This window comes from Perognathus longimembris, chromosome 9 (assembly GCF_023159225.1).
Source record: "Perognathus longimembris pacificus isolate PPM17 chromosome 9, ASM2315922v1, whole genome shotgun sequence".
NCBI classification, from domain to species: Eukaryota; Metazoa; Chordata; class Mammalia; order Rodentia; family Heteromyidae; genus Perognathus; species Perognathus longimembris.
The window spans coordinates 22,893,450-23,181,807 of NC_063169.1; the positions used below are offsets into that span (position 1 = coordinate 22,893,450).

Consider the following 288,358-nt stretch of genomic DNA (forward strand, 5'->3'; position numbering starts at 1 on the left):
GGGCTGGGAATGTGGTTTAGTGGTAGAGTGCTTGACTAGTATGCATGAAGCCCTGGGTTTGATTCCTCAGCACGAGATAAGCACAAAAGTCCAGAAGTGGTGCTCTGGTTCAAGTATTACAGTGCTAGTCTTAAGCAAAAGTAGCTCAAGGACAATGCCCAGACTCTGAGTTCAAGCCCCAGGACTGGCCAAAAAAAAAAAAAAAAAAGAGATAAATTGTTCTTAACTTGTGTCCATGGTTACATGAGAAATAGATAATGTGTCTCCAAATTTTAATTTGTGCTAATATAATTCGTATCTGAAAGCCGGAAGGAAGGAGGGTCAGATGGAGGGAGAAAGATGGAGGATGGGAAAGGTGTGGAGAGGGAGAGAGAAAACTGTTTTACATGGAAACCACTGCACATGTGTTTGACTATCACTTTCTTTTTATTATTACAGTATTGGAAAATATATATGGAGAGTAATGGTAGCAATTTCAAATTACCTGTATTACTCAGGATATACATACTCTAGTGCTCTGAAATTAGCAGTCATTAAACAAATTATCAGAATCTGTCCTTTAACAAAACGTTCATGAAACCAGTTGTCTTTGAATAAACCAATACTACTAATAAATATCTGCTTCCTGTTGCAGACTGTTCACTATTCTAGGTGATATGAAGAACTATTTGAACCTGAGCAATATCCCTCCCTCCCTCCCACCCTCCCTCCCTATCTCTGTCTCCCTCTGTCTCTCTGTCTCTGTCTCTGTCTCTCTCTCTCTCTCAACATCATATCTACCAAGAATACATTTGCTCTAAACACCATACAACCTGCTGGGGGACATGACATTTAAATAGAACTTGTTTCTCTAGATTATCCACTCAGTGTACATGACAGATCCTGGGTTGCTGTAATAATTCTTTTTCCTATAAGCAAAAATGTCATTCTCATTATTTTAAGGAATTTATTTTTACAGCATTTTTAAGAACATCCACCAGTTCAAATGAGTTAAGACAAGAAAATTAAAAATGACTCAGAAACTGTGAGATCTGCAAAATGCAGAGAGAAATCACTTATGGGTAGCTCTTTGGGAGTAAAAAAACAGTTTATTATAGGTGTGTGAATTGAAATTTTCTGCTCTACTGAAGATAAGTATATATTCATGATACATGTATGCACTTATATATACACACATATATGGCATGATATATGCATATATGGATATCATGTGTTCATCAAGGTACATGATTTAATGAAGACACACATCTGTATAAAAAGCTGAAAAGATCTTGTTCGATCATGTTCTGACAAGCAGTGCTTCTGAGACATTAGCGTCATACACTTCCTTTTAATATGTTTTCCTAGAAGAGCTTCAGCCTGTCACAAAAAACAAACACAAAGGAAGTTCATTGGTGACGTTTGACCACCTTATATGTCAAGAAGGGCTTAGTTAGAACATAGGAATTGGGCTTGGTATAATTTAAAATAGGAATATGTTTTCAATTTTATAGATACTTAACTTTTACAGAGTTATACTTTACCTTCTTGTTTTGTTTTCTATGTTTTGGGCTACCTAATGGAAACAGTGATCAAGGAGCTTAAGACAAATTAATTGTGAGGATAAATTAAGCAATGAGGAATAAAGCTGGATTTGTATTGGAAAACCATTCTGCCTCTGATTCTGCCCTTGAATATGTTCTTAAAATAATTTCGGATCAAATTAAATCTAATTTCTAAATATACAAATAAATACATATGGGCTTATATGCAAATGTACATAAATGTATTAACTGAAGTATGCTATTTGCAAAGGCAAATTCTTAGAAACTCTAGATCAAAGCACAACAAAATAAATACTAGGAAATTGATACTAGGAAGGTTTGGGGAAGAGGTAAAGGGGAGAGAGATAGACAAATGAAAAGAGGAAAGGAGTAGAAGATAGTTATAATAATCAATATTTATCCAATGAAATAGGAAAATATGTGGGAGGGATTAGGCTTAAAAGGGTGGGAGAGGGGCTGGGGATATAGCCTAGTGGCAAGAGTGCCTGCCTCGGATACACGAGGCCCTAGGTTCGATTCCCCAGCACCACATATACAGAAAACGGCCAGAAGCGGCGCTGTGGCTCAAGTGGCAGAGTGCTAGCCTTGAGCGGGAAGAAGCCAGGGACAGTGCTCAGGCCCTGAGTCCAAGGCCCAGGACTGGCCAAAAAAAAAAAAAAAAAAAAAGGGTGGGAGAGAATGATGAAAGGGTGATATTGATCAAGACAAGTTGCTGAATGGGAACACTTTCAATGACTAAAGATAGAAAAATATATAATTTAAAAAGTAAAATCAAAACTTTCAGGTGAATATATATACATATATATAGATAGATAGAGAGAGAGATGTTAATTACTTAAATGATTTTTTCATAGTCCCATTCAGAGGTATTTTGGTAACTTGTGAAAACAACCTTAACATATGCTATTCAGAAACACTGGTTTATGCCAAAAAGCAAATCTCAAAAGCTGATATCTTCAAGCCCATTATCAAGTATTAAGGGGACATGCTTAAGTCTGTCTCTGTGATGGGCCAATAGCAATCTTAGTGGCCTAGGATAAAATGGCTGACTGTAAACAGAAGCCTTGATGGAATTATGCACTTCTAGTTCAGTCCTGGTTTGTCTTGCTGCTGTTGACTGACTCTCTTCTAATCTAGAAGTGCCCTGACCTGTTCTCCTTCAGGTCTTACTCACTGGAGAATTATTAAAGTTTATTTCATATCAGATTCTAAAGTTTTCTACCTGTGCTCTGAAGAACAGCTTGAACAATTTTTTAGCAGGTTAATATTTGTTTCAAGACATAAGTTTCAAGAACATTATAATGACTGAATTCATGACTCTAGTACTCCTTAACACAATCTCCAATTCTTCAACTCCTTATATGAATCAGTGTTTTCCAGCCAGTTTAAGATATGAGGTAATTCCTTCCCAACAATACATCTTTAGCAATGTCACAAAACTCATCATAAAATCAAATTTGTTGTCTTCTTCTTCTAGATTACAGAACCGATATCTAAGGAGTAGGCAATGGTAGAAAGAAGAAAAACTAAGAAAAAATGGTTTTTAGGAAGAAGAGGAGAAGACAGGAGTAGAGAGGAGGAGAAAAGAAAGAAGAGAAGGAAGGAGAAGAGAGTGATGAGTAAGAGAGAGTAGAAGAGCAGAGAGGAGAGCAGAAAGAAAGAAAGATACAGACACCCAAAGACACTACATGATTCTGACCTCATGTTTTCTGTGCATTAATATTTCTTTACTTTCAAAGAGCCTCTGTACTTAGGAAATAATGAAATTCAGTTCAGAACCCTAAAATATATAATCTTAAGCATGTGTAATGTATAATCTTAAGCATGTGACGTAAATTTCTTCTGTCTTAATAACATAGAATTAATCATGCAACTTGGCTTTACTAAGGCCATTGATAGCATCCAATATAAAAAACCTATGACTACTCTGTATGTTTCAAATTCTTATTGTGCCTGACCACTTATTGGCCTACGATTGAGATGAGCACTTTCCTTGAGGAACTTTGTATTGTTTTATTATTGAATATGATTACCAGTTGAAAGATTCTCTTTTCCTTGCATCATCTTCTTCTTGATTACCTGTAAAATATTGAAATCCCCACACGTCTTTTTTTATTCTTTCTCTATATGACCCCATCCAGTTCTGTTACTATGTTACAAATTTCTATTTTGGTAAGTGACTTGTTCTGTGATCTCCAAATTTATATGACTATTTGCCTAATAATAATATGCCAACTGGTATATATTACACACATTTCAAAACCAACATTATCCCCTATAATTCTATTTGTTTTCCCATTTTTGGAACTTCAAATAGTGTTTACCTGATTTCTCAGATCAAATAATTTGTCTTTGGTTCTTCTGTTTTGTCCTCTCCATAACAATTATCACCATCATTACAGGTAGTTTTGACTATACTCCATAATACCAATTGAAATGCAAGTGCTTTTCCATTGCTACTGTTATACAGGTCCATACCACCATCATCTGTCACTGGTTTCTTTTTTTTCTACATCATTTTTTCTATACTATTGAAACTGACAACTTAAAATGTTACTTCTAACTACTACCCTAGTTACAACCCATCAAAATCTTCCCTATCTTTCCATGCATCTTGTCTACCTCATTATACAGAATTTGACCCAAGTATCATTTCCAAAAGAAGGACTTATCAAATATTTTGATTTAAAGCATTCCTTTCTTCTAATGAACTGTGCCATGTAGCCAACATATATTGACCTCCAAACAATAGTATTTTAACTTGAATTATTGCTTTTTATTTTTTACATAGTTTGCCTCATATAGAATGTAAAGCTTCATGAAGACAAGCATTATTTTCTCCTGCTATGTCTCCTGTGTCTACATTTGATTCTTAATATAGGAAGAGAATGAGATAGGAAAAAAATCAAAACAAAAGAGAACATAAAGCAAGAAAGACAGTGTGAAGACGAAAGGAGAAGACAATAAGGATACATTTGTACTCATGGGCTTCCTATCAGAATATTCCAATCAGCCAATCCCCAATGTATTCATAAATTTCAACACAGACACAAAATACAACTTAATGAGTTGTAGAATGCACCAGAAGGGGGAGGCAGATGCAAGAGTATTAATCTGCAGAAACTTAAAAGTTCTTTCAAAATTTACAGGGAAAACATCTTTAAAACAAATGGTAGTAGAACAATTGATGTTGTAAGTAGGGGGAGCTCGTTCCTAAACCTCATATCTACATGTGAAAAAAATTAATGAATCAAAGCCTTAAGTGAGAAATTTGGAAATGTCAAACTGTTATTAACAGACACAGGAAAAAGTTATGGTGTCTAAGGCAAACAGAATTTGTAGATTTTTACAGTGAAAGTAAAAATGATGATACACTGAGCCTTGCCAAAACCTCTTCTCCTGTCAAACATCCTTTGCAAAGGATGGGAAAGTAGAGAGCAAGAGGTCAGGTCATATTTATGAGCCGTACATACAGACATGTTCCTACCTTTAGAATAACAATTCTTAAACTCAGCAATGGAAAATATCTACTTGGCAAATGAGCAAATATATGTGAAAAAACATTTCACCAAATCATGTACACAGATGGCAAATAACCACACAGAAATAGATTCACCATCATGAGCCAGTGGGGGAATATAAATTAAAACCACAATGAGAAATTACTTACTACCCAAAATGAGCAGCTAAAATTTAACAATGATGACAATTATTCACAATGATACAGAGAAACTGGATGACTCATGTATTGCTGAACAAGGTGGTGGAAGATGACACAGCTACATTGTGCCTGCCATATCACCTAGAAATCGCAACATTTAGGAATTTATCCCAGAGGTTTGGTGATATATAACCACACCAAAACCTTCCTTTGAACATTAATAGCCATTTTATTTGTAACAGTCTAAAATTGGAAGGGAAGGAATGGAACACTGATGTAAGATGCTTGTCTAGCATGCGTAGAACATAGGTTTCAATGTCCAGAATCAGAAAACAAAACAACATAATGACTATGTACAAATGATCATATAAGATGATGCTAAACGAAATGAAACCCAAGATATGGAAACAAGTGGTTTTTCATTGTTGTTATTTTTAATGTGTTGTATGAAATTATTTATCTTTTCTTCCTTATGGTGTAGCCCCTGGTGTCACTATATTTGATTTTTGTGCCTTTGGGTATTGTATATATGTTTATCTGAATTAGGGAAGGAAAGGGGAACATCAAAATGGTGACACAAAGTATAAAAGGTGAACCAATGGAACAGAGATACTTATAAGCCAATGTTGTAAACTAACTATACAATGGGGGGTGGGAGTGAGTATGGAAGTAGGTGGGAGAACAATGAGGGAGGAGGTAACAAGTTTGACAAAAAATGTACTCATGGGCTGGGAATATGACCTACTGGTAGAGTGCTTGCCTTGTATACATGAAACCACGGGTGCGATTCCTCAGCACCAAATGTACAGAAAAGACCAGAAGTGGGGCTGTTGCTCAAGCAGTACAGTGCTAGCCTTGAGCAAAAAAAGAAATCAGGGACAGTGCTCAGACCCTGAGTCCAAGCCCCAGGACTGGCAAACCAGTAATAATAATAAATAAATAAAATGTACTCACTACCTTAGGTATGTCACTGTACCCCTCTGTACATCATCTTGACAAAAAATAGAATTAGAAGAAAACAGCATAGAAACCACTCAAATGTCCTTCAATGAATGAATGAGTAAATAAACTCTGGTACAATAATACCACACAAATTTTACTTCTCAAAATGAAGAATGAAATGCTGACATACTCAACAACTTGGGATGGACCTAACATATTCTGTGCTGAACAAAAGCATCCAGTCTCAAAGACCACAAGGAGGATGACTACATTTGAGTAGCTTTCTTGAACTAACAAAATCATAGGTATAAACATGTTCTGGCCAGGATGGATGGCTCATGCCTATAATCTTACCACTCAGGAGGATGAGATCTAAGGATCTTAGTTTGACACCAGCCCTGCAGGAAAAGTCCTTGAGACATTTGTTGTAGCCTTGTAGCATAAAAGCTCAGGGAAATGCCCAGGCCCCAGGACCAGCATTTTAAAAAAAGAAAGAAAAACAGAAAATCAACAACAATAAAAAAAATGTCAGTGGTTTCTAGGGCATGGTATATTAGAAAGAAGATGTGGGTATTCAAATAAAGGGATGACCAGTAAAATCTTTGAGGTTGATTTACTATTCAGTAGCTTCATTATGATGACAGTTACATCGAGCTGCTCAAGAGACATAATTGCATGGAACTAACCAAACACACTCACAGGAAAAAAAATGTGTAAAATCAGTGATACTTGCATACTTTGAATGTATCGCAACAATGTCAATTTCAGTATGCAGTATTTTGTCAGATGTTAATTATTATTTAAAAAAATTAGATATCTGGTATATACCTCTACTGTTTTGTTTTTGCAAAAACTGTGATTCCAAAATGAAAAGTTGTAAATAAAGCCCTCTTAAGATCTGTGAATCTTCAAAAACAGAAAAAAGGAAAGAAAAAAGAAGCAACCTTAGCTTCTTCTCAGGTAACCCAAGTCAGAATCCACTCAAGAGATCCAGCAGTATGGGGAAAAAAGAAAAAAAACAAAAAACTTTGCAGGACATACCAATGAACACCAAAGGTTGAAAACCATCCTCCACAGCAACCACTGTCATGAAACCCAGGCCATGAGATTCAGCAGTACCTTTAAACAAGAGAGTTACACAGGACAAAAGAAAAAGGGCATAATTTCACGTGGTATGTGGAAAATAACAACAATGATAAACCACTTGTATGGAACCAAGCCAGATGCCTCTCAGTAGATGAGTGGATCAAAAAAATGTGGTACGTGGGCTGGGGATATGGCCTAGTGGCAAGAGTTCCTGCCTCGTATACATGAGGCCCTGGGTTCGATTCCCCAGCACCACATATACAGAAAATGGCCAGAAGTGGCACTGTGGCTCAAGTGGCAGAGTGCTAGCCTTGAGCAAGAAGAAGCCAGGGACAGTGCTCAGGCCCTAAGTCCAAGCCCCAGGACTGGCCAAAAAAAAAAAAAAAAGTGGTAGATATACCCAATGGAATTCATTGCCTCTATCAGAAAGAATGGCATTGCCCTATTCATAAGGAAATGGAAAGACCTGGAAAAATCATATTAAGTGAAGTGAGCCCGACCCAAAGAAACATAGACTCTATGATTTCCCTCATTGGTAATAATTAGTGCAAATCTAGGATAATTCTAGCAGAAGATCACAATAGCTCAATAGCTATATCCATATGAACACATAACATGGTGCTAAGCAAAATGTATTTATATTTTAATGTGGCTACTAGAACATTTCCATTTATATAGGTAGCTCACAGTATAAGTTTAGTAAACAATGCTGCTTGTCTATGATTATTCCCGGCTCTGAGTTCACAATTAGAAAGAATCAGCAAGCTTTAAAAAGAGAAGAAAACAAAACAAAACACTAGTAATAAGTCAGGAGCCAGGGGCTTATGTATGGATTTGTTGCTACTCAGGAAGCAAAGATCTAGAGGATTTGTGGTTTGAGGTTTAGTATAAGCAGTGATGTCTCAAGCTCTAAAATGAACAGCAAAAAGCAGAGCATGGCTCAAGTGGTATAGCATCAGCTGAGTAATTGTGGGGCCCTAAGTGCAAGCCCCAGGGCTGACAAAATTAAATGTAAAATAATAAAAAATAAAGAAAAATATAATACTAGTACTTACATTAACAGACCAAGTAGTTGACAAAGAAGTCTGGAATTGAAAGTTTTCAAATCTTTCTAGGTGATCTTGATGAGTGTTCTAAGGTGGAGTTCTTTTTTTTTTTCTTTCAAATTTTTATTATCAAACTAATGTATAGAGAGGTTACAGTTTCATACGTTAGGTATTGGATACATTTCTTGTACTGTTTGTTACCTTGTCCCTCATGCCCCCCTCCCTCCCCCCCTTTCCCTCCCCCCCCCCAGGTGTTCAGTTCACTTACACCAAACAGTTTTGCAAGTATTGCTTTTGCAGTTGTTTCTCTTTATTTACCCTGTGTCTCTCAAATTTGGTATTCCCTTTGAATTTCCTACTTCCAATACCAGTAAACACGGTTTCCAATATACTCAGATAAGATTACAGAGATAGTGTAGGTACAACCACAGGAAGGTGATACAAGAACATCATCAATAATAGAAACTACACATACACATGGGACGTTGAAAGTAGTTAGAACAGTGATATAACAATTGTTTCCATAACATGGAGTTCATTTCACTTAGCATCATCTTATGTGTTCATAAGGGCATAGCTATTGGGCCTTGTGATGCTCTGCTATGACTTGCCTAAACCTGTACTAATTATTCCCAATAAGGGAGGCCATAGAGTCCATGTTTCTTTGGGTCTGGCTCACTTCACGGTGGAGTTCTTAAGTTGGGGAGAGGGAGAGAATTTTCATGATCTGAGAGTTGGAGCTGGGAAATTCTCTCAGAACAATACACATTCATACCTGATCTAAACATATTTTCAAGATTTTCTAAAAACATTCTCTAGAAGTTTTTTAGAAATTCGGCTGTGACAGACTGTTTTCTTCATGGTCTTAGATATAGGCATTTATCACCACACTATATTGCTAAGTCAGCTAGATGAGTCTGAGAGAGGCTGCCCGTGTTAATCCTACTAGTGAATTTTTGAAAATTAAATTAATGTGCTAAGCATTTCTAATGAGAACTTATCCTGCTTATTCTGCCTGTTTCCTTAATAATTGTCTTCTGTGTTTTAATATTTATGGCTCTCTTTAAACATGAATATACATCATCTCATACAAATACATCCTTCTTTTGAATTTTATACATTAGATACTTTAATAATATAAAAAGATTTGAATTCTTATTATTAATGCCACTTCCAAAAATATTATTACCTCTAGATAATCTAGACTAGAGGAAATGTCTGGTAGAACTGTCCTCTTGAAGAAATCTTGCAAACTTATAAAGCTTCTATACTTATAAATCACATGACCAGTCTAAATTATAAAGCTCATTCCATTATTCAAAACCCAAGTACCTAGTATAAACACTCATCATAAAATTAGGAAAACAGAATTCAAAAGTCCTGTGTGTTTTTTAATCTTACATTCAAGTCTGAAGAGACAATAAACTTCAAAAATGAAGATGTAACATATTAATTAACTATAACTTTATAAAAAAGAAGAATAAATGAAACAGGAGAAATTTTAAAAGAAATTTTTACATGATTAGGCGGTTGAGTAGAGAAGAAATCACGGTACTATTTATAAGCCTTAAAGATACAATGCTAAAGGCCATGATTCAAATGTTGAAATCTTGAAAGATGACAGTCTCTAAGGTCAGGAACTGGAGATGTGACTCAAGTGGTAGAGGTCAACCCTGGAGCAAAAATGTTCAGAGACAGTGCTCAGGCCCTGACTTCAAGCCCTGGGATTTGCACTCACATACAAATGCATGCAGACACACACACATGCATGCACGTGAACACCCCCTCCCAATTTCTAAGGGCCAAAATGCTGAAATCACAATCTAGAACTTTTAAATCCTCAATGTTAAAATCTTGAAAGATAAAAATTTCTAAAGGCTGAAGTCCTTAAATCACAATCTAGAATGACCAAATCCCAAATGTCAAAAACCCTGAAAGATAAAATACCCTCAACTGTAATTCTCATTGAAACCAATCAGCCAACAGCAATAACAAAAGACCACATGAGAAGAGTAGAAAGCACTCTCTAAGGAAGGGATTACTGTGTTTTCAAGTGAATACAGAACATGACATCATTTTAGTCAGAATAAATACCTAGAATCTTGGTAAGGCATTATTTCTGTGTGTGTCTGTGAGAATGTTTCCAGTAGAGATTAGTGTGTGACTATGGGTGGATTAGCTGGGGCAGATTTGTCAGACGGAAAATGAATGAGACCATAAACTCTCAGGTGAACTATGCCCTATAACAAAAGGGGCATTTTTTTTTCATCAGGATCTAAGACTTCAATATAGAGTTAGGCTAGTTCTTGTGGACTATGCCTTTGCCATTGCCCATAACATATTTGAGGCTGAACTTATTTACATATTAAATTTTCTTCTAACTTTCTAACTGCGCATTAAGCTCTTCACTCCAATATCACATCATTCTTAGTTCTAGAAGTATGAGTAGAGTAAATGATTTTTAAAGAGCTTTAATTCATCTCACACATTTTTGCAAAGTTGGAGTCACCAAAAATTAACATGAAATGATCCAAAATTTTATGAGCACCTTACCATCCAAATTAAATTATCTCCATTATTGCTATTTTATTGGTAAATTCATTGCTTTTAAAAATATCTGCATTCTAAAACAAAAACAAATTCTCAAAATCTCTGCTGTTTAGGTGACTGTATAAACAGTGGCAAGATAATGGAGATTTCTGTTGTTTTGGTCACAAATCTTAGGTTGTATGTCATAGTATTTCAGTACATCATAGCTATATATTGCACTTTTAAGGACTACATTATGAATCAATTTTATTCTTTCATTAGAATTGTATTTATTAGACCATTGCCAATATATGGGAATGATGAGGTTTGCAAAAACACATTTTATTATTGCATCTTAAAAATGAACAAGGACAATTATTAAGTATGTTGTCATGATAGGTTTTTAAGATACATCATTTTTGATAAATATTTTCCCATAAATTATAAAATTAAATTTTGTATAATTACTGATTTTGAAGATTTTAATCTCTGGGGACATTAGACTTAATAAATTTTATAAACTAGTTTGGGAATGTGTTATAGCATTGGGAATACATACAATTTTTTGTTCCACAGCAGTTCTTTACTCAAAATGGATACAACATTTATCTGAAATGTCTTAAGAAACTCCAAGAGCCTCTACTAGATATCATGCCTGTTTTTCTTTTATTATGTTACAGTCAAAACAGAGAGTTGTGGGAGGATAGAAAAATTAAAATCCATCACAACCCATGCTGTGATCTGAGAAAAGTTCTCCAATGATCTTTTCCTTCTTCCTTAGAATGTTGGATAATTTCTTCTTACTGGATGTACTTGTAAGTTCAATAAATGTGATTATGATTACAATCTATCATTGAATGAGAAAATTAACTGCTAGTCTTTTCTTTTCTTTCTTTCTTTTTTTTTGGTCAATCGTGGTGGGGCTTGAACTCAGGGCCTGAGGCCTTTCACTGGGCTCTTTTGCTTGATGCTAGTGACGACCACTTTGAGACAAATTGCCACTTCTGGTTTACTGGTGGTTAATTGGAGATAAGAGCCTCAGGGACTTTCCAGCACTAGCTGGCTTTGAACAGATCTCAGCCTCTTGTAGCTAGGATAACAGACATGAGCCACTGACACCTGACTTTGTCCAGTCTTTTTAAGTTTTACAAACCTAATCACTAAATCGTGTGTGTTAAAATACTCCTATAAGAGTGATTAGCAGATATTACAATATTTAATTAAACTAAGATCAATAGCAGTCATTTCAGCAACTTAAAAATCAACCAAAAAATAAGCAAGATTAGTTCTGTAGCTATGTTTATAACAAGCTACCTGTAAAACCAAATGATGACAGAAGCTTCAAATGGAATGAACTCTTCCATAGAATTTTCCATGTGATCTGAGGGCAGAGAATAGGAAATATGGCAACTTCAACAGAGCCAGATTGAAAAACATCCATTGCATATTAAATTATCCTGTAGTTTTTAGTTATACTGATTACAAATGGATCATCACTGTTGATATGGTCAAAATCAGTACTGAGACAAACTTCCCCAATCATATAATAATCTATTTTGTTTCTAAATGGAAATACGAATCACAAAAGCATCTTGATATCTTGATGGCAATTATGTTTCTTATTAAGTTATGCCTAATATAGCATTTGCCCTAGTGCCTTTTTAAAATGCTCAACTACTTATACATAATAAAAATAAACAAGCCAGTTATCAATAGTTCATGCCTCTAATCCTACCTAATCAAGAGAGTGAGATCTCAGAATCATGGTTCGAAGGCAGCTTGGGCAGAAAAGTCCTTGTGACTCTTATCTCCAATAAAATACTCAGGAAAAGCTGGAAGTGGTGCTGCCACTCCACTATTAGAGTAGTGGTAGGAAAAGCTAGAAGTGCTAGAGCAACAGCACCCAGGCCCTGAGGTCAAGCCTCGGGACCAGCAAGAAAATTAAAAAATGAATAATAAAAAATAGAGAAAGAATATTATACTTAACAAATATTTGAAAATCTTTTTTCAAATGAGGTCTTGATCAATATTCTCTTTGCAGAATATTGTACCATTCAGATTATGAAGCTGTAATAAATTTAACGCACATCAGTAAGAAAAAAGAAATAATTGGCTTTTATTGGTTGGCTTTTCCAAATGCAGGGGAAATCTGGCACCTCCTTTCTGAGGTGCTGTGCTTTCTTAATTGTGTAAGACTTCCGGGGACCATACCATCCCAAATTGGTAAGAATATATACAAACAATTGTAGTGCATATTATATCACTGGTATTATTCTCAGTATATCATATGGCATAAGTTTTTAAAATTGCCTCTACAACATTACAACAGTGATACATTGTTCTGTAGAGCCCTTGCAGCTGGAATTTACTCTCACTGGTACAGCTCCTATAGTTTATATTCATATAATAAACGACAATGTAGGAACTTATTTTCTGGGTCTGGTGTGTCTCTGAATGTCTAGCATATGACATTATCCATCAAGTTTTAAGCTAGGCATTTGTTTTTCCCCTCAGAACAAGCACTTTCTTTGAGGTATGTGGGTTCATTTCCATCTCAGTCAGATCATCTTAATTTTTGAGTGCTTCTAATATTTTTTTAAATTGATATTGGATGAGACATGAGATGTCTTCTCTTGGGATAGATCTCAACCTTTTATACATAATTGCCTATTTTATCCACAGAGGATAACTGCTTGCCAAGTCAAGTGCTATGGTGAGTGCCATTTTTAACAGTGTATAGAATTGCTCTGTAGAAATGAGAACAGCCATACAATTTCACAACTAGGGGGCGCTCACCATGCATATCTTTCCTCATAAAGGAAATTCTGAGCAGTGAAACATGGAAGAGCCCATATTGTTTAGAACTCTTCTTAGACTTCTATGAGATTAGTAAGACAACATTGAATTTCATTTTTAATAACTGTGGCAGGTAATTAGGCTGAGAGGTAATCCCTAAAATATTCTTCAGTGAGAATAGTCCTGGGATATTCAAAGGATTCCTAAAAACTGCTTCTTCTAATACATCCAGTCCCTGAGTACACTCTACTTCAGTCTGGCTCTCTTTCCACTATATATATTAAGTATGTAGTGAGGAGAAAGAAGATATTTGAAGTTTATTTGGGGGTCTCAGAATTCCTCAGACGTTTTTAGTAAGATTTTTATGAAACATGTTTTAAAATCTAAGGTAATTTTCAGCTTTGTTTACTTCTTTCTGTAGAATGAAGTCCAGTCACATTTTTTTCTTTCTTTCTTAAGAAAGTTTTTAGGTTGCGGACAAAAATACCAAGGTAAGAAACTTAACAGTATTGATCTAGTAAATAATATAAAGGTTCATATATGACACACACACACACACACACACACACACACACACACACACAATTAGGTCATCCTTATGCAATATGGACTTGGTTGGCTAAGACACCCAGAGGTCCTTGTGCCCCCTGGTGGTCATTAAGGTATTACAGCTCTCCTGACACCTAAAATTTTTAGAATACTAAATTCAAGAATAAAAAAAAAATAGAGGTAGGGTGCATAATTTTAAAGCTGGGTCTCCCTATCTATACTGGTGATAAGGCAAAATAAAAAGAAGAAATGAATACATTTGCCGGGTAAAGTCATGTTTTCTTATTCTCAGTAAAGTTTCTTACTCAGTTAAGTGACTCACATTCATTCTGCCATATTGTTATTTTAATATTACTAGAAAATAAGGCTAATATATTATTTAACACTTTTGAGTATTTTAATAAAACAATTTTAGTGACAACAGCTACATTCAAGTAAATTGTTACAATTTTGATATAAATTATATTTTTGTTAAACTGCCTTTAATTAACTCAATGATTGTAATTGTATAGTTAAAATTGCAATTTCTTTAAAAGCTTTGGTAAAGATTATGAAGTTTCATAAAGCGATAAAATGAAATCTTGTCTTTTGTTTTGATTTCTAATCTCTGATTTCCAATACTGTCAGCCAAGACTAAATAAAATTATTACCTTGTATGTTTTTCTTTTATATAATTTTTACATGAGATTACAAATGCATATGTTATGTCCAATATGTAAATTCTGCTAATGAAAATGTGTAGTTTTTCTCTGTAATGGGATAGATTGTTTAATTTTGACTTAAAACACAATAGCAAACCCAATTTTCTGTAATATCTATTAACTGAGACATAATGCTTCTTTTTCTGTGTATAATCAGTTTCTTCTATACAGCACCTTTTTCTAATTCAGTTTAAATGACCCCCTTTTCTGTGATGAACTTGCATTTTCACATTTACCAGCTGTGAATATGCTTAGAGCACAAGTGCCAAAATAGTGGGTTCCGAAACAGCCCTTTGCTTTGACTGTTGTTGTTGTTAACTACTTTGTTTGACAGCCTTGGATTTTATACATGCAGAAATCTCTAGTTGTTCCTTTACTGGCTAAAAGCCTGATTCCTAGACCCACACAAAACACAAACCCAGAACATTTTCCTATATTTGAAAATTCATAGAATTTATTCCCTGAAGTTATTAAAATTTGCTCCTGAGCACTATTTCTCTCTTAAAATCAAAGAATATTTCCCAGAGGTGTATAACATGGCAAATATTAGTATTGTAGAAAGTTAAAACAACAGCTGTTACCCTCATTTGGGATCTGTGTCTTGAAAGTGTGCTTTTATTTTCATGTATGTATAGCTGTGTGATTGGCAGTAATTACAAAGGTACAGTAAAACTAAGTGTATAAAAACTAGATATGTCTTCTTTGTACTGAAGACAGGCATAGTTCATTTATTCACTATACCTTCTTGATATAGATGTTTCAAAAAAGGGACATAAGTCAAAACCATTTTGGCTTCAGTATCCTTTGCTATTAATTTTAGTTGGAAACTGTAAGTATGCTACTTAACCCACAACTAGGTACAGTACATATAAGGAAAATATAAATAGTTCCCAGAATTTTTGTTTTGGGAAAATGTTTGCTGCATACCTTATTGAGTATTTCTCAGAAAAATTCATTATTTTTACATGTACACTGACTTTATTTTCCCCAAATTTGTTCTAGAAATAACATGCAGGTGACATCAAATATCAAGCTAAAAATCAAGTTTGTTTTTTTTAATGACATGAGGAAATTTGCTATTAGATGATACTTTAAAAATAGCTGGCTATTATTTTATTTCATTGGTTTTATATACAAATAGACTACTGTTAGTAGCTTATATACAAATAGACTACTGTTAGTCCTTTAGAGTCTAATATGACTTTATATATTAAATACAGGTGCTATAAAATCCTGTGTAAACAACAGCCATTATTTCACTTGACTGTTGTGACTTATCATTCGTCTAGAAATGGTATCTTCCTTTTGCACAAGGAAAGGAAAGAAGGTTGTTAAAGCTAACATTCAGGCTCCTTGTGCAGTTCTGAATGGAGAACTGTCAACAGCCTGGCACATGTGCTGATAATCGGCAGCGTCTGGTCTCTAGACAGAAGAATGGAGTTCCTCCTGTCTCTGCAGCTCACAATGAGAGGGACACTATGGGAGGACTCCTTCAGCCACCTACACTCAGCAGACAGAAAGATGCCATTTCTTTGGCTTCCTGGCTTGAATGGGAAAGTATCTGTATTCACAGCACTGAGAATTAGTCATTCAGCAGATGAAAGGCATAGCTTAAACTTTAAAGGCTACCTGATGTCACTCTAAGCAGTGAGAATGAGACCCTAGGCAAAGTGTTGGAACGTTCGAGAATCTATTTAAGTATTAGAAAGTACTTTGATTTTTGTGACTTTGTGGTTTTATGAGTTGCAGCACTTCTCTTTGTTTTGCTTTTTTAATTCTGATGCTTCATTTTACAACTTTTACCTTTAAGACATTTGTTTGGGTAAATGCTGCTTTATCTTCTCATTTGCTATGCCTATACTATTTTATCTCCTTCCAACATTATACTATTAAGCAATTTCCTTTTTCTATGCATCTTTTACAGGGCACTTAGGATGCTTTTAGAAACAATTCTAAAATATTTAATAGACATAATGGCTAAGGAACATGTAACATTTAAGAATTAGGCTACACAACCAAAGCTGATAGATGAGAAGGAAATTCCCTTCTCTCTTCTGTTTAATCATATCAAGTAAGTAAATAGGATAGGCCCATAAAATAAAGGAAAACAAAGTAACTTGGGGGCTGTCATCCCTGAAAAGCCTTTACTATCTACACACACAAAAAAAATAACACTGTTTACTTTATAGTCACATACAGTTCAGTTTGAAATCTTAGGTGAAATCACACATTGGGTCTATCAGAACTGCAGGCAGTCTATTAAGGAATATTGTTTTTAAAAGAAGAAATACAGAACAAAAAATGCTCCCCTTAAGCATGTGTTCAAGTTACTCTGCTTGGTCTTTGAAATAGATGGTTTGGCAATTAAGTTTTTCAAGTTCTTCCTCTCTTCTATCACCCACCTCTTGAGCGGAGAATCCACAGCTGCCTAATGTAAAACAGATTTCTGTATGCAGCTATCTTTGCTGTTCTCCGTGAGTGAATTCAACTGGAAATGTTAATTTTTTTTAAATTCTTACTTTCTCTTTGAAAGATAATTACAGACTAATGACGGAATAATTGATGAAAATAGTAAATATTTGCCAGAGGACGTTCTTACTCTGTGAACTTAGTATGTCTTTAAAAGTAAATGCTAGACAGAGGAATGGGAAACGGTCTAAGCAGATGAGTCAAAGAAAAATCCCAGAAAAAGTCAAACACGTTGAAGGGGAAAAAAGCTGGAGACTGTGATCTTGTTTGTCTGAAGATCCCATTTACTAAGGAAACTGTTGCAAGAGACTGGGCAGGGGGTAGGAGGGGCGGGTGTATAAAACAAAAGACTTCCTTTCTCCAACTCCCCTTTTCCTTGTTTCTAATGTCAGAGGTTGTTGGAAACTCCTGAAAACATTCTTTTTTTTTTAATGCATTCAGTTAAATTCATTCTTTCAAAGATTGTGGTTGATGGTTGTTGGTGTCTAGAAACTGTTCTTGAAGGAACAGAAAATGAGAAGTAGAAACTTTGAAAAAAAAATGCAAATGAAAACAAAAGCTACCAGACTCCACAGAGTTTGTAACAAGAGGAAAGAAAAAAGAAAAAAAAAAAAAAAGTAAAAGACACTTTACTTAAAGGCACAGCTCATTTCACGGTCCAGGCTCCGAGATTGGTATTTGAGCAAAGGGCTTGCTTCTCCTCAGATTCCAAAAGCACAGCTCTAAACAGGAGTGCAAGTTGGGAGCATTGTTGTCGGGTTTAGTCAGCTTTCGGAAAACGGGCTGTTGTGGCAAGCAGGGCGCTCACAGTCGCACTCTGCCCATCGGCCATCCTCCTCCTCCTTCTCCAAGCATCCGGAGCGAGAGCCGAGAGCTCAGAACCAGAAGGGAATCCTGCACCCGCAACCTGACTCCGCTCTGCTCTGATTGGTTGGTCATTCGAACCCCGCCCCCGAGGTAGAGGCGTCGGTATCGCCGGATCCCGCCCCTCGGCCCTGGGAATCGCGGCTTGGCAGGCCGGCTGTGCCTGCCACTCAGCGAGAGTGGCGGAGGCTCTGGGTCCCAAGCCCCGCCCCCTCCCCCCTAATTGATATTATTGGAGTGTGGAGCAAGCGGCCGGTCTGCAGTCGGAGACTTGCAGGCAGCAAACACGGTGCGAACGATCAGGAGGGGGGAAATAAAATAAAATAATAAAGGCTAAACGAGGAGCAGCCGGCCTGGGACCGAGAAGGGGAATCGATGCAAGGAGCGCAATAATAATATAATAATAACCCACTTCGGAGAAAACAGCATTTCCAAAGCTACGACTCTACAGCAACCTAAAATAAAACCTGCTCATGCACCATGGTTTTTCAAACTCGGTACCCTTCATGGATTATTTTATGCTACATCTGGCTGCTCCGCTTTGCACACACGGGGGAGGCGCAGGCTGCGAAAGAAGGTAAGGCTATGGGAAAGCAAAGTTTGTTCTGACTTATTTATTTAGCTGTCTACCTGCACAAGCCGGCTCGTCCGCGGCGCTGCCGGCCGCGCCTCCGGCGCCAGTCGACCCTCCCCCGCCGGCTCCCCGCCCCCTCGCCGCTCGGGCGGCTAGCTCCGGGCGGACCGGCGGGCGGCGAGCCAGGGTTTCTCCAAGCCTTCTGCAGCCTGGCGCCCAGGTCCGTCCATCGAGGGGAGCGGGGTTTCAAGCACGAGCAGACCGGTGGGCAAGAGCGGCCCGGGAGGGCGGGGAGGAAGGGGGTGAAGGGGACGGCGGGTGAGCTCATTGCCTTAGACGGACCCCAAGCGGGTCACAGCTTCCCGCTCTAGCTCTCTCTTTCCTTCTCCCTCTGGCTCCCCTTCGAGAAGGAAGGAGTTGCGACCAGAGTTGGGATGGAAACTAGGGAGTGCAGCCTCGATCGTCCCTTCCTACCCTCGGGTGAGCTGGCGGTGTCCAAAGCCTTCCCGAAAGGAGCCGAGACTTGCGTGAGCACGGAATACTCGGGTTACTAATGAAGTGCTCAATGCGTCGGGGAGGCGGCGGGGGCCTGCGGCTGGCGCTCGGCCGGCGGCGCGGAACAATAACGCCTCGGAGGCGAAGCGGGGCGTGCAGCTCGCGCGTCCCGCGCGCCCCGCGCCCCGCGCCCCGCGGGCGGAGATGTCTCCAATCAGCGCGCTCTACCGGGCGCTGAAACCAGCAGCCTCTTAGCGGGATCCGACCCGCCGGGGACACTTGGTGGGCAGCAGTTATGCAATTGGTAATGAGATGCCGCCTGGGTGATTAGAAGTCTCCAATCATTTGCCCCTCAGTCCGGCAGTCGACGAATCTGAGTGGCCAAACCGTGCGGAAGAGCTGGACACTGAGGGTTAGTCCTGGTAGAAGGGAGCGGGTTTCATTTGCCGGCGGGGTATGCCTGGGTATGGTTTATTTTTCCTTCGTCTCCTTTGAACCTTTGACAAAAAGGTAAAAATACCTTTCGGTGCCTGTAGTTGGAGCTGGGCAAAAATAAATCCTGTCAATGGAAGTATCTCGCTTCTGAAGCGGTGTCACAATGCCCGCACCGCACCCCATCACCCAGGCTGTACACAGTATGTAAGGTTGATTACCCGACATTTTAAACGCAGAATGCCAACAATTGCTTGTTCCCGGGGTGTAGAGGAGGAGGGATCTGTTCGATTTAGGTCACGGTGGCAATGAAGACTCGGTTTACTTCGCGATCCTCCCTCCCTCTGTTCCCAAAAACTTAGTGCTTGCGGGGTGATTTTCTTTATTTCCTTTATACACTCCCTTTATTCAGCATCCCCCAGCCCGGTGCTTATTCCACCCTCTCAAAAGCTTGACCTTCTGACCCCAGTTACCACAACTGCAAGCTCTGCTGAGGATGAACTCATTCAGATAAAACTGTGCGTTTGAGCTGATTTGCTTACGTGTTTGCTGATAAGCCATGGTTTGAACTGCTAGAAACGCACCCCCATATACATTAAAAATAATTAAATAAATAAAACAAACCCCCCACGTTTCCACTCTCCGGACGTGACTGATCAGAATTATCCCCACCACTTTGCCCTGATTGCTTCGGCAGAGCGGGATCTAAGGAAAAGTTTTCAGAGCCACGGCAAAGCCCGGAGCTCGAGCACTCTTTGCAGACTAGAACAGGAGTTCGAGCTATAAATAACTGCATCACTAGGGGGAGAGAGGTTCCTGCAGCCAGAATGTCTCCCTTGCTCTCTTTTGCTCTTCTGAGTGCTTACGTGGAGAGGATTTTGATTCTAGGAGCCTGAATTCTTTAAATGCACAAGTGAGCTGTTTAAAAGGCAGGTGGAGGGACTGGCTCTGTGGCGGGCGGGAGGCGAATGCGCCTGGGTTCTGGTGGCGGCGCTTTCTGCGCGGCGCTCATCAAGCAGAGAACGAGAGCTGGCGTTTGGGGACTCAGCCCCTGGGGCGATGATGGTGGCCCGGGGCGTCCACAGGACCAGGGCTAAGTGCCAAGAAGCGCCCCCAAGCAGATACTGAGTTTGTACTGTGGTGAAGGGTGGCTGGAGGAAGATTAGGGACCGGTGCTTTTAGGAGCCGCTCACTCCCGCCACGTCCTCTCCCGGAGGTCGGTTCCCGCTACTGGAAGCACAGTCTAAGTCAGTCTGCTGCTCTGAGGCTAATTGCAGAAGCTGCTTTTCCTTTCCATCAATGCAGCCTCCGCCGATCCCTCAAGAGAAGACGCTTCCCGAAAGCCCTTGTCTTACTCCCGACTTCTTCCAGAGCAAGGGCGCCACCGGCTCCCAAGAGTGCCCAGGTCTGGCGGAAGCGTAATGGATGCTCGGCGCGGCGGGCGCACCCGTCTGCCCTGCACCGCCCCGCCCCGCCCCGCCAGCAGCCCCGCCCCGACCCCGGGATTCCGGCCGACTGTGGCCGGTGCGGACCAGATTGCCTAGGTCAGGGTGCACCCACCGCCCCTCGCCGGGCTCCACGCCACCCCCTGCCCGGGCTCCGGAGCTGCGCCTCCGTGTAAGGGCGCGAAAGAAAGATAGCACCGCACTCAGACTGAGCCGGACGGTGGGGAACAGACGGAGGGCAGAGACACGCTGATCACTTTAGAGCTGTCTGATTAAATACTCTCTGGCTGGTTTGGCCTGTCTTGGTTTGTTAGTTTCCTCCCCTAACTTGCCAGTAGTAAGTATGGCTTGACCTGCTTTGATTTGACTCAGAGAGCTGAGCAGCAGCTAAAGGGACAATCGCAATGTTTACTGTATTCCAAGAAAGTCACCTAGATTTAACATCCACACTTGTATTGTCCAGCACAAAACAACAACAACAAAAATGAACAAAAAAATCAGGGGAGAGGGAATCTCAGAAGGAAAGTAACTGTAACCCACAGAGTTGCTATATGATTCATTCCCCATGTTGATAGTAAAAATAAAATATTTTTTAAAGTTTATCTTCATTTAAATTGAATAGTTCAATGATTTTTTTTGGATATTATAAGTTAAAATGTGCACTTCAAATCATGTGTTTATGATTGGAAGTAAATCCAAAACTGATGATGAATTAAGGCTTTATCTTTTCCTGACACAGTCTCTGACAATCTTAAGTAGAAAACACAACACACACACACACACACACACACACACACACACACACACACACACACACACACACAGAAACAGATTCCTCTCTATTTCACTTACCAGAAATACCGATTCTCGTCTAGTGAACACAATCAACTGTTCCTTTGTTTTCTTAGCAAAACGCCTTTTCCGTGCATACAGAATTTCCCCCTAGTGATTAAAAATCCTTCACTATTAAAAAGTTCATAAAAGCATGTATAAATCAACTTAAAATAACCTTTTTGCTAAGGCTGATATTAAGCATGTTTGCCTATGTAATGTATATTCGTTATTATTTCTGAGAAATAAGGCAGTTGTCAAAATGCCTAGAGTCAGGTACATGTGTTAAAAGCACAAAAAACTTCCCTGAGTCTGAAACCAGTTTGATGCACAGACTAAGTTCTTTAGGAGAATAGTTGTCTTGAAAAGCAGTAAAACATATTGAGTTAAAGTATTATGTGTTAATAATGCATGACATCCTAATACATTGTCTTATTGGTATTTGAAGGAATATTAATTAAACTTACATGAAGATTAAATTAATTGTATATTTATACTCTGATAGTATAAAGGTAAAATGCAATTATTTTTAAAAGTTAAATTAGTTTGAACCATTTTGAGAATTAGGTAATTCATTGAAGTGTGTGTGTGTGTGTGTGTGTGTGATCACAACCCCCAAATTTTGGCAATGCAAAACCCCAAAAAATTTAAGCAGGAAAAAATTCTCAAAAAGAGGAACTAGAAGGATGTATCTGTTATTTAGATATCATCTTGTAGATATATTTTATATGCTATTTGTTTTCCTCATGATAACAGTGTTCAAACTTATTTTTAGCATTTCTTTATTCACTCTGGCATAAGAGAAAACGTATGGAAATTTTCATTTTTAAAAAATAAACTCTCTGTAAAGATGGTGAGAAACACTGTTGGTAGAATAGTTCAAATTAGTGTCTGACTGAAAAGTAATGTGGAATTTTGTTTCATTATATTAATACAGTTACACTTAACAATTTTGGAGACCTTAATGATTTATAAACTTCAACAGATAATCCCCAAATAATTAATATAGCACACTAAAAATTTTACTTCCATTTTCATGTTGCTGTTGTATGGTAAATTGATTTTTGTACTTTAAATATAACTAAACATAACATTGGTATTTTAATATATTGCCCTCTTAAAATATAATATACTTAGGTAACATCATTATTCTTTGTACTAGTCTTTTATATAAATATCTATGTATATGTGTTAAGTCATGAAATGGTAATTATATAAGCATTTGGTTCTGCTTAGCATGTTTACAGATGTATTTCATTTTTTCTTATAACATTTGGAATACAACTTTGTTTTTCAGTACTACTACTGGATTCTAAAGCACAACAGACAGAATTGGAATGGATTTCCTCTCCACCCAATGGGGTATGTAGTTCTTCCCATAAAATACAACCATTTATTTTTACAGTAAGAAACAGTTCCTCTTCTTCCCCCTACCCCACCCCAAGGAATTAGACACATACATAGATTTAAACTTAATTTCAAATATGCTGTTCACTATTTTATTGTTTTCAGAGACATTGAGTTCTCTGAGTATAGAAGGCATACTTAGAACTTTGAGAAATGAAAAAAAAAAAGTACAAACCACAGTATTTGGAGTGCTCATTGTGAAAGGAGTCACCTCTGTATTCCTGTGTTCCAGCTTTAAATGCTAACTAATTACAAGGAACATTCCTTTCACAAACTCACTAAAACCTCTTTAGTTGCTTTATGCTTCTGTGGCGTAATCACCAGGTATGTTGTGTGAAATTCTTTAAAAACAGTATGTAATCTGTTTTCCTCTTTTAAAATAGTTTTGCCATCATTCAAAAGACAGTGTACAAGGAAACTAAAATGTAAGGTGCTGGGCAATGTAGCATAAGATTGGTTGTCAAGCATTATTTAGATTCTCTAAATTTATGTCACATATTATCTGCTGTTATTAATCAAAAGTGATGGCAGATTATGTTAATCTTCTAGTAAAAATCTGCTATAAAAATGTGAAAGTTGTCCAATCAAAATATAAGAAGCCCCTAAAATATTAACTATAACTTCTCATATACTCAAGAAGATAGTTATATTACTTAAACTTTGTTCAGTTTCCATATTTTCTCTTTGATTGTGAAATAAGACACATTCTCTGACTCTTACTAAGGATTTAGGTTTGTTACTTAATTTTACCTTTGATACATGAGCAAATAGACATGAATTATGAAGATATATGAAGTATAACAGAATTTGCAAAGAGAGTGAAGTTCTACTATAAGGAAATTCATGTACATGATATATATCTTAAACCAATATATCATGATTTAAAAGTCAGTATACAGATATGACATGGGAACAGATTAAATCATAAAGTATTGAGGTTTTTCATTCAGTTCCTTTTTTGAGAAATTGCATTAGTATGTCATGTTGGTCACAAGAAATTATGAAAAAGTGAAAAATAATTTACAGATTAAGAGTGTGCTGAGTCTGAGGTATATATATATATATACATATATATATATATATCTTATGAAAGTGTTTTCCATAAGTAGAATAATAGACATTATAGAAAGACATTCATGATAAAAAATGAAACACCTTCTTTGCCAATGACAGATGCGGCCCATTTTCTACCATCCATCAATTAAAACAAATAGAGACAGAGGATGGTTTTATTTCAGAGGAGAAGTAAACTGATATATGATTGTAGTATTTCATCCATGTAATCCACAAAATGATAAATTATGGCTGTCAGTGTTACCTTGGCCTCAAATGGGCATTTTATCAGTCCACAGAATCATGAGCTAGCGGAAAACTCCACATATCCATAGGAATCAAGACATCCTGTTAGAAAATGAGAGTCACTATTTCCTTATGTTATACATGTGCTTAACTAAGAAAACATTGTTACAAAGACATACATATTAAGAAAATGTTTCTATAAGCATGCAATAAAGATGTATCTATGTTAAGACATTTATTCCTCAGTGGTGGCATTTGTGCAATTTTTTTCAAGTGTGAAATAGTAGAACAAGAATACACACACACATACACTCTCAATTTTTTTTTTACTTATATTACAGTTTTCTGAAAAAATTATCTTAGGAATAAAATATGTAAATAAATGTTAAATGTTATTAAGCTTCATAGGTAGTAATTGCTTTTGCCCACTTAGAAATAATTATCCTTTAAATTAGATAAAGGAATTTCTGAGATAGATTCCTTCACAACAGTAACACTTGATTTTTCATACTGATCAATTGTCAAAAAGACATACTTGTCTCTGTAGATTTGTGGGGTTTTTTGTAAATATTATTTTTAATTTTGCTTCTTTCAATGATTTCTAATTAAGAGACCAAATATCTATCCAGATAAATGAGTTTGTGCTTCTTGGGCTGATTGAATTTCAAACCGACTATAAGAAGGTCAATGAAACAAAGAGAAAATATGCATATTATTAACTAGTCACAATCAAAATTGATGCTAAGTAAATCAGAACATAAAAACTTGTTATTTGAGGAACTTTGATGATATTAGGCTACCATCATAATTAAGTAGCATCAAATTCTAGGTAACTCATGTAAGAAATTTCTGGATTATTGTGTACTGCCGATTTGTCAGGTCTGTGAATCTTCTAAGAACCTGTTTTAACAGTAGATATTAATATTTTACAGAGCATTTATGTTAAGCCTTACTTTAATCATGTTATAAAAATAAAATTCATTTCCAAATAATAGATATTTTCCCATCCACATATTTTTGAATTGATAGTTCAAATATTACATGATATATGACCTTGGACTTGAAAAATATTATATTTCTTCATTTCTTATTGAAGAAATGAATATAAGTTGACAACAATTTTACCATTACAATATCATAAATGTAAGGTGGAAGATTTTTAATGTCAGGAAAACACAAGTTGCTGGGTTTTTAAAAAAAGTTTTAAATCTATCATGTAAAGTGAATGTGTTCACTGTGAGTGGTAGATGGTATTACACATGGTTTAGTAATCATCAAATTATTGCAAAATTCACTTTTACCTTTTAACGAGAATATATAACAGGTATTTGTTTGTCCTATATATTGTATCAGAATATGAATGCTTTTAAATGTCAGTATTCACCTTGCTATTTACCAAGTACATGTGATTGTCTAATTTCTATTGTTACTTCATTATAGCTCAATTTGAAAAATGTTATATGATGCCCACCTTATAGATATGAACATGCTAGTGAAAGCTTTCACAGTTCATTACTCCTGGCATTACATTTTTTGCATGTTTTTAGGTAATCTCAGTATAACATTGAATTAAAATGTCAACTGAGTTATCACAAATTCTGCCTTGCATATGTATGTATCTGCCATTTAAAAATTAAAACCACAGTGGTATTTAGTCTATAGAAATGTTAATCTCACAAGAGATTATAGCATATGCAAACACACAAAGGAATGTTAATATACTTGCAAACAGATAGTAAGCAGAATGAAATATTTATTGCATTTTCAAAGAATGCAAGTAATATAAGTGATGTTCGGACAAAAATGAAATGAACTAGAAAACAATCCTCCTTTCTTTCGTTTAGTGTGTTTGTTGGGAAAGAAATCAACACAAACTTTCTAACATTTCACATTTGTGATATGGTAAAGATTCCTTATACACTTGGTAAAGCATGGTATTTTTCATCATCATCATCATCATCATCATCATCATTATTTGCTGAATGACTGATGAAATTTTAAAATTTTTCCAGTGGGAAGAAATTAGTGGTTTGGATGAAAACTATACACCGATAAGAACATACCAGGTGTGCCAGGTCATGGAGCCCAACCAAAACAACTGGCTGCGGACTAACTGGATTTCCAAGGGCAATGCACAAAGGATTTTTGTAGAATTGAAATTCACCCTGAGGGATTGTAACAGTCTTCCTGGAGTACTGGGAACTTGCAAGGAAACCTTTAATTTGTACTATTATGAAACAGACTACGACACCGGCAGGAATATAAGAGAAAACCTCTATGTAAAAATAGACACCATTGCTGCAGATGAAAGTTTTACTCAAGGTGACCTTGGTGAACGAAAGATGAAGCTTAACACTGAGGTGAGAGAGATTGGACCTTTGTCCAAAAAAGGATTCTATCTTGCCTTTCAGGATGTAGGGGCATGCATAGCTTTGGTTTCTGTCAAAGTGTACTACAAGAAGTGCTGGTCCATTATTGAGAACTTAGCTATCTTTCCAGATACAGTGACTGGTTCAGAATTTTCCTCTTTAGTTGAGGTTCGAGGGACGTGTGTGAGCAGTGCTGAGGAAGAGGCAGAAAATGCGCCCAGGATGCACTGCAGTGCAGAAGGAGAGTGGTTAGTGCCCATTGGAAAATGTATCTGCAAAGCAGGCTACCAGCAGAAAGGGGACACTTGCGAACGTAAGTAATCATGCTTTTAAGACTACTTTGCCTTGTTCTCTATTTCAATATGAGATATTTTAAAGAGCCACTATTGAAGCAAGTTTATTTGCCCTATACTTGCTGCTCAGTTTATTGGATCTAAATGATTGCTTTCGGTGGTGTTTTCACTATGGTATGCGAAGAAATATTAATGATAATTTTACCTGTTAAGAAAAACCTATTTCATTGCTGATATGGGAAGGGACAGTTTCACACTGCCTATATGATTTGGGAGAGGAAATCAGGCAGATAGACTTTAGCCCCCAGAGACTGAAGTAACATTAATTTGTTGAGATATCATTTCTAATAGTTTGACCACAAATTGTCTAGTTGTCTGACTAACAATGAGGTATGGCTAAGATGAGCTCTACTGACAGGCAGGGCATAAACAGATACATCACAAACTTTTAGAATTATCATAAATATATATACACACATATACATACATATATATTGTGACATTTCCATCAAGTTTCATTTAATAAATCTGAGTTCCATCTCCAATGATGTACTTCTTTGTGGGCCAAGTAATAATGTAGTTGATCTTTTGATAAGTCATGTTATAGTGGATCTCATTTTTGTGAAAAGAGGTCAAAGTGAACTTTTAATGATCACAGTACAATCAATAATCATTTGGTTGGATTTGGCTTTAAACAACAGCATACGATTTAGGAATTTTTTATCTTTGACTTGTAAAATTAAGTTTTCTGTTACATAATATTTATATGCTCAGATAATTGGCCATATTTTCCAATTTAAAACACCATTATGGGCTGGGGATATGGTTTAAGGCAAGAGTGCTTGTCTCCTGTACATGAAGCCCTGGGTTCAGTTCCCCAGCACCACATATACAGAAAACGGCCAGAAGTGGCGCTGTGGCTCAAGTGGCAGCGTGCTAGCCTTGAGCAAAAAGAAGCCAGGGACAGTGTTCAGGCCATGAGTCCAAGGCCCAGGACTGGGGAAACAAAAAAAAACCAAAAAACAAAAACACCATATGTGTACCTTCAATTTTGATATTTTCCATTTGTAGGTTCTGAAAAATACTATATAATAGTTACATTATTTCTCTTTTAACTTAACTTTTGTATGTTATGTTCAGATATATTTTATTCAAATATGACAACAGTTTGATTTTAATTTGTAATTTCTTGTAAAGTTAGAGAGAAATAGACCTAATAATTATTGTTATAAGTAAATTTGCCGACTAGCTTAGTTTATATAACAAGGTAGATAATTATCATGTCTGTTTTACAGAGTAGAAATAGAGTCAATGGAAAAAATTGCTTTCTGGCTGTTACTTTAATAATGTTTTTAACCTAGATTCATATTTTAGAGATTCTAACTCCAATATCTGGGCTTTTAGCAATGATGTGTCTTTAATTTCTATCACCAAGTGAGAATGCTAGGCAATAATATTTTTCATTAGTGAGCTCAAATGTTTCAAACGTAGCAGTGTGCATTACTCATTTCTTACATATGAATAACATTGTTTCCTCATAAAATTTTCTTTCTAGTTGAACAATTTAAGAAGTAATAATTATTAATATTTAGATTTATGATATCTGATTTAATCACATGTCCAGTGGCTTTTTAATGTTTTGCTCTAAATTCAGTCCTGATATTGTAATTTACCCACTGAATTGTAAAAAGAAATTTTAAAATTAGTGTTAACATATACAATCAGTAATTATTAAAATATATGCTAGATCCTGACATTTTGTTTGACATATAGAGTTAAATATAATAAAATATTCACATTTATTTCAAATGTGTATTTTTTACTCCTTTGATGAAATTATAGGAAACTTCAAAATTACATTTGAGGTTTACATTATATTTCTATTGGATATACTTTGTAAAATTTTTTAATTGTGTCACTGAGTAAGTATATTTTTTCTCTTGTTCAAAGCATTAAATACTTCATTGTATTTTCGCTCAACATATGAAGTACTTGTGGCTCAGTACTGGATCAAGATTTACATCATAGCTAAACTGTAAAGTGAACTCTGATCCAAATAAATGGAGATGTTGGAAGTTAAAGACCCAGAAGCTCTTTTGGCAGACTCTTGTGTCACTTGAGGGGTGGAAACTGCCTCTCAATCTCTTTTTTCTCCATCCCTTACTGGTTGCCTTCCTAATAGAGTAGAATCTCTTGCAATTTCCTTATATATAGAAGTAAAAATAAAATGAGGAAAATTTAAACCTAGAAAATTTATAACCGCCAGTAGGTAGAATGCTGTTCTATTTTATTGGTATAGAAATATTTCTAGAGAACTTATCCACTACATGAAAGGAACATGTTCTTTCTTACTGACTGAAAGTTAGCAATAGTTACTTCAATGTGATGGTGGGTCAATGTTGTTCTTTAAAAACATAGGAACACTAAGACACTTTGGCTTATAAAACAGCTGGTTTTAATTCTATACAGATTTCTGTTGCTGTGAAAGTAAAATGCACGTTTATACAACTAAAAATAGAAATAAGAAATAAATCAGAAATATACACAAAAATGTACCATTAAATTTGTAAAAGGAATAGGAAATAACATTGTATGTCCTAATCTTTTAAGGTTTAAAGATATTAATGGAAACCACAATGGTTATATTCCATTTTATGTAATTTTACTTGGATGGATCCTGAGTTTATTTGTTAAATAAAAGCAATCAGAAAATATTTGAGTTTATATATTTAAGTAGTTTTTTAAAGGCTTTTCATATACTTACCATGAAGCAGTCTCCAATTTTTTGCAAATGAGCAAAATCGTCTTGATAAATATGATATCATTAAAGTTAATTGTTTGGGTTTTAAAAATTAAAGCCATATTTGAGTTCCAAAATTATTGTCTCCTGCACACTATATTAATGTACCTAGAAGTAAAGTGAATCATTCTAGTGTCATTTCCATTCCTTTTGCTTTGTATATGTGGAAGTAGGTATTACCAACCAGGAAAGTTCATTAAGGGAATGCAACTGAAAGAGGAAAGACGCTTTTGAAAAATTCCTTACACATTGGTGTAAGTCAAGTAAATTACTTATGACATAACTTTCTCAATTTTTATCCTTGGTGAGGCTGGCAACGAATGAAATAAGTTACACTTGACTCTGGGACTATGCCCCTTTGTGAACCACTTCTTTCCTTGGCATAGGTCCAGTATGCTGGTGCAGGAGTACTTCCCTCTGGATTCAGTCCAGGCCTGCCTTTATAATATTCCTCCTGCCTCCTTTCAATGATCCTCTAAAGAGTTGGAAAACAAATCTAGTCCCATATTGAGAGAAACGCATGTGTTCAGAAAAGATGCTGCTCAGTCTTTAGCCATATGAAGGTGGTTAGCCACTTAGAGGCAAGTTTGTCCTGAAACCTGTCTGGAGTGACAAGCAATTGCAATGTTTGTTACAGTATTATATGCAATGTAAATAACTTTGAAAACTGATCACCATATTAGTTACTATAAGAGGGTTTTTGTTTTTTTGTTTCTTTGTTTCTGTCATGACTGCAAGGAAATAATTCAAATTTGGAAGTCAAATATTAAACCCACTAGTATGTGGACAAGTTTTTAGTAAATAATTAAATATTGTGCTTTTATGAAAATAGCTCTTTATAGCAAATTTAAAACATACAATTCCAGTTAGTAGGCTTTTACTGTCAAACAGCCTTTTAAAAATGTATGTATTGTTTCAATTTCTCTATAAACTCTAGCCAATATATTTTCTTAGTAAAGAAGGCAGTGATTGTAAGGATTGAGAACAGATTGTATTATGTTTTACCTAAATAAATAAGTAAATAAGATGGGAAGGCTGATAAAATTGCATACTGAACAATGTTTTGAATTCTTATAAATTTTCCATAATGTTAATCCATTCAGAAAGCATAGTAGTATTTTTTCAAAATGTAGAGCTGGGTTTTACACCTAAGGTTTGTGTAGGAGATCTACAGTATATGCTGATTAGGAAATGTTCACTATTCTCATTCATCCTTACTATATTACTAAGAGAGAAAAAATAATTTTTCTCTCTATCGATAATTTTATGTAACAATCTTAGAGGTGAATACACAATCTTGATTCTGTTTGTCTTTTCCCTCCCTCAATACCATACTGCTTCACTTAGGTTTGTTGTGGAGTTTAACCCCATAGACTTCGCTACTCTAGAACTAACATCTTATTTTAAGTAGGGTGACATAATTGTTTCCTTGTTAACACTGCCTCTTTTTGCTTTCAAAAATGGTCTTTCTGTTTTATAGATTCACCTATATAATCTCTCTATTTATAAAATGTTAAGGATATGATGAAGCTTTCAAAAGAAATATGACTTTCTTGCTGTATTTATTTATATTGCTTAATTTAAATTGTGTGAAAACAAAATTTTAGGATGTTTCTTTTTGATGATTTCAAGTGGAATTCAATAATAGATTTGGGATGTTTTAATTTTAAGCAATTTCTCAATGGCTACTTATTATATTTCATTAAGAAATCTATCATCATTGTAATATATAAGTTGTGCACATATAACACACACTGTTACAGTAATTTAAACGTGCATTCAACTTAACAGAATTAATTATATTTAAAATGTTAATTAGAATTTTTGAAAATAATTTTTACAGACAAGTAACATGTAATTTGTTCCATCATATTTCACACTACACATGAATCTTGTATACACACTATATATATACATATGTATGTATGTATGTATGTATGTATGTAATATGTATTCACCTCAAGAGAAGCAGCTCAGATCTTTAAGTCAGAGGTTGTAAATTCTCCTCCAAAACTTACCAGATGCTAAAACTAGGGCATTTTTCTCTAACTTTAATTTCCTTAAGTATAAATTGGTGCTAATAAAAATAGTACTTCCCTCATAAAGTTCTTGTCAGAATTGAATGAAATAAATGCATGTTAAAACCCTTGGAATAGTATCTGGGACATAGCAAATAACCAATGAATGCTTGCTGTTATCTTATTATTAATAATGCAATAAGGAGTTTGCTAAGTAAAGAAATCTCATGACAATGAATGAATGAACATATACCTCATAGGCCATAAATAGTTTAAAATAACCTCTATATCAATAATCCACTTCAGGTATCTTACCTATGAAAGCTTTTCAATAAAAAAAGCATTTTATATACAGAATGTACATTTTATGGCCCAAATACTTGGGGAAAATGTTTTTGCATAGCATTTTTTCTTTCATTTGTGCATATACCTTGAAATGCTGAAAATAACCAAATGTCCAATGCTAAGGTGCCTTACTTTGGTTGCATTTAGTTATTAACATATCAGTGAGGCTCTATAGGAATTTTGAATTGCCTTATCAGTAATTTTGAATGTCAAAGAAAGCAGTACTTGCCTATATTGCTATTTAAAATTATGTAAAATATACATTGGGTAATGAATAGATGGAAACATAACTACAACAATGAATTTATTCTCAGTACTGGGAATGGAGTGATCTTCTGTTCTCTCTGTGTTTCTAAAGTATCTAGGAAATTAACGTTTATTTTTGCACATCATAACCACTAGTTATTAGTAACCTGATAGTTCATTAAACGAAACCCGAGTTATATATTGAAAATAGGGGATTTTCAATGACATCAACTTCTGATCAGAGTAAGGCAGAGCTCTGGTAAAAGCATAGTAAGTAGAAACTATATTTTAAGTCATATTAAAGAAAAGAAATTCAAAGAGCTTGGTAAAAAAAACTGCTCATAGATTTTGTTATCTTAGTTATTAATGCGTAAGTGCTGTTTTAAGTATTCTACATGTAGTAATTTAATCACTTATAAGGTCTAACCAAGTCATTTAATCCAATAGCTAGGCATTACTACTTAATTTCAAAGAAATGAAATCTTTAACGAAGGTTTAATAATTGATTTCAATAATATATAATCAGCTGTTTCCCTAACGTATCTAAACATTCTTTTATGTGAACGAACTATTGTGTAGTTAGGATGTGTTAAGTACCACTACACAGAGAGTTGTAGAATCAAACATATTCTAAGTTTAGAATTCACAATACCTATGGTTAGTACAGAAGAGTATTCTATCTGTTGCAAACACATACAAATGAGCATTTAGAATATATTGAAATGTGTTTAAATCTAAACATTTAAAAATTACTTCAACACATTTGTCTTCATTTTTTCAAATATACTCAACATTAAGTAATTATTTTTTTTGTTCACTTTCCTAGTCCAATACTTAAGTGCCGTGAAAATGTTCCTTGTAAAGTATAATAAACACAGTATCCCTTTAATTAAATAAAACAAAACAAAAATTGAGGTTCCTAATTATTTTAAATGGCATTTAAATCCTTTTACTTTGACCACTTTAGTCCCAGTTTTATAGTTCAGTCTTAACTTCTTTTCCTGGTACTGATTCCTTCTACCTGAGCTCTCCCCTCAATATTTCTCTGACACCCTTTATTTAACATTGGACCTAAAGACATGCAGAACTTTTTTACATAATTACCTATTATGCTGTGATTCTACACATTCTCTGAGACTCTCTCCTATGCAATGAACTCTTTTCCCGATGAATATCGATTTCCTAGTTTTTACAGTGCCATTATTTTTTTGTACTATTTCTTCCCTTATAATCATCCTTTTATGCCAGCCAGCTTAGTTTAGGTTAGAAAACTGCCTTTCCTTACAATTCTTAATGGAAGGCCACCTACCTCTTTGAACATCTATAATTTGACCCATATCAACATTGGTATCCTCAATGCTATCAGAGTTTACTCAGCATATTTTCCTCTTAAAATTTTCAAGCTTCTTAACAGTCAACTCTTCCATTGTTTGAACTGTCCATCATACTGACTCATGCTCTTTCTTGTGCCATCTTAGTCAATAAATTCAACAAATTTTGTAATTATTAATTTATAATGTACTAATTATTCAGAAAAATATTTTATTCTCAGATCATATCAGCTTTTTGCTTTTTATCGTGTGTGGCATATCTTGAGGATTTCATTTCAAATTCTATGAAAATGAGTACCTGACATCTTAATTAATTTTCCTGATAGCATAGTTCTGATGACCTGTTAATAGTTAGTAAACTAGGACAGGACACTACTTCCATATTTAAGCACTTATTTATATGAAAATAACATAACTGATTTTGATTAATAATTGTAATATTCCTATAACCTCTTATTTTCTTTCTTTTCAATTTCCCCATCTCTTTTTTCTACTGAAATTAGTAGTAATTCATCCATTTTTCCTTTTCAACATCTGAAGAAACAAATCAAAGTCTGATAACCTTTTCTATACTAAGGGTGTGTTGAAATGTGTTTATGTTTAACTTACATGATTTTTGTTCCAAAACCTTGTTGGTTCATTTCTAATTATATATTGTACATAATAGTTTCATTTGCAAACAATATATGCAAAGCATTCTCTAAGCTATTATCAATTCTATGCTTTACATTGAATAGTATGTACATTTTATTGGCATATGATAATCAGGAGTATCATGATTTGAGGCCAGCCAGGTTATAGATCGATTTTAGCACATAAATATCACATTGATAATCTCAGAGTACTTATTTGAAGACATTTCTGAATAAGCAATATGCATGAATCTGGAACAAGTATCAGCTTGTGGGGAAGGCTCTCAGCCTTCTTTCCCAGAAACTGTGGCTGTTTTCTGTTTCATGTGTACTGTATAGATAACTTGCTTAATAATTTTCTTTTTTTCATATAGAGAAATGTCATTGGGATACTTAAATTATAGTTATGTCACAATTTCTAATCAGAACATTATTACTGCCATTTACAATTACACTGGCTTGTCCTCATCTCCAGTCATCTTTATATGCACTCAGGCAAAGGAAAAATTCTTAGAAGTTCTTCCTTCTTCTAGTCATCTTTGTTTATTAGTAGTAGAACGAAAAGGAGAGAAAAGGAAATAAAGAAGGAAATTTATGTGTCTGATTTAATTTTCTGTGATTTATTCGATTAATATATGACTTCAGAACCTTTCTGTTTGATCTAGCTTTAAATGGAATATGGTCATTCTTATGTTTCTAGGAGAAGTACAAATTGGCAGGAATTGTTGGCAACGAGTATCGTAATAAAATTTTGTAATGAATTTGTTTTGATAAATCATATTTGGAGGCTTGAACTCTGATCCTGGGCGCTGCCCCTGAGCTCTTTAGCTCCAGGCTAGTGCTCTACCTCTACCACTTTGAACCACAGTGCCACTTTCAGTTTTCTTGTGGTTAACTGGAATTATGAGTCTCATGGACTTTCTTGCCCAGACTGGCTTGAAACCATGATCCTCAGAGCTCTGTTTCCTGAGCAGCTAGGATTGCAGGCATGACGCATCAGCACCCAACTTCTGGGGTTTTTCTTAAACAGAAAAAAAAAGACTGAAATAAGAAGGCTGAAAATTATTTTTCTGAAAGTCCAAGAGGTAGAGCTCTAGCCTTGAACAAAAGAGCTCAGGAACAGTGCCCAGGCCCAGAGTTCAAGCCCCATGTCCAACAAAAACAGAAAGCAAAATCCTCACAAAATAAAGTAGATGAACATATACAATTACATACATATTTATATCTATAAAGACATAAATATTCACATACATACATGCATATATGCACTCACTTATACATATTCCTACCCCTACCAAGAGGTTAAAAAAATGTCCTTAATGGACACAATGGAACAAGAAATAACTTATTTTTCTCCTCAATCCATTTTTAAATTTCGAAATTGCTATCTTTTTAATTTATAATTGACAAATTTACATGATTTTGTTTTCTGTGGAAATCAAAATTAACAGTTACAGAGAAGCTGGGATAAACTCTCGTAGGATATTCTTGAATTACTGCATATTTTAAAAATAATATAAAATAACTCAAAGCTCTCTTAGCAATACTTTACCAAAATACTTCACACACAAAAACGTAATGCTTCACCAGGCCTTGGTGGCTCAGCTTTGTAATCCAGCTACTCAGGAGACTGGGATCTGAGAATCACATACTGGTGGCAAACAAGGCAGTAAAGTCCATGAAACTCTTATCTCCAGTTAATCAACAAAAGTCCTAAAGTTGAGCTGTGGCTCTTTTCAGGACTTCACTCAGCCTCAAAAAAAAAAAAAAAAAGATGAAAATTAATGAAAAAGCTTTTCACTTAATTTTATATAGGTAGTTTTTCTCTGTAATATACAGTATTTCAAATCTTTTTAAATCCTGGAAAACAAGAGCAGTAAATTTCATACTCATTGGTGTTATAGTTTTCCGTCGTATATTAGATCTAAAGAAAGTAAATCCTAACAGTTATCCCTCTTTTAAGAGTATATGTAAATATGTTTTCAAATGAGACCTTTGGGCATCTTTCATTTTCTCAGATAAACAGTACTTCAGCAGAAGCAGATAAGTAAGCACTTACTGGCCAGGTTTCCCCCGCAAAAGCTGCAGAATTTAGCTCCCAAACCCATATAAGGGCAGAGACTCAATCAGGCTACTGCAAAATCTCTTTCACAGCAGAGTGAGGCTCAAGGTTCAGGCGGTGGTCTGCAGTAGGGAAAGGCTGTGTGGAGACAGTACTGTATTCTAGTTAGAAAAGGAAACTTGACAGAGAATTTCTCAGGTTTGTTATAGTCCTTGATTCTTACTGTGTCTAATATTTATTCTGTATAAACGTTATATACAAGAGAGAGGATCATAATTGTTTTATTGTGTTCTCCAACAAAGCAGCATTGCTAATCTAAATTCAGACAGCTTGCCTGTACATTACTTTCCAAGATTACATACCTGGTCATCACTGCATATAAATTCTTGCTCACATTAAGTATGACGTACTTTTTTAAAGGTGAAACAAGTGTGCTTTTACTTCTGATTTTTCTGTGTTTTTTTCTGCAACTTCTCTTACAGTGATTTTGATCTGGGCCATTCCTATTTATTTATATACACTATTTCCATGGTTGAAACATTTATAATATACATTCAAATCTACTAAGTGGATTGAAATAGTGAAAGTACATTTTTCTGCCACATTCTGTGTTTTTCTTCAATGAAATATAATATCTGGTTACAACTTAACCTTATCTTTCCTTACGTGAAAGAAATTTTACATATTATTATTCAGTACCGTTCATATTAATATTCAAAGAATTAAACTTTATTACTAGCTATCATTTGCATTGAAAATCTTTGATCTAATGATATCAATGTTGATGTCAATAATGTGTCTGTGTTTGACTCTAATTATATGTCTATGTGTTCCTGGGAATTAAATCTATAGTTTTGTGTATGCCCTTCAGTTTTGTTTGTTTGCTTGTGATAGTCTTGGCTAAGTGGCTGATTATTTTCAAACTCAAGATACTTCTGCTTCAGAACTCCTAAAAGCTCGAGTTGCAGGTGTGTGTCATCGTGCCTCACAAATGCCTCTAACTTGAACTGTAATTCATTGAATTTTACTTCCAGTAGACTTCAAATATAGCTTTGCCTCTTTAAGTCTTGGAAAATATCCATCAATCCCCAAAGCTAATACAATTAAATTAAACTTAAAAATATTATAATAAAGGCAAAGACAAATTTCAAAATAAAATTTATAAATTGTAATACTGTATGGAATTACTTTTGCCGATTGACTCTTGATCTGCTCTATAAAGCTAAGAAAGTAAACCAAACTCTGTTCTATGATGAAGCTTAAGGTTCCTTCTTTAGTGTGAGGACTGTGGTTGTCTAACTTCAGAATTACCATTCCTAATGAATGTAAAACACTTAATCAAGATGTATTTATTATTACTTACTGAGTAATATTTTTAATTCTTATTTTTAAATAGGTGTAACAGTTATGCCTTGGTATGCTTAAATTTGAAAATGAGAAGTAGAGATTAACAATTAATAACAGTGTAGTGATCATTTCACTAGCTTTTTATTGGTAAGAATACAGATTGGAGCTGAATATGGAATGTAAGCAAATAGCTCCTTCTACCTTTCTTTTTTTTTGGCCAGTCCTGGGCTTTGGACTCAGGGCCTGAGCACTGTCCCTGGCTTCTTCCCGCTCAAGGGTAGCACTCCGCCACTTGAGCCACAGCGCCGCTTCTGGACGTTTTTTTTTTTTTGTTTTTTTTTTTTCTGTATATGTGGTGCTGGGGAATCGAACCTAGGGCCTCGTGTATCCGAGGCAGGCACTCTTGCCACTAGGCTATATCCCCAGCCCTCCTTCTACCTTTCTTGATCTTCAGTTTTAAATGAATTTTTGTCATTGAATAATCTTGCAGAGATAACAAACTACATGGGATGTCTGTGATAGAGCATAAATATTCAGGGGGCCTCTAAATACAGCTTACTTAAATTTATGTAAGTGCAGTCTGGGTTCATAATGAAAAACACAGTGCTGTTGTATGTCAGAATCCATACTGAGCACAAATCTTTTATCGTACCTACATTATTCATTTCCTTCTTCCTTCTCAATCTCATCATCATTTATTGGTCATTGTCATTATCCCCTATCTGCTCCATCTTCTCCTTCTCATCTCAGCATTTTCTAAAATATAAGATAAAAACAAATCAACCACAAAATACTCAAGACGGGTTATTTACATGTATATAATGTACATTTTATTCATGTAAGGCTACAGGTCATGGTTATTTATTACTCATTAATGTCAATAGACTGTCACTCACCAGAGTAGAATCTGACGAAATGCTGACATTGATGGACATTTTCATGAGAATGTGCATTGGGAGAAGTCTCATACCAATTGAACACACATCACCTGCACCCATATTTGGAGATAAGAGTCTTCTCACTGTTTTTTTTTTTTTTAATGTAAAAGTACTGAATATTATCTGAAGTGATATGTGGCTTCAGGCTTAGCAAATGCAAGGCCTTGAGTTTATTTCCTAGTTAGTATGAGTAACTCATTTGATTCAGATGATGAATTTTAGGTTTTTAGCAATATGATTATCATATAAGAGAAATGGCTGGTTTGATTTCTTTTAAAGAATGCAGATTCTTGATGCTTGTACCTCAGACCTTAGAAGACACATTTGATTTTGTTAATTTTGTTTTGTGGAAAATGTATTATAAATAAAAATCAACAGTTGCTTTGCAACCATAAATACAAATATATAAAATATCTGAAATTATTACATTTATTGTGGAAATACTGCTGGCTTGAGAGAATAAAAATAAGAGTCATTAATATATTTTCCATATTGGTATTAAAATAAGAAAGGTTTACATTGATCCTTAAGTAACTGTCAGTTTTGCTTTCTTTTAAATTGACTTCTCCATTTGAATTAAACATAGTATGCTTCTTTTAACTGTAATTGTTACAGTTAATATGCCTATGAGAGAAACATTTAATTGGTAATTGTTTTAAATTATAAGTTTTGAATTTTCTCAGCATGAATGAAAAGTGCAGGATTATATAATATTTTTATCTAGGCTCAAAAATTATAATTTTAATATAAAAGGAAATTATCATATTATATTTTTTCTGCCATTGTACCACAGGTCAAACATTGTCAGAATTAGCACATATTTATATTTTGGTGAAATGTATTTTTATTTTCATATTATACTTTTATAATGAAGACTGAAATGTTATAGTCTCTAAGTCTGCAAAATATATTAAATCATATTTTCATGAAGTAAATCTTTTTGCCAGTTATATATTCTAACATTTTATAGCTTCTAAATTATAATCTATAAATTGTTCATTGTAGAAAATTTCCTACAATGTGTTAAATGAAAATATATTTCTAAGAAATTATATGCATTTTTTACTACTGGAATTTGAAGTTTTGCAATTTCTTGCAAATTATCCAAGCTTCGATAACAAAACTCTAACATATTAAAATAGCCCATAGCTAGGATCTCAAAGTAGAGTATATTTTATCACTCTTTATAGTGTCTTTCATAGCTACTGATAATTTTATGGTTTGTTTTTTTTTTTTAACTCTGGAAAAGTCATCTACTACAGGATCGTTACCCATATGGAAATCATGTTAAATATTTTTCAGGTACACACATTTTAAAATAGTAATACACTTTACTTTATATAAAATAGAATAATATTTTCCTGCAATTTGAATAAGTCATTAGTTATAACCAGGAGTGCTTGGGATTTTAACTTTCCAGTTGGAAATTTAATGAGAGGTTATGTAAGGGTTAATTTCTGCAGATAAGTGATATATATCACTTTCCTTAAAATGACACTGGGAAACTGAGCTACATTGCTCAGCATGTTTCAGGCTGACATGATGCTTGCCTGTCTGTATGCATCCCATTGTATAACAGAGACAGAATTATAGAAAAAAGACATCAGTGCCAAGGTTTAGCTAGCTAAAAAGGGCAAGATTTTGTGCTTAAAAGATAGAGAATGCAATCGATGAGAATGTCTGGTTCTGTTAGCACCAATAAAGCTGAAGGCCACTGGGAAGCTCAGAGAGGGTCTTTTGTTATAGAGATAGAAAGAAACCCAAACTATGACACTTATGGGGAGCAGGGTCAGCAAGGAAGATCATCCGTCTTTTTCAGTGGCAGCTTTCTGTCAGATTCTAACTCTGCCGGCTGGGGAGACTAAGCCTCTACTGTTGACACCAACCAATTCTCAGGCAAGTGTAAATGAAGCTAATTTTCACTGACCTTATGCAGAACATGTGAAGCCCAGTGTGTTGGTTAAGGAATAATGTTATCTGACACTTCAAAAAGTGAGTGATGGACAGAAAGAGAGAGAGACACAGAGACAGACAGACAGACAGTGTGTTAGTCAAATAGACAAAGATATATCTTTGAACAATCAATCTGTGTTTAGACACAAATTTAACTTTGTCCTATTTTTGTGTATTCTTTATATGCAGAAAACTTAAGCAAGCTGCAGAATAATCTCTGGCTTTCTTCAGTCTGTGTCTAAAATGCCTTGTCACAAAAAGAGAACGTTCAGTTTTTCCTTATGAAACCTGTATGTTCCATTTTTGAGTTACTAGTTTACATTCAAAATATAACAAAGCAAAATATGTTTCTTTACCATATTAAAAACAATATATTGGAATCAGTAGAGAATAAAACCAAAAGACTGCATTTTGTTAAAGCATTTTCTAGTTAGTAATGCCTGTTATCATTTTAATAGTCTCTCTTAGTCTCTAAATTGAAATTTTCAAGTTTTGCTTAGTGGAGATTATAATTCATTTGGGTATTGTGAATTCTTGTTCTGAAGGAATCACTATTAGTACTTAAAAAATCTCATGAAAATGTGAATTAAGATATAGCTGTGTCTGGAAATACATATTACATCAGTAATATAAAGTATTTTGGTCATCTCTTTAGTGAAACATTACTGCTGAAAAAACTGGCATAACAGTTGTTATAAATCTAAAGCAGTGATTTCAATGAATGTGTGGAATTTAAAGATTTAAGTAGAAGGCAAGTTAAAGCGTAGCATTACGTTTTCAGAGCTTGATGGAAGGTTGCTATCTTCCATAAGGAATTTCATGAGAGACACCAGGACAGATCTGGATCTAATTGACATCAGTCATGTTTGAACTGAAAATAAACAGTTGTTAAATTTTGGGAATCTGTGTAGTGATTTTTGTTCACCTCATCAGTCTTGTTTATTTGTACCTATTAAATGAGTGAACATGTTTTTTGTTCCACTGAACTTAAAAAGACAGCATCTGATTGGAAAGATATATGCCTCTGTTCTTTTTTGACAAGTAACTAAAATCAGATGAGACTGTGCAGAGTTGCCTGCTGGCAGTATTCCTGAACCTAATCATATAAAGACGCTAAACGTGTGCTTAGTCAATGCTTCCTTTCTTTCTTTCCTTTCCTTTATCTTTTTTTTTCCTACACTTGTCTCAATCTAAGCACCTTTCAAAGTCAAATGATGCTCAAAGACCAAAGAAAAACTATTTGGGCTAAATGTAACTGTACTGATTTCTGACAAATTGTTTGTGCTGAAAGCAACTTCACTGAAGTTGACATTCTCTCCTATCAGCTCCTCTTCTGCAGAGTTTAGCAATTATGTACAAGAATATCTGTATGCATATATAACACAATTTTAGTATTTTTATAGATAAGAAGATACATATGTAGATATGGAAATTGTTAGAATGTAGCTTATACACATAGTGTTTAAATGTAGTTTATATGTGTGCATAAATACACATATAATTTGTATATATCTTTATATATGTGTGTTTATGTAAATACACATTATACATATATACACTATGCATACAAATACACACACATACACATAATTTCCTTGTGTATGGTAAGGATGAGAGTCATAACTTTATGGCCTATATACAACATACACAAAGATATTAAACTCAGCCAGTAAAGCAACTATGTTTGATGCAGTAATTAAACAAAGAGCTTTTAGTAAGTATTTGCATTTGTGGTGGCCATGGCAGTGGTGGACTAAGTTCAGCTCATTTTCATCTTTCTAAATTTCAACAGCAAGTTTATAATCGACTCTTAAGGATTCATTCAACAAACACAAATAGATATGAGCACATCTATTGCCAAAATGATGGGGGCCTCCTGGATTTAAGCTTGGACAAGTGATCCAATCAGTCTTTTCTAACTCTTATCATAAGAAAATTACAGAAAAAATTGCACAACATTATTGTGCAAATTTTTATTTACTTCTGAATGGATTGTCATCAATCTTGAGAAATCTAATTGAAAGAGTTTCTATAAGAGAAAACAGGAAGATTGATGAAAAGTTGTTAATTTTCTTGATGAAGCCAGTCAATGGGTTTAACCAGGTGTTTGAATTGAAACTGAAAAGCTAGTTGTAGTTTATGATCTTCATAAGTCATATTGATTTGTAACACTGAGGATTAGAAACCATGGCATTTCTTAACTGTTATTAAGGATGTTTCAGTTATTTGTCCACAGAATTGACACCATTTTCTCCTAAGTCTCCCAAAGCACAGGAGAGGGTTGTTTTCTTAATGTGCAAATCAATATATTATACTGAGATGAAAGCTTCCAGCAACTTTCTAAAATTATTCCTTGTTGTATCATTTGAACTAATGATGTCATCTCTCAGGATGTCTCAGTTTATTCTTAGAATCATGGCATAGTTTCGATGGAAACTTCTGAGACAAGTATCATTCAGGTGCCGTACTAACAACCACGTGGATACAGATTATTGAGATGCTGTATCTACATACCACTCTGATTTAGAATTCAGAGTTTTAGGAATCAGTCTTACCCAGATCAATTTGGATTTCCAGATAATAGTCAGAAGAGTAGCTGAGCTCTGTGAATTGATCAAAGATATTAACTTTTTGACGAAGCCCATATAAATAATGGAACTTAAGTATGGATTGTAATTTTCTAGGATAAATGTTAAAATGAATGCCAGAGATCTTTGAATTCTATCAGACAGCGGAGATTATGCACCCTTATCCAGAGTTAACTACTACTTCATGCCATTTATTGTTAAATGAAATGACATACTTTGTTTTAACTAGTATTAATTTCACGATGCTACTTGGAGAGTTTGAGCAAGCTCTTTACGTACTGAACAAAAGTAGGTAAATACTAAATAATCATTCTCAGTTTTTATTAATATTTTAAGATAATTTAAATGAAAACATTTAAGTAAATTAATCTTATATTTCACCCTTTCTTTATGTTTTATTTCTGTCTTTATGTTCATTCTTTTTCCAGTGCTGAATTGTGTTCCGTTGTCTAATAGACTCACCATGTGTGTGTTTGTGTGTGTTTTGTTTTAAAGGAAAGGAGTTATTTGGAACATAAGGCAGGCACAAAGAAAACCAAATAATAATGAGATGACCCATTCTCTTTTATGAGTGGGGGGAGCTGGAGTTTTTCTATGCTTCGTTAGTATGTACTGATTTTTACTTCATTATCTTCCAAGAATAATATGTTGGAAACAGTATTCAATTTTGAGCATGTTCTGTTTTTCTTACTTAAGAAGTAAGTAGTGCAATCATTTGGAGGAAAGCATCAGGGAACTGAGGGCCAAAAGTTGCTGTTTTTTTCTCTTGCTTCAATGTGAAGAGAAAAATAAACAAGTTTCCTCTGATACTTCAGAAGCAGCCAGGCAATGCTCACAGGATGACTGCCGAGGTGACCATGCCTTTGAGGGCAGGGTTGATTTTACTTGTGATTCTTCCTCTGCGATAAGGGTCAAGGATTTCTCCAGAAGCTTAACCTGTGTTTGCTGTCAGGAAGAGTATGCAATTTCCCTTTTCTATACCTGTGGATCTCTGAAGTCATGTGCAGATTGGAGTTCGCTCTGCACTGCTTTGTCAGCAGAGCTGGGGCTTTCTCTGACAGTTGTAAAAGAATCTTGAGATGGAAGGAATTGAGCGTGAAAATTGCCTGCTGTACAGCACTGGACTTTGCGATGTATTCTTTTCTTTTAAACTTAGAATGAAACATGCACATGTGTTCAAATTTAGAGTATACAATATTGTATTTAAGGAAACCAAGGATTAAGAAATATTCCCAAATATCAACATTACAATGAGTCAAAACCCAACCCAGATCATTAAATTTTCAGTGTGAAGTTTTCTGTCTCTGAAAGAGTTGAACATTGGTTGCATTTTTAAGTAGCTTAAAGATAAATCAAGACATAATCCATTTTATATCTTCCTTCCCTTTTTTAATTTATTTAAATTTATAACCATAAATAGTTAATCCATATGTATATAGTATATAATACATATATGTATGTATATGATATATGTGTATTGTGGGCTCTCTCTCGACTTCCCCTCGCTTGGTGGGGGGGGAAGGGGCTTGTCCGCCCCTTCCTGGGTGGTCCATTATCGCTCATGCGGGAGCAATGGCCATGGGTAGCCTCGGTGGCATGTGGTCGCAGGGTGCCCCAAAACCGCCAAGAACGACATGGACACGTGGGCCCCTGGAGAAAACTTCTAGGGCTTCTGTTTATTCAAATGAGGAGCCTCCCAGATATACCCCAAAGGCGGGCACAAGAGAGGGGCCCCTGATTGGTCCCAAGGAGCTGTCCTTCAAATGATGTCAGGAGACTTCCTTTGCTGGTAGAGGTCCAGCCCCCTATGGATGGGCCCATGGGGTACCCCTCCGCCATAGCACACGTGCTAGCCCCAGGGACAGGGGCTTCTCTTCCTGTTAAAGACAGGAAGGGGAGGGACAGGCCGAGGTCAGCTGTGGCCCCTTAAAGGTGCAGCTGATCCCAACAGTGTATATGCTATATACACATATATATGGTATATTACATATATAATATACACATGAATATATATTCACAAATTTGTAGTATTTTTTTCCTCAGGTTAGTAGACTCTGAAATTAATCTTGTTCATTTGTGTGTGTGTGTGTGTGTGTGTGTGTGTGTGTGTGTGTGTGTGTGTATAAATATGGGGCTTGAATACAGGCTCTAGGCTGTGTACATTAACTTTCACTGAAGGCTGATACCCTACCACTTAGGTAGACTTCTAGTTCTGGCTTTTTGATGGCTCAGTGGAGATCAGAGTTTCAGAGACTTCCTTCCTGGACTGGTCTTTGAAAATAATTCTCAGATTTTAACCTCCTAAATAGCTGGAATTATAGGCATATACTACTGGCTCCTGGAAATCCTTTTTCTGTGTGTCTCCCCCACTCCACTCCTTTTGTGACAGAGGAAACAATTCCATGATTTTACCCTCTCAGACTATTTCCTGTTGGCCCTACTCTATCCTCTTCCATGAAGGCAGAATATTCCTGTGTGAAGAAGTAAAAAAGAAACCGTTTTGTTGTGAGGAAAATGACATGCTTTTGTCCCACCCACTGGGGAATATTTTGCTGTCTTCTTGTCCTCTATTACCAGTTCCCAATTTCTGCTCATTCCTTGTCTAGTGATACTATACTAGAAGATTTTCCATTGAAGATGATCCTGGAGTTTCCATTCTCACATCTGCCCTTGTAATGACCTCTATTGCTCTCAAAGTAGAGGTGCCTGTTTTGGAATCTTTATGAACCTCTGGAGAAATAGAACCTGCTAGAAAATTCTGGAGGGATTACTCCCTAATTAGAGTATATTCATATCAAGGAGACAAGTATGATTTGGCCAGCTTTAGACATTTGTCATTAGTTTAAATTGCTACCAAAGTGAAATGTATTTGTGGAGGAAAAAAATCATGAAAATTACAGAAATATGGTATGTAGGGGAGATTAGTGACTTCTCAGTGTGATATGGTGGGTAGAAGATCAAATATAACACAAAATCTGGCATCAACAAGATTCTGTACTAAAAAAATAACTATTGAGGAAAGTTGTTTAGAACATAATGCCAATGCAATTTATTTCAACAAATATTTCTTGAGTGCTTTTTGTTTATAGATAACTATAATAAATTTACTGGTAAGAGATAAACTCGCATGACTTTATAGGTTGCCAAAATGCTTAAAGTTAATAATGTTAACAGCATAGCAATGGATTTTAACTGCACTTGAGAAATTAAATTCTACCTTATAAATTTTTTGCTTAAAATATCAATCATATTGGGAAGCAGAGGGGGAAACACAGAAACTCTGGGACAAATTGTAAACCAATCAAACAATGAAACCAACTAGACACTATGTTGGAAATGAAGTATGCAACTTTGGGGGGAGTGAAGTCAGGATGGGGGAACATAGGAGAGAATGAACGAAGGATTCATTACTTGAATCATGTAACTGTACATAGGAGAGAATGAGGGAAGGATTCATTCCTTGAATCATGTAAATGTACATTATCTTTACCATAAAACTTTAAAAAAACACAATAATAGCTACTGTGCAGTGCTACTCTAAGGATAAGAACGAAACACATACGTGGCACAAGTAAGAAATCAAGAAATGGTTACAATTGTATTTTTTAAAAGAGAAAAATAAGCCTTATTGTAAAATAGAAAAAAAAAGACTAAAAACTAATGGAATGAACATTCTTCGTATTCAAAGCCTCCAATTCTTAAAATGTTGATACTGTTTTACTTATCCTGTGTGTGTGTGTGTGTGTGTGTGTGTGTGTGTGTGTGTGTTTTATAAACTTTTCTCACCATTTGGCTCTAAATTACAGACACAATAACAGGTAATTTCTAAGAAGTCTAGAATATTTTTCCAAATATAAAGACATTCTACTATAAACAATGCAATGCTGTATTTAAACCAAAAGTTTAACATTCTTAAAAATGCATTTTAATAGATAATCCATTTGAAAATTTGCATTTTGTTTTATAATGTTCTTTTTATTTTCTCCCATGATTCATTTCAGGAATCCATGCTTTTTGTTGGAATATTTCTTTTCTACCCTCATTCTAGAAGTATTCTCTCTCCCTCTTGCTCTCTCTGTCTCTCTCTCTCTGTCTCTCTCTCTCCCCCTCTCTCTGCCTCTGCATCTCTGCCTCTCTACCTCTTTGCCTCTCTCCCTTCCTTCTCTCTCCTGGCCCCATGTACTTACTCTTAGGATATACCACCTTTAATTTTTTTCTGGCTATTTGTCCTCATTTACCTCATTATCATTATATTTAAATTCAACTTTTTTACAAAGATAAACATATTTGATGAGGTTTATTGGCCACTGTATCAAACCATGGTACTTTGTCTCCACATATATGGTAATAATAAATTAGACAGTTAAGCTTCTAGATGGCTATGGTTATGGATGCATGGTCATTCCACTGTCTATAGATCATTTCCTGTGATATTTTCAGAAACTGTCTCCTTCTAGGCTTTTGGCAACTTTTCTCCCAATGTTTTATTTGATAACGACAACTGGGATCAACAATTATACTGATAATGACAAAATGTTTTATTTCTGTTTTTATATTCTTCTTACATCTATTAGTTTTACTTCCAAAGAGTTTTTTTTTTGTCTCCAGTCCTGATTTAATGTCCATCGCCTTGCATATTTACTAATATATTCTTACTAAAGTGTCCCTTAGGAAAACTGACATTGGCTGAGAATATGGCTTAAAGATCGAGTGCTTGCCAAGTATATACATGAAGCCCTGAGTTCTATTCCTTAGCACTACATACACAGAAAAAGCCAGAAGTGGCACTGTGACTCAAGTGGTAGAGTGCTAGCCTTGAGCAAAAAGAAGCCAGGGACAGTGCTCAGGCCCTGAGTTCAAGCCCTAGGACTGGCAAAAACAAACAAACAAAAATCCTCACATTTAGTTTATTTTCTACCCGGAGAAGAGGGAATAGATGTATTCATTATTTTTACTTTCATTTTAATTTATAACTTTAAAAATCAAAATTCTAGTTCATACATTCCAATCTTGGTTTTATTATCTTTTCCTGTTAATAGAGACTAAATACAGGCTTATTCTTTTTTATTCTTTGAAAGCATGTCTCTTTTTCATGAAACTTTTTGGGCTGTCTTTCGGATTGATAGCATTACCTTATTAAAGTAAGCAAATAATTACGAAGGCAAATTCTCCTAGAGTACCAGACCAGAATTGATCTAATTAGCTGCATGAGATTCTCATAATCTCTTAAGACCCTCATTTCCTATTTTCACAGTTGGAAATATTAACAGTGTCTCTTTTTGTATGTGAACCAAATGATCTCATATACATATGGCACTGGCTCTTGGGAAATGGACCACAGATATGCATAAAAATGAAATGATGATTGTAACATATTTAATGCACTATCGGATACCTGGAAAAGTATCATGGAAAGTGAACTACACTTGTTATTTTTCTAAGTATTACTTTCTGTGTTTCTGTTTTAGTAAATGTAGCTGGAGTAGATCCAGAAATCTTACTGGTTTCCCCTCCATAAAACCACTCCAATCTATTCTATCAATTTATCTTCAGCCCACTTCCACTATTCTAGTTTAAGTCATTGTTTGTTCTGTCATACAGAATATCAATAGCCTCTTAATTGACTTTCTGGCATTATTTTGTTTTCCACCAGTATTCTTAAAATGCAAATTGAAGGATCACTTTTCAAAAAATTGTATCATACCACACATAATTTCCAATATATTGCTTAACATGCAATTGCTTTTTTCCTTCCTTCCTTCCTTCCTTTCTTCTTTTCTTCCCTCCTTCCTTCCTCCCTCCCTCCCTCCCTCTCCCTCCCTCCTTCTCTCTCTCTTCTTTCCTTCCCTCCTTCCTTCCTCCCTCCCTCCTTCTCTCTCTCTCCCTTCCTTCCTTCCTTCCTTCCTTCCTTCCTTCCTTCCTTCCTTCCTTCCTTCCTTCCTTCCTTCCTTCCTTCCTTCCTTCCTTCCTTCCTTCCTTCCTTCCTTCCTTCCTTCCTTCCTTTCTGTGTGTGCCAGGAACTGGCTGCTGTCTCTTAGCTCACAGATTTACTGACCTGGCTAGCTGCAAACTGCAATCCTCAGAGCCTCAGCCTCCTGAGTAGCAAGGATTACAGTCATAGCCACCAGCACCCAGCTGATTTTTAAAAATTATTATTCTTTGTAACTTATGTCTGCTTATTTTGTGTTTGCCCACCATTTACTAACACTGGATAATTTGAACTAGCGTACATAGTTGATTTTACCATTTTATGGTATAACTGCAAACTATTGATTGTATAGCCAATCATTTGGACCTTCCAGAAGTACTTTTCTTTATTTTTATTTTTTAATCTCTAAATAGTTGTACAAAGGAGTTGTCATTCAACAAAGTAGTTTATGATACAATGCATCTAGGTTACTGTCACCCCTTCTGACACTCTCACTCATCACTCCCAACTTACCCCTTTTCCTCACTTTTCTTAGTTTTGGAGGATATACATTGAGTTCTTCCTGGCATTCCCCCCACCTCTTCTGCTCTCCCTTATCCCTACCTCATCCCTTTCCAGTTCTCATTGCCTTGTACTTCATTGAGCTTGATTTTGCCTTTCTAAGGAATTCCACTTGTTTCTTGAATTTACCACATTTCAATGAATATAGCTCTACATACTTGTATACCACCTAACGTTTTTAATAAGTTGTAATATTTAGTGTAGATCACTATCTCTTTATTCCTGATTTTTTCCTGATCTCATTATCATTCCTTCTTTGTTCTCTCTCCAACAACTTAGAGAGATTTTCAATACACATTGGCTATACTACTATATAACCATTAGATTATAGGCTGCTAGCAAATAATGACATATGTTCAAATTGTTTGTATTTAGCAACCTTCTTGGCTTAACTGCTAAAAGAATGATGGCTAAACATGTGAATAAATTTATTTAGGTGTCTCCTGTAAGACAGGAGACAGAAATTACATTTTATTGTCCAATGCATTTCTGAATGTAATTTTGATAATTCTGAGGACAATAGGGATTTCTACAAGGCAAGAAAACAGATTTTGGCTCTGGAAAATGAATTTACAAATTTAAATGTCTATGAAGATGAGAGTACAGGTAGTATGGAAAGTCATATGATAACATATTTTATGCTCACAGATCATGTCATTAAGTTACATTCATTTATAGAAGAAAATATTCACAGCATAAGGATAACTATGAAAGCAATTCATAAAGTTTTATAATACCCTTTTTAAAATGGTACACTATGTTAACATGGTTCATTTATAGCTAGGTAGAATTTTTTGTTTTCTGTATAGCTCATGTAAGGCTATACATATAAGGAATATATATATATATATGTATGTACATATATTTATTTATTTATTTGTGACAGTCCTGGGGCTTGGACTCAGGTTAGGGCCTGGGTATTGCCTATGAGCTTTTGTGCTGTAAATTGATGCCCTACCACATGAGCTATATCTCTACTTCTGGCTTTTTTTAGTGGTATGTTGGTAAAAACAATCTCATGGAATTTCTAGCCTGGGCTGATTTTGAACCCCAATCCTTAGATTTCAACCTCCCTAGTAGCTAGGATTACTGGCACAAACCACTGACAACCAGTTTTCGTATATATATGTATATGTATATGTATATATGTATACATTTCGTATATATATTTCATATATATACATATTTGTAAATAAGAAGAAATCATGGGAATAGATCATGATAAAAAGGAACTCATCTTTTTCTTACTTTGAAGTCTTGTTAGGGAGAAGTACAAGAAGCACTTTTGAAGTATTTGTTTTGTTTTGTTAACCATGCAGTATTTTTGATGTTATTAAATACTGTTCCTTATTTTTTGGATTGTGTTAGTATAATTTAAGAGCTCAACTTGGACCAGTTTAGATCATGAAGCCAGCCTGGGCAAGAAAATCCACGAGATTCTTACCTCTAATTAAGCATAAAAATGCTGGAAATGGAGCTGTGGTCAAATGGTAGAACACTAACTTTGACCAAAAGAGCTCAGAGGTAGAGGCCAGGCCTTGAATTCAAGACCCTAGGCTAAAAACCCTCACACACACACACACACACACACACACACACACACACACACACACAAATAGGATGAAGCATTTAATTTTATAATTCTATTTCTTTGATGACATAAAAATTGATTATTTAAACCTGCTTTTAGTATATAACACATGCAGATTTTGCCTGCTTTCACATGTTAATACACATGCATTGCCCTTAGAATTACAGCTGTTAGTAATAATTATATCTAGCTGTTAGTAATAATTATACCTTTGTTATCAATTGCACTATTTTTGTGGTTATGAATATAATTTACAAAATAAGCTGGAATTCTAATAGCTTTTATGTATTAATTCCTCAAAGGTAAATGTCTTTCTCTTCATAAAATCAACTGGTCTCTAATTGCCTTTAATTTCTAAAAGGAATCCAAGTAAATTGCATACATAAGCATCAAAGGAAGTGGATTTCTTGTTGCAGTCTTTCTCAGTGCATATGGAATGTTGTCTTATGCTATAGTTAACAAATGTATTTATATTTGTAGCACAGTTTTTGCTGATTTCAAATGTCTTGAGATCCTTAGCTTTATGGGAATTTTTTTTTTTGCTTTTATGCCATTAAGTAGGTTTGTTTTCAGCAATTAATGTTAATTTTCATACTAGACTATAGAATTATCTGAGTTGTACAAAAGAATCCTATTTAGAAGTTTATTTCTTTAAGGATATAAACAGTGTACCCACTAGCCCTGTATAGTAGTAGACATTTTAGATATTTCAGATTTCTCTACTTAGATACTTTGGGACCTGCTATTGTTTCAGGACCTCAATCTTATGCAGCATTGGGAAGCTGGTGGTTCGTAGAAGAAATTGGAGAAGTTACCTTCAGCTTGAATTTTCCCTTTAAAACAACTTTACACAGCATGAAACTTCCATTAAGAAAACTTCCACCTCCCACATATAACCTCTTCCCAAATTTAGCTTTCCAAATCTGTATAATGAATTCCCAAACTCATTATATGAAGAAAAAAATGAACCAATATAGGAAAGCAAAATGAAACGGTGTGGCACATGTATTCTGTACAGCTCAGGAAGACTTTTATTTTCATCCATGTATAGAAGTTTAAATTACAGAATGCAAAATAACACAAAATATAAATGATGTAAGTCTTCTTATACTTTTTGGTGCTGGCCCTGGGGTTTGATGTCAAGAGCCTGTGCACTAACCCTTGTACTCAAGGCTAGTACTCTATTGAGTCAAAGCTTCACTTAAGGCTTTCTTTTTTTCCGGTTGTTATTGGAGATAATAGTCTCACACACTTTCCTGCCAGGGCCAGCATCAAACCACCAGCCCTGCCATAAAAATTATATGCACAGTGAGTTTTAATAGACAGGTGACAGTCCACATAAGCAGTTCAGGCCCTGTGGACATTATGAACAAATCTGGGAATGTAGCAGATGTATAGGGTTTGAAAAGGACAAGAGAGCATATAAGAAACTAAGGACAAGGTAACAAACAGTACAAGAAATGTATCCAATGCCTAACATGTGAAACTGTAACCTCTCTGTACATCAGTTTGATAATAAAAATTTGAAAAAAAAAAAGAAACTAAGGAAATAGAAGTTGGATTGATTTCTGAGAGTTTTCTGTGTTGTAGGAAAGAACTTGTATTTCTAATTCTACCTGTCAAGAAATTATCAAGGGGGCTGGGGATATGGCCTAGTGGCAAGAGTGCTTGCCTCGTATACAAGCAATTACCAAATGACTTTAAGGATGACATTAAGGGATAACATTAAAGGGATTGGAACATCACATTGGGGACAGAAGGTAGTCAAATCCTTTGGAAAAACTCAAAGTGGACACTAACTATGACCCTGTTGCTGAAAATGAAGGGGAGGCATATAGTAGGGGAAATTTATTGGTAGTAGAAACAACAGGATAGTAAGGAGTACACATGGCACTGAAATTTGGGGCTTTGCCAGCCTGTTTTGGTCAAGGTCAACAATAATGATAGTATTTCCATTGTTTTTCTTTACTCTCCAGATATTCCTCTCAGATAACATTCATGTAATCATTTCTTTCCTAAGCTCTGTGCTTCACTACTTAAATGAGATATCTTAAGCAAAAATACCAGGAAGTAAGTATTTGAAAGGAGTAAGTTGAGGTCAAGCTGTGAAGAATGAAATTCTTCTATAAAATAAATCATGAGTCACACATACTGCTAAGCTTTTAGGATAAAACATTCTTGATTGGGTACAGCAGAGAAGAAAGGATTCATGTAAAGAAACTACACAGGATTTAAGGTTGGTCAGGTCAGAAAACCTAGAAATCTCATTTTGTCTTTGGTAAATAGGATACTGTATGGTGACCATGTAATTTAAGAAAATGACTTATATTTAAGTCATCATACGGGACATTTTCAGATATATTTTTTAAATAGTAATGGTAGAAAAATCTGAGAAGACAAATTAGATTAAATCCTGGTGGGAGAGGGATTTTTGTTTATTTGTTTTGGAGAACTGCAAAGGTCAGGGCAGTTGTGTTCTCATTCCATCATCTAGTGTTGAGAACAGAAATCAGAGTGAAGTAGATAAGAAGTCAGTGATTTAACTGGGAAGATGAATGGAATGAAAATAGTGGGCTAAAGGAAAAGAATAAATCTTTTCAGGGAAGTTTAATTATTTGCATTGTTCATACAATATGGATAATATCCCCTTTGGTGGGGTTTATATGTTAGACTAAAGCTTTGGGTAGTCCAGCAGAAAACAGTTTTTCTATCAAAAGTTTTAGAAATGACAGACTATGGATTGAGAGAAGATATTTCTTGGTAGCAGTTCCACCAATATTTGCAAACATATTTGGGAAAATCCTCATCTAATATCACTGAAAGAGATCACCATAGAAAGCAGGATCATAGTGGGAATGAATCAGTTGCATATCTGAAATCAAAGTGAAAACTTCTAATGGCAAAGAATAGCTTAAGTAGGGTTGTGCTTATGCATAGACTGGGATGCTAGCAATTTACCTTTTGAAAGCATCAACACAAACATTAGGATGCGATGATTGCAGACACACACACACACACATGCGCACACACACACACACACACACACACACACACACGAAAGAAAAGAAAGGCTATTTTGCCAGAAAATTCCATAATGTTAATGTGCTTTCCCCCAACTTACTGCTTACTGCCTTCAACAACCCTTATTAAGAAATAACATTTTTTAAGCTTTGAAATTTGTGACTAAATTTGTGACTTATTTTAATGACAATAATTTGCTGATGTTGATTAATTACCTAGTTATAATTACTAAACATAGCTGTTAATGATCATCCTATCCAAAGAAACAGTTTATTTGCCTCTTGTAGAATAACTCTAAAGTCTTAATTTTATTTGGAGAAATGGAAAGAATGTTGTGATATTAGGTATGGTATTGCATACTTGTAATTCCAATTACAAAAGCCAGGGAAGCCAGAGGATCATACATTCAAAGATAGTTTAGGCAAAGTTAGTGAGACATTCTATTGTAGACCATACATAAACAAAAAGGCAGGATATGGCCTGAATGGTAGAGCACTTATTGAACATTCCCGAGGGCCTGGTTTCAATCCCCCATACAATGCAGTCAAAAAAGGGGGCTTTCTGAAATCTTTAATAGTTCCAAATTTGACTTTATAAAGGCATATTGCATTTAGATCACATGCTATCATTTCTCATCATCTCACAATGAAATATGATGTTGTATGTTTCATAGCTAATCACTTAAAAACTTTGTAATCATCCTTAAGTAGTTGTACAAATGGGTTGCCATTTAACAAAGCAGTTTATGAATGCAATGAATCTTGATCAAAGTCCCCCCTTTAGCATTCTCATTCCTCCTCCTCCTCCCCACCCCTTCCCTAAAGCTTCTTTATAGGATACACATTGAATTCTTGACTGCATTCTCCCCCTCTTCTCTTCATTGTTCTACCCCTATATTGACCCTACCCCACTCCTTTCAAATATTCACTTCCTGGTATGTTTTGTTGTTGAATTTAGCCTTTCTAAGGAACTAAATAAGGAATTACACTATTTATATTTCCCCTTGAATCTACCCTATTTAATTTAATACATTTGTCTATACTTACATCTCACCCAAAGTATTTACATATAAATTTGTAAAATAAATTTAGTTCCCTCATGTAAGGAAAAACATGCACCCGTTGTCTCTGTGGGTCTGACTGACTACTTAACATACTATTCTTATTGAACACTACTCTCCCAAGTTAAAAGTTACTGCATACAGTAATGTCAATTTGGAATTATGTTGGTGAGTTCCTAACAGTGAATGTATCTGTTTATAACACAGAGATCCTTCTAGTAAATACTATCCTTAAAGGAGACATCATTGTCCTTTAAATCATTTCTGAAAAAGCTTAGGAGGCATTGCTCAGTGGCAACTGAGACAAATGGAAAGCAAACGGGAACAATGCAGTCACCTTCTGCAGTGCTTTTAATAGTTTCACTGAGACAAGAAGGACCACCTGCCATGTTGGATTTTGTAAGTAGAAGTGAGGCAGAGCTTCTTGCCAATACATTCATGAATAAGTGAAAAAAGAGGGAGGTATATAGTAACACAAACCTTCAAGTAGAATTGAAAGACAAGGCTATTCTTTACTGAGTGAAAGTTATCTGCTATATGGCAAAGCCTATTCAATGAGACATTTGTCCTCAAGTTCCTTTTAATCTGCTGTGAGGTTCTGTCTTTTGCTTCAATTGGAATAATGTGCCAATTTTGTGAGGATAAAGAGAAATTTATACTTTCTTCATTCTTTAGCTTCTCGAAGCAACATTTCCTTAAATTTCACAGTACCTGGCTGTTGTTACTGTTGTTGGCTGCTCTAATTTCAGACTATCACTTTCTTGGACAAAAGAGTAAGAAGTGATATTCTCATCAATTTGATGGAGAATATTCAAGAAATGTAATCTCAGTGAGAATGTTATTTACTAAGGATATCTCTTCCTACAGGCACCTTAAAATTTTTAGAGGCTATTTTAAGTATTTACTAGGTCCAAATCTATCAAAAAACAGATTAAAATATCTGGAATCCAGGCACAATTGCTGGAGTGTCAGCATAGAGCTTTTCTATTGCTAGTGGTTGTCTGCAACACATATGTCTAGTAATTTAAGTCTTAATATTTTCTTACCTCTAGAAAATAATTACTTTTTCCTGTGACAGTTTAGAACTGAATTGAAAAAATTATGAGTGATTTAAAGGGATTTCTATTTGCTTTGTCTTTACATCTTACTTCTTTAAATTGAGATTATAATAGATTAAGTGAAATTAATAGTTTGTTTTTTTGTTTGTTTTGTTTTGTTTTGCCAGTCCTGGGGCTTGGACTCAGGGCCTGAGCACTATCCCTGGCTTCTTTTTGCTTAAGGCTAGCACTCTACCACTTGAGCCCCAGCGCCACTTCTGGCTTTTTCTGTTTATGTGGTGCTGAGGAATCGAACCCAGGGCTTCATGCATGCACTTTACGGCTCTACCACTAAACCATATTTCTAGACCTAATAGTTATTTTTTTTAATGTTACTGGAAATCAAAAGTTGTTTCCTCCCTAACTTTGTCAAATGAGTCAGGTTGCAAGTGTCTCAGTTACTGTGGAGTAATGTTCAAATCAAACAAATAAAAGATTCTCAAAATTTTTACTATTTTTTAAGCAAAACATTACCATGAAATAGGTTGATTCTAATTCTAGTTCTGAAAAGATTGCTAAAGAAACTAAGTGGCACCATTTCTGGAATGTCCAACTTTTGCAACCATGGTGGTTTTTTGTTGTTGTTGTTGTTGTTGTTTTTTTTTAGTAAGAGATTTATCATGATAATTCCATGAGGAAACACACACACACACACACACACACAATCAATCAATCAATCAAAAACAAACCAGTTTTCTTTCCTACTATCTCTGTAGTATTTAAGAAGATGTTTACTTGGGTGCTTTCACTCATAGCTACTCTTTCACTCTTTAATGGTGCTGGTTTTGGTGATGACTTATGTATTTTTCCATATAAGCCTTTTATTTCCTTTATTCTCACTTTTTTCTGAAGATAATTTCATTCCCAACAACATTCTTGCATGTTTAGATTTAAGTACAAACAGCTAGCTGGCTGTGGTGATTAGTACCTGTAGCTCCAGCTGCTCAGCAGGTTGTCAGCTGAGGCTCACAATTCAAAACCAGCCCACGGACAAAAGTCTGGGAGACTCTATCTCCAATGAAACAGCAACATGACAGAAGTGAAGGTGTGGTTCAAGTGATAGAGCACCAGTTTTGAGTGAAAAAGCCAAGTAAGGACCAAATGCCCTGGATTCAATATCCAGTACAGGGACACAAAAAGGAAAGGAATACAAAAAAAAAGTAATATGTACATATCACATATATTACATATTATAACTATAATATATACAATTTTGGACACACCTGTATAAAATATATATATCCTAAATTTAAACTTACACATGCAAATGATAATTGTGTTCACAGATATAAATTATAATTCCCCAAAGATATTCATTTTATCTCAATGTTCATATTTCATGATTCTGGAAGTTTTTCATGAAATATAAATATTATATTCACACTACTATCTGACCCATATATACCATAATATTTGCCTGATCATGCTGAGCTTTTTTGTCTTTTGTTATTTATGTTCGTTGAAATATTTATTAACTTCAATTCTATGTAACATATACTTACATTTCTTAATCCATTTCTGTGTGGAATGACTAGTTAACATATGCATTTTTATAATTTCTAGATAATGAAAATTATCTCAGACAGTAATCAAGTACTAAATTATTTAGTATGCACCAAATAATATTAGTGATTTGCAGGAGGTCTTAAAGCAGTACCCAGAAATCAGTATTCAAGCTCCTGAAGGAACATGTTTTTAGAAACAGACCTGAACTTAGAAATAGGTGGCTGGGAATGAACCTGATGTTTCTTGCCTAGTAGCATTTTAAATTATGCAAATCACTTAATCCCTTTGAGTTTCTACTCCTCATGTTTGTAATGTGGGGAATTTGTTTGTTTTATCTGCTTGGATTATGTTGTGGGGACACTATTTTTTTATTTTAAATAAAACTGTATGTTTAGTTCCACTATTTTTCAACTGTATCTACTGATATGTAAGAGTATAGACCAAAGAAGATGAAGTTAAATGTTTGGCTCCTAGAGAGAACCTGAATGTCCAGTGCTCTGAAAACTCACAGATGTATCTGGTTTCAGGCTGCTGTCATCTTTTGACAAGTGTGTTACTGAAAAAGCTGTCTCCTAATTCACTTTTTTTGCTTATTATTAATCCACTGGAATAAGAATACTGTTTCCAAATTCAATTGCTATCATAATACTATCTTCTTAAAAAGTCGTGATGGCTTCTATTCCCCCTAAAATAGAATTTTGAAAAATGACTTCACCTGCCTTTTTTTCCAGCTTTGTCTTTCTCTCATTTTCACTGTGTTCTGTATTTCAGCCCCACTGACAGTATTCCAAAATTGCCCCGATTGTTGCCTTAAATCTGGCAAATGCTTTGTTTCCTCACTTTTCCTTCTCTTCCTGCTAGTCTCCCCCTTTTTACTCTGTTTAATATCTTTTACTTATTCTGTATGTTTCATCTATACCAAAGAAAAAATCACATGTTTCTATAGTTATCTCCTTGCAGAATGCATAATGCTTTATTAGAATTTATTGTTTATGGATTTCCTACACATTGAAAGATCCCTGAGAAGGAACTATGGCTTTTCTTCCACAAAACATCTAAGATCTTAGCATAACAAGTACATGAGAATTGTTACAACGTTTACTAAGCGAGTTTCAGTGAATGACCAACACAAATCAGGAAAGTATATAAGACAACAGTGAGGTGACTGGTGATGAAGATTAGGCAGAGATTATAATATGAGTATCAAAGTAATACTGAGTAGGAATTGATGTACTTGATTTGGAAGATAGATGAGAACAGAAACTATGTTTTTCTGCTGTGGAAGGTCTGACAACTCAAAGCTTCCTTTTGTTTTCTTCTTTTTTTCCCCTTTTTTGAAATTTGAAATAAGGGACATTAATAGAAAATAAGTGATGGTAGTAATAGTATGGCATATCAACTTAAATCTAGTGCTTTTCTAGATTTTCCACAGCTTTCACTTTTTCAACATTATTTCAAACAGTTTTAATTTTGAGGTAGGCCATCTGTGGGAACATTGCAGACAAACTATCTTTTTGAAGAACAAGTTTAACTTTTCTACACAATTGTGGGGCTTTTGTTGTTCACAATTTAGAAATATTTAGCCAAAGTCCCGATTTATTTGGCTGATGTAGGATCAGACTTCATTAATAAGAAGTAATCTATAAATCACACTTATACATAATGGAAATAAAACAGCATTTATTAACAGTAGTAGTCCCTGGATATTTTATATAAGCTAACTTTTGGCTGTTCAAGTTGTGTAGAAAATCCTACTAGATGTGAGTAATAGTCTTTCCACGATTTCTGGTCATCAAAATTACCTGCAGACATTACCAGATGTGTACAGGAGGGGAGGGGGTTGTATAATTAAATAAACATTAAATGTCTAGTTCCAAATATGTGAATACACATATATGACAGCCCATATAATTTCCCTGTAAATTATTTCTGTATCTTTTATTTCCTCCTGGAAGTTATTAACAACACAGTCAGGTATGAGGAATGGTAAAGACCCTGGAATGCTAATTTTAGGAAACAAAGATAGTTAAGGAATAGGAAAGATGATGAGAACTTAGAAGAACAAGAGCAATTGAATTGTTAGCATCTCCTTTTAAGATGTAAGGAGAAATTACATGAATAGGCTTGAATCTTGACTTAGGGCTCAGGTTTGAAATGTCAGGGAGCCTATATATCTCCTCAAATGTGAATCTTCAGCTACATAGTGTGCAGGTATGAGTATAGTTTGTTTTTTTCAAATTTGTTAGTATGGGAATATTTGAAACTTAGTTTTATTACATCAGAAAATCAGCCACTTGCATTCCTAGGTGAGAGAAGTATCTTTTGCCTCTTACTCTTGTATATTTTGAAGAACCATTGAGTTCTAAAAATTCATGGCCACATTTGTTACAAACTACAAGTATTGAATTCATATATAAACATAAAACCATTAGATTTTTGGCCCTGTTTACAGGTGGTGATTTTATGGCATGTTTTCTTGAATGTGCTGCCTTTTTCTCCTTTGCTTATCATAGATTTATTAGTAATGATGAGGCAATTTGTCCTACCTACTTGGATCTATCCTTTGCCATTTCCATTTGTCATAAATCTTTCATAATGAAATTTCTCTGGGTATGCTGTCCAAGAAAAATAATTGGGGAAGAAACCCTAAAGTATTGAAGCTTTGTGTTGCGTTTATGAAGGAATAAACTCGGAACTTTCACATTTTGTATTTGTCTATAGAAAGAAATTTAGATGCTGCAAACAGCAGTGGAAAGTTAAGTGAAATGCACCATTGCATAATCACCATTATGCAAACAAAAGGCAGAGACTAGCTGGAAATACAAGAGAAAACATCATATACCTTTTCTTTTTTCATTTTTCCTTTTTTCCCCCCTCATTTAATTATTTCTCTATAATAGCTACCTACAGGAAACTGAAGGGTTTTTTCTTATTTATTTTGTTTTGTTTTTGTTGTTGTTTGCTTTCTTTTCTTATGCCTTTATAATCTATTTGTATTTTTCAGGTTTTGTTCTATTTTATTTTGGTTCATGATGAGCTATACAAATTTAAACATGGTTTGCATATATTCTTTTGTTGTAGAAGAAAAGGTAGAGCTATACCTCTACTAGAAAAGTATAGTAAACAAAGTAAAATTTTCCAGACCAGGAAAAAAATAACAGAGAAAATGAGTTGAATTTCAATATTATAATAACTTAAAAATATAGTCTGCTTTGCCATGTTGTGCTAGTAATCATGATAATGATAACGGGCTTGAATAGTTTCTATTTGCCAGAATCACGTGTAATTTCCATGATTTTTTTTTTCGCATGGAAATGTTACTAGGAAAGAATTGCTTTGTATTTCTGGCCCCAAGGAGGGGAAAGCGAGTTGCTTTCCAAGGAGTGTTCTAGTGTTGAGCCTATTGTTGGACTCAGGATTTGCAATCACAGTGCTTGGCTCTCTGCCATGTTTCAGTCCACTGTCTACTGTTAAAGTTATACCAATTATCTCTGTTTCATATAGAGAAGCCCTTTTTTACTTAAGCAAACAAACTTACAAACTATATAAATGGACAACAGATTATCATGCTGTGCAGTATCAAAGAGATTTTTCATGTACACTATGCTTAGAAGGTAGGTTTTATAGGATTAAATAGAAATAACCAAGAATTGTGCATGCCACATTTATCTTTAATTGGGGAAATAGAGTAACTCTCATGTAAGATTGTACCAGAGGTACATGGTAAATAGATATGTGAATAGGTAGATGGATTCATTTCCACATTCTTATCGGTAAGATTAAACAGGGAAAAAGAGGAAAAAGGAGGACTTACTTGGCTAAACCAGAGGTAAAAGATAAGGAATTCATGTTATTTGGAATTGAGCATACATTGTGTAATGACTTATAGTAAATTCAGTGCTGTGGAACGTTCTTATTCAAACAGTAGCCTGTTAGGAAATGGAATGCTTGTGTGAAGCTTGTTATTCTTCAGAATGGATTATACTAGGAAAAGCAAAGGGTAAAATAAAATTGCACAAACCCTTGCCATCCTACGAAAGAAAAAATTCTTTCTAAATACTGGTGTTTCCCAACACCTAAAAATTCACTATTTATCACACTATCATCTTAGCTATCTAATTTTCTCATGTAACACTATGTGTTAAACCCATGTGCTAAATAGCTAGAAAAATAGTGAATTATCAAATTCCGGAGATCAGTAAAGGAAGTTAATGGAAAGATTAAAAATTTATTTCATACTATTTTCAGAAGTACTATTAGATAAATAGCGCCGGGAAATGTGATTTGTGTTCATTGATATCAAGGATGCGTTAGTACTGATTTATATATTATAAGTATTTATAAAAGAAAATCAAGCATTTAAATAGAAGACTAACCTAAATAAATTTAAATAGTGACTAACCTAGACAGATAGACTGTCAACTGTTTTAAGATTCACATATTCCCTAAAACACAAGTCTTCATAATTCAGAAGAGGATACTCTATTGCCTATATGATATAACTTATTTTGAAGGTTAGTGGAAAAAGTTACTCAAATAAAAATACTAACAAATATGCAAAACAGATATTAAGACAAAATTATATGAACTTATTCAAAGATTATATTTCCTTCATGTGGGAAACAGGATGTTTAACTAACTGTATATAGTCTGACTCTTTGTTAGATACAATATACATCTCATGAAATAAAACAGAAAACTATTTAAAAGTTTGGAAAGTTCAGTACAGATGAGCCTATTAAATGACAAAAAATAAGCAAAAGATATAACAAATGACAAGAGTAATGCCTCTTATTTTGAGAGTTATTTTTCATCTGAATTTTAATTTTGTGAAACTTTTCTAGAAGTAAACACTATCTATATGATAATAGAAGGATTTAAAGTCTGAGAAAATCAAAGAGCTTTAAGAATTCTATTGATACCATGTCTAGACATACTCCTTTAACACCTGTAGCTTCAAAAGATTCACCCTCTAGCCTCTTACCTAAAGAATGCCTACTTTTAACTACATAAGCAATAGTGAATAGAATAGTCATTTTGATATGAGGATGTCACTCTCACTTTTAAATTGCCCTTAGCAAGGATTGACTTTTGTCTTTTCATGCTACAGTTATATATGAGTAGTGATATAAAGCACAATGGAATAGTTTGTGTTGGCTGACTTAATTTCCTCTGTTCACAAAATGTCTCAAGCTCTTGTAAAATGCTTGATTATCTTAAATTGCTTAGGATTGAATTACTGACCTAGTCTCTCTCTCTCTCTCTCTCTCTCTCTCTCTCTCTCTCTCTCTCTCTCTCTCTCTGTGTGTGTGTGTGTGTGTGTGTGAGAGAGAGAGAGAGAGTGTGTATTGTTTATTTAGATGTATGTAGCAGTATTCTTATCAGTCTTTTGAATTACCCTAAAGGGTAATTCAACTTGAATGCTTTGAAAGGCTTAAATAATTTCTCTGTCTTGTTCTACCTGGGATCTGTCTATGGGAGTATGTGTGCCATTTAATTTTCTTCTGTATTTTGAGGCAAGCTCTCTCGCCACTAGGCCATATCCCCAGCCCCATTCTTCTGTATTTTGATAATCTTGTTGAGTACAGTTTTTGAACTGTGATTTCCCTTTATTTCCTTGAATACAAATTGACATCTCCAAATCTTTAGTCAGTTTCTGAGATGATCTGATGCTAATTAGGACGATTTAATTCACTACCAGCTCTCAATACATAATATTATTTTATAGCACAATTAGTGTAGAGATAAAATCAATCATTGTGCTTCAGTTTATTATTTTTATGAGAACATGAAACACATTTTTTTTCATTTTGAAATACATACATTACCTATTCCTATCCTTTTATATGTGGATACAATATTTAAGTTATAAATTTCTCAGTAATTTCAGACTGAAATGTATATTCATATGCATATTGAATTCAATTGTTTGTAGTATTTACAACTACCATTTTTTGGGTTCTGTCTTAACTTTAAGATAATTTATAGTTTGGACCTCTTTTCCTCATCCATATTTTAACTTGGAAAATGTGAAATTGTGTTGGTATTAATCTTTAACCTTATTTTTTTCACACTTACTTCACAGGTCAGTAATCAAATAAATAAATTTATCTTAGAGATATGTAGACTTGAATGAGAAAGTACAAAATATAGTACAGAATACTGTGTTCGTGTATGTGTGTTTGTGCTCATAATAAATAAAAATAAAAGATGAAATAGCCCATTGCATTCAAATCAGATTTTTTGTTTACCATATGATAATTGTTTTAAAATTTTAACGAGAGCCATTAAGAAATAAATTGAAGAAATTTTCATAACCTTATATTTCTGTTTTTCAATAGAAACATTAATTGTAAGAATTTATTTAGTACCGAACTGCCTACTTCTAAATTGTAGACATGAAAGGATTGTGTACTTAGAGTATAAGAATTCTAGTGAACATCAAAACTCTCACTTTTATGAGTTAGTATAAGGTATATATTTAAGGAAAAGTAGTCTTTTCAAGAATTGAGCATCAGAGAAAACTATTGTGGTTTAGTTCTTTGCTTGGAAAATAATCTTGCAGTGGTAAAGTCTGTTATAATTTACAATTCACAATTTAGTTTTCTTCTCTTGGACCTTTTTCCTTCCATATTCAAAGCAAATAAATGTTCTAGTTATAATTCATAGAATGATGTCCATGTCATACATAAATTTATTTATAGTATTACATTAGAAAGGGATTCTTATGGAATCATGTTAGAAATCAGCAGATGCATAATACATACATAGCTGTAGAATTGTATGCCTGCATAGAATCACAGGAAAATTCTTAAGAGTTGAAGACCACAAAAGTTCTCTTCATTGCCCATTATTAGTCATGTGCCATATCTTGGGACCCTTTATCTGATTTTTATGAAGAATGTACTAAACGTAACAAGTCAGGTATTCTTTTGTGAATCACATTAAGTATAAGTTAACCCACATGCTTGGCATTATGGTCTGGTGCATCCATCCATAGATACTTCTATTATAGTCCCACCCTTGAAGGGTTCGTGGAGGGTGAGAAGAAATACACATATGGCAATGGGAACTCCATAATTATGGTGTGTTGTTGCTTAGTAAAACTGTTAAGGGGTAAGGAAAAGTGGAGATCAAACTTTTATCGGTACATAGTAGATTAATTAGTTATGAAAAAATGAATCCATATAAAGTGTCTAGGTATTCCTCTATTAAAACAATCTGTTAAAAACACAATTAAAAGGGATTCTACTAGTACCTACATTATCCTTTTGTTGAAAGATGTTAGGAATTCAAATCTAGTAATAGAGTATGGATCTAGCTATGTGAGATTATTTTCTTGGTTGGGGATAGAAAAATTATCTGACTAGTTTATTATTATTAAAGACTCGCCAGTGTGGGAGATAATTCTTCTTATCTTGTTTCTCTCTAAACTTTCAGTTTATCTCATCATTCTCTCTCTCTGAATCTCTCTCCCTCTCTCCATATATACAGAGAGCTCTCTCTCTCTCTCTCTATATATATATATATACCTCCTTTACTCCCTCTTCCTTTTCTTCCCCCCTCATGCATGATTGTGTGTGTGTGTGTTATCTTTTACTCTTTGCATTTCTTCCTTTTTTTAGAAAAAAGAAGATTGCACAAACAGCACATTTCTTCTTCATCCCCCTCCCCTTCCTCCTTTTCCTCCCCTTCCCCCTCCCTCTCATCCTCCTTGTTCTTTTTTGTTGTTGTTGTCTTGTTTTATTTCTGAGAATTAAGGATTTGTCCCTATGCAACTCTTTAAAATGTTATGCTTCAGGGTAAACTGATTTCTTTATGATCTCCAGAAAATTTTCTACTGACATAACAGAAATGATTATTTCTTTCCCCACATGTTCAAACAGCCTTAAACTGCTGTGGGGTTATTTGCTTCACAAGACATTATTGACTCACATTTTATAACTGACTTAGTGAGGCAAATAGAATCTTTACTAAATAACTGGAAAGTTTGCTTTAACTTAAGGTTTTGTTTTAATAATTTTGAGATTAATACAGAAAACAGATCATGAAAAAATGCATATTGGACACCTCTTTTTTTATTTTTTATTTTTTGGCCAGTCCTAGGCCATGAACTCGGGGCCTGAGCACTGTCCCTGGCTTCTTTTTTGCTCAAGGCTAGCACTCTGCCGCTTGAGCCACAGCGCCACTTCTGGCCATTTTCTGTGTATGTGGTGCTGAGGAATCAAACCCAGGGCCTCATGTATAGGAGGCAAGCACTCTTGCCACTAGGCCATATTCCCAGCCCCTGGACTCCTCTTTATTTGAGAAAATTATGATGGATTTTTTGGCTTTGGACTCTATAAGCATTTCCCTCCTTAAATCTAAATTATCTAAGTGTATTGTGAGAAAAGAAAAAAAAGTCATTGATGAATCATTCACAGAGCAGTCGAATTTTAATTCTTTGTACTGAGCTGAACTTATTTTGGTTTATTAAGTACAGTAAACTGGCTGTGTATAAGTGTGCACTTTTTATTCAACTGAAACTTTTGCAAACTTGAATGTTTGGAATGTTCTGCCCTTGCCACATCCACCAGAAACCTAATGGAATACAAGCCAGGAACTGCCACTAGTAACTTTACAGTTAAATATAATTTGTTACTATTACATCCTTTCATACTTCCTGCATGCCTATCTACAATGAATAATTTTCTCACTTCACATTAGTAAAATGCTGCAGGTTTGACAGGAAAGGTGACTTTAGTATCTGCATTCACCTCAGAAGTAGAAAATAATTAGGCTGTTGTGAAAGACACAAATTAAGGGACAGTATTTATAATTTACAGAAACAATTTCCTGTGAATTTCAGAAACTCCATTAGCTTAAGCTCCTAATCAACTGATAATCTATATCATTTAAAGTTAGTGATTGAAATGATAGTGTAGAATTTAGATATTAGCATATATTTTAAGGGACACTTTTTGTTCCATTGCCAAGCATCATGACAGATCCACAGGACACAAGGAAACATTTTTTAAAAATAGGAAATGAATCACTTGGTGAGTAATTTGCATTTCTTCCTATTTGCACATCTGACAATGGGAAGATGGCTCATATGTTATCAAACTTAGAAAACTAGATGGGATTGAACATTTACAAGGAAATTGACACTGAAAAATAATAATAGTAGGTATTTATTGCTTGAATATACTGTACCAGGACCTTCATTTTTGTTCTTCATTTGAATGGTACTCTCTATTTCACAATAATATGACCATATTTATATTAATTTTCCCCTTGAATATGGAAAAATCAAGATCTTTAGCAAATTTGCAGCAAAGTCCCACAATTAGTAAATGCTGGAATGAGAAAACAAGCTCTTCATGTAAATGAAAGGACATGCAGCTCTTTCAGAATGTTTGAGGTGGTTTTATATGATGGAATTACCAACCTCTATCATTCAAAAATAACCAACCTCTATCATTCAACAAATATGAATATTATCTTTTTATAAAGCTTCTCTGATGAACTAACAACCTGAATCCTAATCTTTAAAAAGAGCATTTGAAACCAGGCACTTCAGGTTCATGCCTGTGATCCTAATTCCAGAGACTGAGATCAGATGATTGAATTTCGAAGCTAGACTGGGTAGAGAGGTCCTGAGACTCTTCTGTTGTTTTTGTTTTTGATTTGTTTTCTTTTTTTATTGTTAAGGTGAAGTACAGAGGGGTTACAGTTACATGCCTTATGTAGTGAGTACATTTCTTGTCCAGTTTGTTTCCCACTCCCTTATTTTTCTCCCATCTTCCCTCCTCCTCAGCAACCTCCCTCCCTCAATTATGCAGTTCGTTTACAACATATTATCTTGTAAGTATTGCTATTTCAATGGTTTGCCTTTTACCTTTGTCTCACCATTTTAATGTTCCACTTCCCTTTCCTAATTCAGACAGACATATATAAAATACCTAGGGTACCAGAAATCAAATAAAGTGTGACAACAGGGGCTAAACCATAGGGGAGATGGACAGAAGAAAACAGAAATAATTCACATAGTATGATGAAAATAACAACATCAATGATAAACTCCCAGAGACTCTTATCTTCAATTAATCATTTTAAAAATTCCAGAAGTGGCACTATGGCTTAAGTGGGAGAACGATAGCCTTGAACTAAAGAAGCTGAAAGACAGTGCCCAGGCCTTCAGTTTAAGCCCCAAGACTAAAACACAAACGCACATATATATATATATATATATATATATATATATATATATATATATATATAAAAGAAAAGAAGAAAGAGAGTTTGAATGATGAAAGATGGTCACATTGATCAAGATGCATTATATTCATGACAGATTTGTTGAATGGTAATGTTGTACAACTGTTTAAAGATAATAAAAGTAACCAGAGTGCAGGGGCTCTTGTCTTAATACTAGCTATTCAGGAGATGCTGAGATTTACAAATTGCAGTTTGAAGCCCAAGCTTGGCCAGGAAAATCCTGATACTTATCTCCAATAACTACCCTCTCCCATAAGCAAGAACAATGGTGCTGCTGCTCAAGTGATAGGGTACTATACTTGAGAAAAAATTCTCAGAGGCAGCAACCAGGCCCTGAGTTCAAGACAATACAAACAAAAATAATAACAACAAATAAAAATAATAGAAGTATGCTTTAAAAAGAAGAGGAATTCTCATTCCTAAATCCAGCTTTTTTGGTGTGTGTAGTCTACATTGTCTGACTCTTTCAACAGTTTTTATAATGAGAATCAAAAGTTAAACTGAATTTTCAAAGCATATAATGTTTAATGAATATTAAATAAGTATCTGAAAATAACCTTGACTGGGGGGGGCATAAATACTATAGTAATTTGTGTCTTAGATCTGAAATATTCCTAATGTGATCACTGTAAGCGAGCCTCCTTGCTGAAAACTCTTGTTCATAATAGTTTTGCTCTACACTTCAATTAGAAGCAAGACTACACTTTTTAAGTTCTTTTCTAGTGCAGTTATTAAATACTGTTGTTTCCTAGATCATTCATTATATATGTATAATATATATTATATATGCACATACACATATACACATATGTGTACATATACATATATCATACATATACATATATGTATGTATGTTTACACATGTTGTGCATATATGTATTATATGTGTGTATTATGTATGTTATACATGTATATGTACACCCTCATGGTTAACTTTGGGAGTACACCCTGCCTGCATGCATATATGCAGGATACGTTCCCAAACTTAACCTATGAGGGCAGTATTGAGTGAGTTACAGCTGGGTATGGAGATTCACTTGATCTTTCTTTTTAGAAGATTTTTTTTTCTTTAAAGAAAGTTACAGGGTTTTAGAAAACCCATTTCTGTATACTTACCTACAGGAGCCAAAATAAAGGTACATATCTTGGAGCATCTGTCTATGCAAGGTTCAGCAGTGGCATATGAGAGTTAGTCATACATCACCAGGCAGAAGAGCCCTGATAGGCAGCCACGGGCCCTGTAGGAGTCTGTTGAAGACTCAGGTCCACCCTGTGGATGCACCAGTGAAAGTCGGAATTTACTGGAGATTTTTACGTGTGTTTCTTTATGTACCCACATATATGAGCTAGGAGATGGCATAAGAGAAAAGATTAAAGATAGCATTTCAGTTGAATCAGTCATTGTGTAGCTTAACATTAAGAAAAAAATTATTACCATGGATTTATTACAATGATCTTCTCCAGAATGAAATGTTTAAGCAAATACATTGTTCATAATACTAAGCAGGTGGTAATATGAAATCAACAACCCATTATGATGGTACTAGGCCTTAATAATTTATTAAGTTTGTAGTGGACTTGTAACAGATCTGTTTATTTGCAATCCACATATTTTGGTAGTATTATCTTCTTTATCATAGTATCCTATGTATAAGATAGAATAAGAAGACAAAAGGAATCTGGAATATTCATAATTAACTTTTTCTTTTGTATTTCCTCATCATTTTGTGATGACTAAATAATTGCTATGGTATTCTCATAAAATAACATTTTATCTCTTCACCTCAGCAAAATTCTTTGAATATTTCAAACTAATGATTCAATTAAAATTAAATTTACAATATTCACAAACTGCCTTGTTTTATTTCATTTTGCATTATAAATCTTACTCTTTTTAAAGATTCTATGTGTATGCTTCATTTCTATTACATAGTGTCCACAATATGTACTAGTATATTTAATACAATGAAATAAGAAACATTCATACACATATTTATAAATCCCTCCAGTGAATGTCCTCTATAGTTAAAAAAAAAAACATGTCTCAATTATTTTCAGGTACTTGGGTATCTGTTTTTACAAACTTCACATTCTCCATAATTTCTTCCTAAACTCTGGCAAGTAAGCTGTAGAGTAATGTGCATGGAGCTGTAATGTATGCATTACATCATGTTGTCTTTATCCTCCCTGCCCACTGCTCTTTCTCAATGTGAAAAATCACACTATGTCAGGGACAGGAGGTCTGGATTTCAGGCAGACTCTGGTAATTATTCCCACTGAGGCATGGTCAATAGGATTAAAATACAGATTCTGGATCTGTCCATCCCAGATGAGGTCAGCACTCTGAGCAGTAGGAGTACTATTCCTGCAAGCTGTGCTTTCCCCTTGGCAGTATAAGACTAGAGACATTAACGTGACTCAAATATTTGAAAGCTCCTGTGGAAACAGACCAGCCTTGCCGGCATTAAGTACAGTGTCCATCTGCAATAAATAAAACAATAGCACTCATTACAATCCCCAAATATGTGTTGGTATAGGTTCTACAACAGTCTTAAAGGCCAGAAAGATTCAATTACAGAAAAATCCACTTGTAGTTCATAATTAATAAACTCTTTTCAGCTGTGTAACTGTGGCCGGAAACATCTGCAAAGCCTCATATTTTACACACCGACACACATAATTCCTTCAGAAAAAATTCAAGTGTGCTTAAAATCACAGGTCTGGCAATGGCGTAGCACATGAAGAAGCTGAGGGCAGTTAGTTGCTAACCAGTAAGGTCATGGGAGAGGTGGGGTGTGCATGATGGGATGATGGAAACCAGCCTTTGTCTGGCAAAGCACTATCAGTAAAAAATAATAAATGTTTAAGTTCTGGTCAGAAATTTAATCAAAACCAACTATTTTTGTATAATGTGTCAGAAATTCCTTTTCACTATAAGATTGGGATTGATGAGGCCCTGTTACTCTCTCTTTTTTTCTTTTCAACCAATCTTGGGACTCAAACTTAGTGTTTCAACTCTATACTCAAAGTTTTTTTTTTTTTTTTTTTTTTTCCTCAAGGCCAGCACTGTACTATTTGAGCCACAGCTCCACTTTTGTGTTTTTGGTGAATTATTGGAAATAAGAGTCACCCAGCCTTTTTGTGTAGGCTGATTTCCAACTGCGATCCTCAGATCTCAGTCTCCTGATTAGCTTGGTGGTCAGGTATGAGCCACCATGGCCCAGCTTATACTTTATTTTTGTTTGCTTTAATGACTGTATTATTTTGGAGGCTATCGTTTTGCTTAAATTTTAGGTTTATTAAGTGTCTGGATAATATCTCATTTTACCTCATGAATTTCTATTGGAGGTATTTTATTACCATACATTCTTTACAGATGTAATATTCTAAAGAAAAGACCTAGAACCTCCAGGATGTTAGTACTGAAAAAAACAGAAAACTTAAAAAAAAAAGAAATGTCCAGGCTTTAATGGTAATGTTATGATTGTGCCTGGACTGAACCAAGAAATCAGAACAGATGGATGGACAAAGAAAATGTGGCCTCTATTCTTAATCAACTACTGTGCTTGAATTTTTGTCCTTGACAAGAAATGGACTAGAGACAGAGGTAATCATATAATGACAGACTCAGAAAGACAAAAAAAAAAAGTCATGTTGTCTCTCATATGTGAAATCTAGATTAAAAAAAAAAAGATACCACTATGAAAAGGAGATAATTTGGAAGATGAAGGGGACTAGCAGGAGGAGAAAGGGAAGATAAGAGAAATAAATGAATATGATCCAATTATATTATATGCATGTATGAAAGCATCAGAATGAAACCCATTACATTGTGTAATAATTACACATGAATAAAAAAAGAAAGAAAGGCTTTAATGTCAACGCTCTCATACTTAAATACCTTTATGTTTAGATTTTTGGTGCACTATTCCCTTGTTCATCACCTTTACAATAAATAAAAAAAAACTGTGAGGTTTACAAAAAGAATTTTGGTGCACTATTATTTTAACCAATTAATATATAAATAGGAAACCCTATTGCCTTTTCTTTTCCTTGTTAAGGAATTCAATTTCAAACTTATTTAAGTAAGTTTTGCTATATGGGGCAGTATATTGTTATTTTAAATACTCAAATTAAAAACAATAGAATGTCATAAGTTTTTATGACAATAAATGTGGAAGATATTATGTTGTAATATGGTTTTAGGAGATCAATTACACTAGGTAATGCTACTGTTTAGTGTACAGAAATCGCATGTATTTTATAGGCTACTTTTTTTCTCTTTCATTTTCTTCATGATATTTTGGTCTAAAGAAAAGAACTCTTTTTGTATATGAAATCTTACATGATTACAATTCATGGCTCCAGGATAATGAACTTGTTATTTTATTCATTAAGGCCCTAAAGACTCAAAAGATCTGTCTAAAGAATCAATATCTAACTTTCCTAATAATGGAAAAACACTCTTATTAACAGGGTAGAGATTATTTTTGCAAAGACAATTATGTATTTTAAAACACATTCTTTTACCTGTCCTCAGTCTTCATCCATATAGCACAAAGTTACATTTGAAACAACATTTAGTTAAAATAAATCAGATAGCAGGATGTTAAAATGGTACATTTCTAATTTCTATTTTAAAGATTTTCCATAGCATACATACTATATCAATTAAAGTTTTCTTTGTCATCAAGCATCAAGTGATAATTGTGAAATAAAACATACAAAGAATTTTGTAAAGTGGTTTCACAGTTTCTAAGTCTTTTTCTCTTGAATATCCTTAAGTGTAAAATGAATTCACCTTTGAAGTATTTACCTTTAAAGATTTTTACATAGTATATTCTGGAAGACCAGCTACATTTATGCTGAGGAGAACGTACCTACATTTATTTCTATGTGGCTTTTTATGGAGTGGTTGGAGACCAGAGCATGTATATGCTGTAAATATGCCTTGCAGATATACCACTTCACCCTAGTTTATCTGACTGAGAATTTGGCTTTAACAATTTCATGTGTCCTATCACAATTTCAAATTTTAAGTGCATTGGTTACTTCCTGCCCAAGATTTGGCTGTGGTTTCTACACTCTCTGGGCTTTACTCTTAATGCCCTTGCTCTGAAGGTTTTCTACTTATTTTTAATAACTCTAAATTGATGTCTTCTGTATAGGTTAAGTGAAAACTGGCTTGTTGTAACTTATAATTTTCAATATAAACTCAATTATGACTGAATATCACTTCAGAATAAAAAGCATACTAATTTTCTGGTTGAATCTACTTAATGATAGCTGTACATAGATTCCGTCATTCTGCATATATGACCGTGCCACCATCCATAGTGAAATCAAGGTGGCCTACTTCATATCTCTTCTAAAGGAAGTGCTGGAATATCATTTCATAGTTTCTTAAGTACCTATAAATTAATAGCAATGTATAATAAGATGAAGCTCCCTCAAAATTACTGTTAGGGTCACTAACGCCCATGAGACTATTAAAAAAGCAGCAAATGAGACTCCAGCTTTAGGGAACAGCATACGGCTGTGTGTCACAGGCTCTGTGTCCTAAATCCACTTTTAAACTAGACAAGTGGGATTATTTGAAGAATCCAGGTTACTTTTGCTTCAAATCTGTTTTCCCATCTGCTAAAAGGAAAATAGAATTTAGTGTACTTTGGAAGTTGAGCAATAAAAATGACATTGGGTATTACAGATATATTGCAAGAATTATGTAAGTTGAACAACAAATAAACTGTAATTCCTGAAGAAAATGCAGCTAAAGACTTTCCTTACAGACTTTTGTTGAAAAGTGGCAAAGGAAGTTTGTTTGGAGGATTGTTGTTATGCCATAATTGTCTGCCTGTTAATTGTGGAATCCTGATGTAACACATGTCAAATCATTTGTCTCATATCCCTATTCTCTAAACTCTTCACCCAGTAAAAGTAGGTAAATACATAAAATATATGATATGCAACATATCAAATATATGATATATATTTTGATGTGTATGATATATATACTATCTATTATGCATGTGTACTTACATACATATATTAATATTTATGGCTCATCAGTACAGTCTCCCCTCTCTTGCTTCCTCTCCCCTCCTTCTGCATGTCTCTCTTCTTTTTCTTCTCCTCCCTTCTCCTTTCTATTCATAACCATTATTTATTTTGAACATTTCCAAGACTTAATGAATCAGATAGTTAAAAAAGCAATTTCTTCTATTTGCTTTTTTGAATACGCAATGGAGATTTAAGGAGTAGATTGTCATCCTCACAAATCTGAGCTAAACCCATTATCCTACCCAGTTACATTCTCTAGTATGGAAAGACCATACAAATAGCTGTTGTATTGTCTATTATTTTGTTATTAAATTCATTGGTTTGTGCCTTAAAACCTGTGAGGATGCATGGGGGTTTCTTGGGTTATAGGTATACTATAAGGCCTTGGAAAGGCAGCTCAGCACCCTCATTATACGGACAGTGATTACAGGGAAATAGTTTTACATTTGTCATAAATTCTGCATTTTTAAATTGAATATTTAATGTATGTGAAGTATCTATCTTGTTCAAGGAAGCATACTTATTTTTCTGAAACCTAACTGTTGATCTGCTAGAATGATTTATTGAGTACTTATTAGCATGTCAACAAAAGTAAAGGGTATTTCTGCTCTTTACTCCCTAAGTTACAAATAACAAATTAAGATCTAAAACCAATTTTTGTTAAATATTCATATTTCCTTGAAGATATGATCTAGCTGATTTTTATAAAATTTGAAGTTCACAAATGCTTAGATATATAGCTAATACATACAAAAGATATATTGAATTTATTCACTGCTTTCAAGATGGAATAGCAACAGTTAAAACAATGTTGAAATAATGAAAATATTGAACATTCTAATTTTAATTGAAGAGAAATATAAGCCTGTCAAGTATCCAGTAGTATCATATGGTGCATGTTGTCCTAAGCTCATGACAGAATCGAAGTAAATATGACCAACTAGGTTAAGAGATGTAAGACCATATTTTCTTCTGTCTTTGTACATATCTGAGAGCAGCTGCTGAATCCGTGTGACAGAAATCCTAACCTCGCAGCCCTGGAGAATCAGAGAGATAATCTATTGACAGTTAATGCCTTTCTCCTGTTTTGGGTGATAAAATCAGTTTCTCTTCTTAGGATTTCCTTATTTTAGTAACTAAAAAAAGTCATTATAAAATAGAATGAAATTGTGTTATAACTTATGTAGGTTGAAAATATATTTCTGAGTCCCTAAAAGTTGGGCATAAGTATTCCAGACATACACAGATAAAGGTTTTGCATATTACTATTGATAATCAGATAATTAAAATTTCATGGATATTTCAAAAACCAAGCCAAATTAACACCTGAATTGAATTCATACTACTTTATTGTAAGAAGATATAGTGGGATGGGCTAATGCAGAACTAGATGTGACAATTTTTGTTGACTTCAAAGCATAAATGTTTTTTTTTTCCTGCAGTAAAAAGTATCATAAAGAGTTTGTCTTAAATCAATTATGCTACTGTTCAGTTTTGGTTTCTTAGCTTTGGATTAATGTCAGCTTCAGTTCTATCATAGTTATATTACTGTTCTTATTTATTATTACTTTTATACATTTTGATGTGGGTAGGGGCTTGAATTGAGGACTCCTTGCTCTTGTTTTTCTTTTTGGCACAAGTCTGGAGCTTTACCACTTAAGTCACACCTCCAGCTTCTGACTTTTGCTCAATAGTTGGAGATAAAGGGATAATTTAAGTAGTATAATTCCTTAGAAAGGCACAAATTTCATCAAAATGAAACACCAGAATTAAGAAGATGAGGGTATGGGTGGATAGAGGAGGATTGGTTGAGGATGTTGAAAGGGGTGAAATTGATCCACATATATTGTATTCATAACTGTTAAATGTCAACCCTATCTTATAACTACTTAATGATATAATGTTTGTTTATGAAAAGAATTCTCATGGATTTTCTTACCTGGGCTATGTCTAAACTGTGATCATCAGATCACAGCCTCTTGAGTAGCGAGGATAAAAGGCAGGAATCACCACTGCCCATCTCATTACATTATTGTAAAAATGTATTTTAACATTGTGTTACTGCTGTTCACTAAAATAAATATTTAATAAGGAAAAGCTTTGCATTATGAATATTTTTAACAAAACAAACTTGGTATTTTTTTCTTTGGTAAATGCCTCAAGATTTCAGTTGTTTTATATAGTCTCATTTTCCTCTCTTTATTTTCTTTGCATACCCAGCCTGTGGTCGTGGCTTCTACAAATCTTCCTCACAAGATCTTCAGTGCTCTCGTTGTCCGACACACAGTTTTTCTGATCGAGAAGGCTCCTCAAGATGTGAATGTGAAGATGGATATTACAGGGCTCCATCTGACCCGCCATATGTCGCCTGCACTAGTAAGTTCAGAAGAAGAAATTAACAAAGACCTCAGATCCCTTTTACTCATTTGTTCTCATGTGGCATCCCTGACACAAGTACGGGATTTATGAATACTATCTTGATTATTCTGCAGTTACTCTTAAATATTTGAAAAATTTCCCATAGGCAGATAAGGTTGAGAATAATATTATGTATTTCTTATCTCATTTTCTGGGAAATTTTAATGTCTCTATAATTAACAGGCAATTAAATAGCATTTTTTCACATGCATTTTATAGATACTGTAAAATTAAAAGTTATTAAAATATTGCTTGGCACCAATTGTTCACAGATGTAATTGTAGCAACTCAAGAGGTTGAGATCTGAATTCAAGGCCTGGGTGCTGTTCCTTAGTTCTTTTTACTCAAGGATGGCACTCTACCACTTTGAATCAAGGCACTACTTCCAGATTTCTGGTGATTAATTGGAGATAAGAATCTCATGAACTTTCCTGCCCATCTGACTTCAAACTGCGATCCTCTGACCTCAGCCTCCTCAGTAGCTAGGAATACAAGTGTGAGCCACCAGCTCTGGCTCCCCATATTCTTATTTCAAATTAACTACAATAAAATCAGAAGTGGAGGTATATCTCAAGTGGTATACCACCAGCTTTGAGTGGAAAGAGATAAGGAAAGTACCCTGTCCCTGAGTTCAAGCCTTGGGTAATGGCAAGCACACTGGCGTGCACACACACACACACACGCATGCACACATGCACACATGCATGCACACATGCACACATGAATGCACACACACACACACAAGAAAATATTGGAGTTCCAAAAAAATGTGAAATGTAATCAGATCCAGATGTTTTCTGTTTGAAAACTAGCCTATAGAGCAAGTCTCACATTTCGTACATCAATTAATGAAGGTTTCATCATCCTCAATACAAAGTCAGTTCTACACATCACTAAAAACCATTCTTGAGTGTGTGAAGAATGAATAAATGCATCCACTGTTACATGGTTTAAAGGAAAACTATTTTTAAGCAACCACACAACTGTTTCTATAGATGTCTTAACTGTTCTTCTTTAATTGCTTGGAAAGGAAATAAATGAAGATGGTGGCAAAAGTACAAAGGCAGTTGTTATCCCGTTTGCGTTTTGACATATTAAATGGAAAATAAATAAAGCCTCTTGCCAAGTCAATTCAAGGAGGCTTTTATACAGCTTCGCTAGTAAAGGTAATGAAACGTTTCTGTGAAAGAAAGCATTTCAGCTAGGTTTCTCTTTGGTAATTGAGTCTTAGTATCCCATATAGCTAATCGTGTTTATTTTCTTTGTACAGGTTTTTTTTTTTCTCTCCTTTCATTTTTGCTAACTTGTTTGTCTGTTTTTGCCTTCCGAAGGACCTCCATCTGCACCACAGAACCTCATTTTCAACATCAATCAAACCACAGTCAGTTTGGAATGGAGTCCTCCTGCAGACAATGGGGGACGAAATGATGTCACCTACAGAATACTGTGCAAGCGTTGCAGCTGGGAGCAGGGCGAATGTGTCCCCTGTGGGAGTAACATTGGATACATGCCCCAGCAGACCGGGTTAGAGGATAACTATGTCACTGTCATGGACCTGCTAGCCCACGCAAATTACACTTTTGAAGTTGAAGCTGTAAATGGAGTTTCTGACTTAAGCAGATCCCAGAGGCTCTTTGCCGCTGTCAGTATCACCACTGGCCAAGCAGGTATGTTCTGTGCTTGTTTTTCCTAAACAATCAATGTGACTGTGGCCAAGTAGTATCTCTGGCTTGAAGAGCTAGCCCTACTGCATTGAACTTGATTGTCCCAGCTTATGCATTATTTCCACCTTTAGCTTTTTCCTCATTTCTCCTGAATTACTAACTATATTCACTAAGATCTCCAGAATCTGGCAAGAAAATTTAAAGGGCTTAATTTGTATACTCATTTAAAATGTCATTAGCCAAAGGACACTGTTGAAAGATCGAAAGGAGGAGAGTGATATATTAATTAACATGAAGCAAAAAATATTTTTACATGGTTACCTTTCTGATGTGGTATATGCTCATGATTATAAGTGATATGATAATTAGAGGTAATGAAAGAGGTAGCTTTGCTTTTCTGGATCATATATATATATATATAATGTGACTTTTATGATATGTAATGTTGGCTTTTAAATTTATGTGAGATTTTTAGGTTTATCTGTAGATTTGGGGAATTTTCTCAATATTCATGAGACTGGACTCCGCACTTGCTGAATTCATGAATATTTCAGAGAAAGCAAAAATGTTAATTGTAATCTTGTAGCTCTAATTCTTTAGGAATTTTTTGTTGTTGTTATTTTAATTTTGTTTTTCAATCTATACTCCATATTGACCTTTGAGATGTTACCCTCAGTCTTTATTGTAATAAGTTTTATCTAGGAAATATATATATTGGGAAGTATGTTTTAGGACCAGAAGAATTTCTAAAGCTTCAGAAAAATCTTATTACTTACTGGAGGAAATTTTAGAATTTGGAAGATTTGTCAGCCTTTCTAAAAGCTCTTACAGCTGAAAGGAGATGCTCTATAATTCATGTAGCCAAGTGGTATGTTATCATCATTAGTAAAACTGACCTTTCTTTTAGAGTATGGAATTTTGTGATCATCCTACTAGTCATAAGATCTGTCTTAGAACCAGTCAGTGTTATTCCACATTTTTGGAGCCTAAGCCTAAGCCATTCTCCCTTTTGTTGCCAATTTCCACAAAATGTTACCTATTTGAATTATATCTCTATGACGAAAACTGTACATATGGTCTCAAGCTTACCATTTTGAATGGATTAGCGGGTTCTTACTCTAAAGGTTTCATTCTGACGTTTATTTAAAAGGCTATTGCAAATCAGATCTCTCATGTATGAGCAGATGTCTGAGATAAAACATGGAAACTTAAGTTTCTAGTAATTGGACAAACGAAATGACTGAATTAACTGATACTTGGATTTACTCATTTGGTAAATAGTTTTTGCACTATTTACATTCTTTTTAAAAAGAGTCTTGATTATTGTTAAGTAGTTGTACAAATGAGTTACCATTCAAGAAATTAGTTTACAGATATATTGTGATCAATATCAGCCCGTTTATCATCCTCACCCAACCCTCCCATCTGCCTTTGTTACTAGATGTTCACCCATGCTTTGTATTAAAATGTATCATAGTAAATGGATAGGAAGTGAGTTTAATACATTTTAGGCTTATGATTGAGACATTAGAGCTATCTATTGGGAACATTAAAAGGAAGTTCTAAATCAAGTGAGCTAGACTAATCTTGCATTATTCTTCTGAAGAAGTGATATTTTAATTTATTTTCAAACAACATACAACTATTCTGTAATGATACTACAAATAAAATTTGCTAAGTTGGCCACTTTGGAGATCTTTTTCTGTTTTTTAAATATGGTTTGCTCAATTTTTCAGTTTAATACTGCATGAGCTTAATAGGTCATATATTTTCTGTATTTTAAAAATATTTTTACAATGTTTCCCAAATTTTTATTATTATTTTATAATTATTCTATTATTCTATAGTTGTTGTTTTTTATATTCACAGTGGTTTAGTAAAGCAACTTTGGTTGCTGACTCTTTCCTGCTTGGAGCAAACTAGATTTGTTTATTATCAAGGTGTGTTTGCTTACATTTGGGAGAGGCAGTACTCATTTAAATGTGAAAGAAAATAGACTGTGATTTTTACACAGCTACAAATACATACATTAAAATTTTGGATTGTATACTTTAAGTTAATGGATTTTAGGTATGTAAATTTACCTCCAGGAAAATATTCACAAAATAACTTTATTATAAAGTTTAAAAACCCTAATTATAATTTTACTTTTTAATTAAAATAGTAATCTATGATCGGATCTCTACTATATCTTGAATACTAAAACGTACCTGTTTACTCTCTTAGCTCTTTCTTTGCTTTTTTACCTTGCAAAAATAAATTATTACCAATAAGGCAATATATTATGATAATTTGAAGTGTTTTCCACAGAAGAAATTTGGAGCACATTAGTGATTATTCCTCTGTTTCATTAGACATTCATTTCTCTCCATCCCAATATTACTTATTATTCTAAAAAGCAAGGAGATGCTTAGATATTTTGTCAAAGTTCATGATGTTCTTAGTAAAATTGTAATAATCCCTGAAAATCTTGTTCTATAATGAGTAAACAAAACTATTTCAAACGCAGCTTATGTTGTAGTCAATTCCCATCCTGTGTCTGGTCTGGTTTCTACCCCCTTATCAATCTACTGAATGCTAGTATAAAAAGGTTTATTAAAACAAACTGCTTATGCTGGAAAAGAATAGCGAGTATGAATGAAAAATAATGAGCCAGTAATTGAAAGGCAGCTTGTGGACATTACATTTTCTTTCTGTGAGTCTGGAGTCCCTATGTGAAGCCAGTACTGGTGCTTGTGTGAGTGTATATGCACTGCAAATCTCTTGTTCCTTGATCAACTCCAGGGACAGAGTTTTGACATTGTTTTACCAGAGTTCGAGCTCTGGTGTACTATTATGGGGTTTGTGTATTTGGGAATCACAAAAGATCTTCATGAACTGGTGGTAGCTCACCCCTGTAATCCTACTTAGTAAAAGACTGGGATCAGGGGGCTCACTATTTAAGACCAACTGGGAAAAATTTCATGAGATTTGAATCTCAATCAGTTAAATACTGGGATGGTTCCCTATGCCTATTGTCCTAGATATGTGGGAAGCATAATTACATAACCAAAAAGGTCATAATCCACATTAGCCCTGACAAAATGTAAGATACTTTTTGAGTACCAATGAGAGTAAAGAAAGGGCTGGGTATGACTTAAGTAGTAGAGTACGTGCCCAGGCAAACCAAGGGCTCTCAGTTTCAACTCCAGAACTGAAATTAAAACATAGTTATACCTTTCAAATATTCACATTTAAAACATATGACATAAAATGCTGATGCTTTGTTATGAATTAAGTTTACCCACTGAGACTGAAGTCACTGACAGTAACTTTATGTACTCTGAAATTCCTTCTAAATATGTAAGGAGGAATAACAGAATTATAATTCTCACATTTTCTTACACTGTAAAGGCTTTTGTGAATTACAGTCTTCCTAATTACTTCATACATTTACTAAATTCTACATTTTTGTTTGTTTTGGGGGGCTCTTTTTGTTTGTTTGTTTTTGTGCTTTTTTATATCTTTATTGTTAAAGAGGGGTTACAGTTTTATAGGTAAGGCAGTGAGTCCATTTCTTAACCAACTTGTTACCTCCTCACTCATTTTCCCCCCACTTCCATTCTCCCCATTTTCCTTCACCCCCCATGAGTCATACGGTTGGTTTATACCATATTGTTTTGTAAGTATTGCTGTTGCATTGTTTTTTCTTTTTATCCTTTGTCTCAAATTTTCATATTCACTTTCACTTCCCTAGTTCCAATATATGTATATAAAATGGATTTCTTATAATCTTGCTTAGACTGGTCTCCTAGTCTTGGACAATCATCCTGTTGCTTTTGCCTTCTGAGCATCTAGGACTACAGGTGTGCCTCCTGCACCTGTATAAATGCTACTGCTTAAGTGTTAATTTACACTAAGTTAACAGGACTTAATGTGAAGAGTGATGCTGAGGATATGAAGGTGAAAAATAGACTTCTCATCATGAAATCACAAAATGGAAATGCAGCAAGTACACACATTGCATCATATATAAAGATTAACTGTAATGTAATGCAAACTGTTGAGTATTAGGAGAAAAATGTAAAACCCCAGAAGAAAAGACTGATCTATTCTGTCTGTACAAAGGGAAATTATTATAGAAAAGAGACAAGTCCTAGGCTAGTTGTGGTTTGGCCAAATGAAGGAGAAGTCATAATCCATGATTCAAAAGAATCATCTAGTCCTCCCAGGTAAATCATCTGTATCACCACTACATTCCTTCCCAGGCCAAGTCTGTAGCAGGAAACAAGGACTACAAGAGCATGAACTGGTGGAAATTTACTATCTCATTCTGTAATGCTTTGATTTACTCCAGGATTATTCCAGTCATTTAATAATTTTTAACCTTGTCAGTGGAGACAATAAAAAAGTGTAAAATATAGGGTCTCCTGAAGATGACTTAGGAATGCTCCTTCAGGACAGGAACTGTGTTATGTTTTCCTGTGTTATTCTGGTCTTCACACCATTTTTCCAGCATACAAACAAAAAGAATGTTGTGAGGTGAAGGCTAATGAGTAATACATACACAAAAATGTCAGATGATCAAACAAGAGTGGAAAGACTGAGACATAGCTGTGAAAGTCATCTTAATTTGAAATTAGATGACATACTATGTGATATTAGATGGGGTACTTCACCTCTTTGAACTTGAATTTTTTTCCTGAAATGGTCTCATACTACTTAAGTCTGAATATTAAAATGCCTAACTTTACCTTAATGACTATTGCATTAATCAGAACAATAAAAGTAAGCTCCTTCTCTAGTCCTATGTGTTACAATAATTTTAACAATGAAAATAATCCTTGTCTTTAATGGAGCACCTACTATGTTCCTGATTACTTTCTTACATGCATATTTACATGAAAATGGTGTGTGAAAGTTGAGACGTCCAACTGTTTAGATCCATGCTGTTGCCTCTACAAAAGAGAGACATAAGATCTTCTTTACATTATAACAAATGGACAAAGTAGTAACACAATCCCAAATATACTTATTTACTTGCAAATTGTTAACAGCAGAGAAATATGTGTACAGATAATATACTTATTCACAAAGTACATCATTGCTAGTGTCTGGAAAGCACCTGGAAGGAATTAGGATGAAAACGGAAACTCTATGGAAGAGTATGTGAAAAATGAACAAATTGACGTCTATAAGATAAAATCACCAAGCAAGATAGGTGTGCGGAAATTTTATTTGGGGATGTTTTTAGGATCACACCATCAGAAAAAAAGGAAAGGAAAGAAAGTGGGCCGAGGGGAGATTGAGCTATGATGAAATCTTGGATTTTTTAACCATCTTGATGGGCATCTCTCTACTTGTACTGAACCTTCAGGTGTTCAGGAACGGAGTATTTTTTTCAGACCAGAAAACCACAAAAGGGAGTAGGAAACTGATGTCTGTTTCCTGGCAGCTGTCTCAGAAATGAGGCAAATTTTTTCTTTTGTCCTTCATCAAGGGGAATGAGGCCATACTACAACATCCATTACACATAGTTAAATTATTCAAAATAAAAGAAAATAAAATATTGAGGGCAATGTTCAGGGTGAGTTAGCAAAAGGAAATGACAGATTGGATGAACAAAGATTTGTGAGAAAGACCAGTGCAGGAGCTTCACTTTTAGACTTTCTGACAGACAGTATGGGGAGAATTCAATTTTTGGAAATAAGCAAGTAACATAGTTGACTGTAGGGGGATTTTACCTCTTGTGTATCTTTTTCAGCATATTTTATATATTGCTAAAAAGTAATTCATTTTTGTTTTACTTTATTGTTAGCAATTTAGAAAAGTGTATTCACACGCACACACACACACACACACATTTTCAGAAGATATGAAGGGGCATCAGAGAATGTGCTATTATTATATGGACATGATATTCCTACAATGCGTTTGTGTGATTTTTATTAGAGATTATTGTCTTAAAATTTTTTGTTCTATATCTATTATATAGAAAATCTTAGATGGATTAGAAGTATAAGGTGAAATGGACCATAGTGAGAAGTGTTATTATTTCCTGAGGATCTGTAACACATATGATTTCTTGGATATAGTATTGGGAGCACAGTATTCACAAACTGGTTACAGTTTTATTTTTATTATTTTAGAATCTCTAATGATAGTCCTTCATAATTTAATCTGACTCATTTTCTCATGTTTTTCAATGTCTCCAATCTGATTTTTCAGCCAAAGTAAAGGTTTGTTTTAACATTCTCTTTAATTTAATTTGTGATGTTTATTCAGCATCCCAAATGAAATAGGAGCAGAGTCTTATATAGTATCACATTAGATACAAAATTGTGCTAAAAAGACAGTACCAAAAGTGATTTTCTTTCTATTTCAGAAATTACTTCCTTGACATGAATTGATATTACTCAGCTATGATTTTTTTCATCAAGTAAGCCAGGTTATCTTTTTACCCATAATTTAACATGGAACACAAAGTTATGTATCGTTTATGCAAAATAAGTTAATTCTTTTTAATTGAATGTGTATATATTTCAAAGAAAAATGTCAAGAAAAAATTTTAATTTCTCTTTGAGAGTGTTTAGTGGTTATATAAAGTGTTATTTAATGTAGCAACCTCCATGAGGGGAAATAAAATACATTGTTTGAGTACTAGGTTAAAAAAAAAACGAGGAAAAAGTTAATGTTGTCAAAGCATATATATGCAGAAGCACACAAATCCTATCTGCAGAAATCAATTGAAGTTAGCTCAAGGCTCACTGCTATAGTCAGAATCACAGCATTAAGGAGTTTGAGAGTGAGGGATGGGTCACTTGCAGCCAAGAGATGAAGACCAGCCTGTGTAGTACAATAAGGCTCTGGTGAGAGATTAATTAATTAATTAATAGGATGGGAAGGGAGGAGGAAGGAATAGAATGAATGAAAGGGAGAGGAAGGGAAGGAGAGAAAGGGGAAAAGGAGGGAAAATGGCACAGAGAAAAGAATGGCATGCCTTTAACAATTTATTTAAATTATAACTTTTTTTTCTTCACTTCTTAAGCCTGAGAGATAGTTTTGGCTAAAGGCACAGTATTCTAGTCATCTATATATTTTGTTCAAAAGCAGTGAAATTTACTTTGGTAATGTTTAGACTTTTTCTTACTATTAATTTTCAACTAAATGAATGTACTCACTTTTTCTTAGTGGGTATCTGGCAGATATATTTTTTTTTAAATTTTAAGTTTTTGTTATCAAGCTGAATTACAGAGAGGTTACAGTTTCTTACATTAGGCATTGGACACATTTCTTGTACTGTTTGTTACCTCATCCCTCATTCCCCCCCCCCATTCCCTTCCCTCCTCCCATGAGTTGTTCAGTTCATTTACACCAAGCAGTTTTGCAAGTATTGCTTTTGTAGTTGTTTGTCTTTTTTTACCCGTGTCTCTCGATTTTGGTATTCCCTTTCAATTTCCTAGTTCTAATACCAGTGCACACGGTTTCCAATATACTGAGATAAGATACAGAGATAGTGTAGGTATAACCACAGGAAGGTGATACAAGAAGATCATCAGTAATAGAAGCTACAATTACACATGGCACGTTGAAAGTAGTTACAACTGTGATATAACAATTGTTTCCATAACATGGAGTTCATTTCACTTAGCATCATCTTATGTGTTCATAAGGGTATAGCTATTGGGATCTTGTGATCCTCTGCTGTGACTTGCCTAAAATCACACTAAATCCACCAGCACAACAATGTTCATCGCAGAGCAATTTGTCATAGCTAGAATCTGGAACCAACCCAGATGCCCCTCAGTAGAGGAATGGATCAGGAAAATGTGGTACATATACACAATGGAATTTTATGCCTCTATCAGAAAGAATGACATTGCCCCATTTGTAAGAAAATGGAAGGGCATGGAAAAAATTATACTAAGTGAAGTGAGCCAGACCCAAAGTAACATGGACTCTATGGTCTACCTTATATGGCAGATATTTTTTAAAGATATTACAATTTTAATAAAAATTTAGCTGTGTGCCCTTGGCTCATACCTGTAATCCTAGCTACTAGCCAGTCTGAGATCTGAGGATTGCGGTTCGACGTCAGCCCAGCCAGAAAAGTCTCTGATACTCTTACCTCTAATAAACTACTCAGGAAAAGCTGGAAGTGGCACTATGGCTCATTCCTTTTTTCTTTTTTTTTTTTTTTTTGGCGAGTCCTGGGACTTGAACTCAGGGCCTGAGCACTGTCCCTGGCTTCTTTTTGCTCAAGGCTAGCACCCTGCCACTTGAGCCACAGCACCACTTCTGGCCATTTTCTATATATGTAGTGCTGAGGAAACAAACCCAGGGCTTCAGGTATATGAGGCAAGCACTCTTGCCACTAAGGCCATATTCCCAGCCTTGCACTATGGCTCAAGTAGTAGAGTCCTAGCCTTGTACACAATGAGGCTCAGGAACAGTGCCCGAGCCCTGAGTCCAAGTCCCTGGAATTGCAAAATTAACTTAAAAAAATAAAACTTAATTAAATTTTAATTCAAATAGATAGAATTTTGGTGATACCAACACAAATTACTAGAACTTAATGAGTGTTTACTGATCGTCACCCATTTGCTCCAGAATTTCCTATACCTCTTAACCTAGTAAGGAAAGTTCAGAAGAAAATTACATGCTTTTGTGATTTGGTCTTATAGCCAGCTTTGTATATGCTTATAGCATGGTTGTTCTGGGAGCTTTATATTTTGGGAGATTTAACATGGAATGGGAATTTAACAATGTTATGCATGTCTATGATTCATAATCCTGAAAATAAGGTAATAGTCTGTATATTACAGGGCATTAATAAGTGCCAGAAGGACCGATGGAAATATTTAGCCTTCAATATTCAAGGCAGATGTTTTCTCTACCTTATTCATTGTATTATTTAAAGAATTAGAAAAGATAATGCATTGATGGTAGCAAAAACCTCAGTTCAAAGATAGTCATGAGTTTTTGTATGAGTTTTCAAGCTTGAGCAAGTTTCTCATATCCTTGGCAATTTTAGCCCAGCAATTTCTACATGATTAAGAAGTAAGTGCTGTTTATAAGATTTTCATGGGGAAAATATAACTTTTATTTGGGAGACTTAAATTAGTAACTCACTTAATTTAAGCCTCCTATTTAGAACATTCCGAGATCATTACCCAAGAATAGTCCATAATGATGGAATTATGTAAAGTAGTTCATATAGTGTATGTTGTGCTTAACAGAAGAGTTCCTATTTTACAACTGAAAATTTACTGAATAGAGCTTGTAGTGAACTGAAATGTATCCACTGAAATAATATTTATAAGTAATAAAAACTCTGTACTTCTAAAGTAGTTTGTTTAAATGGTAATAGAAAACCTGTCTTAACTAAAATGTGACTAAACAGAATATTCCCTCTTTATTTTTAGGGAGAAAGTACAAAATACAAGCTCACAACAAGGGTTTATGTACACTATGCAAGGTGTTTTCAGGTACAACCTTGAGTCAATGTGTATTGAATATAGATTCTTTTCTTTGTGTTGCCAAAGAAATTACAAATAAAAAGTAACAGACATGTCATATAGTAAGATTGTTTAATTATTAACTCAAATTACTAAACCAGTAAAAAATTTTCCTCAGGAATTTACTCAAGTTGTCATTTTGATTACTCTTTTTCTAACCAAAATCAGTTGCTTGGTAATCCATTGTACCAACAGGTAATGATCCAAAAGTCTTTAATTACTTTGGAGGAGTTAAATCATCATTCCTGTTTTTTTGGTTACTAAAGCAATAAGAGACAGACACATTTTCAGAAAACTTTCATCTAAGAAGAAATCAATAAGCCACGTTTCAGAGAATAAAAAGGCAGTGGATGCCAATTTCATACATTATTCATCTGAAGACAAATATCCATAAATGTGAAATGGGAACCATGATGCTGATAAGAAAAAACATATACCCAGGGATTAGAAGTACACTCATTGTACCCTGTACCCAGTTCCCATGCTCTGCCACCCTTAAATCATACACACTGTTCCAAGTCCAATGAACTGAGGGATATAGCACAGCTAGGAGATCATTGTTAAATTGATAAGCATTTAGTTTGTTCTGTTTCAGGACCAGTGTACTGAAAACAGGGTATTGTTGATTATTTTATTCCTTGCTTTGTTGGTGATGAATTGAAGCAAATTTGATTCAGACAAGCAATCTGGTGGAATGATGCAGAGCTATCCAAAAAATCATCTATACTAATCCCCCAGTGCAGTAAATTAGAGTAACAAGGCAAAGACATTGATCCACAAGGATCATTAACAGTTTTAACCAACTGATCCAAGTAATAGGGTAAAGGAGAAAATGCTATCAAGATCTTATTTATCAGATCTGTCCATAATAGCTACAAAAGAAAAGCAAAAACAAAAAATACAGATTTCTTACTTCAGTTTCAAAATATTTTTATGACTTTAGCTCCCTTTATACTATAGGAAACAATAAGCAAAGTTCAATTGAAAACAACCTGGGAAACATTCTTGACATTTTTGTCACTTCATTTGCATAAAGGCTAGTCACAAAGGGACAGATATTACTGCTACTCAACAAAATTACTTGGACACAAGGCAGATGATGCATGTCCTATGACAAAGTACATGTGTGGAACATGTGTACAGACCTGTCTTACAATATCTACAGACTGAGATTTGTGATGAGCCTTTAACATAGCTTGGAAACACACAGTTCTTAATTGTCCATAGCATGTTGACATCAGATAATTAGTGTCCCAATTTTTAGTAACATTTGGTCATTAACTTCAGCATATAGAAAGATGCAGAACATTGATCATAGCATTCCAAATTACAACTATATATGATAATAAAAACAAATATACTGGCTGAGCTTTATCACTATTGGATTATTCAACCATTGCTAATAGTATTTCTGTGTGTGTGTGTGTGTGTGTGTGTGTGTGTGTGTGTGTGTGTGTGTACCTGCCTGCTCACCTGCCCTCAAAGCTTGAACTCAGGGCCAGGGCACTGTTCCAGAGCTGTTTTGTTCAAGACTAGCACTCTATCCCAGAGCCACATCTTTGTGCTTAATTGGTGATGAGTCTCATAGACTTTCCTGCCTGAGCTGGCTTTGAAGAGAAATCCTTAGATCTGTCTTCTGAGTAGGTGGGATCATAGGCATGAGATACTGGCATCTACTTCATTGCAAATATTCTTAAAGACAACAACCTTAACTCTTAGTGTGTCAGCTTGTGACTTAGTTTATCTGTTTTGTAGACATGGATATAGGCTGTGTTAACACTGTGTACACAGTGGGTGAACACCCACTGTCAGAGTCTGGCAGAACACACAATGCACAAGCTAAAACCCAAAATACAATGGTTACCCAATATATTTAGGAAATCTGTCATAATAATCAATAGAAGGAACATTTTCTCAGCCTGCTAATCAAAAATACAAATGTCACAGGAGGTTAACAGAATGAAGACAGAAGATAGTCCACTGAATTTCAAATTTGGAGCAAGGAAAAATAATTTTGTGTGAGGACTTGAAGCACAATATATCATAATCTTATTTCCTTGTTTGAAAACAGCCTCACACTACGGGACATGTGATAGCGAGGCTCAGTGTTGGCTGAAGTAAATTGGAATAGATTATTTTTTATGCTGATTTCATAGAACATTTATCAAACTGGTAAAGACTCAAAGGCAGAAAATGAGTCTGAATTTTGTTTGCGGGAGGAAAATATCACTGCTTTGTCCTTCTAATACATTATCATAACCTTTTTATCTCCTTGTTTTGACATTGCATCCTGTTTTCTTACACGCCTGACATCATCAAAGGTCCAAATTTAGCCTCCCATAATTTTTATTGTTGAGAACTTCATCATCTCAGAGAGGTCATAAGCAAAAGGAAAGGTGATAATTCTATAAACTTTGAATTTATAACCGTCTCTCCTATAATTGTTCATTTCCCTCTTAACATTAAGTGCTATAATATAATACCATGTTTAAATATGTGCAGGTTTCTAGTTTGTAATTATATGATTTTTCTTATGCCTGTTATTATCCTTACTTTTTTGACTCTTTTTCTTTTTCTGAAGTATTTTAAAACATGACGTATAGAGTGTTCTCACAAAGAAAAACAATGTAGAATTGAGCTGAGGAATGTAGTTAGTTCACTCCTAGAATATTGTTCAGGTCTATGTTTGATCCCTAGAAAGAAATACACACAGTGATAATCACCTAAAAGTTTGGAAATTTTATTGTTACTATTTTCACTAATAAACTTTTACTTCCTATTTTTGTCTCACCTTCTTTACCTTTAAAAACCACATTGACAAAGAGCAGAAATGAATTGTGCTTTTTAAAAACAAACAAACAAATACAGTAGCAATTAATATCATGTCCAAGTCCTTTCGGATGCACCTCCCATAGTAAATGTTGCTGGTGGTGTTTGCAAAAGTGCTGACCTTTTTTTTAAGCTGCTGTGGACGACTTTGATGTTTTATTATTTTGTTCAGTCCAGGGTTGAAATGGATGAATGGATTGCAACTATAGTCTCTGGCAGCTGTTCTTTCAGACCACTTTTTTGACAAGCTTCAGCTAATCTGACAAATCAAACACAGTTTACTTTGTAGTTTGGTTGGGATTAAGCAACTAACTGGAACAAAGGGAGGATGTCTCTGATAAAGCAGGCATGGGTTATTTGCTTCCCTTATTTCTAATTTTAATTCATAACATTTAGTAATGGAGAAGTATATGCAGAAAAATTCCCAAGAGAAGTACTTTTATGTATTGACTTACAGTTCTTTTTGTTTGTTTTTTAATCATCAGAAGTTTATTTTATTTATTTGTTCTTAAAGGCAATATTCGAAGTATCTATTGTGTATTTGCCTCCGAATGGTTTTCTGCTTGAGTTTTTAAATGGAAAGAACTAAGTCCAATTTACTTTTGAGAGTTACAGAAAAATTTCTTTATTACTGGAATTTCTCTCATTAGCATTTTTCTTTCTGAGGATCATTATGCACAATTATTTTTATTGCTTTGCCTGTTTGAATTCCAAAATATTTTATGGTAGTTTGAAATAGATGAATTATTGAGAGTATTTGGATTCAACTTTTTTCTATTTTAGATTTACTTAAAAAGGTAAATTTTTGGAAAAAAAAGTTCAATTATTTGAGTACTTATAGTTGATATTTATAATTCATTTTTATGCATTTATTTTGCTTTCAAAAGGCTGAAACTTTCTTTCAAATTTCTTGCTAAGTGATTATTTTCTCTGGCAATAGTTGTCTTTTGTGTAAAGTCCACAAACCATGTATTGATGAGTTAGTTGATCAACATGAAGTTTGTGCTTGCAAGTAAGAAAACTTCTGTATTCTTTATAGCAGTCTATAAAAGCAAAAATGTATTCATTAGTTAACAGGGACAAATTACTGCCATACAAAGCCATATTTTTTGGTAACCATCATTTAATTGAGCGTTTTGTTTTATCTATTTGCTGTTAGGTGCATCATAAACATATCCATGAGAATTCAACACAGAAAATAGATTTAGTGTCCCTCTGGGTAGCTGAAATTACTCTGCCATTGTTATAAAACATTTTTTATTGCTCTTAGATTATAAATAAATGTATTGACAGTAAGGAATTAAGGGCATATCCAGGAAGACTTTATTTAATAATGATGATGTAAAATACTTCTTGTGCCATTCGATTTATTTAATTTATAACCCTGTTTGATTACCACAGCATGCCTTTCATCTGTACGAATTGCACCCTGGGGACTAGTCAACTTATTAATTCATCACTTGCCTTCTTTTATGGTTCAGTCCCCATTATAGTACAAGCAAGTAGCGATACTTCCTTCTGAAAGCTGCCAGCCAACTGGTTCCAGTCTAGCTAACCTTTTGTTTGTAACCATGAGCCTAATGGTTTTCTATTGGCTTCTGCTTCCAATAGGTTGTGTTACAATCTATGTCTTTGTCTTAGAGTAATTCGATGGGGATTGGATCACTAGAGAGAATTCCACACCTGCAATTACAGTTTTAAAAAGAGGAAAAGACTTGCTTCAAGTTAACCTGTAGGCTTTTAAAAAATGCCTTTTGATTTATCTGTCACTTGATCCATCAGCAATGAATAATTTTCATGGAAGGTGCACTTTAATTACATTCCCATTTGACTTGCATTATCAACCCCTATCTAGGTAATTAATCTCACCAAGTATCCAATTTCGGCCTTTATTGCTGGCAGGCAGACCTCTTGAATTATGTGTGCTTGAATGGGTCTTGGGTCTTTTTCACCAAGCAGACCCTGAAAGAGATCTCAGGCCTTCTAAATCAGACACTGTGTCTTTAGAATCTTTCTCTTAGATACTGGGAATAAGTTATATTTAGCACCAAAAGTGTATCTTATAATCAATGCAATTTATAGATTATTGTAATCATAAAGATCATAATAAAATTAGGTCACCTTTCACTTCTTGAAGTAGATAATCTGCATGTTATTATATGCTGGAGTAAATGAATGATAAGTTATTAAATGTAGCTAATTTCAGTGTCAATCTGAGATCTAATTTTGCTGTAATTACAAACTTCACTATAGCCTTGTAATTCAGGAGTTAAAGTTTACAGCAATGAATGGGAACATTTTGATTGAAGATAGATCAATTTTACAAGCACTTAAATTTCACTTTATTCATCCATATATTCTGTCCCCAACAACTTTCTATATTCTGAATTTTACTTTTACTCTATCTTTGCATCTTGACAATTTTTATTTCTTAATTTCTTATACTAGTTAAACCAAAGATCCAGGATGTTGCCAACTTAGTTTGTACACACATATACAACAGCTTTGAAATATAAAATATGCCCTTTTTGTTAAATTTTGCTTCATAATCTGGTATAAAAATACATTGAGTTTATGGAAATTATGTGGGTACAATGTTTGTGGTGTTTTAATTTTCTGATGACATTTCAGAAATGATTGAGAATTCCATGAAAAATCACATTAGAGAGTAAAATAGATTGGCTGACAGTTTGAAAGTGATCTAAATATCTAATGTTATTTTAAGGGATTGATTGCTTGGATTTACAAAAGAGAAAGCATTCAGATTCTTGATAGTCTAAATAGGTTAAAATGCTTACACAGTAAAGTCTCCTGCAAAGTGTGGACTGATGATAATTAAGAAAAAGATTGAGTACTTGGTACTATCACTTCTATATAGGTTCTGCCTGTATCTGCCTCTGCCCCTGACTTTTTAATATCTTTATACTCATATCTTTACAAGGGTAGATTAGTAGTAGTCCATTCAGACATGTTTCAACATCAAACACAACTCCACACACCGAATTCTAAATTTATATTTCCTAAAATATGGTTTTAAAATGTGTTAATGTATGACTTAAATAGACTCTAATTTCTGTGGGGGGGAGGGTGTGTGTGTGTGTGTGTGTGTGTGTGTGTGTGTGTGTGTGTTCATGTATTTGCTGGGGCTTGGACTCACTGCCTGATCACTAAGCTTCTTTAAAGCTAATGCTATACCACTTGAACCACAGCTCTACTTCTGGTGTGCATCTGTGTGTGTGTGTGTGTGTGTGTGTGTGTGTGTGTGCGCTTAGAGATAAGGGTATCCAGGACTATGCTGGCTGTACTGGCTTTCAACCTTGCTCCTCAGATTTCAGACTGCAGAGTAGCGAATAATGTAAGCATGAACCATCAGTGCCCAGCTCAACTCAGTTATTTTTAATTCAACAGTAATTTAATATATTTTAATGTAATGTATAACTATTAATTCCTGAAACATTTAACTTTAGTTAATAAAATTCATCTGAGTTGTGTTAAATATCTCATGTCATTTTATTATCAAGTACTATTTTCTCTTATAATTTTAAAATGAATTTCCTCTGTGTCTGTCTCTCTCTCTGTCTCTGTCTCTGTCTCTGTCTGTCTCTCTCTCCTCTTTCCTCTCTGTCTGTCTCCATCTCTCTCATTTTTGATACTGGTCCTGGGGCTTGTATTTAGAGGCTGTCTCTGAGGGGTTTTTTTTTTTTTTGTTGTTGTTGTTGTTTGTTTTTTTGCTGAAAGCTAACACTCTATCAGTAGGGCCACAGCTCCACTTTTGGCTTTTGTTTTTTGTTGAGAAATTTGAGATAAAAGTCTCAGTAAATTATGTGTACCTTAAAGTAGAGAATGAATTAAGTGTACATATTACACATTTTAAAGTGTTTCCTTAAAAGTAAGTGATTAATATTCATTTTCCCCAACCCACATATATACCAAATAAAGATTTTATTGCTTCTTGATGTCAATAATCCGCTTTTGAACTTTTGAATCACAAGAGAATACATTTTTCATGCTTGTTTTTGTTCCCTAGAACACCGGTTTGAATTGGGATATGTCACTTACAATTAGCCTAATGTTTAGAAATAGATGAATTAAAGATGAAATAAGAAATATGTCATACAGTGAATCATCAGGGTCTGGTTTAGACTTTTGGAATGACTTGATGGGCAGATACATTGTTCACGAAGGATATATTTTTCCTCCAGGTATTCCTTATGCAGATAATTTCTAACCGATTGACATTCTCTAATCATGGACCTTCTCAGTTAGTGACTCAAAAAATATATTGAGCTACTTATGTCATATTCCTATAGTGAAAGGGAAAGTTTTTTATAATGATGCATTTAGAAAAAGATATACCTTGGGATTGGGAATGTGGCCTAGTTGTAAAATGCTTGTCTTGCATGCATGAAGCCCTGGATTCAATTCCTCAGCACCACATATTCAGAAAAATCTCAAGTGGTAGAGTACTAGCCTTGAGCATAAAGAAGCAAGGGACAGTGTTCAGGCCCTGAGTCCAAGCCCCAGGACATATATATGTCTGTGGGTAAATATATATATACATATATATATACATATATATGTATATATGTGTGTGTATGTAAGGTATCTCTACCATATATATATACATATATATGTACTTTATATACCATACACACACACACACACACACACACACACACACACACACACACACACACCTTAAATACGTATCAGACAAGTTGGTCCTGGAACTTAGAACCAAGATACAATTTTTCAGGGTAAAGTTACCTTTTGATCTTACATAAGCAATCCTGTCTATACTCTTTATTCATCTCAATTTGTATTTTCCACTCCCATGGTAGATTATGTGGATGTGTCTTGCAAAATTGAAACTAATTGACAATAAGTTGTTGATATAATAGAGTGAAACTGTGAATAGTTTTGCTATATATTTAATTGTGACAAAATACAATCTTAGAAAAACTTGTGAAAACTGCTTATTATTACATACAGTTAATATTGACTTAACTAACACAATATGCAGCTTTTTTTTTTTTTTTTTTTTTTTTTTTGGCCAGTCCTGGGCCTTGGACTCAGGGCCTGAGCACTGTCCCTGGCTTCTTCCCGCTCAAGGCTAGCACTCTGCCACTTGAGCCACAGCGCCACTTCTGGCTGTTTTCTGTATATGTGGTGCTGGGGAATCGAACCTAGGGCCTCGTGTATCCGAGGCAGGCACTCTTGCCACTAGGCTATATCCCCAGCCCGCAGCTTTCTTAATAACCCACACTATAGGTAAATAAAAATTATTGAATGTGTTTAAACAAATAATTTTGACATTTCTTGAAGTCATTTTCTAGGATAAACAACTAATGGGCAGATAATCCAAAAATTAATAGGATTTTTGTTGCACATAATTGCTTGCAAAAAAATGAAGTTCGAATTTTGAAGACACTATCCACCAATAAATTAAACATCTATTTCAGTTGCCAAGTTTTATAATGTATTTTCTAAAACAATGATGGTAGGTATTCATGTTATATTTTATTCCTATGTCAACTAAAAATTAAGTTATGTGATAAGTTATTGGTTCCTTATTGTACTATATGTGAATGTACATGAATATAAAGTTTATTATTTACTAAGATAAAATTCATTTCTCTAGAAAGATGTCACAAATAACATACTATGTATAATTTTTTCTAGTTTTCCATCAGAATTCAAAGCCTCTTCTACTATTTTTATGCTTAGTATATACATTGAATATTGAGATTAGATGATGTAAAGTTCAGAAATAATAATTTTATAGTGATAACATTGAAAGATTGTAATGATTGACAATGTGCAAATGTTTAGGTTTGTCAGAGATATTCTGTGCTATTACACAGTCACATGATTAAAAATGGCAAATTTTTGGTAGAATTTCCATTGAATATTGAGGCAACTGAAAACTGTTCATGAATTTTAAGCATTTTCAACATTTATATTTGAAAATGAAAAACCTTATATAAGTTTTAAAACCTTATAGACACATGATATAATGGAGCATTAATACGGATGAAAATCTAGAATTTACCTGGTTTAGATAGATGTGATATAGCACTTTGAGAAAACTATTTTGTATCAGTTTAATAATTACCTCAAAGTATTCTATCACTCAAAATATTTGTCCAATTGCTGAAATCACATGAACTCATCCTCTGATGGACAGAATTAAGGCTTTGACTATAAACACAGGCATAGTAACACATACAAGTACAACTTAATCTTAGAGCGTTATTGGTTTCTTTAAAAACATCAATAGTATGATAATCCCTTTGTACAACTACTTAAATGAAATAACTATACATTTTTTTAAAAGAATTTGACAGCCAATGTATGTAAAAATCATATTTAAAAGACGAAGGAGAATGGACATATTTTATATCAACCTTGTATCTTTGTATAAGTATCTTTGTATAAGTAATACATAATACACAGAGACCTTCCTATTCCAAAACAAATTGTTTTCTATTTCTTTTAAATTTCTAATTCTATGAGGTTTTGGTGAGGAGATTTTGCAATGGGAAAAATATTTCTTGGACTTCCTATCCTCCTTCCTATCCTGTTTTTGACTAGTCATTTTCCTGCCTTCCCCATATACCTCCCACCCCCTACCCCTGTCCCTCTCTCTTGTTCCTTTCTCCCTCCCACTCCTTTTTGTTTTCGCCTCCCTCTCTTTCTTTCTTTAAGTGTGATTTTTATGGTACACAGCTATTTACAGAAGAGAAGGCATGCTGTAGTATTAAATCTTTACTCCAAAGCCACAGGAGTCATATGAATGTTGAACAGGAGCTAAGCTGAGAAGAAAAGAGTTTCTCTGGCTCCTGGGAACTTTGTTTTCTCTGCCCCAAGCATCTTCACTTCTCTTTCTGAGCTAGTTACAACTTGGGTCCTCCATTTCTGAGATCAGTGGAAAGAGAAAAATAGGTTTGTCTCCAATACTCACTGTTTGATATAAACAATTAATTGATCATTTACTTCTGCTAGTTTCCTATGAGTTAAAGCTCTCAGTTATATATTGTCTATGTTTATTCAGATCTTAATAGGTTTTTTACTTTATTTTTAAGTAGTTTCTGGAGGCTCCTTGAAAACAGGATTTATTTCTCTTTAGTACTTAACAAAAACTCTTAAATAAAATATCTCACAATGTCCTGTTTTTTTATTATTTTTGTAAGACTATATTTTTTCAATGAAGAGAACTGGTCAAAGACTTACATGCAAAAGAATTGATCTCATATCTAATCTATATTCCAAAAAATAAAAACTATCTTTTGTTACAGTCTTGCTCAATCAGTGTGTAAATACACTGATGTACTAAAGGATATTGTGATTTTGACATTTTTTTAACATGGTATGAGGTCACTGGACCCTTGCTTTTGATCACTGGTAATTTTTGACATTATTGAGCAAACTTATCTTTGACCATCTTTTTCAAATGTTCTGGGTCAGTCCCCTGTGGGAGAAAATTGAGTTTCAGTTGTGGATTTGAGAACAAAGCATCATTATGTTCTCCCTTTGTTTAAGGGATTTTCTTTGGCAATTTTTACTGTAGTGAATTCCTTAGATGCAGTAAATACACCATCAGTTCTTTTAATTACTCAGTTGTAAGTCATTTTAAAACCTATTGTATAAATATTACAAGTCCCTGGTCCTATAGATGACAAACAAAAAACAGATCTGTAACTGTATGTGTTCTTTTTCTTTCTATTTCTTTTTCCTTCTTCTTTAAAATTTCTGTACCTTTTATATTTTTTCCTAAATTTCTATTGCTTTAAACATTCTTCACATATAAGTATATATGTATGCATATATAGACGTATGTATAAACCATACATATATGTGTACATGTGTATACATGCATGTATCTGATATATGTGTAATTATGCATGTGTATTATGTGTATATAACTACATATACATGTGTGTATATACATATATAATATATACTATATAATAATGTATATAATACACATATGTAATATTTATGATTTTGGCATTAGTAAACTGAGGCTTTATATATTGGAAAACTTTGATACTCAATGAATGAGATGAACTCTTTTTTCGAAGATATTTCTTTAAATAAGTTTTTTAATGTATAGAATGTTTTATTATTGTAAAGGTTTTGTACAGAGTCAGGTCATGAATAAATTTCTTTTGAACAGTGTCAGGCCTTCCCTTATTTTCTCTCAGGTTTTCCTTCTTGACCCCCCACAAGTCGTACAGTTCACTTTCAACAGTCTAGTAAGTATCACTGCTGAACTGGTTCACTCTTTGTCCCATCATTTATGTGTTTTCCCCATACCCTCTGCAAAACTTACAAACTTACAAATAAGATAAAGAAGCAAAAATAGCAACAAAGGAAAAAACCCTCTTGTTTCCATTTATGGAAGTTTACTCTGATAAATATTTTTATGATTACATGCAAATAGCTAGGTATTGAGCCTTTGTGACCCTCTTCTAAGAATATGCTCCTGTGTGATAGTAACTTAGGATCAAACATTATCCAACTGGTGTGGGTGCCAAGCATCTATACCTCTTTTCTATGTTGTAGCAAGAGGCATAAATTATGTTACTTGTTATACTTTATATATGTTCTTAGATCTATTCAACTATTTTGCAGATTAATATTTAACAAATAATGTTAGTCACTGGAAGTTATTTGAGTGGTAATAATCTCTAGCTCCTTGCTGAATATAAAATATAATTTCCATCTCTCTCCCTCCTTAAATTTCATTTAAGAATAAAGTAAATGATATAATGTTCCATCATGTGTATTTTGGTAACAAAATATTGTTAAAACAATTCGGGAACCATATAGTTGTCCAGTCTACATTTTAGATGTTTTATTTTATGCTTAACTATAGGATTAAAAATTAAACAAATGAAAACTATGTATAATTATTAATGTAATGTCACCAATTAATGGTTACCATACAAATCCAATAGGTTTTTCCTCTAAACTCTTTTTCTACTGTTCAGTGTCTCTTCTTGTAGTGTCCCCTACAAGATACAGGTGCCCTTTAAATCTATAATTATTTCAGTTCTTTTATGAAAAAGCAATTCCTTATGTCCTTAATGACACCCAGAACTCTAACAAATCCTCTGGAGTTATAATATAAATTCTAATGAAGCTGTAAATTTTTTAATAGAATTTATGTCCTAAGTTGAGTGAGGGCCTAAAGCTTCTATTACAACCATCGACAGATACTATGCCACACGTGTTGATGACTGTGCTTTACAATACATGAAAAGTCTTGTTTTATTTTATTATGAAAACCAGGAGTAGATAGGAGTTGTACAATTTCTTTTTGAATATCCCCCTACATTTGTGGAGAAAGAGAAAAGAAGTGTGGAAATGCATAAATTATTTCCAAAGAGTCAGTATTGCCTGTTAACAGTTACTGACTCCCTAAGAGTTACACTTACAATAGTTTTGTGAGAAATGTATTCAGAATACTGGAGAAATTAAGCAAATTGCCTTTGATGATAAGGCCTGTGAACCAGCATTTTGAGACCATATCTGAGGTTGGAGAGGCCCTGTGGCCTATCATTCTATTTCTGAAGTTGTTTATCATTCCCAGTTCTTAATTCACATAGTTGTGTTGTCTTAGTTCTGGAATAAAATCAATTCTACTAACCATGTGATTTAGGAACAACAAAAAGAAAATTTAAATGCAAACTGCTCATCTCGGTCTAGACTAGTTTGTTATTAGCTATGAAGTGATACACACAAAGATATTTGCAATTATAAATGAAATTGTACCTTACTTTTACCTTGATATGTGTGTTTTGATTCAGACTGTCTTCATTATTATGCATGTGAACAGGAATGATAACATCTTAATGTGATTCCTTGGATTTTTTTCAAACATATGCATTAAGATTTATTTTCTGGTAATTGGACTAGGTAAATTGGTAAATTCTAGATATTGTACCTGAAGCACATATAAACATTGTATATGTAAATATTCTCAGAAATATAATAATATAAATAGAAATTCAAAATTAATCCTCATAATTATGTTATCCAAGCAGAACTAGGCTCTGTGATCCTAGCTACTCAGGAGTCTGAGATCTTAGCATTACTCCAAGCCAGCACAGCAGAAACTTGTATGAAACTTTCTTAACCAATTAACCACCAATGAAGCCAGAAGTGGACCTGTTATTCAAGTGGTAGAGCACTAGCCTTGAGTAGTGAAGCTCAGGGACAGATCCTGATTCATGCCCAGGCTCAAATGAGTGGCTTTAAATCATTGTCCTTTCTCTTTATTGATTGTATCAATTTACTTCAATATTTGAAATTGGAAACTTCTGACTAATACATTTATGCAATTATATTGAGTATTTAAGGCATTTTCTGAGATATTTCTTGACCTTTTCCTCAGAGATAAGAGGTATTGTAATAGGATGTGCTAAAAATCAAGATAAATGTTTATAATTTACTTGAAGGTATAACTGTTCTCTTACTTACAAATTACATATAAAAATGTAAGCCCCTTAACAAAGAGACAAATTGAATTTGTGATCCCTTTAATACCAACATATGTCTGATTGATGATCACAAACACACATGCATGTATGTATGACCATTCTTGATTTGGAAGCACACACCCAGGCCTTTTCTTTTAGTCTTAAAAAAAATAAACTCTCAAAATTCTTCGCTGGACAGCCTGGACCACTTCTTCCAATGTATCCATATCTCTCTTGTATCTGATAAATTGCTGCATACCAATATGATTATCTTATTAGTTGAGATGGGGTATTACTAAATTCTTACCCAGTCTGATTTCAAACCTCAACCTTCTCCATCTTCCTCACAACTAGGTACATATCATGGTTAAATGTATATGATCTTGATACAGAACAGTCTTAAGAGCATTGCCAATGGAATAAAAAAAATGGTTGACATCTTTACTCTTGTTAGTTCACTTTCTTTCTTTTTTCTTGTGCTAAGGGCCAAATAAGACCTTGCACATAGTAGGGAGGTGCTCTACTAGTGAGCTTAGTCCTTCCCACCCCCAGCACTTTTTAATATCAAAGATGATTCTCAAGCCTACAAAGAAAAATGAAAAATAATTGATTGCTTTGTGCAAAATATTAATTGACTTAAACAAGAATCACCTTCATTCAGTAATTGTCCTTTTAGACCTTGTTTCTAAAAGAATGCAATTAGTATGTTAACATTGCATGATATGAATTATTCCAGTTTTTCTTAGTCATCTCCTTTTATTGCTTATAATATTGTTGTCCAAATATGGCTCTTTTTCTCCATGTGTGGATAGCATATATCCAACTATCCAAATGTGGATTTTTTTTCTTCAAAACATGGTTCTTTTTCAATTAACATAAAATGATAGATGTGTTTACACTTTGGATGAAAGGTCATAATTAGAGATTGAATTCATTGGTATCATTGCTCCACATCTTCTCCAAGCATGAATCTTCCAGAGATCACTTCAGCCGTCAAGCACAGTAGAGAGAAGAAAACCCTGGAAAAAAAACACATCAGGTTTTCACCTTCTAGTTCTACCACATTGCAGTGCAGGCCATGCTCAAACAGACATTATTTTAACTAGTTATCAGTAGCTTGTGCCTGTAATCTTATATAGTCATAAGACTACCTGAATAATGTGGTTCAAAACCATTTCAAGAAGAATTCTTGAGATTTCATCTCCAAACACCAGCAAAAGGCTAGACTGGAAATATGGCTCAGGTGGTAAAGCACCAGCCATAAGCAATCAAGATGAGCAAGCACTAGGCTCTTAGTTCAGACTTTAGTACTGGAAAAGAAAATAACCACAATAACAACAACAACAACAACAAAATGAAAACCCCATTATTTTATATACAATGCCATCAGAATGTTGGAAATGACAACAGGTTTATTGAAGAAAATCTACAGCATTACTAAGTTTATGTATATTCAATCACACTTTTAGATGAATTGAATATATTCTTTAAGAGGTATCTTCTTTTTTTAAAAAAAGTATAGAGAATAGCTATGCTATAAAATTATTTTTAAAATGTCAGCCTTAGTACACTCTTGCAGCATTCACAGCTTGACTATGTGCAGAGGGAAATCTTGGATTCACTTTTCAACCATATGCTGTTGTTCTGTTAGCAGGTCTAAAAGTGACACGTTTATTTCCATATTTTTGTTAATATTGTTTATAGTCTGGCTTAGATGTTAATTGACAAAAACCTTTTAAACTTTTATGTTTGAGATATAAACCGCTAACAATTGGCAAATAGAATGTTCACTATTCGGCTAGAAAAAACATATAAGCACATAGTATTTTGGGGTAGTATGTCTTTCAGAACTTATGGGACATTCTCTGCAATTACTAAGGTTCAATTTATTTTTATTGCCATTTTTCTGTCTTCATAACTTAGATCTGGAGAAGAAAACATCTTTATTTAATCAAATGGACATAAAGTATAACATTTCTAAGACAACAGAAGTTAGAAATTCACAATGTCCTGGCTCACAGCTGTAATCCTAGCCCCTCAAGACACTAAGATCTGAAGATCTTTGTTTAAAGCCATTCCAACCAGTAAAAGCATGCTAGACTTTTATCTCCAATTAGCCACCAAAAGATGTAGTTCTGTGACTCCAGTGGTAGAGCACCAGTCTTGAGTGAAAAGGCTGAGGGACAGGGTCCCGGCCCTGAGTTCAAGCCCCAGTACCTGTACACACACACACACACACACACACACACACACACACACGCACACGCACACGCACACGCACACACACAAACACACACACAGGAAATAAAATTAAAAAGTTCAGTTTGTTTATCTTTTTTGGTAAAGTAAAAAGCATTAGTTTGCCTATTGTGTTTCCTTAAGGATAACATGACATCTTTCACTATTTTTTTCCATCAGCAAATCTTTCTTGCTAGCTGTTTGTTTAGAGGGGTAAATGGACCATGTGGAATTTCCAAGGGAATTTTCTGGTGAGAATACAAATAACCCTGATTTAATAGTGTCTCTTTGACACGTTGCTATTTCTATAATATGGAGATCAATATCTTTACACACATTTTGGTAACCAAAGATAATGAAATTGTTTAAGACTGTCTTACCTCTTCCGGGTTTGGGCAAAATTTATTAAAATAGTGCACTTTTAGAAAGGTACCAATTCTATTACATCAGAACAGGCTCAGTTAGCTGACACTTGAAAATTCATTGGTGTAATGTTTCTCTTAAAACTGTTATGCATAATTGTATTATTCAAAATTACTTATTATCTCATGAGTTTCACCTATTTTTACATTTTCTAGACATAAGGAATAGACATAAAAGGAATACCTGTAAACCGAGAAATGCCTGGCAGAACCAAGATGTTATAGGTGCATTAAACTCTCTTAAGTGTATAATGTATAAAAATTAGATGGTATATTACTCAAATAAATCATGTAAAAAGTACAAATTAGAAAGAAATATGTGGGAAATATGGTAAATATATCATATGTACACATGGCTGTGTTATAATTAATCTAATTTGTCCACTTAATGTTCAAAAATGAATTAAGATGTTGCCATTTTTTCAGAGTTGTCAAGAAAGACTCACTAAGAAGATGATGTTTGAATAAAGGCTTGTGAGTTTTTTTATTTTTTTTAAGTTAATAATCTTAAGGGCCTTTCAGACAGAGAAGAATGTGAATGGAAGAATGACATGAATTTACTTTCATTCTGAAAGTATCTGTTGGCAGCTATGGGAAGAACAAATATTAGAGGCTCAAGTGTGAAAGCAGGAGTCTGGTTTGGGTGTTACAGTAAGCTAGAAGACAGATTAAAGCGACCTTCATCAGAGCTCTAAGCCATAGAAAGTCAAGAAAAAGTCCATTCTGGATACATTTTGAATACATAGCCACCACACAGAACATAATTCTGGATATGCCCTCGTCAGTCTAAGGACCATCAGAAGTGACCCCGTGTCTCAATCCATTAATCTTTAAACTACGGGATACTGTGCTTAGCTTTGTTCTACAACTGAAAGAATTCTGCTCAGTTAAAAATAGTACAGATTAACACTAAGAGTAGTGAGTATTTTAAAATAATAAGAAATATGATGAAGTTCATAATTATGTAATTTAAATATCAGTTGAAAGAAGGGTTTTGACTATCATAGAGAAAAGTAAGGAAATTGTAATAGTAATCTTCCAAAATATTTTTAGCTTTGTGTCTTAGAAAGATTTTCTATTCAGCTATAATTCATCTCTCTATTATTTCTCCAACTGGTTCATTTATTAATAAACATTCGGGTCAAGTAATGACTCAAATAATCTCCCAACCACTGGACATGAAGCAGGTTGCAAGAAAGATAAGATTCTTGAAACATAAAGTAGATATTCTGAAGGTATTAGTTTAAAATCTAGCACATTATGAGGACCTCTCAAGTCCTCTGAGAAATTTACATTATTAAGAAACTTAATTTGATGAGGAAGAATTATATCCCCTTATAGTTTCGGTGAAAAAAATTAAATATTATTTTATTTTATGCTCTATACTTGTTTTGACTTAGTAGTTTTCGTTAACTACTGGAAATTGCAAATGATGTAAGATCATAGTCTAGTCAGGCTTCCTTATAAATATGGTATTTGTAAGATATTTAACTTTCATGAGAAATTATCTCCTTGTATGCTATATTACTAATGCATTCATTTAAAAATCAGTTTCACTGAGCCCCGGAGCCTCATTCCTGAAATCCTAGCTACTCAGGAAGCTGAGATCTGAGGATTGCAATTCAAAGCAATTTGGGCAGAAATATTTATGGGACTCTTATTTTTAGTTAACCACCAGAAAGCCAGAAATTAAGCTGTGTCTCAAATGGTAGAGCACTATCCTTGAACAAAAAATAGCTTAGGATAATGTTTAGGCCATGAGGTCATGACCCAGGAATAGTACACACACACACACACACACACACACACACACACACACATAAACACACACACACTCACACACTCCAAAGATAAAAAGGAAATAAATTTAATTTAAACATTAATATAATAAATAATAAAATTTGGTTTACATGATTATATTTCACTGAAAGTCTTACATCAAAATATTGATAAATGTATTGCTTTTCCTCATTTTAAAAGAATTATTGAATGTTTATGGTAATTTGCCCACCACATTGAATTCAGTGTTGATGCAGACATTGAAAATAAGCTACAAAAGGTTGCAAATATCTTTTTCTTTCTCAATCCTTGCCCCTCCCCTTTCTATGGCCTTTCCCCTTCTTCCCATTCCTTCCCTCCCCTCCCCTCTATCTTTATCACTTTACTCTTTATTTCTCGAAACTATATGGGATACTCTGAATATTTAGGGGCGGTATTTATACATGAATGAAACTTGAAGCCTGTGAATATCTGTTATATGGCTAATATTTGGTGAGTGCACTAATAAGCCTTTTATAAATTTAGAATTATTATCCTTGAATCTTTGATAACTTTCATTGATGGCAAAGGCAGGATGTTGTGTTACTTTTTTTCCATAAGCGTAGGCATCAGAAATACATCTATCTTAATCGAGCAAATAAAACATAATTATTTTGTCATGTGTTTGATGATAACTTTTTTCTTGGCAAATGCTTGAATTTAGCAAGTTTTATTCGTTAATGTTTGCACCATCTAACATCTTTCTTTATTTTTTCCCCAGTGAGATATATTCACATGCTTCAGAATACATCTGAGTAAATAGTAGTTATACCAGTATCTTCAAAACAATTTTTTCAAGAAATAAAACTTGCTTAAATATATTTCTTTTTTGAATAATCAAAAGAGTTTATTTCTCAGAATGTTTTAAAAAATTTATTCATTTATTGGTACCATGAAATTACAAAGTGACATGATCAGAAATAGGTATGCAGTGCAAGAAGCTGCAGACTGCCTTTGGTAAATGTATCCTATTACCATTTTAATTAAAACTTACCATTACAGAAAGTTTTGGACAGCTGATACTAGCTGTAGTGGTTTGGGGTCCACTTACCCATTGCTAGTTTGCCTTTGCTTTCATACAGCTTACTGAGCCTAGCATTTATTTTAATAATAAGACTGAAACTCTCTGTTTCACTTCTTTCTTTTCACACTGTCTTATTTCAAGTCCTAGAAAAGGAATGTTCTACAAAGAATGTTTTCCTCTACAATTATTATGAGCCAATATTGATTGAATGATTGGTAGAAATTTTTCAGATAATGAGATGGCAAACAACTTCTCTCTCCTATAGTACAAACCTATTTTACTTATACTTCTGTGAACGAACAGAGAGAAACTTTGTCCTCTGCTTCCTGGTCAGTCTTGATTTCCAAGAAATCATGAAGTACTGAATGGTTTGATTCCTTACCTAGATTTAATTATCAGTCTATCTCAAACCTATGCAAAGATTAAAGATTGATGCTTCTTTGTATCTAACTCTAATCACTATTGATCCCATATTTTCCCGACCATATTGTTCAAGTATCACTTAATAGACTCTACCTCCATTTTACACAACGTATTCACACAGTTTTTGTTTGTTTGGGGGTTTGTTGATTGGTTGGTTGATTAGTTAGTGCTGACAAACAATCCAGGATATTGTGTAACCATGACAAGTACTCTGCCATGAGCTACTTCTATTGTATTGGAGCATGCATTTTAACCATCTGGACACCAATCAATGTGTTTTCTGGGTGGCCACAGTACTGATGAGATCTAGTTTTCCAGAATACTGTACAAAGAAGCTTTCCCTGAAGTCTGTGAATTCTGCAACCCAGATTTGCCTTTGTGGCTATCCTGCTATACACAATATTTATATCATCATTTTATTTTGTTTCTGGGTTTTCACAATCTGAAAATGGTTTGTGAGTGATGCTTTTACCAGATTGAATATATTTTGTCGGTGAGGGTTTATCTTTATTTTTTGTTGTAGACTTATATAAATTTGATTTTTACAATGAGATTGTATTTTAAATTACTTGAAATTTCTTTGGTTGATCGAAATACTTGTTGCCCAGTACAAAAGATTATGAAATATGCAATCATAATTATCTATATCAGAATAGGTAATAATTCCCATATGTAGCCAAAGAAGCTTACTCTAAAACAAGAAATATAGATTTTTAAATCATTCTGTTAACATTAATTTTGCATCTTTTTCTAAGCAAACATGTCAAAAGGTAATAGAAATACCGTTTTAGTTTTTAAAAATCCCAAGAATGTTTCTTACGCTCCAAAAGGTCAATATACCGTACGGTGGGTGGGTTAAGATAACTTTTGTCATTCTCAAGCAGGCCACTGGTAATACTTGGAAGTGAGTTTTGTATTCCTTATGCAATTCATGTGAAATATATAAGAGGAAAGGACTCCTGGAGTTAAGATTTTAATATATCAGTTGTAGATAACTCTCTTTGAAAACATAGCTTTTTATACAGATTTGGTGTGAAAATGTTTAGTTGAGCAGATGGAGATCCAGCTGGTAGAATGTATGTTTGTCAGAGAACCTGGCATTTAGCTACGTCCAAAAATGATACCAAACTGAAAGATGCTGAAAAGCAGCACGGTATGAAAGCCAGTGTGATCAGCTAGGGGTACCGTTCTTTCACTTCTGATTTCCTAACCTTGTTGGGAATTCATTTTCATCCAGATGGAATCTTCAACTTTAAAAATAAAATCTGACAAAATGTAAATAAAATTGTCAAACAGCTGCCTTTCCAAAATCTTGACTACAGTTGGCCAGGAAAAATACATGCTACTTTGTCTGTTGAAAGTTAGTGCCTAATAAATAGTATATATCTGTAAGTGCACAATCAAACATACGTCACTAGAGACTTACATTCCATATACTTAAAATCATTATTTGGATTTTTTAAACTAGATGATAAGAAGTAGTGGGTGATAATAAATAGTGAGGGAAATTAAGGGAAACATTGAGGAAGAATAACAGAAGTCTTAAAATATTTTATTCCCTGGGATGTCAGTATTTAAGCCCCCGGAGAATATATGAAAGACTAGGCTAATAAAGAAAAGTGTTATGTGTACTCCTAAATGTTAGAGCTGTGCATAAAGTCTATTGATACAATCTTATTTCTTTCCCCTGAAGAAAAAAATAGTTAGAAATAAACTATCTTGCCTAAATGCTTGAATATAAATATGTACTCAGAAAGTTCTGTATTACAAATATAAAAGTGTTTGTCTTGAGAGCAATTAAGCAGGTGAGATAATGAGAATTTTTCCTGTATGTTGTCTTTGGTTTTACCTTTGGATATTGTGTTAATAAAATATTAATTCAAGCCTTTCTACTCAGTGAACAATAGTCAATGTGACTCACTACTTCCTACATACATTAATTAGTGCATTTGTTCAGAAAACTGATAAAAATATACATGATTATGGCCAAAATGTCCTTTTCTGGGATTACAGCTGTGACCACCATGATTGGCTTGTTTCTTGAGATAGGTGTTTAATTAAGTTTTTGATGGAGCTGGCCTTGAATATTGATCCTCTCACTTTCTGACTCTCAAGAAGTTGAGAGTAAAGGCATGTCCTACTATGTCCTGACCATATTAAGTTTTTTTCAGAATATTTTTTCCTAAATTTGAAAATAATACTACAACCATATTTACTCCTTTTAAGTAGCCATCTTAGTATTTTCTTATTTTTGACATTATTTTTATAGTCTACATTATATATATTAAAGATACATGCATATTGAATGCAGAGTAAACTGCATGCATAGTCCTCTATATATTTGTATGAGGATATATAATAATATATATATGGGTTTCCGTATGGTATGAGCAAACCTATTTTGCATTTAATTTATATCCATAATGAGCCCTAGATTCAGTTCTTCATATTTATTATTTCATCATGGTCACAATAGTATAATTGATGTTAGTTTCCACATTTTATAGATAAATGAAGGTGTGGGCTGCATAAGTAATACAAATTTGCGCAGAGAAAATAATCAAGGCATATTCCTCATCATGACTCTTTCTTCCTGTACAAATTTCTAATATTTTTAAAGCCAAAGTTACATCTTAAAGGGCGTAGTCAAGATATTTACCCAAATAACTGACGAATGCACTTAACAAAATTCCAGGACTTAATGATGAACATGGAAGCCTGTGTGGGGTCGTGTGGACCCTCATGACCCGAGGAGAGGGTGACAGAGAAGGAAATGCACTTCAGTTTTCTCCTGGAGATCCCTGGTGGCACTAGATAGAGAAATACTAGAAAGGAAGTAAAGAATCTAGACTTATTTTTCCACTGAATTCTTCCTATTCTAATTATTTCCCAACAATTAAACAGGTAGCATCCTCTTTCTGTTTAACAAAACTGATCCACAGATTGGAAACAGGATATGGATGTGTGCTCAGCCATCAACAGGCACTGCCAGGTGCAGTTCTAGGTATGAAGAGCTGTTGAGACAGTTATGTAGGCAGACATTTCATGTATGATCGTACAATCAACACTTCGACTACTGTGATTGTGCATTCGTCACCAACAAATTATGTGTCAATGTTGTTATTTAGCTATTGGATGCACAAAATTAGATTTCCATACTTCATGTTAGTTGTAAGCTCTAATGCAGATCCGGGGATCCACACCCAGAATACGTTAATTGATAGGAAATTGGTTCAGACAGCAGTGAACATTTTATATGCATATATATACTACATATAATTATATGCAGTATACAATATATATAATTTCAAAATTCATTTAGAGGTTTATATAGCAATTTAATATATACTGATATAAAAACCACGTAAAATACAAATTCAGCCAGATGCCAGTGGCTCATGCCTGTAATTGTAGCTACTCAGGAAGCCAGCCTTGAGCACAAAAGCTCAGAGACAGCACTAGGCTGAACTTCAGCCTTAGGAGTAGCCCTAGGAGTAGCAAGCATGTACATGCATTCTTTTTTTTTTTAATTTTTATTATCAAACTGATGTACAGAGAGGTTACAGTTTTATATGTTAGGCATTGGATACATTTTTTGTACTGTTTGTTACCCCGTCCTATGCATTCTTAAAACTTTAAAAACACATGATAGCACTCATAATAAATGAAACTTAATGCCACTCACTTTTTTAGCAATTATGTTCCAAGAACAAAAATGAACACAAACTGCTGTTAATCACAGAGTATTTTTAAGTAAATTGTATTTTTGCATATCAAAATAATTTTAAATTTTTTCTGACTCAGTAAGATCCTAAAAATCCCATATTTCAGCATTTTAATGCTGCCTCAGGACTTAGATAATTGTGTTGGGCCATCTTGTCTCTAAAGCATTAAGTACTACCAAAGCTGTGTAAGCTTAAAATATATTCTTTCTAAATGATTTTTTCCAGCTCATGCTCCTGAAATTTCACATATTATAAAATACAGTATGTTTCTTTATTGTAAAATGTATCTATTTTCCTCAACTTTAATTGCTTGTATGTCCTGAGTTCTTTGAACTATGAAGGAAAATAGTATTGGACTTTTATAGAACCTGGCTTTGCTAACTACACTAATTTAACATATTTGCTAAGTCTGGAAGTGAATGGCTTTTTCCCCAAGTGAAATAAAATTGCACTACTAATCATTTTGTGCTAATGATTGTATTCTTTATAAGAGAGTGTGTTTGCTCTCTAATCACTTTACGTGTATTGTAATTTACTGGTAATAGCAAACAATTCTCTTTTGCTATAAAATAAAACAATATTGTTTATTTAATTTTTTGAAACAGGCTCATGCCTGTAATTCTAGCTACTCAGAAGGCTGAGATCTGAGAATAGTGATCTGAAACCAGCCCAGACAGGAAAGACTGTGAAAGTGAACTACAATAAGCAAACCTTCACCCTACCCCACCCACTCACCCCCAAAAAGAAGCCTGGAGTGAAAGAGCTGTGGCTTAATTGGTAGAGTGCTAACCATGAATAAAAAAAAGTTCAGGGACAGTGCCCAGGACCTCAGTTCAAGCCTTAAGACCAACATAGGTATTGTTTATAGGTATTATTTTCCATGTCAATTTGTTGTTGCTTACCAATTAAAATTATTGAACTTTTTCATTGTCACTCTGTACTTCTCTCAGAAAAGCTTGTAGTGTTTACCTTCAACATGCTTGTTATGTATAGAATCTGACCAATTAGCTTCTTTGTGTGGATAGCTACCAGAAGTATTACCAGACCTGTAAGATGGTAAAACTTTATAGTAGGTCCTCATGTTCTACCTTTGCCCATTACTGAGTTCTGTTCCAGAGATCCTCATGTTCTACCTTTGCCCATTAGTGAGTTCTGTCCCAGAGGATTTCACTTTAATGAGCATTCATCCACTGTGATTCCCCATTGCTCTCAGAGAAAGAGGAGGAATCTGCCAGCTCAAGTGATGGGCTCCCTACAACCTCCTCTATCCATCTAGTCCCAACTCCTACCATCAACTCCCTCTATTGGTTTCTACCAGTCCTTCAAGCACCTGAGATGCACTCATTTCTGGGACTTTGTTTTAGATAGTCCCAGTACCTAGTAATTGTCTTCACCTGGATCTCTCTTTTGCGTTCTCAGCACTTCTCATATTTTCCAATCCATTCTCGATTAATTGTACGCTGACAGTCTTTAAACAATTCATAACCACACCTCAATCCCCTGTTCCTTCTTCTTCTCTATCTTCTTCATTATATATGCAGTTTTTCTTTTGCTTTATTGCCTGTCTTTTGATCCACACTATTCTTTAGGGAAAGTAGATTTCTTTCCTTGATTTCATTCCCCTGGCACCCAACAAGTGTGTGAACACACAAAGCCCTCCATAAATATTTGTTAAATTAAATTGAAGTCTAGGGCATTAGATTATTAAGGAGAAACTTTTTCAATGCATATTATTTATAGCTAGATTTCAAATCTGAACATAAACAAAAGAAAGATTATGAGGCTAAAACTCCAGAAAAGATTAGTTATATCTATCAGGTTTATTTCACATATTTATCTCAGCCATGATAATAGTTCAATGATTATAGTATTTTAGAAAATTTGGTAATTGAAGAAACTTTAAAACAATAAAAAAGAAGACCAGAAAGAGATCAATCAAGTTGTGTTATGCTCATAAACTAACATACTAAATGCTAACCCCTTTGTACAACTACTTGAAGATAAAAATATGTAATTTTTAAAAAGAAGACCAAATACCTTTATGAAAACTACATGAAACCTTAATAATGAATCTCATTTTGACATTATTACCATTGGTGAATAGTATATACCACAAAGAGAAAACAAGAAAAATGGGATTGTACTTTTCCTGTGTTTCTTAAAATAATAACATTTATGACTATAACAGTAGAAAGCTAAGATTAAGAGCATCTCTTAAATGAAATACAGTTAGGCTTATTACAAATGTACTAACTTACTATATGAACTGTTTTATTGTTGCTGATGAAAAAGATCTACATCTGGGAAATGTATTTTTCTCCAAACTTTGACTTAGATACTATAGAACAGTGAACTTCTTGGCTTTCAAATTCCCAGCCCCACGTTGCTTCTTTCTGTGCATATCTTTCACTTTCTCACCGAGCAGATGGCAGCAAGTGGCAAGCTATGGAGACAAGCAGGCCAATTTATTCTGCCGTTCACTGAAAACTGTGTTAGAATTTGTAGGCAAAATAAAAACAAGAGAAGGAAGCTAGCACATTTAAGAGTCATATTACATACCAAGCACTTGTTAGTATTTTGATTTACATCACTTCATTCAAGAAATCCTTGCATTAGCAAGAGCGTTATGTTAACTCAAAGAAATAAGTATTATTACCAGTGCATTTTTTCCATCCATTAGGCTAATGCCATATTGAATTATTTGTACAAACTTCATGCAGTATAATATTTCAATCCACAGGAAAGGACAGATATCATTCCATATTCAAAAATGATTATGAAGAAGGTAGGGAGTGAAAAATGAGACCTATGATAATTGTTTGGTTCTTTAAAGTAGAATAAAATGTTCCTACTCATTTGTAACTGTATGAAATTAGCCACTGCAACTCTTTCTGTAGCTAGTCATTCTCCAAGGGATTCCCAGGGCAGCTGTGATGGCAGCAGGAGCCACTTTCACATATTGTAGGTGCTAGACATGGTCAAGGATGTTTTGCTTTTATAGCAGATGTATAGATGGGGTGTTTGAGTTATAAGACAGGACACAACTTAATTCTGGCAAAATTGGATCAGCCTAAGCAATTAACATTCAAACATGGGATTATATATATAGTTCTCTGATCAAGCTTAAATGCAGATGAAGACTAAATCTTCATACAGGAAACCCTCACGAAAGAAAGGTTCACAGTTGAATTTATCAGTAGACTAATGTTATGAGGAAAATGCCAGAGACTCAGTCGTAACTTAAAATTCATATGTTAAAAGTACTAAAGTCATAAAAATCCCTAGATTCTATAAAATATGTCCCTTAAATTAGTATCCTTCTTTTATGTACAGGTAGGTGTTATTAGTAGATTGTTTATTAGCATACATTATTTGTTCAAGGGAAGTTTCATGGTAATATTTCACACATGTACATTGTTTCTTGAACAGATTCACATTCTCTACTATTCTCCCATTTCTTCTTCCTCCTTCTATGAATATTTCAGCAGGTTTAATGGCTCTATTTTCATATATGCAAATAAATTACTTAGATCATATTCATCCGCATTACCCTTTCTATTAGTCTCCTCTCCATCTGCTTACATCTCTGATCTAGCAGAGCCCTATAACTTTCCTGCCATTTTGTGAAGTCTCTATTAACTGTACCAAGGAAGTTTCACATCATACTTCAGAAGTTCATATATTATCATTTAATCAGAAGGACTCATATTCTCACATTATGTTTTTTCCCTCTCTACTTCTATTGCTATTCAAAACATGTGTACCTAGGACATGTTTCCACTTAGTATGTACAAATAAATGTATATCCATTTTCCATTAGCTTATGAAAACATAATGAGACGGGAGTACAAATGGACATTAAAGTAATTTTGAAACTTAATACATTTCTATAAATAAAATGTCTGAGAGACCAGAAAACAAAACAGCATACAAACAAACAAACAAACAAAAAACCCCACAATGGACAGATTCAATCAGCTTCAGAACTCCTGAAGTAAATTCCAAAGACACAATTTTATAGAATTTTCACAAGACATATTAAATATACCCAGGTAAATGGACAGCTTATATTCAAGAGAACAGAGTTGTCAAAAGTGTCTGTCCACACATTTGTTGTCACTCATAAAGACAAAATATAGGAGAGACATTACATAGGAGAGAAAATACAAGAGAAATATAGAATATAGGAGAGAAATTCCAAAATATCCAGAATGTTGTTGCATGTTTATTAATTAAAGAATAGCCAGGGAGACATTACTTTGTAAGTAGCAGATAGATTTCCTAAACCTGAAGTATGAAATTACTGCATTAGATTTAGCGCTTTGGTTTAGAGCTCTTGGCACTGAGCACTGACTTCTAAATACTTTAAATAACTTTGCATTTGCGTGTTTTATTATATCACTTATGCATCCACAAGCCACACATGTAAGAAATGCATCTAGAGACTTAAAAATGCCATCAATATATAATGTATCAATTCAATATCAAGCAGACATCTTTGAAAATATATAATTCTTCTAAAATATAAAACATAATAAGAGTCTGTGCATTATATTTATTTACTTATTTTTTCATCTTGGCATATAAACTGAGCAACTGATAGTTTCTTTACAAATTATTAATTGTATATTAGATGAGCAATGTAGATTTGATGAGTAGACATTCAATATAGCAGATAGTGTTTTAAATGTGAAGATATTTGTTTGTTTTAAAATTATGTTTAAATTCAATCCAGAAATTTTACAAAACTCATTAAATTCTGATATTAGAACAGCTTTCAACATTTTCTCAAAATAACTGGGGCTCCACAGAGAAAATACCTAGATATTTTCAGTTTAATTTTAAAAGAGTAAATTCTGATACTATAATCTAATTAACATATTCACCTCAGCAAAATGAAAAATGTGTAGAGATTTATTTTCCATTATAAAGCTATTCTGAAACAGGAAAGAGAACAGTACATGATTATTCTTAAAGATAGTTAGCTTACTACATATTCATTCTTAAATACAAAAGGATTTTAGAAATCAAGTCCATCTACCTGAGCAATTTTTGGTTTTAGAGCAGGCTCATTTTAATGATCTGTCATTTTCACTCTCATTATCTTAACTATGTCAGAGCAGAACCTTCCTATGTCAGCATAACAAAATTATCTGCTCTCCTTTTAGTCAAGTGTTCTCATTGTACCCACTAATCACATGAAAAAAGGTTTAACCTAGTCATTTACTTGCCTTAGAACAACTTTAATTTTTACAACAGAAATAATTAAATTAACTTTATCAAAAAATAACAAATATATTTTAGGATACACAATCCAAATGTTCTAATCCTATAGAATCTTACAATAAAAGTCAAATAGTGGTTTGCTCAAGAGAAAACCAAACCTAAAGACTAAATAATCAGGTGTGTTTGTTTTGTTTTCATTTCAGGGGAAAAATACATCCTCAGAAACTTATAGTTACTGATCATGAAACTGGTCAAACAGAGCAGTATTGTATGGTACAGTTGGACATGAGTAAATAAAAAATGAATCATTTGACAAGTACACAGATGCCACATTGCTTATTTGCAATAGGAAAACAGATTGTCCAAATGTAAGTGGTTGACCATTCTTTTCACAAGAAAATTCAGTTGAAAGCATAGCAAAGGAGTATTCAAAAGGGATATGGGCATTATCTAGATTTCTTATCTTTGATATCAAATAGATATTGTGTGTTTATCGAGAAACAATAAATATTACAAGGGCACATAGAATAAAATATTTGCATTTGTAAAAAAAATCAGAGATACAAATAAATTTTAATAGGAATAAGTAAGCCATAAGAGACAAATTTATGTTGTAAGCAATTGGCAGATAAAATCAGCTCACTAAACCAAGTTCAATAATTTGCATGATTTATGATTTTAAATTAGGGATTTTAAAACTTTTTACTTGTCAAGGTTAAGTATCTCCTTATTGACAAAGCAGAAACAGTGTTAGGACAGACACACAAAATTTCTTTTACCCTGTGGTGACTGACATCACGGTTAAGAAACAGGTCTCCACTACAGAAGATGGTGTCTGTCAAGAGAATGGAAACTTGGAACAATAATGCTATAGCTTTGTACCTACAGGCAGAAAATATAAGATGGTCTTATTTGTCATTAGATAGATTCTAACTATTGCAGGGAAATTAATACATTTTTCTCTTGCTATTGAAATTTTCCTGATAGTTGGCCTAGCAGGTGTTGAACGGCTCTGAGACATATACAAAAATATTCCACTGTCCCAAGCAAGAAGGGAAGGGAATGGCTCAAGTCCAAGTCAGAACTTGGGTTATCATGTAGCAAATCACTCAATAGCGATTAAATCACAAAAGATTAAAAATGCTCAGCATTTCATTAGATACAAAGAATATGCCTTCTGTGTGTACAGTGTCATGTTTCTGTGCCTCTGATACTGGTAGCTCATTCTGGCCCCAAATATCTGTCCTGTTTTTTCCCCCAAGAATTCTGCAGCTGATGAAAATAAGTATCATGTTGCTCTTTATTCTCATGGTGGTGACACACAAATGCACAAGTTCATATTCACTGAGAAACACTTGATATTTGAGAACTAAATAGAAATGTTTACTACTTTCACTATTGTCAAGTATAAAAGGTACTTTGGTTACTAGCAAATCTTCCCTTTATCCAAGCTCAAAGCATGTGTGGCTAGTGCACTTCCCAAAAGGGAGAGGAGATAAATATGTTCACATTCACATCAGCAGATAAAGAATCCTGTCATATAATCACTCTGTATTGGAATACACAGTCCAAGAATAGGTCTCTTTTGTATAACACATATTTTATCATAGTTATACCCTTCATTGTCTGATTACCATTTGATCTTTATACCATGAAACTAAATTTTTATTAATTTGCTAAAGACAAGTAAAACTTTTGACTCAAAGTTATATTCTTTATAATGCAATTTTGGAATTTTTTTTATTTTTCATTGAACTGATTTAGCTTCTTAACTGTTTATAAGAAGAAATGTTGGGATTAAACAGTCTATTCATTTTCATAGTATTTAGTTCTAAAACAGTATCAAAAATCTTAATAATTGAAGCCTGAGAATGTCCATAAAAGGTGTATCAAATATATGTTGTTAGAAATAATAAGATGAACTTTCTTATCTATAATAAATTTAGGTTTATTATGTTTTATTTACTTAGGCTAAGTGTTGTAAATAGACACTCCCCAACTAGAACTTCTGATATTGTTTGTTATCATGGAAATTTTATTTATATATTACATGCTGTCTTTGCGGTTGATTTTAATAATGAAATGTAGATAATTTCCCATTTGTTCAGTAAAAAATAGTATGATTATTTAACTTTTTTCACTGTAGTGAAATAAAGTTCATGTAGGATTGAAAACTGAAAGACTGATTTAATTAATATTACTTCCATTTGAGACCCATGTTAAAATATGTTATTTATAATCCTGAATTAATATGTAATTATATTCTGTATAAATTAAGTGAAAATGCTCAATCCTAATTGCCTCTATTACTATTATATTTTTGTTAAAGAATTTATTTCTTTAATCTGTGTAATCAAAGCCTAGCATTTCTACAGTAGGCCGTAAAATAAACTCAAATTTCATCATAATAAATGAAAGACAGCTGATGGTCTCATGCATCTGAAAATTAGAATATTTATAGGGGATATATATTATGCTCATATTCCATAATAAATTGATTCTAATTGCATGTAAAATTTAGTGTAGACTTTTGGCAAAGGAAATAAACTTATTTATATAGAGCTTCTTGTTAAACACTGAAATTAGTTACACACACACACACACAAATAAAACAGAAGATTCACTTCAGTATATTCAATTCAGTTTTTATGTCAAATATTCCCTGGGTGTAGGTCCTTGTTGTCCTCTTAAGACTTCTACCTTATTAATTTTTAAGTCTCTATTACTGCACAGTGCACACATTTTGAGGCTTGGCTATTTCCACTGAAATTACTTAATTAAATCTGTATGGATATTTGAGAAATACATTCCTAGAGCATTTAGTATTCCATACAAACTTGCTTCAGAGCAAACTCCCAGAGTATTTTTTACATTTTTGCTTCCTCAGAAGCTAACACTATAGCTGCTTATCCCATTAAGTAAAATAAAATGTGAACTTCTTCATAGAATCTCTGCCTCCGAAGCCAAATAAAGACTGAGTCAACAAGAATTCACTGGAGTAGAGAAAAATTTTAAGCTGCTGCCAAAATTCTACGGTACAATCATTCAGGTTCAAATAAGTGTGATTCTCATTTAGTGATTTTCTCACACATTCCTTATTCAGGTGCACGCACTCACAAATATTTTATTGTGAAATAAAAATAGGATGAAGTCTGATATTCTTTGTGATGCTTATTATTCCTGTCAAATTATTTTAAAAACAAGAAGATTCTGGATTACAACTAAGTATCTATTAATGAAAATAATGGTGACTAATACTGTTATATTTGTGTGAACATTCCAATATCTATCTGTATCTATCTATCTATCTCTATCTGAAAATATTTTAAACTCTCTCTTTTTCAAGAAGCATAATTTTACAAACATGGCATTAGTGGAGATAATCTCTTTGATAGTCACAAACAGAAATTGTATTCCCACAGGTAATGGAATAAATTTGTTGCTTGGAAACTTGATTTATATTTTACAGCACCCTAAGTATATGCAATAAATCAAATTAACTTTAAATTTTCCTAAAATATTATAGGGCAAGCCTCTGATAGAATCTCTCATTGTTGGCCTTTAATTATAGATATTGCACTTTTTTAGGCTAGCAGGGAAATTTTTCTCTATGTTATAGGTATGTTAAGGTGAGAATTACCTGTGTGACTTTTAATATTCATACAAAAACAAAAAAACCACTAAGTTGTTTTTCATGGAGTGATAAACAAGAACTGGGGTGAGAACAAGTAAGGAAGCAGGGATTGCTTGACAATTTTAATAGTCTAACAGTGAATTTTAATAATGTGGGAAAGGAAAAGAAGGAAAGAATGTTCTAAAGAGATACATGTGAAGCCAGAGACTGCCTATAGAGTTCTTGTAACCGGGAAGAGACTATATTGAAAAGAGAATAGGGTATTTATTTGGGATTCATTATAAGTTAGGAATTTCAGCAGACCAGTGACACATTTCAACATAAAGTGTCGGCATTCATTAAAGCAGCCGTATATTTTATCTCCAACACACTATGGACTAGATATTGTTTCCCTTACTATTTTTATGGTATTGCTGAATTGACATGGGAAAATTGTATTAGAAAATATTAATCCCCAAATTGTTTTTGTCCTATTTCCATACATGCATATTCCTTTGATCAAATTCACCCTTTTACTTTTTTATCTTATTTCTGAACTTTATGCTTACTTTCCTACCTGAGGCTCATTTTAGTGACAGAAACGAGATATGATCAATCTTTTTGTATTCCTTGAAGCATCAGATAATAAACTAGGTGGAATCATGACATTGGTAAAGAATCATTGATTTGCTTTGGGAGGCTGAAGCAGAATAGATAAAATAAGCATTGCTGCCAGCATTTGCAGTTGTTGAAGTATTTCTTCAAAGTTCTGCCCATTTACCTTATAAACATAAGCAGTTCAGTAGAAACTGCCTGTTTTCTTTTTTTTAATTTATTTTTCTTATTTATTGTCAAAGTGATGTACAGAGAGGTTACAGTTTCATAAGTTAGGCATTGGATACATTTCTTGTACTGTTTGTTACTTCCTCCCTCATTCCCCCCACCCCCCTCTCCCTGTGCCTTTCTGTTTTCAATCCTCAACCAAGTATACATTTCAAACCCTGAGGTACATCTCTCTACTCTTCCAAAATATGTAACTTGAGTCCATATAAAAAATTTAGAATTTAGGCATAATGACTATTCCAGCTTAAATTGTCTGCTAGTTTTTTTAATGCTTCATAGTCTTCTAAAATGGCTACTAACCTTTAATCTGTGATTTAAGCAGAAGAAAAAAAAACAAAACAAAACAGTGTGTTCACTTAAGTGGAGGAAGGGCTGTCTTAAACAACAGATGTGAAGCCATCTTCCTCCAATTCACTTCTCAGACATTTGCGTCTTGCAGCATGTGAGAAGCATATTAAGTGTGATTCAGGTAATAGAAGAAAGGTTTCCACAGATAATACTTGACAACTCAATCAAAGAAAATCACAGGGAACAATTTATGAGGAAAGGTGGCCTAGAGAAGACAGGTGGAGGTTCTGTGGACCTTTCCAGAATAAAAAGTGTTTCTTTGCCTTGCTTTTTATATTATAAATATATTTCACGTTCTTATAGAATCATGAATTGATTATGTGCTGATAAATTATACCTAGAAGACTGAAAGAAAAACTGAACTCATTTTATTTGTGAAAATACAGTATAGTGTATTCTGATCCATATGATCTTGTCTGGGTTGTTTCTTTCATTATGTGATTAAAGGACTATATAGTGATCTACTCTTAGCAACTATTTCTATGCTAGATCTAAAACTGCAGTCATCAGCAAACATTTCCTGTCTCTATACAATTTTACTGTTTTTCCTTTCTTATTATTGCTATAGTATATATTTTACTTATTCATCTTCTCTCCTAATCTAACACTTCCTACCCTTTATTAGGATATCATTAATGTGAAATCCACTGAGAAAGGACTAAAATCACCCAAGTAAGGAAACTAAAGATAGATTAGCAAGCAAGGAGAAGGTATGATGCTTAAAGTAATGGTGAAAATTGCATCTTGAAAGACCAAATCTAGGGACTAGGTGATTGTTTCATAAAGGTACATTGAACAGAATAGTGTTCTGCATGACAACACACTAATGATCCAAGCAACTGAAAAGATGGTTTCTACTGAAACGTACTAGTACTAACTGTAATCAAAACGATTTGACTATAAGAATTTGGAGCTTCACTTGGCATGTGGCCAATCTGAGACAATTAATATATACTTATGCAGTTCATGATCTTGTGATCACTTACCTATTTTTCTGGTTCCCCTTGCTCTGGATGAATGTTGAGGTTTTGCCTGGCAGGCAATGTTAACCAGGCTACCTTGTGATCTGGCTTCTGGCTACACTTCGCAAGGATGAAAACCAGCAGGAGCTTGAAAGTAAGGATACAGATTAAAGTGAAGGTGGTTCTCCCTTTATCTGTTTTAGCCGTAGTATCAATCAGAGGTGCCTCCTCATTCATGACTCCAGCTCCCTTTCAGTGGCTTCACTTTTCTCTCACAAATCCCTTCATAGTAAACTCTGTTGAAGGCTGGAAGGGCATCCAGTATTTTATGAGGTTTTGTCAGCTCATCTATTCAATATAATAAGCAATTCTATGATTAAGATATCCTGAGTTCCAATATATATTTTTGATGCTGGATCCAGATATATACAGCTTGCAAGAAAACATTAGGCAAAACTATTTGTATCTTAGAAGGTTATTTTGCCAGTGTAGTGAGAAATTTTGAGTCAAAATGCTAGGGGGAATAAAAAGGAATGATGATAGCAAAGTGATTGTGGACAAGGCAATGAAGAGGTTTGGTCTCTGTCATTCATAGCACCAGAGTGGGTAGTTGAACACTGCAAAACCAGAGTAAATGGAAGCCAGGAATTATAGTTCAGTAAGTAATTTCTACCTGGACTTTAGCTTTCATAACTATTAGGACAGGAGTAGCATGAATGACATTGTCAGGAGCAAGAGCTAAAAATCTTTTAGAAATGAGAAAGGATGACCTGCCATCGGTGGATGACAGCACTTTAGGACAGAAGTCACATCATCTCATGGTATGAATATCACAGCTGTGATTCATTATGTGAAGACAGACGTAGAATGATTTCAAAACTATGAAAAGAGGAGCGAGAAGCAGAATTAGCCAACTTTCAGGCTCAGTGGTAAGAGGGGGTAAGAGAATAAATAGCCCTGCTACCGAAGGCTATCAGAATAGTCCTACTCTATAGAGACAAAATACTATTTCTGAACTTGCCAAACTTATTTAGTTCTTCATCATTTACTTTGTCTGCTAATATGACATTGTTTTACTCATGACAGATTTAGATGTTTATACTTTATAATTGGTGTCACCTAATTGCAATTAGGACTTCTAGCAATGCTCTGTGAGCTCAGAAATGAGTATGATTCACTGTGAAGTTGAGAACAATAGATATAACAATATTCCAACACAGGAGGTGGACTTTGAAGAAAGCTAAGAGTAGGGAAAGGCACTTAAATCAATTTAAAATTTATCAAGTGGACATTATAAAGTATTGAATAAATCTGACATTGTTTATATAGTTTTAGTCTTTGACTACTAAACATGTATTTCCTAATTTGTAAGGTCATTTTTAAGGTAGAAAATATACTTTCTATTCTTTAATATTTCTGACCAGATTTTTAACATCTGAGGATCATTTTATTCTCAAAGATAAATTCATTTCATGAAACAAAAGAAATGGAGATTGCTTAAAAGAAATTAAAATTTTTCTCATATGTCTTTGCACTAAAGTGTTTTCATAAATTGTTTAAGTTTATAAGATTAATACACTAGTAAAACATAATTTCAGGTGAGAGTTTCATATTTATTTGGCTTATACTTAAAGCCATTAAGGTATCATTAGAAAACTATGTCAGAATACTAGACATTTGCATTGAATTGTTCTGCTTTTTCTTTTTATTATTATACAGTTTACTTTGTTCAAAAATTCACATAATTGCAGGAAATTTTAAGAAAATGAAAATTGATCTGAATCCTAAATCCTTCTACGCATCTCTTGTATTTCTTTGTATGCACTTTATAATACACTACTATATGTGTATTTTAATTTTTTATCATTTTGACAAAGTTAAGATCATAGTGAATGCATTATATTGCCATCTAACAACATCATCCAACTCCTGCCACCAATGTCAGTCACTGAGCTGAGTGGCAAAGTGAGTATGTGATCTTTCTAGGCAACTTTTCTTTACTCTTTGGCCAGTCCTGGGCTGAGCACTGTCCCTGGCTGCTTTTTGCTCAAGGCTAGCACTCTACCTCGTGAGCCACAATTCCACTTCTGGCTTTTTCTGTTTCTGTGATGCTAAGGAATCAATCTCAGGGCTTCATGTATGTATACAAGGCCAAGCACTCTACTAGGCCATATTCCCAGCCCTCTAGGCAACTTTTGAATTCTTGTCTAGAGTCAGTTTCATCTAATAGGTTGCTACTAGCACTTCTCATATGAGAAAGAATCTTGTACATATGTCACTGCATCTACTTTTTGTGGGGCATGCCCGCCCCAGATGCCTTGCAGCTTTAAGAGGCGGCTCTAGCTAGCCCGCCTACTTTCCCAGCCCCTGGAGCTGTGTGGCTATTAGCCCCACCTGCCTACGTGTCCAGAACCAGAAAGGCAGCTCTAACCAGCCCCGCCTCCCATCCTCGGGCTCTGTTTGAGCTAAGATGGCCGCTGGTGGTGAACCCAGAAGCAGTCCTGTGGGCTGTGATGTAGATTTACACCACCCTTAGGGGAGGACCCTCGGTGCCCCACCCTTGATGGACATCCCAGGCAGCCAATCACTCCTCTTCCTGCCGCCATTCATCCTTTATAAATGTGGTTCCTCCTTATTAAAACCGGCAGACTGCGTTACATTTCCCCGGAATTGTCTCAGTGTCCTTCTTAAACTTAAGGGGGGCTGAGGGCAGGTGGTCTCACGATCCTACCTCATCTTGGCTTATCCTGCGGGGCATGCTCCCCGCCTCTCCCACTGGCCCGGAAAGCGCTGGGGGGCAAAGGACCCCAACACTTAATTCTTCTTTAGATTTTTTTTGGGGGGAGGGGGACTCGATTTGTTTAGATAAAATGAATTAAAGGTTTAAACTAGATTGCCAAGTTCCCCTCTGGTAAGAATGGGTGAAGTACAAGAGCCTTTACCAGTCCTGAGAATTGTCAGTGATTTTTCTACTTTTTACCAATGCGAGATACAAACATTATCTCATTTAATATAAATCAAAAATTAAGATTTAGTATTTTTGTATGCTCACTGGTCATGCATAATTGTGGATGAAGTGAATAACTGTGCCAAGTTGAAAAATTAGGATGCTCTACTACTTATCAGGAATTGAAAGATGGATTGTGCATGTTAGTGTGTTACTGGGTTTTATTCTTTGTATTGTTAAAAAAAAAAGGCTGTATGAAATGGATAGTACAGTTTGCTTATTGTACAAATATTTATGTATACAGTTGTCTTTTAATTTTACTCCTATGTTTAATGTTTCTTTGAAAAAGGTTAAGTTTAAATTTTTATGAGTCTATCTTTTGCTTATGATGGCTGTGATATGGATGGAAAAACATTATCCATAGCAAGACTTGGAAAATAATTATTCATGTATGCTTCATTTGTTAAATGGATAGAATAGGATTTAAAAATTTTAATTCATCAGTATATGCATAATATCCAGAAAATCCTGATTCCCTGCTCCTACTAATCTTTTCAAACCTTTGATGCTATTTACTATGAAATGCCTCCTTCCTACAGTCTTTTGAAATGCTAATGTTTTTTCCAAGGCTATATAGAGATGAAACCTATTTCTAAACTGTCTGATCTTTTTTATATCTTCATTATGTATTCTATTTATTAATATAACATTGTTCTCTTTATCACAGATTAAGAATTAAATTGTGTTATTGTGTCACCAAATTATAATTGTTTCTAAGTTTATTTATTCTCACTCATTTTTATCACCTATATTTCACTCTCTTTTTCAGTTTTCTTAACAATTCATCTTAGAGTTATTTAGTTGCCATTACATTGAAATCATGAGTTAATTCAAGTATACTTGATATCTGTCCACCACATCGTATAATTGCACTCAATTGGATCTTTACAGCACAATAAAGGTGTGCTTTCTTTACACAAACCTATTGATTTCTTAGTTTTATTTGCAACTGCTTTTAAGGAAGTTATGTTAAAGGAAAAGAAAATGTTTTGTGAATTGCAGGTTGTTCACTCTAAATAAGAAAGGCAACTTTTCAATTCATAAAACTTATAAATAGTGCTGTATCTTAAAGATCATTAAATGTGACATTGAAAATAAGCATCTTCTCATTCTTGGAAAATTTATTCAAATCAAATGTTTCTTCACACCATGTCTAGCATTTTGTACCATGCACATTAGTCCGTCCCTTCAGATTCTACAACAACAACAACAACAACAAAATCCTGAATGTGGAATATTCTATGTGATTCTAACCCATAAGTCACAAAGGTGTTGCCATCTGCTGTCCTAGTTAAGAGCAGTTTGACATACTGGAAAACCCATTGCCCATGGGAAAAATAAAACTGAATTCTATTTCACTCTCATACTGAGTCACTTAATCTCTTGGAGACTTGATGTCCTCAGCTATGTGATTCAAACTGTTAGGAAAGATATTTTAATTTATCAATTCAGTTCCCACCATATTTCTACCATATTCCCACTACTGCTGTGTTTTGATATGCAGCAATCCACAAGGCAAAATCTCTCTTCTCATATTATCCAGATTCTAATGTGCTAAGGGGGTTTCTTTGGCTCTTTTATAATCTGTGAAGGAATAGGGTGGATATCCCTAATTTGCAGTCAAATAATTGGTTGTAGCCACTCGAATCAAAGCACAGTTCATTCTCTAATGATTATTTCCTACATGAAGAAGCTGAAGCAATAATTTCTGCAAAATACTAATTATAGATTAACTTTGATATTTTTTCTATACTGCTTAGATATGTGTCATAGACCAACTCCTTTATCTTGCTGGACCTTAAAATGCCATAGATGAAAAGGCCATGTTGTATTTTTGGAGAAATGAATGAGATAATATTACTGAAAATACTGAGATAGGTTCAAAAACATAACTTAACAAATGATAACGTCTATTCTCTTGCTGCACACCCTCTTATGGCTAAAATCAGAATATTTATTTCATCTGTAAATTATTTTTGGTTTGTTTAAGCATGAAAAATCACAGTGCATTGAAAACAAGGAGGAATAAATCAGAGAAGCAATGTTTCTTTAACAGGATAAGAACTTGACAAACACCTTGAAATAGAAGCTCTTCAGTGACACATATCTAACGTTTGTTTAGTTGAGAACTAATTTTGTCCCTACCCAAATTCCATCTTTGAAAAATCAGAATTACATGCAAAATATTCTGAGAGAAACAAGGGCTAGCTTGAGTATTTTTGGCACAGACATATGCTGAAGTAGAGACTTCAGTGGCTTAAGAAGCAATTAGCTCAAGCCTTTCTACTGTGGCTTGGTCTGGGCTTAGTGATGGAGTATATATGGGGCCTCAATTATGGAGTTCCTGTTTTTAGTAAATAGCTGCCCTGTAGGTCACTAAGTGCTATTGCTGACAAGGTTGTATATGAGAAAGCTTTTATTTTAATAACCAGTGGCAACTTGCACTTATAAAGAACCTTCCATTTCTCGAAATCTTTCTTTAGTTCAGAACCACAGCACAGAATTGCGGTCACCTCTGGGAGAATATACCTAAACCAATTATTAACAGGGGACGAAATGGGACATCAAAGCATATGAGTTTCTGAGTAGAGACTGAAAACCAGAACTTATTCTTACAAAATGTGGTTTGTGTCTTTATGGCTATAGAGAACAAAGTGAGCTTTGTTTTAAAAATATGTTTTGCTTAAGATCAATACACAATAACCTGCAGGTAAGGAAGCTCATGTTATTCAGAAAGAAGAAATAAACTATCCTTGACTTCTATGGGTCTAGATTGTACTTGTCCACTTTTAGTGTCATGGTTTTAGTGACATTGGGAAAAGGAATAAAATTATTTTGACCTATGTTCAGGATTAAATTTGAAAATTATTTTCAGGCCACTTTTTTTCTTGTGAAACAAATAGAAGCTGAAAATTGAATTGTTCCTCATAGGAAAGCATATTACCTTTTCTTTTGTTATTTCCCCCCCCCCCCCAGTTTTAGAGTTTAAACTCAGGACTTTCTGTTTCATTGGCTTACTTGCCCATCACTGCTGTTCTACCACTTGAATCATGCCACCAGTCTGGCATTTTGCTTGTTAACTGGAGATTGAGTCTTAAAGGCTTTAATTTCACAACTGACTTCAAACTGTGATCTAGGTCTTAGCCTTCTAAATGTGTGGGACCATATAACTGAGACATTAAGGCTCAGCTAAGGAACCATAATTTAAATTTATTTCAAGGTTGCTGGGACTTGAACTCTGAGTCTTAGTCATGCCAGAGAGGCAGTCATTTGCGAGAAGTCTCTAGTACTGTCTTTTTTGTTTTTTAACAAATTTTGATTTGTAATTGAAGGTATGAACCTGTATTTATGGAATGGATGGATAGAGATAGATAGGTAGACAGACAGAGACAGACAGACAGACAGACAGATAGATAGATAAATAGATAGATAGATAAGTAGATAGATAAATAGATGATAGAAGAACAGATAGGCAGAGAGACAGGTAGATAGAGATAGAGATAGTGGCTACTATAGGATAGGACATTCACAAAGCCATAATCGTATCCTCCTCCTTTATTTTATGAATAGGACAGGTAAAATATTCTCATCTAGCAGTAAACCTAAATATAGTATTTTTTATCAAATACAAACCTCAGATTACACAGGCATCTTTTATGTCTGTTGTGTTGTCCTCTGACTTATACCCTCCTAATTACTACCCCAAGCGTGTCCTTTATTGCCCATTTTATTCTCTTATATTAGACATTTTATTATTTTAGATCCTACATTTATATGCCATCAAGCAATATTTTTCTTCATGTCTGGCTCATTTCACTTATAGTAGTAGCCTTTAAATTCATTATTATTGTGTCAAATGGCAAAATTATGTATTTCACATGCATAAAATATATGAAATATATTTAATAAATGTAGCCATGGTCACATATGTTGTGGTGCTGCAATTGGATTATTATGTAGCTGAAAGGTTCCTATCACTTGGTACTCTCTGCATTTTTTGTGTTTAATATGCTTTTTGTGCTATAGTTGCCTGCCATATTTTACATCATAACATGATAAGTAGGATTGCAACCTAGAGTAGTAAGTAGGTGATATAGCCTAGGTGTGTGGTATGCTGTGGTAATAGCTTTGTGTAGGCACTCTTATGATTTTTGTCTAGTGACAATTGCCTAACAAGGCATTTCTCAGTAGGTATACTGAATATGGAAGTGATACATTACTTTCTGTGTTTGAATCATATTTTTGTTTCTGTTTGTGGGTCTACATAATGAGATAAGTTCTATATTAATTGGAAAAGGAAAAATTGCTAAGAATATCTAAAACATGTTTGAAGAAAATGACATGGTATTTTATGATTTTAGGAAATAAACAAAAGCTATTATAAACAAAGACCTAAGTATGTGATCGAAAGTAAATTTTTATTTGTGGAAATACATGTTAGATGTAACACAAATATGATTACAGTTTACTATACATATATAATAAGTTAAAATTATTTTGATAGGCATTTGTGAAAGAAAAATAGAAGTTTCTTTTTTGAACTTCATTATTATTATTATCTTATTTGTACAAAAGGGTTTCAATTCATTACATTTTATGAGTATAATGTATCTTGGTCAGATTCACCTCTCCCATCATTTTTCCTCATCTTTCTCAACCCCACTTACCCTTCAAAATACCAAATTCCATTTTCACATATGTACATTAAATATTATGACTGCATTCACTTACACTTCCTATTTCCATTCATCTGCTCCTCTTCCCCTTGATATCACTTCCCTGTGACAACACATGCTTGTCTTCATTTTATTAAACTATCAGTTGTTCAAAGGAGTTAGACCATTGGAATCTTTGCTTGAATATATCATATGTTAATTAATATGTTTGTGTATCGGCTAGGAATATGGCTTAGCGGTAGAGTGCTTGCCTAGCATGGAAGGAGCCCTGGGTTCGATTCCTCAGTACCATATAAACAGAAAAGGCTGGAAGTGGTGCTCTGGCTCAAGTGGTAGAGTGCTAGCCTTGAACAAAAAGAAGCCAGGGACAGTGTCCAGACCCAGATTCCATGCCCCAGGACTGGCAAAAAAAAATTTTTTTGGTTTGTAAATGAACTTTGATTAATTAAGGAATATCCAGGTGACCTCTGGCTATAAAGTTTGAGGACATAATACAGAAGTTCAGTGAAAGATGTTGCTTAATGGAGATTTGGAGTGAGAAAGTTGAAAGAGATTCTATTGAAGAGTAGGTGCTAGTGGAGGATTGGCGACTAAACAAGATAAAGCATGTTGAATATTGTCAAAATGGATTACTTTTAAGAATGAGAATAAGACATTGAAATCTGTTGAAGTTGTTTTGAAGAAGGAAGAAGGCTTGAGGGAGAGTTATTGGAATACATTTTTAATATGCATGGAAATTTAACAATAAAATCCTTCCCCGGGGTATAAGTAATGTAAGATCAAAGAAAATAAAATAAGTTTGATGAAATTGACTATAAACAAAAATATGTCACATTGTAGAAACAAATGTCATCTATATTTGATAAAGTAGTAGTATCCAGTTTACATATTTGAAAAAGGAAGGATTACGAAGTCATACAATAAGAAAAAGCCTCAAAACTGTAAAATTGAACAAATAAGTATTGTAAATGATTGAATAAATTAAGATAATGTATAAAACTAACAGTAAATGACCATTTTGAAACATAATAAACAAGAAAAAATATATCTTTAATAGAAAAAATGTGGCCTGGAACACATAAAATTGGAAATACTTGCATATTCCTAGTAATATAAATATATAAAACTACACCGACATGTAATAATACCCATAAGAAGTTGCTTCTACAAGTGAAATTTGAGAGTACACACATTAGTGCAAAATGATTCAACATATGTTTTTCCACAATTTATTTACTTGAAACTAGAAACTGGGGGCTGGGTGGTAGGAGTAGGTTGCAGTGATAGTTAGTTAGTTAGGAGTTAGTTAGTTAGGAGTTAGATAGTTAGTTAGGAGTAGGTCAGTGATAGTTACCTGGCATATGTGTGAGACCTCAAGTTTGATTTCCAGGACTTTGAAAATAAGAGAAAAAAATGAAATAAAAATGACTTCACGTTTTTAAGAAGCAGTATGCAGGGCTGGGGATATGGCCTAGTGGCAAGAGTTCTTGCCTCATATACATGAAGCCCTCGGTTCGATTCCCAAGAACCACATATATAGAAAATGGCCAGAAGTGGCGCTGTGGCTCAAATGGCAGAGTGCTAGTCTTGAGCAAAAAGAAGCCAGGGACAGTGCTTAGGCCCTGAGTCCAAGGCCCCAGGACTGGCAAAAAGAAAAAGAAAAAGAAACCTGCAAACAGTACAATAAAAATAAAATAACCCTTGAAAAAAAAAAAAAGAAGCCGTGATGCAGGGTAATATTTTCTTTTATCAACTTATAAGGTCCTTAACCAAATTTCCCACTTTTGTTTTAATTTGTTTTTCTATTCTTGGTGTCTGTCTCCTCCCCGCAACCCCTGTTTCTCTCCTTCTCTGATTTTCTTTGTGTTTTTTTCTGTGTCTGCCTGTCTGTCTCTCCTTCTCCTTCTTTCTTTCTCTTCATTTTACTTCAAAATTGTTAAATCATAACCTGATCACTTAACAAGCCAATCTGGTTCTCAATATAGAGTCACATGCTTCATTTAAGTTTAATAAGATGTGTGATCAAAGCAAAAGTATTGCTTCCTATCACATTAATTATATATTTGTTGAAAATGTTTATTAAAAGATAATCATAAATATAACAAATAAACCAAAATTAATATTAAGAGTTGATTAGATAATTAACACGACCTGTTTTCTACTGTATATACTATATATATCTACTGTATATAAACATATATATTGGTTTATAAAAAGGAAAAGCATAACTGCAAATTTATAATGTTACATTTTAATATATTTTAAAATCTCTCTCTATATATATACTGGAAAACACCCTCCTTAATAATGATCAAATGATGATATCCATTAGAAAATAAATGTATTCTTGCAAATGTTCTTCCTAATTTTAGAGTGTAAGTATTTGTAGATAAATCAGTTTGACATATCAGAAGAGGTATTCATAAGATAATTTTTTACAGGCCTCAAGTTTAGCCATTCTTGAAACATTGTCTCTATTATCCTGCCCATTTAAGGGGCAAGAAGAATTTTTATTACATAAAATAATGTAATATATTTCGTCCTCAATCCATAGTTAGAGGCTAGGCTATATTGTCATCTCCACATTCAAAATCATTGTATATTAAGACTTTTTCCACAGCTAAGATCCTTGATGTTGACATCTTCTTGTGACTGAATAGATCGCAGCAAGGAATTCAATTACAGCAAGTCTGCTCTGTCATTGCACCTGTCTGCTTGCACGGGAAATGATTTGTAAATTGGGCTTTATCTTTCCCATCCCATAAATCTCCTGGCCGTAATTGACACTTGTCAGCATAAATGAATAGTGGGAGAAAGAAAACAGGAAGTAAATAAGTAACTCACCTGGGAAAGCAATGTCTTGTTGCCATTGGGATCATTTACAAACAGCGGTACCTATGGGCCAGAGTTTTTATCCACAAGCAGGTGGCACACAGTTTGCTATTCAGAAATACAATAGCAGAACTGGATCATAATGAAGGCAAGACAAAGTAATGATAATTAGTATATAGTGATTTTTTTAAGAGAGGAGAAAGATTTCTTCCAAAGCAATTGATGCCGCTCTTGACTATTTTGTGATACTTTCATCCTGCCATTGCACACGTGTAAGTATCAGGTTGGTTTCTGACCTGTCAAAATGCATTCATGAAGCAGGCATTTTGGCTGTCTGGGGAGTTGATATTGTCACTTGTTATACAATTTAACATCCGTTCAACGTTGTTTGATGCCAGTGTTGACAGATTGCTTTTTAACAGACATAAAAATGACGATATTTTCTTTCAAATGTCAAACAAAGAAACAGGGGATTCTATAAAGATGATCTTGGGAGCAAGCAGTATCCATAAAGTAATGACAGATAAAACCACATATCTCACTTGCTTAGGCGACTAACTTTACATCTCTTCATGAAGTTTATCTCAAATTTCCAAACACATATTTTAAGGCCAATTAAATATATTTCAGAATTTATAAAGTCTTGACATTAAAGCAAATAGTTACTAAAATTGTAATTGTTTGAAATAAAAATATAACCACATAAATTTAAATGATAACAGATTGAAAATTTTGCAAGTTAAATTATAATCAAAATTCATTATATATACATGTGTGCCTTTACACGTGGTATTTCCTGCATTACATATGATTTTAAAATAACTTTATTCTCAGGCATGCATAATTTTATTATTTTTTAACTATTCAATAATGTCTTAAAGAAGATTTTGTCATTTTTTGGAAAGATAGTGTATCATTTATTTGTAATATTATATAATCCAAACTTTTTTTCACCATTTTGATTTGTCAATATCTTTTGCCTTGAAAGGATAATATCTCCCTCTCCCTCTTTGCTTCCACAAATCAGCATGAATTCAGAAAGCTTCCGTCTCCTTTGAGATAAGAGAAAATCATTAGGAATGTGGCACCTGATAGGAGGGTATATTTATCTTGAATACCTCCCCATCACTGTCTCCTCTGTCTTTCACCTGTGATTCTGTTGTTTGTGTATCCACCTAGTGTTTACAGAAGTTGTTAGCTTTGGATCACTTTACTATAAAATGAAAGCTTGTCCAATGAAGTTAAGGTGCTTCTATGTATGTTATGGTTGGTGTAAAATAACCCGTCTGTTTGCAATTTCTTTAGTATGGTGGGCTTGTAACCACAGCAGGGAAACTCTTGGATATTGATGTTAAACAATAGGTACTAATAGCATAGTAGAGTGGTTCTTTGTAACCTTGTATCAGGGTCAGCTTAGTCATGGAGCTATAGAATTGAAGAAAGCAGAAACATGAAAAAAAGAAAAAAAAGACCCAAACCTACTTAATGCATGCACATTTACAAAAATGCATGCACGATTTTGCTACATTTCCCTTAATTTTCTTCATTTTTTAGTGATAAGTATGTTTGTGATTATTCTTTTAACTAGTCTCAATTTTCTGGTCTTAGATGTTTAAAATGGAAAATACAATCAAAACTATAAGCTAGTTCTGAAAATAAATGTGCAGTAATTTTTAATATATTCTTTTTAAATTTGATTTTATTGTCAGAGTCATGTGCAGAGGGGTTGCAGTTACATGGGTAAGGTCATGAGTACATTTCTTGTCAAACTTGTAACCTTCTCCTTCTTTTTTTTTTTTTTTGGTCAGTCCTGGGCCTTGGACTCAGGGCCTGAACACTGTCCCTGGCTTCTTTTTGCTCAAGGCTAGCACTCTGCCACTTGAGCCCCAGCGCCACTTCTGGCCATTTTTTGTATATGTGGTGCTGGGGAATCGAATGGAGGGCTTCTTGTATACGAGGCAAGCGCTCTTGCCACTAGGCCATATCCCCAGCCCTTCTCCTTCATTTTCTTCCATCTTCCCTCCTCCCCAATACCCCCTCCCTCACAGTTGTAGAGTGAATTCCTAACATATAGTTTTGTGAGTATCACTGTTGCATTGGTGTGTAGTAACTGTTATTCGCACATAAGAAAAATGTTTTAAGGCTTCTTGTGTTAGGTGCTTTGCTTATATGCAAATGTCAGAGAATCATTTTCTTCTTTCCACAAACATGTATAAACTTCCTGTGATGTCCACAAGTGTACCCAGGAAACAAACACAGCTCTACTCCAGAGTGACTCAAATTCTGGTACAGAGAGAAGGCATATTAACAGATAATTACCATAATCTCAGTACATACCATGTAAAAGACTCTGAACTTGCAATTCTCCTGAATTTCACAACAGATTATCAATAAGCTAGGGTATTTAAAGTTCCACAAAAAGAAACTGGACAGCTATAATATTCATTTAAAGACATGAACAAAGAAAAAAAAGAGAGACATTCCCCTGTTAAAACAAATTAGGCAAGTCTAGCATAGTGGTGCATATCTGTAATCTTAGCAAGAAAAGGATGTTGAGGACCCCTTGGGCTACATGTAACACTCTGTTTCAGAAAAATCAAAGTAAAATAGGAATCAAGACATTTTACAATTCTGGCATAAAGGTATATAAAGGAACATCAAATCAAAGCTAGAGGGGTAAACTGAGGTAATCCATGAGAGAACTTGTAATTTGTGCTAATAATGCGATGGCTAACTATTATTATATACTTACTGTGCTAAAGGTATCCCATCTTTTCTCATGTGATACTTTCAACAGGCTTTTACAGCTTTAGTATTTCTGTCTGCAGGAGAACTGAGACACAATGTAGTGAAATAAAACAGAAGTCACCCAGCATAGTAATTCCTTGGAAGTTTTACAATACCATAAAACATATCCATGGTGTATGTCTCAGAATAGCTTTCCTAGATAATATAAAAGTATTGTTGAATCATGTATTCAAGTCATTTAGGGCAGTAAATCAATTAGCAAAAAAATTCATTATAAGCAGGAAATATTACAGTTTATAATAATAAACACCCAGAGTTAAACATATAATACGTTTAGATAGTCAGTATTTTCTTAACTTTAGAATTTTATTTTATATGGTATTTGAAATTTTATAGAGCTCATCTCAGTTCATGTTTTCTATGAAGATAAAAAGAAATTGCATAGACCATAATAATGGAATATGACAAGGCTGTTCTTCCCCTTCATGCTTTCCTACATATAGTAATCCCTGTGAAATTAAAAAACTTAAAGTTTCAAATGTACTAGATATAGTATGTTTATCATAAAGTTAAAGTGTGCATTAGAATAGAATAATATACTTAATACACACATTGTATATAATAGGTGTTTATACATTACAGGTGATATGTTTTAATATAAATATGTTTTGTAAATTTTTTTCACATTTCTCTAATTTCTTTCCTTATAAATACATTTATCAAAGTTGCTATATCATTGCTATATCATCTCCATTCCTTGCTTTTTAAAATTTTCAGTGATGAAATTTGGAAAAGATGATGTAAATGAGAATGAGAAATCAGAGATTTGAGCTTTTCTTTGTAATTTCACAGCTTATGAGTGGTGTTGATGCATCTATAGCATGGCATATTCTTCTTTTTGAGAAATAGCCATATGTGCATAGGAACAATTACCCAATCACTTGTTATATTGTTGAAATTTAATCCTATGTATGACAAATTAAATTTAATCAAGATTGATTGTAAGATACCTTTCCACTTAATTTTGCTACATTCTGGAATTAGATCCCATCTAGATCACACACATTGGAATGTGTATATGAATGGTTTGTATACGTGCTGTCAAAGTGGTCAGAGATTCCACACATCTTACCCTAGCGACAATATAGTTTTCCATATCAATCAAAGGGAAGTAGCAAACTAATAGTTCTTAACTTTGTAAAAACGTTAAAGCAACACATAGAATTTGAACATATGTTGGAGACACCAAGAGATCTTTAGTGTGTCTTTACTGTTCACTTTTTAGTGTTAATACTCAAACCCTTCCAGCTTTTATTTTGAAAGATACGGTACATAATTTTATCTGGAATTAATAATGTGTGCTTTTTCCTTGAACATATGACCTGGTGGTCTAGCACGCACACGCACACACACACACACTCACACACACACACACACACTCACACACACACACAATCTCCATATCCTGTTTAATTTATTTGGCAGTTTTTGCCAAATTATGATGACTTGTTTTTATGTGCTGATACTAGGGCTTGAATTCAAGGCCTCTTGCTCTTCTTTAGCTTTTCTGCTCATGGCTGGTACTCTAGCACTTGAGCCAAATGTCCAGTTCATAACTTTTACTGGCTCATTGATAATGAAATTCTCTGGATTGTAATCTTCTGCTAGGACTATCCTAGACATGTAAACCAACTATACAACTCATGGCAGGGGGGGGGGAGAAAATGAGGAGGAGGGAATGAGGGAGGAGGTAACAAGGTGGATAAGAAATGTATTCACTCCCTTACATATGAAACTGTAACCCCTCTGTACTTTGCTTTGACAATTAAAAAAAGAAGAAAGAAATTCTCTAGACTGTGGTTGCAGGCTAGTTTTAAACCTCAGTTCTCAAACCTCAATGTCCTATCTAGCTAGGATTACAAGTATAAACTACCAGTACAGACACACATACACACATATGCACATATAAATATATGTATATGCACTTATGTATTTACAAATGTATTTTATATATGTATATATATATACATATATTTGTGGGCAGATATATCCCCACACAGTGACAATTCTCTTTCCCTTTGAATTAAAAGTTTGAATTAAAAGTAATAGTTTGGACTCTGTTAAATTCTACACAACTATCCATTCAAAATAAATGCCTACTAAGTACTAGCCATAGAAAATATGCCTTTCACTTTTCGTTTGTAGATAGCAGTTTCCAAACAAAATATGTTACATACATGCTTTTAAGAAATGTGCTCATAAGTATAATGAAATTTTATAGTAACAGCCATCATTGAGGATCTATTATTACTGCACAAATTAGAAATGGACTAATTTAAAAGATCACCTGAACAATTGTTGGTTGGTGGAGTTCAGATATTAAGTGAACATCTGCAGGGTCATCTTTGCAGTATCAGTTTCAAGGATTTCTTTCAGTGCTCTGATTATGTGCCATTATGTCTCTGTGTGTTTCTTTTAGTTTTACTTGATATCATTAAGTAAACATTAGATATGTATTACGTGCAATTAACTCATAGTAAATGCATCATATAAAAAATACTTGCACACTGGTCTCCTAAAGATCCTCACTACGAGGTTTATTTCTTCTTCTTTTTTTTTTTGTCGCCAGTCCTGGGCCTTGGACTCAGGGCCTGAGCACTGTCCCTGGCTTCTTTTTGCTCAAGGCTCTGCCACCTGAGCCACAGCGCCCCTGCTGGCCGTTTTCTATATATGTGGTGCTGGGGAATCGAACTGAGAGCTTCATGTGTAGGAGGCAAGCGCTCTTGCAACTAGGCCATATTCCCAGCCCCCTCACTACGAGGTTTAGAAGAATGAGATTGGCACTTGTTTATGCTGAGGAAGGAACTCAGTTGCTACACTACTTTGTCTTTCAGGAAACACATAATACTGATAAAAATTTAAGGCAAAAGAGATATACATCTAAATGATTAAATAGATTCACCTTAGACTAAAATTAAAAAGGAAATAAAAGAAATATCTTTCTCTTACAGAGGAAAAAATTCAGTGATGGAACGTTATTAGACTTTTCTTAACAGTTACTGTCATTTTAGAAGACTAATTCCAGTCCCTTCAAATCAAACCTGATAAATTCCCTAGAAAACTGAAAAAAAAATTCCAATACCACTTCTCATATATTCGTTATTGTTTGAAAAGAGAGTATTGGAAGATTATCATATTCATACATTTACTGAGCATAAAGATTAACTTTTATGATCTTATCATATCATGATCTTATCATAATTAAAAGGATTTCTTTACAATTGACAAATATCTTTAAAGATTTATTGTTATTTCACTCAGAGTTAAATCCCTGTTACCCAACCCCAAATTAAACAAAAAACAATGTGATTTACTAATTTGAGTTCATTAGTTTCAAAAGTTAGTTTTTGTAATATACAGAAAATATTGCCAGCTTTCAGCTCTCATTTGATCCTCTTTTTTTTTAATCATTTTCAATGTTATGATGTTTGTCTCTTAGACAACTGTCATATACAACACAATCACTAGTCTAAGTTGTAGTGAAGTATAATTTCAATGTACATGTACAATGCTGCAACTTTCTACAAAATGTATATTTACTCTAATCTGAAAATAATTAGCCTAAAGCCTTAAATATACTTCATATCCCTAAGGAAAATTTCTGGGAGCATATTGTACTCATTCAACAACCCAGGAATTGATGCACACCTGTAGGTGAGTGCTGGCTGTAGTTAGCAATGGGAACATACATTTCAATGAAAACAAATGTGACCCTTCCTTTATGGGTACCCTGTATGGATACCCTTTATGGGTATGCTGCCTTTTCAAATAACCCATGAAAATGTCTCTGTTTTGTAGTTCTAATATGTTGCTAATGGAGATATCTTAATTGCACAATAACACAAAGTATGTTAATTTTACTTGGGGAAGTTGAGAATATTTTATTAAGAGAAAAGTCAGAAGGACATCTTAACTTAATGTTTTGATGCTAAAAGCAACCAGTCCCACAGAGTGACAACAAAAAGGTAGGTGATATTCAAGAAGGCGTGGGGTTTTCAAAAGTGAGGCTAGAAAGAGATAAGAATTAGACAAGAAGATATCCTTCTTCTAAAAGACAGCCATAATATACAATGTAAGTATTTGAAAATGGAACAAGGTAAATTTTAGGAGTGGGTGGGTTTTGGAGAGATGGAGGAGAATGAATGACAAAGGGTTGACATGGATCAAGATGCATTATGCTTATATATGGATATGTTGAATTGAAACTGTTTTTTGCAACTACTTAAAGGTAATTTAAAAAATAAATTCATGGAAAGTGATCAAAATATTTCAAAGCAACTTTTAATCAGCAAATTTACATAGCATAAAGTTTACCCATTCCAAGCATCTTATTCAATGATGTTTAGTAAAATTCTTGTTATACTAACATCACTACAATCTAGTCTCTTCCCCTAATAAGATCCCTTTATGTCCATTTGTGGCGTCTCTACCCAGCCCTAGAACCAAGTAGCCACTAATCTCTTTTGTATTTTTGTTAAAATCGCCTTCTATAGACATTTCAAATATGTTTCATCTGTTCACTAGTTGATAGAATTTTAAATCATTTCCTAGTTTGGACAACAGAAATCCCAATGTTGTGAACAAGTATGTTTCAACCTTTGTATGGAACTATGATTATTCTGGTAGTTTATCAAAAATATGATTATATACTTATTTGTATACATTAAGTATGAAATGAAATAGATATGAAAGAGAGTTCCTTGCTTGTACTGTGAATCAATGTATTTTTTTCACATAGGTGTTTCTCAGTTATAAATGTTTCAATGAAGTGATATAGAAAAATGTTAATTTCTTTATTTTATTTACTTACTATTTATTTTTGCTTTTATTGCTTGTAATGTGGTTTGAAGTCTGGGGCCTTTCACTCGCACTGTTTTCTTGCTCACAGCTGGTTCTTTACCACTTAAAAATGCTTCTAGCCTGTTTTTTCTTTTCTTTTCTTTGGTTTTATTTTTCTGGTAACCTGAAGATGGAATCTCAAAATGTTTCCATTCTTTGAGATCTCAGTTTACTGAATAGCTAGAATAACAGGCATGAGCAAAGCTGTTCCTTTTAACTACTGAAGTCACATCAGTCAACATTATTTATGTTGCCTAGTAAATGACTTACCTTATGGAAACCTGTGGCGGACTTAGGCCTGAATTTCTCCCTGTTCAAATTTTATAACGGTATGTTCCTACACGGAGAAGATTACTTGAAAGAATTCTCATTTGCAGCCAAACAAGGAAAATATATTTTTATCAACTACCTTGTGAGATTGACAGGCGAAGGCTAAGTGGCATCCTAAATGCTGGTGAAGAGAAGCTAATTGTGTGGGCCAGGATGTTCAAATGAAGAGCATAATCTTCTCCTTCATTGCTATTGAGAAAGGGTAGCAGACATTTTTAGTTTTCTTCCCAAACCAAGTCTTTTCATATGTACTCTCATTTATTTTCCTTTAAGGACATTCCCTTAATTTTAGATAGAAAAAAAAACGATTTCTCAACCTAGGGGGTGATATAATTGGGGAATAAGCAGAAATCAACAAACTTTGCTAGAAACACTGGGTTTCTTATTTTAGGTTAAGCATTCCACATGGCCTTACCTACTTCATGCCAGCAACAGGGATGTGATAGCTATAGTCACAAAGCAGTGCTGCCATCTTGCCACCATGAGGGAAGGCTCTTAAGTACCACCTTCACTTCATGTACTCCAACTACTGAACAAAATATAGCAACTATCCATCTGTGGAATACATTATTTTTCATGAGGAAAATAATAGCTCTAAAAGTCTCAAATTACTTACAACTAAACAAACTCTTAACTTACAGAAAAGTACAGTTTTTCTTTTTGAAAAAGTCCATGTAACAAAACTTATCTTGACATACAATGGTGTTTTGCATTTTTTTTGTGTGTGTGTGTGGGGGGGGTGTTACTGGGGTTTGAATGCAGGGTCTGGGTGCTCACACTGAGCCTTTTGCTCTAAGCTTTCTATCACTAGAGCCCCAACACCACTTCTAGCTTTTTGGTGGTTAATTGGAGATAAAAATGGGCAGCCTTCGGGCATAAGCCATCCATATCCAGTTGTTACAGAACTTTTTAAAAATCATATATTTTAGCCCTGCAACAACATAGACAATAGGTAATTAAGATGAGGCTGTATATCTGTAAAACTTTATGAAAGGAGATGATCAGGCAGACCAAGCCACTGCCCATCAACTTCAGATTTATCTGAAGAAGATGGAGCTGAGGCATTATCTTCCTTACAGTTATGTCCTCCTTAGTTAATGAGGAAAATAATAAAGACTCCTAGTGTCAACAGAGTGGAAAGAGCAGATGAGATACATGAATTATCAGTGTCAATCTCTGGCTAAGAGACACTACAACAGTAGTGTGTTTGGGACATATCTTGTGCTGATCCATCTACATTCACTGTACTAAACACATTTCATGCATTGCAGTTAATTTTTGTTTTGTTTTGCCTAGTTAAGTATTAAGAAAATAGTTGTCAACATCATTTCTGTGCACTTGTACTATATCTTAACAATACTTTGGGTTAAATATATGATTGTGAATTTGACAGGCAGTCTGCCATATATGATATAATTTTTTGTTTGTTTAGTATGTTAAGTCTCAGAAACAACTAAATTCCAAGCTACCTTTTTGAGCATAATTTATACATAAATCAGTAACTCTCTACATAGACCTATTCATTTTAAGATCATAAAAATCACTCTGGGTTGCTAGTGACCACTTTTAGCAAGCCATAGTAATTTTCACTGGCTACTAAAATATCATGCATTAATTGAATACCCTCCATACCTGAGGCATCATACCAGTTGAGGGAATCTAATTCAGGTTTCATTTATCCCTGACTTTCTAGGCATTCATTTATACTTTATGAAGCAACAAGCTTAAAGTGTAGGCTTCAATATTAGGTGAATTATACTTAGTATTCCTTTTAAAGTGAATTTCACATTTGCTTCCTCTTTTGCTAATGCTTTTCCCATTTACCCTGCTCTTAATAAACAACCCACAATTTATCTACATGCATAGATTAATATTCATAAAATGTAAGCCATAATCTTTGAAGCTGCAGATCATAATGTAGTATTTGTGAGGAGATACTTTAAAAAGGCATTAATGATCTTACTGAACTACATTATGATATATGTATATTAATATAAGTATATTTGCATATGTATTATTACATAATTGTTATGTTTTGTGATATAACATAAAATTAAATATTATCTTATAAATACTTTAATTTACTTATATATGCTTTAATTTATATTAAAGCACTCCTGTGAAGGAACTCTACTGTATCAAATGTAAAGTAGCTTAGATTATGAATAAAATAAAAATTAAGGTTGCAAGGAACTCAAACATATAGCTACCATAATTATTATTAACCACATTGTTCATAAGCTTGGACTAGCATGTCAGAATATGCCACTTAGAATGAAGAGACTATGTATTCCTTGGTTTATAAAAATCACCAAGGTCTTAGTTTCCTCAGGACAGTAAAGGGAGTCTACTCCAGCTTTACTGTTCTTACTGCTATTCATTTCATACATTTCAAAAGAGGTTGTTCTGTGGGCCCTAGTCCTATGTTAGCAATTTTATTTTCATTTTGCCATACTACATCCCTTCTAAACAGTGAGGTTCAACAGAGACCTTTGAAATAAGAGCATTAACATATAAAATGGCCACTTCCTGAAATAGCAAATCAATAAAAACTGCTAACAGAATATTAAAAGTCTAAAAGCCACTACTTACTATAAAGCATGCAGGAACCCATCTTGAAATAAAAATATATATTCCTGACACACCAAGCGATAAGAATTCCTGAATGTGATGCAGAAAAATATTCTGGAATGGGTCCTGGACATCAATTTTTTATTGTAAAGATTATGTACAGAAGGGTTACAAGTCAGGTTGTGAGTAAATTTCTTTTTGGATGGTATTACCTCTTCTCTCCTTTTATCCTATTTTTCTTCCTTCCAGATCTACTCCACCACAAACTGTATAATTCATTTCAATGGACTGTTTAGTGAGTTTCATAGCTTCATTAGTTCACCCTTTGTCCTACCATTTCTGTGCTCCCCCTTACCCTGCCCCAAACAGATAAACTTATATAGAAGTCAAAAAGTACAGGCTACAGCTGCCAACACAACCATGCTCATTGAGCATTGTTTACCTCAGCCAAGACATCGAATTAACACAGATGCCCCTCAGTGGATGAACGGATCAAGCAAATGTACACAATGGAATTTTATGCTTCCATCAGAAAGAATGACTTGCCCCATTCATAAGGAAATTCAGAGACTTGGAAAAATTATTTTAAGCAAAGTAAGCCAGACCCAATAAGTTTCATGATTTCACTCATTTGTGGTAATTAGAGTGAGCCTATAAATCTACAAGAAAACACACAGGATGGTAAAAGACAAAAAATAAATTAGTCACAATAAATTAAACTCAGACTTAGGCACTCAGACACATTAAACTAAACAGGACTCTAAACAGTCACACAGTGAGATAAATTATTTTTTATTATTAACTTTAAGTAATTATACAAACAGGTGAGCATTCACTGTACCAGTTAATATTACAATGTCTCTTGATGGATATCACCCCTTTCATCAGTCTCCTCCATCTCTCTCAACCTCATCTCTCCCGAACAGGTATCTGAGGAATAACTCATATTTTAGGAATTATTTTCAATATTTAACATGTATTTGAGTTTTGTAAATTCACTTTCCATTGATATTCTATTTATTAAGTGTGCACTAAGGCTTTCCCTGTTTTATCGTTGAGAAACAGCATGAAGAGCTTCAATTTCATGCTCAAGGTAACAGCACAGAATCAGGTATAAACCCCATAGATTAGCTCTTGGATTTAGACCCCTTATATTCTCTACCTTCAAAGAACATCAGAGCAATTGAGGACATACACAAATACAATTTAATGTCACACTGTCAATATTATCAGCAGAAACTAATTTTGTATTAAGTGAAGGAGAGGAAGAATGAGTCAAATAATACTTGATTATTGTTTGAGTTCACTGTAAAGAAAATCAAGAATCCAATTGTGAGGTTTATTCTGTTAGTAACTCATTGATATAAGGTTATACCTTAAGAGTTTATAGCTACAATTAACATTCATAATCAGTCATTTAAGTATATTCTTATACTTAAGTGTATTCTTTTCTGTTGTTGTTAGTCCTGGGGTTTGAACTCAGGACCTGAACACTGTCTCCGGCTTTTTTTTTTTTTTCTCAAGGCTAACACTCTACCACTTGAGCCTCAGTGCCACTTCTGTCTTTTTCTGTATATGTGGTGCCGAGGAATCAAACCCAGGGTTTCATGTATATGAGGTAAGCACTCTTGACACTAGGCCATATGCCCAGCCCCTTAAGTGTATTCTTATACTACATAAAATTGTAGTTTTCATTTGGCAACAAAGATATATTTTGTATGTTTGGCCCTAAACTATCTATCTCCCAAAGATTTGTTGGCATTGATTTATTTTAGTTATGCTCGCAATTTTAGTTTTGCCTTTAAATTGCTTTTATACCTTCATGTTTTAATGTGTTTCAGCATCATGATCTTTCAGGCAGTCGGAGCAAAGAACTGATCATCTTGCAGTGCATGCAGCTCTTTGTTTATACTATAATCAGTCATGAAAAATTACATGTTGAAGTTCTGAATGAATGGAGCTCTCATCAGAAATCAATAGAAATGTTGTTATCATCATTTTACCTTCTGGGCATTTCAGTGTGACCATGAATGGTACTTAAGATTAATACTAGACTTCTTTTCAAAAGACACTGCTACTCCACTTGGCAATGTGTGACAGATAAGTAGCTTGCACCAGAAAGAAAATGATCTAGGAAGCTTCAAAGAAAAATATAAATGCTTCTTTCATCAAGAAATCTTGTTAAGGAAAAGAAATCAGATGAGCAACACCCAGAAGTGGTCGCTAACTTAGTGTGTACGTTTGACACAAGGTCTCAAGCACCCACACTTACTGGCAGCTGCACTCTGAGAAGCTAGCCGCTACATATTTCCATTTTGTGTGGCACTGCTCTAGCATATTTTAAATAATAATAACTCTCACTCCTCATTTCCTTTCCTAAAGTGGTAATACTGAGTTACTTTTAACGATGAGCAAATTTTGTCTATTCAGATCCCATACTCTTTATGCATCTCCTTCCACCTGAGGAAATAGACCCCTCTGAAATATTGTACTCTCCTTAGAGAATGCAAAGCACTTTGCAGGAAGTTTAATGGCATGATAATTTATGAGAGAAAGAGATGGGAAAGGGATGTGATTACTGTTAAGGAGGTGGCACATCTGTATTTGGAAAACTCCACCAATGATACAACTTATAAAATACTGCATAAATGTTAAAAAATATTCAAGCTTGTGCAATGTATTGGGACCAAACTTTACCCCCATTTAAGGGAAATATTACTTAATTCATAGCTTCCTTACATATGTAATTATAAATTTATGCAATTATAATTTATGTTGTAGGACTGTAATTTGAAAAACTATGAAAAAAATGAAAATTACATAGATGAGGATTTTATGTTTCCTTTTAGATGAGAGTTAGATAGATAGATAGATAGATAGATGCATATGTGAGGGTACTATGTGAGAAAAAAGTGAAAATATTTTTAAAACTATTAGCATGAATTCATGAAATTACAACAATAGCATCAGTGGAGAACATGTTTGAAGAGGGAAGGAAGTTTAAGGAGAATTATAGAGGAGCAAGATTGATAGAGATTTATAATATACACATGTATGGAAATGACACAATGTAGGAATGACACAATAAAACTCCCCTTATCCAATTCTAATTTGTCATTCTTTGGAAAAAATATAAATTCATTAAATATCACGTAGAAACACAAAGGATATAAATAGGAAATGCAGTCTTTTAAAAAATTAATTTAATTTCAAAGTGATGTACAGAGGGGTTGCAGTTTCATATGTAGGGCAGTGGTTACATTTCTAATCAACTTTGATACTTCTCCCCTGGGTTGGTATTATATATAATATATATAAAATATTTTTTTTCTTTATTGTTAAAGTGAAGTACAGAAGGGTTACAGTTTCATATGTAAGGCTGTGAGTACATTTCTTATTCAACTTGTTACCTCCTCCCTCATTTTCCCCTGCCTCCCCTCCCCCTTTCCCTCTACCTCCCCATGATTTGTACAGTTAGTGTATACCAAATGGTTTTGTAAGTATTGCTTTTGGAATCATTTGTCTTTTTATACTTTGTCTCTCTATTTTGATATTCCCTTTCCCTTCCCTACATTTAAGACACGTATATTTTATGATGGTAAATTGTGCTAAGATGAATATAGTTGTGCTGGTAGCTTTAGTGTGGTCTTGCTTGTAATCCTTTGGGTAAATGCCCCAAAGTGGGGTTGCTGGGTAATAGGGGAGCTCTATGTTTAGAGTTTTGAGGAACTTCCACACTGTTTTCCAGAGGGATCGAAGAAGTTTACACTACCATCAACAGGGTGGTAGGGTCCCCTTTTGTCTACAAACATACCCTCCAGCATCCGTTGATATTAGTTTTCTTGATAATGGACATTCTTACTGGGGTGAAGTGGAATCTCAGTGTTGTTTTGATTTGCATTTCTTTTTTTTTCTATTGTTCAATTTATTTAACATATATGGAGCTATTACAGCATTTTATTTCCTTTTTTTGGTTTTTGTTTGTTTTTTTAAATTTTTTTTTCTCAAATTTTTATTATCAAACTGACGTACAGAGAGGTTACAGTATCATACGTTGGGCATTGGATACATTTCTTGTACTGTTTGTTGCCTTGTCCCTCATGCCCCCCCTCCCCCCCTTTCCCTACCCCCCAGGTGTTCAGTTCACTTACACCAAACAGTTTTGCAAGTATTGCTTTTGTAGTTATTTCTCTTTTTTTACCCTGTGTCTCTCGAATTTGGTATTCCCTTTGAATTTCCTACTTCCAATACCAGTAAACACGGTTTCCAATATACTCAGATAAGATTACAGAGATAGTGTAGGTACAAACATAGGAAGGTGATACAAAACATCATCAATAATAGAAACTACACATACACATAGGACGTTGAAAGTAGTTACAACTGTGATATATCACTTGTTTCCATAACATGGAGTTCATTTCACTTAGCATCCTCTTATTTGTTTCTAAGTGTATAGCTATTGGGCCTTGTGATGCTCTGCTATGGCTTGCCTAAACCTGTACTAATTATTCCCAATAAGGGAGGCCATAGAGTCCATGATTTGCATTTCTTTTATGGCCAGTGATCTTGAGCACTTCTTCATGTGCCTCTCGGCCATTCTTTTTTTTTTTTTTTTTTGTCTCTCGGCCATTCTTATTTCCTCTTTTCCTCTTCAGGGAAGTCTCTCTTTAATTCTTTAGCACGTTTATTAAGGGGAAGTTGTTTCTTTGATAATTTGTTTGGGGGAAATTTAATTTTTTGAGGTCTATTTAAATATATTTTAAATATGAGATCCTTGTCTGTTGTATGGCTGTTGAAGATAGTCTGTGGGCTTTCTATTTATCTTGCAAGCTATGTGTCCTTTGCTGTGCAGAAGTTCTGCAGTTTAATGCAGTCCCATTTGTCCAACCCCCCCCCCTTTCTTTTTATTTGTTGTATTTCTGGACCTTTATTTAAAACGTTTCTACCTGTGCCAAGGAGCCCAAATGTTTCTCCTATTCCTTCCTGCATTGTTTTCAGGGTATCTGCTTTTACCTCAACGTCTTTGACAACATGTTTAACAAATTTTGCCAGCACCATTTGTTGAAAAGGCTGTCTTTCTTCTTATTTAGCTCATTTATTAAAGATTAAGTGACCATAGGTCTGCAAGTTCTTTAGTTCTTCCATTGGTCCTCAGTCCTCTTCTTGTACCAGTACCAAGCTATTTTCATTACTATAGCTATGTAATAGAGTTTGAAGTTTGGTATTGATATTCCTCCCTCACTGTTCTTCCTGCTTAGGACTGTTTTTGCTATTCAGGGTCGTTTATTGTTCCACATGAATTTTCATTTGCTTCTTCTATTTCCTTCAAGAATGGTGTTGGGATATTGATGGGTATTGCATTGAATTTGTAGATAGACAGGAAAGGGAATCTTGAACAAAAAAAGTATAATAGAATTATTGTCGTATTAGACTTCCAATCATACTACAGAATCATACTAAAATAACAGCATGATACCAACACAAATACAGAAACAAAGACTAGTGTAATAAAATAAGTGACCCAGAAATACAGCCTCTGCTCTTTTAGAAAGGAAACAAAAGTATATACATGATAAAACACAGACTTTTAAACAAATGAATACTGGCAAATCTGTGTGCATTGACTGTTACCAGATCTCTGGCTCTCCCTGTACAACAGTCCCAAAGATCAACAATCTCAAAGACCTGAAACCTTAAAACAACAGTAAAAATATAGAGAATTTTTGAAAGATGGGGCATAGGCAATTATTTTGTGAATAAGACTTTCATAGTTCAGCAAATAAAAGCAAGAATGGATGAATAGGACTGCATTAAGTTAGGAAGTTTTTACATGTCAAAAGAAACAAATTAGAATCAAAGAACAATCCACTGAATGAGAGAAAGCTCAACTGATAAAGAATTACAGTCCAAAATATTCATGGTGCTAACAAATGAAAAAGGAGCAAATAATTCAGTTAGTAAATGGGCAAAAGTATTAATGGGCAGTTCTCAGAAGAAACACAAATGGCTAATAAACACATGATAAAGGAACAATTCATGAAAACTGCACTAAAATTTCAACTCACCCCAATCAGAATGGTATCCAGCAAGAAAATGACCAATGGTAAATGTTGGTTAGCATGGGGAAAAAGAACTCTCATACACATGCATATTCTGAATAAAAACTAGTGCAACCAACAGAGAAATCAGTAGGAAAGAAATGGCAAAAATAAAAAAATTGTATCCTAAAATTAAAACAATCAACTCAATCTCCGCAGAGTTTTGCAAATACTTATTAAAGAATCAAATGTGATGTTTGTTTCATCACAAGTCGTACTTCGCAGCCAGATGATTTGACAGGCATCTATAGCACATAGATTGCTCATAACCTCTGCACACATAATTTAGTGCATGAACTTGTATACTTAATTTATTATTATACTTATTTCATTGTTCATAACAGATTATTGACCTTTTCCCTACCTAGAAATGAAATTTTTCTTTTTTAAAAGTAATTAGCTTATTTTATTATTGTTGTCAAACAGATGTATAGAGGGATTATTGTTACATACATAAGGTAGTGAGTACATTCTTGTCAAACTTGTTACCTCCTCCCTAATTTTTCTCCCTCCTTTACTGAGTTGTATGGTTGTTTCACAACATATTGTCATGTCTGTATTACTGTTGTATTGCTTCTCCTTTTACCCTTTGTCTCACCATTTTGATGTAATTGTTATGTTACATGATACTATACACTGTGTATACGCCTATGCATTTTTATTTGTCATGTAGCTCATCAGTGAAACACTACCAGGAAAGAGCAAGAAAACTAAAAGTTACATGTCATAAAATGTTAATTTTTAGTCATTGTACCTGCTTTTATTTTCATAAGATTAAAATGAACTCAACTCTGATAACATTTAGCAGCCTAAGTGTCCAGTAATAACTATTCTGTTATGAGATCTTTATTTGATGTGGTCCTAAAGACATCTGCATTTATTTTCTCTTTAAAAAAATGTTTTTTTTTGTGTGTGTGTGTGTGTGTGTGTGTGTGTGTGTGTGTTTGTGTATGTGTAATACTAAAGATTGGACACAGGGCCTCATGATTGCTAAATAAGCACTTTACCATTGAGCTAGGACTCAATTGCTTTTAGTTCTTATTTCTATTTGTTTGTTCTGTTTTGTTTTTCAAAGACAAAGTTTTAAACATGTAAGATCAATTTCATGAGCTTTATTAAACTTCTGTTAGAAATAAAAGTTTCATAAAATTCATGAAAATTCTCACAGAAAAATGCTTCCTTTATTAGAATTTATGGAAATTGTTCCTATAAAATATTGTTTTGAGGCTCAATGAAAATCAAAATTAGTTTATTGACATTTAAACATAAAATGTGACAGATCACATTATTATTACATATGCAATTTTTTGTTATCCATAGAATTTATAAAAGTTTCATTACATTAAAACAAAATTTTACTGTCAAGGTGATATACAGAAGGTTCCAGATACCTATGTAAGGTAGTGACTTCATTTCTTGTCAAACTTGTGACCTCCTCCCTCATTTTTCTCCCGTTTTTCCTTCCCCAACCTCTCCTTGTTGAATTGTTAATTTCGAACATATTATCTTGTGAGTAGTGCTGTTACAATATGTCCTTTGTCCTTTGTCTCACCAAAAACTAACGATATGTATTTCTTCCATATGAAATTTTCCCCAAATTGTACCAGTTTAAACAGCACTCCTTTTTGTTTATTTTTTATTTAAATTTTATTGAAAAGGTGATGTACAGATGGGTTACTGTTATAGAAGTTTAATGAGTGTGTTTCTTTTGAGCAGTATTACTCCCTCCCTGATTTTCATCCACTTCTCCCCTACTCCAGACTCCCTCTCTCACAGTTATAAAATTCATTTCCAACACAGTGTCCAGTGAGTATGGCTGTTGAATTGGTTTACCCTTTGTCCAACTGTTTCTGTGATTCCTCTCCTCTTCTCCAAATCAGATAAACTTATATATAAGACAAAGGGTACAAAAATCAAGAACAGTGACAACAGGGAATAAACCTAAGGAAAAAAGACACAGAAAAAAGAAATAACTGCAAACAGTACAATAAAACAAAACAAAACAAAATCTCGTTTCAATTTTTGGAGTTCATTTTGGTATAATTCTATATGGTCACATGCACATAGCTATTGTTCCACTGCATCCTCTCCTAAGATTATCTTTCTTCTCACTGTACAATGCTTACAGTGCTGTTTAATTTATAATGTCCAAGTATAAGTCTTTTACTATCCATTGGATTAACTTGTAGATTTATAGACATATTCTATTCATTACAAATGAGGGAAAATATACAACCTACTTTCCTTTGGGTCTAGCTTACTTATCTTAGTATAATTTTTTCCAAGTCTTTCCATTTGCTTATGAATGGGGCAATGCCATTCTTTCTAATGGAAACATAAATTCCATTGCATATTTATACCATAGTTTCTTGATCTGTTTGTCCACGGAGTGTCATCTGAGTTGATTCCACATAGTATAGTAACTGTGGTGAAAATAAGAACACTCATTTATTGTCTCACAGTTCTCTGAGTCAGAAGTCTGGTCATACACAGAGGCCCAATTTGATCCTCTTTGGGCAGGCTCACCAAGGTGAAAGGATTTGTATACCATTCTACTCTGTTTTTCCTCTTGCTGCTTCCTTCCTTCTTTCCTTCCTTCTTTCCTTCTTTCTTTCCTTCCTTCCTTCCTTCCTTCCTTCCTTCCTTCCTTCCTTCCTTCCTTCCTTCCTTCCTTCCTTCCTTCTTTCCCTATCTACTTGTTAGTGTGTTCTTGTGCATGTATTTTCTCAAGGTTCTGAGGAGAATGGCCTTCAGTTTCTCATAAAATTAAGGTGTACATTTCCATGCCTGCTACATAGGGACAGTATTTAATCCTAAAACCACACACACACACATACACACACACACACACACACACACACACACACACACACACACATTTTCTTTTCTAATGTTCCCCTGTAGTGCCTCCAGCAAGAGTGTACAAGTTCACTTTCAGGAAATAAATCACTTAGATTTTTTTTTTCTGCTACATCTCTCTGACCCTGTCTAGAGATTGTCTCTGCTTTTTAGGAGTTTATGTGGTTACATCTGCCCCAGTAGGCAAAATCCAGGATCAGCTCTGTATTTTAAGATCTATACCTTTGCTTTTATTTCTAAAACTTAAACATCTTCATGTTCCTGAGATTTAGATTTAGACATCTTTGGGGGTCATTCTGCCTCCTCTGCTATGTTTTCAGATTTTTTCCTACTTCATGCTAGAAAGTTTTTCCATTCGTGTAAAGACATTAATATGCTTAGGGAAGGAAGATGGAGCTTGTGATTGCAATGCAGACTGTAATTTAAATAAACCTTATGCAGTCGAATTTTCATTGGAAATTGATTAAGACTACATATTTATATGAGTGTCTTGAAGTTCAAAATAACTGCGGTACACATTGATTTAAGTTTATGTAGAAACTCCATTCTTGTTCGTGGATATTTTCCATTTCAGAGACTCCCCATCATAACCAGCACAGAGTTTTCTCATTGTCACTACATTTTTACTTCCCACTTCATCTATTTTATCAATTTGGTTGCTATACAATTGAAAACTTCTTAATTTGCTAAGATCATCTTTTTTCATTAGTATAGCAGATTCTGAATGTGATTAATAATACACATTAAACATTTTGCCTTACTCTGTTTTTATACTTTATTTTTTTTCATGTATTTCAAGTCCCTCTCCAAATATATCGATGAGGCTTACTGAAAATGATGGTTCCATCTCCTTCTTCCATTGAAATTAGCAATCATATATGACTCTGTTTAGAAACTTAGACAACAAACTAATTTTTAGACATTCATGAGAAATCCTACTAAAAAGTATGCTAAGAAGCTCTTCTATATATTTTCCCACAGTTTCCAATTTTTGTTGCTTGTTACCATTTTGTAGTATTTCATTTGCTCCAATTGCAAATCTATATTTTATTTAATCATTTTTATCATTTCATTTTAATCATTGTTAATGATTAAATAATTTCAATGCTTTTATTTTACAGTAAAATATGTGTGCTTGTATATATATGATAGCAGAAAGTTGGTTATGTGTACATCCAATTTAGTTGGTTATATTTTCATAAGTTAATTGCAAGTTATATCAATTCTTGTAAGAACAAGTAGGTATTTAGAAAAAAATGTTACAGTATATTAATGTAGTAAATAGAATCTGAGATCTAAACACTAGAAGTAATTGTGTTTTGTCATTAATTTACTTCAAGGCACATCAATTTTGTTTTCACATATAACTTTTAACTATAAAGATACCTTTTAGAATCTGATAAGTTTAGAAGATTTCTCTTTGTAAACTCTATACTTTGGGAATTCTGTAATATTTCTGCTCAAGATATTGAAACTCATGGAAAAAAAATAAGCGATTTTCCTGAACCAAACTCTTACATTTGAAAGACATAAAAGAAAGATTCTTCCTGCCTGTCACACAACTCACTATTCTCAAGGGCCTAGGCCTTCTGTCTCTAACCCTCTAAGTAAATGTGTATCTTCATACCCTATCAGCAAGTTTTTAAAAATAAAGTAGATGAACCACCAACACAACAAAAAATCAGCAATATAGCCACAGATACATCTTTATCTGTACAAAAGAGGGAAATAGATTTCATCATAGTATACTGGTAATACTATGGAATGAATGCCAGTTACATATTTCAGAAGCATTTTTATTCACTTTGATTTTGCCCCTCAGAGTTTCAATTTGCACATTTTTGGTAAAAAGTTATTTTCTAGGATGAAATAGTGAATATAATTTTAGTGTGTAACTTACAAAAATCAAATAGCATTTTATAGTGAGAATGCTTTAGAGAAACAGAATCAGTGTGAGAAGTCAGGGTATTCTGCCTTCTGTTACAATATGATGGTGACAAAGGAGAGCTCTTCAGTTGACTTATACTGAGTATCATGTCAATTTTTGTGTTCTTAGAAGAACAAAAGCTTTACATATAATACTTCACTCATTCATTCCTTGCCTCAGCTATTTTATGTGGAATATATAGGTTGTAACCCCTTATCATTAACCACCAGCCTGATTGGACAATTCAGTGCATAGGAGTTCTTTGTCTTTTTACCCTATATTGCATTCTTGATTTTGTGAAATTAATCAGATTACAAGAGATTATATGTTAAGGAGAACTTCATCTTTGGAGTTTATGCTTTTGAAGGCTATGGCTTAATCAGCTATCCAGCTATCTCTTTGTACATCATTGTCTGTATATGAGGTGAGCTAATCTTGTTCTGGGAAGAGAGACAGATTACTGGCCAGACAAGTACTTCACCACCTACACTTGGGTTTCAAATGTTGTGTTAAACAGATTTCTTAGGAGAGATTCCCTTCACTGAAACAACCCAGAAATGCACTTAGTGTGTAAACACAGTCTATTAAGTATTTCAGCTACAAACCCTTCCAGGGAAATTTGTGGTACTTAACCTGCCTAGTTATTCTTTTATTAGTAATCTGGGAGAAAATGAGAGTCATGAATCTTCTGTGTCCTTTCTTCAAAATTGCCAAGCACGAAAGAAGTGAAAAATGTGTTTTCCAGACATTGATATAAGAAAATATTAAGAAAGAAGAAGGAAGAAAATAAAGCCAAAGGGATAAACATCAGAAGCTTGCTTAAATGGCTCTAGCCTTGTATAATTGCTTTGCTGTCAGCAGGATTATTAACAATTTCGGACATTAGAAAATTAAATTAACAGCCTGAAAATATTTTACAGAATGAGATAGAGCATGATACATGAAACATAATGACCTCGCTGAAACTAAGCCAAGCCAGCAAGCTACTCACTTCCAGAGAGAGGATGACTACTTAATCATCACAGAGCAAATTAGACAGAGCAAATTAGTTTGCTGGATTCCACAGCCTTAGCTACCAAAAAGAAGATATGTCACTAATTAGAAAGAATGAACTCAAAGCGTATCATTATCTGTATAGAAAGAGCAGGCAAGATTATAGATGTGAATCTCTTCTACTAAGCTTGAAGCCTGTTAGGTGTGCATGAATCACATACATGAATGTCTATATAACATATGTATGCATGTATTCATGCACATATTTAACTTGGAATGAATTGCACATGTTCTTGTATGCTATCTTGTATGTTGACCATTCTCCACAAGTTTAACTGATATTCTCTGAGAATACACAGACACAAATATAGCCATATAGACACGTGAATTAAACATAAAAAAACATGTTTTCCTTTTCTGTTCTGATAATTTAAATATCTTTAGTTGTTCAAATTGAACAAATGAAGTTATAAGTACAATGAATGTTGATCAATATCACCTTTTTCATTATTATTCCCCATCAGTCCCAACCCACCTGTCCCCTCCATTTTCCTAGTTTCATAAGATATACATTGAATATTATGGCTACATTCTACTTCCTTAAAAGTGTGATACCTTTCGTTGAAAATTAAATGACTATTTTATGTATTACCTCTTGAATGATATTATGTTATTTTTTTCTTTGGAAAGTATAATGCTTTTGTATATGAAATAAATATTTGGACTTAGTTTATCACTGGAGATTAATCTGAAATCATATTTTCTAGCCTTCATTAGCATTCATTTGCTTAATTGTCATTCTCAGCCCCATCATTTCCATTTCTCACTAACTTGAACAATACTATCTTCTGGTGTTTGCACTTTAATTTAAATTTCTATTAAAGTTTATGAACAGTAATAAGGTCCTGTTTGAATATTCATTAGCTTCTGAATCGTGGGCTATGAAAAGGTGCTTTCTTTTACCTTAATGAAACTGGCACAGCATGGGACTGATCCGTTGTGACATTTGATTTGAGGCATCCAGTGAATTTTCTCATTGTTTATTGACACGTCTTGTCCAAACAGCTCCCTCGCAAGTGAGCGGCGTGATGAAGGAGAGAGTGCTACAGAGAAGTGTGGAGCTTTCCTGGCAGGAACCTGAGCATCCCAACGGAGTCATCACCGAATACGAAATCAAGTATTATGAGAAAGTAAGTGCCAAGGGCAGCTGAAAGGATCAACAGGGTGCCAAGCATCTCAGGCCACCCTACTGTACCGGACACTAATGGGGGTCATTATGCCATCTATCTGGAGCTACATCAAAATGTGTCTTTAAGTTTAGCCATTTTAAAAACCTCTCTGCACCTCTGGTTCATTGTTGCAATGAGGATTTTTGTAGACTAAGATGTTGTTTTGTCCAAGTCAAAGTGTCCCATGTATGTTACCTATTCATTTATTTGGCTAGTATAACCAGGGAAGGACTGTTTTAGTACATCAGAAACAACATAGACTGATACATTTGGAATAGTATTTTAGTAGATTTGTTGGGGCCCTTAAGGATTTATCTAATTTATCGGGCTTCAGTGATACTTGTGATGCCCTGAAATATGTTCACATTTTATAAATAAGAATATTTTTACAAGTATACAGTATTCTCAGACTTCAGAGTCAGATCTGATTTTGTCCCTTTTTATTTTTGTGAAATCGACTCTATAAATATTATAGTAATCATGTACTAATCATTATACAAATCATGCTGTGTAAGACAGCATGGCAAGAAGCCAAGTGCTCCCCTGCAAGCCCCTTATAATGGCCAAGTTTAGTAAGTAGTGATATAGCTGATGCATAAATGTAGTTATTTCTGTCCCTTTTTTAGAAATAGGATATAGATAGATGATAGATAGATAATTATCCAGAAAGATTTGGTTCCAAGTTTATAACATTTAAAATATTACATTATTAAATATAACAGTGACCATAAATCTAAAAGTTATTGGAATTGAGTTAACTGAGTCAGCTGGTGTGTTGTCACGCAAAACCAGTGTAACTACTTAAGATTATCAAATAGAGAAAAACTCTGGGATTGATGGACTGTAGTAATTTGAAATCTATACTATGCATTACTATAAGGTACTTTTTCTTAAAAAATAAGTTTTAATGTGTACATTTAAATTATCTGTGTTTTTACTTACATTATGAATTCATTTATCCATGGACCAAGTTGTATTTTTATTATTATTATTATTTTTATTTATTTATTTTTTTTGCCAGTCCTGGGCCGTGGACTCAGGGCCTCAGCACTGTCTCTGGCTTCTTTTTGCTCAAGGCTAGCACTCTGCCACTTGAGCCACAGCGCCACTTCTGGCCGTGTTCTACATATGTGGTGCTGGGGAATCAATCGAACCCAGGCTTCATGTATACGAGGCATGCACTCTTGCCACCAGGCCATATTCCCAGCCCCCCAAGTTGTATTTTTATGCCTCATTCTTATACTAGGAAAACCATTTATTGTCTCATCAGAAGTGTTTTAAAGAGGATCATTTGTTTTACTGATGCTTTGGTTATAGTTAGTTTCAGTTTTAGACCTCTCTGGAATTGTGTCAGATTTCAAAGGTAATGAACCACATTTAGAAGATATACAAGGTAGCAAGAATAAACTTTTTTTATAATTGAAATCAGAAGTAATATTTCAGAATGAAAATCTGAACTTTTGCCAGGTGCCAATGGCTCAGTACTGTAATCCTAGCTATGTATAGAGGCTGAGATCTGAGGATCACCGCTCAAATCTAGCCTTTGCAGGAACGTTCATTGGACTCATATCTCCATTTAACTACCAAAAAAGCCAGAAGTGGAGCTACGCTTAACTGGTAGAGCTCCAACCTTGAGCAAAAAAATCCTCAGGGAAAGTATCCAGGCCTTGATTTCAAGCATAAAAAAAAAAAAAAAAAAACGTGGAGGTAAAACCTGAAATACTTTCAAAATCTCTACTAGGAAATAAGTGTGGAATAATATTTAGGATAAATGTTTAAGTAACTACATAGATACACAATGATCTGAAGACCTCTACAAAGCCGTAGAGTTTTACAGAAACACCAATATTTTGATCAAAAAGGCAATGGATCATCACTAAAAATCCCTTTCCTTTCCCAACACAGTTTTAAAAATTCACAATATCAAAATTAACTGAATAAAATGTTTCTTGTTAAAATTTCCAGAAGAAAGGCAAGTATTTCACATTGATATTATCTTAGAAACTGAAAAATGTATAATGTTCCACAAGGTACAATGCCACCTCAATAAAAATGGTATGGCAAAATGAAATACGTTGTGAGGATCAGCAACCACATTATTTAGTTACAACCTGTAATTAACTATTCCCTGTCGATCTTGCTTTTAGGATCAAAGGGAAAGGACCTACTCTACCTTAAAAACTAAGTCCACGTCGGCCTCCATAAATAACCTGAAACCAGGAACAGTGTATGTCTTCCAGATTCGAGCTTTTACTGCTGCTGGTTACGGAAATTACAGCCCCAGACTTGATGTTGCTACGCTAGAGGAAGCTACAGGTAAAATGTTTGAAGGTAATTACCATCTTTGGATTGGATTTTTATTCTTGGTAACAATTACTTTTAGTTTCCTGTTTCAGTCTTGACATTTATGGTGATGATTTGCATCTGGATACATTTTGCATAAAAAGACAAATATCTAAACACTGCATAGGTATCACAGAAAGATCATTAAGGGTAGCAATGATAAATCTTGTGGTTATTTTCTGTAATGCTAGAACCTTAGGTTGTAAGTCTCTTTAATGTAAATTGACTACATTAGGCAATTTAGTTAGTGTTTAAAGGCAAAGTTAGAAACTCAGGTAAGATGCACTAATTTATTTGTTGATCCATCATATATTGTAGATGTAAGTATGTTCTTGCTCTGTGTCCATCAGAGCTATTTCTTGCAAAACCCCTATATATGATCAGAATCTACAGTGGGATGGACAGTGAGGAGATCTATGAGCCTGTGTTAGTGTAAGTTACTTGTCTTCTAGTGATGTCTCTGAAAAGAAATAGATTTCAGGAAGAACATTAAATTCACATTCTTTCATTTGGAACATTTAAAAATTGTTATGAAGACTTTTAAAAGTATATTCAATAATATGTTTAAAGTACATACAAAACGTAAGAGGAGAATAAATGATTATCAGCTTAATTCACCATACAACTCAAAAATAAAATGTAAACCTATATGTCTAATTATCCTTATGACAAATAAAATAAGATTATGTAAATAGGTGAATTCATCATATGTTACTGCTTAGCTCAGACAAGGTTCATCTAGATCTGAATTCTTCATGTTCTTGCTGTGAGCTTATAAATAAAAAGAAATAGAAAGATACTATATGGTTTTCTTAGCATACATTTTGAAAATCTTTAGAATAAGATAAATTGATGCAATGCTCCACTTCTGGCTCCTCTAGACATTAACTGGAGATCAGAGTCTTGTAGAATTTCCTGCCAGCGATGACTGTTTTTCGCCAGTCCTGGGGATTGAAATCAGGGCCTGAGCAGTGTCCCTAGCTTCTCTTTTTGCTCAAGGCTAGCATACTACCACTTAAGGCACAGTGCCACTCCCAGCTTCTTCTACCTATGTGGTGTTGAGGAATCGAACCCAGGGCTTCATGTATATGAGGAGAGCACTTATCACTATGCCATATTCCCAGCCCAACGATGACTTTTTAAAGTAATTTTCAATTCTCATCCTCCTTAGTAGCTAGGATTACAAACATGAGCCATAGGCATATGGTTTTTGTTATATATATATATATATATATATATATATATATATATATATATATTTTTTTTTTTTTTTTTTTTGGTCAGTCCTGGGCCTTGGACTCAGGGCCTGAGCACTGTCCCTGGCTTCTGCCCGCTCAAGGCTAGCACTCTGCCACTTGAGCCACAGCGCCGCTTCTGGCCGTTTTCTGTGTATGTGGTGCTGGGGAATCGAACCTAGGGCCTCGTGTATCCGAGGCAGGCACTCTTGCCACTAGGCTATATCCCCAGCCCTGGTTTTTGTTATATTTTTAAACAAACCAGCCATATTATGATACATACGGAAATTAATTTAAAATGTAAAATTTATTTGCACAGAATTATGAAGGTATCAGTTTTGTTTTTGTTTTTGTTTTTTGCCAGTCCTGGGCCTTGGACCCAGGGCCTGAGCACTGTCCCTGGCTTCTTTTTGCTCAAGGCTAGCACTCTGCCACTTGAGCCACAGCGCCACTTCTGGCCATTTTCTGTATATGTGGTGCTGGGGAATCAAACCCAGGGCCTCATGTATATGAGGGAGGCACTCTTGCCGCTACGCCATATCCCCAGCCCAAGGTATCAGTTTTAAGGGTTGTCAAATAATTTTCTGTGACGAGCATATGACCACTACCTTTTATATTATCTTTTTTTGTTTGTTTGTTTGCTTCTTGTGTGTACTAGGGATTGAACTCAGGGCCTCAGCTCTCAGTTGGGATTTTCACTCACAGCTGGAATGCTATTTTCCTTGAGCCACATCTCCCCCTTTGGCTCTTTTTTCCTGGTTAATTGGAGATACAATCTAGTAGATTTGTCTGCCTCGGTTGGCTCAAATTATGAATCTGAGATCTCGTTCTCTTGAGTAGCTAGGATTATAGGCATAACCACTGACATTTGTGACATATCTCTCACTAGAATGTGAAGTTGGTGAAAGAAGGAACTATGCATGTGTATTTTATTTTCTTGCCAATGCTTTTTGTAGTATTTGGTGCTTAAAAGAAACTCATTAATAAGAAATAGATAAATCACAGTTATCAATGTAAAATAGATTACCACGATAATTCAGAAAATATTTTGAGCTCCAAAATGTGTACTTTTGTGTGTTTTGCATGTGTACATTTGCCACATCCAATATTACAATGTAAAAATACCACAGAGACCTGTCTTGAGCTATCAGTTTGAGATGATCATGCCATGTAGCTTCTGGAAATCCAAAAGCACATGAAAAGCAAAAGATATTGCAAAAGGAAAGAAATGTCTTCACATATCACAGAAAAATTATTTTTAACTTGTAAGTTCCATGGAAAGTTTTTGAGGATCCTTGGGGATTTGTAAACTACTGACTTAGCACAAAATGCTGTGTTAAAAATTAGGTACACATAATTTCAAGACAGTGGTATATTTTCAATGAAAATCTTAGTGGGAAAAAGAGAGACAGGTTCACAAAGTCTGTCTTTACAATTAAAAGAGAAGTTGCAGACTATGCTTTTGCACATTTATAGTTCACTGAGAAAGAGAGACAGAGAGAAAGACAGAGAGAGAGAGAAAGAGAGAGAGGGAGAGAGAGAGAGAGAGAGACCTGATCCTAGGACTTGAACTCAGGACCTGGGTGCTGTTTCTTAGCTCCTGTGCTCAAAGCTAGCACTCTATGACTTAAGCCACTGTTTCATTTCCCATATTTTGGTGGTTAGATGAAGATAAGAGTCTCAGACTTTCCTTCACCAGCTAGCCTTGGATCAAGAGCCAGTGGCTGTCCTGTTTTTGAAATTTTAAGTGATTATTTTCTAAATGTAGCCTTTAAAAATGGCTTCTGATATTTATGGCTTAAAGATTGACATCTGATTCCATTTATAGATGCAGGAGAATATTCACAAATTCCTATTCACCATTCATCTGGGTTCAGTTTTCTAAGTTAAGTTTCTGAAGTTAAGGGAAAAGCTGAGCCTAAGACAAGCAGACAAATAGACCCCTGGGCCACACCATTGAAGGCAAAGAATATCCACACTTACATGCATAGTACCTTCCTTCCTCACACGTAGTTCTAGTCCACTGTTTTTCTTCTCAATATGTATAAAAAGTCAGATTAAAATAAAACAAAACAAAATCTAACCAAGCCATCCAAATATTTGAAGGCATCTTTCTTTGGTGTATGCCTAATAAATCATAATTTAACAATTAAAACTTGATTGTTTACTTCTTTTTTAACTTTTATCTAGTTTCCTCAGGGAGCAAGTCAGCAGGTGGTAAACTAGGTATTACAACAAAGGTATTATAACACTTCTGTTCAGAAGCTATCGGACCAGATGATTTCACTATTTGTTGTTCAGCATAAGGGCTAGCTAATTATCCTAAGTGTACAGAATCAAGAGATAAGTTATCAAAAGAAGGCAAACATGGACAAAATAGAGACAGTCTAAACAGAAACAAAAGGTACACTATGGCAAGACATATTTTAAATGCTTATGATTTCCTACTCTGGAGAGCTATTCCCCTGGCACAAACAAAATTAATGATATTTTCCATCCCACTTAAATTATAGAGTGTAATTGTTGATTGTTTCTGAAGTAAACACACTATTGACTTTATATGCTGTAGAATATTTACAACAGGATCCTCAATTAAAATGTGCAATTTCTTTGTCTTATGTGTCTGGTGATTTCATAAAGTCTCTATCAGTACTGAAAGTACAATACTATGGGGAATCTATAGCAATGGTGGCTTAACAATATAAGAAAACTCTCATTAGCTTGGAAAAGTGCAAGTGGAAATTTCTTGTTACTTTGAAGCCTTCTGGATTAGAAGTTGTTTTAAAAGATGTGGAAACATATACTTGCTCCCAAAGAAATATTTAGAAAAGCACCACTGAGCTTACATTAATATGCATAAGAGAATCACTTAGTTTTGTGCATGAAATGTCTGTAGTTTGATAATTTTATAAAAAGTTTTCTTTTAGATACTTGAAGGAAGATTATCCTTTAAGTAAATATCCTGTATATTTATATTATTATGATGTAATAAATTTGTTTTAAATTAGTAGTGAGTTAGATAAAATAGACATGTTATTTAACCTCACACATTCTTGCATTGACTGTTTCTAAGGCTATTTCCTCTGTCTCCAGCCACAGCTGTCTCCAGTGAACAGAATCCCGTTATAATCATCGCGGTGGTAGCTGTAGCAGGAACCATCATCCTTGTCTTCATGGTCTTTGGCTTCATCATTGGAAGAAGGTAGAGCATTGAGTTATTCCATTATCTACTATAAAATATGATGTTTTCTTCAGAATTGAGTCAACCTATTATTGATTTAATACAACAATATTTTTAATATGAAATACAAACCATACTTCTCCAGCATATAATGTTAAATGTCAGTATAATTTTATTTTTCTCAAATCAAAATACAGTATAAATTTGGTTACTGCCTTTAGGTTAAGAGGGCCTAGGTGTTATAATTTCTCTTTGATAAATGGAATTGGTTATATCCAGAGTTACATTATCATAATAAATATGAAATGAATCTAGGGAAGTTTTTTTTAAGTTTTTTATGTCTATGAAAACCATTTTACATTTCAGACTTTTTTTCCAGAATAATACATAAACACATATTGACTCACTAACAAAAATCTACATCCACAAAACTTTGTACTATTCCATTGTCATACTCTAAGGCTCTTGTTTTCTGTGTGGAGTAAAAATAATGTTAATTACTATATTATTATCACAAAATGAATCCATAGTGATGGGAAAACAGATTTAAATTTTATATTTTATACCTTCTTTTCAGTTAGTACGTTGTTAAAGAACATGATGAATGGTGCTGGGTGTTCAACATAAAAAGTAAAATCATTTCCCCTAATTTGCATTTTTCCAGGCACTGTGGCTATAGCAAAGCTGACCAAGAAGGGGATGAAGAACTTTACTTTCATTGTAAGTGTTTGGCTTTTCTTTATTACAAATATATACACCCCTTAATACACAAATCTGGTTGTTAGCAGGAGAAAATTTCAATGCATCATGCTTGAAATCACATAAGAATCTCACAATGTTACTTTAAAGCACTTGAATAATAAATTTACAATGAAAAGTCATGTGATGTGAATTCAACATATGATGTATGTTCAGAAATTTAATAAGTGCATTAATATTCAGCTGATTTTACATCACAGTTTTTCCTTAACAAACCTTATCCAAGTGTTTATTTTTCTAATTACCATTCACTAAATGTTGCATGGAAACCTTTTCTAGCTAAGGAATATCCTTTCAGGTTACAAGATTAGACCCCTTTACCCAATCCAATAAGTGATGCTACCTTGAAAAGCTTACCTGAGGAGCATCTTTCTTCTATAAATTGAGTATCAGTGATGGTTACTTAAAGGAATCTAAATGGTGTATTATTAATATTCATACGTTTGATGGTTTTTTACAAGTTTTAGATAATTTTTATAAGTTTTTGTATGAACTTGTATACAAAAGAGAAATTAGGAATACAGGGAAAGAGATCCTATCAGCATTAATATTGATCTTACTGCAAAGCAAATGGCCAATAAAAATGAGAGCCATGAGACAAAAAGTGCTTATTTCGTATAGGCAAAATAAAACCTAATTCTGAAGGGATTTCATCCACTTCGAATTAATGCCAAGCCCGTTCTTGCTTATTTTTAGCATTGAAAAGATTAACACCAATTTTATTCCTTCTTGACAGCTATCATTTTGCTCAAATTTCTTTTATGTAAATAAATTTCCTTTAAATAATATAAACATTTATTATATATATAATATATGATGAGATTCTTAAGAAGATATTATGATGTATGCATTTAAACGTGATGAATATTTAATCATCAAGCAAGAATTTCTAACTACCTTGATTGCCCTCATGATTCCTTTAAATAAACACATATACATATAAATATGTGGTTTAATGCACAGATTTTTCCAAGTACAGTGGCTCAAAATCATGCCAGTAGTAAAGAAACTAAGTAAGGGTAATAGATTCAGAACAGCCTGCTCTATAAAGAGAAACATTGCTTAAAAATAAAAATAATTATGGATACCCTTGTAATGATTTTTAAATTTTATTAATGTGTTTGTATCTGTGGAAAACCAGCTCCTTGACTTTAAATTTTGAAAAAGAATGCACTTTCACATTGCACAGATTCAAACAGAATAGGAAACTAGAATTCTCTCCACTGAAAACAAGAGGGGCCTGTGAAGTATAAAAGGAATAGTAGCTTAGCATGAGGTTTACATTTCAGGGACCTTCACTTTTATGGACCACTTTTCACATCCTGGGAGTTCCCATCAAGTTTGCCTATAATCATATATTCTTTTTTTTTTAGAGAGTATCCCAAATTACGTACAATTCAAGCCTTATCCCTGACTAGAGGGAATCCATGTGATTTTGCTACCCCACCAGGGATTATTTACTATTTTTCCACTGTAGGAACTTCCTCTAGTTTAGCACTCATTTTCATAAGAAACACTTCAGTAATTAAAACACCATAGCCTTCTATAGCACAAAAAAAAAATGATGGCTACATTTTTTTTCTTCTACTATGACAGTAGAGAATATATTTAACACTTTCCCAAATAGAAAGGACAGGATTGAACTTTGAATGCCTACATTTTTATGTCTAGTATATCAAAGAGCAACATAATACTGTAATCTCTGGAAACTCTGATCTTACTCTTATGCAAATAATTCACTACCATAGCTATTTAATATCACCATCATATGTATGTTACTTTCCTTTAACTTACTGGGTATGTCAGGCACCTCAAAATCATCAAATATGTTTTAGTTTATTTGCTTTAAATTACAAGTTATTTCAGACATTAAATTAAAACACATCTTACTCCAAATTTTTTCTATAGCCTGATAAGTAACTTTAATCATTCCACTCCACATTTCACGTACAGTTTTCAATGGGTACAGAAAGCTGCATGCCTCACTTGCTGAGATAGACATAAGTTTGTTATATGTCCACAGTTTTCATCTCTGCACTAAAATATATATGGTGTGGTGATTTCAAAATACTTTACATTTATAAAAAATGTAATTTGAAGTATGAAAATGCTTAAAAGCTCACACTCTTAAATTGAGATAAACAAAAGACCCAAATTATCTAGAATTGTCAACTTTTTTTAATACCCATTTTTAAATGAATAAGGAAAAGAAAAAAGTAAGTTGACTTAACACACTTTGTTCTGGTAAATCTTTCATATTTTTGAATCATGCTCTCTATAAAGATATCTTGTCATTTGATGAAAACCAGGCACTTATTTTACTTTTGTGGCTTTACCTAAAATACCTTAAAGTACAGCCCTATGGTCACCAGCTATTTACAAGCCAAGCTCCTTTCATTCCCTTAGTACACAGACAATTTTCCTAGTTGCTAAGACATCAGATTGGATTTTACCGAATGTTGAAAGCAACCATTTAACTAGCTTTTAGAGCACTGAATTTAATAGAATGTCCAGTCACTTGTAGCGGGTGCCCTCAACTCTCCATGGCCCAAGTGCTCCATTTAAAGACATAAACACAATGGAAGAGTTTAGTGAAGCAATTCCAATTTACATTTTGTTTCCTCCTATCATTTCCTCTAACAATGTCTTGGAATCCAAGCTGGGCAGTATTTCATGTTTCCATGCCAAAAGAGCTCTGGCCTGTCAAAATATTTTATGACAGCTTGAATAAAGAACCATCAGAGACCCGTTTGAGATGCAGAAAGCTACCTCCAATCTAGTTTCCTTATCAAAAACAAACAAAAAGAAAAAGAAAAAAAGAGAATAACAAGGGACAAGATGGCTCTTTCTCCAACTGCCTGACAATTTAGGAGGTTAACCTATTGTTTTCTTCCCTTCTCTCTCTTTCTCTTTCCCCCCTTCTCCCCTGTACTCCTTCCTCTCTCTTTTCTCATTCTATCCCCTCTCTCTTTTCTTCTTGTGTTGTTTTTTTTTTCATGTTCAGCTTTAGTAACAAATGAGCATCTGTCAGTTTTATAAACTGCAACAATAATTGTTTAAGACAATCAATTTTGGATAAACAACTACAGCAGAATAAATCAAGATTTTTAAATTCCATTTTCATTTATACATTCTGCTTCTTTTGGTTTGTTATATGTTTATTTTTAGAATATAATTTAAATTTAATGTGACAACATAAGCACAGTTTAGGCTTTGGTGTAATATCTAAAGAAATATATTGTTCTCCAAGTAGTAAGATTTAATGAAAAGTTTGTTTGGTGGCTTTGTTAAAAAAAACAATAAAGATTTTTTAAGGATATAGTTGTAATTTTCTTCTTTGCATCAATACAACCAATATGCCTATCTTATCTTTGTCTTTAACCAAATGAATAGATTTGAAATACATTATTGTAAGTGAATTTGATATAAAGTTGACATAGCATTTTCTGTTACCTGCATGCTTCTGGGTGCATTTGAAGACTTTCAACATTTAAAAGATGATTCTCTGTTGTCTGAATTCTACCTTTTGTGAGGCTTATTGGCTACCTCTTCATAGCAACTAAGGTCTTTCAAAGCCTTATAACTGAACGTTCACATTAACCATTCCTGTTTCAAATCTCTGTCATACTTGGTTAAGAGAGCCCAGGATTATTGTAAATTTTCTATCTTTACTCTGCACTTTGTACATTAGGCCTCTATCGCCCTTCGAGGTGAAAATGAATCTATGTCTTTAGAATATTTCGCTCTTGATTTTGTGATAGCAGTCCCACACATCCTGTATGAATTTTATGTACATGTCAACGGTGGTTGGTCTTTAAAAATAAATCAAAAGAATAAGTAAGATGTCTAAATGTTTTTAATATTGCTGTCAGTGTAGTAGTCTACCTGTAAATGAAATGTCTTCTTTCCCCAGCGTATTAATTTGATTGATTGACTGACTGATAGATTTACAAATGTGTTTCCAAGTCCATTCCAACCCTCTGCATGGCTTGAACTATGCCATGTTAGCACGGAATTTAATTACAACTCCAGTGTGATAGGCATGTCAAAAACTTTGGTGGATGTCTTTTGTTGATTTACTGGAAAAGCAATTCAGTTAGTAACCCATGAGCTGGATCCCATGTCACCTATAGAAGCTTGCAGATAATACCTATACGCCAGCAGACTGAAGTAGTCTGTTAAAACTGCTGAAAATCAGGTGATGTGGAAGCAAGTTCACTGTTCCAAGGAGCACTCTGCATAATGAAATTCCTGGGCTGACTGCACAATAAGTGCTTTGCTTCATCACAGTCATGCTTTCTTACATCATTACAGTTAAATTTCCAGGCACCAAAACCTACATTGACCCTGAAACCTATGAGGACCCAAATAGAGCTGTGCATCAATTCGCCAAGGAGCTAGATGCCTCCTGTATTAAAATTGAGCGTGTGATCGGTGCAGGTAAGGCTGTTGTAGCTTCCTTGTTCAGCTCTTCCCTTTAGCAGAGATCGAAAGTCATACATCATATGACAGGCAAATAATTATACCTCAAGTATAAGACTTTTGCATTTAGTTGAACTATTGGGAGCAATGGGACTGTACTTATTTATGAAATCTTAAGGAAATAAAAACAAAAGGTAGCATGTGGCACATGGAATCTGTATGTATTTGACTGCAGTTAGAATATATGTTGTAGTTAAGCTTCTTCATAAGAACTTTTGCATGTTATTCAAAAAATACTGTAGTAATTTTTTTAAAGTCTGAACTTTGGCTCACCTGATTTGCTATCTCTTATGAAGATTTAATGTTTCACTTTTTTCTTTATTTATAAATATTGCTCATTTTATTATTAAAATATAGAAAATACATATGTATGAATTATTTTAGCAAAATATTATTTTCTAATTAATTTGATAAAATTATACATTTTGGGCCAAAGCCTCATAAGTCTAACATATATAATGGATAGAAACTTCAGACCTAGAAATCTTTAATAATAGTTGTTTCTCAAGCTTTAAAAGAAGTAGCTAGCATGCCTTACACTTTAGTGTGAGTTAGATTTGTACTTCAAGTGTTGGATTTGAAGTATTTATTACTCCAGTTGAAAAGCTATAGATTGTGTAACAGACAATGAAAGAAAACTTAACTTCTATGAATGAGTTAACATGGGTCTTGAATTTTAATTTAATTTTGCTATTCTTTTCATAAACTCTTTCATTGCATCTCTGGGAATGCATTCATTTTAACTTAATGAGCATGCTTTATTACTTAAAATGATTTGAAAGAAATTAATTCATTATCTTTGAGAAAGAAAATATTTCATAAATCACAGTAACACCTGCCTTATTCTGTTTCTTCAGGAGAATTTGGAGAAGTGTGCAGTGGTCGCTTGAAACTTCCAGGGAAAAGAGATGTGGCAGTGGCCATAAAAACCTTGAAAGTTGGTTACACAGAGAAACAAAGGAGAGATTTTTTATGTGAAGCAAGCATCATGGGACAGTTTGACCACCCCAATGTTGTCCATTTAGAAGGGGTTGTAACAAGAGGTAACAGTTTTCATTCATGAATGAACTTCATCAAATGTTAGCATTATTGTTTACATAATTTATAAAAGCACGTTATAAACATTTATGAGTTAACTGGATATTGCATATTCTAAATGACTGTTTTTTTTTTCTTGGTATGTCACTAATAAAAATAAGTCTCTTATGCTATCTCTTCAGAAAAATATCAGGAAAAAATCATTGCAGTATTAGAGCTGAAGAATAAGATGTAATGGAACAATGAATATTTTTATTTAGTATCAAGAGCCAGAAAAGTAATTCTGTTGTGTGTTTTTTTTAATGAAACATCATTGAGTTTCCTCGCAACGCCAGAGTCAGAAGCACACCTTGTCTTGTTTATGTATGGTTTAATTTTTTTTTAATTTTGCATCTTACAAGGGTGTTTCCTGTCTTTTTGATCTCTAGCAACATCATTCAAAACATTAAAAATACTTGTATTCTACCTAGCCAGCCTCTCAAAAGAGCACTCTACATTTTCTTGGGAACAAGAGAGAGAATAACTCTAAACATTAGATTCTGACTTCTAAAATAACATTTTTTCTTGTTTTTAATTTTAGGAAAACCAGTCATGATTGTAATTGAATTCATGGAAAATGGGGCCCTAGATGCATTTCTCAGGGCAAGTACTAAGATTATTTTTCTATTCAAAATGCACTGTGTATGTAGCTAATATAATCTTATGAACTTTGTTTTTACAATATGAAATATGAACATCATCAACTATAAGAGGTCAGAAATTTATCTTTAAAGATAAGAGTATCAATTAGGAGTTCTGGTTTGGCTTAAGCTAGCATATTTTGAATATTTAGATACTAAGTAATAGAAAATGATCTTTGTTAATATCGTACTGGAAGTCTGAAGTATACCTAAAGCCTAGAAATTTAAATATATGTTATTGAATTACAAATGATATGTGACCTCTTTGTGAGTGATAGATATTAAATGTAAAAACATGTATACTTTTACTCTCAGAGGAGTCAAAATGCATCAAATTCATGTTTTCCCACTTGGGTAAGAAAAAAGTAACTAAAATATAAGATGCCCAGCAGTATTTATTCTACATGAGCAAGAATGACATATTCAACCCAGATTTCTGAGCAATCATGGGATTTACAGGGGCTTTCATTGTTGCATGATTTTAATATATATAAAGTTCTTTGCTGCATCATCCAGATAGTCCAACATCTCAAATGTATACTTTCTATGTTCAGTGTTATCTACAGATGTAAGAAACTGTGGATTACAAATAATTTAGTCTTGAAGCAGGAGAATTGTGAGCTGGAGGCCAATCTAAATGACATGGTGAGACTCTGTCTCAAAAAGCCAAGCCAATTAAACAAAGCAAAACAAAAACAAGAGAAGAAAAAGCTTAGAAATAGGTGGTGACCAGTCCAGTTGCAAACATTCTTCATCTCATTTACTAATACAGATAGATACCTTAGAGAATCATTACTGCAAGTAGAATCTTTATAAGGAGCAAAATAAAAAGGAAAGAAAAAAATTAGGTACTTTTAGCCATTTACTGCTTATAAACGTTCCCCTATTTTCAATCAAATACAACCCCTTTGTTTTTGTTTTACTATTTGTAAAAAAAAAAAACTCGATATATGTGTATTTATTTTTATTGTATGTATTCTTATATTATTTACATAATTTTATACTACACATAGATGTCAACTTTAACTAAAAATTACCATAAGTTCTGGCATATGTGATCTCAAACTATTATTAACATATATATATGATTATCCATGCAATAAGTCTGTTATATTTCCCACATCATCTGTATCCTACAGAAAATTAATGAGTATGTCCTATTATACAATCCTAAATGGCAAGTATACAGACATATTTCGTGGTGAGTTTCTTTCCTATTTTTGGTAGAGTTAACTGGACTTTTATTTTGTCTCCCTGCAGAAACACGATGGGCAATTTACAGTCATTCAGTTAGTAGGAATGCTGAGAGGAATTGCTGCTGGGATGAGATATTTGGCTGATATGGGATATGTACACAGGGACCTCGCGGCTCGTAATATTCTTGTCAATAGCAATCTTGTTTGTAAAGTGTCTGATTTTGGCCTGTCCCGGGTTATAGAGGATGATCCTGAAGCTGTCTATACAACTACTGTAAGAGAACATCTTAATAATCAAAGCTTTTCCAAATACAGAAACACAGCTTAGTGCAATTAAACAGTAGAAAAGAAACAACAGAACTTCAGCTAGTTGTTTTTTTATTTCTTTTAGAAAAAATTAGCATTATTATGGCACCTGCATATAAGCAAAGAGTGATATCATTGCTTGTTTTATACTGGTATGTCCTTTAAACATGGTACATGGCACAATTATATACAACAGCATCTAGTCAAAAGCTGATAATTACAGCAGAAAATATAGTCACTTTTTCTAAAGTCTAAAAGAATATTAGCTATACTAAATCATTACTTTTTTGACCGTGGAATAAAGAAATATATATGAAATTTATTTATATATTCCCTATTTTATTTCACTTTGCTAGTTACTTAGATTAATTTGTCATTGTCTACTCATTAAACTCTTGCCTAATAAATAGAGTTGCTTTGAAAATTAAGACATGTATTGGGAGTTCAATAAAAAGATTAATAACTTTAAATAACCAATATAGATTCAAGATTAATAAACTCACTGCTATTGAATTGCCAGCTAATATACAAATATTTAACAATAGCTTCTGGTCTAACCATAAGTGATCCATAAAGCTATTATAAGTCTTTAAGCATCAACTTCTTTTTAAAACAGGGTGGAAAAATTCCAGTGAGATGGACGGCACCGGAAGCCATTCAATACCGCAAGTTCACATCTGCCAGTGACGTATGGAGCTATGGTATAGTCATGTGGGAAGTTATGTCCTATGGAGAAAGACCTTATTGGGACATGTCAAATCAAGATGTAGGTATTATACTATTGATAAAACAGTATCTAAAAAATTAATAGGCATTGTTATTGGAACATGTAGATAATGATTGCCGAAAGAAAATAACTACAGACTCATAAACATGGTTTTTTATTTTTCCACAATATTAGAAGTTATAATGATCATTTCTATACATTTGTGATTATTTTATTTTGATTTTCATTTTGAAGAATTACTTTCTCGTTTTTAAAAATTTTAATTTCATGGGCTAATAGGTAGACTATAGTAGACATTATCTCTTTAATAGAGGTAATGATACTTTGCTTAAGAGCTAAGTGGGAGAGCCATGTAGGTAAAAGAATTATTTATAGAGAGGAGGAAAATTAAGATGATGTTTTACTTTACCTTTTAAATAGATGTTCTGAAAAGAAAATCTGTTTAGTTAGGTATTGAAGATTGAATTAAAATTTAATTTCAAGTTACACTCTAGACTTAATGATTAATTGTTGATGTTTAGAATGTAACCAAGATGAGAATTTCTGAAGATATTTTACATAGTGTTTATTAAATATGGAAATTAGAGCATATTATTAAATCATGGAATAACTTATTATTCTTTGAGAAAAGAAGTTGCCAGACTGTAGGGATACCAATGATTTTTTTTTTTTTGTAATATTGCCATTTGTACTTTCATTCTTGCTAGGCTTACTTGACCTAGGACTCACCTGTCCATCTCTGTTTTGTGCTGGTTGTTGTTGTTGTTATTATTATTATTGTTATTCCAGGCTAACTGGAACCATGATCCTCTCAGTCTCAGCCTCCTATGTAATTTAGGATGACAGATACGAACACCACTGTGATCACTATGGATTGAGAAGGGGTATTAGAAACTCTTATATCTATACTGGCATTAAACTGCAATCCTGCCATTCTCAGCCTGCCAAGTAACTAGGAATGAGGGCATGCGCTGAGGCCACTCGGCCCAAGGGACCATTCATAAAGCAATGCAGCATAAAAACCGATTATAGCTGAAACAGAGTTACTTTTCAAAAGAGGATTTGAAAGTGTTACATCAGATAAATATTTTGGTTCATAGTTTTGGAATTGAACATATAAAATTCTTACAGTTAACATTGATAATACATTTTTTTTAAACTGAAGTGAAAAGTACTCAAGTGGTATTGTCAAGGTGATTTTTCATGCTCCAAATGTCTGGCCTAACAGGACATTTCCTCCCTGAAAATGGGAATGTTTTTAATGAAGTTAAATATTTTAGTATTTTGAATTGAGTAGTCTGAAGAAACTTTGCCATTTGTTTATGTATTGTTTTGTTTTCATTTTGTGAGTCAAAGATAAAAGTCTAAATGATGAGTCTCTTTGGCAGTGGCAAAGTGGTTGATATTTGGCAGGTCTCAATGTCAAAGACTTCACAGACTGTCAAAATGTGGGCAAACAAATCCTTGGGGCTCAGGAAGAGGAATATTTACATTCCCCAGATACTGCATAGAATTTCTTCTGACACCTTCCTTCTATACTAGATTCAAACATCAAAGGATTGACAGGAATAGAAGATGACAAAATTCAAAGTTCTTATTTCCAAAAATAAACAACAGAAATGGTCAAGAAGGAAAATTTGATATCTGTAATTTTTTTCTGAAAATGAACATCATAAATATAGAATTAGTGTACCCAAGATGAATACTAAATGTTTATCAAGCAAATATAATATGTGTAGCATTGTGTTCAGTTTGGTTCTGAATTCACTATGTAGCATCATAGTTGTTTTTTATTTTAAACTTATTGATTAAATTTGAACATATTTATATAATAGTAAGAGTGTTAAGTTAGTTTGTAGAATTAAATTGATTATAAATAGTCATCTTATTTAATTGCAATATTTTATAGTTAGGTGGTTAAAATTATATTTGAAACATTGTATATTTAATTTTTAATGTACAAATAGAGAAAACCTGATAATTCAAAATTAAGATTTTCTATAGAAATGATTATTTACTTGACATCTCTGACAGGAATTCATAGAGCCCAAAGAATGTTATAGTCTCTTTTATGAATGGAGTGTATGTGTGTGTGTGTGTGTGTGTGTGTGCCCTTATTAATGCTCGCATACTCAGCAAATACTCTACAGCTGAGTTACAACTTTTGCCTTTCAAATAGATTTATTAAATGAACCAATTCACTTTACATTGTTTAAATTTAGTAGCTAGACGTTTGTCAGGGATTTTAGAAAGCCCTCCAAATTTCAAATGCATTGGATTTAAAAAGACTTCTCATAACACATGATGAAAACATGGTGTAAATTGCTGGTTATATTTCTAAGCAAGTCCACAAAAATCCAGGCTGAATGCTGAATGAGATGTGGTCTCTGTAATCACAGTGAGGAAATAGAAAAAGGGTTGATGTAGAAGTCAAGGAGTCTGATAGCTGTCAGGAGGCGTTAGTTCCACTCTAGCTAGAGAAGTGATCAAGAAATTCTTGAGAAAATGGGATCCTGCATGCCTAGACCCACAGCCCAATAGATGGTCACTTGATTAACCCTTGAATGAACACTCACTTTTTGTTTTCATTTGTTTATGACTTTCTTGAGTTTTAATTGTAATAGAAGCAAATTTATCAAGACATTTATTAATAAAACCCAACTTTCTCTAAAATCTTCATTCTTCAGAAATTTTTGCAGGTATTTATCTTTTTCTTTAATGGCTTTTGAAGAAAAGTCTTTTATATGTGTAACTGATCAGTCATAAGGGAAAATGCAAAAATTAAGAACACACTTGGAGCTAGGTGCCAGTGGCTTATTCCTGTAATCCTAGCCACTCAGTAAGACTGAAAACTAAGGAAAGTCTATAAGACTCTTATTTCCAGTTAACCACTAAAACACTGTAAGAGGAGCTGCAGATCACGTGGTGAAAACCTTGCTTTAAGGAAAAGAAGCTCAGGGACAGCATCCAGGCCTTGAGTTCAATAACGAGGACCAGAACCACTCCCCACCCCACCCCCACACACAAAATGCTTGATTTTTCACAGAAGCTATATTTTAATTCTTGCTTGGTCCAAATAAAGTATTTACAATTATACAATTTTGATAGTATGACTTTTTCTGTTTATAGTACTGGAGGGAAGTTATTCTTTCTTAAATTAACCAAGACAAATGAATTGTTAATTTTACTAATACCTTGCCATAGGCTGATAAAAAATTAAGCTTTCATAAATATATGAGCCACAGAGATAATTCCTTAGAGCACTCATTAAAAGATACTGAAGCACTTTGAATGTATACTATAGTTGCAACTAAATTTATTCTCAACTAAATTGTGAACCCTGTTTTTTTCCTTTCAGAAATTTTCACTAATTCGTGGTGTGTGTGTGTGTGTATGTATATGTATATATGTGTGTGTATGTATACGTAAACAAAATTTTGGTTTTGTTGGTAATATTTTGACATAATCCCATAGGTTGAAATCAGGATATTTAATTACATGGAATATAGGTCCTGTTATTCTGAAATTAATTAAATGAAAATGAGCATTGAGCAGAGTACAGAAGCCAATCCTTTTCTATTTGAAGTTATTACAGTTTTGTTATTATAGGAATCTTTCTATGATCTTTTTCTCTGAACCACAGTGTTTCTAGCTACTGAAACAATATAGATACATTTCTCAGCATAATCTCATTTTTATTCCTGTTTCTTGACAGTATATACAATAATCTCAGTTGTGCCCCAGAAATGTTTCCACAAAATGTTATTCACCCTACTCTTCCTACTCTTCTAGTAATTGGAAATGCTTGTTGGGTTTTTGTTTTGTTGGCTGGTACCACTACTTGAAATTGAGACTTCACTTAGCTTTCCTGTGTGCTTGCTTGGCTAGTGTTCTAACACTTGAGCTAAGAGGAGATGAACTCTTGCAGACGTTCCTGCCCTGTCTGGCCTCCAAATCTGTTGGATTACAGAGGCATGGATTTCTATTACTAGGCTTAGATTTTTTTTCTTGCACTTGCACTGTTATTGTATCAGCCAGTGACAAAGGATTGGATATTATCTTTCCTATATTTTAATTCTTTATAAGCCTATCTTATTTGTGTTGTTTACCTTCTTGAATTAACTTCTCAGTGCTGCTTAGATTGGTAACAGTGTTGTTGTTTTTTAATTTTTAGGATTTTCTTTCTTTCTTTCTGATTGATAAGTAATAGGCTTTCTGGTTACCTTTTACAGATGTCTATGCAAACCTATTTTTTTTCAGTTTTAATTAACCTTCAAGGCTTGGTATTAGCAGGATCTTGGCCATGCTATTAGACTAGATTAAATAGGCAGTAGTGTGCTGCCTATTTATTAGGTTTTCTAGCCAAAACTTTTAGTCATCAAGCCCTGATTTGTAGATTTTTCCCAGTTTCTGGGTACAGTTTAAAGCTATACCGCACACCACACATTTTACTTCCATCTGGCACTGTGGGATAACTGAATGTGAAGTTAGTAAGAAAGGCAACCTCCTCTCATGAGCAATTACAAAATGACTTTACTGAATCTCCACATTGGACATTAAGCTCCCTATTGTTTCAAAAGCAGTGTCTGTGGTAATGTATTCCTTTACTCTGTATTCACGTTTTCATCTCTTGTTCAAAAGTATCATTTGCTTTGAACAAAAAGCACATCTTTAATGGCTCACTCAGAGTGACTCTATTTCCTTTTCTGCTCTCATTTTTTTAACTCATAGGCACTAAGTACACATACAATTATATTCAAGGAAAACAATTCCATGACATAGTCTTTTTGTAAGCCTCTGGGATGACATAACACATATTTCCATCTATTATACACTCTGTGAGCTTAATTGCTTAATTAACTGGAAAATGTCATCATATTCTATACTTCATGAAGCCTATAATATCATGCTTATTATTTATGGATATTTTCCAGGTCGGGGTAACATCAATCCATGCTAAAGCAATATGTCTTGTTCTTTTTTATTTAATTTTTATTATCAAACTGATGTACAGAGAGGTTAGAGTTTCATACATTAGGCATTGGATACATTTCTTTTTTTTTTTTTTTTTTTTTGGCCAGTCCTGGGGCTTGGACTCAGGGCCTGAGCACTGTCCCTGGCTTCCTTTTGCTCAAGGCTAGTACTCTGCCACATGAGCCACAGCACCACTTCTGGCCATTTTCTGTATATGTGGTGCTGGGGAATCGAACCCAGGGCCTCATGCATATGAGGCAGGCACTCTTGCCACTAGGCCATATCCCCAGCCCATTGGATATATTTCTTGTACTGTTTGTTACCTTGTCCCTCATTCCCCCCTCCCTCCTCGCCCCTTTCCCTTTCCCCCCCCCTGTGGTGTTCAGTTCACTTACACCAAACAGTTTTGCAAGTATTGCTTTTGTAGTTGTTTGTCTTTTTTTACCCTGTGTCTCTCAATTTTGGTATTTCCTTTCAATTTCCTAGTTCTAATACCAGTATACACGGTTTCCAATATACTCAGATAAGATTACAGAGATACTGTAGGTACAACCACAGGAAGGTGGTACAAGAACATCATCAATAATAGAAGCTACAGATACACATGGGACGTTGAAAGTAGTTACAACAGTGATATAACAATTGTTTCCATAACATGGAGTTCATTTCACTTAGCATCATCTTATGTGTTCATAAGGGTGTAGCTACTGGGCCTTGTGATGCTCTGCTATGACTTGCCTAAACCTGTACTAATTATTCCCAATAAGGGAGGCCATAGAGTCCATGTTTCTTTGGGTCTGGCTCACTTCACTTAGTATAATTTTTTCCAAGTCCTTACATTTCCTTACAAATGGGGCAATGTCATTCTAGAAAGAATTCCATTGTTATGTATATGTACCACATTTTCCTGATCCATTCGTCTACTGAGGGGCATCTGGGTTGGTTCCAGATTCTCACTATGACAAATTGTGCTGCGATGAACATTGTTGTGCTGGTGGCATTACTGTGATTTTGTTTGTGTTCTTTTGGATAGATACCCAAAAGTGGGGCTGCTGGGTCATAGGGGAGTTCTATATTTAGCCCTCTGAGGAATCTCCATACTGCTTGCCAGAGTGGCTGAACCTGAACCAGTTTACATTCCCACCAACAATGAAGTAGGGCTCTTTTGGCCACATCCCCTCCAACAATTGTTATTGTTAGTTTTCTTGATATATGACATTCTTACTGGGGTGAGATGGAATGTTGTTTCAATGTTGTTTTGATGTGCATTTGATTTGCATTTCTTTTATGGCCAGTGATGTAGAGTACTTTTTCATATGTCTCTTGAGCATTCTCATTTCCTCATCAGAGAAGTCTCTTTGTAAGTCTTTAGCCCACTTGATGAGGGGGCTATTGGTTCTTTGCGGTTTTGTTTTGAAAGAAGGTAATTTTTTAGTTCTGCATATATTTTAGATATGAGGCCTTTGTCCGTTGAATGGCTGGTAAAGATCTTCTCCCAGTCTGTGGGCTTTCTCTTTATCTTGCAAGCTATTTACTTTGCTGTACAGAAGCTCTGCAGTATGATGCAGTCCCATTTGTCCAACCTTTCTTTGATTTGTAGCCTTTCTGGGTCTTTGTTAAGGAAGTTCCGTCCTGCGCCAAGGAGCCCAAGTGTTTCTCCTACTCCTTCCTTTAGTGTTTTCAGGCTGTCTGTTTTGATTTCGAGGTCTTTAATCCATTTGGAATTGATTTTGGTGCAGGGTGATATATAAGGATCTAGTTCTAGTTTGTTGCATGTGTTGAGACAGTTTTGCCAGCACCATTTGTTAAAAAGGCTATCTTTCTTCCATACTATTGTTTTAGCTCCTTTATCAAAGATTAAGTAGGCGTAGTTCTGTGGGTTCATTTCTGGGTCTTCAATTCTGTTCCATTGGTCTTCAAGCCTGTTCTGGTGCCAATACCAAGCTGTTTTTATTACTATAGCTTTATAATACAGCTTGAAGTGGGTATTGTAATTCCTCCAGCACTGTTCTTTCTGCTTAAGATTGTTTCTGCTATTCTAGGTCTTTTATTGTTCCATATGAACTTCTGGATTGCTTCCTCTATTTCATTAAAAAATGGTGTTGGGATATTAATGGGTATTGCATTGAATTTGTAGATAGCCTTTGGCAATATTGCCATTTTGATTATATTAATCCTCCCAATCCAGGAGCATGGGAGGTTTTTCCATTTCCTTACTTCTGACTTAATTTCATTTTTCAAGCTTTTAAAGTTCTCATCAAAGAGGTCTTTCACTTCTTTGGTTAAGGTTATTCCTAGGTATTTTATGTTTTTGGAGGCTATTGCAAAGGGGGTTGCTTTCCTGATTTCAGCCTGCATCTTCGGGTCGTCAGCATAGAGAAAGGCCGTTGATTTTTGAAGGTTTATTTTATATCCTACAACTTTGCCAAAGTTTTGGATCAGCTCTAGTAGCTTGGGGGTAGAGTCTATGGGATTCTTTAGGTGTAGGATCATGTCATCTGCGAAGAGAGAAAGTTTAACTTCATCTTTTCCTATTTGGATCCCCTTTATATTTTCTTCTTGCCTGATTGCTCTGGCTAGGAGTTCTAGTACTATGTTGAAGAGCAGGGGAGAGAGTGGACATCCCTGCCTTGTTCCTGATTTTAAAGGGAATGGCTTTAGTTTTTCACCATTTAGAGTTATGCTTGCTGTTGGTTTGTCATAAACTGCCTTGATTATATTCAGGAATGTTCTCTATAATCACAGTTTTTCCAGGGCTTTTATCATAAATGGGTGCTGGATTTTATCGAACGCTTTTTCCGCATCCAGAGATAAAACCATGTGGTTCTTTACATTGCTCCAGTTGATGTGGTGGATTACATTAATTGACTTGCATATATTAAGCCAACTTTGCATCCCTGGGATGAATCCAGTTTGATCGTGGTGTATGAATTTTTTGATGACCTGTTGAAGTCGATTGGCCAGAATTTTGTTGAAAATTTTTGCGTCTATGTTCATCAGGGAAATCGGTCTGTAGTCCTCTTTCCGTGATGGGTCCCTGCCTGGTTTTGGGATGAGGGTTATACTGGCTTCATAGAATGAGTCTGGTAGTCAACGTTCTCTTTCAATTTCATTGAAGAGTTTGAGAAATATTGGTGTGAGTTCTGTTTTGAAGGCCTTGTAGAATTCTGCAGAATCCGTCTGGACCTGGGCTTTTCTTGGATGGGAGATCATTTATTGCTGTTTCTCTTTCAATACTGGATATGGGACTGTTTAGAAGGTTTAAATCCTCATGTTTAAGTTTGGGGATATGAATTTCTTCTAGGTAATCATCCATTTCTTCCAAATTCTTGAATTTGTTGACATAAAGGTTTGCAAAATAGTCCCTTATTACTTTCTGAATTTCGGTTATTTCTGTGGTGATGTTACCTGTTTCATCTCTTATCTTGTTTATTTGAGTGTGCTGCCTTTGTTTTTTGGTCAGGTTTGCCAGGGGTCTGTCTATCTTGTTGATTTTTTCGAATAACCATATCTTGGTTTTGTTGATTCTTTCCATGGTTTTTTTCGTCTCTAATTGATTTAATTCTGATTTGATTTTAATTATTTGCTTCCTTCTATTGATTTGGGGTTTGGCTTGTTGTTCTCTCTCAAGGAAATTAAGGTGCTTCCTTAAATTATTGAGTTGCTGTTTCTCCAGTTTGTTGATGTATGTACTCAGAGATATATATTTTCCTCTGAGTACTGCCTTTACTGTGTCCCAAAGGAGCTGGTACTTTGTGTCCTCAACTTGGTTGAATTCCATAAACATTTGAATTTCTGTTTTAATTTCTTCATTGACCCACTGATGGTCCAGCAGTGTGTTGTTTAGTCTCCATGAACTGTAGGATTTTCTGTGGTGGCTCTTTGAGTTGAGCTCTAATTTTATTCCATTGTAGTCTGAGAGAATGCAGGGAATGGTTTTGATACTTCTGAATTTGTACAGATTTTCTTGGTGTCCTAAGATGTGATCTATTTTGGAGAATGTTCCATGTGCTGCTGAAAAGAATGTGTATTCTGTTGTTGCTGGGTGGAATATTCTGTATATGTCGGTTAAGTCTAGTTGGTCTATGCATTTATTAAGTTCTGTGGTTTCTTTGTTCAGTTTTTGGCGTGTTGATCTGTCCAAAGGTGATAGTGGAGTGTTAAAGTCCCCAACTATCAATTTGTTTGGGTCTATGAGTGTTTTTAGAGTCAGTAGTGTTTGTTTGATGAAGTTGGGTGCTCCTGCATTTGGCGTGTAGATATTTAGAATGGTTATATCTTCCTGTAGAAGAGATCCCTTTACTAGTATGTAGTAGCCTTCTTTGTCTAATCTTACCTTTTTTAATTTGAAGTCAATTTTGTCTGATACTAGGATTGCAACTCCAGCCTGCTTATGGGGGCCATTTGCTTGATAGATTTGATTCCAGCCTTTTACTTTTAGAAGATGTTTACTTTTGCTGGATAGATGTGTCTCTTGGAGGCAGCAGAAAGATGGATCTTGATTTTTGATTCAACTTATGAGCCTATGTCGTTTGATTGGAGAATTAAGTCCATTAATGTTGAGAGTTAGGATTCAGAGATGATCGTTTGTTCCTTTCATTATCACTATCTTGTTTAAAGCTGTGTCTTCCCATTTCTTGATCATATATTTACTATTTAGGGTTCATTTCTCTGTCTGTATTGGGATCTTGATTATTTTCCCTGTGTAGTACATCTTTGAGGATTATCTTAAAGCTGATTTGGTGGAGATATATTGTTTCAGTTTTTCCTTACTGTGGAAGACTTTTATTTGACCTTCCACTATGAATGAGAGTTTGGCTGGGTACAGAATTCTTGCTTGGTAGTTTTTTTTTTTTTTTTTTTTTTTTTTTTGGCCAGTCCTGGGCCTTGGACTCAGGGCCTGAGCACTGTCCCTGGCTTCTTCCCGCTCAAGGCTAGCACTCTGCCACTTGAGCCACAGCGCCGCTTCTGGCCGTTTTCTGTATATGTGGTGCTGGGGAATTGAACCTAGGGCCTCGTGTATCCGAGGCAGGCACTCTTGCCACTAGGCTATATCCCCAGCCCCGTTGGTAGTTATTTTTATTTAGTGTTTGGTATACTTCATTCCAGGCTCTCCTTGCTTTCATGGTCTCTGCTGAGAAGTCTGGGGTAATTCTGATTGCTTTTCCTTTATATGTGATTGTTTTCTTCTCCCTAACAGCTTTAAGGATTCTTTCCTTGTACTCTACTGATCCTGTTTTGATCACAGTGTGTCGGTGGGATGTCCTATTCTGGTCTGGTCGGTTTGGGGTTCTAAATGCTTCTTGTATCTCTATAGGCCATTCCTTCTGGATATTTGGGAAGTTCTCAGCTAATATTCTGTTAAATAGATTGCCTATCCCATTAACCTCTTTCTCCAAGTTTTCCTCAATACTTATTATCCTTAAATTGGGCTTCCTGATCGTGTCTTGAATCTCCTGTAGCGATCTGTTTTGTTGATTGGACTGGATTTGTATTGATTTTTGATTTTTCTCCATAGAATCTAAGGAATCTTCAACTCCTGAGATTCGATCCTCTGCTTCAGTTAGTCGGGACTGTAGGCTAGCTACTTGATTTCGAATCTCTTTTCCTTCTGACTGGTGTTTCCTGATGATTTCCATGTCATTTCTTAGGGCTTGTATGGACTTCTTTACTTCATTAACTTCATTAATTTGGTTTTGAGTGTTGTCTCTCAAATCTTTAAGCTGGGTAGCTATCTTTTCATTTGACTCTTGAAGTTCATTTATCTTTCTATTTGTGGATGCCATGAAATTTTCCATTAATTTTTGCTTTGCCTCCTCACGCTCTAGAATAATTGACTGAAGAGATTCAAACTTTTCTGTCTTATTCATTTGTAGATAAATCATTTTGCATACCATGGGATGCATTTTATTGTGACTGAGCCTCAGAAAATAATATTCTAATGTCCTTTTGGCTTCTTAGGTTATCAAAGCAATAGAAGAAGGTTATCGCTTGCCAGCGCCCATGGACTGCCCTGCTGGTCTTCACCAGCTAATGCTGGACTGCTGGCAGAAGGAACGTGCTGAGCGGCCCAAGTTTGAACAGATCGTTGGGATTCTTGACAAAATGATTCGAAACCCCAATAGTCTGAAAACTCCCCTGGGAACATGTAGTAGGTAAGAATTCTCGAAGGCAATGCAAATGACTGAAAATCAAATGTTCACATCAGCTGTCTGTCTTCTCAACTTTACCTCAACAGCAGATTGACTTTGGTGCCCAATTATATATCTATATTAAACATACTGTGCTTACAGAAGTTTTTTTTTTTTAAAAAATGGCTTACATTAATTGCTGTTTACATATTTGTTCTCCCCTTTTGTGATTTTGTAAATGTTCTCCCCTTTTGTGATTTTGTGAATTTGTCTTTCTTTTAAATCGGAATTTTGTCATAAGGTTTCATTTACTATTTTCAGATGACTAATTATTACATGAATTTTATTACTGAATCTCTGGTGCCTGCCCTATGTCTTTTGCTTATTTTGTTGTATTGCTTGAATGAAATGGTTCTAGAAGGTAAAGATTATCAAGGTAATACAACACATGGTTTAGGAAATATACCCTTTAAAGTGTCCCTTCAATTCTAACACTTGGACTGTTGCATTGTGATTCATATTACTAATGCGTTTCACTTCAGCTTCCAGGTAAGGCTGATGCTGTGGCATCCAGGTTTTATATTTGGCTCTGGTAAACATGCTTTATCTCTCCCAAGGTGATCACAGGGAGTCTAATATGTGTAATAGCAGATGCATAATATTCTCAATAGCATCCTTATGGCCCTAACAAGTTAGAACCCAGAAAAGTGTACTTCCTTTAATCTCTGATTTTTTTTTTTTTGGTAAGAGCATTTCTATTCAGTTTTTCAGAGGTTTTAATATGTTGCAGATGTATTTTTGTTTCTGGTTTCTTTCTTTTTTCCCTTGGTGCATTGTTATTGTTATTATAAAGGTGAGGTACTGAGGTGTTACAGTTGTATAAACCAGATAAAGAGTACATTTCTTTTTGGACCCTTTCCCTCACTGTCTCCCAGGCTTTCCCTCCCATTCCCATCAACAAGTTGTATAGTCCATTTTCCCTGTAGTGTCTAGCAAGTGTCACTACATTATTTGTTTACCTTTTTCCCACCATTTCTGACCACCTCCCCCCATCCTCCCAAATACAGATAAATGAACAGCCAAGGCAAAAGGAAAAGAAAACAAAAACAGCAACAATAGAAAAATAACTTTTTGTTTCCATTTCCTCAAGTTCATTTCAATAAATATTATTTTATATGATCAAATGCACATAGTTATTGTGTCTAAGTATATCCTCCTTTGCTTCACTATATGTGAATGCCTAGAGACCTGTATAGTTTGTCATGTACCCAGTGTATTTTATAAGCATCCACTGTGCTTACTTGTAGATTTATAGGCACATTCTCACTAACAAAGTAAAGGAAGCCATCTAACCTGGGTTTCTTTGGGTCTTGCTTACTTTTCTTAATATAATTTTCCAAGTCTTTCCATTTCCTTATGAATGAGGCAATGCCATTCTTTCTGATGGAAGCATATAATTCCATTGTGTATATATACCACATTTTCTTGATCCATTTGTCCACTGAGGGGCACCTGGGCCAACTCCAAATCTTGGCTGTGGTAGAAGCAAAGGGAAGAACATTTACTAATTCTAAATACCCTTAGCTGTACTTTGAAGAACACATAGAAGACACAGCCTGGTAGCCATGACATAAAAAATGTAAATTCAGGAATCTCTAGTTACTGGGTAACTGTATGCTTTTTTTATGAATGTGCTTATTATTTTGTGCTTCGTTTAAAATATTTAACTTTATTCTCTATACTTTCATTCTTATATTAGCCAAGATGTTCTTTCATTGAAAATATTTATTTTTCTGCTGTATTCATATTTAGACCAATAAGTCCTCTTCTGGATCAAAACACTCCTGACTTTACTACCTTTTGTTCAGTTGGAGAATGGCTACAAGCTATTAAGATGGAAAGATATAAAGATAACTTCACAGCTGCTGGTTACAACTCTCTGGAATCAGTGGCCAGGATGACTATTGAGTAAGTTTAAACTTCTATACAATTTAAAGATGTATTAAGTACAGTTATTTATATTTTAGATTATCTTCTGTATACTAAAGATATATGGATTGTAAAAGTCAATGAGAAAAGGTTTTCTTTTAAAATATTTAAAAATAGGCCTTAAAATACATATTGATTTAAATGTATATGTTCAGATGAATGTATTTAACACTCACAACAACTATTTTATTAAGTCTTTAGTTATGTATGTAGTTTATAAATGCTGAGTTGATGACTCAGGTAATATAAACCAGCTAGCTCAATGAGTAAGGGACATCTAACATAGCCAATGTCTGGAGGCTTCCCAGGGAGACTTTTTCTGCTATTAACATAGTAATGTATCATTTAAATTCCTATTCACTAAGGAATCTTTTCCACAACAACTTTGGAAATTGCTGTGAGCTTGAAGTTAAAGGAAGTAAATTTTACCCTGTAGCAGTATCACTGCTCGTGTGACCATAGAAAATCTATTTTTGGTTTCATGGAGGAAAGGAAAAGCCAGCAAGCAAATAACATTCTTTCCAGTATGAAACACAAAATATGTGAATTTCAGCATTAGCACGTTATCTCATTTAGGTGTTTTTGTTTGTTTGCTTGTGTGTTTGTTTTCCCTAACTGATAAATTCATATGGTTAATATACTTGTCTCTGGATCCCCAAAATAATCTACACTGCTGAAAAACTATGTCCCCAGAGTCACTGATTTGAAATTCTGTGATTTTTGTACTAATGAAAGATTTTAGTTTTTCATGAGTAGCTGAACTTAACCTTTCTGGATATTGGGAAAGACAAAACTGCAAACATGGTTTCAGTTAACTTATTTTAAATTTAAACTGTTAAAAGTAGCACTGTGGGCTGGGAATGTGGCCTAGTGGTAGAGTGCTTTCCTAGCATGCATGAAGCCCTTGGTTCCATTCTCAGCACCACATAAATAGAAAAAGCTGGAGGTAGTGCTGTGGCTCAAGTGGTAGAATGCTAGCTTTGAGCAAAAAGAAGCCAGGCACAGAGCTCAGGCCCTGAGTTCAAGCTCCAAGACTGGCAAAAAAAAAAAAAAAAGGAGCACTGCATTGTTTTTAAACAGATTAGGTTTTCTGCCCAGTTTTGATGGCTCATCACTATAATCCTAGCTACTCAAGAAGCTAATAGCTAAGGATCATTGTTCAAAGTCAGCCAGGCCAAGAAAATCCCTGAGACAAGCCACCACAAAACCTGGAAATGGGGCTATGGCTCAAGTGATGAAGTGCTAGCCTTGAACAAAACAGCTCAGAGACAGTGTTCATGCCCTAAGTTCAAGTCCTAGGACTAGCACAAAAAAAAATTTTAATAGCTTTTTGTCTCCATATGGTTTAGCTAAACTGAATCAAGTATTTAGCCAAAATGAGTTTAGAATAACTCCAAATAAACCCATATGATAATTAAACTCAATAATAATTTGTGTCAGGTCATTGGTATTTCCTGATCTTTCTACTTGGTTCTAACTACTGTTTCCATTCATAGTAAACTATATTTACCATTGGTAGAATTAAGCCAAATAATGTTCAAAAGTACATTTTTATAACATTACTTATCCTTGTAACTTAATGATTTTGGGGGTTTTTAATAAATTCTTACATACATTTTCAGATAAGTTTTAAGAAGTAAAATAGAAAAAGTAACACATGGCAAAATGGAGAGCCTAAACAGAATTTTCATTTACAAAGGAAAAGGTTTATGCCAGTATCCAAGATGGTCCACCCTAGGAGGAGTATTTTAACACCCAAAGACAGAATGTTATAACGTGTTGAATTATGATAAATAGATTACTTAATTAAGCAGTTGGTGCAGAACCTGTAAGGTACCTAATAAAAGTTGATTTGTGTTTTCCAGGGATGTGATGAGTTTAGGGATCACACTGGTTGGCCATCAAAAGAAAATCATGAGCAGCATTCAGACTATGAGAGCACAAATGCTCCATTTACATGGGACTGGCATCCAAGTGTGATAAGCATTTCTCCCTTATTAAGGGAGTATACGGACTGCAAGAGAACAGTACTGGCCTTCAGTATATGCATAGAATGCTGCTAGAAGAAAGTTGATATACTGGGTCCTTCCTACAGTGAAGAGAAGATTTAAGAAGCACCTATAGACTTGAACTCCTAAGTGCCACCAGAATATATAAAAAAGGGAAATTTAGGATCCACCACTGGTGGCCAGGAAAACAGCAGTGACAATAAACAATGTACTACCTGAAAAACATCCAAACACCTTGAGCTCTCTAACCTCCTTTTTATCTTATAGACTTTTTAAAATGTACATAAAGAATTTAAGAAAGAATATATTTGTCAAATAAAATCATGATCTTATTGTTGAAATCAATGAAATATTTTCCTTAAATATGTGATTTCAGACAATTCCTTTTTAAAGTCATTTGTGTTTCCTCTTCATAAGGACTTTGTTTTAGAAAGATGTTTATAGCTTTGGACCTTTTTAGTGTTAAATATGTGACACATTATCACACTGGGTACCTTTGAAAGAATCTCAGATTTAAAAGAAGAAAAAAAAACATGCAGCATGATTGAACATCTAAGTTTGTCAAAACATCAGTATTGGTATCCTCCCTGTGCCATTCTATTTGGTTTGGATAGTGCTGATTTAATATTGTTTACTAATTGGCAGGTAGTCTCAAAAAATGTAAGTTGCCAAGAGCTCTGATATTTTTTACCAAGATTTTTTTTGTAAAAATCAGACAACACACTAACTTTTCAATGGAAAATAAAGCAATAATGATCCATAAATACTATAAGGCACTTTTAACAGATTGTTTATAGAGTGATTTTACTAGGCAGAATTTAATGAACAAGAATCAAATTTTAGATTTACATGTATAATGAAATGACGAGGCCCTTGACCTTGATAATGTCAATGAAAGGCAAGCCTCTGAACATAGGAACTATCCAGTGTTATCTAAAATTTAATCTGAGCACATCACGAATTTTTTAGTCATGTGACATTAAGAAACTTAAGAGAAATTGTTGGCATATGTTTTATGTTCTTTTTTGTTGAATGCAGTCCAAACAAAAAAAGTAAATAATTAAGTTTTATCTTAGAAGTGCAGCATGAGAAATATAAAAAGGAGCCGTTCACAGTTTTCACCTTTCAAGAACAAATTTGCTGTACAGGACCTCACCATTGCAGTTACAGACAAAACAAGGGTCTTTTATTTGTGAACACTGATGCAAGAAACCTGTTAAATGAAAGAACTTTGTTTTTTATGTTGTTCTTTTTTAACCCTAGGAGGAAGAAATGAAGGATCTGGTTTTTCTTTTGAAACTTTATTTATTAAACCATATGATTTGATAAATGTATTAGAATTCCATAAGCAATAATTAAATGTGTCTTTATAGATATTTCAGGAATGTATACATAGTGTGAGTAATGCTTTCAAAAAATATGAAAATCATGAACTACCCCAGAATTGAACTCTGTTGTACTTCCAAAGAAAATTGGGCTGTTTATAATGGGTTTTATTGAAAAAGATCCCAGGGATCTTTGATAATGTGGACATCCATCCACAAGCAAACAGACAAATAACAGAAATGATATCTGTAAATGTTCCTTTGTAAAACTTGTAAATTTTATTTATACTGTCTTGTTTTTGTACACACATTTGTCTGTAGTGGGCTCTGAATACATTGAAAATGCACTATATTTTTCTATTTTTCCTTGCAGAGCATCACAAAATAACAGGTATTTTCAGTGCTACATAATGTGTTTTCCCACATTTAGGACCAAAGATGGCTATAGAAAAACTCAAATGGATTGCTTCCCAAACCCCTCCCCACCCTTTTTTTTCCTCTTTTAAATCACTGTACAGTGTTATTTGATATTTTAATTTATTTTGATTGACTAGGTAAAAAAAACTCATTTTAATTTCACAAAAATGTTTTTGTCCCTAAGGAAAAACAATAATCTGTATAAAAATAGTAATAATTTTAATTAGCATAATACAGTCACCTAGACTCTTCCATTTGTAATCTTTGTAATAGACTGTAAATATATTTTTGGAACTATAACACAATGTGCTTGAGGGTTATTTTTCAGTGTCTGCAGTGTATACAAGTGTTTATACTAAGTACAGCACTTTACAATTCTAATCAGTAGCATTGGCCTTTGGGAGAATGAGTGAAAGAGTTTGAGTGAGTGTTCTTAATTCCGATTGGATTCTGGACTCACTAATGATAAAATTCTTTTCTTGTTCATAGCTTAAGGTGCTTATTTTTTCTATTAAAATTAAATTAACAAAAAAGCCATTCTAGAAATAGAAGACATAGTATGGTACATACAAACCGTGTCTTTCCTGCTTTTTTCTAGCACTAGATTTATAGTTGAGTAGTCTTTCTTGAGTAGAAGGGCAGACTAAAAATGTTTTTGGTTTTTTTTAAGTTTTTTTTTCAAAACTAACTTTTTCCTTCAGCAATATACCTCATCTGCCTTAAATTTTTTACAGCTCTTTACAGGGAAAGGGGAGAAGGGAAGGGAAAGACACACAGCACAATAGGACGTATATGACTCCATCACTATCTCTTGTTTATAGGTTTCTTTTCCCAATCAATACTATGATTTTGAAGTACATGTGTGAAATACATAGGAAGAGAAAAAGAATTAATCTTGTAATGCTGATTGTAATACTCTCTTCTGGAAAGAGATGAGATGGTATCATGTTAAGAATGTACAACTTGCACCTTGAAATCTTTTTTGATAACTTAGTGCTCAGGGGAGGAAAAGTAGAGAAAGAGGACGTCAAACATGGAATCATAGAAATTAGAGAAATGCAAATGAAAAGAGCCTCCTTGATTTCATAGAGCCACCTTTTATAGAATTCTGTCTTCACACTTGACCTGTGCTTTGCATTCGGTACTGAAATAAAAGTAATTTTGATTACATCTGAATCTAACATTTTCTCAGCCATCTATCTGGGCCTTGTTTACTAGAACTGGTGGTTTATGCGTGTCAGAGCACTATTAGTTGAATCATATTGTATACTTATGTAATCTACATTAGCTAGTACTATTTAGGACTCTATTTTAATTGCTCCTCTTATCCGTGTTTTTAAGACAATGAAATGGTGTAATTCACCTCTCTTTTTTATTTAGGTAATGCTGATATTCTCCCTTTTGTTTCCTGAGTAGCCTAGAACTGTGCTACTCACCGATGTGCATGTTCCAATAAATTACTGATGTGTATTTTTTTGCTATATGTAGAGAAATCATGGGGAACTTGGGGCGAGATGTGCTTTTTGTTGGTTGAATTTTGTCCCTCCTTGCCTAAGAATTAATACAGGGGTCATCCTTTTATAAGGACAAACTGCTTTTGAACAGTGTCTTCAATGTATCAAGCACAAATAACTCTTTCTTCAACACAAATCATAAGTCTCTTTTTACCAGCTTAAAATAATAAACGAGTCTATTAGACAATGTAAAGAAAATCCTGTCTCTAGTCATTGGTGAATTCCTTTATGTCTCTTCCACATTCTTTACTTTCTTGCATATTACCATGAGAAGAGATAACATTTGACTGAAATATTCCACTATACAAATGAGAATACGAATGAAATTTAATATCCCCTTATTCTTTCCAGCCCACATGCACCCTCACTCTAATTAACAATGACAAGATCATATGATTATCTTCAAAGAGCCAAACTGTTTAACATTGTAGTTAAATTTTTTTGTGTCTGTGACAGTCCTGGGCTGGAACCCAGGGCCGGGGTACCATCCCTGAGCTTTTGTGCTCAAAGATAGTGCTCTACCACTTGAGCCACAGCTCTACTTCCAGCTCTTTTGGTGACTTATTGGAGATAAGAGTTACATAGGTTTTCTTGCCCATGCTGGCTTCGAACCTTGAACTTCAGATCTCAGCCTCCTGAGTAGCTAGAATGATAGTTATGAGCCACCAATACCTGGTTTAAAAACTGTTTTGTTTTGTTATTTTGAAAGTACTTCAACATAATAGCAACAATATTTGTATGTGAAAAAAATACTTACCTCATATTAAATAACTGAGATAACAGACCAGACAACTTGGAGGGTATTTGTGTCTTTGCTATTGGATGATGAAAACAGAATCCACAGCAGCAAATGGAAAAAAGAAAAAAATGATAAAATTTGGCCATGTGATTCAGAGGTTCAACATTAACACTGAATCAGTGATCATTTCTACTTCACCTAAGAGGAAGATCACTAAGTACTCTTATAGTAGCAGCATTTTGAACTTTCCAATGAATATCAAAAGGCTTCAAGAAAATAATCATGGTCAAGGACCAGTTGAGGGGTTCTCACTTGCTATCACATTTCAGATGCTGATGTGAAGACTAGGCTGAACTAAAGTTCAATGACAATCTTACAACATGAGCCTTTGCCTCCCATTCCTGCTATAAATGCTAAAGAGTAATGTGCTTGAAAATGCAAAGCATGAATGAGGACTAGAAAAGAACCAATAAGCAATGCTTATGTTAATTTCACATAGTGATAATTACATAGCTGATAACACTGAAAGATAGCCCTGAAATTATTGAATTATCTCTTAAAGAATTAGGTTTAGAAGTGTTACAAAACCACACTAACCAGAACTCTTTTTCTCCCAGAATTATAAAGCCATTGCTTACAAAAATGTCCCATTGGTAAATTAAAATTATATATTAAATTTCTGATTGTCATCCAAAATCATTTTTGTTAAAGCCTGCATTTCCTCCTTTTGCCCTTTGCTGCATATTTTCAGCTGTGGTGCAGACGTGTAGATATTGAAAAAAAATACTGAAAAAATTAAAGAAGTGATTAAACTTCTAAATGTAAAATTCATAGAGACATTCATATACAGTAAAAACAGTATCTGGTACCTGGCAATTACTCCAGGTGCTATAAATAGAGCAGTGTCTTCTTGGTCTTGTTTCAGTGTCCTGAATTAGCCCCACCTATTGCTGTCATTATGTTGCCCATAACGTTGCATCCCAACTTTATGAATATTTCAGTGAGAATTCTGTATTTGATTATATTTAAGTAGTTTTTTTTTCTCAAGTTCAGTGACTGAATATTATTAAATATGTAAATAAAAAATAAAAGATCTGATTGGCCTTGAGGTTAAAAGTAATATCAATAAATTGATTTAGTTGAATTGGGTCTGCTGCTCAAAGTTTAGTGGGTATAAGGGAAGAAAGTAGAGTACTGTATAGACTGGCAACAACAGAATTGATACCTTAGGTGGGAAATAGTAGTGAGGAATTTTTAAATTTGATGATTGGACAAAGTAATCCTACAGGTTATTTTTTTAGGTTTTCAAAAACAGTAGAGTTCCATCAGCCATTACCTGAATATGTATCTCACTATTTAAAATGTTCCAGGTTCTACTACTAAAGACTCAGATGGGCTTTACTTTTAAAACTTACCACCATAATTTGATGTGTTTGTAGATTTTTACATATAACCTAAGATAAGTACACTGTGATTTTGAGTGTATGTGATAGAAACAGATGTGTTTAATACCTTCTAGAGGTTCATAGAAAAGGCACTTTTAAGTAACCTCAATAATAGTTTGACTTAGCCAAGTAAAATGAATAACTAAAAAAATTGTAGAGAAACAAATAGAAAACAAAAAAACATATTGCGGAAGTGATATTCATATAAATTACATGCTTATCAACTGTTTCACAATTCTTGAAATAGAGCAAACAACTTATGAGCAATTTGAAAATGTGATAGGAATTTATAGTTATTATATTGACAGCAAATTATTTAAAAATAGCTCTGAGTCTAATGTGATATTTCATTGTCAATATATTAGAGGTAGGCACTGTTTTTATAAAATACAAAAAAAAATCAGTCTAAAATATACTATTTCCAAATGAAAGAAATTTTCACCTTGCCTCAGCTCCAACATTTTCAGGAGTGTTTCCAGGGACTTTGTGGGCTGGAGATTTACTGTATTTCTGTATTATCACTTAGCTACTCACCATGTTCATATGAATTTACCAGAATTCAGTTTAACAAAATCAACAGGAGCCTAGCACTATATGCAAACAGGCTTTGTTTCACCCGACAAGCAAGCACGGGCTAATACATGATTTGCTTTTCCTATTTTGATAGTTCCCCTTGTCATAAAGGAGGACCTGTTAGATTGGGTTTGGTATGAAGCCAGTGAGAGTCCTTCAGTTCTAATGAAACAAAGCCATCAAACTATATTATGCCCAGATTTAAAGAAGAGTAAATAATACTGTCTCTTTTTCAAAAGTTAAAGATAAATTTTAAAAAATTCTGAAAGGCGTGTAGAAAAAATTAAGTTTTGTGAAGAGGTAACCCAAAGGCTTTTTTGGCAATTTTTACCAGATTTACATTGTGGAAACAATTAAAGAAACATAGCTGGAAGTAGTATAAGGAATTCAAGTCAACTATTATTTATCTCAGAATCAGAACCACTAAATGGAATTATATACTTCCAAACTTTTGTTCTCCCATCTTGTAATCCTTCACATTTCCCAAATATGGAAAGCCATCACCTTCAAGACAACCTAAAAGCTATGTTCTCTCAGCTTTCACTGATGCCAGAGCCAGAATTAAGTCCATTTTCTGCTTTGCTTCCACTGCCAGCAATGTGATTATACAACCATATTCTCTTGGATTACTTGTGTTTATCTTCACCTAGATCAAATGCTTCTGGAAGGGAGAAAGCCAAATGGAATTTTGTTTTCTTTCCTTTGGGACTTCAAAGTTTGTGGCCCTCTGTAGACACTCTGTAAATATTTTAGAATCCTTGAAGTGTAAATTAATTCAAATTGTTTTTTTTTTCTTAAAAGGTAACAAAGAGCAGGTGCTCTGAAGGATAAATGAGGAGCAGTGAAGGTGGTAGTGAAAAGGCTGTGGAGGGAGAAAAGTAATTTGGGAGCATGGATGGATGCTTCCGTGATAGGCAGGGGCAGCAGGCATGTCCCCAGGGAGAGGAGAGGCAAGGCGCATCATTGAGATGTGGAATGTGCAAGAAACTGATTAGTAAACAAGACCAGGATGTACCAAAGAACAGTATTTCCCAGATGTCAAGAAGGAAGAGGGGGTGATATGGGCTGTGAATATCTGGACAAGATAAAAGGACTTGAAATGTGGTGGAAGAATCTAGATTTGATGAGAGAAGAGATAAACCTTTACTTATCAATGCTTCATTTTAAGAGACAAAGCCCAAGTGAGAATGTTTCCTCTTGATTTCGTAGTATGCAAAAGCATAAGGCATGTGATTTTAATAACTTAAAATTACACCTACAAAAGAGAAAACAAATTATCTTTCTGTTGTGATGAAAAAAAACTCACTCAAAGCATATTAATAATTCTATATCCAAGAAATAATATAGTGCCATAGAATGTTTTCAGCCACCAGCGTGTAACTTAGCCTGTATGATTTCTTAACATTCTCCATGGCAAGGCAAAAATAAGAATGGATGATTTCTGACAATCTGAATGTATGAATCCTAGAACCTGTGGATTCAGTCCCATTACTACACATATAACACTGAAAAACAATATATGTATCATGAGTAAAAGTAGTGCCTCATGAACAAGTTGTTAGACACTCAGAAAGTACTTATAAAACTATCAAGTGCAAGCGTATGTATGCACTCATTGTTTCACGTACATTATATAATTTACATTTGTGTATTTTTTTCTTTTCAATACTCATCACTTGTCAATTCCGAGTAGCAATTTACTTACTAATGACTTGTGAACTACAACTTAGGTTTTTTGACCCCCAATGCACTGATTTCTTTTATTCAAAAATTTGGTTTTCCAAAATACACCACTTGATGCATCTCTCAAATCACTACCAAAAAAATTCAGACCTCTCTCACCTAATTTATAGTGACTACTACGTTCAGCTGATTTTGGTTCTTTGCTGCATTTTCCAATGGTAGGTTTTAACTTTGGATATAAAGACTATCCACTGGAAATGATCCCTTAACTCAACCTACTGAATTATATCTCAGCCAGCTTAGGCTGAGTTTAGCCGTTTGGAGACCATAGTATCTTGCTAACCTATCTACAGAATTGAAGAGACCTCAGTACTCCGGAATCATATACTATGTGATTGTACAAAAGCATTATGGTTATATTCAGTTAACTGCTCATAAACTTGTTCAGTTTGGAATAAATGCATATATGCACATGAATGCATGCATGCACACACACACACACACACACACACATACACACACACACAGAGACTCATCCCAATAGTTATACTATGGCCACTGTCATTGTTGATTTTTAATCTCCTCCTCATTTATTTCCTAAATGACGTATATTTTCCTCATATCTGTTTTTCTCCTTTAGCAAAATATTTGTAGAAACATATACCTAGTATTTAGCCAGTTTTCTTGTGTTTAACATTCTTAAGCTACAGACCTGTGTGGCTTATTCCAGTTCTTTATGTGTCCTAATGGAACAGACCATTCAGATGGTGCTATAATTCTCAGATAGCAGTGGAACCTGCTCTCTGACTCAGAATGTAGAGAGTGTTTGTCTTGACACTCACTATGTTATTGGAAAAATTCAAAATCTTCCACTAAAAATCTGTAATTCATTGTTGTGCGACCAGTGGTAGATATATCATTCAGCAGTAGATAGATCAGCATGTTTCTTACTTTCTTTTCTTAAATAGAATCTAGCTTCCCATTATAGCAGTTCAAAGAGTCTTTCATCATGAATTACAACCATTCAGTTGTAAGGATTCTTCATTTCCCTACACCCATCAAGCAAAGCAATACAAAAAACCAGTCTCATGTTTTTTGATAACCAATAATTTTGATTGAATGAGAAAGTATATAGCTACCTTTGATGTTAAATTAACATGTTTCAAGTATAACTAACACAGTCTTTCACTTACCTGGTAGTATCTCTACTTTGATTCATAAGTTAAAACTATTATGTGTAAATCCATTGAGATCAAAGAAGAAACTCCATACTTAGGATAAGAACAACTAAGAGAATATTTTTAAGTCCTCGGCTTTAGATGTCCTAGATTTACTGATTCCTTGACATTTGACAGGACACTTTAATTCCATTAAACTCAGTGTTTACATTTATCCTACCAAAGATGTCTGCATTGCTTTGTAGCCTCCAATGACTTTCTGAAGAATACATAAAATCAAACAGAAAACAAGCTCTAAATAATATTAAGAAAACATGGTGATTTTATCTCTTTTTTTTTAAAGAATGTAATCTTCTTACTAATTGTCTTTTTATATTCATCAATTTAGCCTCATTAACTCTAAAAGATCTGGATAGGGAAAGAAATGATGTTTTCTTATTTAGTAGTGATTTTGCTGTATTTTCTTGCTATTTCATTTTCTAACTTCCTTACAACTTTTCAGGCTCCACGTCTTGGATGCTGCCTAGTACATGAATTTCCTGATAATCTCTTCTTTGCTTTTGCTTCAGTGGCTTGCAATAAAGCAAAGGCTCAAGTTGAAGATTTTTCTTTTTAGCTACTGAAGCTTCCAGTGATCATGCAGCATGTAACTTAATCCTATAAACTCTACATGATGTCCTCTTCTCTCCAAAGTGCTTGCCATTTATCTGCTCTGTCAGCTCACCTGGTGATGTTGGCCTTCATGAATTCTGTGTTGGCCCCTAGGTTGCAGAAAGCGGGTTATTCAGTGCCTGTGGAAGCTGCTAGAACTTAACTGTAACTTCTGCATTAATAAATAATGTTTGCTTATTCCATAGTGCCCCAGGCTATAGTAAAGTTTGATTTCTCCATTTTAATCTTGTTTACTGCATGTCTAATTATGCTTGTTTGGGTTCACACTGCATGGAGAATATTAGGTAAGGTTTTTATCTATGGTTTGCTCATCTTGAAATCTCTGCCATTAGAGTAGGGCAGAACATTTAAGAGTTGAAACATGACTGAAGTAGGTTGATATTATTTTCACTTTATATAATTTTGGAGATTTATAACTTGGACAAAAATAGTCACATCTGATTTGACCATGTCAGCCTCATTCTGATCTTTTTCATCAAGTCTTAGATTAATTTAAAGTAATACAAGATGGCTGATATTTTTGCACATTACATTTGTGTCTGTGGCTACACCTTGAATTTTCAAATCACTCCCTCAAGGAAAAAATAGATTTTACTACTACATTTCAATTTTAAGTTATTTCAAATAAGTAGAAATGTACATATATACATGGAAATAGAATTAAATTACAAAATTATTGTGACTGAAAAATAAATATTGAATGCTATTAGAATTAAAGAAATATACTTCAAATTATTAGCAAAACATACTCTGATGTCTTAATTTGTCCATCTCACTATAAAATTTAGACTGCTAGACTATACAAAAATATGCAGTTTCTTAAGATTTATGTCTCGTTTTGCTTTTTTAAATTTTTTTGGCATTTTTTTTAAAGAGCCTGCAAATAGGGGCTGGGAATATGGCCTAGTAGCAAGAGTGCTTCCTTTGTATACATGAATCCCTGGGTTCAATTCCCCAGCACCACATATATAGAAAACGGCCCGAAATGGTGCTGTGGCTCAAGTGGCAGAGTGCTAGACTTAAGCAAAAGAAGACAGGGACAGTGCTCAGGCCCTGAGTCCAAGCTCAGGACTGGCAAAAAAAAAAAAAAAAAGAGCCTGCAAATATAGTTTACAAACTTTTCACTTTTGCCTATCAAATTAGCTACATTTCTTCTCAATTTAACTTTATAAAAACACAACAGTAGGCAATGCCAATTCATATTAATTCATATTTTCATTTCAAAAGTATATTTCAAGTCTGTTGACAGTGGCTCACATCTGTAATACTAGATATGTAGGAGGCTGAGATCTAAGAATTGTTTTTCAAAGCTAGCCAAGGCAGGAAAGGTCATAAGCCTCTTCTCTCCAATTATGCACCCAAAAGCTGGAAGTGGAGCTAGATCTCAACAACTACAGCACTAGCCTTGAGCCAGAAAACTAAGGGAGACCACCCAGGTCCCCAGTTATACAACCTGGGTGAGGGGGACAAGAGGTGGGGGAGAGAAGTTGGGAGAAAAATGGGGGGCAGGGTAACAATGTTCTACAAGAGATTTACTCATTACTTATGTAACTGTAACCCCTCTCTACCTCACCTTTACAACAAAAATTAATTTATTAAAAAGTCACAGAAGTGATAAAACAGAAAATAAGGAAGAGGAGGTAGAGGGGAAGGAAGAAGAGAAAAAGGGGGAGGAGGAAGAGAAGAAGAAGAGGAGGAGGAAGAAGAGGAAGGAAAACCAAATATCTCTGTTCCAAATTATTGCTTTCACAAGAGTCCAGAGTATAATAACAAATCTCTACTGCCCTCATGTAGAAAAGTTTGGCCAAATTATCCACTTGAATTTAAGGAAGGAGGTTGAAAAGTTAGTGATGCCTATGAAGGATGTCGGGAACACCTTTGTATCTATCTGGTTTCAAGTTCTATTGCTACAGTGACGCATAGTGTGATCATAGTGAGTACTAATGCATTTTCCCTGTATGTAAGATGCAGGAAGTGACTTGAGAACATGATTCATTTAAAAAAATTCAAGAAGATATAGACAGAAACTTTAAAGAGAAGCATTATTCTCAGCCTCAGAGCACTAAAATTATAGAAGAGTGGATGATAGAAAATGTGCAGATGCTGGAAAATACTTTTTATAGAACATGAAAAGGAGACAATTGAATTTCGTAAAATAATGTATTAGAAAAAACATTTTAGAACTCTGAATACACTTCTGTGTATTGGTAAGGAAGCATGGTTAGGGAAAGAGGGAAAGAAAACCTGCATATGTGCTGCCTTAGGTCACAGACATAAACCAGATAAACTACAAACTCATGTTATAGTGATGGCATTTTCTGAATTTGTTTCCAGAAATTTAGAGTAGCTAAGTTGACTCCAGTACTTATGTCTGGCAAGGGAAGAACTTAGGTGACAGATGAAAATAGTAACAATAATAGGAAAATCTATTAGAATCAAAATATTACAGAACAAGACAGCATGTAGCATAAATATGCCACAGGAACACAATACTTCTGCCCATGTCAGTCATCTTTCATGGTCTTCCTCCTACAGAAACTGACCTTGGATTAAAATAGGTAGACTTGGAGTGTTTGAAGAAGGTGACTTTCTGATTTGTGGGTTTTCTGTTTCCTGTAAGATCTTAGCCTCAAAGATTTTATGTCCTGTCCTTATTTTCTTATTATTTTGTCCTTTTTATCTTCATCATTTTGTGGTAATCCCCTGTCCCCATTTCATTCTCAGAGAAGTTATGTTTGATCAGCCTAAACTGACATCTCCAACCTACATAGTCCATCATTCCCTGATTGGCTGCTTTCTATACACTGGCTTGTATAGGTCACATTTTCTTATAGTGAATAATATAAGCCTCTCACATGGTATTAAGGAATATTCAAACTTTCTGAACCTGTTTCACTGATAGGAAACTAGAGATAAAATAATCCTGCTTCCAAATGATGCTGTGAGAAAAACTGAGATGTCCTGGCATATCATCTGCTAATGGAACCTAATGTCTTCTTTTTCCTTCTCCAATGGACCAAAACAAGGGCTTGAGAAGACAAGAAGAGGTACGAAGTGTGCATATCCATTGTCAGTGAAGGTCTGTCCTCAGGGATAACACTACTGCCAGCAGACACAACCACAGATCTACAGTCACAAAAAAAAAAAAAAAAAAAAAAAAAAAGCACCCTTTTTCCTGGCTCTCCTCCCAAGGATTCCACAAGGATAGATTATTCTCCCCCAATGTTACCTCACTAGTAAAACACAAGATATAATTAGCAAACCTTTAAAGATGTAACAAAACCTTTAAAGATGTAACAAAAATCTTAGAATCACTGAGAGTCAAAAGTAAGTATATTCTAAAACGCAGCTGACATCGTCAATGTACAGAATTCAAGTAAAAGAAAAAACTGCAAGGTGAAATAGATAAAAAGCAAAAAGTCATCAGTTATTGATGCAGTGGTGTAATTAGTTGAACAATGATAATGAGATAATAGTTCCTCTCTCTCTCTCTCTCTCTCTCTCTCTCTCTCTCTCTCTCTCTCTCTCTCTCTTCTCTCTCTCCCTCCTCTCTCTCTCACACACTGTAGAAGTTAGGACTCAGCACAGAAACTCACACATATAATCCCAACTAGTAAGAAGTTAAAGACTGGGAAGACAAGATTTTGAGCCCTACTAGAACAAAATGTTAGAGAAAACCTTCTTTAACCAACAGCCAGGCATAGTGATACATTCCAGTCATACCACTTGTGCAGAAGCATAAGGGTATAGTTCAAGCAAAACCAGGAGACACTATTCAAAAGAAATCTTAAATATCAAAAATGGCTTGGGACATGGCTCAAGTGTTAGAGTGACCACCTAACAAGTACCAGGCGTTGAGTTCAAACCACAATACTGGGAAGAGTTTTAAAATAAGATAATTGAATAGTGTGTATTTCAGCATTATGAGACCTTGGCTTTTTTAATCAACAGAATCTAATGCCACAGACAGTGAAGACTAGACAGTAACATAACTATGCTTAAAACTCAATATTATTCAGTCATGAACAAATACAAAACAAAGAAATAAAACCAGGATTATTTTATGTAACTTAGTTTGTCCCTTTGCCCAGTCCCTTATCTTTCATTATCACGAGCTGCTGTAAATTGTCAAAAAAGTGAAAACTCCCTGACTTTTTAAAAGTACATAGATTTTACAAAACCTATTTTCTAAATAGCTGTAGGCAGAATCATAAGGATTACAGAAAAACACAATGCGCTTATTCTTTATCTTTTGTATCTATTCAATATCCTGTCACTGGTAGAAAAAAATAATATCTTGACCTCATGCACAGTTTGGAATATAAAAGACAAGCTATCTGCATAACTAAGCACAGAGTTGCAGCTAAGCAACAGAAGGCAAGTCACGAAAGCATCCCTTGAGCAGGGGTGTGGTTCAGTTATAATGTGGATAGCATTCTTGAAAATTAAGTTCAGTACCTCGTACCAAAGTGGAAGAGAAAATATTTTTTAATTTAATTTTTATTGTCAAGGTGATATGCAGAGGGGTTTCAATTACTGAGAAAATACTTTTTAAATGAGAGCACTTAATATCTAGGTGAATGTCAAACACTGAACTGACGACAGTCAGGCCACTTTTGTCTTAGGCAAAATTCACATTTGAAATACTATGAAAGCCTTGAAAGCTTTCTTTGAAAAGCAGTTTAGCTTCTCTATGATTTACTAAAAAATATGAAATCAGATATTATTATGTTATTGTTTTTGTAGTAGATGTTGTGGTGAATCTTGCTTTATTTCTCAATATTCTCACAGGTTTGCGAAGCTTTCCATAGTGAATGTTTTCAGATTGGTTTACCTTTCTTTTGGAGAATAGTTGTTGAGTCTTGTTTAAAAGAACTTATTTTTAAAATATTTCAAGTCTTAAATATTTCTCAGGAAAAATTCATGCTACATAATTTGGGAAAAACTTAAAGATCAAAAGGAAAGTTTTCGTTGTTTTCAGATAAATAAAATATATACAAGCAAATAACATGGCATTAAGTAACCTAACTTTAACTTAGTTCTATTTCCAGCTCACATAACTGATGACATTTTGAAAAGTTACAAATTGCTTATAAAGCACTGCAATTGAGTAAAAGCACAACTGACTAAAACACTATGACAACTAGCATTGAGACATTAGATCATGAATCTTTTGTCAGAAACAATGCAGATCCTGAAACATAAAACTCAAAATAATTTTACTTCAAAAAAATCTAAGTAGAAGAAAAGCTTTCTTTTCCGTATTTGAAAGCTAAGTTCCCATTGCTGAGTAAGTTGTGTTACAGATTTCAGAATTAACCTTAGCATTCTACAGAGAGTGACCCACAGGGAAATACACTATTATTTCATGAATTTTTACAAACCCAAAGGATGAATTCAGATTGTTCCCAGCACAATTTTGTAGCAATGATAAACATATCTCTGTTGATCCATAGGGGATGATCTCACCTTCTCATTTCTTGGCTAAAAAGAATTAACATGATTCAGATGAATATTCTGTTTGGATCATTCCTCCACTACAGACATGTCTAGAGCATTATGAAAAATCATGAGGTGCAGGCAATTGTTTTATTTTTTTCCCCTGAGCTTATTAGAGGTGAAGGTACCGAGGAGATTTACAAATAACATCATTTATAAAATTGTCTTTACCTCGGAAAATTTCTGGAACAGTATTATTTAGATTATCCAAACTTGTGAATCTATATACAAGTCAGAGGTTCCCTAATATCACTGCACAATATGATTATCTGGACACTCTTAGAATCACTGAATTAGATTCTTCAATGTTAGGGTTTCAAATAATCCCTCCAGTTTTCCCTATTACTGCTTTGTTAATGTTTTTATTATACATGTAACAGAATGAAAATATCTTTATACTAATAGAGTACAAAGATACACAAAGGCTTCAGTATTTGCTAACAAATTTTTAGGATAAGGAAACAAATACCTGATGCTTATAGCTTAGAGGTTTTATCACCAATATTAACCAAAAAGAAGGACACATTGAAATTAAATAACTCCCTCAAAAGCTAATTGGTGAAAAAAAGAAAAAGAAATATTTTCTCCAGTGTCCGATACTGTATCTTGTACAAGTATTTTGAAATTATTTTGGTATCTCTCTATGCTCTAGACATGAATAGATTCAAATCTGAGTCATCACAACAATCTCAAGGTGCAATTTTTCTGGGTAATAGTGTGAACAGAATGATACCAACAGTCAGTATAATTATTATCACAGACCAACATAGTTTGAATGTGTATCTGATGTGTCAGCTTTGATATGAGTTTGCATACACATATCAGCTCTGTAATGCTTTTTTCCCTCCCCTTTCAAAGAGACAAGTTCAACAAGAGCTCTTTAGCAGTCATGAGGCTGAGACAAGGTTATATAGTTGCCTGATATCTCAGGCACCATCCAGTCACCCAGCTCTTACTGCAATACTTGGCAAATAATTGTAAGCAAAGAGCCAGAGGAGGCCTCCAAGGGCAGGCTTATAGATGAGAGGGATATTCTCTCAAAATGGCAATGGGACTCTGAATTCTAGAGTCCATTTCCTAATGACAGATCCAAATTAGACTTCCCTCGATGTAGATAGATAGTAAAATATCACTTGCCCTTCCTCCTTCTTATAATCAATCAACATACAAGAATTGATTGTTTTTAATTTAGACTATTCTTACATAGGAAACAACAAACAATTTGAAACATATTCTCATAAAGGAAATGTTTTCTTTTTTTCTACTATGCTGAGGCAGATATGACACTTTCACTGGTCTGTTCTATCCAGAGCTGACCTAGCTAATATTACACTGTGCAATTCTCCAAGGAAGTCAGAGAGTAAGATAGCCTTGAACTTGTACCAGCAGTTTTATTGTGTCCTTAATTTGACATTTCATAATTCTGTCTCCTGGGTACTTGGTTAGATCTTTTTTTTTTTTCTTACACATCAATGTTTTCAAGTTTTCCTCTTCCAGAAAATTAGCAAAATATCTTATTCTAATTAATTACATATGTTATTCTTAAAAATCAAATATAAGAAATGTTTGATTGCGTGTGATTTCAGACACTAAAATGGAGTTTGGGAGAAAGGGATGCATAATTCTTGAGTATGGTGGCAAGAACCAGGAGAAATAATAGTCACACTTATTTTTTTTTCCTGACAGAATATATTAGCAGTTAAATTAATATCATCTCCCTCAGGTCTGTTTAGCTAAATGTGTGTCAACTTCCTCATTCACCACATAGTATTTTGTACTTTACACCCCATGGAGCCATAGGAGCTTTTTACTACAGCACAACATAGATTCGAAGTACTCACGTTATTTTCCCTGGTAACTGAAAATTGCAATGGGCTGGATTTTGTACATTCTATCATTTTGCTATAAGTAAGTGCTGTGCCACTTGAGCCTAATGTGTGTGTTGTCTCTTTGCAGAAACTTAAATAGTACCATATTCTAGATATTGCTTCTCTACCTTATGACCTTTGTTTCACTTGTGTCATTCTACATTGCTAAAGAGCCACACACCTCAATAAAATAGATATTATCTGGGAGGGAGACTATATGTTGGAGCAGGTTGTAGTGATGAAATGATGACATTATGTGACATATTTTGAAAGGTGGAACATCATACTTTATACTGATTGTAAGTAGGCACTGAGCTGAAGAGCTAGTGACTGGGAGTGACTCCCAGGCCTGAGAAAATGCGAACACAAAAAAGGAAAAGCCCTTTTAACTAGTGAGTGATACTGAAAGAAGAGACAATTTGGAGTCAGTAGAAATGTGTTTGCATACATAGATGTTAACTTAGTAGCTACAAAGGATATTCAACTGGCAGTGACAAGAAATAGTTTAATGACACCTGGAATTTTTGACAGGAAGTGAGGATGCAGAATAAGATTAATTCTGGAAGATAGCAGCATATAGATAGCAAAGTGAAGGAATGGATTCTAGCAAGGAGTGCATATGGATAGAAAAGCCAGTCAAGGACAAACTAGAGACACTCCAGGGAGAAGAGAAGCCATCACAGGGAAATAAGGAGGACTGGCTAATGGAGGTAGGAAGGAAACCAGAAAACTTTTCCTAGAAGACAGGAGCAAAGACATTTGAATGATCAACTCTACCAAATGTCATGGGTAAATCAAATAAGATTAGAAGTGGGAATAAACCATAGTACCATGGAAACAACGATGTTTATAGCATTGAGGTTACATATAGCTTGTAATAGGTTCAAGAGAATAGGAGAAAAGTCATTGGAGTACTGAAGTTGAGCTTTCTCCTTGAAATGTATATTTTGGTGTTGTTTTTTTCTGCAGGGGTGTGTGTGTTTGGGGGGGGCGGTGGTCCTGGGCCTTGAAACAAGAGCTTAGGTACTGTCCTTGAGCTTGGTTTTTCTCAAGGCTACCAATCTACTACTTAAGCTACAGTCTACTTTAGCTAGGTTTTTTTTTTTTTTTGAGATATGAATTTCATAGATTTCCCTGCATTTGCTGGCTTCAAGCCACATTCCTCAGATCTCAGCCTCTAAGTAGCTAAAATTACAGATGTCAGCACAAGCAACTGAAAACATTTATATCTTGATCTTTTGGAAAGATTTATTTGGTATTAGACATTTTATTAATGTAAAACATAAATACTAATTAAATTAGTCATTCTTAACATCTAATGAAACATCTGTGCCTTTTTTGTCCACTTGGATGATTGAGATGTATTTCATGCAATAAAATTACTACCAATGTTATTGTTCTGAATGTGAATCTATTCTTTGATTCACACCATTAACCATCTTTAACTATTCACACCATCTTTCTAATCTGTGAGTACAAATGTCAACGAATACCTTGCAGTTAGTCTTAAGGTGTATAAAGAAGAATATTTTTAGCTGGTTTATTTTACTTAATATTAGCGCTAGCTTGGCTCATCTCAACTCATTGTCCCTAGTAAATTGCTTTCCTCCCAGGAATTTGCAAATAATTTAGCTGAAGCGTTTCTCAGCATATGCATATATGTATGCTTTTTTGTGTGTATTAAAACCTGGCCAGACTCCATGAGTTCTGGAACTGTATTGTTTTACACATTTTGTGACTGGTTTGTCACAGAAAGTAGGAAAGAAATCCAATCTTTTTGCTTTGTTTCTGAGTATCTGTTTCATTTGGCAGTGCTGGTATTCAATAGTGTACAAGATGTCTGATGCTGGGTCATGGCTGAGACTGAGCCATTCATTGTTGAGTGGTTTTGATAACACACATTCATTATTCTGAGTCCAGTGCATCAGCAGACAGACAAATAAAGGTTAGCTATTTATTCTGTGCAATGTGTTCTTAGCAATCTACTTGTTTTTAACTTCAGTACAAACAGATGGGTTTCAGTAACATACACAAAACAAACCCTACAATTTGGAAATGAATACAGTGTATATACTTCTCTTTCCCTAAACTGTTTCATTTAAGCATTGAGTTTTTTCACTTCTGGTAAATAGGCAAAGTAGAAGAATTTATGATTAGATTGTTTGAAAGATTTTCATACATATATTTAAAAGTATAATTTTTTGATCATATCAAACTTGATGATACCTCTGTTATTTACTTGGGAGAATTTCCAGATGCTGACATTGACCATTTCAATAGATATATAAGTATTATTGCATAATAATTTTGAAGTTTCATATTTAAGTATTCTTTCTTCAGTACAGTATTATAAAAGAAGAATATTAATGAATATTATGGAAACAATAAGAACTAACATAGAATGCTATGAAAATATCTTTAACCATCTGTTATTTTTCTGAGAAATAATAAATATTATAAGCCAGGTGACTTTAACAATCTAGAAAGCTAAAAATTCTAGAGTGACTTGCTAATAAGGCTAGTTCCACTCTTATCCTACTGTATTAGGTAATTTAGTTAATTTTAGATAATTTCCTTATCATAGTACATAATTTAAAGTAATTTCCATCCACCAGAAAACTGTATATATGTGAGTGTGAGAGTATATAGATATGCACATATGTGCATGCATGCATGTATACATACATATAGTACATATAAATATATAACACATATGTGTATATAGGTTTGCCTGTATATAAACACATATATAAATATTCAAAGTATACATAATATATGCATGTATGTATATATAATATGTGTTTAGAGTAAATTTACATATTATACATATAATATATGCATATGATACATAATATGTACTTAATATATAATATAACTATGTAATATGTATAGAATATAATACAATAATGGAATATACATGCATATATTACATTTTCATTATTATATGTATATATAATGCATAGGTATACTCATATAGATGAATATATTATATGTATTTTATATTTATATAAATATTTACATGTTTATATGTATCATATGTGTATGTATATGCATATGCATATGTGTATATACATATATATATATAAAAACAATACTATTTAGACTTGCAAAAGAAGGAAATTATGCTAACAGCACCAATGAGTCTAGAGAATATAGTGCTATGTTAAACAGGCCAAGCATATGAAGACAAAGATCATGTATTCTCATTTGACTACAGAGTCTTTAAAACCTAATTTAAAAGGGAACACACAGAAGCTGAAGATAGTATTTACCAGAGAGTGGAGAATGGGGAAAATGGAGATATATTAGCCAAAGTGTGAAATGATTTCTTTAAATGGGAGAAATAAATGATAAATAGTTGAGATGATGGATATATCAGTTATTTCACATTGTATCCATATATATAGCATCACTTGGTTCTCTATACATACACACGAAAATATAATCTACCAGGTTTGAACTCAGGGCTTTCTACTTGCTAGGAAGATAATGTAATACTTAAACCACTCTTCTTACCTTTGCTTTTTTGAAACAGGGTGTTAACTTATTCCTGAGGTAGCTTGAATTGTGATCTTCCTATTTATGCTTCCCACATAAGCTGAGATGACAGGTGCATGTCACTGCACCAAGCCATTGGTCAAGATAGAGAGTATCCTGGACATTTTTGCGTAAACTCGTCTTGAATCACAATGCCCCATCCCTACCTCCCAAGCAGATAGGATTACAGTTTTGAGAAAATGAATTTGGCTAAGTACATTTAACACCCATCCACAATAAGCAAAGCTTTATTTATTAATAAATCATGACATTGGAAACATATGCAAATATCATCAATTTAAAAGTAAGAGGAGGAGAGTCTGGGAATGTGGCTTAGTGGCAAAATGCTTGCCGAGCATGCATGAAGCCCTGGGTTCAATTCCTCACCATCACATAAAAAGAAAAAAAGCCAGAAGTGGCACTATATCTCAAGGGTTAGAGTGTTAGCCTTGAGCACAAAGAAGCCAGGGACGGTGCTTAGGCCCTGAGTCCAAGCCCCAGGATTGGAAAAAAAAAAAAAAAAAAAGTGGATGAAATTGACTAAATATTCTATTTGTTATGACTTCACCCTGTTACTTATTTCTCAAAATGTAATATGCATTTGGGAAGTCTATTCTGCCAAAAAAAAAAAGTGAATGCAATTTTATGCTTCTAGTTAGGGATCAGGTTTGCTGCAGAAACCACAATATTTTAGACAAGTTTGGCAAAATATTCCAGAATATTTCATTAGGTAATTTGAGGAAGCATTTACCTTTAAAAATCAGTGTGGTGTTAGAAAGGAATTATAAAACTGCATCATGCATCATGCATACATATTTAAGTACTCAATCTCCCAAGATTCTTTGTGAACAATGACAGAAAAACAAGTACAACAGATGTAAACTTGAAGAATTCTGCTGCAAAATTGTTCTCACAATGTTGTTGATTATTAGATGCAGAAGGAAAGAAGTAGATGAACAAAAGAAAACTGATGTTGTGTATAACAGATATCATGGTTCTTTGTGAAGTAGCTTATCCCTGGCTTGGGTTTTATCTGTTTGTTTGTTTTTCCTTATTTGAACTTCATATTAATGAATGTCACTTATAATTGTGAGTAGATAGTAGTTTTATGACATATGAATGATGTGTGAAATGATTTATTATGATCCTCCAACCTTAGCAGACTTCATTTTCTTCTTGTCTGCCTGTTCTTCCCTTGTCCCCCCACTCCCCCCTCCCCACTACCCCCCAGTCCTGGGGCTTGGAATCAGGGCCTGAGCACTGTCCCTGGCTTTCTTTTGCTCAAGGCTAGCACTCTACCAATTGAGCCACAGTGCCACCCCTGACTTTTCTGTTTATATGGTGCTGAGGAATTGAACCCTGGGCTTGATGCTAGGCAAGCATTGTACCACTAATCCACATTACCAGTTTCTCGCCTGTTCTTGTTCCGTCATTATTTATGTCATTAACACTGGCTGAATCTTCAGGCTTCTGGGTTCGTCTACCTTCTCTTTTCTTTCTTTTTCTTTTTTTTTTTTTTACTTAATTTATTTTATTTTTTTTCTCAAATTTTTATTATCACACTGATGTACAGAGAGTTTACAGTATCATACGTTGGGCATTGGATACATTTCTTGTACTGTTTGTTGCCTTGTCCCTCATGCCCCCCTCCCTCCCCCCCTTTCCCTCCCCCCCCAGGTGTTCAGTTCACTTACACCAAACAGTTTTGCAAGTATTGCTTTTGTAGTTATTTCTCTTTTTTTACCCTGTGTCACTCCCAGAGCTTCTCAAACCTTATTGTGTGTTGCAACTGTTAAGCCCAGTAACCAAATGATCTTTCCCTGAAACAAACATTTTCCTGTCACTTCTCCTTCCCTGACTTTCATTTCTGTTCTTTAGGGGGAAGTATGTTGAGAATGCCAGGGTTATGGTGACTTGTAGACTTTCATTTCTGTTCTTTAGGGGGAAGTATGTTGAGAATGCCCTGGTTATGGTGACTTGTAGACTTGACATATGATTTTAGGAGTTCAGACAACCTGACACAAGTTTCAAGAGGTAACACCCTAAGAACATGGAGTCTGAGAAGCGGAATAAAGCCCATAGGTCTTATCTGCAACCCTAGCTATTCAGTAGGCTAAGATTTGGAGGATTCTTATTTGAAGGCAGCCTGAAATAGAAAAACAAAATTCTAGACAATATCTCCAAAATAATCAGCAAATATCAGAGCTGGAGGTGAATCCTAAGTGGAAGAATGCTAACCTAGCAATAAAACCCTAAGTTCAAACTGCATGGAGAGAGAGAGAGAGAGAGAGAGAGAGAGAGAGAGACAGACAGACAGACAGACAGACAGACAGACAGAGAGACAGAGACAGAAACAGAGAGACAGACAGAGAAGAGAGAGAGAAAAGAGAGAGACAGAGAGGAGGAAGGAAGGAAGGAAGGAAGGAAGGAAGGAAGGAAGGAAGGAAGGAAGGAAGGAAGGAAGGAAGGAAGGAAGGAAGGAAGGAAAGAAGGGAGGGAGGGAGGGAGGGAAGAAAGAGGATTTTGTGATTTCTAATGCCCCCAAAAGCCATCTCTTTTGTATTCCATCTGTTAAGTTGCTTATGTCAGTCTACATTCCTGGAGAAGGTGTGTGCAGAGAGCATGACTCCCAAACTATTCCAATCCACATCAACTCCTTCCCATGTCAAGACCCACATATTCTCATTCCTGTTGGCCTTAGCACTAAGCTGAGGATTTCATCCTGTAAGTCAGCACAGCTCTGGAGAAGGTTTGGCAAACGCAATTCCTCTTCAACTAAGGTCTGCCAAGTAAAGAGATAAGGAATCTGCCTCACCCCAACCATATAGTTCTGATACAAAATGGGATAAGTGTAATTAATAATTGCATGCAGAAATTAGGGGAGTGTGGAGTGGGATGCAGGCAGCCATTGTAGTCTGAAGCATTTCTGAAGTACCCTATGCTGGGCTTCCATTACCTCTTTCTTGTATTGAACCCCAAATGAGCTCCTGAGAGGGAAACAGTTTCCTGGCTCTGATATCTGAGGCTTCTGTTTCATTTTTTATAGTTTTCTCATGTGGCTTCTTGTCCTAGAAGAGTTTTTAAATTTTTCATTCATGTTACAATTGCTTTAAAAAATGCCAAAAAGTAAAATTTCTGTATCTACTTTATGAGGTTCTCATAAATCACACTGTGACTAAAGAAGAAGTCAGATGTGGGAGTCAGTTCAACACAGGTTCCTCTGTAGTCAGATTTAAATGGCTGTGGGGCACCCCCTGTTGATCTTCTACTTCCTTGATGCTGCAGGATGTTTACAGCGATCCTCAAGGATCTTAACTCCTCATCAACTGGCAGTCTTTAAGGTTATTCTGAAACCTTTCTCAAGGAAAGATCTTGGAGTTTTATGAACTCTATTTTTACTCTAAAATAAATCCTTACCTTGAAAAACTTGTACTGGCTGGAAAAACCAACTTTAATCCTGCATTATTCTATTTTACACATCAAACTGCCCCTCATCATCTTGCCACTAAAAATAAAAGTTACTGTTTTCTTCATTCAACTGAAAATGAGGCAATAGTGTGTTCTTAGTAATCATAAAGCATGTGGGTGTTATATATTTTCCATATTGTCATTGAGAAGAATGTAGCCAAATTTTCTTCCACTATGCATGGTGTCTCCTCTCCAGCTGTGGTAACCACTTCTGTCATTCTCCAGGAAAAGGCTTCTGGTTTCTCTACTGTTTCCTGGCTGCTTGCTACCCCCAGGCAATGATGTTAGACAGAGATTTCTTTTTGAAACCTAATTTCAATTTTAGTTATTTATTGCTGGAAGAAAGATACTTCAATCTTAGTGACTTCTAACACTTATCTTTTTTTCTTCTATGTTTACAAATTTGTGAAAGAAGAGTTTAGTTTCCAGGGATTGTTACTGTTGGGAATACTGCTAGGAGATACATTCCCATAATGTACTCTTTGTTCTCTTGTCTGATGTCCCATTACTTGGCCTTTTTCTCTTTCCTCATATGGTATCTCCTTTTTCTAGGGCATTTTATAACATCATGCTCTAGCACCACTGCTTATTTTATGGCATGTGAGTTCTATAAGAAAGGAAGCAGAGGTTTCCAGGCAAGGTAAGGACAGTATTTGGAATTGGCAGAGTATTATCAGTCACATTGTAGCAATGAAATCACATGGGCCCCTATGGCCAACGAAGTATTACAATATTGATGGAAAAATTCCATGTTTCCACTGAAGAGGAACAGATGCCTTGGAAAGTAGAATTCCAAGCACCTTTGAAAGGTAAAGCCAGCCACTTCTTCTGTGTCTGTATCTTCTGATCCCAGACCATCACCAATCAGTGCTATATCTACAAATTGGTATGTTAATCCAAGTAACACAAAATTCAGTTTTAGGTGTCAATTTTATACTTTACTATACAAAAAAACTTATTTTATGAGTTAATGTAGATGTTAAATGTAGGCTCTGTGCCCCTTCAAATATTTGATCATCTGTAATGATTCTTAAATATGTCAAAACAAAAGTGAAAGTACAAGGATTTGTCTACCAGATTTCACTGCCAAACTAGGTTCTTTCTCCCTTTGAGAATTGTGAGTTCAAGAAATATGACTCAGCACAAATAGAACAGTGAAGTTTTTTTTTTTTTTGGCCAGTTCTGGGCCTTGGACTCAGGGCCTGAGCACTGTCCCTGGCTTCTTCCCGCTCAAGGCTAGCACTCTGCCACTTGAGCCACAGCGCCGCTTCTTGCCGTTTTCTGTATATGTGGTGCTGGGGAATCGAACCTAGGGCCTCGTGTATCCGAGGCAGGCACTCTTGCCACTAGGCTATATCCCCAGCCCCTGAAGTTTTTTTATTGTCAGCCAATAATACTAAAAGTTAGTTAATGATGTAGTTTCAATTCCTTTCTTGGTCTCAAATGTATGTGATAATATCCTAAGAGGTAAAAACAATATGTAGAATTCTAAGTTTTTGCATACATCATAGATATCTGCATTTATTCTTAAAGAAAGTGTAACATGCAGAAGATTGCTAAGTAATCTGAGAAACCTGCAATTTTCAATATATTCTACATATTTTATTGTAACATTCTTTTTCTTTTCTCACAACTTGTTTCTGTATCCTTTCCACACCCAGTTTATTGGAGAGTTTGTAAAAAAAAAAAAAATCGGTTATCCATATGTATGCTTCTATATCTGAACTATTCATTCAGTTCCATAATTTTTAAAAAATGTTTTGGATATTCAAAGCCAGTTGTATTTCCAAATGAAAATTATACTCTTGATTTGTCAATTTCTAATTCATATATAGCAATAATACATATAAATTATACATAATCTTTATATAATATATACCATATATATGAAACCTATGCATACACATACCGTGTGTGTGTGTGTGTGTGTGTGTGTGTGTGTATAATAGGAGTACCCTTCACTAATGCACTTTTCTAGGTCCTCTCAGTTTTGACACTATTATTGTCATGTGTTTTTCTTTAAGCTTCTTGGAATTCCCACATGCCATCAGTATTGTTTTTGTTTAGACATGCAATTGGTTTTTTTTTTAGTTTATTTAAGTAACAATAAATGTCTCATATGTTTACTTTTGCAGTCATTTTCAAGTGCTCTTTATTTCTTTTGTAGAAGCACATGTCTGTCTGGTATCATTTTCCTCTGTCTGGAGAACTTCCTTTAACATTTTTTGGATACTACGTCTACTGGTGATGTACTCTGTTGACGTTTTATTATAGAACATGTCTTTTATCTGCTTACATTTTTGCAATATAATTTTATTGAATATTGTGTTACAGGTTTTCAGGATATTTTTTCTCTTACTACTTGAAAATGTATTCCTTTTTCTTCTCATTAGCATTTTTGGAGTTAACTTTATGGCTTTTTCTCTCTCATGTTTTCATTATATCATTGGTTAATAGTAATGTGATGATGGTTGTTATAGCATAGCTTAGGAGTGGTTGTGTGTGCGTGTGTGTGTTAATCTATATGTGTGTGCATGTGTGTATGTGTGTATAAAAGAGAGACAGACAAACAGACTGAGACAACAACAACAGAAATGAAATAACTGGATTCCATTGTGGGTTAATACTTCCTATCAATGTTAGGAAAATCCGGGTCATTATTTCTTCAGCTAATGTTTTTTTGGTCTTCATCTTCTTCTTTCAGGTACGTACAAGGTGGTAAGCTGATTGTTGACCATAGCTTTCATTTGTGAAATAGCAAACTTTCTTCTTTTTAAATCTGTTTCATTTTGGATAGGTTCATTTTGGACATGTAACATGACATTAATGCTATCCAGTGTACTTTTATCTCAGAAACTGTAGTTTTCATATCTAGAATTTTTATGAGTCTTTTATGTCTCCACTTAACTTTGTGAACATATGGACAACAGTTATAATAGCTGTTTTAATATCCTTGTCTGCTAATTCTAACATCTGTTTCAGTTCTGGGTTGTTTCTAATTGATTAATTTTTCTCTTCATTACATATCCTATATTTCAGATTCTTGGCATCCTAATAGTTCTGATTGAAAGCCAAGCATTGTGAACTTTACTTTTTGAGGTTATGGATATTTTTGTATTTTTATAAATATATTTGGATTTTGTTCTGAACACATGTAAATTATATGGAAATAGTCTACTTTTTTCAGATTGTGATTTTAAGTTTTATGAGGAGAGACCAGATCTGTGTTTAGCCTAGGTACAGATTCTACATTATTGTAAAAAAAAAAAAAATTCATTGTTTTCTGCACTATAGCCAACTATTCTATGAGTTACAAATACTTCTGGTTTGGTGGCTGAGAATATGCCTTGCTTATCTCCATGAATGCCTTTCAGATATTATTCTCGCTCTTCTTTTTAGCTGAATTTTTCCCCATCCTCAGATGTGGTAATCAGTACTACAGAATCAAGAATAGGCTTGTTTAGCATTGATATTCTGTGTACAGCAATGACTTGTCTAGTACTATGTCCTATGACCTCCAGCACTATAGTCTTTCCTTCCACACAGATATCCCACCCTATTCTGGGTCTCCATTCCAGAAACACAAGGTAGAAATTTGCTCAAGCAAAATGGTGAGACAACAGTAGAGTGTAATTTTTCTTCCCATCTCCCAAGGCTCATCTTTATTTACTTATTTTTCGTGTCCTAGCTACTTTCATGAAGTCTATGGTTTGTTGACTTATGTTCTTTTAATTTTGGAATTGTTAGAAATACAAATTTCCTCCCTTTTGTAAATTCCATTTTGGGGTGTAAATTTTGAATTTATCTTTTATAAGCTTACAAGCAAAACCAATTCTAACCAGTTTAATCAAGTGCCATTTTAGATTGTGATAAAATATATAACAAAAAAAACAAATATAAAGCTTGAGCATATCTAATGTTTAAAAGCAAATTTTGAACATTTAATAGAGAGATAAGGGATGTGTTTCTGATGAAATTTCCATTCGTTTTTTCCCCCTAGTCCTGGAGCTTGAACTCAAGGACTGGACACTATCTATAAGCTTCAATGCTCAAGGCTAGTGTTGTACCACTTCAACCACAGTTCCACTTCCAGCTTATTTACTAGTAAGTTGGAGATAAGAGTCTCCAGGACTTTTCTACTCAGGATTGGTTTTAACTATCCTCAGATCTCAACCTCCTTAGTAGCTAGGATTATAGGTGTGAGCCACCATACCTGGATACATTTTTAAAAAATTCAATCTCTAAATTTATTTTCTTTTATTCTGTATATTTCTTGAAATTCTTCTTTCTCCCCAGCATCTCAGAACTCATTCTGCTCTGTACCATATATAATCCCATCTGAACAGGAGTTATTCTTTTTCCTTTCACCTTCTCTCTCCTCTACATGCTTTGATATGCTTGTCATTCTAACATGAATAAGGCAGGTTTTCTAATCTGCCTACAACTTTTTTCCTCTGCCTGCTTCACAGATATGGATTATGTAATGCTGTCTTAAAGACAGGTAAAAATGGAAACTTTCTGAAAAATACCATATGTGTTTTCAGGTGACTATTTAAGGAGAGATTATTAGAAGCTTATCACTCTAATTTTCCTTTTATAATAATTATAACATATCTCAAACCTAGAACAGATAACAGGCTTATTTAATTACTGTGATAATTAGCCACATGAATGCCTGGTTCAGGTTTCCCAATTTTTTACCTTTCCTTAAGGGTTACAAATATGTAAGGCATTTCAGAGTGGATGACTTCTTTTTTCTACATATTTCTAAAGGTATTTTTTTAGGGGATTGCAAGCATGGAGTGATAGGATGTAATTGTGTGCAGGGTGGCAGGGAATGGTGTTGAGTAGTCCTTACCTGGGAGAAGTGTGCAAGTGTTTAGTAACCACTGCCATCAGATTCAGAGTTTAGTAAAGTCTGGCTGGAGAGTTTAACATTGCTCTCACCTTACAGTCAAATAAATGGCTTTGTGTTGGTCTCTGTCTCTGACCCAAGGCATAGATAACAAGCCTACTTAGAATAACTAGTCACACAAAGATCACACTGAAAAGACTTTAGTGAGAGGAACACAGGAAGGCAAACAGGCTTGACTTTTTGAAACCTGCCTTACAGGATTTCACTTTTGTGGTAATATATCACTTCTTTATTAACAAAAGAAAAACAACAGAAAAAAAGAATATTCAAACTAGAATTAGGAACACAGTTGGAAGAATGAATTTAAACAGGAGAGCAGGTGGCATATGTTTGTAATCTTAACTACAGGAGGCTGAGATCTAAGGACTGTGGTTTGAAGCCAACACTTCCAGGAAAGTCTGTGAGACTCTTAATTCCAATTAACAACCAAAAGCAAAGCAAAACAAAACAAAACAAAACTGGAATTGGAACTGTGGGTGAAGTGTTAGAATGATAGCTTTGAGTACTATAGCTCAGGAACAGAATCCAAGCCATGAGTTTAAGCCCCAGGGCCTGCACAAAAAAATTATATATATATACATATATATATACATTTACATATATACTACAGGAGGGAAAATTATCTTGAATTCTTGAATGTAAGTATGTTAAATTCACACCATTTTGCAGAAACAAACTACACATCAGACTAGTATAAGAATTCATTTATTGATTCAGAAATTATTTATTGAGTGTATACCAAGCCCAGAACCATTTGAGATGTTTATTCATATCATATAGGATGTAAAATGAATTAAAGATTTTTGCATTTGAAGTACTTTTCAGAAAAAATAATTGTGTCAAGAGCATTTTCTTTACCCTTTGAAATGTTGTAGGGAATGAGAAACTGCCAGATGACTGGAGATGAAAAATTCCTTCTTAATATTCAAAAGGTAATAGCAACATTGGGATTCAAAAATGCTACTCCCTGGGGCACAACTTTGGATAAATTCAGAGAGTATATTTAAGTCTTTAAAATGAGAGGAAACTACACTAACCACAGGTGAAATTACAGATTTGCTTCACGTTGTCAATTACTTATTAGGCAAATCAGATTTCTGATCTTGATTTTCCGAAGTCCTTACACAGATCCCATGTCACACTGAGACTACATTAGAAAGTTAGAGACAGCTGAACATTCCCTAAGAACACAGATATAATGGACTGATAATGAAGTGGAAGATATTTAATGTGTCCAGCTGATACAAACGTATCTTCTAGTTAAAAAGGATGGGTTGTGCTTCAAAAAATGCCTAAGAGTAAAATATAGGCACAGGTAAGGAGAAGATAAAAAATGTCTTATAGCTAGCTCATAGAGTTTATAGGAGCAATAAGAGTTCATGAACTTGCCACATAATGGGAACTCAATAAATACCCATCTGGTGCTTCACTTCTTGGCTTACAACATACTATATAATTTCCATCTTGTGCCTAAAGATATGCTTAAATATCAGTTACTAAAGGCAAACATATCAGCACTATAATTCAAATTTGGGTGACATGTTAATTTTGAAAAGTGGTATTAAATCACTTTCATATATTATATGACCTTTATATTTAAAAGTTAGACACAGATACCAATTCTAAAACCCAGGTAATAGTAGTATTTAATAAGAAATATTTATATTTACAACTCAAACTCCACAATATATAAACAATGCACTTTTAAATAGCTGTACTTTTTCCTCACTTAAAAGTGCAAAGAATACTAAACTGCTTCCAAAATTGTCTAAATTCATAGTTTTTTTCCAAACATTAGAGCTTAATTATTTTCTCAAAAAGATGTATGCACAAAGCTGCTCTTTTGAAAATGGATTGCAATGGGAAGAAATGGAAAATAATTGTGAATTTTAGTAGAATGGCTCTATAAATTACAGTTTATCTCTAACAGGTTTTTCCAAGGAAAAAAAGTGGTCATGGACACAAATGCACCATGACATGGAGAGATCTCATGACAATTAAGGAAAGAATGGCTTTGAACAATACAATATCCTTTCAGTAGTGGTAAAAAAAAAAAAAGGACAAAGAATTTATGAATGCATGTGCTTGCTGTGCCCACCCACTAATGCATAGAAATAGAGAATAGAAAATGGTACTTAATCTTTTAATGGTGATCATTTGATGATGGGAGAAGGAGACCATATGGGAGAAGTGAATGGGACATATGTGTTTTGTTGTGGTTACTTAAAAATCATAATGAATCTTCTACAAAAATACATGCATATATCTATAGCATAGATAGTAAGTAGCAAAAATAACATTGATGTAATTTATAGGCACTTAAAGTAAATTTTAAAAAGTTGGAAAAAGATTCTCCTCGAGTAAGTCTTGCCGAATATGTGGCTACATAAAGAAAATGCAACCACTCAGATCCAAATGGAATTATCTGTTTAAAAAGAGCAAAGAAATAATATAAAGAAGAGGAAGATTTTCTTCATTTTGGTTTTTTTTTTAACTTTTTATTATCAAGGTGCTGTACTGAGTGATTACAATTACTTAAGTAAGGCAATTGGCAGTACAGTTCTTGTCAAACTTGTTATCTTCTCTGTCATTTTTTTACTTTAATTGATTTACTTATTGTCCGAGTGATGTACAGAGTGATTACAGTTCCACAAGTAAGGCAGTGAGAACATTTCTTATCCAACTTGTTACCACATCCCTCATTTTTCTTCCACCTTCCACCTCACCAACCCCTTCCCTATGAGTTGTACAGTTTGTTTACTGCATATAGTTTTGTAAATATTTCTGTTGCATTGGTTCATATTTATTCTTTGCCTTTCAAGTTTAATGTTCCTCTTCACTAACCTAGTTACAATAAAAGTATATACAATACTCATGGTATCAAAATCAGCAACAGTGACAGGGGTAAAACCCTGGGGGGGGGAAAAAAAACAAAAGAGAAAGGTATAATTTCTCATGGTATTAAAAATAACAACAACATTGATAAAGCAGTTAGCCCATAACTTGGAGGTTGTTCACTTAGCATCATTTGTGTTCATATGTACATAGCTATTGAGCTATTGTAATCTTCTGCTAGGACTATCCTGGACATGTAGTAATTATTATCAATGAGGGAAACCATAGAGTTTATGTTTCTTTGCGTCTGGCTCACTTCACCGAGTATTTTTTTTTTCCATATTGAACAATTAAAAAAATCTGAATAGCAAAAACAGTCCTTAACAGAAGTAATAGTGTTGAATGCTTGAAAATATTAATAAAAAAACTCCAAACTCTATTACAAAGCTATGGTAATAAAAACAGTTTGGTACTGGCACAAGAAGAGGCCTGAGGACCAATGAAATACAACTGAAGACCCAGAAATGAACCTACAAACCTATGGCCACTTCATCTTTGATAAGGAAGCTAAAAAGAATAAGATGGAAGAAAGCCTCTTCAACAAATGTTGCTGGCAAAATTGGTTAAAGACCTGTAACAAACTAAAGTTAGATCCCTATAAATCACCCTGAAACAGAATCAATTCCAAATGGATCAAAGACCTCGAGGTAAAAGCAGATATTTTGAAAACATTGCAGAAGGAATAGGAGAAACAATAGGGCTACTTGGCACAGGTAAATTTTTTCTTAATAAAGGCCCAGAAATACAACAAATCAAAGAAAGGCTGAATAAATGGGACATCATCAAACTGTAGAACTACTTCATGGCAAAGTACATAGATTGCAAGATAAATACAAAGCTCTCAGATTGGGACATCTTCAATGGCAATATAAAAGACTAGGTCTTCATTTCTGAAATATTATTTAGAACTTTAAAAAGTTAAGTTCCCCCAAAACAAATCATCAAAGAAACAACTTCCCCCTTAATAAATAGGCTAAAGACTTAAAGAGAGACTTCCCTGAAGAAGAAAGGAGCATGACCAAGAGGCACATGAAGTGTTCAGCATTACTGTCAATAAAAGAAATGCAGAAAAACAACACTGAAATTCCACCTCACTCCAATAAGAGTGGCCATTATAAAGAAAAGTAATAACAATGGATGCTGGCAGGGTTGTGGCCAAAAAGGCACTCTACTACATTGTTGGTGGGAGTGTAAAATTGTTCAACCAACCTGGAAAGCAGTGTGGTTCCTCTAAAGGCTAAACTACAGAGCTCCCCTATGACCCAGCAACCCCACTTCTGGGCATTTTCTTAAAGGATTATAAGCATGACCACACTAAAGCTACCAGCACAACCATGGTCACTGCAGCACAGTTTACCATCGCTAAAATATGGAACCAACCCAAATGCCCCTCTGTAGATTAATGGATCAAGAAATGTGGTACATATACACAATGGAATCAAATGCTTCATTTTGTTTTATACTATTATTTTAATTAAATTGTCTAGATCAGTTCTTCAAAGAGAGCAACACCTTCTCTTTATCTTCAATAATTATCAGAGCTTCAGCCATGGGTGTGGATTGAAATCAAGATATACCCTGCTCCCTATTCCTCTTCTCTCCTCTCTCTTCTACTTCTTTTCTTTTCCTCATTTTAGATATGATGCTTTTATACATCAAATAACCAAATCAGAATGGGTGAGATATAATTTTCCTGATATTGCTATGAAATGAATCAGTATTCATGAAACCAGTTTAATCTTTCTTTCCAGGAAATCTTTGGCAAGACCTCCCATAAATTTAATGTCTGGCAATATCTCACCATTAATCCTTCCTCTACTTCTATCCACTTTTGACTTATAAAATATCAGGCACTGCTAGATATAAAATTAAAAAATATATATCAATCAAACCTTTCACTTGAATTTAGACATATACCAGAGAACTAATTGATCTTTTCTTAGGGCCATGTCTTTGATGTTGTTAGTGTCAAAAGTACCATCCCTCCTGCTGGAAAGAATTATATCCTTCTGAACAGGTCATAACTCCCCTGTCTATCTTGGTTAGTTATGTCTTCTTTTCAAGAGCCTGTCAGATTGGCCATAGGTCACATGAAATACGTATTTTGTAAATTGTGAATATTTTATTCTCCCAGTAGTGTCAGAGTACTTTGTTCTTGCTTCTTTTTAAATTGTACAATGAGAAAAGACTTTATAAATAAATCATAAATCACCTTCTTTGACTTTCACTGAGTCAGGACTTCATCTTTCAACTTTAATAGTTAACAGTCAAATAGATTTCTTTATTTTGCCTATTACAAGAAATTTGTCAATATTTTTAAATAATATGTGATCATCTATGTAATAAGCACATTACTGTAATAGTTCTTGTATAACCATTTGATGTTGCTTTACTGGTCTTATGTATTCTTGGTCATTACCCTGGGTATAAGATTATAGTTTTTCCTTTCTCAGCACTGTACACCAACACTTTTATTTTCCTCTAATAAACTAAAAAATAGAAAGGAACAAGAATCCTTCTGTAGAGGAACTTGAAAAATATTTAGCTTTGGTTGTGTTCCATTATGATCATGACATGTCTAAAATTTTTCTTGAATTAGTTCTACAATTTTGCCTAGAAGTAGATCAATTTTACATAAATCCAAGAGAGAGATATGTTGCACATAACTGAAATTTAATTTTATAAGCATCCCCTTTAAAGTCAGAATAATTGCAACTAGAATAAATTGCTGTGCTCCTCACTAATTAATGGTCTCTACTCTGTTTTAGGCCCTGTGCTATGTTCTATGAATAGAGCTAAAGGGGAAACCTGAGAACCTCCATGTTCTATTCCAGAACTACATGCTATTCTATAACCATCATTCATAACTTCATACTCCTACAAAATCCCAATTCTCAACTGTAATACTGTGCAGATAACGCCAGATGTAACTACAAATTTTGAAAATTTTATTTTTAATGATCAATATAATTATTAAAGTTAAACTATTTTAAACACTTGGGCATGTGTGTGTGTGTCTGTGAGTGTGTGTATAAAATGGAAGCTAATAAGAATTTTCCTTTTTTTTTAGATTCTTGGGCTACAGCATAGGTTTTTGGAATAGACTATAACAGCTTATAGGTCACACTCATATACCTAAGGATCAAAAGTCATGAAAATCACACAAGAGCATTATCAGAGTTCTGATAGACAAAATTATCCCCAATGTCTGGACATAGTACCCAAGGCTTTGTCCAGATCTGTGTTTTTGACAGAAGTAATATCATGGGAAAAACAACCATCTCTTTGAAACACATTTATACCTTGGAAATTAAGACTATATTCTGACAGTCTCTTGTCATAAATAAGATATTTGAGTTATTAAGCATTGGGAGGATGCTGTAGCATTACCAAGTAAATAAACTTACCCAATTCAATGGAATAGGAGCTGACCTGCACAGGCTTAGTAAGCTAATTCATAAATGAAGTCATAATACAACAATTGTGGATCCATAGTATATCTATCTAAATGAGATTTACAAACATATGAAAAGGAAATAAATTTCTAGTAAATAGGTTCTAATCATTTATTGGAAGGCTGATTCAGAAAATATGAAAAAAAACTAAGTGTTAACATTCTTACTGATGTTAGAAATTTCAGGGAGAGATTATAACTCAATATTTGATGATTCAATCTGGCTGATTTGTAACAGAATCTAAATAAAATCCTTTTTTATGCATATATTTTTCTTTCACTGAATACAATCACAGCACACACATCCAAATTTCAACTAATGAAAACATAAAGAAAGAAGAAATGGATTCAGCCATACCTATATTTCAGTAAATCTACATTAAAGTTATTTTGATTAGAAGCAAACTGGGTCACATTAAACAAAGGAAAGGCTGTTATTATAGAAAGCAAAATGTTGAGAAACCAGATAAAAGTGTATTTGCATGGGTCTACACAGCTGGTGAGTAAAGCAATAGGAATTCTAGTATCTTGAAATGGACATGCTTCTTGGAGTGCCACTTATGTGTTAACCAAAGGCCAGAATAAGATAATAGAGTTGCAGAACATTAGTCAATAACTGAGAATAATCAGCCACATGTAAATGATCAATATCATGAAAAACACACTTAAAATGCCATAGATTGCCCCATGGAGCAGATTTGATATACCAAGCACATCATAAAATAGGCTTAATAGAGCAAACTGAATAAATAAAAAGAGATTAGTATCTTACATGAAATCTGTATGCATATACTCATAAATATAATGTATAATTATATGTCAATAGACTTGTAAACTGAAGTAAATTCGGGGTAAAGTAATAAAATATCAAATTCATACAAGAAGAAATAGTAAATGTGAATGTCTTGATAATGAATAAACAAATTTGAAGACAGTAAAAGGCATACTTTTCAAATAATTTGAGGTATAGAAATGATTAGGATAGGTAAACATTGTCATTATCAAGACCAGATTCTCTTTCTCTTTCTCAGGTGCCTTCTGTAAATTAAATTGGCATATTAAAATAGGCAGTGCATGTGATCCACCACATATGCAATACTTGATCCACAAAGTGATAAAACTATACAGAAACTTTGATTTATTATAAATGCAATATTTTCTTGGAATTAAAAAATATTTTTGTAATTTAAATGCAAATTTTCCTTTGGAAATGGGAGCATATTTATCCCTTCATTTTCTACCATGGTGATATAATGAAGATCACACTTTTACACATATAAAATAGTCATTTGAATAAAACAGTTTAGGGTGGAAGTTTGTGATAAAATTGATCCGTTAAGTTGCAGGGGACAGAAAAATAATGCAATTAATTCCAAACTTTCTAGAAATTTTAAAGAGCATGACAGGAAAAAATATTGAAACCAAGATAACAATTCAGCATTGTTGTTGGACTGAATAATAAATCAAGATCAACCAAATCTTACAACATCAGCAACAACTAAAATTAATTTAGTTAAAAAATAACATTAAATGTTTAAAATTCAATGTAACATAAGTCTATTAAAGGACACATACTACTTGCACAATTAGGGAGTTACTTTATGTTTACAAAATGGCCCACATCATTATGAAGAGCTATATTTCCACTGGAAGTAAGAAATAATTTTTTTAAAAATTAGCTATAGTAACAAATACAATGAAAAACTTATTTTTTACAATACTAACCAAGTTCCTCACTTGAAATAAAAATCTAAGAAAAAGCTCAACTAGAAAATGCACGCAATATAGACACAATACAGAAATACTGTGAATAACATATTTATTCTAATAGATAAAAAATAATTGAATCAATATTAATAAAGAAAACTTACATGAAAAAGCAATCTAGAAGACAACAGAATAACAATAAGTATACCAAAAAATGGAAATAAGTCATAAATTATCTGTGACAAAGTATCAGTGATACTAATTATAATTAATATTTAATCAGATCTGTTAATTTAAGAACACCAATGTTATATCATTTTTCACCTATCTGAAAAAAATTTACAAAATCGATATGTTGGCAAGGATATTGGACACTGATTTTCAAACATTTCTCACAGTACCTTCACTCAGAGAGCTTTGAAGACTATTGATGTGCAGGTCCTGTTCTACCATTCTCTTTTATTGGTATGGACTTCCACAACTATGCCTATGAGTTAGCTTTAAGCTGAAAATTGTCTTGTGGGATGTGTTGTGTGATTTCAAGTATTCAAGAACACATTATGTAGAAGACTATGTGCTGCAAATATAATTGGAAAGCTAGTAATAACAAATTGAAGATGCAAAACAGGACAAATAAATCCTTAGTAATGGAATTTTGCTCATACATTAGATAAAATAATATTATATTATTTTTAAAGAAATGGAAAGGCTTAGAAAAAATATGTTAACTTCTCCTGCCACAGCCTCTGCAGCCACAGCACCAGTGCTGAGAGATCTGCGTTACTGAGTGGGTCCCTAGATGCCACTACACCAGCAACGACTCACGCCATTCTGGGTGACTGCCATCCCCACAACAGCCATTGCAACTGCTGGCATTGAAGCCACTGCCATTGTGGCTACTGGAATGGAGGTAAGAGCATATTCTAAGGACACTGAGGCTGAGCACCAGGACCTCCTCACTCAGGAATACTCCCTGTGCTTCTGCTTCTGCTGCTGTGGCTCCAGGACATCCTGATCCCTGTGGAGGCCAAGCAGGGCCTCCCGTGTGCGTTAGCTACAAACCTTGCTACCCAGCTGGGCTGTCACCAGGGCCATCACTTCCACCATTACAGCTACTGGCACCAAAGCACTTGGTGCAGAGGGCGGGGGTCAAGTCTCTATGCAGGTATTCCAGGACACCGTGCCTGCCACCACCCTCGCTCCCCAGTGCAGACACCCCCAGCAGCTGCTGATAAGCAACACCCCTACCCAATGTCTCTGGGTGCTAGGGCTGCTTGTCACACCAGTGAACCGGCCGCTGGCCCCACACACCACTGGGATCATCAAAGGGAGGGCGGCCCCACCACAGAGCAGGACCACTGGGCTACAACAACAGACCAAAATCCTGCAGCTGTGAACAGCGGCCCCTGCACCTACCATTACTACCACGGTGTCACAGCCAAGACCTCAGGGAAAATCTGTCCTACTGAGGCCTTCCACAAGGGCCACCACTCCTGCCACCTTTCCCACTGTCTCTTGCTCCCCTGACCAGATGGCATTCAAGAACTCTTTTTTTCTTAATTTTCGTTTTTCTTAAACTTTTTTCCCCAATTTTTCATATTTTAAAATGTTCTTCCTGTCCTCCTGATTTATTTTATTTGGATGATTTTGTTTCTTATTTCTGTTTTGTGTTTCCTTATTCTTTTCTTTTTAATTTTTCTTCCTTGTCAAACTCATCCCGAGAAACATAGACAACAGTCTTTAATAGGCCTCTTCCTTCCTTATGCACACAAAAAAATCCAGACTCTGATTATTGAGACATCTATTTCTCAAGCACAGTACCCTCAAAGTTGGCGTCATTCTTTTATTCCTTTTCATTTTTTTCTACTTTAAAATTTTTTCTTCTTTAAGTTTCATATTTCTTTTAACTTTTTCCAATCTTTTTATTTGTATCTTTTCTTCTGTTTCCTTTCTTTGAACTAAGATCTCAGTTACCATCCTTCTGTTCCTTTCATCCCCCCTCATTGTGCTACTCTTACTTTTTCCTCTTACATATTTTATATCTCTTAATTTCTGGTCCTTTACTCTGACTTGGATCTTCGTAATCCATGAAACCTTAGCTATTGGTTGTCTAGCTAGACTGTGTCTGTATTCAATGTATTGTGTCAAAGGGGTTCATTGAGTAAACCTTTTAGTCTAGATTGATTTATCTGTTTTTATATCCCAAAAGGATTGTGAACCTTTAAAGTCTGTGCAACAAGAGAGTTTGGGGCAGGTTTGATTTGGGTCTTAAAAATGTGTTCTGGTGTGCTTTTAAATTTGCTTTCCTGTCCATCTGGGCAGAAGAAACAGAATTAAAATGGCAAGTCAGGGAATCTCAACTTTAATCAAAATAAACAGCAAAGAGAGCAGTCAACAAAAGACCTAGAGGATAGTCTTCAAAATGGTCTACAAACTCTGCTGGTAAAAATGATGAGTGAAAAGTCTGAAACTCTTCAGATGGCTATTCTTGAGCATGAGGAGACTAAGCAAAGATTAATACATGAATGCAATGAAGCTAGTCAAATATTAATAGAGGAATTCATGGCTTCCACAAACAGGAAGCTAAATGAACTTCAAGAGAGGAAAAGGAGTTCAATGAAAGGACAGCCACTCAGCTAAAAGATCTGAGAGAGAGAATACTCAGAACCAAAATTAGTGAAGTAAAGAAGTCCATACAGTACCTAAAAGAAAACCATAGTAGAGAGATGGAAGCCAAAAAGAATGACCAATCAGAAGGAAAGGACAATAAAGAAAAAAAAGCAGATTAGATGATGCAGATAATCGAATCTCAGGAAATAAAGATAGTCTAGACTTTATGGTAATAGAACAAAAAAAATTAACATCAATCAAAAAAGCAAGACATATCGTGGCAGGAGCGCCAAGATACAATCAGGAAGCCTAATTTAAGACTATCAAGTAGTGAGGAGAAGCCAGAGAAGGAAGTCAGTGAAATAGGAAATTTGTTTAATAGAATACTAGCAGAGAACTTCCCAAATATCCAGAAGGATAGGCCCATCCAGATACAAGAAGCTTTTAGAACCCCAAACAGATCAGACCAGAATAGGACATACCACCGACACATTGTAATCCAGACAGGATCAATAGAGACATAGGAAAGGATCCTTAAATCTGCCAGGGAGAAGAGAACAATCACATATAAGGGAAAACTAATCAGAATTACTCCAAATTTCTCAGCAGAGACCATGAAAGCAATGGGAGCCTGGAATGAGGTATGTCACACCCTAAAGAAAAATAACTACCAACCACAAATACTGTACCCAACTAAACTCTCATTTATAGCCGAAGGTCAAATAAAAAACTTCCACAGCAAGGAAAAACTGAAACAATATATCTCCACAAACGCAGCATTACAAAAAATCCTCAAAAATGTTTTACACATTGAAAATAAACAAGAACATGATACTGGCAGAGAAATGAGCTCTAAATAGAAAATCGCATTATTAAAGCAAGAATTGAAAAGATAGATATAAAGAAAGGAACTACCAGACATCTCTCAATCCTAACTCTCAATATTAATGGACTTAACTTTACAATTAAATGACATAGACTGTCAAGTTGGATCAAAAAGCAAGAGCCATCTTTCTGTTGTGTTCAGGAGATAAAACTTGCCCACAGAAGCAAATATATTCTGAAAGTGAAAGGCTGGACTAAAATCTATCAAGAAAATGGCCCCCATAAACAGGCTTGAGTTGCAATCCTAGTATCAGATAAAATTGACTTCAAAATAAAATCAGTAAGAACAGACAAAGAAGGTTAGTACATCCTAAATATCTATACAACAAATGCTGGAGAGCCCAACATCATCAACCAAACACTACTTACTAAAAATGCACATAGATCCAAACGCATTGATTGCTTAATATACCACTGTCAACTCTGGATTGATGAGCAAGGCAAAAACTGAATAAAAAAACCTAAGAACTAAACAATTGCACAGATCATCTAGACTTAACTTACATCTACAGCATATTCCACCAAGCAACACCAGAAGCAGCAGATGAAACATTCTCCAAAATAAATCACATTTTAGGGCACAAAGCAAATCTTTACAAATGCAGAAATATTAAAATTGGTCCCTTCATTTTCCCAGACCACAATGGAATAAAATTAGAGCTCAACACTAAAAGTCACCGTAGAAAATCCTGCAAGTCGTGGAAACTGAACACTTTGCTGAACAGCCAGTGGGTCATCGAAGAAATCAGAATGAAAATTCAAATGTTTATGGTATTTAGCCAAAAAGAGCTCACAAGATACCAGCTCTTTTGGGACACAGCAAAGGCAGTGCTCAGAGGAAAATTTATAGCTCTGAATGCTTACATCAACAAATTGGAAAAATCTCAATCCTACAATTTAATGGTGCAACTGAAGTCCCTTGAGGAAGAGCAACAAGCCAAACCCAAAGCCAACAGATGGAAGCAAATAATTGAAATTAAATTAGAAACAATGAATTAGAGTCCAAAATATCATAGAAATGATAAACAAAAGCAAGTTATTTCTTCAAAAAAGTTAACAAAATGGTCAGACCCTTAGCAAATATTACCAACCCCCCCCAAAAAAAACAATCACAGCACATTCAAAGAAACAAAATCAGAGATGAGACTGAAAATATCATGACAGAAATAACCAAGAATGAGAATCATATAAGGGACTGTTTCTCAAACCCATATGCTAACACATTTGAGAATCTGGAAGATACAGATGAATTTCTAGCAAATATTGACATGTACAAACTTAATAATGAAGACTTAAACCTACAAAACAGACCTATATCGAGTAATGAAATACAAACAGAAGTAAGAGATCTTCCATTCAAGAAAAGTCCAGGTTCAGACGTCTTCAAAGCAGAATTTTATAAGGCCTTCAAAACAGAACTCACAAAAATACTCCTCAAACTTTTCAACAAAATTGAAAGCAAAAGTTCACTACCAAACACATTCTATGATGCCAGTATAACCCGTATCCCCAATCCAGAGATTCATCAAAGAAAGAGGACTATAGACCCATTTCTTTGATGAACATCAATGTAAAACTTCCCCCCAAAAAATCTGTCCAATTGACTTCAACTACTCATAACAAAATTAAACACTATGATCAAACTGGATTCATTCCAGGAATGCAAAGCTGGTTTAATATAGACAAGCCAATTAATGTAATTCACCACATCAAAAGGAGCAATGACAAGAATCACATGGTTATATCTATAGACATGGAAAAAACACTTGACAAAATGCAACACCTATTTATAATGAAAGCTTTAGAGAAACTAGGAATCCAGGCAACATTCCTGAATATAATAAAGGCTGTATATGACAAGTATACCATTATACTTAATGGGGAAAAGTTAAAGCCATTCCTTTTATTATTAGAAGCAAGACCAGGATGTCTACTCTCTCCACTCCTCTAGTTATAGAATTCCTAGTCAGAGCAATACGGCAAGAAGTAAATATAAATGGGATCCAAATAGGGAAAGATGAAGTAAAACTCTCTCTCTTTGCAGGTCACATGGCCCTGTATTTTAAAGAACTCCATAGACCCTAATTCCAAGTTACTTGAGCTGATTAAAAACTGTGGCAATGGGGCTGCGGATATAGCCTAGTGGCAAGAGTGCCTGCCTCGGATACACGAGGCCCTAGGTTCGATTCCCCAGCACCACATATACAGAAAACGGCCAGAAGTGGCGCTGTGGCTCAAGTGGCAGAGTGCTAGCCTTGAGCGGGAAGAAGCCAGGGACAGTGCTCAGGCCCTGAGTCCAAGGCCCAGGACTGGCCAAAAAAAAAAAAACAAATAAAAACAAAAAACTGTGGCAAAGTAGCAGGAATAAAATAAATCCTCAAAAATCAATGGCAAACCATGAGAACAGTGAGGCTGAAATCAGGGAAGCAAAACTTTTTTTCACAGCCTTAAAAAATACTTAGGAAAAACCTTAGCCAAATAAGTGAAAGAATTCTATGATGAAAACTTTAAAAACCTGAAAAAGGAAATTAAAGCAGAACTAAGGAAATGGAAAAATCTCCCATGCTCCTAGATTGGGAGGATTAACATCATGAAAATGGCAATGCTAAAAAGGTTATCTAAAAGCTCAATGCAATATCCATCAATATCCCAACACTATTCTTTAATGAAATAGAGGAAGCAAATGAAAAATTTATATGGAATAATAAGCGAACCTGAATAGCAAAACACTCCAAAGCAGGAAGAACAGTGCTGGAAAAATATCAATACCAAACTTCAAACTCTATTTCAAAGCTATAGTAATAAAAACAGCTTGGTATTTGTACAAGAACAGGTCTGAAGATCAACAGAAGAGAACTGAAGACCCAGAAATGAACTTGCAAATATGTGGCCACTTATCTTTGAAAAAGGAGCTAAAAGAATAGGACGGAAGAAAGGCAGCCTCATCAACAAATGGTGGTGGCCAAATTGGTTAAACACCTATAAAAAACTAAAACTAGATCCTTATATGTCACCCTGTACCAGAAGCAATTCCAAATGGATCAAAGACCTCTGGGTAAAAGCAGATACCCTGAAAACATTGCAGGAAAGTATAGGAGAAACACTAGAGCTCCTTAACACAGGTAGAAACGTTCTCAATAAACACTCAGAAACACAACCAATCTAAGAAAGGTTGGACAAATGGGATTGCATCAAACTGCAGAGCTTCTGCACAGCAGAAGACACAGCTAGAAAGATAACTAGAACTGGCCACACAACAGACACAGGCCACATATCTAAAATATACTTAGAACTAAAAAAATTAAGTTTTCCCAATACAAATTATCAAAGAAACAATGCCTCTTAATAAATGGGCTAAAGACTTAAAGATTTCTCTGAATAGGATATGAGAATGGGCCAAGAGACACATGAAGAAGTTCTCAACATATTGGCAGCAAATCAAAACAACATTGAGATTCCACCTCAGCAGACTAAGAATGGCCATTATCAAGAAAATAAATAACAACAGATGCTGGTGGGGATGGGGCCAAAAGGGAACACTACTACATTGTTGGTAAGAGTGTAAACTAATTCAACCACTCTGGAAAGCAGTGTGACAGTTCCTCTAAAGGCTATACATAGACCTCCACTGTGACCCAGCCACCCCACTTTTGGGCATTTACTCAAAGGATTACAAGCAAGACCATACTAAACTACCAGCACAACTATGTTCATCACAGCACAATTGACCATAACTAAAATATGGATCAAGAAAATGTGGTACATATACACATTGGAATTTTATGCTTCTGTCAGAATAAATGACATTGCTCCATTCATGAGGAAATGGAAAGACTTGGAAAAAAATCATATTAAGTGAAGTGAACCAGACCCAAAGAAACATGGACTCTATGGGTTCCCTCATTGATAATAATTAGTACACGTCTAGGATAACTCTAACAAAACATTACAATAGCTCAATAGCTAGTACATATGAACACATAAGATGATGCTAAGTGAAATGAACTCCCAAGTTATGGAAATAAGTGGTTTATCATTGTTGGCATTATTTTCAGTGTACCATGTGAAATTATACCCTTTTCTTTTGTCTTTCTTCCCCATGGTTTTACCCTACTGTCACTGTAACTGATTTTGGCACCCTGGGTATTGCATATGTTTATTGGAACTAGGGAAAGGAAGAGGAACATCAAAGTGAACAGACAATGGTTAAAAGGTGAACCAATGTAACAGCAATATTTAAAAGTCAGTATGCTGTAAACCAACTGTACAACTCAGGGATGGGGGGTAGGGAATGAATTGGGGAGGCGGAACGGTGGGAGAAAAATGAGGGAGCTTGTAACAAGTTTGATAAGAAATGTATTCACTGCCTTACATATTATACTGTAACCTCTTTATACATCACTTGGACAATAAACAAATCAATTAAATTTTTAAAAAACATGTTAGATGAAGTAATCAAGCCCAGAGACACAAAGGATCCATGTTTATCCTTATACATGGAAACTTGATTAAGCTTAAAAATTCATAAGTAAATATTTTGGGTGATATGCAAGACTATTCAAATATATTGGCTGAAAAACTGTAAATTCAAGGGAGTTCACAATTATTATAAATCTGTAGGAAGCTAAAATTAAGTTTCATCTGAATAACAAATCAGTAAGCCAAAAGTGGTATAGCGGGATCAAGGGGAGATGAGTATACTAATGAAGAGTAGAAGATAAAAAATTTAGATAAGAAGCCAATATATATTTTACAAAACTAAAACATTTGAAGAAAGGGTTGGAGAGTGAGCATTGTGTGGGAATGTTGAATGAGGTAACATTGATATACTTTATTTATAAACTGCTTTGCTAAATGCCCATTTCTTTGTATAACAACATAAAAATAATAATACACTTAAAATAACTAGCAATAGTGTAAGAGTGAAAAGGACAACACGAACTTGCTTTATTTACTTTACAGCTACACATCACTGCAAGAGATCAAGCACAATTTGAAGAGTAAGTTGGTAGGGTTTACAGGAAATTTTCAGGTCATTAATTTGGCAGTTGGAACAGATAAGTTCAAATAAGTTCATCAATGCAATTTTGAGAAGTTCATTATATTCCAAGTTTTACCAACAAAGCTGGTCCTCTAATGACCTTATCATATCCTGAAAACAAAGTTTTAGAGACTAGAATACACACACACACACACACACACACACACACACACACACACACTTTTGAGAGACACAAGCATTCAGCCAGTAACAACTGAGCTCCTGTATGCAAGATCAGACTTCTCTTTTATTGTAATATTTTTGGTTTGCAAAGGCTTAAGATTTTGATCTAGGTTTCATATGAACTTGAGAATGAGGAGTGTGCATGTAAAAAGCCTCACGTTTACAATGCTTTCATGGTTTACTGTGAAGAAAGGTGACTTATTCTTCTGGTACATCACATTTTAATTCCTACTTGGGAATAAGAAAGAATGTAGTTTTCAAAAGAAATACTATCATGTATCAACCAGTAAAGCAATTCATAAAATATTAGCTTTATATATGCAATTTGTATTGTATTTTCTGTATATAATATGATATATGACTACTATAGCAATTACTTTCTTAGAAAGACAAAGACAATTTCTTACAGTATTGAGTTTTTAAAGATTACATCTGGATATACTATTTGCATATAAATTAACATATGTAAAACACATTGTGGGTATCTTTCCTTTAAGTACTTTATTCAAGAAGGCTACAAATTATCATACTAGCAAGGGAAAACACAGATTTCTATACCCAACAAATAAAAAATTCCTCAAGCTGTTAAACTAGGTTATTTATCAATACAATAGATACACAAGTTGAAATGATTTTTTTTAACATTTTTATTAGCACCAATTAGTCGTAATAGAAGCTGTTTAAAAAGAAATAAGTTGGGCTGGGGATATGGCCTAGTGGCAAGAGTGCTTGTTTCATATACATGAGGCCCTAGGTTCAATTCCCCAGCACCACATATATAGAAAATGGCCAGAAGTGGCGCTGTGGCTCAAGTGGCAGAGTGCTAGCCTTGAGTGGGAAGAAGCCAGGGACAGTGCTCAGGCCCTGAGTCCAAGCCCCAGGACTGGCCAAAAAAAAAAAAATAGAAAAAGAAATAATTTCACCTAGTACATTAAAAAATAACGAAAAATCACTTGTTTTCATATCTTGGAGTTCATTTCACTCAGCATCATCTTATATGATCATATGTACATAGTCATTGAACTTGTGTTTTTCTTCCTTATGGTTTAGCCCCTGTTGTCACTGTATTTGATTTTGGTATCCTGAGTATTGTATATTTGTTTATCTGAATTGGGGAAGGGAAGGGGAACATCAGAATGGTGAGACAAAAGACAAAGGGTGAATCAATGCAACAGTGATACTTAAAAGAAAATATGTTGAAAATTAATTGTACAACTTGGTGGGGGGTGGGGAAGGGGAAATGTGGGAGAAAAATAAGAGAGGAGATAACAAGTTTGACAAGAAATACTCACTACCTTACCTATGTAATTGTAACCCCTCTGTACATCACCTTGAATATATATATATATATTCATACACACACTTGTGTGTGTGTGTGTGTGTGTGTATGAGGCTGTTTGACTTTGGCATGTCTGTATACAAGGTCCCTTGATCAGATTTACCCTTCTGTCACACTCCCACCTCTCCCTCTCCCCTTTACAATCCAGTATCAAAAAACTTCATTATTCAATTTTCAGACATACACATAGAATATTAGACATAGTCACATTCCTTTACCCTTTTCATTTGCAACTCTCCATTCTCACTAATTCCCACATTCGAGAGAATCTGTTTTATATCTTTATCATTCATTTTTGAAGTGAATGTTATTGTTCCCAAGATTTTCAGCATGCTGTTTCACAAGTGCATATATAGTATTTTTTGTGTGTGTGGAGGAGGGGGGGGTGGTCTTGGGACTTGAACTCAGGACCTAGTAGGTACTGTCTCTGAGCTTTCTTGAGCCACATACCCACTTCCTGTTTTGTGGTTAATTGGAGATAAGAGTTTTATGGACTTTCTTGCCCGGGCTGGCTTGCAAATGTATCCTTAGATTTCAGTCTCCTGGGTAGCTAAGATTACAGGCCTGAGATAATGGTGCCAGTCCAATATATATCAGACGGACATCTCACCTTCAGCTATCTTGGCTTCAAATTGTCTGGTCTGTCTAAATTTCCATTATTCTTATTCTCATTTTTTTTTTTTTTTTTTGCCAGTCGTGGGCCTTGGACTCAGGGCCTGAGCACTGTCCCTGGGTTCTTCCCGCTCAAGGCTAGCACTCTGCCACTTGAGCCACAGCGCCGCTTCTGGCCGTTTTCTGTATATGTGGTGCTGGGGAATCGAACCTAGGGCCTCGTGTATCCGAGGCAGGCACTCTTGCCACTAGGCTATATCCCCAGCCCTCTTATTCTCATTTTTAAAGAGATTGACATCATGTTGTTTTCTAGATGAAAATGTGAAGGAGGGAGAGGAGGACGAAGAGTAATCTGAGTTCATCCACGTTTAATTACAAAACATAGTGCAAATCACAGGGATTTTCTTACTGAGACCTCACAACACTGTTGGCAAGTGTTACCTTTACTGAGCTAAAACTGGAAACTGTAGAGAGAAGAAATGATTTACCCATAGTCACAAAAACAGGAAAATGTGCATTAGACTTTGCCAATGGATGTATTTAATCAATACTAAAACATTATAAAAGGGTGCTGAAGGCTCATGCTTATTATCCTAAGTACTCAGGAGGTTGAGAACTGGATGATCATGGATCTGCCAGCCCGGACAGAAAATTCAGTAAACTCCAGCTCACGTTAACCACCGTAATGCCAGGCAAGATGTGTGGCTCAAGTAACCGATCACCAGTCATGATCAAGCAATGTCAGGGACAGCTTAAAGTACACACACACACACACACACACACGTATTCACAATTAGTAGAGGAGACTAAAGAGCTAAGGCCAGACATCTGTGAATTCAATTTAAGTTTACATGGAAACGTTTAACTTTTATTTAATTTCAAAAACTAGTCTGAAGTCTGCAAACATGAACTTTAAAATAATTTCAATTGAAACCTAAATATTAAACACAATAATGTATTTATAATTCTTTAATTCTGAATGTGTAACTAATTATACCTTATCAAATATTTATTCGTATACATTTCTAAGAAATGTGTGAATTTTATATAAGTACATATGTTCTCTTATTACTTTCATTTTTTCGTGATACGGAATTTTGAACTCAGGACATTGCCCTTAGTGGGCAAATGCTGCACCATTTGAGCCATACTCCCAGTTGTATTTGTTTTAGTTATTTTTGAGAAAGACCTTTGACTTTTTCTCTAATGGCCTGGGAACACCAGCCTACTATCTTTGCCTCCTGCATACCATGGGCTTAGAGGCATGTTAATCAAACTTCTTGGTTGATATGGAGTCTCAACTGACTTTTTTGGTTGGGCAGTGCCTTAAACAAACATCCTCCTCATTTCTGCCTTCCAAGTAACTGAGATTACAGGTGTGAGCCTGTGCACCTGACCCACAACTGTATCTTTTTACAAGCTGAATGATAACCTAAGTGTCTTAATATATTCATCATTTGCTATCAACTGTTACTACTACATTGAATCATTATTAATTAAATTCCACATGGTCTCCTTTTGTAAATGTTTAGGTACTAGTTAAAATTACACAGCATACTTTAAAACCCTAAAGTATAATTGATTAAGATATTTAATAGTTCAGAGTTTGTGTGTGTTGGAGGGTACTGATTCTGGGCTTAAACAGAGGGCCTTGAGCTTTTGTGCTCAAGACCAACATGCTACCACTTGAGCCACAGTTCCAGTCCTAGCTTTTTGGTAATTAGTGACAAGAGCATCAAGAACTTTCCTGCCCCTTCTGGCTTTGAACCATGATCTCAAGATTTCAGCCTCTCCATTATCTGGGATTACAGGTATAAGCCACTGGAACTTGGCTAGTTCAGATATTTTTAAAAATCAAATATATTATCAACCAATGATTCCAGGTTAGTGAACTATGGCTACATCACTAAATGCCTGTAACTTTTGATTCCTATAGTTTAGTAACATTCATTATTTCTCATTTATTGAATATGCTGGGTGCATTTCCAATTTTAATACAAATTTGTTTCTATTCATTGAGAGTATTATAACAGTATTTCATTAGATTAACATTCAAACAGATTTTAAACCGATGCTCTTGGGTCTCAAGCAACCTAATGTTTTTAAACATTAAATTGTAAAGAAGTTTCCAAATCTGAAACATGTTCTTCCTATCATTTGGGGAAATTCTGTTTTCTGGATAATGCATAACTTCATTCAGCACTTGGACAATGTTACTAATAGCATTACCAATGCTGTGCTTATCATGCTGTACCTGTGATGCCAAAAGCAATAGTTAGAGTGAAAACACAGCATAGGTGCTTGTCCACAACCTGATCAAACAAGCTTAATCATGACCTGGAGATAAAGGTGCTGTCATTAAGCCATTGAATTATCACAGATAAGGCTGAGTCTCCCTTACTGTCTGATGATAAATCACAGTTAACAAGAGCAAAGGAGTCATAGCTCACACCACTAATCCTTCTGTGGTTTGGAGTGGGCTGTTTTTCCTACTGTTTTGCATCTATTTATATTGCACTCCGAACCCCCATATGACCTCTGCTTATCTCCAGCTTTAGATAATTTATGCTTTTTAGTGTGTCACCTCAGTACAGTAGCTGTTATCAGGAATGAGAAGGTTTAGGAAAACGGATCCACTGAAATGCTAATCCTCTTGCCAATTACTACAGAAAGACAAGTTTTCTTCCCTGATTTGCTTTTGTTTATTTGATACTGCAAATGTGGATTTTATGATTACGGTTTAGGACAATTGTTTAGCTCCAAAACAAAATAAGCATTTAATTTGACTAGCTCTCTCTTTTCACAAGACTGGTTGAGCAATTTGCACTGATTCAGATGGCCAGATGGCTTCCTCTCTGTCACCGATAAATAGATGTGTAAATATTTTTATTTTTGTAGATGGCTAGTCTTCAGAGGAGCATTTGTCAAAGCCCTCCTCCAAAGAGGGCTTCAGCTAATAGAGGCACTCTTCCTAATTTAGATTCTTCATGATGAAGTAACTTCTATGTGAAATTCTTTCACATAGAAATATGATAGCTGTCTTGGAATTTCATTAAGATTTTTTTTCATCCCTTACTGCTGTCCAAGTTTTATGAAATCTTATCTCTGAAAATTTTATGAGGTTGTTTGACTAGTAGTTAAATGTATTACTTTTCAGTGATATGAAACATCTCTAAATGAGGAGCTACCAAATCCATAAAATTCTCATGTGCTTATTAGCATACTATAATGAAAACCTGAAATGCAAGGTTATACTGTACAGGTGAATTAAAGTCACTCCTAGCTATGTTTTGTCATTTAGTTTTTCTCACTAAGATTTCTCAGGCTTTAAGGATTGGGAAGGATGAGGTCATCCATTTGTCATTATTGATCACCAATTATCCAAGTCCCCTTGTGTTGATTATTGATGGCAGTTATTGAGATAGTAATCTTCAGAGTGATAAGGAAAGCTTCAAAATTAATTCAGCCTTGAGATTCTATTACACTAATGTCACCTAATAGAACATTTGATATTTTTAATCCCAGTTAAAGATTTTCTCCCTAAGCCATTGCTGATAGCAGAAATGATGGAAAAGAAAAACATTTGACTTTGTAACTTTTGCAATTCTTTTTGGTATAGGTATATTTCAAAATAAAACATTTGTGTGGGTGTTTTCTCAAATTGCTCTTTCATTTTTCTACAGAAATGTAAGATGGGTGTCTTTTTAAAGTGAAGAATAAAATGCTGAAAACGATACTTCCTCACACCTGAAATACTCTTCTTGTAGAAAACTTCTTTCTGTATTTAAAGTGTGAATTTAGATAATTATTTTCTTAAAATGTTTTACAAATCTTTTTAATTGAGTTAAGTTGCAACATGCTCTCTTCCAGTAACCATTGAAAGTTGAAATTTAAGTAACATTAAGTTTAATAGCCAACAGATATAGTTAATTGCTTATTTGTCAGTAGTCATATCCCTTTTATAGAACTCGTTATTTTTATAATTTTCAAAATTTCTCTTCCTTTTAACAGTGGGTTTTTAGTTATAGATTTGAAATTTCACACATGCCAATAGAATCTTAAGTAGGACAGGTATGTGGTTTTACAAGTACCCAGGTCCATGGTAGTACACTGCATTGTACATAATTAAAATGTAGAACAAAATATATTTAAAAAATTAGAGCAGAGTAATCTGTTTTCTTGCTGGTTATAATGGTTGTTTCTTAAAATAACTGAAAACAAATCTTATTAAATAACTAAAAATTTTGCAGAATGTCACTTTATACAATTTTGAGAATTGCTCTTATTTTTCACGTTTTTGTAATTTGTATAGAATCACTTAATCACTTAACTATACCATGTGAAAGTACCATCTCTTTCCTCCCTTTATATTCGAAGCTTATTTTAATTCTCTGATATCTTTCCCCTGCTTTTCAATTCCTTGACATCTGAATTTGTAAGCTTCCCTGCCAGGTTATTATTTCACACATAAAGCAAATGGTAGTAACACCTCAGATTGTTGTTGTTTTTTAATCATGAAATCTGCTTTCTGAATGATAGCAAATTCCCAGGTTAATGAAAGAAAAATTGACCCTGATATGAAAAAGCAAAACAGTTAAGTTTTATTGATCTCTTAGTTTTCCAAATTTTTAGTAGACTTACTGTTTGATTTGTGTGATTTAGGATTGGCTCTACATTACCTTGTAACATTATTCCTCAGTTTTTTCATATGTTCTTATTTGATTTTCCCAAGTTGATACTGATATTTTTGACAGTGACAATAAATATTTTTAGTCTTTTGTATATTCATGACACTGAAAATGGTGCTTGGCTCATAGAGATTAGTATATGTTTGGTGATTGATTAGGGTGGAGACTTCATAGATGAAGATTATCACAGATTCCAAAGACACTCTAAAAGGTTAGGCTCCATCATGATGATATTTATGAAAGAAGCTGGCAGAAATGATAATAAGCAGTATTAATTGTGGACTTTTTCCTCACAAGGCACTTGACATATCTCTATAGAAGCATTTAGGATACATTATTGATTAGTAGGTTTCATAGCTTAAACCTACCACAAGTACTAGAGATAACAAAACTAATTGTGCTTCAATTCTTTAGTATATTTCTGCTTTTGGCAATTCAAAATAGAACTACTTCTGTTATGCAAAATTCCATAAATACTAAGGTTGAAATCTTTAAAATTCCAACTGTACCAAGAAAAATACGGATTTTGTTTTTTACATTGACTGCAGAGAGTGAGGAATTTTATCATAAACTTTTCCCCAGGTGTTTGGGAATTGCAATACTCATAAAGTCAAATAAAACAAATCAACCAAAAGCTGTGGTTTGAATGAAGCAAATAACAAAGAAAACACAGAATTCACCAGATATCAATGTAAACTTACAGTTCTTTGCCAGGTTTATGCATGCGTATTCATGTGAGGTGTTGACCCAGTTTTATGAAGGCTTGCTGAGAAGCAAAAAAAACATTGGTTTTAAGATTTTATTAGATTTTTTTTTCCTCCAAAAGAAAGAAGTCTAAATCTCCTATAAGTCTTTCCAATCTCCCTGAATCTGTGGAAAATACTAGAATATTCTGGATAAAAGCAATTGGGTTTACTTTTTCCTCTTATTTTTCACTAAGGAAATCTCAAAGGCAGACATTTTTGCATCTTGCATTACTCTTTGATACTCTGACTGGTTTTCCAGATATTGTTTCTTTTTGCTAACTTCTCCCACACTTACTTTTGGGAAATATCAAATTAAGAAGTAACCTTAACTAGAGAAAAGGACAAAAGGAGGCACAAACATTCAAGAGAGAAATGAAGCCTGGAAGATATAGCTACTTTGATTGAAGTTTGGAGCTGGATATAACCTGCTGATTATTCTCATTCTTCAGTTAAAGACATGGTGATACACAGACTTTAAATAACTTAATGACCTCTCTCAAGTAATCAATTAGTGCCTAATGTGGAACTAGATCTTCTTTGCTTAGCCTATGCTTCTAAGTCATTTTTCCTCAGTCAAATCATCTTCCTTGTAAACGAGGTGGTAGAGAAGCCACATGGGTTAGGCAACTTCTTGACTTTCTCGCTGCTCACACATACTTAAACTTGGCCTATTCTTGTTACTGATAAAACCAATTTTCATCCCCTGTCCAGCTCATCATAACCTGAAGAAATTCTAGGCCACAGGGGGCAAAAGTAAACAAAGAGTATTGATAAGTGACAGAGTGATGGCAGATTGGCTAGGAAAGTTAAACGAATGCTTGTTCATTTTCTAATGAAATTGAGAACACAACTGGAAGGTACATGTGTATTGCTTCTGACCAGTAGGTAGGTTTGCTTTTCAGGTAGCCAAAGGAAGGCATTTTTAGAGACAGTGATTCTGGCAGTGTAGTCCTGCCTGAAATCAACAGCATAACAAGTCCAATAAGCTTGTTCTACAAGCTCTCTAGCTCCAAAAGCCTGTGGCAGTGAATTGGGAAGATAACATTTTCTGATATAGAGAGCAAGGAGAACATGTAGAAAATTGCATGTAAAAGGGTAAGTAACACTTTGGAAAGAGGCATATAGTTAAATATTTGCATAGCATCATTAGTCATTTGGGGAGGAAATGGGGTATTGTAATGAGCACTTGTCCCTTTCTAAACAGAGTGAAGAATAGCTGACAGTCACCAATGGTTTGGATTTTCAATATCTTAGGCACATATTCTCAAGGACAATACAAAGCACATAATTGCTCATCTTTTTTCCATTATGTAGGATGTTGTTGCATGTTCCTTTTGATCTTGCTAGCTAATGGAGAGCAATGTGCAAAGCAGAGCTCTCTCCTTGGTTCTATAAGGCACAGACAGCACACACATGGTTCCTGTGAGCAGCTCTGTTAGCTCTGCTGGCTGGAATACAACCAAACAAACCCACAAACAGAGGAAGAAACACCAATGTTCTTAATAAGCACATTTACTTTTTGTTTTAGATTTGTGGAAGCTTTTGGTTAACTGTTAATGTGAAGGTGTCCTAAATATATACATATATATACATATATATGTATATATATATATATATATATATATATATATATATATATATATATATGGTTTGAGATATATATCTCAAACCAGCAAATCACTTTCATGGAAAACTCTCTAAATTCTAACATTTTTTTACTAATAGAAATTAAACATGTCACTGTATGAGATGAACAAGAAAACAGGCATTCGTTCATTCACTGATATATTTGTCACTACATTAGATTACTATACTACCTATACATTAGTTCCAATGTGTGATTTGATGGGATATCAGGATTGAAAGACACAGAAAATAAGTTCATACACTTTATATACTTAAAAAAACAACTGTGGGGCTGGGAATATGGCCTAGTGGTAAAGTGCTCACCTTGTATACATGAAGCCATGGGTTCTATTCCTCAGCACCACATACATAGAAAAAGCTGAAAGTGGCACTGTGGCTCAAGTGGTAGAGTCCTAATCTTGAGCAAAAAGAAACCAGGGACAGTGCTCAGGCCCTGAATTCAAGCCCCAGGACTGGCAGAACAAAAACAAAAGCAAAAACAAAAACTGTGAAATAATGGGGACATAGATTAGTTGTTCCTATGAATTGTACATGTTGCTCTATCAATCTAAAATTAATCTAATGATTAGTCCATAAAGCATCATTGAAAGTAATAAAGAGTAAAAGAGACATTTAATGAGAAGTTAAAATATAGTTTGACCTCTTTTTGATGTCTGGCAGCTTTGAGAACCTGTACTTCTTTCCTTGCCCTAGCCACCGTGCTCTCTGAATTGTGTCAGTAAGAAGATCAAATGAACAAGACTTTCCTGTGCTCAGAAACCCTCTTTCTGGACTCACTCACTAAACAGAGCTAGTGTCCACACCACTTTCCCTCCTGATTTTCTCAAGGCATTTTGTGACTAGTTAAAATTTACCTTATAATCCCCAAAAGATATTATTATTGTGTGAGTAGAAAGTTTTTAGTCTTCCTCTTTATGTGTTTATGGTGTTATTTTCTTCCATGAGGTCTTGATCCTCTCACTTCTTGAAGCAACTGTAAGGTACTGCCAAATATACATAAGCTCTGTGTGCATAACACATAAGCCATCTAATGTAATATTCATCAAAGCCAAAGAATTAAATAAAACATTGATAAAACAGCAGACTTCATATGACTAATATTTGGCCTGACAAGGAAGTCCATATTCTTTTGCCAATGTATGTCAGATTGCTTTTAACAGAAAGTATCAGAAAATATTAAAGTAAGAAGTGAGAAAGATCACAAACAAAAAATGGCATCAATATTGGTTAACTCCACTAGCAGTTGCAGAAGGCCCAGTGATATACAATGAATAAAACATTTCCCATAATGCATCTATTTTCATTAATGAGGAAATACTTTCTGGAATCCATTCACCACATTTTCTACTCCAGGACTAGAGCTACATTTGCAAGCTTCAAGCAGATATTTGCAAGAGAATTGAGATCATCCTGGCCAATCTATACTAGTCCTGCTTCACCCTGCAGGCAGGAAGAGTCTTTTAGACTGAGCACATGAGGGTTTCATCAACTCTAGTATTGGATGGTAGTACTTCTCTCTTCCATTTCCTCATACTGTGTGAACCAAGTGCATATGAGTTCATAGATCTATGCACATATGTAAAACATTTGTGTTTCTTTTATGTGGTATTCTTTACTAGTCTATATTCTCCCAAGTTAAGTAGCAACAGAAAAAAAAAAAAAACAACAACACATAGAAAACAAATAACATGAAAATCCCTCTGTGCCCAATCATCAGCTCCTTGTCCCTGAGCCTCATAGTGACTGAAGCTTATAGGAGATGATAGATGGATGAAAATAGTTGCTGTTGTTTAGATCCCTCCTGACTGGGCTTGTCACTACAGTGAAGAGTGCCAACCCAGAATGAAGTATCTGAAAAATGAGCAATAGGCTTGGAAGTACCTAGTATTCAGAGAAATGTGGGCACTCACAGAAGTAGGTATATGATCACCCCTTTTTAGTGACTTTACTCCACATGAACCACTAAGTGGGATAGAAATAGAGTTCTGGCTACTTATTCCCTGGTCATGAGACTAGGAGAATGTAGGGGAAACCTGAAAACCAGAGATGCATATTTGGTTGTTAGGAAGAGTTTGACAGTCCACTCTCAAAGGCAGGGCAGAGATAACCCTTTCCTCTCATTCCCTACTGCAGTCCTGTCTTAAATAAACTGCAGCCAGAACCCAACTCCAGTTGCTACTGGAGAAATTTATGACTCATCTGCAAAGATTATGGTAGCTAGAAAGAGAAGGATAAAGTTACACTTCAGAATATTATACCTAGTAAAGTAAGGAACTGAAAAACATGCTTAAAAAACAAGTAGGGAAAAAACACGTAAGGCATGGGGGCTATAATACTCAATTGTAACAGAAATACAAACTAGTTATCTTACTTTGGAACTAACAAAACAAAAAAATGTTTTCAAGGGAAATGTTCTATAGAGGCTAGACAGCGTGATTCTATAATTTTAATCAAGAACGTTGTTAGAAACAGTGTCAAAGCCTAACATGAAAAGGTAAAGAGAACCTGGTGTTCATGATTCACATGCATAATCCTAGCTATTCAGAAGGCTGAAATCCAGAGGATTATTGTTTGAAGAAAGCCAGGAAAGAAAAATCTGAAAGGCTCTATTTCTGAAATAACTGAAAAAGGCCATACTGGAAGTGTGGCTCAAATATTATAGCACCAGCCAAACAAATAAACCAGGCAAGCAAATTTAAAGAAAGATTATTTTCAAACCAAGATTATGGGCAAGAGACAAAGAAAGACATGTATGTATATGGTGCATGTATGTGTGTGTATGTACATATATATATAGTACATGTATATATAAATTCATAATAGATGTTTACATCATATATAAATTATATATGCATATACAAATATTTATTTACTGTGGAGAATTATTCATACATAAAGAGAAACAAATTTAGGTGATTTGAAGTATAATGTATTGAATTAGAGGTCATCAACTAAGCAAACCAACTCAGTGTCAGAAAAATAAATATACCTTTTTCTCCCTTATATAAAATTTAGATAAAAGAAAATTCCAAGTAGTAAGACAGCTAGGGAGAAGAGGACAAAGTGGCAAGAAGTGCAAAAGAAGAGGATAGTGGAGGTGATTATGATAGAAAAAAATACTCAACATAACAATGCCACAATGAAGCCCATATTTCAAACAGTAAGTAATAAAAACAATCTGTCCTATTGAGAAATAAGGAACCTAAATGGAAAATAATAAAGAAATGTACGGCAGCGAGACTAAGTCTGAGGACAACTAACAAGAGAGTTATTTAATTTTATTATGACAGAAACAGAGACTGAAATCATTATGGAGATGGGGCTAGAGTAGAAACTCCAAGTTACGTTGTGAAGAAGCAAGGCTGACTCAGTCAATATAGGAGAAATGCATATGCCACTCTTTGCTAAATTATTATTTTGAATGCCAAGTTATGATGTGGTAGATTTGTTTGATGATAACTCAAAAATTTTATCCGAACTCAAGTATGAGTAGATGTGCCACTGTTTCATACCTTGGGAGATTTAGGGTATTTCAGAAGGTGTCAGTGGGAAAATGGTACCAAAATGTACAGTAGCACAAAGTCATGTAATCTATGTTTGTGTTCTCTATAAATAACTATTCATACTCAGCTTTCCATTCTATCCCTACTTTGTGAATTTGAAAAACAAGTAAGAGAGTTGACTATGGTTGCTATAACAAAATCCTTAGTGACTAGGTCTTATAAAGAAACAGAAATTTGGGGCAGGGAATGTGGTTTAGGGGTAGAGCGCTTGTCTGGCATGCATGAAGCCCTGGGTTCAATTCCTCAGTACCACATAACAGAAAAAGTTGGAAGTGGTGCTGTGGCTCAAGTGGTAGCATGCTAGCCTTAAGCAAAAAGAAGTTCAGAGACAGTGCCCAGCCTCCTAGTTTAAGACCCTGGCAAAAAGAAAAACAAAGAAGAAAAAAAAACACCTGATTTTATCACAGTTCTGGATGTTAGAACTCTTGGAATAAGGTGTTGGAAATCTGTTTCCTTCAGGTGTATCCCCATGGTATTTTGTCATGTCTAGATCTGTCCTCATTTTACCATAAATATCCTTCAAAAAGACTAGACCTTAAAATAAAATCACAATCTGAGATAAATCATTATCCTAGGACTTCCAAAAACAGATTTCTGAGGACCAAGGTAATCTGAAGTTTCTTGGGTTTGAGTACCTGAGGTTATTTCTGCAAACCTGTGATGACTTTATAAACTCTTACCATCTTTCAAATATTGGTAGAATTAGAGGTTCTGCAAAAACTTGAGGAGGAAAACCTCCCTGTGAGTATTTAGGGATATCAAATTTGAATTTCATTCTTATTTCTATTTGAACATTTATGCATAATATTTATCCATTACTTTTTGAATGTAAGAGGTCATCCAGAATAACAGCTCCTCCAGTATCAGTGCATGAAATACTCCCTTTCTCTATTCAGGCAACACAAAAGGTACTATTCTCTGAGGAGAGTAAGCTGAACCTAGGAAAAACAAATCACTGAATGCCTTAATGGATTTTGTATAACATTTTTTCCAAGCCTAATGCAAACACATAAATGGATTTTCCTTCCTGTGTGTGACAAAACAGAGCTAAAAGAAAAATTTTCTCTCATTCTTTCTCTCCTAAAAATCAGATGGTTACAAAAGAAAATTTCTGTTTCCTCTGTATTGTAACAAATAAAACTTTTAATTCTGGGAGACTGAGAGACTATGAAGTTTAAATTATATACACCATATGATGCAGAAGACTAATTCATAAGAGTACCTGAGCCTTGAGTTCACAAAAGGAGATGAAAAATCAACACCATGGTATGTCTCAGAAAAGAGAATAAACCCTGGCTATTGTCTGTGGAAAGAATTTGTATCCTGACCCTCTCCAAAGGTTGAAATTCCCTTGCTGACCTTGGATGTTTTAGATAAACCCCAGGCAAAGCTGGATAGCTGGCCCCAGGGAGGAAGGAATTGCACAGATAAGTCCTGAAGATGTCAGGTGACTAAATGGCATAGCATCAGGGACTAGGTGAAGAGTCCTAACAAATAAACACTAGGGCAGCAGTGAATAGCTTCATGAGAGGTTGAATGAAGGGTGCCTCAGTGAGAAGGACAGCTTCCTGCTTCATCAGTGGAAAATGCCATGAAGACCAGGTGACTATGGAAAGTCTGGCAGGTTTTTTGTGCCAGACATTTATGTTGCCCATTGACATTTGTTTCCCCCACCCTTGGTGTGACTGGGAAAGATTGTAATTCCCTGTCTCTTTGAAGGTAGGTGTGGCAAGAGCTCTGTTTGAACAACAAAATATGATGCACAGGGCTGGGGATATGGCCTAGTGGCAAGAGTGCTTGCCTTGTATACATGAAGCCCTGGGTTCAATTCCCCAGCACCACATATACAGAAAATGGCCAGAGGTGGCACTGTGGCTCAAGTGGCAGAGTGCTAGCCTTGATCGGGAAGAAGCTAGGGACAGTGCTCAGGCCCTGAGTCCAAGGCCCAGGACTGGCCAAAAAAAAAAAAAAAACAAAAAAAAAAAAATATGATGCACAGTAATCACTGCCACTTGTAAGGAAGTAATTATAGCTGCTATATGAATAATTATCTCTTTCCTCCAGCTACGTTAATTGGGGAAAGATGTACAAATGTTACCATCATAAGATCAATTATCCATCAACTGTCCACTTAGACCTGTGATTGGAACTGGTTGCAGAGACATAAATTGACCTATTATAATCAATGTATCAAGAGAAAGAATATAAGTTGGTTTTTTTAAGAGCTATGGCTTGGGCTGGTACTGGAACCTATTCTAAGCTGTTTGATGCAGCCAGTTATTATTGTACAAGACCAAAGTACAGTTTTCAGAAAAATATTTTGTATCTTGATGTAAGCACACACACATAAAAAGTCTGGTAAAACAGATTTGCTTCAATGGCCAAAGGAACAAGTAGAAAGGGAGAAATATGAGTACAAGCATTTTTAAAATGACTACAGAGTGTTAAACCAGATGCAATTCTGCTTATGAATTAGCAAGATTAAATTTCTCAAAATCAGCAGAAATAAAGACTAAAGAATGAGGTTAATTCGGCTTCTGGAAAATAAGTCATCTTCATACAGTGTTTTGAGAAATAGTATGGACATAAAAGTTCTAAAGTATATACAGAATATCATCCTGTTAAATAGTAAAATTGATTTTACTTTTAAGTATTTGTCAATAAATATGTCTTGTACACTCTAAGATAAATGTTATATATTTGCCTCCTTAAGTTAATTTCTATCCGTAGATGATTTCTTTGAAATGAATGATTTTTTTAATTGGGTTCCTTTGTTTGTGCTCATAGTATTATTTTTCAGGAACAGTTTTAATCAAAACACTATATATAAAGAGTAGCAGAACAACAAAAAAACTACCTAATTGCCTGTCAAGAGAAGTGAATGAGGTGGGCACTGTTGGCTCAAGCTTGAAATCATAGCTACCCAGGAGGCTGAGATGTAAAGAACATGGTTTAAAATTCATGGGACTCTTGTATCCAATAAACCAGAAATAAAGTAAAACAAAAGTGGAAATAGAACTGTGGCTAAGTGGTTGATTGTTGGCCTGAGCACAAATACCCAGAGGTGGTGAAGAGGACCTGAGCTCAAGCCCCAGAACTCCTCCCCCACCCCAAAAAGCCAGGAGTTGGGGGCTCACTTCTGTAATCCTAAATACTCAAGAAGCTGTGATATGAAGAGCACCAGCCCAGTCAGAAAAGTCCTTGAGACACTTATCTCCAATAAACTCAGAAAAAGCTGGAAGTGGCAAGGTAGTACAAGTGGTAGATCACTAGCCTTGAGTACAAAGAGGAGCCCCCAGGCTAAACCTCAGAATAGGCCAAATTTTTTTTTAAAAAAAGAAAAGAGAAAATGAATGAATGGATTGGCCCTACGTATGAGAGATATTGGCATTGGCTCTTCTTGTTGGGAAGTGGTAAAGAGTTAATCAGCAATGAATTTCCAGTGAAGAACCATCTCTACAATGGTTGACATAAAAATCTACAGCAGCTGTTTAAAGATGTATGGGTCTCTGTATAGATATAGCAGGTACACTTAATACTGAAATTAACCTAACATTCCATGCATGGAGAGTCATTCGTAAATTAAAAAATGTAGAAATACTTCTCTTTAAAGGTCTACTAAAAATGAATGTATTTTTTATTTACTTTCTTATAATTTTAACTTATAGATCCTTATGTAAAACCTTTTACAATTAGAGCAGAAATATCAGTATTTGAAAGTGACAAATAAGAAGACTTGAAATTCATATAGCTACATGTTTTGCCCTAGGTCTAATCATCTTCTCTACAAAGCATAATTTTGCAATTATTTTTCTATCTAGTTCTCTGTGAATAATTAAATGTTTCAATGCTTCTCTCCCATGAATTAAACTAGGATCATACCCAGAAGGGAAAAAAAAGACTCAATAAAATATAACTCATGTCTACTTAGTCAGTCTAACATTTCTTTTTTTACATTGTGCAGAGGTAAAAAAAAAAAAGGAAAGATATAACATATTGGCCACTGAAAATGACCATGAGAAGCAAGGATCCACAATTTTTTTCACTAGTTTGCTTTACCAAAGAATTAACAGGAATAGAACATCTTTTTTTTTTTCAAATATCATCATTTATTTGCTTGAGTACATCAGGATTTAAAAATCTGTGTATCTGCCAAAGCAACATTTTTTTCTGTTTTGAGCATCTAGAAAAACGAATATTGTATGCCAATGGCTCATAACTTCATTGAGTTAATTAATGTGTAAGATCTCAAAATGGTGAGCTAATGAACACCTAAGGCTAATCTGCTACTGAGAAAACAGCAGTGAATCTCAAAGTTCAATATATATATATATATATATATATGTCACTTCATTTTTGTTTATACTATAGATTCTGATTCAGTTTGTGTGGAGTCAAGGCTTGAGATTCTGCATTTCTAGCAAGCTCCAGAAAGTCACTAGAATCAGAGCCATAATTCCATAGTGATGGTTTAGTTACTTCTACTTAAAATTAGCCCTTTCTCTTTCTTTTAAGGAACACATAAACTAATTACTCTGTTTTAAAAATGATAAGCTATCTTGGGGGATGTAAAAGTAAAATTCAGTGCAATAAAAGGGTTCATGTCTTTCTTGGTTAATTTAACTTAGCTGAAGTCGTGGTTTTACAGTGTTTTAAAGTAAGGAAGAACAAAGTAGCTTTTCTTCTATAAAGAAGTTTTAGTCTTAACTATGAATAGACTGAAGTTGCTGTCAGCTTAGCTAATTGACCATGGCTATTGGAACATGTGAATTTCCTCAGGTGAGCTCAATGAAAAGAAAAGATCATTCTGCTTTAAATAAATGTGAGTGGACTGTACTTTAAATACGCCCTCAGTTTTCCTTCTTTCAAAAAAACCACACCTGTTTTTACCTGTCTTTGTTTCTCTATCTCTTTGATTTAGACTTCTCTATTCAGACAGTACACAATGTTGACAGTACACTCCAAAATTTCTTTTGTATGCAAAAATAAATTGTTACAAACTTAAGGAACAGACAAGAGTTGGAAAATATAGCCTTCCAGAATAAAGTAATCATTCTTGGGATATAATGTGCTCAAGAAAGAAGTCTGTGTGCTGGCTCTGGGCAATGTTTGATCATTCTAAAAGCAGAGTAGGAAGAAAACAATGCCACATCCTGCTCCTATTAAAGTCAGGTGGCTCCAGAGCACAAAGTTTACTGAGCAATGCCCTAGATAATCCTCAAGATGACTGTTATTGAAGGTCAAGTTCATACTGATTTTTGTTGGAGCTACTTGAATGGCAGATACAAACAAAAGCTGCCACTTTATCAAACTAGTTGATCCGGTGATTTTTGGAATTGTGCTGCTGCTGACTTTTGCTTTGAAAGAATCACTTTTGTGGAAAGACAAGTTACTGGCCTGGCCTATCAACCTTAAAACTAACAGTCACTTGAGAACAGGCATATGAAGCTTTCTCATGAAACTCAGGGAGACCCATTCATATTTAGATAGTCAAAATTCTCATAGCCTAAGACTTAGGATGAGAAACTCATTGGGGTTCTTTTTGTGATCATAGTTTCCAAAATGTGAGATAATTAATCCTGATAACATGACTCTAATTTCTTAAGTTATTATTTTTGTATTTTTGTTGTTTTGTTTTGTTTTGTCTTTTGGAGGCAATGCCTTCTTATATAACTTAGACTGATCTTGAGCTCTCAACCTAACCCAGGCGAGTCTTAAATGAAGGATTTCTCTACCTCAGTCTACTGACTGCTGGCTTTACAGGCATGCACTGTCAAGCCTGACTTAGGTTTTTAAATTGGGTCTTTCCTTCTGGTGTATAGGCTTCTGTTTCCTAGCACTTTCTCATTTCCTCCCTGCTACTCTTGGATGCTTGTATGCACTTGGCAATCTGGGAATGGATGTTATTCTGACTAGAATCTGGCATAAATAGACAATTTTTTTGGTAACTTCTACTTTTTTCAGCATAAAACACATATGTTCAGAAGACTGACATTTTAATGGTGATCTTAAATGGGGAAAATAAATCTTTCAAGAAACTGAATTATAGTATGAGCAAAATGTTTATTTTAATATCATTTATTACAAAAAGTATAATATGGACCTTGATTGCCAATGTTACCACAGGTCATCATATGATAGAAAAGATGTTACCAGATAAGTATAAATAGATTCCATTATTGAAGTCCATATTTGACCAAAGTATCTCTGTTTATTATATGGTTTGTTAATATTAAAGATACTCAATTTTCCTTGGGAAGCCAAAATATATTTTTGGTAAAAAACAAGTTGTGAATACTATTTACAATATCAACTCTTTAGATTTTGGTTTGTTTTGCCAGTATTGAAAAATGAACTCACAACATTATGCTTGTTAGACAGCACTTGAGCCAAGCCTTCAGCCCATTTTTGCTATTTTACCTAGGTTGTGATCTACCTACTTTTGCTTCACTGTGACACTGGGGTGATGGTGTGTTTCATCTAGTCCAGTCACTCTTGTCGCTGAGATAACTGGTGACTGCCATCTTTCCCAGCCACTGGCCCAGATAGAGTCTGAAAAGCTATTACTTATTTATTCATTTATTTTTACTATTTCTTTATTCCCAGGCTGGGTTGGAATTGGGATTCCCCAATTTCTACTTCCCAAGTATTTAGGATTAAGTCATTGTACCTGACAAGCTTCCTTTGACGAAATAGCAGACATACCATTTCATCTAATCTTGCTTTACTATTTTGATATGAATGTTGTCTACATAAGTATATTAGTCAGGGAAGGAAAAGCTATTCTATTTTAATCCTTTAGTGATTTAAGTAAGTAGGAGGTATGGCTCACGCTCATGAATTCTTTGTAGGTATGGATGTGAAGTCTTTGTAGGCCAGCTCTCTCCTTGGTTCTTCAGAGATCCTGATGGCTTCAACTCTCTGCTATAGAACCTGAACAAAGTTTGAACTGGCTACTCTCTGCAGAAGGGAGAAGGCCTTGCAACATTATTGCTCCGAAGAGTTAGATATCACTTAGATTGCTTGTACCCAGATTGCTTTGGTATATTTCTACAATGAGACATATTTTATAATTAATGGAAATTAATATTGACAAAGTTAGAATCCAAAATTGTGTGTGTTGAATAAAACCCTAAGAACTCAAATGTTTTTAGTGCTCAGTGAAAGAAAAACTTGTTAGTAACTTCTTTTGGAATGATGACCTGGAGGATTTCCTACTTTCTCTTTTGTTAGTTAATTTAGGAGTGTTTGATTTTGAGCTTTTATTTCTCAGTCACTTTGAACACATGTATTTTATTCTATTATACAGACAATATGAATTCTTTAGATATGAATAGTATCCTATGAATATAATTCTTAACAAATGCTATGATACTATAGATATTTCATGTGTAATATTATAAAACATTCACCACTCCCAAGCATCAAAGTATATAAACTTAGGCAAAATAGGATAGGCTGAAAGCGAAGATTCATGAAGGAAATATGAGAAGTCTGTACTCTTCAAAGAATTATTGTTAGGAACAAAAGAAGTATTAAGGAATTGCAATGGGAGGGAATGGAGGATTTGTTCAATAGCAAGCCGAGGTCTAAAATTGCACGCAATATGCAGGCTGGCACTTGCAATAGCGATAGTTAAAGTTTTTTTTTTTTTTCTATGAGAACAGGAACAAAATATTATCAAGGAGAAATGTTTATGGAAGGAATACATTTCAGAAAATAGTTTTCTTGTATATTAAAAAATGAAAAAGGAGGTTTATTAAAATGAACTTGCTTTGGTGACTTATTTCTATGATGTATCTACTTGGGAGGTAGAGACAAGAGGATAGAACTTAGAGGCCAATCGGGACAAAGTTACCTTGAGACTTGGCTTTATAAAGACAGGCTAAAGGCAAAAGGACTAGAAATATCGCTCACATTGGAGGCTCCAATCTCCATTATCAGTAATGTCAAAAGAAATAATTTTTTTAAAAAAACTTACTATACTTTGAGGATTCAAAGTATCTTTCAGGAATCAAAGAATGCAGTATATATGTTACACAAATTACTTAGGAAAATCACAGGAATAAAAGAGTCAGTGAGCTGTGGGATTATTATTTTCCTGAATCCTCAAAGTGTAAACTGAGGAACAAAGGTGGATCTGTATCTTGTTACTGGACTAGGATGAGGAAAAATGACTTCACAATGTTGCAACTCAATTCCGCCATAAGGACTTAAGAACAGTGTTTAGTTTTGATAATATTTTCACAATGAGACCGTGTGTGTGTGTGTGTGTGTGTGTGTGTGTGTGTGTGTTTGCAGTTTGAACTCCTGGCTTCAAACTTGTTAGGCTGTCATTCCTCCACTTGAGCCATACTTCCAGCTCCAGATTTTCTGATAAGAGAAATAATGTGTACTTTTACATTGGGGTGTGATTTCCTGTTCTTATCTGTTTTTGTTAAGTACCACTGTTCTGAGGCTAGCTCCTCTTTTTACCACCTGGGACATAATGCTTGTAATTGTATACACAGATGGAAAAAGTATGGCCCAGAAACGCAGTAAGAATAAATGACTCTATGACCTTTTTTTTTTTTTTTTTTTTTTTTTTTTTTGCCAGTCCTGGGCCTTGGACTCAGGGCCTGAGCACTGTCCCTGGCTTCTTCCCGCTCAAGGCTAGCACTCTGCCTCTTGAGCCACAGCGCCGCTTCCTGTATATGTGGTGCTGGGGAATCGAACCTAGGGCCTCGTGTATCCGAGGCAGGCGCTCTTGCCACTAGGCTATATCCCCAGCCCCTCTATGACCTTCTTTACCATAATTTCTTTTAACCTTCAGAACTCTCCAAGCTTCCTTACATATCCAAATCTTCTATGAAGATTGCTATTCTTGGGAAAATTGTGAGTTCTCAGATTCCAATCAGCAAAGAAATCTCACCACATCAGTTATTTAATGCTTATGCTTTAAGCATCTATTGAAAGGAAACAAGGATGGAATGGGCTGAAAATGGCTGTGGGCCTGGTACCTATTACGGTAGCCAACCCAAGTCAGGAACATGATTGAAAAGAGGGAAGTACTATCCCCCCATCCAAAAAAAGAGAAAGATTGCCAACTTTTCAGATATGAGGAAAGAAGAGAGATAATATATCTCTCTATACCTTCTAAGGATAGATGATGGCCACAGACATTCATATCTGATCTTTTTATTTAAAAGCTTACATTTTGAAAGTTCTTATATTCTTATATTTCATTTAGAGTACCTTTGTTGTATATTCAAGTGTAGTTTTGGGGGTTTTTGGTCTTAAATTTGAAATTATGTACCAGAATAAAAATAAAAGACAATTTCTATATTGGAAGTGACTTTTAAAGGCTAAGTAGTTTCCTGCTGTTAATTTTTTTTTTTTTTTAAAACTAACAAGACAAAAGGAAAAGACAATAAAAATAGCAACAACAGCAAAAAAAAAATCTCTTGTTTCCCTTTCTTGGAGTTCATTTTATAAAATACCATTTTATATGATCATATGCATATAGGTATTTTTCTTTGGGAAGATAAGTGAAACTAAGAAAAGATGGGACAAAGGGTGAACAAATGAAGCAATGGTTCTTACTAAACACTCTGAGGAAAGTCAAGTATACAACTTGTGGTTTAGGAAAGGAGGGAAAAACTGGGAGAGAGTGAGAGAAGAGGTGACATGGTCCAAAATGAAATGTACTCATTGACTGACTTATGTAATTATAACTCCTCTGTATATAACCTATAAAAACAATAATAAAATACATGAAAATATGCTTAAATAAGTACTAACTCCGCATCTATGTATGTATGTATGTATCTATCTATTTATCTATCTACTATATAGAAAAGCATTGCCAAATTTCTGTATAAGCAATCTTGATAAATCTTCAGTTTGATTGAGAAAAGATTGTCTTATTCAATAATATGGTATATAATGAACACATCTCTTGAAGAAATAAGAAATTCCTAGAAATTGTTTTATTTCATTGGAAGAATAATTTACTTTTTAATTTATTACTTAGTAAGCCAAATAACATTGTGACTATCACTTTCAAAACTGATACCAAGTTAATTTGCTTTAATGTCCATATAAAATGCAAAATAATATTACATTACTTATATCTTCAGCATCCATTCTAAAATTCATAAGTAGGCACAAATGACCTGGGATAACCAAAGCAGTTCTGAGTAAAAGAGAGATACTGGAGGTGTTACAATGCTTCACTTCAGAAAGAATCACATGACACTGGCACAAAAATAGGAATGTAGACCAATGGAAAAGAAGAGAATTCCCAGAAATAAGTGCATACATTATAGCTGGTTTTTGATGAATAAGCCTGAAATTCATGTACAAAAGATTGAAAGTCAGTCCCTACTTCTCACTCTGTACCAATATTAATTCCAAATGAATCAATAATTCTAAGGTAAAACCTGAAACATAGAACTACTGCAGAAAAAAATCAGAAAAGGGCTAGAGCATAGTCAGTAACTTCTGGAATAGAACTCTAGTAGCTAAGCAAATAGTAATAAACACTGACTCATGAGATTGCATCAAACTGAAAGTTTCTGCAAAAGAAATAGTGGAGGAAAAGATAGTCTATAGAATGGGAGAAATTGTTCTCAGCTAGTCATTTGACAAGGAATTAATGACTAAAATATATAGGGAAACTCCCCCCACAACTAAATTCCAAAGAATCAACAACCCAATTGGTAAGTAGACAAATGACACAAAGACAGAATTCTTGAAAGAAAAAATATAAATGGGAAACTGATTCATGAAGAAATACTGAACATCCCTGGCCATAAATGAAATGCAAATCAAAACAATGTTAAAAATCCATCTCTGTCACACAAGAATGCCCAGAAAAAGAAATATAACATAGTGTTAATGAAACTGTAAGTGCAACCACTGTGGAAATCAGAACAAAGCTTCCTCAATAACTAAAAGTATAACTTCCTTGCAATTATTTTGGGTAAATCACTGAAAGAATGAAAGTCATTATGCAATTTAAGACACTTGCATGTTCATTGTCACTGCTCTACTACTCACAAGTAGTCATGCCATGTACACAGCTACATTGAGGGTATATGAAATACATAAAATATAAATAGTGTTACATTTCAAAACATCTGGATTGCCTAGTTGTAATAACTGAAGAGTGATAGTATTTAAATTACAAATATCCAGTATGTGTATTTTGTGTGGGTATGCAAACCAAATTAGGTGTGGGAATATGATACATTTGAGTGTTGAGTAAGTAGAGCTATTCAAGAGGCCTGTGAATATGGAAAAACATGGTTAGAATAAGAGACAGACTATGATTAATAATTTCAAAACAATTGTATGGAAAATTAGAGGGTCCTAAGAAGAAGGAATTAAACTATATTATTTTGGTCAGTTATATCCATATTCAAAAACCATAAAAATGAAGCTTCTTTCTTATTACTTATAAAGTAACTTAAATTATTTTATATTTCCTGCTTGCAAAAATACATTGTGGTGAGGTTGAATCTCAGGCAAAAACAAACAAACAAACAAAAAAAACCATAGGAATCTGTATCTGTAAGACGAGTTAACATCTTTATTCAACGAGACTATAGCAGTCACTGGAATGATCTTCTGTGGCTGAGTTTATTGAAGTTCATATTGGAATAAACACCAATTTAAAAAATACACAAAAAGAAAATTAAATATAAAATCTTTCCTGCTTTTTTGTAACTGTTACTGTCGATGGTAACGGTAATTGTGGTAATTTAAAGTAGATCTAAGAAGGATTCTTAATAGTACCTTTTTAATTTTTATTTTTTAGATTAGTTGCATTCATATAAAACATACATAGTTGTGTATATGTGTGTGCACTATATGTATATAAAACCCATATATAATACATATAACCCATATATAATACATAATTTTATTTCTTCCATATAATCTCATTCATAAACATATTTATAAATATCTTATAACATTTCATTTTTTTTAATTTATGTCTTTGAGCATCTGAAGGTAATTTCTAGAAGTTAAAGAAAATTTCATGTTTCTTTTTTTTTTGTCAATCATGGGGCTTGAACTCAGGGCCTCAGTGCTGTCCCTGAACTTTTTTTCTCAAGGCACTCTAACACTTTGAGCCACAGAGACACTTACAGTTTTCTGGTGGTTAAGTGGAGGTAAGTGTTGGCATTTAACTATGATCCTCAGATCTCAGCCTTCTGAGTAGCTAGGAATACAAGCATGAACCACTAGTGCTTAGCATGTATCTTAAAAAAAAGTCCTAAATAAAGTGGTCAATTTATAAGACAATTTAGTGAACAGATTGTCTTTCATCCAGATAGTGTAAAAGGTTTAGGAGGTAAAATGAACAGCAAAAGCTTTGAATTTTTCACTGCATTAATTTCCTAATAATCACAAAAGAATGATATTAACCACAATTGAGACATACATGGCTGGTGAAACATCCTTATATTTTTGTAATAACAAGGTTAGCTTTGTGCAAACCTCCTGATTTTTTCAGATAAAGTGTTTGGTTTCTTTTATTTTAAAATCTAGTTCGTTGTTAAATGAACCAGTTTATGGTTACAAAAAATGAAGGAAATCTATTGGTGAAAGCAATAACATACAGTAGAGGAGGCAATAAAGATGTGATACAGTACCCCGTGGTTACAACTTCATGAATCAGGAGATGGAATTGATAAAACCATTGTCCTCTTTCCCATTAATTCTTTAATTCTAAGGGAAAATTCTTACACAAATAAGTAGTTCAAATGTAACTCTGAAGTTTTGACTGTCATTAAATGAATAATTTCACGTCGGAAAGTATATGATTTTATGCTAGTCCCCTCTAAACTTTTGTTTAGTTGTTTTGTTTTTGTTGCCAGTCCTGGGGTGTGGACTCAGGGCCTGGGCACTGTCCCTGGCTTCTTTTTGCTCAAGGGTAGCACTCTACCTCTTGAGCCACAGCGCCACTTCTGGCTTTTTTCTATATATGTGGTGCTGAGGAATCGAACCCTGGGCTTCATGTATACGAGGTGAGCACTTTACCACTAGGACATATTCCCAATCCCTCCCCTCCAAACTTTTATCTTCTCACTTTATTTTTTTTCTATAAGGGGAAAGTTGTTATTTCATTAGTGCATATGATAAAGAAGTCTAAATCCAGGTGAGACAGACAGGAAGTAAATGCCAAGTAGTGCTATTCATGAGATTATTAAGAAGAATAAATCTCAAAAAATTTGAATCTCAACAGCAGGGAAAAATGAGGATGTTATATTTCATAAATAATGTGGGCTGCAGAAGTAGTATAGTAAGTACAGTGATATGTGGCCACAAACACCAATTGCTAAGTTACTGAAAACATGTTGAGTGTACATTTATAACAGATATAAAATCAGCAGTGTGCTTGAAGGAAATATGAAATATTCTTAACTTTAAAACACGTTTAACAAGAATATAAATTATTTTCTTGAGGGTTAGTGTTTCCAATAGCTACTTGGGCTTAATTACAAGCAAATCATCTCGGGCATGAAACTGATTTGCAGCTTAGGGTTTTGGTTATTCAAACTTACCACATTACAATAAATCAACGATGAGTCAATGAATGGCAATTACTGGAGGGAAATTTGACTTAAAAGCAACAACAGCAACTTAATGATTTTTTTTTTATACAAAGTAACATTTACTTTAAACATTTTCATCTATCTCTATCTATGTATCTATGTATCTATGCATCTATGTATCTATGTATCTATGTATCTATGTATCTATTTATCTATCTATCTATCTATCTATCTATCTATCTATCTATCTATCTGTCTACCTATGTACTAACCAAGTCTCCATTGAGGTTAGAAATTAGTAGAACAAAATTCTAAGAGAAGAGGTCAGAAAGATTAATTTTGGTGGAATTCATCTCACTTGGCAATTCAATGGCAGAAATTCTAAGTTGAGGTGAGTTGTTTATTTTTGTGGTATGTTTTTTATTGCAATACTTTCACTACTTAATAGCACAAGAAATGCAGTGTTTTTAAAAAATACTAGTGCATATGGTGAGTGTGAATGGTAAGATAGCTGCAGCTTGATGTAAATAAGAAAAAATAAACTTTATCACACAGCAAGGAATCTAATCATTTAATAGTTACAGTTTTCCACCTGTCTTTTACCTCTCCAAGTCTTGATTTTTTGATGGGAAAAAAAATGAGGCACTAATTTTTTAAATATATTTATATTCCCTGACATTGGATGTAATATATTTACAATTTTTGTATTATATTGACTCATTCATCATTAAAAATAAAAGAAAGATTCATAGCCATAGTGAACAAGCCATACTTGTAGTTAAGTTCATTTAAACCTATTGTCCATATTTATATAGGTGATAAACATGAGAATAACCAAGAGACCAACAATTTGTATTAACAATTTATTCATTGTGTAGTGTGTCAATTAGTGTTCTAAACTATTTAACACTACTTGGACACACCCACTCCCTCCTTGCACTCACCACACAAAAACAAAAAATGCAGACACACACATACACAAAGTTTATTGAGTCCAAGTACACACTTACAGAGAAATGTAAAGATGAATTTATTAGCGCTTCCTAATAAGGGATAAGGTTATATATTAAAGAAAGGATGAGTGCACCTTTGTGTTTTGTTTGTTCATTTATTTGTTTCCTTTTTATATTTTGGAGGCTTGAGGAGGGCTTTGCTGTTGCTAGGCAAATGCTCTACCATTTAACTGATTTTCAGGTAAGAGTTCATCATTTTCAAAGGACTGGTCTTGGACTACAATCATTCTACCATACCTCCTGAATAGCTACAGATTACAGAATTAGAGCACCTTATCCAGTTGGTTGAATCTTTCTACAATTTCCCCATACTGCTTCAAACCATAATCCTCTAGATCTCTACTTTCCAAATAGCTGCAATTTTTCAGGCCTGTACCACATACCTGGTCCAGCAGTACAGTTTTATATAGCATATGTTATTCTTTCCTTGAGCTATACTTACATAAGTCAAAATGTCATGCCTTTCCTTGATCTTTTCCAGTTTTTCCCTGCATCTTCTCTTCAAGTTTTATAGTTCATTTTCAACATAGTCTAGTGAGTACCACCCTTTGTTCACCCTTTGTCCTTCCCTTTCTGTGTCTCCCTCTCACTTTTCCATCCCATCCTTACCTTCAAGTTACATCATTTAATTGTTACATAATGTGCTTTGAAGGTAATGATTATATTTGCTCACCCTTCCCCTCTAGATATGTGTGCACTCCACTTGTACTCCTCAACTGTATTGGATTCTTAATACATTTTTTCCTCTATACGTTTAGTGGCTTACTGTATATATAATTGCAAAGTGTAACCCCTTTGCACACCACCTTTACAATAGCAACAAAAATGCATAAAAAAGAATACATTGCTTGGTATTGTTGGAACTATTTTCTTCAATACAGTTAAGATAGCTAAGATTTAATTGAATTAAGAAGTCAGCAACCAGTAATGGTATAAATAAAACTTGATAGTATTCTTGTGTTTTCTCTTACCTAATTACTCTTTTCTTTAAAATATTTGTGCTACTACTGTCTTTCCATCTTTATTTACAAAAGCTGTCCATTTTAAATAGCATAATTATCAGTACAATGATAGAACTTGACATCTTTAAAATATTTAATTAAGTGAAGAGAAACTGAAGTTGCCTTGCAGATTATGTGGTGATCCCCAGTTGTTGTACTGTCTAACAGGGGAATCAGGCAGTTAGTAATCACTACATTTCTTAAAACAGAATGTAGCAATTGATTTTCATTATCTAGATGCATAGCATCTATTTCTGTTCATGCTTCTTAGATCTTAGAAGACACAAACTCTTAAACAGAAAACCCTACCTTAAAATCTCCAAGATCAATTAAAAGATATAGAATTTGACTGGCTTAAAATATCACTGAGAAATGGAAATGTTAAATTTTTACACAAAGCAGTTGGTTGATTAATGATCTGTTCTAACAAAGGATCACAACACCATTCTTGCAATTTGTACACAAAAACGGAGTGGAATTATACACTAATTTAGAATATTTTGAAACTATTAATACACTTTTCACCTTCCTTTTACTTTTCTCTTATGGAATTAATTTTATCAGCTTACTCTCCAGTCATAGCATGATTATAAGAAGAACTAAATATATTTAGCACTTGTTTTAAAAGTAGTAACATACTTCTAGACTTCTGTTATGAATAATTTTTGGGATGTTATTCAATTTGTGGTAACAGTAAATAAACACATATAATACATATAATGCATGTGATGGTGACATATATGTTATATATGTATTTGAGATTATGATATAAACACATATATAATGTCAGTGGGAATTATGAAGAAAGCATCTTATAGAAAGAAATACTTCCATATCTTAACTAGTAATTTTAAATACGAATCAGTTATTTCCTAAAGAAAGGAACTGGGATAGTGAAATGACATCTAGATAAATCCTTTGAGACCACACAGCACAACATTTGACATTTCCTTTAATGCACCATATGCAAGACAGCTCTATTTTAAATTTAAAAAAGTAAAATTAAATGAGTTAAAGATTATATAAAATGCACAGTTAGCTTTAATGTTAATGATACAAGTCTGATGAAGTAGGTGGGTAATGAATATGGATATACCATGGCATAGTGCATATGAATAACATAAATATAAGTGCAGAAATGTTTTGATGATGCCAACCCTTCCCCCAGATGTACATAGATTTATTCAATTTTCTACAAAGTTATTTCACTCTCTCTATCCCTCCAAGGAATTTCATCTCACCTGTTTGATATGCTACCTCTTGGGGAAAAAATACATGCAAAATTTTATTTTAAAAATAAGCATTTAAAACATATGCATATATGCATTCTCTAAGTCTATGATTGCCTTTCAGAACATCATCTTTCATTAAAAATGAATACTTTTTGTATATTCATGGAGCCAAATAAATATTAAAAAGGTAGGATCTACTCATGATGCTAGACAATTTTAAATAAAAAGAAGACAGTACATTAAATAGGACACAGATTCAAATTCTCCAATATACTTTATACATCTTATGGTGCTGGAGTCATTGGCAAAGGACTAAAGGAATATTCTTCAAGGAACAGTGAGTGAACCTGGACCAATTGTCAAGCCTAGACCCTCTCAAATGTATAGTTCAGGACATTCTCTTGATCTTCTCTCTTAGCAGAACTAAAATAAGACCAAAGAGACAATAGTATAATGATTATTTTATGAAAGAGAAAAAGTACTTTCCTCCTGTGTTCATTTTGGGGTTAATAAGTTGGAGGATTCTGATGAAAGTACTCATGTCTTTGGGTCTGAGATGTTGTACTACCAATACTCAAAGGGACACTTGTACAAGTAGCTTATTGATAGCTAACTGCTCTAAAAATATTGCTTGATACTACATGATGAAGGAAAATATTGTAAAGAAGTTCTTTCCTGTCAGTAGTCAGTGGCTCATGCCTGTAATCTTAGCTACTCCAGAGGTCTGAAAATCAGGTTCATAGCCAGCCCCTGCAAGAAAGTCCCTGAAACTCTTCTCTCCAGTTAACCACCAGAAAACCGGAAGTGGTGATAAGGCTTAAAGTAGAAGAGAGCTAGCCTTGAGAGTAAAAGTTTAAGGACAGATGCAAGTGTAGGACACACCCGGATATATTACATCAGAAAGAGGAAGTCAACTAACTGGCCCCACCTGTTTCCCAGCCCTGGGGCCACGTGTGGCTAAGATGGCACCTGATGGTGAACCCAGAGGCTGTTCTGTGGGCTGTGATGAAAAATTAGGCCACCTCTAGGATTGGTCCCAGCTCTTCCGCCCTGACTGAAAGCTCATGCCTCCCCTTACAGTCCCTAGACAGGTGCACATACACCCCTCCCCCTCCTGCCGATCTTTGACCTGATTGGCTCCTGTGCCTTATATTAGATACACGTGTTCCCCCCAGTAAACGAGATCTTGCACCGACTTGACTCTCCGACCCATCTCTGATTGTCCTCCAATGAGGGAGGGCTGGGTGCAAGGAGTCTGTTGGCCCTTTCCTTTCTTGGCTTGGCCGGTCAGGGTGTACCTTCCCCATCTCTCCCGCAGATCAGGGGAGCGCAGGGGGCTAAAAACCCCGACACCAGGCCCCAAGTTTTCAAGCCCTAAGAGCCACAAAACAAACAAGTAAGTAAATAAATTAATGCATAAATAGAATAAATAAATAGATAAAACTCTAACTGTATAAAATACAAAACAAGCAACAACATAAAGGAAAAAAAAACAAATTTGTGCTGGCACAAAAATGTTACTTAAATCAGAAAGCATCTAAATAAATCCACACAGACAAAGCTATCTGATTTTTGTCAAACAATTCCAAAACATTTATTCAACAGTTGGTATTGAGAAAAATTAATATCCAAATATAGAAGACTAAATTAGGTCACCAATTCAAAGTGGATAAATGATCTTATTGAAGAACCTGAAAATCTGATACAAGAACAGGAAAGAATAGAGAAAATTACTAGATCTTATTGGTGTAAGAAGTAACTACTTGAATAGAATTTCAGTAGATTTACAAAGATCAAAGATTGACAAATAAGAGCAAATTACCTTAAAACTTCTGCATAGATAAGGAAATAATCACTAGACTGCTTTGGTAGTCTACAGAATAGGAAACCATCTTTTCCAGCTACACCTCTGAGACAGAATTAATAACCACTATACACAAGGAGCTGAAAACTTGTCTCTCAAAGAGTCAACAAGCCAATTAACAACTAAGCTAATAAATGGAACAAACATTTCTTAAAGGAAGGAGTACAGATCACCCATAAAAAAGGAAGAATTGCTCAACATCTTTGTCTGTAAAGGATATGCAAATGAAAACAACACTGAAATCCCTAGTTACAATGACCAACATCAAGGATACAAAATCAAGAATGCTGGTGAGGATACGGGAGAAAGAAATCCTTGTACACTGTTTGGTATGAATTAAAATTAGTACAGCCTCTATGGAAATCTACATGGAGATTCTTTCAAAAATTATAAATAAAACTACCATATAATCCAGCGACATGAATCTTGAGTATATATATCCAAAAGAATTCATTTCTTTCTTATTCTTCAGTCTGAATTAAATTGCCAAGCTATTGGCTTGGCTACTGATATTGGCATTAATACACTCCAACTGTAAAATGGACAAAAAAGTGATATATAATGTAATACTATTAAGCCATAAGAAATAAGGAAATATTGTCATTTGAAAGCAAATGGATGAGAATGGAAATTATTATGTTTAGAAGCACAAATGTCACCTGTTTCTGTCATATATGGTTGTTGGACATAAAATTCAGACATATACACAAGTACACAGAGACTCATATATATGTATATATGTATACATATACATATATGTATATGTACATATATATAATAAGAGAGTGGGAAAGGAAAAATGAGTGAGAGTAAGTATGGATGTCAATCTAAATAAATTACTGTATAGGCATGTTGAAGCACCAAGATGAAATCCCTTTTAATAATTAGCATACACTAGATAAATGAAGAGAGGGTTAATGAAGAAGATAAAGAAAGGTGAGCATAGCTAAAATACTCTATGTACAAATATGATGGTGGAACAATTAAATTTTTTAAAAATTGCTTTGGGAAGGAAGAAAGCCTGAGGAAGAATGATGACTGTTATCCTAATCAAGGTACATTATAACAGAATATGGACTTGCCAAAATGAAATCCCATTGCACAACCAAATCAATGCTAATACATCAGTGGTATACATTATTTTATAGCAAAAATACAAAGTTTTTAAAATTAAAGATGCATAATTATTGGAGTGGGGCCACAATTCATTTAATGGAACTAGTCAATAATATTCAAGCTCACCTTAAAATTTTGAGTATATTCATCTCATTTTCGAATTCAAAGACTAATGTCCACCCCAGAATCCCTGAAACAGCAATGATGGTATGCCTTGTAAGACACTAAACCTCGCATATTCATTTTGATTGAATTGACTTTTTAAAAGTCACTTTCTAACTTAACTCTTTTTCCTGTCCTTTTCTGTGCTCTTTCTTCCAGCAGGTGATTTATACTTTGGTTATCTGATCAGGCTTGACTTTATGTCGAAAAAGCGAAGGTCAGTGGCATTTTCTCTCTGTCCTTAAGGTTTCTGCTGTGATTAGCTTTCATCTATTGATAGATGAAATTGACTTCTGGAATAATAAAATGTGAAGTGCACAATTGCTGGTTCTTCAATAATAGTACATTATCCTGTTGTTTTGGGCAAAGATGAGGAGAAAGAAGAGGAAATAGTAAAATAAATAAAGAGTAATTGGGAATGTTTATGGAAAAGGATGGGGAATTGGTTTATCAAATGAAAAGTAGCATTTAGCTATAAGCATGGGAGAAGGCAAAGGAAGGTTAGCCTGAAGGTCTTGAGAAAATATTGCAAGGCAATTAAACTTGTTCAATTCACAGATGACTTCAGCCCCGTGAGACAGAAAATTTTATGTAGGAGTTTCTCAATACTATCTCAACAATTACAACCTAAAAGTTGTTCTTACTCTGAAGACAATCCATTTTCAATTTACTAAAAGTATATTTGTAACAGGTATGTAAACTCTTTTTATATACTTTTATTTTTATCTTAAAGTAGTTATACAAAGGAGTTGCCATCCAACAAAGTAATATGTTTCCATAAATTAACTGCAAGCTTGGGAACATCCTGGCTCCTTTACCTCCATCTTGTATTTATCTTTTTTACAAATCATGTCCCAACATTTTGAAATAACCTTGCATTCCAAAAGACAAAAATGATCATCAACATCTTTTTGGCAAGGACTAAAACTCCTTCTGAGGAACACCAGAGCCCTGAGGACAGACCCTCCAAATGTGGACCATGCTATGATGAACAAGCTGCAAACTGGAGCCAGAGGAACCACCTCGTGAGAACTGGAGCACTCTTCACAAGTGATATGATAACTTCTGAAGAAGAAGAAGAGCCCAGAATGAGACAATGATCAGAGGAACCACGCTTGCAACTGGGACTATAACAGTTTTGCCCCCAATTCTTCATCATCTCTTCAAACGTAATACTTACATCTGTATTTCAAAAACAAGTCAAGATGAACTATGTATAGTAGCAGACTCTTTGGCTAGATCCTACTGGTTTGTTAATGTCATCCCAGAACTGTGGTCTCGGGAACCACTTCTATTTTTCCGGTCTGTCTACACTTTCTCTTTCATTGAGGGGAAGTGAACCACATCAGATCTGTCAAAGCCAAGGACCTACTGCAGGTTCTGATGGCTGCCTTTCAATATAACTGTTCATCAACAGATTAAACATGCATAAATACAAATTTAGAGATGGTATCAAAATGTCTTTATGGATAAGAAAACAAAACTATCCAGCATGGAAATGTATTTTTTTCAGAGTCATCTAGTTGCAATATGGACAGAACTTACGATATGTTATACATTTTCCTTTGGAATAAATATTTTATAAAAATATTATATCCCCTATAGAATAGGGATTGAGTCAGAGACAGATGCCTGTAGGGATTCTTACTATTTTATGGCTTGTAGATGTTTCTAGGTCTTCAGATAGCTAGCACAATTGCAATTCCCTCAATTTTAAAAGGGGAGAAATACTTTCAACAACAATACTTTTTAAGAAGTCAGGCAATGGGCTTAAAGTCTTAGCACTGGTTCATGGCATAGCAAGGAATAGGAGAGCATCAGTCATTTTCACTCTGTCACATTTCATTGTCACATACAATGCTTGAGGACAACATTGAGAAAAATGCTGGGAGTATCAGGTGGATCATTGATATCAGTGTAAGGTGACTGACTTTGGTATATTAGTACTCTGAGTTTTGTAACATTATCGCTAAATAGAGATAGCAAAATGTTAAACCATTTTGTTTGATAGGGAGGTTTTCAGCAGAAGCATAAGAAATAGAATGGCTTAATGAAATCACACTACGCAGTTAATTATGCAATTATTTGATACAAAAATCTTATGGAGTCCTATGTGATATTGTCTCTCCAAATAATCTCTACACAGAGTCTAATGATAAACACATTTCTAGATTTTCCTTGATTACACAGATGGGAGCAGATAAACCTCACAGAAACTGCAAGTAAGTAAGGGAATAATATGTCAGTAGAAGAGGGATGGCTGGTAAGGTTTATACTAGTTGGTGGATCTTCACATCAATTGTGCAATCACAATTATTTATAAGAGCTAGATGGAGCTTTCCTCAGAACTCTTCCAGGATCGTATAATATGAAAAGTATTGGAAATACTTTTAGAAAATAATTTTATTAACTAACTGTATACATTTATGAAATGCCACATGAATCTTTGATACATATGTACCTTGTAAAAATGATCAAATCCTGCTACTTAACATTGCATCATCTGAAATATATATTTTTCTTATGATAAGAACATCTAAAAAGTAACTTACCTGTTTTAAAAGATATATCAAGCTTAGAAAGATCATAATTAGATCAGTTGCACATTTTAAACATTGGTCATACGTTTCAGAATATTTCAATCAAGATCTGTACAATCAGATGGATTTGTTTTAAGTCTTCCCCTCCTCCCCCCACCCCCCTTGTTTGGAAACTTGAATTCAAGCCTCAAGTGCTAGATCATCCTACTTCATCATTTTTATTCATAGCTTTCACTCTACTACATGAGCCAAACTCTAGGTAAGTAGCTTTGCTGGTTAATTGGAAGTGTTTCCTTGAAATTTTTCACCCATACTGGTTTACAACCTCAGTCCTCTGGGTTCCTCAGAACCTCTGAGGTTCCTGAGTAACTAGGATCAGTTACTTGAATCACTGTTGCCTAGTTTTCAGGTGAAATTTTTCTGGTAAATGCAAGATACATTGACTTGATCCCCTTCCAACTCCAGGATCAACTAAGCATTATGGAATATTGCATGTACAAATAAGCTTGACTTTTCCTGTTATGGCTCTTCTAAGTAAGTCACTCCCAGTTGAAACTTCATATTTCTATTATTATAAATGAGTCATGTCTTAAAGATTCTTACAGTTCTAAAACAAGACAAGTAACAAGAATGACAACATGATTTATAGTCTACTTAGTTTTGTTCACCAAACTTTGTCTGAAAGCCAGTTTGTGAGTCTGAAAGAGCTCATCATCGACTTCTGATGAAAGTTTCCCTATCTTTCGCCCTTAGAAAGAAACCTGGAAAATGGTATGCCAAGGAAATGAGTTGAGAGCATGCCGAGGCTTGTATTGAGAATATGACTGTGTTTCTACTGCGTATTTGTGCTGCTTCAAGGTAGCAAGAGAGGGCAAATAAAAAGGAAAAGGGAAAGGAAGAAAAGGGAATAGAAGAAAATAGTAGAGGAGATGATCAAAACCTTAAGTTTCTTTAAAAAGCATAATTCTTTTAATATGTGGACCAATTACAGAATATCTGAAACTATGTGTGTTATGAATGTTTTAACATGTTGAAAAAGATTATCAAGAAACTAAATAACTGGTCCGTGTTTGTACCTGTCTTGTATGTGTACTAAACATTACAAGAAAATAAATGATTTAATTTGACTCCATCAAGCCACATTTTCTTCCCTCTGAATCACTGACAATAGAAGTATTCACATAAATTAAACTAGTTGTTCTTAGTACTTTTAAAGCCAATATTTAAAGTCTAGAAATGTCTTTCACTTATCACATTAAAAAGCAAAGAGTGTTTCTTGAAAGGAAATAATGAATGAATATATTTCTTATCAAAGTAAAGGATTAAGAGCAGTAGATAAATGTCTCCTACAAACTTTTACACAATATACATGGAAAACTCATTTCCTTTTTCTTTTTGCTCTTTCTGATATGTGGCTCCTTGCCTTTTATATTATTACACATTTAGTTTTGCCAATTGGGGAAAGCACAATAAATCATTTTCTTGGTAAACTAATATTTTAGGGAAAGTATATGCTATTTTACAGTCTTGTGGGAAGAATGGACTCTGTTCATTTATGTTTTGCAAAATGATGAAGAAAACTAATATGGCTGATTTGTATTTGTTGTTCAAGTGATTGATAGAGAACAATTTGCTAGCCAAAAATCTTCAGTAACATGGAAATATTTAAAGATTCACTGAAGAATATAGAGAATGTCTCTGGACTTTCTAAGGACTTTTGTCTGATGTCTTTGATTTACTGGGTTTAGATAATGTGTTTTAATAAAAAGCAGAAGGACCTTTAACACAGTAGATACAAGGGAAATTGATCTATTTTTAAAAAGCTGAAGAATTCATTGTTGCTAACTATAGTTAGTTTTACATCTATGCATTTAAAATATGACCATCTTATTCAACTCATGCTACATGAAACTCTAGTAAGTGAGAAAATGAATTTCTCTCAGTATGAAATTAAGAGATTTCTACATTCAGGCAGAACTTTTTTCCTGGTTAAATCGTACCATTTTAAAGGAGATGATCTTTTTAAAGACTCCTTTGGTTTCTAAAGATTGTTTTGTTTAATCTGCCAAGAAATTCCATTCCTAAGTCAGTAGAAAATTTTAAACTCCAACAGGACCACACTATTTCCTCAATAATAGCATGGAATTAACTTAAATGCACTAAATTCACAAGGAACTTCTATGATAAAAAGATGTCTCACAGTCCTATTATTTCATTGATCTCTTTGGAACAGTTCATTTGAACTCCAGGAATAATAATAATAAAGTCGGCTATGAAATTCTTTCAAATGTATGAAAACAATGGTAAGTAATACTCAGAAATCTTTTATATAAAAGGCTTTTATATTTGAACCTTCTAAATTCTAATCTCTAATAGATAGTTCTAGGCTTACTATTATTATAATTGTAATCCTAAAACTTCCTCAGAAGAATTAAAATAAATTTGATTCAAACTCCTTTTATTCATTTAAGATTGGATGAAATGGATTATACTTGCACTATGTAAAATATGTTAAATTTCAAAGCAGTATACTTTACCCTTCATTTCCTGTCTAATCATTGAGAGGAAGCCACCAGTGCATACATATGTCAGAAACATGCACACACACACACACACACACACACACACACACACCCCTCACATACGCCAGTTGATCAGTCCAGAGACACAGGTTCAATTTATTCGATTTTGAGTTAAACTTCAATTAACTTCTTTGTACCTCTGAGTCCATGTCTGTCATGTGCAGCAGCTGTCAGAGACTGCAAATAGGTAGTCCCTATCTAGATTTAGCCAAAAGATGTATTTTCTTCAATCAAAATTTTCTTAAATTAAAGGGGGTATAGTTGTTGTACCAACCCCCTATTATCAGTATATGTAAATCATTGTTTTCCTACATATTTTAGCCTTTTAAAAATCTAACTAGTTTGCTGTGCTTATAGTCATGTTTCATTGTGAATTTAATTTGCATTTGTCTGCCGACTAACAAAACTAAACATATTTTCATATGTTTGGCAGACATTAAGATAATCTGTTGTTTGAGAGGCTTGTTTGATTTAGGACAATGGGGGCTACTTCTAATAGTTGAACATTGGATTGTGTTTTTTTTTCCGATTGATATGGCAATATCCTCTTGATTAGACTTTTGTTCAAAAAGTAAATCCAAACCCTTACTTTTTCTCTGTTAATGGTAGCTTTGACAATCTGAAATTCTCAGTTACAACGAAGGTAGACTTTTCAATGTTTCCTTTCTAGTTACTATTTGAGTAGTTTTTATTTAACTAACATTCATACCTGCCAAGGTATGAATTCCTTTCTTATTTTCTAAAAAGATTTAGATCCCCCAGATTACTATCATAACTATGTCTCTATATAAAAAGAATTGGAATTTGTTGTGTTAAGTGAAAAAAGCCAAGCACAATGAAAAGTACAATATTATAATATGCATATGTGAACTATTTTTTTTAATTGACCTCATAGAAAGTGAGGAGAACATGGAGAATACTAGAACTGGGGAGAGTGTGAAGAGGCAGGGATGTTGAGATTGATCTATGACTACTCAATCATAGTTACAGAGAAGTAGGATTTCAGTGTGCTAAGGCACATAGGAAAACTATGAATAATTACAACATAATGTATTTTAAAGCGAGTTTGAATGTTCTTTCACTATAAAGAAATAAAGTACATGTACCATATCAATCACCTCAATGAACTTTATTTATATATAAAAATATTATTTGTATAGTGTTTATACACTAAAAACAATAAACATCTATTGAATATATGCATATATGTACATGTAAATATACAACACTGAATTTTATATATATATATACATACATTCAATATACACTCATTTAACACAAATTCAGTTTTTCTATTTTTATTTATAAGACAAAGTTAGATGTAGGGCTGGAAGCGTGGCTCAAGTGCTATAGCAAGTTTGAGAGTTTGCATTCCTCTAGCATTAGTAAAGTAAAATAAACTTTAAAAAAATAGAGAGTTTTGATGGTGGCAAATAATTGAAGCAACTGTTTTAAATGGAATGTAGTAATATTCATACAACAGGATTTTATACCACAAAAAGAGAGAATGAGCTTTTTACATTAATATGTTGGGAGCTCACAAGTATTACACAAAATAAGAAAAGTCAAACTCAAAGAGTAAGTACCCCCACAGTCACATTAAGAATCCCAATCCATTTTATCCTGAAGTCCTCATCCTCCCAGCTCTCCATTTGAAGTTGAGTTATGTGTCTTCCTATGTCCATCAATCTTCCATTTGTTTATCCATTACATTTCCTAATTCCACCTCCCTCAAACATTGAAAAAAATATTTTAAATGGAATATAGAGTATTCTGGTTTCCAATTTCTTTGTGCAAATATGCTCTTCCTTCCCTCAGTAACTATAAAACCTTACCTGTAGTCTAATAATCTTTGCTAAATTAAGCAACACAGTGACTTAATTCATAATAATTTTTTCTTCTTTAAAATAATAGCTAACTTTTCACTATTTGTAAATTATTCATTATTTATAGCAATGTGATTTTCTTCTATGTTACCCTTGAAATGTGATTTAAACACAATCATTTTTAATGTAATATGTGTCATGTTTTCATCATATTTTGAAAGTTCCTGACTACAAAGAAAACACTTTAAAAAAAATCTTCCTTAACAAGGGTCCAAAAACAAGGGAATGAAATATGAGTACAATAAAGTACTATTCTGATTGGAGTTGTAAGATTTGGGGATAAATGAAATTTATACTTAGTTTTGCATAAATATCATTGTGTCCTTTATTCCAATAGACAGATTCACTAGAAAGTAGATGGTAGAAGAGTGAACAACTTTAAGTCTTTATTTTATGTTTTCAAAACTTCCCTATATCCTACCTACTTTCCCATTCACTGCTAGTAGTCTTCCACTCCCTTTACTGCACCAGTGTAAATTGCTTTTCTCAAGATCAAAAGCAAACACTGCATTGCCTCACATCTTATTTGTCCTCTCAGTGGTTCTCACCATTCTTCCTTCCGAGAAACCATGTACTACATTTCCAGTGAAAAATTAGTATTTCTGATTTTTCTCTGCCTACATTTCCTTCACAATCTCCTTTGCTTCTTCTTCCTCTTCTGTCTTATATCCTGACAGTAGAGATTACTCAATTATTTCTAACTTACTTTAATCAAAATATTTTCTGTGCATCTCCAATGCACATCAGTTCTCTGTGATCTCTGTGATCAGTGATCTCTGTCACATCAGTTCTAGAATCACAGCTGTGAAAGAATAGTTCAGTATCTTTTGCTTACAGAATCTTTAAAATGTTTAAAGAGTGATGTAAAGTTCTCAGAAAAGTACAGAGACCCCACATATACCACTTTTTACTGATACCACCATTTCCCATCTTGAGTTGCCACTTACTGCAGATGAGGGACTCTGCTGATACAAAGTGGATACAAAGTGGAAAGTTTATATCAATGTGTTATTCTTTATTTTTCTTTTTTTTTAAAATTTTTATTATCAAACTGATGTACAGAGAGGTTACAGTTTCATACATTAGGCATTGGATACATTTCTTATACTGTTTGTTACCTCATCCCTCATTTCCCCCTCCCCCCTCCCCCTCTCCCTTTCCCCCCATGAGTTGTTCAGTTCATTTACACCTACACTATCTCTGTATCTTATATGAGTATATTGGAAACCGTGTATACTGGTATTAGAACTAGGAAATTGAAAGGGAATACCCAAATCGAGAGACACAAGGTAAAAAAAGACAAACAACTACAAAAGCAATACTTGCAAGACTGTTTGGTGTCAATGCGTTATTCTTAATGGTGGATGTTCTAATGTGTTTAGAAAAATGGGTAGATGTGTATCCACCATTATGATTCAATACAGTGTCTCTACCCTAAGAGACCTGTGTGTTTCTGAAAATTTATCCTTCCCTCCCTCTGTCCCCTAGCAACCATTTTTTTAAAAAGAAATTATCTTCATGGTTTTGCCTTTTGGAGAATGTCACATTGTTGGAATCATGAGTGATGTTTTCTTTTCAGACTGGCTTCTTTAGCTTGGCAATATGTGTTTTCACAGTGTGATGGCTCATATGACCGAAGTTTTCAAATCCTTCAAATAGATAACCATAAGGAATTTTGATGGATGTGAACATGATCCAAATAGTTGTTAGGCATATATGAAAAGAGAACAAGGAAGTCTACTGAACTTGTTTTAAGAAGAGGGGAAGAAGAATTAAGGAGTCAGCATGTTAGTCCCCTCACCTTAGCCAGGTCGAAGATGGAGGGTAAATGACTCAGCCAGATGAATTCGCCCTTCACATCCCCTTAGCCTTCATCCCATCGGGAGCTCCTTCCCTACTCTTGAACAGATGGGGCATCCAATCACAGGGAAAGTTCTACATTTTTGCTTGGAGGAGAAGTAACAAATCAGGAGAGACTCTGCAATGCATGTCCATCCTTTGACCAATGGGACCAGTGGTAGATTCTAATGGGGAGGAGGCCAGGAGTGATGCTGTGGACATCTGGTTCTGAGATTCTCCTTGTACAAGAAGTCCCTTTACTGTTTTATTTGCAGTTACACTCCCTTATTCTTTTGCTATGCCTTTCAAATAAACCTCTTCTCCCTGCGTTAGACATTTATTTATCCAACCAATCCTTTATTTCTTGGATCAACAGAAAAAACAAAACCTAGATGGAATCAAGAAAGATAGAACATGCAAGATTGATCCGATACATTGTATGCATATATGAAAATATTACAACAAAATTCCCCATGTACATGCAAATATGTGCTACTTGAAAAATGGTTTAAAATATAAAAATATATACGTAAATAAATCCAAATGAAAGGCCACAATGATAAATAGTAAAACACAGTGAATGAAGGTCTGATATATACAGTGGAGAGAACCACAAGTTAAGTTGAAGAGAATGGAGCTGGCTCTAACAGGTGATTATAAAAGTGTTTACACATTTTGTGGGGCTTACTGAAAAATTAAAAACAAAACAAAACAAAACTCCAGGCAGCTTGTTTAAATATTGTTAAGAGTTTAAAGGCAGCGGTAGCAGAACATAAAACCAGGCACTGGGTCCTTTTAACATTGACTCTAAAGCCACATGCTCATTAAAACTGCCCTTGGGCTTTGAGGAATCACTGAAGTTATATTTGAGTACAGATTTCTAGGAGGCATGCATCTCCACAGGAAGAGTGTGTTCCATACAAACACAACTGGAGCATAGGCCCTGAGGCAGAAACACATCTGGTAGAGTGAAGCAATAGTGAATTACACAGCATGGCTAGTTGGGCCAAACCAGGTTGAATTCTTAATTTGAAGTATGTTGAGAGTCCATTTGATTTAAGTTTCTGTGGAATCATCTTGCTCCTTACGTTAAAGAATAGGTCACAAGAGACAAGATTGAAAACAGATGGGAGTTGATGGTGTCTTGAAATATTCTAAATGAGCGATCACTAATAACAAATATCAGGTGGAGGGAAGTGGCTGATGTAAAGCCCTAACCAACATCATCATTTGGATTTCCAGTAACATTTTAAGTCTGATTTTCCTCAGTCTTTCTCCTGGCAGAAAATGATATCAATATTCCTTTTGTTGATCAAGACAAGCTCCTTTCTTCCTTATTCCCACACATCTAACTAAGCAGATCCCATGGCTTCTATCCAGCACAAAAATGTTAACTAACAACAACAAAGGTGAAATACAAACTCTATCATAGTAGCACTAGTTTGCTTCAGTTAAAAATGAAGAGGAAAGCTACTGCACAATTGTTTGGTCATATTTTAGGGCTATTAACAAGTACATTTAATAGAAGATAATCTCTTGCCCACCATTATATCACCAACTGGAATGAGATAAATAGCACATTGCAGGTACATTTCCAATATTAAATGACCGAATAAGCCTATGAAAAACAAGTCATGTTATTAACTATGGCAAGGAGTAGATTCAAGAATTAAGTATCTTCTGATCTTTTTTCAATATTCTCTACATTTTCCTTGATAGTTGGATATTTCTTCCCACAGTGTCTCCACTCAAATATTAACAAATCAGAAGATACACCAAAATGGATACTTTATTGCTGAGAAGTCTTACAATAATAAGATTACATATTTCATCACCTACATAGGACACATTTGAAAATACTTTGATCCATACTTATCTCAAGAATCCCATTTAAAAAAAGAAAATCAAACTAGCCTTTTGGGGATTTGCCTGCTTTTTTTTTTTTTTAAAGTCTTTGAGATGTACAAAGTAACATTATGAACATTTAATACATGACCTAAATGAGATGTGATTTACTCAAGTGATTAACTCAAGGCCAGCAATTAAAAAAATTAAAGTAATTACATGTATTTTTATATAAGATAATTTTTTTGACCCAAAAGCAGTTCAAGGAGCATTCTGTACTTTCATTGAAAATTTTCCTTTGATCTTCAGGGAATTCAGATACTTCTCACCTTATTTGTGCTTAAAACAATGTTACATGTTTGTTTTGTCATTGCTATTAATCCTGTTTTGATTTCTTTGAACTGTTGGCAACAGGTAATTCAACTTAAGCTTTCTCTAGACAAGTTTTATTCTTTAATGGATAATGAAGTTTCTCTGGTGTTAACACCTATGAAAGACTACTTTCCTTTTCCTCTTCTAATTACCAGATCATTGTTAGACTGCATCCAAGAAACCTGACTAACTTTTTAATTCAGGAGGAACATATGACTTGAACCAACTACTGATCTTTCTTAAAAAGAAAAGTTCAAAAAAGCAATCAAGAAATTAACCTAAGGGGAGCTGGGAATATGGCCTAGTGGTAAAATGCTCACCTCCTGTGCATGAAGCCCTAAGTTTGAGTCCTCAGTACCATATATATAGAAAAAAGCTGGAAGTGGCACTGTGGCTCAAGTGGTAGAGGGCCAACTGTGAGCAAAAAGAAGAAGAAGAAGAAGAAGAAGAAGAAGAAGAAGAAGAAGAAGAAGAAGAAGCAGCAGCAGCTAGGGACAGTGCTCAAGCTCTGAATTCTAGCCCCAGGACAAAAAAGAAAAAAAGGAAAGAAAAAAAATTAACCTAAGATTTTTAAAACAGAAAATATTTGTCAGAAAATAGCACTTCAATACAGTTCTTTATATTTGCTTCATTGTGCGGTAGATATACTAGAAATTTCTAGTGTAAAATATCTTACAGGTAAATTATGTTCTTAGTGAAAATAACAGTTGTGACCTGGCCAAATTGCATAGTTTTACGTATTGATAAATGTGTTCAGATTTTATAAAACCAGTTCTATTTACCATAACAAAAATTTAATCAACTTCAAAAATAAAATATCATTTGTTCCTAAAATTTTCCAGGCACTATATATTTGTGCAACACACACACACACACACACACACACACACACACACCTCTGGCAGAATTCTCGCTATCACATCTGGTAGGTGTGCATGAAATTCATGATACTAAGTCTTCCAAGCCTAGATGTTTGCCAAAGTTTCTATATAGCAAGTGCTTATTCCTGATAGCGGCCATTTGTTCTTTGTCAGTTCATAAGTGCTTCCTTCTAACAGTAGATTGCATTTCTTCTTGCATTTGAAACATTGGCCACATCAATATGTATTCGAATACACGTGCAGAGAGATTGATATCAGCCCAAAAAAGGGAGTTGCAGTTTGCAGACCATTGTTGAGTTAAATGTCAACAGAGCACTCCTTTTAGGGAGAGTTGTAAAAAGGACAGGAAGTTTATGTACATTTCTGAAGGGTCACTTACTGACTATTAGATTACAGACCAAAATAGGCTTACTTAAAAGGTCTTTTATAAAGGGGAAGATAGGAGCCAGACCAGTCTGATTACAGAAAACAATCTTCTGCTTCTACTTTAGAGTCTCAGCAGGCAACTGGAAAATGTTCTACATTTTTCTTCAAGTGGACATGGAAGCAAAGGGTTATCATGGAAGCTATTTGTAGATGTGACTTAGGTGCTAAGAGGCAGGTTGACAAGAAAATGATTTGTTTTAAAGTGACCCTAAACGATGAATATGAGGTACTGATTTTGTAATGTTGTAATGTAACAAACTAATATCTTGTTTGAGGAGATACAATTTCCACAATTAGAGTAATGGATACTCATAGAATCCTTCATTTGTAAGAATAGTGCAAGTAACTCTATTACAAATGGGAACAAAGAAATGACTAGCATTTAAAATAGTACCATTATTGACAAGAGGATGAAATAATTAAGCTATAGAATGTATACTGTCAATGTCCAAATCTGACCAGTGCTAGAGTTTGAATTCAGGGCCTGATCTTGCTAGGTAGGAGTCAAGCCAACAGCCCAATTTCTAACTATACTGTGAAAGTGCAAATAATCAATTTCTCTTTACAAGTAAAATGAAAAGATTGCCTATACCTTCAAGTTTCCATTCATCTTTTCATCCTTTCCCCAAATTGTTCCAGAAAATAAGGTTCATTTGGGGTTTTGATGTGATTTATTTAGTTATGTAGAAAAGCCATTACCAAAGCATTGACAATATCAACATGCACACATGTGCCCTTTGTTTGGTTCCAATACCTATGGTTATTTTGAAGTGAAAAGATAAAAATATTTTATGTATGGAAAAATTTTCTTTTTTTCATTTCTTTATTGTCAAAGTGATGCACAGAGGGTTTACAGTTTAATATGTAATGCAGTGAGTAGATTTCTTATCAAACTTGTTACCTTCTCCCTCATTTTTCCCTGCGCCTCACCCTCCCCATTTTCCTCTCCCCTCTATGAGTTGTACAGTTGGTTTACACCATAATTTTCAGTTATAAAGATTTGTGTAATACTTTTTGCTCTTAATAGATATGAAATAGTTATTTAAATAAGATTTGGCTTGACACATATAATTCAATGCTATCATCAGTTATCTTGGATTCACTAGAGAAATTCTGTTTATATTCAGTGCCAAAATATCCAGTCATGTAAGTAAAACAACTGTCAATTTAGTGAAAATGCCAGGCGAAATTTGATATTTGCTTCAAATTATCTGGCAAATTAAATAAAAACAACAAGATTGACTTGAATTACATATTGATGATATACAGCTCAAAATTCTCACAAATTAATACAAGCATATCATATTGTTGCTATGATGAAAAACTGAAAAGTTTTACATGTTTATATTTAAAATCTAGTTGTTGAAAAAAATAATCTATCAAAGCTATTCCCCCACTGATTGAGATAATTCTGTCCAGAAATAGCTATGTCTTATACAGGCCTCTCTGGAATCAAGGAGATTAAGTGTTTTATCAAGAATGAATCCCTGAGTTCAAACACTAGTGCCCCCCCAAATAACAACAAAACCAATTAAACAGACAAGCCAAAGTGAAACAATCAATCAGATAAGGAAACCGTACTGCAACACTCACAGGTTATTCAAGATGATGTTACTTATACAAACAGAGACAGAAAACAGAACATTTTGTTTGGTGGAAAGTTTCATTTCTGAATTAAGTAACTTTGTGTTTCTTTAATATGGTCTTTTGAGGGGTAAATGGAATAATAAGAATAAAAGATTCATCAGATGTCTGTTATCTAACAAATGCCTGTTGTGTCTTCACCTCTTCTGGTAACAGTACTCTACGAGTGACCGACCAAGGAATATGAAGACAGGTTCAACTCTCAATTCCTCTTCTTACATGGTCTTAGCCAAGAGAATAGTAAACGGGCCTACTTCAGAAAGAACATTTTTGAGAACTAAATGGTCTAAAAAGGGAACCAGTAACTTGAAGGTTTGGAATAAATGGGGGAGGATGATGGAGGGAATGATATTGACCAAGATGCCTTGTCCTCATAACTTACATTTTGAATTGAAACTAACACAACTATATAAAGGTAATAAAAAGGAAATAAATAACAACAAGAAATAAAATACAACCTATGCCTACCTTATAGATACCAGATTACAATTGCCTATAATTTTACTGTGTAAAATATCACAGTAGTTATTTCTATTATAATTGCTTATACAAATACATGTTTTCATTAGATTGCTGTAACAATATAAACTTACAGTGAATAAATCAGTGTACTGTATAACTCTAAAGCATTCTGAAAAACATAGAAAATATTAAACAACAATTATTTTCAGTCTTTTTTTGCATTTTCTTCTTATCTCTTTTTGTAAATTATTAACACTAAGAAACTGAGTTGGGTCAAGAGAGAAAAAGTGAACTAGAAAAATGTTGGTTTGCACCAGAATCTTGCTGACTCCAAAGGAAAATTGCCTCTCTCGGGTGATCAATGGAGTGGTGGAAGAGGAATCAAATCAGAGTCACACACAGGATAAAGCCCTCAGGGAGACTTTGTCGATCGACTTAGCTTAGGAAGGAAGAGAAAAATCTCTCACCAAAGTCAATTGGAGTAAGGTTCAAGATGAATGAAGTCAACTATTATTTTTTTTTACGTGCATAAGTTTTGTGTGGGAGAGAGGGAGGGCTGAGGAACTGTCTGATATAATGACGGGGCTTTTCTGACTCAAATGGATACATTATATCTAAAATATTTAAATAGATTATCAACACTGATAAATATATCTGATATATATATTTGATATATATTGATATATGTAAATTTCATAAATAAATCAAATTCCAAAGCATGACATGCAAACCTTCTGAGTACTAATTTCTAAATTTTGCTGCTGCCCTATTTATGGCTGTCTAAGCTGGACAGAAGGTTGAAAAGTCTCTGGCAGGCTGTGGTGAGCTGGCACAGCCTAGCACCACTGGTTTCGAGGGAAATGAGCCCAGAGAGCAACATTCTCTTTCTTGCTCAAAGATACCTGAATCTTCTTATTTATACTCACACAAAAAAAAACAGAAAGAAAAAAATGAGCCTGGTATATTGATTATAAGGCATGTTAGTATTACTTTAAATTATTTTTGTATTACTAAATGTTACAAATTCCTAATTGCTGACATAGATACATGCCCACACATCAGATAAGGGGATGCTGTGAAATGTTCAATAGAGAAAAGTCCTACCGAGATAAGTTTAGCAGAGAATTTACTAGTTCAGTTTCTGTTAGGCACCCCACTGATAGAGCTAAAGGAACTGCAGAGCACAGATGGAGACTTAGTAAGATATGTACGGAAAAATCTATCTTCTCTGAAGATGAACCTGTAGAATACACCTATCTTCTTAATCCGTGGACAGAATACCGAGATTGAAAATGAAATAAAACGAATCTTTCAGACGTATCTTCTAAATAGTATGCCTGATTAAACCACCAAGGTTGGGGTGGGGAGAACCATCAACTAATTTTAAACTGATTTCTATAAATGTTTTGATATATTAATTAACTTATGATCAGGAAATGAAATTTAACAACGTTGGCTCAGGTGAAGTAGGTGGAAGTTTTACTGTTTCCAACACTGGAACAATTCTGATCAGCATTGCTAAGAACCCAAAAAGGAAATGTATTCAGGCAGACAACTTGTGGTTGTAGACTTTCCAGCTGAAGGGACAATCTCCCTACAGGATGGCAAAACTCTTCACCCTTTGGGGTGGCAGCTTTTGTGACATGTGAAGGTTGCACAAATCACTGGGAAAGCAGCACTCTAGAGAAGACAAGCTTTTCATTAAACGTCGTGGAAACGTGGGATGTACAGACTTCACTATAGAATCGATTGCATTTGCAGTGCCAAAAATATATGTGTTATCACTTACCACATACAAGACACATGAGAGAGAATGACAAAGAGCAGATTCCCAGCTGTCAAAGCTTCAGACACTTAGAGAACTTCTACCTACACAAGAGGGAATCAAAAGAAGTTAAGAAAATTACACCCATTTGAATACACATACTAAGAGACATGGTGAAGAAAACAACATGTAGGGTGAGTGTTTGTAATTTGGCCATTGATAGAAGCAATTTAGACAAGCCCACTTTGAAAAGTAAGTAGTGAGAAAACACATGTAAACCACCACACAGGTAAAAGAGCAAGAAATTTGTGGAAGCCTATGTTGAACACAGAAGGACTGAAGAGAAAGCTCTTGTTCCCCATTCTATATTTCTGAGTATACACTGAGATGTCAAAGAATATAGCAGCATTGGTCTCCAATAAGCCATGGTCCCTGGCATTTATCCTTTGCATTGCCCCCTCTGCTTCAATCCAGGTTGTTCATGTACTAGGGTTAGCTACTGGAATGGAGGGATCAACACTGTCAATTCTAGGTTGGGATCTGAGAAATCCTGACAGCTCTTGAGCTCTGGGAACCTTGGGCCACCATATAAGGAATTTTGCTACTCTGCAAAAATATCTCATGGAGAAAATGTCTGAGACTATATTGAGAATGGTGAAGGGAGTGGAAGAAAGGAGAGGGGAAAGGGAAGGGAAATAGAGGAAAGAGGGGAAGGAGGCTCAGTCATCTAAGTATTCCAGGCAAAGATCCACATAACTTTATTTTATACTGACATCTGAATGCCAGTGAAATGAGAGCCACAGGGAAAAGCCTTGCTGAGCTCAGTAAACACCCCAAACTGAGACATATAACATTGTCCTTTCAAGATACACAATTTTAGGTTTATATCTTTTTTGTGTGTTTTAAGCAATTTCTTATTGAACAATAGTATTTAGCTACAAGAAACTAGAATCAGAACCGTGATATGCTAACTGGCTATAATCCTTTAACCATATACTTTGCTTCTATTTAACTTCTCCCAAGTAGGATTAAAGGTAGTTTACTGAAAAAAAATGAGAATATACATAAACATGTCAGTATATCTTTAGGAGGATTAAAAAAAAAACCCAAAAACAAAAGCAAGGCAAAAACAAGTATGCCTTTTCCTTTCTCTCTTTTCATTTTAATATCTTAGCAGCTGAACCACATGTTGTTATTATAATTTGTAACAAACTCCAAAGAAAGACACATTAAAAACTGAGCTGCTTTGATGAAGTGCTGTGTGGCCTGCTCACATGTCCACTCTTCCCTCTTCTCCACAGAGCCAGGGAGACTTGATAGAACACACAACTAAAACCACTGAATTGAGGGATAAAAAGAAATATTTACATTGAGAAACTGAGGTTAACTCATTTAAACCCGAATTAAACAACAAATGATGGTTATGGAATTCCTTTCTTCCCCTAGAAGGGAAACAAAATATGTTACAAATCTCTGATGAAAAGCAAATTCTAAATTCATCTGGAGGGGTGAGCTGGCACTGGGTTCAATTATTTAATTAGGGAAGATTTTATAATGCACAACACTTTTAAGGACTGTGACAATTAAAAGTGACTTTTGTTCTGAGTAGTGCAAGTGTGTGAGTTGCTTAACCCCCCATTGGCCCATATATCTTACAAATACACTATAAAGACCAACAGAGAAAAAAGCCTATTTTCACACACACACACACACACACACACACACACACACACACACGTTAGCTGAATCCAAAAACAACAATAAAAGGCTTTAAATTACTTAAGTTGAAAAAAGAAAACAGTTTCTATTAGAGCTAAGCTTGAACTCTTGTTGCAAGCCTTTTCAGAAAGCGAGTGTATGTGGGGAAATGTATGGCAAAGTTCTTCGGGGAAGAGAAAAGATTTCAGAGTTGTTTCTAAAACTTGCCACTTCAATGAGCAAGTAAATAGTCTTAGAAAATTAGAGTTCTCTTGGTATGGGAGTACTTAATAGTCCTGGGCGAGATAAGGTAATCTTGGTAGGGCAATACTTTTGACGAAGAATGTACAAAAGGAATTTCCAGGTTTGAAAATTGTTTAATATATGAAAGATTTAGTGTGACTTGGTAGAATACAAAAATTTATTTGAAAACATCTCTTATTTCAGACTGATAGATCAGTATCATAAAGATATCCTACTCTCTAAGCTCATTTGGAATTTTAAGATAATCCAAATCCATACAAAAAATTAAAAAATACAGGTTAGTTAGTGTTGTTGTTGTGTCTATGTGACAAAATAGTCAACTTTTATGGAACAAGTATACATTTTCCTTTATTGTTTCAAAGGTTTTAGTCTATGTTCATCTGGACCTATACAAAGACTCCATATCATGGTATAAGCAAGCAACAGAGGAAAGAAAGCTACTTGGCTACATTTCACTGTAAAAGTGACTGCGAAATAGAGGTTTAATCTGTGTAGACATTTGTTGAGGCCATCCTATTGTCAAGACAGAAAAGAATAACAGAGACTTAGAATAACTAGTAATAACAAAAAAAATACTTTAACATTTCGAAAAATAGTTATGGCCTAGAACAGCACACAGAAGGTGGGAGGAGGGAGGGAGGGAGAAAGGAAGAGGGAGAGGGAGAGAAAGAGAAGAGGAAAGAAAGAAGAAACCAAATAAGTACTTCAAGTTTGAAAATTCCTTTAACTCACATAATTATTTGGTTCAATGTTTTATGGGAATTTAAGTGTCTTAAAATAACTCCTTTTTAAAGTAGCAATGTTCTTTCATTTTAAATTAAGCTTGTGGCTGGTTCCTAAATTCCATGATGTTTTCAAAAAATTTTCAAGGGATTAAAGAAAAACCACCAAGGATTCTCACCTGGTATATCAATGGCATAAAACTCATAACACTTGGTATCATTCAGATTCACATTCACAACTGTGTGCATGTGTGTGTGTGTGTATGTGTGTGTATGTATGTTTACATATATGTATATCTATCAGGCTGATCATGTACATGTAGTTAGCTAGATTGGTGAAAAAAGGCAAAAATAAGACATAGAAATTGTGAACTGAATAGATGTTACTCCAATCTAAGAGTTCTTTGGGGGAGAGGATTTAGAGGGAAGAGCAGCACATTATCTCTACTTGAATATAAATAAACTTCACTTTAATTAGAGATTATTTTATTCCTGTAAAACAGAGTGATGAAAACCTAGAGAAGAGGTTTCATGTTTTATAGTGCTGGTTTTCTCTTTGCATAAATGATAATGATGCATGCAACATCTGCTTGGTGTAGACACATGTGGCTCAATTCAACAAATATTTAACTCCTATTCTGCTCTTTGCCACCAGGAATGTGCTTCAGCTTTTGACTGCATAGAAAGTGTGGTGCAAACATCTTTTTGTCTCCAGTGAAACAAATTTCTCAGACTTAGACATTAAACCAAATAGATTTTCCTTCCCTCTGGGTTAAAGCTACTTTTCACATAGCATCACAGACGAAATATATGAATAAAAACAAAAGCTAACTTTCATGTCATGTCTTGTTGGTCCCTAGATCAATAAAGAGGAAAAATGGAGTTTCCTAGCCAAAAATAACAACAACAAAAGTGTGAGGCTTAGTCATTTTCCTCACTTCTAGGAGGTTAAAAGTTCATACAGTCAACTTGAAGTGTTGGTGTGCATTGTTCTAAAAAAGATGACATCTGTTCCTACTGGTCTAGAGCAGAAGAAGAAGTCATCAGTGGTTTCTAGCACATGGAACAAGCCAGACTTTGGCTTCCCTCTGAAAGACCCAGTTCCCATTGCTATCCGGTCCATATAAGGGGGAGATATACTAAAGATGGCAGAGTACTATTTTCTAGCTACATAAGGGAGATTGAATTTTTATACCTGATCCTCAAGTACTGCACATCACCTAGAATCATAGCTGAAGATAGTCGCTGGTGGCTCATGCCTTTAATCCTAACTACTTAGGAGGCTCAGATCTGAGAATCATAGTTTGAATCCACCCTGGGCAGCAAAGTCTGTGAGACACTTATCACCACTAAACTACCAAGAAAGCCAGAAGTGGAGATGTGATTCAAGTGATGGAGCTCTAGCCTTGAGCAAAACGAAATTAGACCCTGAGTACAAACCCAAGGATTGTTCCCCACACACACACCAAAATCATAGCTGAATATTTGCTTTATGCTATGGTTACAAATGCATTGTTCCTAGTTAAATACAAACAAGAATAATAAATATGTTTTTAGTGATCAACGTTGAATCTGAGCAACATTTTTTTTTTTTTTTTTTTTTTTGCCAGTCCTGGAGCTTGGACTCAGGGCCTAAGCACTGTCCCTGGCTTCTTTTTTTTTTTTTTTTTTTTTTTTTTTGCTCAAGGTTAGCACTCTGCCACTTGAGCCACAGTGCCACTTCTGGCTGTTTTCTGTATATGTGGTGCTGAGGAATTGAACCCAGGGCTTCATGTATATGAGGCAAGCACTCTTGCCACTAGGCCATATCCCCAGCCCAGTTTTAATTATTACGGAGAAGACCTGAAAACGCAAGGCAAATATCTTATAGTACAATATCATTTGTCTGGCAGTTTCTTGGTTCCAGAAGTAATGGTCCCAGACCCTTCTTAGATGTTCACATTAGACTTAACATTATATCTATACCTCTTATTTTGAGTGATAGATACACAAAGGTTTATTACCTAGCTGCTAGAGAAAGAGGAAAATATTTCAAGAATGGGATTAGATTAACAAAAATTACACTGAGTTTCCATTTTGACTAAGAATATATATCAAATTTAAGTGTATGTAATTACAAAAATGATATAAATTAAATGTAAAATTAAACAAACAAAATTAATATAGATATATAATATAAGCATAGATAAAATAAGTATAAAATTAGAAAACTATATACCTTCATTTTCAACCAACCCAAAACCTTTTCAAGAAGCAAACTAGCACAGATTTTCAATAATAGTTGATGCATACTAACGAACTATGTGAATAGACACAGTGTTCTTATATTCAGCTAGTAGCCTATGCATAAGCTTGTGTTACTACCTGCAGACACATATAGTATGGCCATCCTGAATGCCTGAGTATTTTTGTCACCTCAATCAATTTGCATTAATAATTCTATTGTAAGACTGCATCTAATTAGCCCCAAAGCTGGATGTGAAGGCTATTTCTCACACTTTTGTTAGTTTAACACATTACATCAAACAATAGTTATGAACCAATATAACTTTGCAGATATGTAATGAATATAATTAGCATAATTTTCTAAGAATACTATGCTAGAATAAAGGTTCTTTCATTGAGGTTCAGTGAGTGACACCTTTTCGTCCATGGCTGTCAGAACAATTTTACTCCTGCAAAGCAGGCAAAGGATGTCTTTTCCCACAGCTCAACCCAACATAGTTTTTACACATTTCATTATTTTCTAAACAATTATAAACAATCATTTTTAGATTGTTTCCTTGAATAATATCAAGTTGAATGTGTTATTATGAGTTTAGGTCATATTACAATTACTTTTGAAAAGACCATTCTTTGTCCTTGCCATTGTTCTCTGTTATCATTTTTACTTTTACCCTGCTTCCAAATTGGTTTTTCAGTGTTATAAGTTCTAATTATTTCTACCTTACTTTCTTTTTCAGGTTTTAACTTGCTATGGTGGATCTTTATTGTAGGTATTTTTAGTCAATGTAATATAGCTTATTTTTATCTGCCATTACCTTTTGCCTTCAGGGCGTCTACCATTTCCACAAAGTTCTCATAAACATGAGATTTAAGAAAAAAAATTTTTTTTTTTTTTTTTTTGGCCAGTCCTGGGCCTTGGACTCAGGGCCTGAGCACTGTCCCTGGCTTCTTCCCGCTCAAGGCTAGCACTCTGCCACTTGAGCCACAGCGCCGCTTCTGGCCGTTTTCTGTATATGTGGTGCTGGGGAATCGAACATAGGGCCTCGTGTATCCGAGGCAGGCACTCTTGCCACTAGGCTATATCCCCAGCCCAAGAAATTTTTTGATGTAGCTACTTCTTCTACTTTTAAATTTTCATTTGCATTCTATTTTTATTTATTTTGGCTAAGTCAATATTTATTTTGGATTGGTATGGGTAGGACTCTATCACTTTGGGTTAATTCCCGGTTCATGTATCACCTATTGCTATCTTAGAAATGTCTTTACTATTCTCACTACGTATGATTTTCTATATGATGGTAGATCTATACGGATGTATTCTGCTCTGGGGAGCATTTGACAGCTAATAGTAAATTAGACTAAGATCACTGCCGGGATGCTGGGGTACATGGGGTTTGATAATCTAATTCTCTATCTACAGAGTAAAAGAAAATCAAATATGATTGATTGCATTTGGCAATCATTTTGTGGATATTACAGCAAGATTTGCTTTTATATTCATTATGAGAATAGAAAATGATGGTTATTATAATTTTGAGCTCAAGAATTCTTTCTCAGATAATTTATGAAAATACTTGGGGACTGTTACATAGGAATAAACTTTGATTAAAACAATTAGTGATTAGATTGAATCTT

General features: G+C 34.4%; 1 protein-coding gene across 5 annotated transcripts; it reads left to right on the forward strand.

Moving 5' to 3' along the window:
- Positions 1-18,412: 18,412 nt before the first annotated feature.
- Epha7 (EPH receptor A7) lies at positions 18,413-187,799 on the forward strand. Of its 5 annotated transcripts, none has more exons than XM_048353818.1 (17): positions 18,434-18,764; positions 23,262-23,326; positions 26,683-27,352; positions 76,898-77,053; positions 78,427-78,762; positions 156,223-156,347; positions 158,534-158,717; positions 163,058-163,166; positions 163,810-163,865; positions 168,219-168,344; positions 169,244-169,429; positions 170,005-170,066; positions 171,365-171,574; positions 172,223-172,372; positions 183,269-183,462; positions 185,251-185,406; positions 187,293-187,799. In XM_048353818.1, the coding sequence occupies exons 1-17, from the start codon at positions 18,668-18,670 to the stop codon at positions 187,405-187,407; spliced, it is 2,997 nt and encodes a 998-aa protein (XP_048209775.1). In that variant the 5' UTR covers positions 18,434-18,667; the 3' UTR covers positions 187,408-187,799. The 5 variants fall into 5 exon arrangements, with proteins under 5 accessions (XP_048209781.1, XP_048209775.1, XP_048209776.1 ...); XM_048353819.1 differs by having other exon boundaries at positions 18,451-18,764; positions 168,231-168,344; XM_048353820.1 differs by having other exon boundaries at positions 18,451-18,764; positions 158,534-158,702.
- The last annotated feature ends 100,559 nt before the right edge of the window (positions 187,800-288,358 follow it).

Coding starts and splice junctions, on each gene's coding strand:
- Epha7 (XM_048353818.1), top strand. CDS start 18,668: ATGGTTTTTCAAACTCGGTACCCTTCATGGATTATTTTATGCTACATC. Junction 156,348..158,533: donor AAATCAAGTATTATGAGAAA/GTAAGTGCCAAG, acceptor TCTTGCTTTTAG/GATCAAAGGGAAAGGACCTA. Junction 168,345..169,243: donor TGAGCGTGTGATCGGTGCAG/GTAAGGCTGTTG, acceptor CTGTTTCTTCAG/GAGAATTTGGAGAAGTGTGC.